This window comes from Choloepus didactylus, chromosome 15, assembly GCF_015220235.1.
Source record: "Choloepus didactylus isolate mChoDid1 chromosome 15, mChoDid1.pri, whole genome shotgun sequence".
Lineage (NCBI taxonomy): Eukaryota > Metazoa > Chordata > Mammalia > Pilosa > Megalonychidae > Choloepus > Choloepus didactylus.
In genome coordinates this window covers 86,198,809-86,487,166 of record NC_051321.1, presented here as the reverse complement: position 1 = coordinate 86,487,166, position 288,358 = coordinate 86,198,809, and the positions used below count along the sequence as shown (strand labels likewise).

Below are 288,358 nucleotides of genomic sequence, written 5' to 3'. Positions count from 1 at the left end.
TTTAATAATAAAAAAAAGTGAAGATCATAATACATTTCAGCTTGAGTGTTAGTGAGAAGAAAAGGGGGAAACAGAAGCAATAGTTGCTCTTAGAATCAGAAAAATTTTTTTGAAGTCTAGCTGGCTCCAGAGGAAACATGATATAAGATAGTAGAGATAGGTTTCTTAGGGGCCAGCAGTCGACAACTCGGAAGTAATTCTTCAGCCCTTCCAAGTGCTGTGGGACCTTCCTGCCTAACCCTGTCAGGACCACACACTTAAAATCTAGGCAAGATTTTAGGGATATATCATTTTATAGACTGATTTTTTTTACACACACACACACACCAAAAAAAAAAAAAAAAAAAAAAAAAAAAGGAAGAGGAAGAAATAAACCCGGATCTTCTTGCCCCCAATAACTCTAAAACACAAGGAGCAGTTTTTTCTCCTGGGCAACTTTGTTTCCCTGCCAACTTAGCACTGATATTAACTTGGGGACAGACCCTGAGACCCAATGTCCCAGAGGCTTGCAGACTCACACCCACCCCCAGTCCTCCCAGGGCACCAGAATTCTGAGCACTTCCATGCAGACATTATGCTGGGTGGAGGAGACAGCTCTACTTATCTTCCAGTCCTGAAACTTGTTTATCACACACATCAGTGTCCCAGGAGAAGAGCTTCAGAAGGCACGTATTAATTTCTGAAGAAGGGGAAAAGCCTCCTGAGTGCTGCTTTGACCTCCTTATTTCTCAAAGTATAGATGAGGGGGTTGAGGGTCGGGCTCAGCATGGTGTACAGCACGCCAGCCAACTTGCTCTTCTCCGCACTGTAGCTGGAGACGGGGCTTATGTAGGCATAGAAGACAGCCGTGTAATACATGCACACCACGGTGAGGTGGGAGGAGCAGGTGGAGAAGGCTTTCTTCTTCCCCTCCACCGTGCGCATCTTGAGGATGTTGGAGATGATGAAGCCATAGGACACGACGGTCATCAGGAAGTTGGCTAAGCCATAGAAGGCATCAGCCAGGACAATCATGATGCTGTTCACGTAGGTGGAGCTGCAGGAGAGGAGGAGCAGAGGGGGCACCTCGCAGAAGAAATGGGTAATGACGTTGGGGCCACAGAATTCCAGGCGCGTCATCAGCCCGGTGTGGATGGCTGTGTTGAAGGCGCAGAGCCCCCACACGCCAGCAGCCAGCATGCTGCAGAAGGCCATGCTCATCATGGTGCTGTAATGTAGGGGGTGGCAGATGGCCGCGTACCGGTCATAGGCCATGACGGTGAGGAGGAGCAGCTCCGAGGATGCAGTCCAGGTGAGGAAGTAGAGCTGGGCCATGCAGCCCCCGTAGGAGATGGAGCTCTCCTCTGACAGCAGACCCTCCAGGGCTTTGGGCATGACAGAGGAGGTGCAGATAATGTCCATGGAGGCCAGGTTGAAGAGGAAAAAGTACATGGATGTGTGGAGCCCGGGGTTGAAGGTGATGGCCAAGACGATGAGGACATTACCAGTCAGGGCCATGGAGTAGAGAGAGAGGAAACAGCTGAATAAGAGCATCCGGTATTCTGGGTGTTCTGAAAAGCCTTGTAGGATGAACTCTGTTACCAGAGTCTGGTTACTCATGGTGCTCGGGCTGAGAAGGTTTCTGGAACTCTCAGGAGAAACTCCACCCACAGCTTCATGTGATTTCAGGGCTTGAGGAGGAAATGAGAGGTGTCTTAAGAAGGCTATCACCATGTTCATTCATGTCCGACATATAGATACACTAGGACTTATTAATCAAGGCAAACATACCAATATAACAATAGGCAAAGAGTATGAACATGACGTGCCAGTCAATAAACAATTAGACTAAGCAAGCTTATAGAGTCAGAGTCTAGAATATAGGTTACCAGGGGATGGAGTGGGAATAGCAAATGAGAAGTTAAGGCTTAAAATGTAGAGGGTTCCTATTTGGAATGATGGAAATGTTTTGCTAGTGGATGGTGGTGATGATAGCACAACATTGTGAATGCAATTAACAGCACTGAAATATATATATATATATATATATATATATATATATATATATATATGTATTTCTGGATGTGATTAAAAAGGAAGATGTTAGATTGCATATACGATAATAGAATAAAAATTTTTAAAAATAATTCATGGAACTACACTGCACAGTGAACCCTAAGTTAAACCATGGACTTAAATTAATAGAACAATTATAAAAATGTGCTATTAATTGTAACAAATGTTCCACACCAATGCAAGGTGTTGGTGGTGGGACAGTGTATGAGAATCCCGTAATTTATGCATGATTGTTCTGTAAACCTACAGATTCTCTAATAAAGGAGATTAGATAGATAGATAGATAATCATTTCAAATACAAATGACCAATTAAACTCATATAACATTATTTAACCTCAGTCAAAGAAATACAAACCAAATCAATGATCCACTCTTAATTAGCCATGATTTGGCAAAGTTAGAAAAGTATAATGACCAGTGCCAGCATGAGTGCAAAGATAGGAGACTTTTAAAATATGCATTCTACTTGAGCCAGGATTTTTACTTCTAGGAATTTATCCTAAGGAAATAATTAAGACTATTTTTGAGGTATCATTACAGAATTGTTTATAATAGTGAAAATTTGAAAGCAAACTGTCTTCTTAAGAGTGAGTACATTATTATGTATTGGTATAATGGAATGCTGTATAATTATTAAAATGCTGTTTTAGAGTGTTTTATAATGCTTATAGAAAAAGCATGAGAAAAGACTATGAATAGTATGTACAATAGAATCCCATTGGACTTTTTAAAAAGCATGTTTGTAAATGTATCTGTAGGAAAAACATCTGGTGAATGGCAGATCAACGTTGGAACAGTGGATTATGGTTGATTTGCATTTCCATCTTTTTGCTGATCTGTATTTTCTGATTTTTCTATATAGTAATCTTTCTAAATGGCAGAGTTATCTTGTAATTCTCCTGCTAAAAAAGTCTTCCATGGCTCCCCATTGCTGACAGAATAAAGCTCCCCGGCTATTCCTCCTGGATCCATCTCCTCTCCTGACCATCTCTTTTCCCTCGCCTTATCACTCAAGGCCAAAGCTCTGGCCACACCCATCATGCTCAGTCTTTCCATTGCACCAGGACATGCCAGGTTTTCTTGACTGTTTTTGCAGCTCCCTCAGCCAGGAGTTCCCTCCTTCTGAAGAACCAGGTCGATTGTCAGCTCCCTCCTTTCCTAACATCCCTTCCCTAGAAAGAAAGGACCACTCTCTCCTTTGTGTCTCTAACATGTTCTGTTCTGACTTCTATGCTAGCATCTGTCACACCTCACTGCATGACCGTCTTCCCGGAAGTCGGCCCTTATGCCTGCATCATCCCTGGACATCCCTTACTGGCACCCAGAGTGGTGTCCAGCATCGAATGGGCAGGCACTGAAATGTGTTTGTTTAAGTAATACTAAAGAAGAGCCTAGTATGAGTCAAAGCAGGATGCTTTCTATTCTCAAGAGAGAGCACGTTCTGTATTGTTCAAGATGAAATCAGTATGTCATCACATTTGCTTCTTCCTTCTTTTTAACTCTTCATTCATTAAAAGAGATAAGAAAAATGTTCAATTTAAATTAAGATTCTGTTTTTATCAAACTTCCAGAAATTAATTCACTGCCAAAGCATTAAAATGTTTATGCAAAATGCTCAAACTTCACCTATATTTGGAATCTTATCACCATTTTATAAGGTGAAGGTAAGAGCTGTTCTTTCAGCAGCATAAAATTCCTGACTTAAAGAATAAATCTATATTTGTATGAATTCTGTTCAAGGCTGATGGAAATGAAGGAGTTTAATCAGTGCATCTTTCTAGCCACAAGGCTTCAGGGTCAGTGGTGGTGGATATAATAAAATACTCTTTAGATTATTTCATTTTTTGTTCATGAAAGGAACAAAGGGTTGAAGAATTTACTTTCTACCATTAAGCCAGAGATCTGCAGAAATAACCAGGTAACTTTATTTACCCCTTACCACAGCCCAGTGAGTCCTGTTTAACTCCAGAGGGTAATTTGTAGCCAAAGGGCTGAGGTCGGTTGAAAAGTAGCAGGGTTGGATTTGCCCCGCAGCTCTCTCAGCATGAGGTTTCAGCACTTCCCACTGGCATCCTCCTTAGAACTCTAACCACCTGAATTCCTGAGACATCACTGTCCACTTCAAAGTGTATTTCAAACAATACGAGAGTCATAACACAAGGGCAACATCTGGGAGGAGATGAGTACATCCATCACCAAACGTTACTGAGCATTATGTGCACTGGGTCTGTCTCACACCACTACTAGAGCACCAAGAGAACCATGAATGAAACCTTAAACCTGATTTTTCTTTTAATTCAGAATGATAGGGAATAAAAAAACAAAAATGGTTTTGAACAGGTGCTCAGCATAAGGAAGCGTCAGCAAACTGACTCACATTCAGAGAACAAATTATCCCTTCAGATAATTACCCATTTGCTGCAATTTCCAGAGCAGGTGGACAGTCTTCTCATCCAGTTGGTTAACAGCGAGATCAAAGAATCAGGGTGCCAAGATGCTTTCTACGAAAATGACCATGAAATCTCTGTTGGACCTCAGCCAGCCATTTCCTCTTCTGAAAATAACAAAGCTGAAAGCTCCTGAAGTTCATAAGACATTGGCTCTCACTCTCATCAGTCATCATGAGAATACTGCTAAGGATTTGAGGGGAAAGAAAAGGCTGTCAAGCAATAATCTCCATATTTAAACACATGCTACACTCCAACAACACAATGACTCCTTACGTGCAAGGAGATGGGACATTTTGACAGTAGTTATTTTCCACAATTTGAAGGCCCTTCAGCATGCATCAGAGAAAGTAACAATGCATCTCAAATAATTTCATCATTTTAAAGAAGCAGGATTTAATGCCCTCTTCAAAATCCCTGAAATTAAAAATGTTCAATTGCATTGAGTGTTTCCTAAAGATAAGATGAATTTTATGTTTATTATTAATTATTATTTTTTATTTTATTATTATTTACTTTTAGTGAAGTTTTGAGTTCCAATTTATTGTTCATAGTTTCAAAAGTGGAAAATTATTAATTTTAATATATATTAATAATGGAGAACTTGGCTACTTCCATTATTTGTATCTTTAAAGAAGATGGAGGATTTTCACAAATACCATATTAGTTCAGTACCCTTCTATTATATTTGAAAGTAGATATTCATATTGTAACCATATTTCAAGAAGAGAAAACTGAAAATCAGAAAATGCCAAAATCTCATACTTTCAAGTCTGTCTGATATTCACTTTAGCAATGACTCTCAAAGGAGTCTGAGTGACTTACCCTGAGTCTCACAGAGTATCAGCGATGAAGCTAATGCTAGACAAAGTATTAATTTCTAGTCCCAGGGCTTTGGGATTCAAGGCCAGAATTCTTTTTAACTGTAATTCTGTAATTTGGTAGTTGCCTCCCTAAATCCAACTCAGCAAATGGTCAAAGAAATCAAGTAAAAGAAAAATAAGTGAAGAATTTATATGATCGTTTATTATGGCTGAGGTGTAAAATGCAAACCCTCAACTCTCAGCCAGTTTTGCCAACTGATTTACTTTGACTTCCTTGGCTGATCAAATAGTAATAAATACACAGTGAGAAATGCACAAATATTACTGACTGTATGTCAGCTAAACAAAAACCATCAGGTCTTTTATGCAGTTAATGATCCAAATTAAGCAGACTTAGAGTTATAAACAGAACTTTTCTCATTCATTTATACTGCTTAGAATATTCATAATTACCTTGAAAAACTCTTTTCCCCTTTCTGGAGCTAATGCGTTTACCTGTGACCATCCTTTCTCTACTGACCATGGTTGAGGACCCAGCGTGGGTGACATTGAGGTGGTGGTCAGCTTATAACAAGATCGGTCTAGATGTGAGGAGGCATCCTCCCCCTATTTAAGTTGCTCTTGCTGAAAGTTTGTGGCTCATCTTCAACAAAGTTTGTCACTGCCTGTGGGAAACATCTGGGAGAGATGTTCACAGCTATTACTCTAAGTGGACCCTGAAGGAGCAATTAAACTAAGTGTCTCTTTGCTGGGGACTTGGCTGTCGTCAGTGTTCACACAAAAGCCAGTTCAAACTTCTGATCCAAATGCATGTTGAAGGGTCTCAGCAAGAGCAGGGAACAGGATAAAATCTCTCCCCTAGCTCATAAGTCTGGGGCAGAGCAGCCCCAGGCCCTCAGTGCTCAGAATGTGTTCACACTTATCGACTGGATAAGGAGGTTAATCAGACAGCTAGAATTTCTGGATTGCCTTCTATGGAAAACTAAAAGCATGGCACAAACATTACCAAGTGCCCCTGCATAAACTACCGCCTTTATTGGATCTGATCTCTCACATCTCGGCTCCCCTACCTCCTTGCTACTTCATTTCCCCTATCCCCATATTTTCTCTCCCTCTCCAAATACCACCAGGTCTAACTCCATCTCCTCTACCAAGCTTTCCCTAGTCACTGGAGGGAGACAATCAGTCCTTCTGCTCATTCTCTGTCACATTCAGGGGTTCCCCATCATACTTTGGGGGCAACAATATGAGCTTTGGAATCCACAGACCTGGGGTCAAATTGCAACCCTTAAAGCTACAGGTTGTATGACCTTGGACAAATCTCTTAACCTCTCTAAGATGCAATTATAAAAAATGGTAAGAACTACCTCATTATCACAGTATGTGAAATATAGAAAAAGTTCAATGATATTTTATTTTCTCTTCCATCAATTTGGCACTTATTTACATGTATGCTTTCTCTTCTGTATTAGTTAGCCAGCAAGAAACAGGCCAGGTATCTGTATTACTTATCATCCTAGGAAAGTGCCCTGAGCATAATTAGCATTTAACACATAATTGTTGATTAAGTGACTGATTAGTTTGGTTGGAGAGTTAATGGATTTGTTATTGTGCCAGTTTGTATATATTATGTCCCCCGGAAAAAGCCATATTCTTTAATGAAATCTTATGGGGGCAGAATTATTAATCTTTCTGATTAGAGTGTGACCTCTTAATTGAATGGTTCCATGGAGATGTGACTCATCCAGCTGAAGGTAATACCTTTGACTGGATTATTTCCATGGAGGTGTTACCCTACCCATTCATTGTGGGTCTTAATTAAATCACTGGAGTCCTGTAAGAGCTCACAGACAGAAGGAGCTCAGTGCTGCAGCTGAGAGAGACTTTTGGAGAGATGCTTGAGAGATGACTGGTTTGTAGATGCTAGCCCAGAGTTTGCTCCAGAGAAACTAAGAGAGACAAGTCCAGAGACATTTTGCAAAGAGCCATTTTGAAACCAGAATCCTGGAGCAGACACCAGCCATGTGCCTTCTCAGCTAACAGAGGTTTTCTGGATGCCATCAGCCATTCTTCAGTGAAGGTGTCCTCTTGTTGATGCCTTAATTGAACACTTCTATGGCTGCATAACTGTAAATTTGTAGCCAAATAAACCTCCTTTATAATAGCCAATCCATTTCTGGTATTTTGCATAATGGCAGCATTAGGAAACTAGAATAGTTATAAAAAGGCATTTCAAACAGTTATAATTTTACTAAGCAGCATGATACACCTGGAATAAGTACTGAATTAAATAACTGACAAATGAATTTGATACTTGACTCTTACTTAACTAGCTGTATGCATTTGTGTAGGTCCCAGGACTCTCAGAATCCCAATTTTCTTCATCTATAGCATGGGAATAATAATATGTACCTTTAATATTGTTCTTTGGACTAATAAAATGCTATATTTCAATATACTTGAAAAACCATGATAGCTTTTGTTTGCATATGTCACCAAGAGAAACAATTATACAGAAAAATCCTGCTTTGGTGGCATTAAGCTCAGCTTAATTTTTCAGCAAAATAAAAGATGCATGAACAGGGACTCTCTTTCTGTGATATTAATGATATATTGCCATTCAGGAATAGATGTATATTAGTTAGGTTAAAGGCTAGGTTGCTGTAACAGATACGTCTGAAAATACGGTGGTTGAAAATTTTCTTTTTCACTCAACTGAAGGTGTGTGTGAATGGTGGAGGTGGTTTCCAAGTTGATGGGAGTGGCTTTGCTCCATTAAGTCATCTAGGGACCCAGGTTCCCTCAAGTTCCTGGGCCATCATTCTCATCATGATTCAAGTTTATTGTCATTACCTCTGTATTCCAACCTGTAGGAATGGAAGAGAGAGAAATCCCAGGTCAGGCCATTTATTTTAAGCAAGTGAGGAAGATACTGAATACATAACTTCTGCTCACATTCTATTGGCAAGAATTTAGTTACATGTTCTCATCTAGCTGCAAGGGAATCTGAATAATGCATCAAACTGGGAAGGACATGTACAGAAAAAGCAGATAACAAATTTAGGCAGGAGGAAATTAACAATTGCTATAGATATGAAAAAGGAAACTAGGGAGTGAGGATTTAGAAAGAAGACGGGAGAGCAGAGTGAATCTTATATCTTACTCCATACAACAGAAAACAAACTCAAGAAAGGAAAGGGGAATTACACAGGAAGGAGGAGGAAGATAAAGGAAAGGTGAAATAAGTAGAGAAGCAAATGATCAACACATTGAAATTACAAGCACAAAACAAGGAAATGAATTTAGGAGTTCTAATATCCTCAGGCAGTGTCAAGAAAGAGTCTGTCCCAGAGTGGAGGGGCTCTGTAGGGTATTGCAGACCCCCCATAGATCTACTACCCAAGGAGAGAGAGTGCCAAGAAGGGGATTGTACAACTGACCAAAAGAAAGTCACATGCTAGGCTATGAGATTCATCCAACAGGGCAGGCCTCCTGGAAATCAACAGCTCTTCTTAGATGGGCCAGGGAATTGAGATTGCAGGGCAAACCCCTACCCCAGTGTTGAAGAGACAGGCAGACACAGCAAACCACAGCTTACTGGGAACAGAAGCTGCTGCTGGAGCTAGCAACTGGTAAGAACACATAAGCAGTCACTGACGAATTGCTGGAGGCTGAGTGTGGACTAGTTTCAGAGCTGTAAACTTCTGGGGGACCAGTCTTGGGAGCTCCCCCACTTGTGTGAGTTTTATCTCCAGAAGCCAGACCATGTTCTCACAGTGAAACATGTAGAAAAAATATCCCCTTGGGCATTAGGCAAGGGGGTTGGAAAATTAAGTATTTTGGAATATGCCCAGATAGTTTTGTTCTTGGTGACGGGATCCTGCTTTCAGGGGAAGTTACTTTGCTGGAGTTTTGTCTGAAACTCTTCCGAATAACATATCCCAGGGACTCAGTCCCACTAAAAAAATGGAGATTTAACCATAAGATTATAGAATGCTTCTCCTTCCCAATACCTTACCACAACATCCACGGGGCTCTGGTGTAGTTACAGTAGATTACACTGGGATTGCTGCAGGGCACAGACTCTATTTAGGAGGGAGTTTCTATGGAAATCCAAAGGTGACAGGGGAGAAAAAGACAAGATGCTAAAGGAAATTGAAACTCTGACACCTACAGTGATGGGAAAGATCAAGCACAGCCTAACTCCTAGCCAGATAAACACAGAGCCTCACTCAAAGGGCCTATTCACATCAGCTCCTATTATGAGATACACAATATCCAACTCTGAAAAAAAATTATAAAGCATCCTAGGGGCAAAAAGGAAAAAAAACACAGTCTGAGGAGGCAAAGCAAGCATCACAAGAGGCAGATATGGTGGAGATGTTGGAATCATTAGACCAGTACTTTAAAATAACTATGATTAATAAGCTAAGGGCTCTAATGGAAAAAGAGGACAACAGGCAAGAACAGAGGGGAGGACTGTGGGAAGATGGCAGAGTAGGGAGCTCCAGGAACCAGTCCCCCCACCAGAACAACAATAAACAGGCAGGAACTGCCCAAATCAACTATTTCAAAACTCTGGAGTCCATAGAATGCTGCACGGTATCCAGGGGAGGAGAGTGGGAGGAAGAGTCTGGTAAATTGTGGTAAATACCAGTAAATTGCTCTCTCTGCATGATGGACACCAGCACCCATCCCCCAGTATCATGGCTGGCAGATATGGAGTCTGGGCACTGGCATAGCTTCCTGGCACCAGAGAAAGACACAAAAATCCGCTTTCCCAAGATCTGGGGGGTTGAGAGATGCATGGACTGATCGCTGCTCATGGCTTTGAATTAGCTACTTCAGATCACTGGGGGCCCACCTCTGAGGGTGGCCATTGTTGCAAACCAGCCCAGACAAGGCAGCAGAAGAGATTTATAGAGTATGTTTCCTCAGAGCTGCAGAGGGCAGTTGAAAGGCTGCAATTTTCTGCACAGGTCAAGAAAGCTCAGCTTAGGGGAGCTGCAGAAGAAGCTCCTGATGCACTCTTGAACCCTCCATTATCCCTGCTTTAAGGCAGTTTGGAGGTGGTCAACATTCCCTTTGTGTTTCCCTGGCCTTTCTCTGCCTGGTAGAGAGGGATTTAGGAAACATGCCTCATCCAAATTTGCCAACCAGGTAAAAGGAGCTTGAGGCAGTCAAGGCAGTATAAGAAACAATTGAGATGATAGCCTGGGGCAAAGGCTTACCTGCCTTAAGTCTGACAGTAGAACACCCAGGAGAGAGAAAAGGTCTGTCTCCTGGGAAGTAGAAGGTAAAATTAAGCCCATGTAAACAGGAACACTCCTCAGGCAAGCACAAGCCCAGGAAAAGAAATAGGTCCAGGAAAGAAAAGGAGGACCCTGCACTTTGCATTTCCTTGAGTGGATCTTGCTAATTGGAGGGCTGAAGCTCAAGACTGAATCCCAGAGTTAACGTTTTAAAATATTAAAGTGTAAAGTGTGCAGCAAAAGATTACAAGGTAAACAAAGAAACAGGAAATGATGATGCATCCAAAGGAAGAGGATGAAAATCCAGAAACACCAATGAAGAAGACAAGACTGTGGACATACCAGACAAACCTTTTTTAAAAAATGATCTTCAATAAGCTCAAGGAGATGAAGGAAAAATACAGACAAAGATCTAAGAGATATCAGGAAAGCAATGAATGATGAGTATGAGAATCTCAATAAAAAGAAAAAAACTTTAAAAAAGGAACCAAACAAAAATACTGGAGTTGAAGATGACAATAACTGAAAAGAAAAAAATTCCCAACAGGGTTTCAACAGCAGATTGTAGTGGGCAGAATAAAGAATCAGCAAACTCAAAGACAAGATAATTGAAATGAGTCAGACGGAGGAGCAGAAAAGAAAAAAGAATTATAAAAATCAAAAGCAAAAAAAAAAAAAAAAAAGCCAGAAGGACCTCTGGGACACCATTGAGCACACCAATATATGCATTATGGGGGCTCCAGAGGAATAGACAGAAAGGAGCAGAGGAATATTCAAATAAATAATGACAGAGAGCTTTGTAAACTTAGCAAAAGACATGAATATGCACAACCAAGAAACTCAGAGAACACTAAACAGCATGAACTTTAAGAAAAATGCACCCTGTCACATACTGATCAAACTATTGAATGTAAAGGACAAAATTTGAGTTCTGAAGCTGCAATAAAGGCAATATATTATATACAGGGGAAACCCAATTAGATTAAGTGCTGGTTTCTCATCAGAAACTGTGGAAGAAAGAAGACAATGGGTTGAAATACTTAAAGTGCTGAAAGAAAAAAAAAGTCAAACAATAATTTTATAACTGGCAAGCCTGTCTTTCAAAAATAAGGAGAGATTAATACATTACCTGGTATACAAAAGCTGAGGGAGTTGATCACCTCTAGATCTTTCCTACAAGAAGTGCTAAAGGGAGTTCCTCAGACTGAAAGGAGAGGATATTAGACAGTGGTTCAAAGTGGTATAAAGAAATAAAGACCTCAAGTAAAAGTAACCATTTGGGTAGTTATAAATGCCATCACTATTGTACTTTTTTTGTTGTTGTTGTTGGTATGCAACTCCACTTTTTAACTCCTACAAGTGCTAAAATGAAAAAAAATGCACAAAACATAATGAAAATCCTATGGTTTGGGGCACACAAGGTATACAGATATAAGTTGTAATAAGCACAAAAAAGGGTGTGGGGCTGAAGAGTATAGGAACAGTGTGTATGGTATTGAAGTCAAGTTGGTATTAAATCAAATATGGGGAGGCAGGGCAAGATGGTGGATTGGTGAGGTGTATGTTTTAGTTACTCCTCCAGGGAAGTAGGTAGAAAGCCAGGAACTGAGTGGATTGGATGCCACAGAGCAATTTGACTTTGGACATACTTCATACAACACTCTTGAACACATCGAACTGCTGAGATCAGTGAAATCTATAAGTTTTTGCAGCCAGGGGACCCACGCCCCTCCCTGCCAGGCTCGGTCCCGTGGGAGGAGGGGCCATCAGTGCTGGGAAGGAGAAGGGAGAACTGCAGTGGCAGCTCTTATCGGAAACTCATTCTACTGATCCAGACTCGAACCATAGATAGACTGAGACCAGACACCAGATAATCTGAGAGCAGCCAGCCCAGCAGAGAGGAGACAGGCATAGAAAAAAAACAACATGAAAAACTCCAAAATAAAAGCGGAGGATTTTTGGAGTTCTGGTGAACATAGAAAGGGGAAGGGCAGAGCTCAGGCCCTCAGGCTCATATGCAAATCCCAAAGAAAAACTGGTCTCTCTGCCCCCTGGATCTTTCCTTAATGGCCCTAATTGCTTTGTCTCTTAGCATTTCAATAACCCATTAGATCTGCGATGAGGGCTTTTTTTTTTTTTTATCTTTTTTTTCTCTGTTTCTAAAACAATTACTCTAAGAAGCCCAATACAGAAAGCGTCAAAGACTTACAATTTGGGCAGGTCAAGACAAGAGCAGAACTAAGAGAGCTCTGAGGCAAAAGGCAGTAATCCAGTGGCTGAGAAAATTCACTAAACACCACAACTTCCCAAGAAAAGGGGGGTGGCCGCTCACAGCCATCATCCTGGTGGACAGGAAACACTCCTGCCCATCGCCAGCCCCATAGCCCAGAGCTGCCCCAGACAACCCAGTGTGATGGAAGTGCTTCAAATAACACGCACACACCACAAAACTGGGCATGGACATTAGCCTTCCCTGCACCCTCAGCTGGTTGTCCCAGAGTTGGGAAGGTGGAGCAGTGTGAATTAACAAAACCCCATTCAGCCATCATTTCAGCAGACTGGGAGCCTCCCTACACAGCCCAGCAGCCCAGAACTGCCCTGGGGGGATGGCATTCACCTGTGACATAGCACAGTCATCCCTCAACAGAGGACCAGGGGGTACACAGCCTGGAAGAGGTACCCACTCGCAAGTCTCAGGGGCCATATGCCAATACCAAGGACTTGTGGGTCAGTGGCAGAGACAAACTGTGGCAGGATTGAACTGAAGGATTAGACTATTCCAGCAGTTTTAAAATTCCAGGAACACCAGGGAGATTTGATTGTTAGAGCCACCCCCCTCCCTGACCGCCCAGACACATGCCCTATATATACACAGGGCGGGCAACACCAACTACACACACAAGCTTGGTACACCAATTGGACCCCACAAGACTCACTCCCCCACTCACCACAAAGGCAAAGGAGGGGAGAACCGGCTTGTGGAGAACAGGTGGCTCGTGGACACCACCTGCTGGTTAGTTAGAGAAAGTGTACTCCACGAAGCTGTAGATCTGATAAATTAGAGATAAGGACTTCAATTGGTCTACAAATCCTAAAAGAACCCTATCAAGTTAAGCAAATGCCAAGAGGCCAAAAACAACAGAAAATTATAAAGCATATGAAAAAACCAGACAATATGGACAACCCAAGCCCAACTACCCAAATCAAAAGATCAGAAGAGACACAGTACCTAGAGCAACTAATCAAAGAAATAAAGATGAACAGTGAGACCATAGTACGGGATACAAAGGATATCAAGAAGACCCTAGAAGAGCATAAAGAAGACATTGCAAGACTAAATTTAAAAACTAGATGATCTTATGGAAGTTAAAGAAACTGCTGACCAAATTAAAAGGATTCTGGATACTCATAGTACAAGACTAGAGGAAGTTCAACAACGAATCAGTGACCTGGAAGATGACGGAATGGAAAATGAAAACACAAAAGAAAGAATGGGGAAAAAAATCAAAAAAATCAGAATGGACCTCAGGGATATGATAGATAATAAAAAACATCCAATATAAGACTCATTGTTGTTCCAGAAGGGGAAGAAAAGAGTAAAGGTCTAGGAAGAGTATTCAAAGAAATTGTTGGGGAAAACTTCCCAAATCTTCTAAACACCATAAATACATAAATCATAAATGCCCAGTGAACTCCAAATAGAATAAATCCAAATAAACCCACTCTGAGACATTCTGATCACACTGTCAAACATGGAAGAGAAGGAGCAAGTTATGAAAGCAGCAAGAGAAAAGCAATTCACCACATACAAAGGAAACAACATAAGACTAAGTAGTGACTACTCAGCAGCCACTATGGAGGCGAGAAGGCAGTGGCACAAAATATTTAAAATTCTGAGAGAGAAAAATTTCCAGCGAGGAATAATTTACACAGCAAAACTCTCCTTCAAATTTGAGGGAGAGCTTAAATTTTTCACAGACAAACAAATGCTGAGAGAATTTGCTAACAAGAGACCTGCCCTACTGGAGATACTAAAGGGAGCCCTACAGACAGAGAAACAAACAAAGGAGAGAGAGACATGGAGAAAGGTTCAGTACTAAAGAGATTCAATATGGGTACATTAAAGGATATTAATAGAGAGAGGGAAAAATATATATGACAAACATGAACCAAAGGATAAGATGGCTGATTCAAGAAATGACTTCACGGTTATAACGTTGAATGTAAATGGATTAAATTCACCAATTAAAAGGTATAGATTTGCAGAATGGATCCAAAAAAGTGAACCATCAATATGCTGCATACAAGAGACTCATCTTAGACACAGGGACACAAAGAAATTGAAAGTGAAAGGATGGAAAAAAATATTTCATGCAAGCTACAGCCAAAAGAAAGCAGGTGTAGCAATATTAATCTCAGATAAAATAGACTTTAAATGCAGGGATGTTTTGAGAGACAAAGAAAGTCACTACATACTAATAAAAGGGGCAATTCAACAAGAAGAAATAACAATCATAGATGTTTATGCACCCAATCAAGGTGCCACAAAATACATGAGAGAAACACTGGCAAAACTAAAGGAAGCAATTGATGTTTCCACAATAATTATTGGAGACTTCAACACATCACTCTCTCCTATAGATAGATCAACCAGACAGAAGACCAATAAGGAAATTGAAAACCTAAACAAACTGATAAATGAATTGGATTTAACAGACATATATAGAACATTACATCCCAAATCACCAGGATACATATACTTCCCTAGTGCTCCCGGGACTTTCTCCAGAATAGATCATATGCTGGGACATAAAACAAGCCTCAGTAAATTTAAAAAGATTGAAATTATTCAAAACACATACTCTGACCACAATGGAATACAATTAGAAGTCAATAACCATCAGATACTTAGAGAATTCACAAATACCTGGAGGTTAAACAACACACTCCTAAACAATCAGTGGGTTAAATAAGAAATAGCAAGAGATATTGCTAAATATATAGAGACAACTGAAAATGAGAACAGAACATACCAATACCTATGGGATGCAGCAAAAGCAGTACTGAGGGAGAAATTTATAGCACTAAATGCATATATTGAAAAGGAACAAAGGGCCAAAATCAAGGAACTAATGGATCAACTGAAGAAGCTAGAAAATGAAGAGCAAACCAATCCTAAAGCAAGTAGAAGAAAAGAAATAACAAGGATTAAAGCAGAAATAAATGACATAGAGAACAAAAAAACAATAGAGAGGATAAATAACACCAAAAGTTGGTTCTTTGAGAAGATCAACAAGATTGACAAGCCCCTAGCTACACTGACAAAATCAAAAAGAGAGAAGACCTATATAAACAAAATAATGAATGAGAAAGGTGACATTCCTGCAGATCCCGAGGAAATTAAAAAAATTATAAGAGGGTACTATGAACAACTGTATGGCAACAAAGTTGATAATGTAGAGGAAATAGACAATTTCCTGGAAACATATGAACAACCTAGACTGACCGGAGAAGAAACAGAAGACCTCAACCAACCAATCACAATCAAAGAGATCCAATAGTCATCAAAAAGCTTCCCACAAATAAATGCCCAGGGCCAGATGGCTTCACAGGAGAATTCTACCAAACTTTCCAGAAAGAACTGACACCAATCTTACTTAAACTCTTTCAAAACATTGAAGAAAATGGAACACTACCTAACTCATTTTTGAAGCTAACATCAATCTAATATCAAAACCAGGCAAAGATGCTACAAAAAAGGAAAACTACCAGCCAATCTACCTAATGAATATAGATGCAAAAATCCTCAACAAAATACTTGCAAATCGAATCCAAAGACACATTAAAAAAATCATACACCATGACCAAGTGGGGTTCATTCCAGGCATGCAAGGATGGTTCAACATAAGAAAATTAATCAATGTATTACAACACATTAAAAATTTGAAAGGGAAAAATCAAATGATCATCTCAATAGATGCTGAAAAAGCATTTGACAAAATCCAACATCCGTGTTTGATAAAAACACTTCAGAAGGTAGGAATTGAAGGAAACTTCCTCAATATGATAAAGAGCATATATGAAAAACCCACAGCCAGCATAGTACTCAATGGTGAGACTGAAAGCCTTCCCCCTAAGATTAGGGACAAGACAAGGATGCCCGCTGTCACCACTGTTATTCAACATTGTGCTGGAAGTGCTAGGCAGGGCAATCTGGCAAGACAAAGAAATAAAAGGCATCCAAATTGGAAAGGAAGAAGTAAAACTGTCATTGTTTGCAGATGATATGATCTTATACCTGGAAAACCCCAAGAAATCGATGATATAGCTACTAGAGCTAATAAACAAATTTAGCAAAGTAGCAGGATACAAGATTAATGCACACAAGTCAGTAATGTTTCTATATGCCAGAAATGAACAAACTGAAGAGACACTCAAGAAAAAGATACCATTTTCAATAGCAACTAAAAAAATCAAGTACCTAGGAATAAACTTAACCAAAGATGTAAAAGACCTATACAAAGAAAACTACATAACTCTATTAAAAGAAATAGAAGGGGACCTTAAAAGATGGAAAAATATTCCATGTTCATGGATAGGAAGGCTAAATGTCATTAAGATGTCAATTCTACCCAAACTCATCTACAGATTCAATGCAATCCCAACCAAAATTCCATCAACCTACTTTGCAGACTTGGAAAAGCTAGCTATCAAATTTATTTGGAAAGGGAAGATGCCTTGAATTGCTAAAGACACTTTAAAAAAGAAAAACCAAGTGGGAGGACTTACACTCCCTGACTTTGAAGCTTACTATAAAGCCACAGTTGTCAAAACAGCATGGCACTGGCACAAGGATAAACATATAGATTGATGGAATCGAATTGAGAATTCGGAGATAGACCCCCAGATCTATGGCCAACTGATCTTTGATAAGGCCCCCAAAGTCACTGAACTGAGTCATAATGGTCTTTTCAACAAATGGGACTGGGAGAGTTGGATATCCATATCCAAAAGAATGAAAGAGTACCCCTACCTCACACCCTACACAAAATTAACTCAAAATGGACCAAAGATCTCAATATAAAAGAAAGCACCATAAAACTCATAGAAGATAATGTAGGAAAACATGTTCAAGACCTTGTATTAGGTGGCCACTTCCTCGACTTTACACCCAAAGCACAAGCAACAAAAGAAAAATTACATAAATGGAAACTTCTCAAGCTTAGAAGTTTCTGTACCTCAGAGGAATTTCTCAAAAAGGTAAAGAGGCAGCCAATCCAATGGGAAAAAAATTTTGGAAACCATGTATGTGACAAAAGACTGATATCTTGCATGTATAAAGAAATCCTACAACTCAATGATGATAGTACAGACAGGCCAATTATAAAATGGGGAAAAGATATGAAAAGACAGTTCTCTGAAGAGGAAATACAAATGGCAAAGAAACACATGAAAAAAAATGTTCAGCTTCACTAGCTATTAGAGAGATGCAAGTTAAGACCACAATGCTATACCATCTCACACCTATTAGAGTGGCTGCCATTAAACAAACAGGAAACTACAAATGCTGGAGGGGATGTGGAGAAATTGGAGCTCTTATTCATTGTTGGTGGGACTGTATAATGGTTCAGCCACTCTGGAAGTCAGTCTGGCAGTTCCTTAGAAAACTAGATATAGAGATACCCTTCGATCCAATGATTGCACTTCTCGGTATATACCCGGAAGATCGGAGAGCAGTGACACGAACAGATATCTGCACGACAATGTTCATAGCAGCGTTATTCACAATTGCCAAGAGATGGAAACAACCCAAATGTCCTTCAACAGATGAGTGGATAAATAAAATGTGGTATATACACACGATGGAATACTACGCGGCAGTAAGAAGGAACGATCTCGTGAAACATATGACAACATGGATGAAACTTGAAGACATAATGCTGAGTGAAATAAGCCAGGCACAAAAAGAGAAATATTATATGCTACCACTAATGTGAACTTTGAAAATTGTAAAACAAATTGTTTATAATGTAGAATGTAGGGGAACTAGCAATAGAGAGCAATTAAGGAAGGGGGAACAATAATCCAAGAAGAACAGATAAGCTATTTAACATTCTGGGGATGCCCAGGAATGACTATGGTCTGTTAATTTTTGATGGATATAGTAGGAACAAGTTCACAGAATGTTGCTGTATTAGGTAACTTTCTTGGGGTAGAGTAGGAACATGTTGGAAGTAAAGTAGTTATCTTAGGTTAGTTGTCTTTTTCTTACTCCCTTGTTATGGTCTCTTTGAAATGTTCTTTTATTGTATGTTTTTTTTAATATATTTTTTTATTTTTCATACAGTTGATTTAGAAAAAAAAAAGTTTAAAAAAAAAAACAAGGAAAAATATATGCATAACCCCCTTGAGGAGCCTGTGGAGAATGCAGGGGTATTCGCCTACCCCACCTCGATAGTTGCTAACATGACCACAGACATAGGGGACTGGTGGTTTGATGGGTTGAGCCCTCTACCATAAGTTTTACCCTTGGGAAGATGGTTGCTGCAAAGGAGAGGCTAGGCCTCCCTGTATTTGTGCCTAAGAGTCTCCTCCCGAATGCCTCTTTGTTGCTCAGATGTGGCCCTCTCTCTCTGGCTAAGCCAACTTGAAAGGTGAAATCACTGCCCTCCCCCCTACATGGGATCAGACACCAGGGGAGTGAATCTCCCTGGCAACGTGGAATATGACTCCCGGGGAGGAATGTAGACCCGGCATCGTGGGATAGAGAACATCTTCTTGACCAGAAGTTGGATGTGAAAGGAAATGAAATAAGCTTCAGTGGCAGAGAGATTCCAAAAGGAGCTGAGAGGTCACTCTGGTGGGCACTCTTATGCACAATATAGACAACCCTTTTTAGGTTCTAATGAATTGGGGTAGCTGGTGGTGGATACCTGAAACTATCAAATTACAACCCAGAACCCATGAATCTTGAAGACAATTGTATAAAAATGTGGCTTATGAGGGGGGACAGTAGGATTAGTGGGGGCATAGGGATCACACTCCCATTTGTCTAGTTTGTGGATGGATGAGTGGAAAGTTGGGGGAAGGAAACAAACAAACAGACAAGGGCGACCAGTGTTCTTTTTACTTTAGTTGCTCCTTTTCACTTTAATTATTATTCTGATTATTTTTGTGTGTGTGGTAATGAGGGTGTTGGGGATTGATTTTGGTAATGAATGTACAACTACGTAATGGTACTGTGAACAATCAAATGTACAATTTGTTTTGTATGACTGCATGGTATGTGAATATATTTCAATAAAATGAATAATAAAAAAATCAAATATGATTGTTATTTATTTAGGATGTTAAATATTAACCTTATGTTAAAGACAAGGAAAATATATGAAAAATTTATCCAGATAGAAATGAGAAGTGATTCAATATGTTACAAAAGAAAAAATTAAAGAAGTATGAAAGTAGGCATTAATAGATTTGAGGAGCAAAAAATATATACAAGACTTACAAAGACTAAATAGCAGAATGACAGAAGACCTGCCTTATCAGTAGTCCTTAAATGTAAATGGATTAAATTCTCCAGTCCAAAGACAGAGATTGGCAGAGTGTATAAAATAGCATGACCTAACTATATGCTGTCTACAAGAGACACAACTTGTATTCAAAGATGTAAGTAGGTTAAAAGAGAAGAGATGGGAAAAAATAAACCGTGCAAGTAGAAACAAAAGAGAACTGGGGTAGCTATACTAATATCAGACAAAATAGACATTAAGTCAAAAACTGTTATGAGGGACAGATATAGACATTTTATACTGATAAAGGGGAAAATTCAATAAGAAGACATAGCAATTATAAATATGTATGTACCTAACAGCAGAATCCCAAAATATATGAGCAAAATAATGACATTTTTGAATGAAGAAAGTGACAGTTTTACATTAATAGAAAGAAATTTAATACACAACTTTCAATAGTAGGTAGAAACTCTAAACAGAAGACCAATAAAGAAATACAAAATTTGAATGATACTTTGAACTAACCAGACTCAACTGACCTATATAGGACACTTTTCCCAACAACAACAAGATATACATTCTTCTCAAGTTCACATGTATCATTCTCCAGGATATATAAAATATTAGGTCACTAAACAAGTCATAATAAATTTAAAAATACTGAAATCATACAGTGAATCTTCTCTGACCACAATGGAATGAAGCTAGAAATCAATAACAGAGGGGAAAATGGAAAATTCACAAATATGTGGAAATTAATCCTCATACTCTTCTGGGTTAAAGAGGAAACCACAAGGGGAATTAGACAATATCTTGAGGCAAATGAAAATACAGCATGCTAAAACTTATGGAATGCAGCAAAGACAGTGCTAAGAGGGCAATTTACAGTTCTAAATGCTCACATTAAAAAAGAAGAAAGATTTCAAATCAAACACCTAAACTCAAAACTGGGCAAGCTAGGAAAAGAAGAGCAAACTAAATCCAAAGCAAATAGAAGGAAGGAAATAACAAAAATTAGAGCACAGATAAATGAAATAGTGAATAGAAATAAATATAGTAAAAAAAAAGTGGATTCTTTGAATAGATCAATAAGATTTAGAATAGCTAGATGAAGAAAAAAAGATAGAGGACACAAATGACTAAAATCAGATATGAAAAGGCAAATGTTACTACCAACCCCACTGAAATAATAAGAGGTTACTATGAACAACTATACAGTATAGTTTAGATAACCTAGATGCATGGAAAAATTCCTAGAAACACACAAACTAGCTACATGGACTCAAGAAGAAAAACAAGATCTAAATAAACCAATAACTAGTAAAGAGACCAAATCACTAACCTAAAACTTCCCAACAAAGAAAAGTCCAAGAACAGATGGCTTCACAGGAGAATTTTACTAAATGTTCCAAAAAGAATTAACACCAATCCTGCTCAAACTCCTCCAAAAAATTGAATAGGAGAGAACATTCCCCAATTCATTCTACAAGGCCACCATCACCCTCTTACCAAAGCCACATAAAGAGATACCACAAGAAAAGAGAATTACTGGTCAATATCTCTAATGAATATAGTTGCAGAAATCCTCAACAAAATACCTGCAAGTCAAGGAAGAGGATCCAAGATGGATGATTAGGGAAATGCTGGGCTCAATTCTTTCCCAGAAAAACAACCAGGCAGAAACTGTCCAGAGCAATGGTTCTAGAGGTCTGCAGATCAGAGGGAGGGCTATGTAACACCCAGGGAAGTGCAGGGTGAAGAGACAGAGAAGCTATGGTAAGAGATCATTAGTAACCCCCTCAACCCTGGCTCCTGGTGTCCACCCCCCACTCTCAAGGCATAAAGCTTTGGAGGTCTCAATTCCTGATAGGCAGGCAGCTACAGACTGAAAGGCAGCAGAGGTTCACTCTCCCAAGAACAGGGATGGACATGGTTTAACTTTCTTCCAGCTTTTGGCTTGAAAATTAAGACTGCTGAGAACAAAAGTTTCAACCTGCCCAGCCAGGTGTGGCTGTGCCATTGTCTGGAGCCAACAACTGAAAATAGCCTGCCTTTTGAGGGCTAAGAGGAATAAGTTTCCAAAGAGCACCATCTGCAGACAGGTGAGGAAAGTGCATCTCTTGGAACATGTCTAAAAGCCTTTTGGGTGAAAAAGGCCATATGTCAGGCAGACCACAAAAGAGCACCCTTTAGGAGAAGAATTAAAGGCTTTTTGGAATCTTTACCTGACACTATCCTCAGGGCCTTGTGGAACTGGAGTGCTCCCCCACACACACACTTCATGGGTCTCTGGCCCAGCATTGGTTGGATAATATTGATGAACTGGGTTGACACAAACACAGTCACCAACAAAAGCTTTGACGAGAGAGAATCTAGCCTTCAGATAATCACCAAGATAATCCAATGCCCAGACATCAGCAAAAAATAACAAGTTATACTAAGAGACAGGAAGATATAACCCAATTAAAGGAGCAGATTAAAAAGCTAGAGCAGATACAGATTCTGAAACAGCTTATCAAAGATATTCAAACAAATCTACTAAACCAACTCAAGGAGACGGCTAAAGAGATTAAGGTTTTTAAGACATTGGATGAAAATAAAGAAGAATTTGAAGGCATGCAAAGAAAAATAGCAGATCTTATGAGAATGAAAGGCACAATAGATGAAATTAAAAATACATTAGAGGCACACAACAACAGATTTGAAAAGGCAAAAGAAAGGATCACCAAGCTAGAAGAAAACATCTGAATTCAAATAGATGAAAGAATAGCTAGAGAAAATAAGGGGAAAGTTTGAGCAGAGTCCCAGGGAACTGACTGAAAATACAAAGCACACAAATATTTGCATCATGGATGTCCCAGAAGGAGAAGAGGAGGGAAAGGGGGCAGAAGGAGTATTTGAGGAAATAATGGCTGACAACTTCATAACTCTTAAGAAAGGCATTGCTGTCCATGTCCAAGAAGAGCAACATACCCCAGACCAAATAAATCTGAATAGACCTACTGTGAGACATATGAATCAGAATGTCAAATGCAAAGATAAAGAGAATTCTGAAAGCAGCAAGAGAAATGTGATTCATTACATACAAGGGATGTCCAATAAGACTAAGCATTGATTTCTCATCAGAAACAATGGAGGCAAGATGGAAGTTGTGTGATATATTCAAGATACTGAAAGAGGAAAAGAATCCTTTATCTGGCACAACTGTCCTTCAAAAATGAAAGGGAATTTAAATTATTCACAGATAAACAGAAGCTCAGAAAGTTCATTAACAGGAGACCTGTCCTACAAGGAATACAAAAAAGAGTCCTGCAAGCTGAAAGGAAAGGACAGAAAAGTGACGATTGCAGGAGAGTGTAGAAATAAAGAGTTTCAGTAAACTTAACTAAAAGGGTATACAGAAAGAAAAAAATAAGATGCAAGATATGAATGCTAAAAGATATAATGGTTGAAGTAAGGACTGCCTTTATATTACTAACATTGAATGTTAATGAATTAAACTCCCAAATCAAAAGACACAGACTGACAGAATGGATTTTAAAAAATGTGAGCCATCTATATGCAGTCTGCAAGAGACTAACTTAGACTGAAGGACACAAATAGGTTAAAAGAGAAAGGGCAGAAAAAAGATATTCCACACAAACAGTATCTGAATAAAAAAAAGCTGTGATAGCTGTGCTAATATTGAACAAAATAGACTTTAAGTGCAAAACTGTAATAAAAAACAGAAAAGATATATTAATAAAATGGAGACAATCCACCAAGAATAAATAACAATCATAAATATATGTGCACCTAACAAGGAGGGTCCAAAATACATTAGGCAAACACAAGGAAAACTGAAGGGAGAAATAAATGTATGTATCATAATAGTTGGAGACGTCAATACACCACCCACATCAACAGATAGAACATCTGGACAGAGGAACAATAAGGGAAAAGGGAACTTGAATAATTTGATAAATGAACTGACCTAACAGACATATACAGAACAATGCAGGATATACATTCCTCTCAAGTTCTCCAGGACAGATCAATGTTGGGTCACAAGTCTCAATACATTTAGAAAGATTGAAATCATACAAAGCATCTTGTCTGACCATACTGGAATTAGCTCATATTCAAAACCAGATGGAAAACTAGAAAATCCACAAATATATGCAAGTTAAATAACATTCTCTTAAACAATCAGTAGATAAAGAATAAATTGCAAGGGAAATTAGTACATATCTCAAGATGAATGAGAATGAGAACACAACATAACAAAACTTATGAGATGTAAAGAAGTCAGTGTGGAGAGGGAAATTTATAGCCCTAAATGCCTACATTAAAAAGGAAGAAAGAGTGAAAATCAAAGACCTAACCACACACTTGGAGGAACTAGAAAAGGAGCTGCAAACTAATCCCAAAGTGAACAGAAGTAATGAAATAACAAAGATTACAGCAGAAATAAGTGAAATTGAGAACAAAAAATAAAACTGCAATGATCAACAAAACAAAAAGTTTATTCCTTGAGAACTTCAACAGAATTGAAAAGCTAGACTAACAAAGAAAAAAAGAGACAAGATGAAAATAGATAAAATCAGAAATGAGAGGGGGGACATTACTACTGCCCACACAGAGAAAAAAGGTCATAAGAGGATACCATGAACAACTGTATGCCAACAAACTAGACAACTTATATGAAAAGGGACAATTTTCTAGAAACACATAAACAACCTACATTGACTCCAGAAGAAATAGAAGACCTCAACAAACCAATCACAAGTAAAGAGTCATCAAAAAACTCCCAACCAGTCGTGGGGCAAGAGGTGGCATAAGGAAGTGTGGAATTTAGTTAGTCCACAACAGCAACTAGTAAATAGCCAGGAACAGCTAGTAAATAATATGGAACAATGGTTTGGGGGACATCCATAACAAGACACACATCATAAACCAATCTGGAATGGCTGAAAGGGCCAAAAACACAGTGTAGAACTGTAAGTAAAGCTCCCAAAATGCCAAAGTATAGCACTTCTCACCTACTGGCCTAGCAGGCTGGTTTGGAACACTTCCCTGTGGGAAAAAAGAAGCAGTCTCTACTAAGAGCAAAGGAAGGTAGCTCAACCAAGCTCAACTGCAGTTTTAATTAACAAATTAAACTACTGAATACAAGGTATGAGCACAGATAAGCCCAAAGCAGTCAGGAAAGGAACACTGAGTTCTCTCCTGGCAGAGAGGATGCTGGGCAGAATGATAGATAAATAAAAACAGAGGCCTTTGCAGTTAGCTGAGCTCAGAATACTGGAAAGGGGCTGTGTCCCAAGAAAAGAGGCACATTGAACTGGGTACCAACTCTGACTCTTGACTTGTGAAGGGGCTGGGGACTGGCTCTGGAAGGGGATTTCTTTCTTTTTTTCTGTCTTTCTAAGTTGCTCATTAAAGAACGCTTCAGGCATTTTCAATTGTCAGCATTGACCCAGGCAAGGGTGGAGTTAAGATAGTCAGAGAGACAAAGGAAGAATTCAAGTGAAGGAGATAATTCCCTAAAGGGCTTATCTTCCCTAAGAAAAGAGAGACAGGGACAAGATCAAATGGCTACCCTCCCTCAGAGAACTCAGACTCCAGGGCTCAGGGTTGGGGGAGGACAGAAACAGCTTAAGCTTGGCTTCTGACTCACCCTCAGTCACTGGCATGGATAGGGTCTGCTGAGAATTAAAAGCACTGAATTTCTATTAGCTGGTGGTGGGCTGACAAGTGCCACCTTCTAGGCAGGATAAAAAAAAGCACAGAGTCTAGAGGTCTCACAGGAAAGTCTAACAATCTTCTGGGACTCATCTTCAGGTAAACTTGATACTGATTGCACCCTTGTCCTGAGCCTATCTGGTCTTGGAGAATCTGATTGGAGTAATAAAGGAAAACAAATACCTAGACAATAAAAAGATTATGACTCACACAAGGACAAATGAAGATATGGATCAGTCAAAGGAACAAACTAACACTTCAAACAAGATACAGGAGTTGAAACAACTAATTAAAGATGTTCAAACAAATATGCTAAATCAATTCAAAAACCAAATCAATGAGTTGAGGGAAGATATGGCAAAAGAGATGAAGGATATAAAGAAGACATTGGGTGAGCATGAGGAAGAACTCAAAAGTTTGAAAAAACAATTGGCAGAACTTATGGGAATGAAAGGCACAATACAAGAGGTGAAAAACACTTTGGAGACATACAACAGCAGATTTGAAGAGGCAGAAGAAAGGATTCATGAATTAGAGGACAGAACATTTGAAATCTTACATACAAAAGAACAGATAGGGAAGAGAATGGGAAAATATGATCAGGGTCTCAGGGAATTGAATGACAACATGAAGCACATGAATTATGTGTCATGGGTGTCTCAGAAAGAGAAGAGAAGGGAAAGGGGGCAGAAAAAATAATGGAGGAAATAATCAGTAAAAATTTCCCATATTTTTTGAAAGACATAAAATTACAGATCCAAGAAGCACAGCATACCCCAAACAGAATAGATCTGAATAGACCAACACCAAGACACTCAATAATCAGATTGTCAAATGTCAAGGACAAAGAATTCTGAAAACAGCAAGAGAAAAGCAATCCATCACATACAAGGGAAGCTTGGTAAGACAATATGCAGGACAAATGCTCTGTGGTCTCACTAATATGAACTAACATTAATGAGCAAACCTTAAGAGTCAAAAGCTGAGAACATAGGTTATCAGGAGACAGAAAGAAGGTAGAGATCGGGCATTTGATGCTGAAGGAGTATAGAATGTACAACAGGATCGACTGTATAGATCCAGAAATGGATAGGGTGCTGGTTTGGATATATCATGTCGCCCACAAAGCCATGATCTTTTAATCCAATTTTGTTGGGTGGAACATTTTGATTCAATATTTCCACAGAGATGTGACTCAGTCATCTGTGGGTGAGATCTTTGATTAAATTTTTTCCATGGAGATATGGGGAGTCTTAATTAAATCACTGGAGTCCTGTAAGAAGAACTCACAGACAGAAGGAGCTCAGAGCAGCTAAGAGGGACATTATAGAAGCTAAGAGCTGACACTGACACTTGGAGATGCTTGGAAATTCAGAGAGAAGGATGTTTGGAGATGGCAAACTAAGAGATGAAGCCGAGTTTGCCCTGGGATATACTAAGACAGGACCCCCAGGCTCTTAGAGAGAAATGTCCTGGGAGAAAGAACCAAGGACACACAGGAGCTGAGACAGAAGCTGAAACACAACTTGGGATCAGCAGACACCAGCCATGTGCCTTCACAGCTAACAGAGGTTTTCCAGATGCCATCAGCCATCCTTCAGTGAAGATATCTTGTTGATGTCTTAGTTTGGACACTTTTATAGGATTAGAACAGTAAATCTGTAGTCAAATAAACCCCCTTTTATAAAAGTCAATCCATTTCTGGTATTTTGCGTAATGGCAGCATTAGCAAACTGGAACAGATAGCATGATACTGTGTGATGGTAGCACAATATTGTAAGTACACTGAACAAAGATGTTTGTGAGTACAGCTGAAAGAGGAGTGCTAGGGGCAAGTATGACACCAGAAGTAAAGATAAAGACTGGGACTGCATAACTTAGTGAAACCTAGAATGGTCAATGATGGTGACTAAATGTACAAATATAAAAATGTTGTTAAATGTGGGAGAACAAATGTCAACCTTGCAAGGTGCTGAAAAAAAGGATGGTATTGGGGAAAAATATAATCAAAGCAAACTGGAGTCTGTGGTCAACAGTAACATTGTAATATGCTTCCATTAAAAGTAACAAAGGTAATATACCAAAGCTAAATGTCTATGAGAGGGAGATATAAGGGAGGGATATGGTAGTGGTGTTGTTATCTGACCTTAATATATTGTATTGTATGGTATTTTAATTTGTTTTATATTTTTTTATTCTTTTTTAAAAAATTTTTTGAAGTCATGAATATATTCAAGTGCTGATTGTGGTGATGAATGCACAACTATATGATGATGCTGTGAACAATTGAATGTACACTGTGCATGACTGTGGTATGTGAATGTATCTTTATAAAATTTCAGGGAAAAATATAAACAGAGGGATACAAGTGCTGAAGAAAACATGGAAAGAAGGATGTACCTATTTACTTCTGGTGGGGAAGCAGAATGGCATAGCCTATCTGGAGGACAATGTGGTGTTTCCACAAGAAGCTAAGTATGTAGGTTCCACAAGGTCCTGCAACCTCATTATGGGGTATATACTTGGAAGAGCTGAGAGCAGGGACATGAATGGACATTTGCACACTGGTATTTGTGGTGGCAGTATTCACGATTTGCAATGAATGGAGGTGGCCTAAGGGTACATTGACTGACGAACAGAATGGTGAACTGTGGTGTATGCATATAATAGAGTATTGAGCAACTTCAAGAAGGAATGAAGCTGTGAGATATGCAACTAGGTGAATGGATCTTGAGGACAGTATTTTGAGTGAAGTATGCCAGAAATGAAAAGACAAACATTGTAATGCTTCACTAGTATGGACTGACTATAATGTGTAAACTCTGAGAATTGAATTAAGGAGCACAGTTTATCAGGGGAATGCTTATTGTACTGGTCCCTAGATTGTAAGCTCTTCAGCAGTCACATCTATTCCTGAGATGTAATGGCTATGTCTAAATTCTGAGATGCTTAGCTCTTTGTGTATAACCTGGTTGGTCTCTGAAACTATGGGTATCTGGGTGCCACCTGAAATTCAGAGCTAGAGCTTGACAGCTATGAATGTTAGAATTAGTGCATACAGCAACTGTTTAAAAAAAATGCTGAAAAAGAGTTCAGACTTTAATTAGAATTATGAATGAAGTGGACTAAGGCAAATCAGGCCAAAGGGTAAAGGATGATATTGACTGTGTTTTAAAACTTCAACTTCTGTGTGAGGCCAAGGGAAGAGGCGTTTATTTAGTGAAGGATATATATTTTCTGCAGCACAGTAAGTTTAACTTGCATGGTCAGTTTGTTCAAACACCATAATTACATGGAACTTTGAATAGGAAGTCAGGTCTGGTAGGATTGTATAGGTTAGTGTGAAATCCTGATACATCCCAAAGTAAATTGGGCAGAAAATAAAACTATATTTGTAGGGCCCCCTGAGGAACTGGGGGAAAATGTGGAAATGTTGACTTCCCCAACTGGGTTATTACTGATATTCTCACAAAAATCGAGAACTAACAATTTAGTAGGATGAGCCCTCACTCTTGGGGCTTGCCTTCATGAAGTTGTTACTGAAAAGAAGCTAAGCCTAGTTATAATTATGCCCAAGAGTCTCCCCCAGAGAACCCCTTGGTTGCTCAGATGTGGTCCTTTCTCTCTCTCTCTAAGCCCACACAGCAGGTGAACTCACTGCTCCCCCCTACATGGGACATGACCCTCAGGGGTGTAAATCACCCTGGCAACATGGGACATAACTCCTGGGGATGAGCCTGGACCCAGCATTGTAGGATTGAGAAAATCTTCTTGACCAAAAAGGGGAAGCGAAATGAAACAAAATAAAGTTTCAGTAGCTGAGAGATTTCAAATGGAGTCAAGAGGTCATACTGGAGGGCATTCTTATGAACTATATACAGATCCCTTTTTAGTTTTTAGTATATTGGAATAGCTAGAAGGAAATACCTGAAACTGTTGAACTGCAACCCAGTAGCCTTGATTCTTGAAGATGATTGCATAGCTATGTAGTATACATGGTGTGGCTGTGTCATTGTGAAAGCCTTGTGGTTCACACTCCCTTTATCCAGTGTATGGTCAGATGAGGAGAAAAATGGGGACAAAAACTAAATGAAAAATAAGGTGGGATGGGGGAATGGAATATTTTAGATTTTTTCTTTACTTTTGTTTTTATTTTTTATTTTTGGAGTAAGGAAACTTCAAAAATTGATGGTGGTGATGAATGCACAGCTATATGATGGTGCTATGAACCATTGACTGCACACTTTGGATGACTGTATGGTATGTGAATATATAACAATAACATTGCATTAAAAAACACAATTTGTTGGGAGCTCAGGACTAGATTGCTTCACAGGTGAATTCTACCAATCATTCCAAGAAGAATTATTACCAGTATGACTTAAACTTTTCAAAAAATTGAGGAAAAGGGAATGCTACCTAACTTATTTGATGAAGCCAACATCACCATAATACCTAAACCAAATAAAGATACTACAAAAAAGGAAAATTACAGACCAATTTTTCTAATGTTTATAGATGCAAAAATTCTCAGCAAAATACTTGCAAGTTGAATCCAACAACCCATTAAGAGAATCATACACCAGGATCAAATGGGCTTTATCCCAGGTATGCAAGGGTGGTTCAACCCAAGAAAATAAATTAATGTACTACACCACATTACAAGTGGAAAATTAAATTATCAATTGATGCAGAAAAGGCATTTGACAAAATGTAGCTTCCTTTCTTGATAAAATCATTTTGAAATATAGGAATAGAAGGAAATATTTGCAACATGAAAAAGGACATATATGAAAATTCCACAGTTAACATTGCATTCAATATTGAAATACTGAAAACTTTCCCATTGAAATCAGAAAAAAAGACAAGAATGCCCACTGTCACAACTGTTATTCAACAATGTGCTAGAAGTTCTAGCTAGAGCAATTAGGCAAGAAAAAGAAACAAAAGCCATGCAAATCAGAGAGGAAGAATCAAAACTTTCACTGTTTGCAGATGATTTGATCCTATACTTAGAAAGCCCTGAAAAATCTACAACAAAGCTACTAGACCTAATAAATGAGTCGAGTAAAGTGGCAAGAGAGAAGATCAATATGCAAAAATCAGTGGTATTTCTATACATTGGTAATGAACAATCTGAGGATGAAATCAGGAAAAAAATCCATTTACTATCAACTAAAAGAATCATGTATCTAGGAATAAATTTAACCACGGATGTAAAGGACCTGTTCACAGAAACAACAAAACATTGTTAAAAGATATCAAATAAGACCTAAACAAATGGAAAGACTTTCCATTTTCATGGATTGGAAGACTAAATATTGTTGAGATATCAATTCTACCCAAATTAATTTACAGATTCAATGCAATCCCAATCAAAATTCCACAGCCTAATTTGCAAAGTTGGAAAAGCCAATTACCAAATTTATTTGGAAGGGTAAGGAGCCTCAAATAGCCAAAAACATCTTGGAAAATATAAATGAATTTGGAAGACTCTCACCTCCTGACTTTAAAATATATTACAAGCTATGGTGGTCACAACAGCATAGTATTGGCATAAAGAGAGACATATTGACCAATGGAATCTAATTGAGAGTTCAGAAATAGACCCTCACATCTATGGTCAATTGATTTTTCACAAGGCTGCCAAGTCCACTCAAGTGGGACAGAGCAGTCTCTTCAACAAATGGTGCTGGGAGAACTGGATATCCTTATCCAAAAGAATGAAAGAGGACCCCATCTCACACCTTATATAGAAATTAACTCAAAATGGATCAAAGACCTAAATATAACAGCCAGAAACATAAAACTTTTAGAAGAAAATGTAGGGAGGTATCTTCAAGATCTTGTGGGTGGAGGTGGTTTCTAAGATCTTACACCCAAAGCACAAGCAGTGAAAGAAAAAATAGATAAATGGGACCTCCTTAAAACTGAATACTTTTGTGTTTCAAAGGACTTTGTCAACAGGCTGAAAAGGCAGTCTACTCAGTGGGAGAAAATATTTGGAAACCACCTAAATGGTAAGGGTTTAATATCCAGGATATGTAAAAAGATCCCATGACTCAACATTAAAAAGACAAACAACCCAATTTAAAAATGGGCGTAAGACATGAACAGACATTTTTCCAAAGAGGATACACAAATGGGTAAAAGCACATGAAAAAATGTTCAACATCACTAGCTATTAGGGAAATACAAATCAAAACTACATTGAGATAACATTTTTTACCTACTAGAGTGGCCACTATTTAAAAAAAAAACAAAAAAAAAAAAAAAACAAAAAACAAAAAAAGAAAACCCACAAGTGTTGTAGAAAACATGGAGAAATAGGAACACTTACTCACTTGGTGGAAATGTGGAATGGTACAGCTGCTGTGGAAGACAGTTTGGTGGTTCCTCAGGAGGCTAAGTATAGAACTGACACCTGACCCAGCAATCCTGCTACTAGGTATATATTCAGAAGAACTGAAAGCAAGGACATCAACAGACATTTGCACACTGATATTTATAGCAGCTTTATTCACAATTGCCAAAAGATGGAAGCAACTCAGTGTCCATCAATCAATGAATGGATAAACAAAATGTAGTATATATATATGTGATAAAGTATTAGGTAACTGTAAGAAGGAATGAAGTCATGACACTTGTGACTACATAGATGAACCTTGAGGACATTATCTTGAGTGAAATAAGTCAGACACAAAAGGACAAATATTGTATGACCTCACTAATAGGAACTAAATATAAGTAGCACACTCATGGTGTTAATATCTAGAACATAGGTCAACAGAGGAGGGAATGAGGGCAGACAATGGGGAGCTGATGCTTAATTTGTGAACAATATGTAATAAGGTTGATTGTAAACGCCTGGAAATGTATAGAGGTGATGGTAACACATTATAGTGAGTATAATTAATAACGATGATATGTGGGTGCAATTGTGGTTGGAAGGGAAAGTTTAGGGTCGTATCTGTCACTAGAAGGAAAGACAGAGAATGAAGCATGGGACTGTATAACATAGTGACCCTCTTGAGGGTGAAAATGTTCTGGAATTGATTGTAGAGATGAACTCATAAATCTGTTAATATACTAGAAGACATTGATTGTACACTTTAGATGGATTGTATGGTATGTGAATTTGTATCAATAAAACTTCTTAAAAATACAAACATATTTTAAAGAAAATACTTGCAAATAGAATCCAAATGCACATTAAAAGATATATACACCATGATCAGGTGGGATTAATACCAAGTATGTAAAGGTGGTTTAACATAAGAAAATAAATTAATGTAATACACCACATTATCAGAGTGAAGGAAAAGAAACTTGCTCATACCAATTGAGGAAGAAAAAGCATTTGATAAAATCCAGCAAATGTCTTGGTAAAAAACACTTTGAAAACTAAGAATAGGAAGGAAAATTCCTCAACAATATTAAAGGCATATGTGTAAACGCCACAGTTCTCATCATACTTACTGGTGAAAGTCTGAAATCTTTCCCTCTATGATAAGGAGCAAAACAAGGACACCTACTGTTACCACTGTTATTCAACATTATAATGGAAGTTCTAGCTAGAGCACTTAGGCAAGTAAAATAAATTAAAGACATCCAAATTGTAAAGGGAGACATGAAACTTTCTCTCTTTGCAGATAACATGATCCTATATACAGAAATCCTGAAAAACAACAACAAAGCTCCTAGAGCTAATATATGAAATCAATAAAGTGTTTACAAGATAAACACCCCCCAAATCAGCAGTGTTTCTATGCACTAGTAATGAGAAATTGAAAGAATAAAATTAAGAAAAAAAAATTCATCTACAATAGCAACTAAAAGAATCAAATACCTAGGAATAAATCTAAGGATATAAAGAACTTATACACACAGAAAAGTAAAAGACACTGCTAAAAGAAGACCTAAATAAATGGAAGGACATTCTGTGTTCATGCATTGGAAAACTAAATATTGTTAGGATGTCAATTATACCCAAAGTGATTTACAGATTCCATGCAATCCCAATCAATTCCAAAAACCTTGTTTGCACAAATGGAAAAGCCAATCATCAAAATTGTATAGAAGGGTAAAGGGCCCCCAAATAGCCAAAGCCATCTTGAAAAGAAAAATGAAGTTGGAGAACTCACACTTCTGAATCTTAAATTAATCACAAAGCCGCAATAATAAAAATACCATGGTACTGGCACAAAGACAGACATATAGACTAATGGAATTGAATTGAGAGTTCTGTAATTAACCTGCATATTTATGATCAACTGATTTTTGAGGAGGGGGCAAAAACCACTCAGTTGGGAAAGAATCAATAGTCTCTTCAACAAATGGTGCTGGGAGAACTGGATCTCCACTTGAAAAAAAGGATGACCCCTACCTCACACTTTACACAAAAATTAATTCAAAATGGATCAAAGACCTCAATATAAGAGCCAGAACTATCAAATTCCTTGACGAAACTATAGGGAAGCATCTTCTGGACCTTGTGTTAGGCAACAATTTCTTAGACTCTAGACCCAAAGCACAAACAAAGAAAAAATAGATAAATGGGACCTAATCAAAATTAAAAACTTTTATGCCTCAAAGGACTTTATCATGAAAGCAAAATGACAGCCTATGCAATGGGAGAAAAATATTTGGAAACCACATATCTGATAAGGGTTTAATATCCTGAATATATAAAGAATCCTTCAACTTAACAAGAAGACAAACAAACCAATTTTAAAATGGGCAAAAGACTCAAATAGACAGCTCTCCAGAGAAGATAATATGCAAATGGCCAGACAGCACATGTAAAGATGCCATCAGGGAAATGCAAATCAAAACACCCATTAGAGGAAGGTGCAGGGGAAAATAATTATTAAGCAAAAATAAAAGAAGAAAAAAAAACATGCATTAGAATGACTGCTATTTAAAAAATGGAAAATTGCAAGTGTTGGAGAGGATGTGGAGGAACAGATATGCTCATTCATTGCTGGTGGCAATGTAAAATGGTGCAACCACTGTGGAAGACAAATTGGTGGTTCCTCAAAAAGTTAAATATAGAATCATCATATTATCTGGCAATTCCTCTGCTAGGTATATACATAGAAGAATTGAAAGCAGGGACTTGAACAGATAGTTGCACACCAACGTTCATAGCTGCATTATTCACAATTGCCAAAATTTTTAAGCAACTAAAGTGTCCATCAATACATGAATGGATAAACAAAATGTGGTATATATGTACAGTGGAATATTATTCAGCCTTAAAAAGAGATGAGGTTCTGATACATACCACAACATGAATGAACCTTGAAGACATCATGTTGAGTGAAATAATCCAGACACCAAGGGACAAATATTGTATGATCTCTCTTATATGAAGTATTTTAGAATATAGAAATTCATATAGTCAGAAGCTAGAATACAGGTTACCATCTCCTGATTGGGAGTAGTAATGGGGAGCTAATGCTTAATCAGTACATGGTTTCTGTTTGAGGTGACAGAAAAGTTTTGGTAATGGATGGTGGTGAAGGTTGCAGAACACTGTGAATGTAATTAACACCTCTTAATTATATATTTGAAAGTGGTTAAAATGGGAAATTTTAAGTTTTATATATGTTAGCAGAATAAAAAATTTTTGAAAACTGTAGAACTGTAAAACACAATGTGCCGGTTTGAATGTATTATATACCCCAGAAAAAGCCATATTCTTTGATGCAATCTTGTGGGGCAGACATAATAGTGGGGATTAAGTTGGAACGTTTGGATTAGGTTGTTTGCATGGAGATGCGCCCTACCCAACTGTAGATGATAACTGATGGGATATTTCCGTGGAGGCATGGCCCCACCCATTCAGGGTGGGCCTTGATCAGTGGCGCCATATAAATGAGCTGGCTCAAAGAGAAGGAACTCAGTGCAGCTGTGAGTGACATCTTGAAGAGGAACAAGCTTGCTAGAGAGGAACGTCCTGGGAGAAAGCCGTTTTGAAACCAGAACTTTGGAGCAGACACCAGCCACGTGCCTTCCCAGCTAACAGAGGTTTTCCGGACGCCATTGGCCATCCTCCAGTGAAGGTACCCGATTACTGATGTGTTACCTTGGACGCTTTGTGGCCTTAAGACTGTAACTGTGTAGCCAAATAAACCCCCTTTTTATAAAAGCCAGTCCATCTCTGGTGTTTTGCATTCCGCAGCATTAGCAAACTAGAACACACAGTGAACCTTAATGATAACTATGGACTATCCTTAATTGTATAATTTTAATAATATTGTTTTATTACTTGTTACAAGAGTAGCACACCAAAGCAAAGTGTTAATATTAGGGAAAACTATATGTGTGAAGAACATATGGGAACCTGGTATTTTCTGCATGATTTTTATGTAAACCTAAAATTTCTCTAATGAAAAAATTGAAAAAAAACTAACTAGTAAACAAAAATGTCATGAATGGGGAAGTCATGACATGAAAGAACTTTCCAATTAGTGGTACATACATTTAAACATGGAATTACATTTAAATAATAGTTACAATTAAATGCATAGCACAAATTTGACAAAATTTCAAAATTTAAGACATTATAATATACTGACTCATGTTCCAAGATTATTTTCACACAAACCAAGGCATGGGTAATGAAGCATGCTAGATGAGAGGTGAATAATCATGCTAATTTTCTTATCTTTTATGTGGTGGCAACTCTAATGCTTTTCAAGTTGATATGAAAATTGTAGGAAGTAAAGTCTAGGTGGAGACCTAAAAGATGAATAGGAGCTAATTCAGTAGAGTGGTGATGTGGAGAATGTTCTAGGAATAGAGAACAGCATCTACTCTACTGAATCATAATGACAATTTTGAGGAGCTGAAAAATGTGTGGCTGGAACATATAGTTTTGAAGCAAATAGCATGGATGATGCTGGAGAAATAGACAGGGGATAGATTACACAGTGTCTAGTAAACCATCTTAAAGATCTTGTAGTTTATACCAAATGAATTGCAGAAACATTGACGCCATTTTAAGCAGGTAACATGGTGGTGGTGGTGATGGAGCAATTTAATGATATTCTCATTTTTAGAAGATCAATCTGATTGTAGTTGGAAGAATGGATTGGAAAGGGCCAAGAATGGAAGCAGAGTGGCCATGTTAAAAATGGTGGCATTGTAACTATTTTAAGGAATATTTAGGCGATAGAATCAACAGGCATTGGTGATTGATTGAGTATAGTAGGTGGGATAGGAGAGGCATAATTTGAGGGTTACTTCCACCATTCTCACTTGAGTGCCAGGATAAGTGTTGGTGACTTTGTTGAGATATAGGAGAACGGAAGAAGATTTGGTTTGGGGGGAAGATAATGTGTCTAACTTGAACATGTTGAGTTTTAAGTGCCTGGGAGATGTCTAAGATGTCTAAGTGAAGCTAACGTAACATAAACATGCACAAACCACATAGAAAAAATTTACTAATGAATATTAATGAAAAACCACAATAAAATTACCAAATACAATATAGTAGCCTTTTAAAATATACTGCGCTCAAATGAGTTTTGCTGCAGGATTGCAAGTGTTATTCAAAATCTGGAAATTTAATGCCTGGTCCAGATTTTAAATGTTTATTAAAATGCAAGTATACGAATATCTCCTTAATGTTTTTATATGGCCATAATATATCTATAAAATAATGTAAAACAATAACATATAACAGAAAATCCAGCATTAAGTTAGTGTTCTGATTTGCTAATGCTGCCATTATGCAAAATACCTTTATAAAGGGGGTTTATTTGGCTACAAATTTACAGTTCTATGGCCACAAAAGTGTCCAAACTAAGGTATCAACAAGAGGATACCTTCACTGAAGAAAAGCCAGTGGTGACCAGAATACCTCTGTCAGCTGGGAGGGCATGTGGCTGGTCCCAAGTTGTGTTTCAGCTCCTTTCTCAGCTCCTGTGAAGCCCTAGCTTAGCATCTCCAAACATCCTTCTGTCTGCAACTCCAAGCATCTCTGAACATCTCTGTCAGCTCCCAAGCATCTCTCCAAAAGTCTCTCTCAGCTGATATGAGATCCTTCTGTCTGTGGGCTCTCTTACAGGACTCCAGTGATCTAATCAAGACCCACCCTGAGTGGGCAGGGTCCACATCTCCACGGGAATAATTTAATCAGAAGTATCACCCATGGTTGAGTGAGTCACATCTCCATGGAAATACACAATCAAAAGGATCCACCCTAATCAAGACTAATGCATCTGCCCCCACAAGAGTGCATTAAAGAACATGGCCTTTTCTGGTGAACATAATATATCCAAACTGGTACGGTTAATGCCCCATATAAGGGTTACTCCTTTAGCCTATATACCTGAGTAAAAAGGATGTGATGCAAAGCTAAGCTGAATCCAACCTGTAGGCAACATGTAAACTAAGTGAGAAATAATCTTTTGAAATTATATGCCATTGAGATTTTAGAGTTACTTGTTATTGCAGCATAACCAATGAAAGCTAAGTAAGAGAGAAATCCTACCCTAGAAATGGAAGGCTGATTTAACAAGAACAACCACAATGAACCATAAAAATATGATGGATTAGTTCTGGCTCTGAGATAAGGAAACTGTTCTTGGGGATTATAAAGATGGTTACCCTTGTTATATAGTGTTGAAAATTAGTAAAAGTGTCACCGAGGCGGGGCAAGATGGCAGACTGGTGAGCTGTATGTTTTAGTTACTCCTCCAGGAAAGTAGATAGAAAGCCAGGAACTGCGTGGACTGGACACCACAGAGCAATCTGTCTTTGGGCATACTTCATACAACACTCATGAAAATGTCGAACTGCTGAGATCAGCGAAATCTGTAAGTTTTTGCGGCCAGGGGACCCGCGCCCCTCCCTGCCAGGCTCAGTCCCGTGGGAGTAGGGGCTGTCAGCTCCGGGAAGGAGAAGGGAGAACTGCAGTGGCTGCTCTTATCGGAAACTCATTCTACTGATCCAGACTCCAACCATAGATAGACAGAGACCAGACACCAGAGAATCTGTGAGCAGCCAGCCCAGCAGAGAGGAGACAGGCATAGAAAAAAAAAAAAACAACATGAAAAACTCCAAAATAAAAGCAGAGGATTTTTAGAGTTCTGGTGAACACAGAAAGGGGAAGGGCGGAGCTCAGGCCCTAAGGCGCATATGCAAATCCCGAAGAAAAGCCGATCTCTCTGCCCTGTGGACCTTTCCTTAATGGCCCTGGTTGCTTTGTCTCTTAGCATTTCAATAACCCATTAGATCTCTGAGGAGGACCCTTTTTTTTTTTTTTTTAATCCTTTTTTCTTTTTCTAAAACAATTACTCTAAGAAGCCCAATACAGAAAGCTTCAAAGACTTTCAATTTGGGCACGTCAAGTCAAGAGCAGAACTAAGAGAGCTCTGAGACAAAAGGCAATAATTCAGTGGCTGAGAAAATTCACTAAACACCACAACTTCCCAAGAAAACGGGGGTGTCCACTCACAGCCACCATCCTGGTGGACAGGAAACACTCCTGCCCCTCACCAGCCCCATAGCCCAGAGCTGCCCCAGACAACCCAGTGTGACGGAAGGGCTTCAAATAACAGGCACACACCACAAAACTGGGCATGGACATTAGCCTTCCCTGCAACCTCAGCTGATTGTCCCAGAGTTGGGAAGGTGGAGCAGTGTGAATTAACAAAGCCCCATTCAGCCATCATTTCAGCAGACTGGGAGCCTCCCTACACAGCCCAGCAGCCCAGAACTGCCCTGAGGGGACGGCACTCACCTGTGACATAGCACAGTCATCCCTCAACAGAGGACCCGGGGTGCACAGCCTGGAAGAGGGGCCCACTTGCAAGTCTCAGGAGCCATACGCCAATACCAAGGACTTGTGGGTCAGTGGCAGAGACAAACTGTGGCAGGATTGAACTGAAGGATTAGACTATTACACCAGCTTTAAAACTCTAGGATCACCAGGGAGATTTGATTGTTAGGGCCACCCCCCCTCCCCGACTGCCCAGAAACACGCCCCACATACAGGGCAGGCAACACCAACTACACACGCAAGCTTGGTACACCAATTGGGCCCCACAAGACTCACTCCCCCACTCACCAAAAAGGCTAAGCAGGGGAGAACTGGCTTGTGGAGAACAGGTGGCTCGTGGACGCCTCCTGCTGGTTAGTTAGAGAAAGTGTACTCCACGAAGCTGTAGATCTGATAAATTAGAGATAAGGACTTCAATAGGTCTACAAACCCTAAAAGAACCCTATCAAGTTCAGCAAATGCCAAGAGGACAAAAACAACAGAAAATTATAAAGCATATGAAAAAACCAGATGATATGGATAACCCAAGCCCAAGCACCCAAATCAAAAGATCAGAAGAGACACAGCACCTAGAGCAGCTACTCAAAGAACTAAAGATGAACAATGAGACCATAGTACGGGATATGAAAGAAATCAAGAAGAGTCTAGAAGAGCATAAAGAAGACATTTCAAGACTAAATAAAAAAATGGATGATCTTATGGAAATTAAAGAAACTGTTGACCAAATTAAAAAGATTCTGGACACTCATAGTACAAGACTAGAGGAAGTTGAACAACGAATCAGTGACCTGGAAGATGACAGAATGGAAAATGAAAGCATAAAAGAAAGAATGGGGAAAAAATTGAAAAAATCGAAATGGACCTCAGGGATATGATAGATAATATGAAACGTCCAAATATAAGACTCATTGGTGTCCCAGAAGGGGAAGAAAAGGGTAAAGGTCTAGGAAGAGTACTCAAAGAAATTGTTCGGGAAAACTTCCCAAATCTTCTAAACAACATAAATACACAAATCATAAATGCTCAGCGAACTCCAAATAGAATAAATCCAAATAAACCCACTCCAAGACATATACTGATCACACTGTCAAACACAGAAGAGAAGGAGCAAGTTCTGAAAGCAGCAAGAGAAAAGCAATTCACCACATACAAAGGAAACAGCATAAGACTAAGTAGTGACTACTCAGCAGCCACCATGGAGGCAAGAAGGCAGTGGCACGATATATTTAAAATTCTGAGTGAGAGGAATTTCCAGCCAAGAATACTTTATCCAGCAAAGCTCTCCTTCAAATTTGAGGGAGAGCTTAAATTTTTCACAGACAAACAAATGCTGAGAGAATTTGCTAACAAGAGACCTGCCCTACTGGAGATACTCAAGGGAGCCCTACACACAGAGAAACAAAGACAGGACAGAGAGACTTGGAGAAAGGTTCAGTACTAAACAGATTCGGTATGGGTACAATAAAGGATATTAATAGAGAGAGGGGAAAAATATGGCAAACATAAACCAAAGGATAAGATGGCTGATTCAAGAAATGCCTTCACGGTTATAATGTTGAATGTAAATGGATTAAACTCCCCAATTAAAAGATATAGATTCGCAGAATGGATCAAAAAAAAATGAACCATCAATATGTTGCATACAAGAGACTCATCTTAGACATAGGGACACAAAGAAACCGAAAGTGAAAGGATGGAAAATTATTTCATGCAAACTACAGCCAAAAGAAAGCAGGTGTAGCAATATTAATCTCAGATAAAATAGACTTCAAATGTAGGGATGTTTTGAGAGACAAAGAAGGCCACTACATACTAATAAAAGGGGCAATTCAGCAAGAAGAAATAACAATCGTAAATGTCTATGCACCCAATCAAGGTGCCACAAAATACATGAGAGAAACACTGGCAAAACTAAAGGAAGCAATTGATGTTTCCACAATAATTGTGGGAGACTTCAACACATCACTCTCTCCTATAGATAGATCAACCAGACAGAAGACCAATAAGGAAATTGAAAACCTAAACAATCTGATAAATGAATTAGATTTAACAGACATATACAGGACATTACATCCCAAATCACCAGGATACACATACTTTTCTAGTGCTCACGGAACTTTCTCCAGAATAGATCATATGCTGGGACATAAAACAAGCCTCAATAAATTTAAAAAGATTGAAATTATTCAAAGCACATTCTCTGACCACAATGGAATACAATTAGAACTCAATAACCATCAGAGACTTAGAAAATTCACAAATACCTGGAGGTTAAACAACACACTCCTAAACAATCAGTGGGTTAAAGAAGAAATAGCAAGAGAAATTGCTAAATATATAGAGATGAACGAAAATGAGAACACAACATACCAAAACCTATGGGATGCAGCAAAAGCAGTGCTAAGGGGGAAATTTATAGCACTAAACGCATATATTAAAAAGGAAGAAAGAGCCAAAATCAAAGAACTAATGGATCAACTGAAGAAGCTAGAAAATGAACAGCAAACCAATCCTAAACCAAGTAGAAGAAAAGAAATAACAAGGATTAAAGCAGAAATAAATGACATAGAGAACAAAAAAACAATAGAAAGGATAAATATCACCAAAAGTTGGTTCTTTGAGAAGATCAACAAGATTGACAAGCCCCTAGCTAGACTGACAAAATCAAAAAGAGAGAAGACCCATATAAACAAAATAATGAATGAAAAAGGTGACATAACTGCAGATCCTGAAGAAATTAAAAAAATTATAAGAGGATATCATGAACAACTGTATGGCAATAAACTGGACAATGTAGAAGAAATGGACAATTTCCTGGAAACATATGAACAACCTAGACTGACCAGAGAAGAAATAGAAGAACTCAACCAACCCATCACAAGCAAAGAGATCCAATCAGTCATCAAAAATCTTCCCACAAATAAATGCCCAGGGCCAGATGGCTTCACAGGGGAATTCTACCAAACTTTCCAGAAAGAACTGACACCAATCTTACTCAAACTCTTTCAAAACATTGAAGAAAATGGAACACTACCTAACTCATTTTATGAAGCTAACATCAATCTAATACCAAAACCAGGCAAAGATTTTACAAAAAAGGAAAACTACTGGCCAATCTCCCTAATGAATATAGATGCAAAAATCCTCAACAAAATACTTGCAATTCGAATCCAAAGACACATTAAAAACATCATACACCATGACCAAGCGGGGTTCATTCCAGGCATGCAAGGATGGTTCAACATAAGAAAAACAATCAATGTATTACAACACATTAAAAACTCGAAAGGGAAAAATCAATTGATCATCTCAATAGATGCTGAAAAAGCATTTGACAAAATCCAACATCCCTTTTTGATAAAAACACTTCAGAAGGTAGGAATTGAAGGAAACTTCCTCAATATGATAAAGAGCATATATGAAAAACCCACAGCCAGCATAGTACTCAATGGTGAGAGACTGAAAGCCTTCCCTCTAAGATCAGGAACAAGACAAGGATGCCCACTGTCACCACTGTTATTCAACATTGTGCTGGAAGTGCTAGCCAGGGCAATCCGGCAAGACAAAGAAATAAAAGGCATCCAAATTGGAAAAGAAGAAGTAAAACTGTCATTGTTTGCAGACGATATGATCTTATATCTAGAAAACCCTGAGAAATCGATGATACAGCTACTAGAGCTAATAAACAAATTTAGCAAAGTAGCGGGATACAAGATTAATGCACATAAGTCAGTAATGTTTCTATATGCTGGAAATGAACAAACTGAAGAGACACTCAAGAAAAAGATACCATTTTCAATAGCAACTAAAAAAATCAAGTACCTAGGAATAAACTTAACCAAAGATGTAAAAGACCTATACAATGAAAACTACATAACTCTACTAAAAGAAATAGAAGGGGACCTTAAAAGATGGAAAAATATTCCATGTTCATGGATAGGAAGGCTAAATGTCATTAAGATGTCAATTCTACCCAAACTCATCTACAGATTCAATGCAATCCCAATCAAAATTCCAACAACCTACTTTGCAGACTTGGAAAAGCTAATTATCAAATTTATTTGGAAAGGGAAGATGCCTTGAATTGCTAAAGACACTCTAAAAAAGAAAAACGAAGTGGGAGGACTTACACTCCCTGACTTTGAAGCTTATTATAAAGCCACAGTTGCCAAAACAGCATGGTACTGGCACAAAGATAGACATATAGATCAATGGAATCGAATTGAGAATTCAGAGATAGACCCTCAGATCTATGGCCGACTGATCTTTGATAAGGCCCCCAAAATCACTGAACTGAGCCATAATGGTCTTTTCAACAAATGGGGCTGGGAGAGTTGGATATCCATATCCAAAAGAATGAAAGAGGACCCCTACCTCACCCCCTACACAAAAATTAACTCAAAATGGACCAAAGATCTCAATATAAAAGAAAGTACCATAAAACTCCTAGAGGATAATGTAGGAAAACATCTTCAAGACCTTGTATTAGGAGGCCACTTCCTAGACTTTACACCCAAAGCACAAGCAACAAAAGAGAAAATAGATAAATGGGAACTCCTCAAGCTTAGAAGTTTCTGTACCTCAAAGGGATTTGTCAAAAAGGTAAAGAGGCAGCCAACTCAATGGGAAAAAATTTTTGGAAACCATGTATCTGACAAAAGACTGATATCTTGCGTATAGAAAGAAATCCTACAACTCAATGACAATAGTACAGACAGCCCAATTATAAAATGGGCAAAAGATATGAAAAGACAGTTCTCTGAAGAGGAAATACAAATGGCCAAGAAACACATGAAAAAATGTTCAGCTTCACTAGCTATTAGAGAGATGCAAATTAAAACCACAATGAGATACCATCTAACACCGGTTAGAATGGCTGCCATTAAACAAACAGGAAACTACAAATGCTGGAGGGGATGTGGAGAAATTGGAACTCTTATTCATTGTTGGTGGGACTGTATAATGGTTCAGCCACTCTGGAAGTCAGTCTGGCAGTTCCTTAGAAAACTAGATATAGAGCTACCATTCGATCCGGCGATTGCACTTCTCGGTATATACCCGGAAGATCGGAAAGCAGTGGCACGAACAGATATCTGCACGCCAATGTTCATAGCAGCATTATTCACAATTGCCAAGAGATGGAAACAACCCTGTCCCGGCCGGCGGGACGTTCAATGGAAGCTCCAAATCCTGTGAGGGAGGAATGGTATGGGACAAGAGATGCGAGGAATGACAGCAAGACAGGTTTCTGATCAAGCTGCAAAACTTTATTGAAGAGGCAGGGTATATATACCCTAAGGTAGAGGGAGTGGCTAGTACGAACGGGTGGCGGCCTAGGATTGGCTGCTGCTGTTGCTAGGGCGGATGGCAGATGTAAGGCTAGCACAGGATTGGTGGCTACTGTTGCTGGGGTAGAAGGCAGGTAGTAAAGCTAGCACTCTAGATGTGAATCTTAGGCGCAAACGGCTATCACTTCCATAGAAGGCTGAGGGCAACTTAAGCCGCTATTGCATCAGCCCCAGCTGTCATGTTGCATATCTCCGGCATCGCTGAGGGTGGATTTTATACATGCTACCTTAATCGTCCCCAACACAACCCAAATGTCCTTCAACAGATGAGTGGATAAATAAAATGTGGTATATACACACGATGGAATACTACGCGGCAGTAAGAAGGAACGATCTCGTGAAACATATGACAACATGGATGAAACTTGAAGACATAATGCTGAGTGAAATAAGCCAGGCACAAAAAGAGAAATATTATATGCTACCACTAATGTGAACTTTCAAAAATGTAAAACAAATGGTTTATAATGTAGAATGTAGGGGAACTAGCACTAGAGAGTAATTAAGGAAGGGGGAACAATAATCCAAGAAGAACAGATAAGCTATTTAACGTTCTGGGGATGCCCAGAAATGACTATGGTCTGTTAATTTCTGATGGATATAGTAGGAACAAGTTCACAGAAAGGTTGCTATATTATATAACTTTCTTGGGGTAAAGTAGGAACATGTTGGAAGTTAAGCAGTTATCTTAGGTTAGTTGTCTTTTTCTTACTCCCTTGTTATGGTCTCTTTGAAATGTTCTTTTATTGTATGTTTGTTTTCTTTTTAACTTTTTTTTTCATACAGTTGATTTAAAAAAGAAGGGAAAGTTAAAAAAAAAAAAAAAAGAAAGAAAGAAAAACAAGGAAAAAAAAATATGTAGTGCCCCCTTGAGGAGCCTGTGGAGAATGCAGGGGTATTCGCCTACCCCACCTCCATGGTTGCTAACATGACCACAGACATAGGGGACTGGTGGTTTGATGGGTTGAGCCGTCTACCATAAGTTTTACCCTTGGGAAGACGGTTGCTGCAAAGGAGAGGCTAGGCCTCCCTATATTTGTGCCTAAGAGTCTCCTCCTGAATGCCTCTTTGTTGCTCAGATGTGGCCCTCTCTCTCTGGCTAAGCCAACTTGAAAGGTGAAATCACTGCCCTCCCCCCTACGTGGGATCAGACACCCAGGGGAGTGAATCTCCCTGGCAACGTGGAATATGACTCCCGGGGAGGAATGTAGACCCGGCATCGTGGGACGGAGAACATCTTCTTGACCAAAAGGGGGATGTGAAAGGAAATGAAATAAACTTCAGTGGCAGAGAGATTCCAAAACAAGCCGAGAGGTCCCTCTGGTGGGCACTCTTACGCACACCTTAGACAACCCTTTTTAGGTTCTAAAGAATTGGGGTAGCTGGTGGTGGATACCTGAAACTATCAAACTACAACCCAGAACCCATGAATCTCGAAGACAGATGTATAAAAATGTAGCTTATGAGGGGTGACAATGGGATTGGGAAAGCCATAAGGACCACATTCCACTTTGTCTAGTTTATGGATGGATGAGTAGAAAAATAGGGGAAGGAAACAAACAGACAAAGGTACCCAGTGTTCTTTTTTACTTCAATTGCTCTTTTTCACTCTAATTATTATTCTTGTTATTTTTGTGTGTGTGCTAATGAAGGTGTCAGGGATTGATTTAGGTGATGAATGTACAACTATGTAATGGTACTGTAAACAATCGAAAGTACGATTTGTTTTGTATGACTGCGTGGTATGTGAATATATCTCAGTAAAATGATTCAAAAAAAAAAAAAAAAAACTATTCTCCTTAGAAGTAAGAATAAAATTCACAATGGTTTTCTACAGACCATTAAGTAAAAAAAAAAAAAAGTGTCACCTGTGATAACTTTCAAGGCAGATTACACACCTAAAGATTTTGTGCTTTGGGGTGAAGAAGTAAGAAAATAAGACTATTAAGAGGGTTCCTTTATTTCTGTTGGATGTGTCTTACAATGTACTATGTGAAAGAAATGAGCTTAGAAAAGAATTCACCAGACTGGAAACAGGTATGAAAAGGAATAGAGAGAATCCAGAAATTCTGGGACTTGCAGTGTTAAGAGTTGCAACAATTTTTCATTTGCAACTGTTTGAAAGATGAAACCGAGAAGATTTGCAAACAAAAAAATGTCTTGAATAAGGTGGCACCCAACAAATCCTTTCAGTTGAACAAAATGGCTCAGAGAAGAGACTAAGAGGAGGGGACCTGATTAACTCAAGGTGCTCATAATTAAGTCTAGAAAGGAGGTGTGTTTCAAAGAAGTGCGGGTGTGGCTCTAGGCCCATGGGTCTGTCATATCAAATAAATAAAAAGCTGACTAATTTTCTAAGACATTTGTGCTGACAAAAAAAATTAATAAATAATAGTAACCCACCACCAGCTTGGATGGAAAGAGACTGTGATGGCTTGATACCTTCTATGGGCAAACCACCAGACAGAAAGACTTTCCAGGGATCCTTCCTGTGTGACTGCATTTCCAATCCTGACTTCCACAGAAAGGGCTGACTGGACCATATTCAGTTAAAGCCTCATATGGAGCCCTGTTCTCCAGAAAATCCTTTCCAGAAGCTCGGGGAGGTCCCTAAGTCTCAGAGCACATTATCTGGATAGGCTCAGAATTTTCCAAACTATCCATTTCTGTTTTCTTAGTGCTTAAGAGTTGTTTTTTGGCTAATCTCTTTCCTGTCATATTTTACTATAAGCTGCAAGGAGAAACCAGGCTGAATGTTCCACACCTAGCTAAAATTTCCTCAGCTAAATATCCAAGTTCATCACTTTCAAGTTCTGTCTTCCACTTGATATCAGAAATCAATTTAGTCAAGTTCGCTGCCACTTTAAAACAGGAATCACCTTTACTCCAGTTTCCAAGCACACATTCATCATTTCCTTCTAAGGCCTCATGAGAAGAACCTTTAGCTCCCAAGTTTCTACCAACAATCTCTTCAAAGCAATCTAGGCTTTTTCTAGCAAGCACCTCTTCCACTATGCAGTTCCAGAGCCATTTCCACATTTTGGGAAATATTTGTAATAGCAGCACTTCACTCTCCTGGTACCAAAATTTGTTTTAATTTCCTCATTGCTAAAATAAATTCCATGCAATGGGTTGGCTTAAACATTGGGAATTTATTGGCTTACAGTTTTGAGGTTAAGAGGAGTCCAAATCAAGGCATCATCAAGGTTATGCTTTCTTCCCAAAGACTGGCCCTGGCTCCTCTGTCACGTGGCAATGAGCATGGCGGCCTCTCCTGGCCTCTCCCTTCTCATCCAGGTTCCGCTAACTTTCAGCTTCGTGCCTCCCATGGCTTTCTCTCTGTGTCTGAATTTCATTCTGCTTGTGAAAGACTCCAGTAATAGGATTAAGACCCATCCTGTTTGAAGACCGCCACATCTTACCTGAAGGAACCTCATCAAAATGTCCTACTTAACATGAGTCCACATCCACAGGACTGTATTAAGTTTAAGAACATATTTTTCTGGGGTATATAGCTCCAGACCACCAGAGACCCTTACCTCATACTGTATACAAAAAGTAACACAAAATGGATCAAAGTCCTAAAAGTAAGAGCCAAAAGTATGAAAGTCTTAGAAGAAAACGTAGGAGTAGATCTTCATTATCTTGTATTTGGCAATGGTTCTTAGATATGCCACCAGAAGCAGGAACAACAAAATAAAAAGCAAAGAATTTAGACTTCATTAAAATTAAAACTTTTGTGCTTCAAAAAGTGAAAAGACAATCCATTTCAAAAAAGTGAAAAGACAATTTACAGAATGGGAGAAAATATTTACCAATCATATATCTGATAATGGACTTATATCTGGAATCTATAAAGAACACTTTCAAATCAATAATAAAAAGACAACCCAATTTTTAAATGGGCAAAGAATCTGAATAGACATTTCTCAAAGGAAAATATACAAATGACATATGAAAAGATGCTCAACTTCTTTTAATGATCTGGGACCAGGGTAAGATGGTGGTGTAGGGAGCCCCAGGACTCAGGGCATCCTCCAGGGTAGCTAGCAAACAGCCAGGAACTGTCTGAAACAACTTTAGGGGGCTCTGGAGACCATCCAGGGGAGAGTGGGAGGAAGAGCTGTGAGTAGAACTCTCCGTGCTGCAGAGGCTGATATCCATCCCTCACTCTTGCGGCAGGCTGCTGGGATCCAGTCCTGACTGGAAATAAAAGTGGGTATAATTAACAGTGTTGAATTATGCATGTGGTTGTGGTTGAAAGAGGAAGTTTAAGGTTGTGTATGTTACTAGAAGGAAAGCTAGAGGACAATATATGAGTAACACAGTGAACCCTGTGTTGGATGATGACTGTGGGTTAATTGTACAAATATAAGAATGCTCTTTCATGAACTAGAATAAATTGTATGTCACTATCATGAGCAATTAATAAAAGAGTGGTATATGGGGAAAACACACCTAATGCAAACTATAGACTATAGTTAATGGTAATATTTTAATACTTTTTCATCAATTGTAAGAAAGATACCAAGCTGTTGTAGTTTGCTAATGCTGCAGAATGCAAAACACCAGAGATGGATAGGCTTTTATAAAACGAGGGTTTATTTCACTACACAGTTACAGTCTTAAGGCCACAAAGCGTCCAAGGTAACACCTCAGCAATCAGGTACCTTCACCGGAGGATGGCCAGTGGTGTCCGGAAAACCTCTGTTAGCTAGGAAGGCAGCTGGCGTCTGCTCCAAAGCTCCGGCCTCAAAACGGCTTTCTCCCAGGACGTTCCTTTCTAGCAAGCTTGCTTCTCTTCAAAACATCACTCCCAGCTGCACTCTCTTTCCACTTTGAGTCAGCTCATTTATATAGCTCCACCGATCAAGGCCCACCCCGAATGGGTGGGGCCACGCCTCCATGGGAACATCTCATCAAAATTATCACCGACAGCTGGGTGGGGCACACTCCAAGCAAATCCAACCAGCACCCAAGGGTCTGCCCCACACAAGACCACAAAGATAATGGCATTTGGGGGACACAATACATTCAAACCGGCACACAAGCCAATGCTAAGGGTTAATAATAGGGGGTGTAAGGAGTATGAGGTTTTTCTTTTAGGAGTAATAAAAATGTTCTAGAATTGATTGTGGTGACAAATGCATAACTGTGATTATACTGCAAGCCATTGATTATACACTATGGGTGGATTGTATGGCATGTGAATATATCTCAATAAAACTGCTTTTAAAATGCTCAACTTCATTAGTCATTAGGGAAATGCAAATTAAAACTATCAAGATATATCACTTCACACCCACCAGGATGACAAGAATCAAAAAGTCAGATAATAAAAAGTGCTGGCAAGAGTGTCCAGAAATTAAAACAACATACACTGCTGGTGGGAATGTAAAATGGTGCAGGCACTTTGGAAAATAATCTGGCAGTTCCTCAAATAATTGAACATGCAGTGACCAAATGACCCAGAAATTTCACTTTTAGTTGAAGAGAAATGAAAATGTATGTCCACACAAAAACTTATACACAAATGTTCACAGCAGCATTATTCATTTGATAAAAGTTGTAAACAACCCAAGTGATGAATGGTTAAACAAAACGTGATATATCCATACAAATGGAATGTTATTTGGTCATAAAAAGGGATGAACTACTGATAAGCACTACAGCATGGACCGACTTTGAAAACACTATGTTAAATGAAAGAAATGACTCTCAAAAGACCATACACTATGTTATTTCATTCATATGAAAGTTCACAACAGGGAAATCCATAGATAGAGAAAGTAGATTAGTGGCTGCTTAGAGCTGGGGGAGGAATGTAGGAAGATGATGCATGACTGTAAGGGGTTTCTTTGAGATGACAAAATGCCCTAAAATGGACTGTGGTGATAGTGGCACATGTCTGTGAATATAAAAATCATTTAATTGGACACCTTAAATTGGTGAATTTTATGACAAGTGAATTACATCTCTATAATAGTATAGGATGTTTGAAAATGTTCCAAAATTTATTCTGGTGAGGAATGCACAATTATGTGATGATACTTGAGCCACTGATTGTATACTTTGGATGGTTTGTATGGTGTGTGACTATATCTCAATAAAATCACACAAAAAAACCAGAGTACAATATCATAACCAGGAAATTGACATTGATAATCAGAATAAAGGGGAAAAAAGAATAGTATGCACCCATATAAGGCATGCAGTATAGTACCTAGGCTCATTAAACCCCAAAGAAGGTGAGCTCTCTTCACCCTCACCACTGACGTCTTTATAGATTGGGTTTTCATCATACTGGAACATTTTCCTCTTTTATGGGTTTTTCACTCTAAATGACACTTTCTTAGATACTGACTGAAGTCCTTACATACTTGAGGGATTTTTAAACACACAAATTATGCAGTACCATTTAGGAGATACTGGAACTTGGGCTTCCTTATTTGTAAAATTGAGTAATGATATTTAACTCCTGGGGGAAGTTATAAGAATAAATGACATAGAGTATGTAGAATTTCTTTGCACAGAGTGCTAAAAATACATTAGTTCCCATTTTTCCACCCACGCCTCTCCACAAATGTGGGCATAAAACGTGCAAAAATGAGCAAAACAGACAAGATTTCACAGTGCTTGGATTCTAATGGAAAACACAGGCAATAAACAAGGAAACCCACAAAACAATGTCAGATAGTGATGACAGCAGTAAAGAAAATTCACACAGCTTAAAGGGAGTCAGGACAACCAGCTGCCCTTTTAGACAAGGGGGTTAGGATAGGTTTCTTTGAGAAGGAAACATCTGAGGAGAGGCCCACAATTGGATCCCTTGGAAAGAATTATTTATGCCATAATTGTCCAGTCAGGGCTTGTACATATAATCTATTATGATTATCTAATATTGGGATGACAATTGCCAGATGGATTTCAGCCCAAGTATGAGAATTTTTCTCCCTTCTGAAAAAATTAGGAATCCAGGTCACATTAATCACAAATATAGCAAGTATATTTTACTCATGCACATCATGAATCAAAAGATACCTTCATACATAGTTAAGAAGGTCCATGGGGAAAATATTCATTAACTTTGTCTTCCTAAGTAAAGTAGAGTATCTCAGTTAAGCCACAGATGTTAACCCTACCTGAGTCTTAGGATATCATAAGCCAGTGTAAAATAGTGTGGGGTGACCATCCCCCATTTATGTAACAGAGGGACCAACCTGTGAGTCTGGTTTTGTTCTGATCCTACAAGTGGGACAAGGAGGGTGGGACAGTCAACAAAAAATACCTGAACTGTGAGCCATAAAAAGCGAAAACCTGCATTTCATCATTTTCCTTTGAGGGGTATCCTTACATAGTTACAGGGACATTTTAAGACTTTGCCCTATTTTTCTCATTCTTTCTGGGATAAGACACAGGGTGACTAAACAAGCAATGGTCTGGAAGGTCCTGTTGACTCCATCCCAAGGGGACGTCTCCCAGGACTGGGAGCATCTTCTTTCCTGGGGCAGGAGTGGGGAAATTTCTTATTCTTCCTTTCTCTAAACCCCCATAGAACGAGCTCTCTTTAAAGTGCTTATTGGTAGAGAGTACTTAATTCATTTCAATCTACAAGTGGGCCAGGAGAAACTGAGATAGGCTGTAAATGTTTGTAATTGGCCAAAACAAACATGGTTCCAAATGACACTTTCTAGAGGAAAACGGCAACTCAGATGGATCTGCTTCTAGCAGCCAGGAGACCAGGGTTGTGCTGTCCTGCAGGAGGGGCACACTTTCCATGAAGTCATGTTTTGTGGACATCTATTCTGTGGACATCCCACAAGTTCCACACCATGAGTCAGAAGATCATGCGACTGGCTGGAGGGGAAGTCGGGGCTGCCTTCTTGAGCTTAGGCTACTGCTGCCTGTCTACTTCATCAACCACAAAAACCATGTTTTCCTAGCAACTTGCATGCCTTCTAGCAAGTTGCAGACATACCTAGGAATAATTTACAGCTTCTCTGTGCCTGGCACTGTGATAGGTGCTGGGGGTCAAAAGATGAACAAGATGCAGTCTCTGCATTGGAAACCTCAGGGTAATGTGGGGAAGACGAAGACAGAAGCAAATACCCATAAGACTGGTGGAAATGTGTCAAAATATGTGTATGCTGAGCCCTTGATCTTGGGGCTTGCTCTTATGAAGCTCATTACTGCAAAGCAGAGGCTAAACCTGCTTATAATAGATCAGAATAGATCTGAATAGACCTATGCCAAGACATTTAATAATCAGATTATCAAATGTTAAAGACAAAGAGAATCCTGAAAGCAGCAAGAGAAAAGTGATCCATCACATACAAAGGAAGCTTGATAAGACTATGTGCATATTTCTCAATAGAAACACGGAGGCAAGAAGGAAGTGGTGTGATATATTTAAGATACTGAAAGAGAAAAACCACTTAATAATCAGATTATCAAACATCAAAGACAAAGAGAGAATCCTGAAAGCAGCAAGAGAAAAGTGATCCATCACATACAAAGGAAGCTTGATAAGACTATGTGCGGGCTTCTCAGCAGAAACTATGGAGGCAAGAAGGAAGTGGGGTGATAGATTTAAGATACTGAAAGAGGAAAACCACCAACCAAGAATCCTATTTCCAGCAAAAGTCTCCTTCAAATATGAGGGAGAGCTTAAAATATTCTCTGACAAACAGACAATGACTGTGAACAAGATACCTGCTCTACAGGAAATACTAAAGGGAGCACTACAGATGGATGGGAAAAGACAGGAGTGAGAGGTTTGGAACACAATTTTGGGTGACGTAGCACAGCAATGTGGGTACACTGAACAAAGATGACTGTGAGTATAGTTGAAAGAGGAAGGTTAGGAGGTTGTGGGACACCAGAAGGAAGGAGGAAAGATAAAGACTGGGACTGTATAACTCACTGAAACCTAGAGTGCTCAACAATTGTGATAATATGTACAAATATGTTTTTACATGAGTGAGAACAAATGAATGTCAACCTTGCAAGGTGTTAAAAATGGGGATGTATTGGGTAAAAAAAAAATGAGTGCAAATTAGAGACTATAGTTAACAGAAAGATTGCATTATGCTTCCTTGAATGTAACAAAGGCAATATACCAAAGCTAAATGCCTATAAGAGGGGAATATAAGGGAGGAGTAAGGGACTCTTGGCATTGGTGATGTTGTCTGACTCTTTTATTCTATTTTATATTTGTTCTATTCTATATTTCCTTTTGTTTATTTTGCTGTCATTTTTTCTTTTTCTTTCTTTCCATTTTTTTTTTTTTTTTTTTTTTTTTTTTGTCTCTCTACCTTCTTTAATTCTTCCTCCTCCTTTGTGGAAGAAATGGAGATGTCCTTATATAGATAGTGATGATGGTGCTGAATGCATAAATACATGATTATACAGTGAGCCCATTTTACTAAGGATGGAATGTATGGTGGGTGAACAAACCTATCTTTTAAAAAAAACAGGATGATGAAGCAACCTAGAGGGCACTAGATAGAGTGAAATAAGTCAGAGACAAAAGGACAAATATTGTATGGTCTCAGTGATATGAACTAATTATAATATGTAAACTCATAGACATGAAATATAAGTTACCAGGATATAGAACGAGGCTAAAGAATGGGGAGTGGTTGCATATTATGAGCAGAATGTTCAACCTGGTTGAACTTAAGTGTTTGAAAATGGACAGAGATGACGGTAGCATATTATTGTGAGAATAACTAACAGTGCTGAACAATATGTGAAGGTGATGGAAAGGGTAACCTTAGAGTCATGTATGTCACCAGAAGGAAAGCTGGAGCTTAAAATATGGGAATTTATAAAACAGTGAATCTTGTGGAGGACAATGTCCATGATTAACTGTACAAATATTGGAAATCTCTTTCACGAAATAGAACAAATGTATGACACTACATTTAATAATAATAATAATAGAGGGGCCTATAGGGAAAAAATATACCTATTGCATAGTATGTACTACAGTTAGTAGTATTTAACACTTTCATCAACAGTAACAAATGTATTATACCAGTACCATGAGTCATTAACTGGGGGGAGAGGGTAGGAGTATGGGAGGATTTGAGTTTTCTTTTTTGTTTTTATTTCCTTTCTGGAATAATGGATGCACAGCTGTATGATGGGCAATTCACTGTGTGCTTTGGATGATTGTATGGTATGTGAACAATCTCAATAAGACTGAATTTTAAAAAATCACATTAAACAGCTGCAGTAAGAAAGAAAATGAATCAGATTCCATCAAAAACCAGTTTATGCTCTAGGATAATTAAATTCTCATGAAAACTCCATTTATTTAATGCCTTGCTCTCCTCTGGCTTATAAACTGTCTATTACATATAATTGGTATGAATATTTTCCTGAAACTCTATATTTAACAAATATCGTATTTCTTAATTCAAATACTTTGACTTAAATTCCCATTTCCAGGATTACAAATAAAAGTCACTATTAGGGAGAAGAATTTTTTTTCCTCCCAAGAATTAATGGTGTACAAGTTTTGGAGAGGATACACTAGATAGATGGATGGATAGATAGATAGATAGATAGATAGATAGATAGATAGATAGATAGATGGATAGATAGATAGACAGATAGATAGATAGATAGGTAGGTAGATAGATAGGCATGAACAAATGTTGTGGAAGCACAGAAGAGGAGTGACCAACTCTGCCTGGGAGAGCCAGGGAGGATATTGGGAGTCATGGAAGAAGCACCAATTGTGAAGTTTCTTGGAGGAGTTGATGAGGAGACAGAGAAGGAGGATGGACACACTCCAGGCTAAGGAAGGGAATGTGCCAAAGTTCTGTGGGGATGAGAAGATGTCATCTATGTGGGAAGGAGTACTGTGGCTGTGCCATGGCAAGGGTGGAGGAGGTGGATGAGGGCAAGCTCAGAGGGCAGGCTGGGTGAGACTGTGAGATGCCAATGCACAGAGTCGGGGCTTCACCCTGAAGACAAGTGAATCACAGATTCTCAAACCTCAAGCATCAAGGGTTTAGGAGAATGGGGGTGAGGAGAAGGAATGGAGGAGAAGAAAAGTCAATCAGTCAGGAATTCCAATCTCCTGCATCAGTTCACTTTATGCATCTCCACTTTTATCTGTTTCCTCAGAGGATTTCATTTGAAAAAGATTTGCTTTCCAGGTGTTAGAAAGTAATGATGAGAGAAGAACTCTGGAATGTGGCTGTTCTGGTTTGCTAATGCTGCCGTTATGCAAAACACCAGAAATGGATTGGCTTTTATAAAGGAGGTTTATTTGGTAACAGTTACAGTCTTAAGGCCATAAAGTGTCCATCAATAAAGGGTACCTTCAGTGGAGAAAGGCCATTGGCATCTGGAAAACCTCTGTTAGCTGGGAAGGCACGTGACTGGCGTCTGCTTGCTCCCAGGTTGCGTTTCAAAATGGTGTTCTCCAAAATGTTGCTCTTGGGGGGTTTTTTCCTCTCTTGGCTTCTCCGGAGCAAAGGTCTGCTTTCAACAGCCGTCTTCAAACTGTCTCTCACCTGCAGCTCCTCTCTCAGCTCCTGTGAGTTCTTCAAAGTGTCCCTCTTGGCTGTAGCAAGCTCACTCCTTCTGTCTGAGCTCATATGTGCTCTGATAAACTAATCAAGGCGCATACTGAATGGGCAGGGCCACACCTCCATGGAAATTATCCAATCAGAGTTATCACCTACAGTTGGGTGGGTCTCATCTCCATGGAAACACTCAAAGAATTACAATCTAATCAACACTAATACATCTGCCCCCACAAAATTACATCAAAGAATATGGCTTTTTCTGGGGGATATAATACATCCAAACTGGCACAGTGGCATAAGGAGTTTTGTGGATATTCTCCAAAGAGAAACAACCATAACTAGTGAAAAAAAATTTTAACATAAAAACATCAAAGTCTATGGAAATTACTCTAATGGCATACAACAAATGGGGAAACATTTTAAAAGAAAATCTCAAATTCAGTAAAAGCAGTGACCATCTGTGGCATTTAACTCAGTCACTTCCTCCCTTCCACACAGCTCAGCAAAACAGAAGCTCCACTCCTGGCAGGTAAGACCAAGACGACAGGGCTCCCTCCCCCCCCCCCCATGTCCATCCCAGGCTAGGACTATGGTTTCTCAATAGGAGGAGCAGAGCCTGGGAGAGACGCCAGTGCCCGCGCAAGGCTCACCTTCGGGAGCAGCTGGGATGCGGCCTCCTCCGGGAAGCCTTCCTGCCTCCCCAGGTGGGGTCCTCTCCCGCTCCAGACTCGCAGCCTGTTCCCGCTGTAACTTACCACGACACGGGTGACTGGCGGTGGCAGGGACTATGTTGAACTTTCTGGGGTCCCCAGAGCCCCCACCCAGCACCTTAGCAGGAGCCTGGCACTGCGGGAAGCTGAGGCAGGAAGGAAGAGTGAGGGTGGACGCAATGAGAGGCTGAGCTAATGAATGAATGAATGAATGAAAGCAATGGTCGCTGAAGTTACCCCAGACCCTGGCTGCTAGAACAGACTCCAAGCCGAGTAGCTGAGAAAAGGGTTGGGGGACCTCCCCACTCCGAGGGAAGGGCAAGGTCCTGGGGGCCCAGTGCAGCAAGAGGGCAGCGGGCGGGATGGGGCCGGGGCGGGGCCGGGCCCAGCCCGCGGCGGGAGGAAGCTGAGGGCGCGGGTCTCGGGCGGAGGTGGGGACGCGCGGACGCGCGCGCCGAGACTCCTGCGCTCCCCGCCCCAGTGCCCTGCCCCGCGGCGCTCGCTGCCGCCGCCATGCCCTCCTACACGGTCACCGTGGCCACCGGCAGCCAGTGGTTCGCCGGCACCGACGACTACATCTACCTGATCCTCGTGGGCTCCGCGGGCTGTAGCGAGAAGCACCTGCTGGACAAGCCCTTCTACAACGACTTCGAGCGCGGCGCGGTGAGGACGGCGTCTGGGGGGGCTCCGTCTGGGTGGCAAGGACCGGGCGGGACGCGTGCCCGGCCGGGGTCTTCCAGGGTGCAGTCGGTTCCGAGCCGCTCCCGTGGGGTGAGAGGAGAAGGCAGGTGGTATCCTGTCCATTTCACAGACTTCGGGAACCCCAGGCTCTGAGAAGCCCCTTACTGGACGAGCGGGGCTGTGGATTGCATTTCTTGTGCCTGGCTGCGTGGGGCTCCTTCCGCGGGTTGCAGGAGCAGGAGGGGGTGGAGGGTGGTTGGCGCTCTCCAAGCCCCGCTTGTCTTTGCGCAGCCCTCAGAGCGGCAGTGAGCTGTGCGCAGAGCGCAGTCTGAGCTAGACCACTAGGTCATTCTGTCCCCCTCTCCGGGCCTCGGTTTCTCCAACTGTAAAATGGCAGGGCTGGGTGCAGGCTAGACCACGCTTCCTGGGCGAGTCCCAGCCCAGCTGGTGGCTATCTGGGTACCCCCAGTCTCAGGAAAAGACCCCAGAGATATTGAGGACACAGGCAAAGTGAGGCCTTTGGGAAACCTGGAGGCTGTTACCCCCTCCCAGCAGTGTACTCCAGGGAACACTTCCAACCCAGGTATGAGGACCCAGTGGAGGAAGAGGAGGAAGGAGGGCTCCCACCCCTCCTGGAGACCTGGAGATGGCTGCCACCGGAGCTGTGGGAATTCAGGGGGCCAAGGCAGCCAACATTAACTGAGCACCTACTATGTGGTGGCAGCCTGTGTGGGGCCAGGCACTGGTGACCTCACTGGTGCCTGGCTCCTCACGCTGCCCTGGCTGGGAATTCCAGTCCCCCACCCACCCTGGCTTTCTCCCAAGCTGGCCGGTCATCTTCCTCACCCAGGGTCTGATGAAGCGTTCAGCCCCATGTCCAGTGCTCAGAAAGGGCTCAGTAATTGATAATTTACACACAAGTTTACCTGGTTCCAGCCACACTGTGGGCAACCCTGGGAATATCACCTCCCTTCCACATCCCAGCTCTTGAACTGGACAAAAAAGATTTTGACTTTGCAAAGCTCTCTTCTCACCAAGTTGTCTATAACTATGCTGAACAGTATGAAGTTGCTCGTATTTGATAATTTTTTTTCTTGCATTAAAACATTTGCAATTTCATATGGACCTAGTACTTCTTGGATAAAATTCGTGAAGTGTGCTTTAGGTTTGCAGAGCCTGAAATCAGGAATAGTCCACTGCTTTTCTGCATTCCAAACTCGGGTAGGCTTGATCCCTACCAAGGCACCTCCAGAACCTTGCTGTAACTCGGATGTGGCATTTAGCCAAGTTCAGCACCATCTTAATCTGTGTTGAGCTTTGTTCAAGGAGAGTTAATATAAGAATGACCTTCTAGTACGTTGGTTTCTCCATCAAGAAATTGGACTTTGAGGAGGGGTGCAGGGGTGGGTGGGTCATTCATTTTGGCTCACGATGCCCCTGACATTCCGAAGTGCCTTCTTGTATTTCAGTTACATCCTAGATTTGTAAGTGGCCGCAGTCAGCTGGCCCTCCTCACTCACGGGGGCTCAAGGCAGCAGACTGTGTGTGGCAATAAGGAAGAAAGCTGAAGCCTTAACTGGTTTCCCTCTTTGCTGTGCTGTCCCCACCCTGATAATTCATTCAGATGACTCAGGTGATTAGACACCTCAGGGAGAGGCCCAGAGGCAAATTTTAGGAGAGATTTGCATGTCATATTATCCATTTGGGTGAGATAGGCTGGCAAGTAAAGGCTCTTTGGAAAAAGAAAAAAAAAAAAAAACAGCTTTTGAGAAAGTTCCTGTTGATGCAAAATTACTCCACGCTTGCTCTTGCACAGATCAAAGCCACTTCCTTCTTCTCCAGTGGAGTCTAAGACAGTCTATCTCTTTTGGATAAAGGTGAATGAGAAACCTGAGAGGAGATCCTTGCTGAGAAAGACTGTCCTATTGTTCTCAGAAAAGTAGAAAGATTGATATTGTTAAAAGGAACAGTAATGATATTAAAGACTGTTTCTACCCATACAACCAATTCCGCCACTTTCTCGGTCAACATATCCATCCCCCAAGGCACGATTCAGTCCAATAACGGATGTGACTGATTTTTTTTTTTCTTGATAAACTGAGTGAAGAGTTCCTGATGATTGTCATCAGAGTTCTGCAGTGATGCAAGGCAGGGCTGGGAACCGGAGCCCTTCGTAAGTGAGATTTTCCTGTAAACTGTCAAACCTTCGTGGGCTCCCACCATCTTCTGGGAGAAGCCCCAACCATGGGCCCAAAAGGCCTCATTCCCTGAGGCTTGCCCAAGTTAGGCAAATTTGGTAAGTTGATGTGTTTCTTTCACTCTGTAAATTTAAAGTAATTCAAGTCGAATGGGATGAAATCAAAGATGTCTGGAAAATTTTGGTTGGCCCATTTTCATTCCTTGAAAAGGGCAATAGGGTGAGATATAAGATATTATCCTTGAATATATTTGGTAAATCTAAACAAACTCTTATCATCCTATATACTTCCTACATGTTTTCGATGAATATTCTTTTTAGAATACGTTCGTGAAGAATACATCCTAGAATACCTCCAACTCAGGAATAAGAATATATCAGTGGAGAATAAACATTTCCTTCTTGTGACCCTCGTTCTCTCTCACTACCCCATGGACTTCGCTACATTCGGGCCCCCTCTTCCTCCCTTTCTTCCTTCTTCTATCCCCTGTTCCTCAGAATCCCCCAAAGCCCCCCATTTCTACACCCCCTTCTCTTCTGCCCTGACTTCTCCCTTCCACTCCGTCTTCCAGTCTCCACCCGCTCCCCCAGTTCCCTGCATCGGGAATGCCCTGCCATCCCCCCTCCTCTCCACTCACCTCCCCACTGAAACCTTGCCACCCCCACGGGCTGCCTTTCAGGAAGCTTTTCCCTGTCTTTCCACCCACACCCCACGTCGCCCCTCACTGCCCATTAAGGGTGGGACACCGGGCGCTCTGGTCCCCAGCTTCCGCGCTATGCAGCCACACGGACCAGGACGAGAACTCAGGGAGATCAGGGCTGTGGGAACCCAGGGGGTCCCACGTGAACTCACTGGCCCCTCTGTGACATGGGATGGACGTCCCCCCAGCAGTCCCATGTGGAGTATGCATTGCTGGGCAGGGGCTGTTTGCTGTGGGGGCCACAGGAGCCCTGCCTACCTCCCTAAGACCTTATTTTGCTCTTTGACCCACGTGGCCCCCATAGGGCCCTGGAAGCCTTTCTCGGCCCCCTGTGGCTCTTCCAGCAGTTGCTCCCTTTGGATGCTGTTGCCACAGCCAGAGACTGTCCCCAGGGCTTCCTGGGCAGGGGCCAGGCTGAGCCCTGCAGGCCTTTGTTAGCCTCCTGTCCCACCCAGGCCTGAGGCCAGTGCCCGCAGTGCCCCCTGCACTGGCCAGAGACGGGCCTTGCCCCCCTCCCCCAACTGAAGACCCCATCAAGAGGCATACTGTCCAGTGATGCCTTCCCAGGCAAAATTCAGGGGCCCTCCACCAAGCTCCAGCAGGAATGGGGAGGGCGTCGGGCAAGGTGGTCAGGGCTCCTGGAGGGTCCCCGTCTCCTCTGGCCTCACTGCCGGTGTGCTGAAGCCAGCTGCTGTCTTCCTCCTGGGTCACCACCCTTGGCCCTCCCTCTGAGCATCACCCCAGGCCCAAGTGCCTCCTCGGTGCTCCTCTCCCTTCCGCTTTTGGTCCCAGGTGCAGGCCCCCCCCCCCCGCAGCCTGTCCCCCTCAGAACTTCCCGGGGGGCTGCTGCTTTAGAACTGTCCTCCTCTCCCCACTGCCCACACCTGGGGCCCCTCCCGCCCCTCTGAGCCACTTCCTCCAGAGCAGCCCCCACCCCCAGGTCAGCCCTCCCCACGCGCTCCCTTCCCTGCGCTCCACCACCCCAAAATGCCTCCCATTCTCCCCCTGTCCTCAGGGCCCTTCTCTGCCCTCCTGTGTTTGGGAGCCAGGGGGGTTGAGCTCGCGGGTTCCCATCTACTTGCGGCTCTCTGGTTTGGTGCATGGAGTTGTGGACAGAGCCTGCCAGGCCAGGGCTGCAGACAGTGCGGGGCCTGGCTCCCCGCAACCCCCAGTGAACGGGAAGGGATTCTGAGTGCAGCCGCCAGCCTGTGCCTCGGGGGAGGGGGCCAGGCCCCCAGGCCTTCCGCCATTCAGATGTCTCAAAGGCCCTGCAAGCTCTGCAGCATCTCCCCTGAGAGATGAAGAAACAGCCTCCGAGGAGGCAGCACAGCCAGTCACTTCGGAGCTGGGGCGTGAATTCAGAGTCCCCTGATGTCAGAGGCCCTGCCCCTACACCAAGGCAGCCCCCGCTGCAGCCCTGGGCTCGCAGACCCTCCCCGGGACCCCTGCGGTGTGGCAGGCAGATGGCCCACCCGTGCTCCTGTCCTCGCCCTTACTGGCTGTGGCTGCACTCTGGGGGGGCTGGGGGCTCTGCAAATGTTGCCTTGGACAGCGACAGGTTGGGGACTGGGGTCAGGGGTCCTGCCGGCCCCCATTCTGCTCCTCCCTTCAGAACCTGCCTGCCCTGCCCTTGGCCCCACTGCCTCCTCAGCCCGGGGTCCCCACAGATTTCCAGACTCCCCCTTGCCCAAGACCATGCAGGACGCAGGACTGGGGGCTCCAAGCCATGTCGTGGGGCCCCCTGCCAGCCCCTCCTTCCTCGGGTCAGCATGGGGCAGGGGGCTTCTTTCTCTGTGGTGGCCGGGCCTTGGCGAGGGCATCCTGCAGGGCTGTGACTCTCTGAGTGGGATCGGGAAGGGTGGCCTCAGCCCGGGGGCCTGGCCCCTCTGTCCTCAGAGCCGGCTCCTAACCGGGGCCAGGACGGGACGGCAGGGCCCAGGGAGGAGCTCCAGCCTCCGCGAGCACCAAGCACGCCAGTGGCTCTGAGGTTGGCTGGACACACCCGAGTTCCCGTTCCCCTCGAGGAAGCCCTCCTGGGGGTCGTGGGATGGGAATGGGCACGCACTGGACTACTTCTTAACTTGCAACACCGCTGTGACAAATGCATACAGTGTGTTGGCTTGAACAATGGGAATTTATTAGCTCACAGTTTTAAGCCTAGAAAAAGTCCAAAATTGAGGTATCAGCAAAGGCCCTGCTTTCTCCCAAGGTCTGTGGCGTTCTGGGGCTGGCTGCTGGTGATCTTTGGGTTCCTCGGCTTGTCTCCCTGCCTCCCGTCACCTGGCAACGTCCTCTGCCGTCTCTTCCAGGTTCCCACTGACCTCTGGCTCCTGGCTCCTCCTGTGGCTTCCTCTGACTGGTCTGAATTTCTTCTGCTTACAAAGGACTTCAGTAACCCAGACTGAGACCCACCCTCATTCAGTGGGGCCACACCTTAACTAAAATAGCATCTTCAAGAGGCCCTCCTTACAACAGGTTCCCTCCCGTGGGAATGCAGATTAAGATGAAGAACATGTCTACACTGGGGTACATATTCACCCTGCCACAGACCACTTGTTCGCTGCCTCCTTCACTGTCACATTGAGAACTCTAGAAAAAGGTTCGAGGACTGGGGAAATCTGGCTGGGAAAGGGCCTTGGAGGTCTTCATGTTAGGGATCCCCAAACCCGGTGGCCATCAGAACTGCCTGCTGCAATGCTGGAGCCCCTTGTCCTCCCTGCCCACCTAGATGCCAGGGAGCTGCCAAAGCTGCCTGCCCACCTCCCAGGGACCCAACGGTGCTGCCCCCACCTGGGTGGTACCTTCTAGCACCAAGGCAAGCCGTGAAGGACTGCCCGTGTGTGTGCAAGCCAGTCTGCGCCCTCCAGGCTGGCAGGGTAGAAAGTCCAGCAGCCGCTGCGGCCGTGACGAGGTGTGGGCAGCTGCAGGGACCCTCAGCCAGCAAGGCCTGGCAGAGGGTGGGCGGGCACTTGCCAGGAGGCTCTGCCTTCCCCAGCTGAGCCCTGTGCGGGCAGCTCAGAGGCCCCCCAGCAGGGCTTCCCCTCCTCACTGCTTTCCCTGGCTTCTGCCACCTGGCTGTCATCCCCAGGACCCAGCCTAAGCCTGGCCAGCAGCAGGCACCCCACACACGCCTCGGCCCAGGTGCATTTGCCTTTTCTTCTCCGCAGGTTGATTCCTATGATGTGACAGTGGATGAAGAGCTGGGCGAGATCCACCTGGTCAAAATCGAGAAGCGCAAGTACTGGCTCCATGACGACTGGTACCTGAAGTACATCACGCTGAAGACACCCTGCGGGGATTACATTGAGTTCCCCTGCTACCGCTGGATCACGGGCGAGGGCGAGATTGTCCTGAGGGACGGGCGAGGTGAGGCTCAGGCTTTGGCACCCCTGGGCTTCTGTCCTGCACCTGCTCTGTGCCTCTATACACCTGCGGGAGGCGAGGGGAGCTTCCCTGGGATATTGAGGGGCCCCAGGCTCAGCGGGGAAGAGAGTGGTCCAAGGCCTCAAGGCCAGCCACGTCTGCCCCCTGAGCCACAGTCCTGCAGGGAGAGGATAGGGACCCCTTCTTTGTCAGAGGGTAATGAGAACCCTTAGTGCAGATACCCTGTGGGACATATGACTGGATGGGCCAGTTCTGTTGGCAAGGTTGTGGCATCACCCGGGTAATTGAAATGGCTTTCTCCAGGCTCCACGGCGATCACCAAGCCCAGACCTCCCTCTGCCCTCACTCCAGGGCACCCCCCTCAGGCCAGGGAGGGGAAGGGGTTGGCCAGGGGTGCGCCGAGTGCCTGCTCAGGGGGCCACATGGTCACCAGTTGTTAAACCAGAATCCGCATGTATTGCTGAAAGGATTTAGACAAGCCCCCTAAATGTGCCGACCCCAATCCTGCATTTGCCTGAGAGGCCGTTCTTCATAAAGAAACACGCAGCTTGTCTGGTTTGTTTGTATCAGCAGCACAGATGTCAGGGGTCAGTAAGGTGTCCCCTCGCTGAACGGCGCCCGTGCACACCAGCCTCTCAGCCTGCGTGAGTCAAAGTCGTGCCTCGACAAAACACATCCCACTCCCAGTCAGGGCCCGCAGTTTGCTCGCAGTCTAAACCTAGAATAAGTCTCCAAATGCCGAGCATCTGCTATCATAGTAAAAGGGAGGGCAGCTACCTGTACTTAATTGACAACATATTTCCGATCACCGGCTTGTTTGTTCTTCACAGAAGTGTGATGAGGTAGATTAAGCAAGATGAATGAGGAAAACTTCCTTCTCTATCTCCCTAAACAACCAGGCCACATCCCATTGCTCCTGATATGTACTTTGAATTAAGAAACCAAATTCCAGTTGCATTTCTGAGCTGCATGACTGCAGCTAAACAGATCCTTGTTCCCTTACCCCATGATAGGATAAAGGTCACCAAGTTCACTTTGTCTTGTGGTGGCAGAAGGGGGTAGGTTGTTGAAAGGGCTCGTCTGCCTTTCTAGTGGTAGGAAAACCCTAGCTCTGAGTCTCACTTCTGCCCCCCACACACATAGAGTCCTCTTTCCCATAGACTCTTGTGGCACTTCCCAGCAAGCAACAGGTAGCAACTCAAATTAGGATGACTTGAGGAAGGTAATGTAATAAAGGGACTATTTTAAAATGTGGGGGGCAGTCTGTAAGGAAAAGGGAACCGCAAGCCATTGCCACCACTCCTCCTGATGGGGTGGGAGTGGGAGGGTAAGAATGTCAGATTCCGGAAGGAGAGTGTCATGGAGAAGGAGCTCCTTTGGGAGGAGCTGTGGCTGCAGCAGCCATGCAGACATGGTCTGACCTCACTCTCCCCACACCTTCCAGTCTCCACTCAGGGTCCCTGTTGGCTCAGCCCAGTGGGAAGCCCATTGGTTCATTCTGCTCCAGTCACCTTCAGGGACAGGACTGAGTGAGAAGGGTGGCATCCAGAGGGCATCGTTTTAGTTTCCCAGGCTGCTTAAGCAAATACCATGAAATGGGTCCGGTTAAACAATGGGAATTTATTCGCTCACGGTTTTGAGACCTGGAAAATATCCAAATCCAGGCATCATCAGGGTGATGCTTTCTCCCCAAAGACTGTGGTGATCTGGGACTGGCTGCCAGTGATTCTGGGCTCCTCTGTCACATGGCAAGGCACATGGCAGCTTCTCCTGGTCTTTCCATCTCTTCTAGATTTATTGCAGCTTCTTGCTTCCTCTGGCTTTCTCTCTGTGTCTGAATTTCATTCTGCTTATAAGGACTCCAGTAATGGGATTAAGATTTAGGAACATGTATTTCTGGGGCATGCACAGCTTCACACCACAGCAGCATCTGGAAGCTAACCAGCATGTTCCACTCTTCTATGGCTGTGTATCAGTCTTATTGGCTTTAAACAACCATTTTATTTTGCTCATGAGTCTGTGGGTCAGGAATTTGGGAATGGCTCAGCTGGCCAGTTCATCTCTGATCCATGTGGCATCAGCTCAGGCAGCCGGAGCTGGAGGATTTGCTGCTATGACAGCTTCCTATCTCACATATCTAGCCCCTCAGTGCTCCTTGGCCTCTTTCTTTCCACATGGCATCTCATTCTTTAAGGCTTCTCCATGTAGCTTGGGTGTCCCAACAGCATGCTAGTCTCTGGGTAACTGTATTTCAAGAGACAAAAAGTGGACGCTGCCTCTCTCTTAAGGCCTAAGCCTGGAAACCAGCACAGTGTAAATTCCATCCTAAAATCACAGAGGCCAGCCAGACTCAAGGGGAAGGGACATAGGCCCCACCTCTTGCTGGGAAGAGTGTAAAAAAATGTGTGGCCGTCTTTAATCCATAGCATGGCACACCATCTGCTCCTTTGGACAACGTGAAATGAGGGGTCCCAGCCCACAAGCAATTATATTACTCACCACATGGCAAAACACTTTTTAAAAAATCTTTTTACTTATTCATTTATTATTTTTGAGTCCATAACTATTTTTCTTAATTAGAGAAGTTGTGGTTTTACAGAACAATAATGCATGAAATAGAGGGTTCCCATTTACCACCCTATTATTCACAACTTGCATTGATGTGGGACATTTGTTATACTGATGATAGCACATTTTTATAATTGTACTATTAACTGTAGTCCATGTTTAACTTAGGATTCACTGTTTGTGTCATGCAGTTTCATGGATTTTTAAAAATAGCTTTATTCTAGTAACAAATATACAGCCTAAAATTTCCCCCTTTTAACCAACTCACACATATAATTCAGTGCTCTTAATTACAACTACAATGAGCTAGCACCATCACCATCCATTACCAAAACTTTCCCAATGTCCCCAATAGAAAATCTGCCCATTTTAAGCCTTAACTCCCTTTACCCTGGCCCTGCCCCTCCTCTGGTAATCTATATTCTTGATTTTGATTTTATGAGTTTGCTTATTCTAATTATTTTGTATCAGTGGGATCATACAAAATTTATCCTTTTGTGCCCGGTTCATTTCACTCAACATGGTATCTTCAAGGCTTATCAATGTTGTCACATATATCAGAACATCATTCCTTTATACAGCTGAATAATATTCCATTGTACTATAGTGTACCATATTTTGTTTATCCATTTGTTGGTTGATGGACATCTGGGCTGTTTCCAACTTTTGGCAATTGTGAATAGTGCCTCTGTTAACATTGGTGTGCAATTATCTGTTCAAGTTCCTGCTTTCAATTCTTTGGGGTTTGAGCCTAGAAGTGGAATTGCTGAGTCATATGGTGATTCTATACTCAACTTTCTGAGAAATTGCCAGACTGTCTTCCACAGTGGCTGCACCATTTTACATTGCCAGTAGTAAAGGATGAGTGTTTCTGTTTCTCCACATCTCCTCCCAAACTTACAGTTTTCCATTTTTTTAATAGCAGCCATTCTAGTGGGTGTGAAATGGGATCTCATTGTGGTTTTGATTTGCATTTCCCTGATGGCCAGTGATGTTGAGAATCTTTTCCTTGTGCCTTGTGGCCATTTGTATAACTTTTATGGAGAAATATCTATTCAAGTCTTTTGCCTATTTTTTAATTTTTTTTTATTGGTCTTTTTGTTGTTGAGTTGAAGAATTTCTTTTGTATGCTGGATATTAAACCCTTATTTGATATATGTGGTTTCAAATATTTTCTCCCATTCTGTGGGTTGCCCTTTTACTTTCATGATAAAGTCTTTTGAGGAACAAACATTTTTAATTTTGATGAGGCCCCATTTATCTATTTTTCCTTTTGTTGCTTGTGCCTTGGGTGTAAAGTCTCAGAAACCATTGCCTAATACAAGGTTCTGAAGATGCTTCCCTGTATTTTCTTCTAGGAGTTTGATATTTCTGGCTCTTATATACAGATTTTTGTCCCTTTTTTGAGTTGATTTTTGTATATGATATGAGGCAGGGATCTACCTACCTGGAGATCCAGCTTTCCTGGCACCATTTGTTGGAGAGACTATTCTTTGCCAATTGAGTCTTCTCTTCCCTATTTTCAAAAATCAGTTGGCCATAAATGTGAGGGCTGATTTCCGAGCTCTCAGTTCAGTTCCATTGGTCTATATGTCTGTCCTTGTGCCAGTATCATTCTATTTTGATTACTGTGGCTTTGCAATATGTTTTAAGATCAAGAAGTGTGAGTCCTCCAACTTCTTTCTTGTTTTTCAAGATGGCTTTGGCTATTCGGGGCTCCTTAACCCTCCATAGTAATTTGATGATTGGCTTTTCCATTTCTGTAATGTAGGTTGTTGGAATTTTGATTGAGATTGCATTGAATCTATAAACCACTTTGGGTAGCATTGATATTGTAATCATATTTAGTCTTCCAGTCCATGAACATGGAATGTCTTTCCATTTATTTAAGTCATCTTTGAGTCCTTTTAGCAATGTTTTATAGTTTTCTGTGTACAAGTCCTTTATATCCTTGGTTAAATTTATTCTTAGGTATTTGATTCTTTTTAATTGCTATTGTAAATGGAATTTTTTTCTTGATTTCTTCTTCCAATTATCTATTACTAGTATACAGAAACGCTGTGATTTTTGGGTGTTGATCTTGTACCTTTTTATTTTTAAAAAAATTTGCAAAACCATTGTGAAAACAATGCAAAATCCATACAGAGAACTCCAACCAACATACTTTCCACCCAGATTTCCAGACCCACCAATTTGAAAATTTTTCCACATCTGCCATATCATTCTATCTATCATTTACCTATGTTTTTTGAATGTTTAAGAGTAGGTTGTATACATGATGCTTCTTGAATGAATAATACTCACATGTATATTTCCTAAGAACAAAGCTATTCACTTATGTAACTACCTTTAGTTTAGTTATCAAGTTAAGGAAGTTAGCATTGATATGAAGGTTTCACTCTATATTCCAATTTTTTTTCACATATCTCAATAATGTCCTTTTAGGCCTTTTCTTCTCCATTATCAAATACTGTTCAGGATCAAGTATTGTATTTAATTGTCATTGTCTCTTTAGTTGATCTTTGTTGTTAAATTTATACAACATAAATTTTCTTATCTCAGCCACCCAACCATATTATTCAGGGAGATTAATCACATTCACAATGCTGTGCTACCTTCACCACCATCCAGTCTTATAATCCCAAACGGAAACCCTACCCCAAGTATGCATTAAGCTCCAGTCCTCCTCCACCCCTGCCTCTGAGAACCTGTACTCTACTTTCCATCTCTATGAGTTTGCATATTATAGCTCTTTTGTGTAAATGGAATCATACGATATCTGTCCCTTTGTGTTTGACTTATTCCATTCAACATGATGTCTTCAAGATTCATCCATGTTGTGGCATATATCAAAACTTCCTTACTTTTTAAGTCTGAGTAATATTCCATTGTATGTATGTACCACATTTTGTTTATCCATTCATCTGCTGCTAGACATTTGAGTTGCTTCTACCTTTTGGCTCCCGTGAATAATGCCACTATGAACAATTGTGTATAAATGTCTGTCAGAGCTCTTGTTTTTAACTCTTTTTGGTATATAGCTAGAGGTGGGATTGCCAGATCATGTGGTGGTTCTATGTTCAGATTATTTTCAGGAACTGCCAAACTATTTTCCACAGTGACTATACCATTTTAGATTCGCATCAACAGTGTATGAGGGTTCTCTGTTTCTCTGCTTTCTCACCAGACCTTGTTATTTTCAATTTTTTTAAATAGTAGCCATCCTAGTAGGTGTAAAGTAGTATCTCATTGTAGTTTTGATTTGCATCTTCCTAATGGCTAATGATGTTGAACATCTATCCATGTGCTTTTTGACTATTTCTGTATCTTCTCTGGAGAAATGTCTATTCAAATCTTTTGCCCATGTTTATATTGGTTTGTCTTCTTGTTGTTGAGTTGTAGGAGTTCTTTATATGTTCTGGATATTAAAACCTTATCAGATGTATGGTTTCCAAATATTTTCTCCTGTTTTGTTGGTTTGTCTTTTCACTTTCTTTATATTGTCTTTATATGCACAAAAGTCTTAATTTTGATGAAGTTCAGTTTGTCTATTTTTTGTTGCTTATGAATTTGATGTAAAGTCCAAGAATCCATTGCCTACTACAAGGTCCTGAAAATATTTCCCTATGCTTTATTCTAAGAGTTTTATAGTTTTAGTTCTTATATTTAGGTTGTTGATCCATTTGGAGTTAGTTTTTGTATATGGTGTGAGGTAGGGGCCCACTTTCATTCTTTTGCATGTGCGTGTCCAGTTTTCCCCACACCATTTGTTGAAGAAACTATGTTCCCAATTGAGTGGTCTTTGCCTCATTGTCAAAAATAAATTGGCCACATAGAACTGTATGAAACAAAGAGCAAACCCTAATGTAAACAGTGGGCTAAAGTTAATAGCATAATTATAATAATATTGTTTCATCAATTGTAACAAAGTTACCACACTAATGCAAAATGTTAGTAACAAGGAATACTGTGTGTAGAGGGTGGTATATGGGAACTCTGTACTTTCTGGATGATTTTTCTGTAAACTTACAACTGCTCTAACTTAAAAAAAAAAAACAATTGGCCATAGACATGTGGGCTTACACTGTAACCTCTTAAATCTAAAACTTCACCACTGTGCATTTAGTTGTGGCAAATCACTGTGGTTCTAGCCATCTGAAGCATCTATGTGCAGGACATCCAGTTTCGCTAGGACACTCCATATCAGTCATAGGGAATATGCTTCTCAGAACTCTGCTAGGCTTTGTTTTCCTCCATGGCCTTGGAATTTCCACCAATCATCAGAGAAGAGTGTCCCAACAGCCTCAAGCCAGTAGAAGCAGAGCCATTAGCTTTTAAAATGAGGCGAGTCTCAATTCTGCATGTCCTGGCTTATTCACGCCAGCGTGGCTGAAGAGACATTATGCCCCAGAGCCACGGTGCCCCAGGGAAAGGCTGGGAGGAGAGAGGATGGGTGTAGAGAGCTTACAACAGGGCTTCCTACAGTAATGTGAGCTGATATTAATTAACTAGTTAATTAATCAATTCCTGGCTTGCCTTCGGTGTTCTCAAGTAGGACGCTTGCCTTAAGTCCTCAAGCCAGTTACCTTAGTAGGTGGATTCACATGCCCAGAGTTAAAGACAGAGGTGTCCCATTGACTTTCCTCTTTGGACCCCAGTTCCCATGTCTACGGGCAGGAACTGTCCCTATCCAGGAGGAGCTGTGGACCAGAGCAGCTCCCAGTGAGTTCTGAGAACTCTTGGTTCCTGATCTACGAGGAGGTTGAGAGTAGGTGTTTAGAAACTTTCATAGCAACCTGAGGGAATGACGTGATGACTGTTGTATCTGATAATAAAAAACAGGGCTTGTATTTTTTAAACATCTTTGTCTTAATTTTATTTTTCTGGTCATTAATTTTCATCATAGTTTACAAAAATATTGGTGTGTGTTGGAATGGAAGTTTTAAAACCCCAGTCTTTCACCACGTTTTGCTGGAGAAGCACAACTGTAGTTTCTCTTCTGAGGAGACCCTGTGGGCTCCTCCTTGGGGCTTGACTTGACTTTAGATGACTGTATAAGGAGGAACCAAGATAGGGCCCCTTCTGTTCTAAAGATCTTGAGAAGCCAGCCCTGCCCTTAGCCATCCGCTCCAGCGGTGAAATGAGAGACGGCAGAAGGACGAGCTCAGAGATGAGGCACCTCTGAAGCCCCAAGCCATTATGATAAAAGCCATTATGATAAAAGCCTTGTTGCCATTTTGTCAGTGCTCACTGCAAGCCAGGCAATTCGTGGAGCCTCTCGCTGCATTCTCTCATTCAATCCCCATCTCAACTCAACCCTGAGACACATTGTCCCCATATAAGAAAAACAGACAACTTGCGTGCGGTTCCTTGGCTTTAATTGACAGAGCCCAGGTCCAAACCCTGTCGCATTTCTTCTCAAGTCCGCACTTGGGGTGTCCACTATCTGTTTTAGAATTGAGCCCCTTTTTCAGTCCTATCTGTGGGCTCCACTGGACAGTGTCGGTGCCTGTACCTTGGGTTTTAAGTCACAGATTTCTCCATCAAGCAACCAAATGATTTAGGGACGTGAGAGCTGTATGTCTCACCATTCAGGCAATGCTAAAGCCCGTGGCCAGCTGCAGAGGCAGTTCTGGAGGGGCAGAGTGGATGGTGTTTAGAACCTGCACCTGTGAAAGAGGCAGAGAACCATCACCCCACGGACCCATAAAGCCAGATGAGAACCAAGCCTGGCTCACACATCTGGCCGTTGTTCTGTCGGCACTGACGGGCAGGGGCCCTGAGTTCACCGAGTGAGCTGACGGGAGGATGAGGGTATTGGACTTGCCTTTGGAAAAGGATTGTCTAAGAGCTTGGGATTTGAATCTTGAGTTGAAAATCCACTAGTTAGGTATGTGCCCTTGGACAAAGTTCAAGGGCAAAATTATTCAAACCTCCCCAAGCCTCAGTTTTCTTGGTATAGAGTGGGGAAGAATGTTTTGAGGCTCAAATGAGAAAATGCAAGGAAAGCTCTCAGCATGGGGGCAGAAGGTTTGAGGGGCACTGAAATATTGCATATTGTTAGTGTTCTTCCTTAGGCTTTTCTCATACTTGTCTTTTCATTACAGCAAAGCTGGCCAGAGATGACCAAATCCACATTCTCAAGCAGCACAGACGTACAGAACTGGAAACACGGCAGAAACAGTATCGGTGAGTTGCAACTTCAAACAAAGTGTCCCTGGGGCTATGGTTTCTTCTGTCTCTGGTACATGGTATGAAATAAATGCTGCACACATCTTATGGCCCATCTGTGCTAGCAAGTCTCCAAGGCACCAGCTCCCTGGGTGACTTCTCACACCCCAAGCTTCTCCTTACCTACCACTCCAGGCAGAGATGGTGAGGAGGGTTACAGGAAAAACCGGATCAACCATGCTGGCATTTGCCTTAATACGTCCCAACTCCCTTTATAGGGAGTGCCCCTTACTTTTTAGGTCTTCTTTTAATAATGCCTTTATAAAAGTAATGCGTGGTCGGCAACAAAATTGACAAATCTTTAGCTAGACTGATCAAGAAAAAGGAGCTAAGACTCAACTTGCTAAAATTAGGAATGAAAGAGGGGACATCAGTGCCAACCTCAGAGGAATTGCAATGAATAAAAGGGAATGCTGTGAACAGCTTTATGGCCACTAATTAGATACCTTAGATGAAATGGACCAATTTCTAAAAAGACACAAGCTACAAAAGTGACTGAAGAAGAAACAGACTATCTGAGTAGACCAATCACAAGATATTCAATTAGGAATTTAAAAACTACCCAGATAGGTGGACAGAAAGATGGATGGATTGATAGATGGATAGATAGAAGGATACAGTAAATGTAGCAAAATGTTGAAATTGGTAGCTCTGAGCATCTGGGCTGGGGATGGGTAAGAATGTTGGAGTTCTCTGTACAGAAGCTGTATTGTTTTGCAACTCTCCCATAAGTTTGAAATTATTTCAAAAAAAAGTTTAAAAAATCTACCCACAAAGAAGAGCCCAGCTCAAGGTGGCTTCACTACCAAATTTTACCAAACGTAGAAAGAAGTAGTATCATTCCTGCATAAACTTTCCAAAAAATGTAAGAGGAGGAAACACTTCCTAACTCTTGTTATGGGTCACTGGTAACAAAACCAAAGACATCAAAGAAAATAAGTCTGTAGACTAATATCCCTTATAAATATAGATGTAAAATCCTCAATAAAAATCTAAAAAATTGATTCTAGCCATATATGAAAAGAATTATACCACAGAGTCAAGTGGGATATATCCCAGGAATGCAAATCCAACCAAAAATAAATTAATGTAATGTACCGTATAAATAGAATAGAAGGCAAAAACTACACATTCATCTCAATAGACGCACAAAAAAGCATTTGACAAAATCTAACACCATTTCATGGTTGAAAAAAAAAAACACTCAAATTAGGAATAGAAGGGAATTTGCCCAAAGTGATAAAGGGCATCTACAAAAAACTCACAGCTAACTTCATTCTTAATTGTGAAAGATTGAAAGCTTTCCCCTTAAAATCAGGAGTAAGATAGGATGCCTGATCCTGGAACCTCTATTCAATCTTGTACTAGAGGTTCTAACCAGGGCAATTAGGCAAAAAAAAGAAGTAAAAGTAATCCAAATTGTAAAATAAGTAAAACTAACTCCATTTTCAAATGACACAATCTTGTATATGGAAAGTCCTAAAGAATTCATTAAAAATGAATAAAGCTAATAAATGAATCAGGAATGTGGCAATATCATTATACAAAAATCAGTTGTTTTTCTACACACTAGCAAAAAACAATCTGAAAATGAAATTAAGAAAACAATACTATTTACAATAGCATGAGAAATAAAAGGACTGAAATACTGAATAATAAATTTAACAAAAGAAGTCCAGGATTTGTACATGAAAACTACAGAACATTATTGAGAGAAATTAAATAAGATCTAAATAAATTGAAGGACATCTCGTGTTCATGGATAGGAAGACGTAATATAGTTAAGTTGGTGTTTTAGTTTCCTGAGCTGCTTAAGCAAATACTATGAAATGGGTCAGCTTAAACAATGGGAATTTATTTGCTCATGGTTTTGAGGCTGGGAAAATGTCCAAATCAAAGCTTCAAGGTGCTGTTTTCTTCCTGAAGACTGTAGTGTTCTGGGCTGCTGCCACCAGTGATCCTGGGTTCCTCTGTCACATGGCAAGGCACATGGTGGCATTTCCTCGTCTCTCCCTTATCTTCTGGGTTCTGTTTCAGCTTCTTGCTTCCTGTGTTTTCTCTCTTGTCTGAATTCCATCCTTCTATAAAGGGCTCCAGTAATTAGATTAAGACCCATCCTGATGGACATGGGCCACACCTTAACTGAAGAAACCTCAACGAAAGTTCCTACTTAGAATGGGTCCACACCCACAGGAATGGATTAACTTTAAGAACATGTTTTTCTGCAGTGCATACAGCTTCAAACCACCACATTTGGCAATACTCTCCAAACAGATGTACAGATTTAACACCATCCCTATCAAGATCCCAGGGGCTTTGTTTGCAGATATTGACAAACTGACCCTACAATTCACATGGACATGCAGAGTACCCAGAATAAGCAAAGCATTCTTGAAAAACAAGAGCTAAGTTGGAGGACTCACAATTCCTGATATCAAAACTTACTACACAGCTGCAGTAATCAAGACAGTGTGGTCTTGGCATAAGATAGACATATAGGTCAATGGAATAGAATTGAGAATCCATAAATAAGCCCTGATATTTATAGTCAATTACTGTTCAACAAAAGTTCCAAGACAACTCAATGAGAAAAGTACAGTCTTTTCAACAAATGGTGCTGGGACAAATGGATATTCACATGCAAAAGACTAAAATTGAATCCCTACCTCACACCACACACAAAAGTTACTCAAAATAGGTCGTAGACCTAAATGTAAGAGCTAAAATTATAAAACTCTTAAAAGAAAACATTGGAGTAAATATTCATGGCCTTGGATTAGACAGTAATTTCCTAGAGATGACACCAAAAGCACAAGCAATAAAAGAAAAACTTATAAAATAGATTTAATCAAAATTAAAAACTTTTGTTCTTCAAATATCATCATCAATAAAGTAAAAAGACAATCCATAGAATGATAGAAAATACTTGCAAATCTATATCTGTTAAGGAACTTGTATCCAGACCATATAAAGAATTCTTACAGCTGCATAATATAAAAACACAAATAACTCAATTTTAAAATTAGCAAAGGCTTTGAATAGATACTTCTCCAAAGAAGATGTACGAATGGCCAAATAGTGCATGAAAAGATGCACAACATCATTAGTCATTAGGGAAATGCAAATCAAAACCACGGTGAGATACTGCTTCATATCCACTAGGATGGCTATAATATTTAGAAAAAAAAAAACAGATAATAACAAGTGTTGGTGAGGATTTGGAGAAATTGGAACTCTTGTATTTTGTTGGTGGGAATGTAAAATGATGCAACCACTCTGGAAAACAGTTTGGCAGTTCCAAAAAATGTTAAACATAGAGTCACTGTCTTAGTTTGCCGGAGTTGCTATCAAAAATACCAAATAATGGGTTGGCTTAACAACAGGAAATTATTGGCCCATGGTTTTAGAAGCCAGAAGGACAAAATCAACATATCAGCAAAGCTTGCTTTATCCCCAAAATTTATAGCACTCCGGTGCTGGCTGCTGGCAATCCTGGAGTTCCTTGGCTTGAATCCTGACTCCCCATCACGTGGCAATGTCCTCTCCTTTCTCTTCTGGGTTCCCCCTGACTTCTGGTTTCTGGCTCCTTCCTGTGGCTTTTGCTTTATAAAGTCTCCAGTAATGGATTAAACCCAAACTCATTCAGTTGGGCCACACCTTAACTAAAATTAAAACCTCCAAAAGGTCCTACTTACAATGGGTTCACTCCCATAGGGAAGTGGATTCAGTTTAGGAATGTTGTTGTTGGAGTACAGAATTAAACCTATCAGAGTTATGACCCAGCAATTCCATGCCCAAGAGTAGTGAAACGTATGTCCATGCAAAACCTTGTACACAAATGTTCATAGCTGCATTATTCATAATAGTCAAATAGTAGAAACAACCCAAATGCCTATTAATCGATAAATGTGGTGTATCCATACGATGGAATATTATCTGGCCATGAAAAGAAATGAAGTCCCGACACATGCTACAACATACATGAGCCTCAGAAACTTTACACTAAATGAAAGAAGCCAGTTACAAAACACCATGTGGTATATGATTCCATTTATATGAAATTGGATTCCATTTATATGAGCAGGCAAATCCATAGAGACAGATTATTATAGATTAGTGGTTGCCTAGGGCTGGGGAACAGGGGTAGTGAATGGGAAGTGACTGCTAATGGTTACAAGTTTCCTTTTTGGGGTGAAAATATTACAAAATAGGATTATGGTGATGGTTGCATAACTCTATACCAAAAACCATTGAATTGTATACTTTTCAGGGGTGAATTTTAGGGTATGTAGATTATATCTCATAAATCAATTTTAAAAATAATCACAATCCATGATCTGGAAACTGGTAGCCCAGGACCACATGCAGGTGTTTTAGGGGAGCATTGTGGAATTTTGAGGAAGCATTTTGCCCATTTTCTCCCATTTTCCCTAGTCCCCGCCTGCCCCTTGTCTTGTGTCAAGCTTCACGCATTGCGTTTCCCGCTTTGGCCCCTGAGACGTGTGAGTGCGTGATCCCTTCCAGAGGAAAGGCAGGGAAGGAACCATCCCACACAGCATAGCGGCCTGGGCTCCATCGTTACAGTTTCTTCCGCAGAGTAAGCTTATTTCAAGGAACGCGGAGTATGTCCATAGTTTTGCTTTATAAATTCGACAAAGCTAAAGAAGGGCAAAGATGCACATCATGTAGGAAACAGAGAAACTTAGAGGCAGAAGATTATCCACAACTCATCCATTTTAACTTTTACTTATTTGGAATTATACTGTGTATGTAACTTTGCATTCTGCCCCCCAACCCCTTAGCAATAGAGAAGAATAAGTTCCCTGTGTTTTTAAAATATCATCTTAAATATTGTCTTAGTTTTCATATATACAAGTGCACATCATTTACTTAATAAACACCCAATCTTCACTGGACAGTTACGATACTTCTCATTGTATATCATTATGAACAATGAGAAAACGTTTGTGTATGAAACTTTTTATGCATTATTGAGTATTTCCTTAGGATTTATGCTTAGAAGTGAAATTACTAAATCAAATAGTCTAATTTGTTGATCCATATTGACAAATTTCTCTCCCAAAACATTTAACCAGTTTTTGCCAGTAGTGTATAGTTATCTTCTTTACCAAACACTTGTCATAGGTGGATGGTACCGTTTGTTTTAACTTTTCTAATTTATAAAGATGGCTCTCATCCCCCACTCTTAGTTCCTTATAAGCCCCCCACCCTCAGCTCTTTATACCATCCCCCTCTGCTGTCAGAATTTTGAGAAATCTCCTGCTTTGACGTCTGATTGCCCCAGCATCAACATTTATCTTTAGTTCCATCGTCATTTCCACCAAAACAGAAACAAGAAGCTAGAAAAGGACCCACACAGACCCAAGTAAATAAGGAAACTTGACCTCCTGCCAATGAGTGGGGAAAGAGCAGTCGCCTCATAAATAGTGCAGGGGCTATCGGGCGCCCACTGGGATGGAGGATGGCAGAGGGGCAGGTGGGGGGAACAGGGAGATGGAGAGAAGTCTCCTACCTCATGTCATGCAGAAAACGCGGTTTAGGGTTGATTCCACTTAAGTGTTAATGATGAAACTTTTAGAATATAGCAAATTACTCTTCACAGCCTCAGGGGAAACAGATTTCTTAAACAAGACTCAAAGCACATTAATGGTAAAGGAAAAGACTGAGAAGTTCAACTACCTGGAAAGGAAGCACTTGTGTTCATTAAGAGAAAAAGTTCACTTCACAGAGAAAATGAAGAGGAAAAGACAAGTCATAAAGGACTGGACAAATCTGTAAGAAAAGGACTGTCAATTCAGTAGAAAACTGAGCAAGAGACTTGAGCAGGCCCTGCACAAAGTATGAGCAGCGAGAACACAGAAAGGTGTTCACCTTCCTTAGGAATCAGGGAAATCAAAAGTAAGATCACGGTGACCAGCTATTACACACACACAAGCATACCCACCCCAGATGGGCGATGATTAAACAGTTTCACAATGCCTGGGCGAGATTAAACAGTTTCACTATGCCTGCTGGGGTATGATTGATACAACCTCTGTGGAAACAGTTTGGCATCATCTGGTAAAGTTGAAGCGACATTTTGATCTACCCCTGGATTCCATCCCCAGATACAAATTCTCATGCGTGTGTCCCCAGATATACAGATACAGATGTTCTGTGAATATATGTGACTATGTAGATATTCATAACCACCTTTACGGTAACCAAAAAGTAGAAACAGTAGAATAGATAAATAAATTGTGGCAGATTCTGTACAGCAAGGAAAGTCAAACAACTAGTGCTACACATAGCAACATGGAGCAACCTCCCAAATGCAGTCATGAAGGAAAGAAGCCAGCCACCAAATGTCTGGCCAGCCCACAAAGTTAGAAATTATACTATTGTACATAGTAGTACATCTATCAGCCAAAGCAAGGAAAGGATTATCAAAAGCCGAGATGTTAATTACCCTGGGTGTGTGTGTGATTGGGGTGGGAGCAGGAGAAGGGGATTCCAGGGTTCTGGTAACGGGCTGATTTGTATTCTGGGATGGAAGTTCTGTGGATGTTTTATGCATTTTTCTGTGCATGAGTGTGTGTGTGTGTGTAATACATATATATATATGTAATCCATTTACAATAAAAAGATTAAAAAATAAAACTTTCATTTCTCTAGCAGCAGGTATTGGCAGAGTAATTTTATACATGGGTGTTCTTAAGGATATATGAATTCTTGATTTGCTTTAGAATTTTTGTGTGCAAACCTCTCAACTCAGGCACCATAATAATGTCTTTTGAGGCTTTTATACTTGGTACGGTGCATACTGCATTGTCTGAGTGCTTCGCCCTTCATCCCAAAGGATATTTGCTTCTATACTCCTTCCTCTGCTTTCCTCCCAACCTCAACCACCTCTGGCAGAGTCCCACAGAGAGCACTCAATATACTCTGGCTTTGAGGAAGAATGGTGTCCTGGATCACTCTGATGTTAGACAGGTCTCAGAGAATCAGGCTAGTTTGTGTCCTGTTAGCTGAGTAACAGCAAGCCTTAGCATTTCGCCACTAATTCAGACTAAGGTGTGATTGGCTGATAAGTTAAATTAATCTTAGAGGCATTTTGTCTTAACCCTGCATTTTCTGAAGTGTGCCCTGGAATATTGTTCCCAAATTTTCTCCACAGAAAAAGGATCCCATGGTAAAATAAATTTGGGAAACAACTTAGTAAATTCTCCTTCTGTAGGTTCACAGTGCACAGAAGCATTTAAAATTCTGAGAAGTTCTGTAGTAATGAACTGTGGTTAATTTCTTTTAACCAGGAGTTTCTCAAGAGTATTTGGCATACAACTATTAGCATCCTGCAGCATTAGCACTCCACAGAACACCCTTAAGGAAATACTCCCTTTAGCCCCAGGAGAGGAGGATTTGGTACTGTATTTTATGGGAGTGGAGCACTGGGCAGGGCCTAGGGAAATGAGCAGAGGGGTCTTCTAGTGAGATATTTTGCCACCTTCTTAGATCTAATCATCATTATTTTCTTCCTCCTACTCAGCTGCCCTTGCAGCCTCTCCCCTCTGCTTCCTCTTCAGCCCAGCATTCAGGAAACACTGAACTTTGCACCGTCTGCACAACCTTGGAACTTCCTTTTTCAAATGAACTGACAGACTTCCAACCTAAGTTTGGAAGTAAAGCAACAACCAAGAACAGTCCCCAGTGTGTCTGAGAGCCGTTGAGTCCGGCTGACCCTCGGCACGCAACACTGCCTGCAGGAAGAGGGAAAGACCCAAACCCCAACATATATGCATTACTGCGTATGTGAGGGTGTGTATATACACATACAGCAATGTGTAGCATAGTCTTCATGGGTTTAATTTACATCATTTAATCTAGTCATTCCGTGAGTTGCTCCTTTCACTCATCATCTGCATTGAACAGCCTCCAGCTGATACGGAGATGTGGTTCAGCCACTTTGGCTTCTGTGCAGTGTACCATTGCATGACTAAACCACATTTATTTATCCACTCTCCTGCTGACGGACATTTGGGTTGTCCTTAATTTTTAGCCCTTACAAACAAAGCTGCACTAAGCTTCCTCCTGTGCCTTCTGGTACTCTCCTGGAAGAGTGAGTCTACGTAGTTATCTCTGAGGAGATTTATAGCATTGCCACCCACATGCATTCTAAGTTAACTACATGCTGCCAATAGTTTTCCAAAAGGGCTTTGGCAATTTACACCCAAGCAGCAGCTTTTCAGAATTGGTATTTCCTGTATCACAAACACCACTTCATTTCTTTTTTTTTTTTAATCTTCATTTTATTGAGATATATTCACTTACCACGCAGTCATACAAAACAAATCGTACATTTGATTGTTCACAGTACCATTACATAGTTGTACATTCATCACCTAAATCAATCCCTGACACCTTCATTAGCACACACACAAAAATAATAAGAATAATAATTAAAGTGAAAAAGAGCAATTGAAGTAAAAAAGAACACTGGGTACCTTTGTCTGTTTGTTTGTTTGTTTCCTTCCCCTATTTTTCTACTCATCCATCCATAAACTAGACAAAGTGGAGTGTGGTCCTTATGGTTTTCCCAATCCCATTGTCACCCCTCATAAGCTACATTTTTATACAATTGTCTTCAAGATTCATGGGTTCTGGGTTGTAGTTTGATAGTTTCAGGTATCCACCACCAGCTACCCCAATTCTTTAGAACCTAAAAAGGGTTGTCTAAAGTGTGCATAAGAGTGCCCACCAGAGTGACCTCTCGGCTCCTTTTGGATTCTCTCTGCCACTCAAGCTTATTTCATTTCCTTTCACATCCCCCTTTTGGTCAAGAAGATGTTCTCTGTCCCACGATGCCGGGTCTACATTCCTCCCTGGGAGTCATATTCCACGTTGCCAGGGAGATTCACTCCCCTGGGTGTCTGATCCCACGTAGGGGGGAGGGCAGTGATTTCACCTTTCAAGTTGGCTTAGCTAGAGAGACAGGGCCACATCTGAGCAACAAAGAGGCATTCGGGAGGAGGCTCTTAGGCACAACCATAGGGAGGCCTAGCCTCTCCTTTGCAGCAACCGTCTTCCCAAGGGTAAAACCTATGGTAGAGGGCTCAACCCATCAAACCACCAGTTCCCTATGTCTGTGGTCATGTTAGCAACCATTACCACTTCATTTCTTTGGACATTTTTATTCCTGTCCATCTGATTTGTGTGAAATAGTACCTCATTGTTTTCCTCATTCTTAAATTGCTACATATTTCTTGCCTTATAACTTACTCAACTCTTCCTCTCTTTGTAGACATTCACCTTGTTTCCAGCTTGTATGTTTGTTTTTGGTAGTGCAAAGCAATCTTACACAAACATCTTACATACTAGTGTTTCGTTACTATCAGAATAATTGCCAGAACTCAGATTTGATTTCTGGAGCATATCAGCATGTTTCATTTTAAGAGACACTGACACAATACTTTCCCACAATGTTATAGTAGTTTTTAGTCCCACCAACTGAATATGAAAATACACTTTTACTCATTCCTTCACCAATATTTTCAATTTTGACAATGTAATCACCCCTGAGACCCTATTGTTTTAATTCACATTCCCCTGAACACTGGCAAACTGAGCCTATTTTCATTTGGTGGTTATCCGTACGCATCACCTCTTTTTTTGAATTGCCTATTTATATGCTTTATTTTTCTCTGGGGTTCTTTGTTTTATTAATTTAAAGGTGCTCTTTAAGTATTAGAATAGTGGCCATTTGTTATATGTATCGCATTTATCATTTGTCCTCTATTGCTTTTCTCACATAGAAGATTTTAGCTCTTTATTATTTAACTATGTGCATTGTTTTCCCTTTCTAATGTTGGGTTTCCTGCTTTGCTTAGGAAGGTCCTCCCCACCCCAATTTTACACACATACTTCTCTATTTTTGTCTAATATTTTTATAGTTTTGCTGTAAATTTTATGCTTTAACTCATCTGCCATGTATTATTATACATGATTGGAGGAAGGGCTGAACTCTCCCGGTCTCATTTGTTATGTAGCGTGGTCTTCACATTGACTGATGATGGCCACGTTGCCCAAGGCTGCTCTAGGACAGCAGCCACATGCATGGACTCTAGGGCCAGGACTTGGATTCAGCCACTCCCTGCCCACTTGCTCTGCACCCTGCAGAAGTCATTCAGCCTCCCCAGGCCTCAGTGTCCTCACCTGTAAAATGGGAGACTAGTAGTACCTACCTCACTGGGTCTTTGGGAAGAGTCAGTGAGTTCAATGGCTACAGTGGCATTTGGCAGACAGAAAGCACTCAATAAATGTAAGCATATTTTCTTGGGTCTGTTTCTGGACTTTATGGGTTAGTCTGTTTTTCAATCCCAGAGGCAAACACCATACCCTTTTGATTAGCATAACATTCTAATTTTCATATCTGTTTACTATCTCACTTCTCTTTTTAAGATTTTCATGGTGAGAATTGCTTTGAATGACATGTAAATTTGTTTATGTATTGGCATTTTTATTGTACTAAATCTTTCCCCCCCCAAGAATATAGGTAGGTATTTCTGCCCACCTGGATGTTGTTTAATGAACTTAACAGAATCTTAAATTTTCTTCCTTAAGCTCTTTTTTTGGAGGGGTGGTGATGGGGGAGAAACCAAATTTATTTTCCATCTTTATGTTATACAAAAACCTAGAAACAAAAGTTTTGTAGAGAAGGAACAAATGAATAATAAACAAGAGTGCAATTGAAATAATTTAAATTTGAAAAGTCTTCCATGATATTAGGATGATAATCATTTCAAAGCACATATTATTTCTGGCCTTCAGAATAGGTTTTGTTTACTGGCCAAAGTCTGCCATAAAAATGGTTTTCAGTGTCTGCTCTACTGGCTCTTAACAAAACTTTTGAGACCTTCAAGAAAAGTAATGTATCCCTGGTGCTCCAGTGCTGTGCTGAGTTCCACCAACTCATCTGCAAAAGTGTTGTCCACCCCTTGGTCCACAAGGAAATCCATTAGGTGGTCCTACAAGGCCCAGCCCAGAGAGTCTGTGTTGAGCATATAATTAGTGTCTTTCCAGACTCGCCAGTGGACGGAAAGCTCACTCCCCTGATGGTGAAAATGTCACTCTCGTCCTCCTCTTTCTTGTCCAACCTCATCCTCTGGATAGTGACAGTCCAACAGAAGGGCCTTCTTGCCATCATTCTTTGTAACTTCAGCCACAAAACTGGGAGTTGACATCAATTCATGCTCCTGCTCTTCAACCTTCTGCCCTTGTGAGGGCTCCTCCTCCCCATCCAGTGTGAGTGGGACGCTATTGTTAATGTTGAATGTGACAGTGACCTTTTCCCCAGCAACTGTCCGCACTAATGTAGCTTCTTTCCTGTTCGCTTCCAGCTCCCAACCTCCAGACATCTCGGGGAGGGACTTATGTTTTTAGATCTTCTCCTCCTTAATCTCATCACTCAGGAATTCTGCAAAAGCTTTGTCCCCTTCCGTGCGCAGCACGCCACAGCCGCAGCCACAGCCGCCGGGCCCACGAGCCGACCCCGCATGCATGCTGAGCAGCCCCAAGGCGGAGCCCAGGGCACGGGGCAGGCAGCGCAGCAGAAGGAGCATTGCAAACGTGGGGCGGAGGCGCGACACGTGCGACTGCTAAGGACCTTTTCCTTTAGCTCTTTTGCCTTTCTAGTTATTTTATACCAAGGGATATTATCACATTTGCTGTTCTGAATGGGATACTCTATTGTTTCTAGATCATTATTGCTGGGATAAAGGTAAATTACTAGTTTTTATATATTTGTCTTGTGTCAACATCTTACTAAACTCTTTTATTGGTTCTAATAGTTTTTTTTTAATAATTAAGTTATTTTAGAGATCTACTTACTCAATCATTTTATCTAAATAATGAACATTTTGTTTCTTATTTTCCATTATTTATGCCACCGATATTCTTTTCTTATTGCTGGAATTTCTTCTGACTGGAATTCCCAACACAAGTAATAGTAGTAAGAATGAACATCCATCTCTTGTCTTGATTTTTGAGAAAATGCCTTTGGTATTTGCATTTATTTGTTTAATATGATATTTGTTATTATTTTCTGATAAATGTTCTTCACTATATACAGGAAGTTATTCTTTCTAGTTTAAATTGTGTTTAGCTTAATTTCTTCAGTAATTTCCTCAAAAAAGGGGTGTGGGTGGTATGGCATCTGAGTCCTTGCACCTCAAAAAAAAAAAATCCTACTACCCTCACCAATTACTTGACTATATCCGTTAAAAACAAAACCCAGTAAATGCTTTACACTGTCTTTGCATTTTCAGTATGGCAAATGAGAAATCTAATGATGAGCTGATGATTTTTATTTTTATTTTCTCTGAAGCTTGTGAGACACACCCCTCCCCTTGTCTCATAATATTCTCTTCTCTCTTTGACATTTTTAAATTCAATCAGAACATTTCTTGGTGTGCCTTCTTTTTCTTTTTCTTTTCTTTTTTTTTTTTTTTTTTTTTTTTTTTTTGGCCTAGGGTTTAGAGAAGAGAGTGCTTTCAATCAGAAAACTTGGGTTTTTTTTCCATTATTTCTTTGATTTCTTTAATTCTCTCTCTATTCCTTTGTCTCTTTTGGCACTTCTACTCTTTGCATATTAAATCTTCTGCATCTGGCTACTGGATTTGGCGAAACCGTAAGGGGAAGGGCACAGTCTCCAGACTGCCAGGTCTGCCCAATACCTCAGGGAGATAGGGTCCGACTACAAAGCTAGAGGGGGAAGTCCACACAAGACCACCCTCACTTCTGACCCCAACCGCAAGTTCAGGGATTTCCCAAAACCACCCTCTGGCTCACTAACTTGCTAGACACACGTACGGAACACATAGAGGCTATTACACTCATGGACAGCGTTTGTTACAGGGGAAGGACACAAATTAGCCCCGGCCGAGGGAAGGCAGGGACCGGGCAGCGCCTGGGAGGGCTCCAGATGCAAAGCCACTGCTGTCCTCAGGACACGTCCCTCTCCTTGTCTCGATGCGTGACAATTCACAAGAAGTATTGCCAACCCAGGAAGCTCATCTGAGCGGCTGTGTCCTGAGTTTTCATTGGGGAGCTCAGTCTCCAGCCTCCCTGCCCAACCCCTGGAGATCAGGCTGATATGTGGCCTGAGGGGTCACCACGAGTCACCTCAAGTGCATAAAAAAATAAGGTGTGGCGCAGTGGGGGTGGAGGGTAGCAAAGACCCTCCTATCAATCGGGAAATTCCAAGGGTTTAGGGTTAAAATTGGGGTCAAAAGCCAGACCTCTTTTGAGCAAGGTTAAACTCTTTGCTACACACTGGCTTTCCTGTTTCCTGTTATTTTCAAAGATCATTTCCATTTCTTTGTGTTTTGCTCTGTGCTGTGTTATGATTTCTTCCAAGTGGCATAGAGCACTGCCTGGAATATAATCAATGCTTGATAATTATTTGCTGAGCGAGTAAATGTTGTCTTCCAGAAGACTCATCAGTTCTCAGCAGTCAGTACTCTCTCTCTCTCTCTCCATTGCTCGGTTGAATTTGTCTAGTCAGAAATCATGTTTTGTGCTTGCAGAAAGTCTTTTTATATTCAGCTTGCATCTCCTTAAGCATTATTGTTTTAAAAATAAATTAGATGTCTTTTCTGCGACTTCCTTAGTTCTGCCTGGTTGTTCACCCTTGCTTTTCCTCAATGGATTGGGATTTTTTTCTTTGTCTATTCATATCTGCAGGGGTGAGGTCCTTTGGCTCCTAGTCAGGTCAGGTTGTCCATGGCTCTCAGGCAACACTGACCTGCCCAGCAGTTGAAAGGATGTGGGTGTTTGGTTTCAGAGGGCCAGAAATAAGCTCGCTGGCAAATGGTCCTTTCTGTGGAAGCAGAGCAGGAATTCCCTGGTTCTCTGGATATGAGTGATGGAGAGAACAGCCGTTCCTAAAGCACCCAAGGTGGGCATTTTGGCCATTGGTCCTTCTCTGTGCTGAGGAAATGTGTCCCATGTCTTTCCAGGTAAACTCTATGCCTAAGAAAATGGGAGCGACGTTTGCTGGCACGTTGCTCCTCATTGGGCTAAATGTTTGCAGAATGAAAAAATCCAGTCCCACCGGGCTCTTAAAATCAATCAGAGCCCTTGAACATCCTAGTGCCATGGAGAAAATTGTTAATAAAACTTAAATTGATAAGACTAATGATAGTTAACTAATTGATAGTTAATCCTTATAGGCTACCAAATGACTGGCTCAATTTTAGACATATGTTGGAGAAGCTGTGAATTATTTTCTTTAAAATAAGGGAAAAATCAATAAATTAGTTGAGGCTTGTACACTTAAACACAATTTTATCCTTGTTAATGTATCAGCATCGGTATTATTACAAGCAAAAATAGACTTTCTTCAAGTCTAGGAAATCAGAATATTACAAGGAACTGGCAGTGGGAAAGGCAAGATGCTATATAACAGAAAGCACTCTTGAAAATGGGGTTGCTACAGGCTTGAGCATATCCCAGTCCACATTTACCTCTTATGATCCTAACGAGAGGCTCTCTGGCCAACAGGACTCCAAGATCCACAGTGGAGACTTTGTGATGTTAAAAATACAAGATCATATTTAAGGGAGGCAAGACTTCTTTGTGATCTAAAATCTGCTTGACATTTTACATCCTTCTCATAAGGGACAATAAAAAGGAAGGAGAATTAAGAATAAAAGTGAAAAAGCTAGTGTGCCGGTTTCAATCAATTATGTCTCTCACAAAAGCCATGCTCTTTAATGCAATCTTGTGGGGGCAGACACATTAGTCTTCTGATTAGGGTGGAACCTTTTGTTTAGGTTGTTTCCATGGAGATGTGACTCACCAAACTGTAGGTGAGATCTTTTGATTAGGTCATTTCCATGGAAGTGTGACTCCACCAATTCTGGGTGGGCCTTAATTAGATCACTGGAGTACTTGAAGAGAGTGCACAGAGAGAAGGAGCTCGGAGAAGCTGAGAGAGACATTTTGGAGAGAAGCTAAAATATGTAATCCAGAGTTTGTCCCCAGGAGAAGCTAAGAGCCAACATAGACACAAGTGTTTGGAGATGCTGGGAGATGCACACAGAAGAACATTTGGAGATGCTAAGCTAAGAGATGAAGCCCAGAGTTTTCCCCGGAGAATCTAAGAGAGGATCCCCAGATGCTCAGAGAGAAATGACCCAGGAGAACCAAGCAGAGAACTGAGAGAAGCTAAGAGAGACAGAAGCCCAGAAACATTTTGGAGAAAGTAACCTTGAAAAGCAACCCTGGTGCAAAGGACCAGCAGACACCAGCCACATGCCTTCCCAGCTGACAGAGGTGTTCCGGACACCATTGACCTTTCTTTAGTGAGGGTATCCTCCTGTTGATGCCTTAGTTTGGACACTTTTATGGCCTTAGAACTGTGCCTTTGTAACCTAATAAATCCTCTTTATAAAAGCCAATCCAGGAGGCGGGGCAAGATGGCAGACTGGTGAGCTGTATGTTTTAGTTACTCCTCCAGGAAAGTAGGTAGAAAGCCAGGAACTGCGTGGACTGGACACCACAGAGCAATCTGTCTTTGGGCATACTTCATACAACACTCATGAAAACGTGGAACTGCTGAGATCAGCGAAATCTGTAAGTTTTTGCGGCCAGGGGACCCGCGCCCCTCCCTGCCAGGCTCAGTCCCGTGGGAGGAGGGGCTGTCAACTCCGGGAAGGAGAAGGGAGAACTGCAGTGGCTGCTCTTATCGGAAACTCATTCTACTCATCCAGACTCCAACCATAGATAGACTGAGACCAGACACCAGAGAATCTGAGAGCAGCCAGCCCAGCAGAGAGGAGATAGGCATAGAAAAGAAAAAACAACATGAAAAACTCCAAAATAAAAGCAGAGGATCTTTGGAGTTCTGGTGAACACAGAAAGGGGAAGGGCGGAGCTCAGGCCCTAAGGCGCATATGCAAATCCCGAAGAAAAGCCGATCTCTCTGCCCTGTGGACCTTTCCCTAATGGCCCTGGTTGCTTTGTCTCTTAGCATTTCAATAACCCATTAGATCTCTGAGGAGGGCCCTTTTTTTTTTTTTTTTTTTTTTTTTAATCCTTTTTTCTTTTTCTAAAACAATTACTCTAAGAAGCCCAATACAGAAAGCTTCAAAGAATTTCAATTTGGGCACGTCAAGTCAAGAGCAGAACTAAGAGAGCTCTGAGACAAAAGGCAATAATTCAGTGGCTGAGAAAATTCACTAAACACCACAACTTCCCAAGAAAAGGGGGGTGTACGCGCACAGCCACCATCCTGGTGGACAGGAAACACTCCTGCCCATCGCCAGCCCCATAGCCCAGAGCTGCCCCAGACAACCCAGTGTGACGGAAGTGCTTCAAATAACAGGCACACACCACAAAACTGGGCGTGGACATTAGCCTTCCCTGCAACCTCAGCTGATTGTCCCACAGTTGGGAAGGTGGAGCAGTGTGAATTAACAAAGCCCCATTCAGCCATCATTTGAGCAGACTGGGAGCCTCCCTACACAGCCCAGCAGCCCAGAACTGCCCTGGGGGGACGGCACTCACCTGTGACATAGCACAGTCATCCCTCAACAGAGGACCCGGGGTGCACAGCCTGGAAGAGGGGCCCACTTGCAAGTCTCAGGAGCCATACGCCAATACCAAGGACTTGTGGGTCAGTGGCAGAGACAAACTGTGGCAGGACTGAACTGAAGGATTAGACTATTGCAGCAGCTTTAAAACTCTAGGATCACCAGGGAGATTTGATTGTTAGGGCCACCCCCCCTCCCTGACTGCCCAGAAACACGCCCCACATACAGGGCAGGCAACACCAACTGCACACGCAAGCTTGGTACACCAATTGGGCCCCACAAGACTCACTCCCCCACTCACCAAAAAGGCTAAGCAGGGGAGAACTGGCTTGTGGAGAACAGGTGGCTCGTGGATGCCACCCGCTGGTTAGTTAGAGAAAGTGCACTCCACGAAGCTGTAGATCTGATAAATTAGAGATAAGGACTTCAATAGGTCTACAAACCCTAAAAGAACCCTATCAAGTTCAGCAAATACCACGAGGCCAAAAACAACAGAAAATTATAAAGCATATGAAAAAAACAGACGATATGGATAACCCAAGCCCAAGCACCCAAATCAAAAAACCACAAGAGACAAAGCACCTAGAGCAGCTACTCAAAGAACTAAAGATGAACAATGAGACCATAGTACGGGATATAAAGGAAATCAAGAAGACTCTAGAAGAGCATAAAGAAGACATTGCAAGACTAAATAAAAAAATGGATGATCTTATGGAAATTAAAGAAACTGTTGACCAAATTAAAAAGATTCTGGACACTCATAGTACAAGACTAGAGGAAGTTGAACAACGAATCAGTGACCTGGAAGATGACAGAATGGAAAATGAAAGCATAAAAGAAAGAATGGGGAAAAAAAATTGAAAAAATCGAAATGGACCTCAGGGATATGATAGATAATATGAAACGTCCAAATATAAGACTCATTGGTGTCCCAGAAGGGGAAGAAAAGGGTAAAGGTCTAGGAAGAGTATTCAAAGAAATTGTTGGGGAAAACTTCCCAAATCTTCTAAACAACATAAATACACAAATCATAAATGCTCAGCGAACCCCAAATAGAATAAATCCAAATAAACCCACTCCGAGACATATACTGATCACACTGTCAAACACAGAAGAGAAGGAGCAAGTTCTGAAAGCAGCAAGAGAAAAGCAATTCACCACATACAAAGGAAACAGCATAAGACTAAGTAGTGACTACTCAGCAGCCACCATGGAGGCAAGAAGGCAGTGACATGATATATTTAAAATTCTGAGTGAGAAAAATTTCCAGCCAAGAATACTTTATCCAGCAAAGCTCTCCTTCAAATTTGAGGGAGAGCTTAAATTTTTCACAGACAAACAAATGCTGAGAGAATTTGCTAACAAGAGACCTGCCCTACTGGAGATACTCAAGGGAGCCCTACAGACAGAGAAACAAAGACAGGACAGAGAGACTTGGAGAAAGGTTCAGTACTAAAGAGGTTCGGTATGGGTACAATAAAGGATATTAATAGAGAGAGGGGAAAAATATGGCAAACATAAACCAAAGGATAAGATGGCCGATTCAAGAAATGCCTTCACGGTTATAACGTTGAATGTAAATGGATTAAACTCCCCAATTAAAAGATATAGATTCGCAGAATGGATCAAAAAAAATGAACCATCAATATGTTGCATACAAGAGACTCATCTTAGACACAGGGACACAAAGAAACTGAAAGTGAAAGGATGGAAAAAAATATTTCATGCAAGCTACAGCCAAAAGAAAGCAGGTGTAGCAATATTAATCTCAGATAAAATAGACTTCAAATGCAGGGATGTTTTGAGAGACAAAGAAGGCCACTACATACTAATAAAAGGGGCAATTCAGCAAGAAGAAATAACAATCGTCAATGTCTATGCACCCAATGAAGGTGCCACAAAATACATGAGAGAAACACTGGCAAAACTAAAGGAAGCAATTGATGTTTCCACAATAATTGTGGGAGACTTCAACACATCACTCTCTCCTATAGATAGATCAACCAGACAGAAGACCAGTAAGGAAATTGAAAACCTAAACAATCTGATAAATGAATTAGATTTAACAGACATATACAGAACATTACATCCCAAATCACCAGGATACACATACTTTTCTAGTGCTCACGGAACTTTCTCCAGAATAGATCATATGCTGGGACATAAAACAAGCCTCAATAAATTTAAAAAGATCGAAATTATTCAAAGCACATTCTCTGACCACAATGGAATACAATTAGAAGTCAATAACCATCAGAGACTTAGAAAATTCACAAATACCTGGAGGTTAAACAACACACTCCTAAACAATCAGTCGGTTAAAGAAGAAATAGCAAGAGAAATTGCTAAATATATAGAGACGAATGAAAATGAGAACACAACATACCAAAACCTATGGGATGCAGCAAAAGCAGTGCTAAGGGGGAAATTTATAGCTCTAAACGCATATATTAAAAAGGAAGAAAGAGCCAAAATCAAAGAACTAATGGATCAACTGAAGAAGCTAGAAAATGAACAGCAAACCAATCCTAAACCAAGTACAAGAAAAGAAATAACAAGGATTAAAGCAGAAATAAATGACATAGAGAACAAAAAAACAATAGAGAGGATAAATATCACCAAAAGTTGGTTCTTTGAGAAGAGCAACAAGATTGACAAGCCCCTAGCTAGACTGACAAAATCAAAAAGAGAGAAGACCCATATAAACAAAATAATGAATGAAAAAGGTGACATAACTGCAGATCCTGAAGAAATTAAAAAAATTATAAGAGGATATTATGAACAACTGTATGGCAACAAACTGGACAATGTAGAAGAAATGGACAATTTCCTGGAAACATATGAACAACCTAGACTGACCAGAGAAGAAATAGAAGACCTCAACCAACCCATCACAAGCAAAGAGATCCAATCAGTCATCAAAAATCTTCCCACAAATAAATGCCCAGGGCCAGATGGCTTCACAGGGGAATTCTACCAAACTTTCCAGAAAGAACTGACACCAATCTTACTCAAACTCTTTCAAAACATTGAAGAAAAGGGAACACTACCTAACTCATTTTATGAAGCTAACATCAATCTAATACCAAAACCAGGCAAAGATGCTACAAAAAAGGAAAACTACAGGCCAATCTCCCTAATGAATATAGATGCAAAAATCCTCAACAAAATACTTGCAAATCGAATCCAAAGACACATTAAAAATACCATACACCATGACCAAGTGGGTTTCATTCCAGGCATGCAAGGATGGTTCAACATAAGAAAATCAATCAATGTATTACAACACATTAAAAACTCGAAAGGGAAAAATCAATTGATCATCTCAATAGATGCTGAAAAAGCATTTGACAAAATCCAACATCCCTTTTTGATAAAAACACTTCAAAAGGTAGGAATTGAAGGAAACTTCCTCAACATGATAAAGAGCATATATGAAAAACCCACAGCCAGCATAGTACTCAATGGTGAGAGACTGAAAGCCTTCCCTCTAAGATCAGGAACAAGACAAGGATGCCCGCTGTCACCACTGTTATTCAACATTCTGCTGGAAGTGCTAGCCAGGGCAATCCGGCAAGACAAAGATATAAAAGGCATCCAGATTGGAAAAGAAGAAGTAAAACTGTCATTGTTTGCAGACGATATGATCTTATATCTAGAAAACCCTGAGAAATCGACGATACAGCTACTAGAGCTAATAAACAAATTTAGCAAAGTAGCGGGATACAAGATTAATGCACATAAGTCAGTAATGTTTCTATATGCTAGAAATGAACAAACTGAAGAGACACTCAAGAAAAAGATACCATTTTCAATAGCAACTAAAAAAATCAAGTACCTAGGAATAAACTTAACCAAAGATGTAAAAGACCTATACAAAGAAAACTACATAACTCTACTAAAAGAAATAGAAGGGGACCTTAAAAGATGGAAAAATATTCCATGTTCATGGATAGGAAGGCTAAATGTCATTAAGATGTCAATTCTACCCAAACTCATCTACAGATTCAATGCAATCCCAATCAAAATTCCAACAACCTACTTTGCAGACTTGGAAAAGCTAGTTATCAAATTTATTTGGAAAGGGAAGATGCCTCGAATTGCTAAAGACACTCTAAAAAAGAAAAACGAAGTGGGAGGACTTACACTCCCTGACTCTGAAGCTTGTTATAAAGCCACAGTTGCCAAAACAGCATGGTACTGGCACAAAGATAGACATATAGATCAATGGAATCGAATTGAGAATTCAGAGACAGACCCTCAGATCTATGGCCGACTGATCTTTGATAAGGCCCCCGAAGTCACTGAACTGAGTCATAATGGTCTTTTCAACTAATGGGGCTGGGAGAGTTGGATATCCATATCCAAAAGAATGAAAGAGGACCCCTGCCTCACCCCCTACACAAAAATTAACTCAAAATGGACCAAAGATCTCAATATAAAAGAAAGTACCATAAAACTCCTAGAAGATAATGTAGGAAAACATCTTCAAGACCTTGTATTAGGAGGCCACTTCCTAGACTTTACACCCAAAGCACAAGCAACAAAAGAGAAAATAGATAAATGGGAACTCCTCAAGCTTCGAAGTTTCTGCACCTCAAAGGAATTTCTCAAAAAGGTAAAGAGGCAGCCAACTCAATGGGAAAAAATTTTTGGAAACCATGTATCTGACAAAAGACTGATATCTTGCATATACAAAGAAATCCTACAACTCAATGACAATAGTACAGACAGCCCAATTATAAAATGCGCAAAAGATATGAAAAGACAGTTCTCTGAAGAGGAAATACAAATGGCCAAGAAACACATGAAAAAAAGGTTCAGCTTCACTAGCTATTAGAGAGATGCAAATTAAAACCACAATGAGATACCATCTAACACCGGTTAGAATGGCTGCCATTAAACAAACAGGAAACTACAAATGCTGGAGGGGATGTGGAGAAATTGGAACTCTTATTCATTGTTGGTGGGACTGTATAATGGTTCAGCCACTCTGGAAGTCAGTCTGGCAGTTCCTTAGAAAACTAGATATAGACCTACCTTTCGATCCAGCGATTGCACTTCTCGGTATATACCCGGAAGATCGGAAAGCAGTGACACGTACAGATATCTGCACGCCAGTGTTCATAGCAGCATTATTCACAATTGCCAAGAGATGGAAACAACCCAAATGTCCTTCAACAGATGAGTGGATAAATAAAATGTGGTATATACACACGATGGAATACTATGCGGCAGTAAGAAGGAACGATCTCGTGAAACATATGACAACATGGATGAACCTTGAAGACATAATGCTGAGTGAAATAAGCCAGGCACAAAAAGAGAAATATTATATGCTACCACTAATGTGAACTTTGAAAAATGTAAAACAAATGGTTTATAATGTAGAATGTAGGGGAACTAGCAATAGAGAGCAATTAAGGAAGGGGGAACAATATTCCAAGAAGAACAGATAAGCTATTTAACGTTCTGGGGATGCCCAGAAATAACTATGGTCTGTTAATTTCTGATGGATATAGTAGGAACAAGTTCACAGAAGGGTTGCTATATTATGTAACTTTCTTGGGGTAAAGTAGGAACATGGTGGAAGTTAAGCAGTTATCTTAGGTTAGTTGTCTTTTTCTTACTCCCTTGTTATGGTCTCTTTGAAATGTTTTTTTATTGTATGTTTGTTTTCTTGTTAACTTTTTTTTTCATACAGTTGATTTAAAAAAGAAGGGAAAGTTAAAAAAAAAAAAAAGAAAGAAAAAGAAGGAAAAAAAATGATGTAGTGCCCCCTTGAGGAGTCTGTGGAGAATGCAGGGGTATTCGCCTACCCCACCTCCATGGTTGCTAACATGACCACAGACATAGGGGACTGGTGGTTTGATGGGTTGAGCCCTATACCATAAGTTTTACCCTTGGGAAGATGGTTGCTGCAAAGGAGAGGCTAGGCCTCCCTATATTTGTGCCTAAGAGCCTCCTCCCGAATGCCTCTTTGTTGCTCAGATGTGGCCCTGTCTCTCTAGCTAAGCCAACTTGAAAGGTGAAATCACTGCCCTCCCCGCTACGTGGGATCAGACACCCAGGGGAGTGAATCTCCCTGGCAACGTGGAGTGTGACTCCCGGGGAGGAGTGTGGGCCCGGCATCGTGGGACGGAGAGCATCTTCTTGACCGGGGGGGGTTGTGAAAGGAGATGAGATAGGCTTCAGCGGCAGGGAGATTCCAGAAGGAGCCGAGAGGTCACTCTGGTGGGCACTCTTGCGCACACTTTAGACAACCCTTTTTGGGTTCTGGAGAATTGGGGTAGCTGGTGGTGGATACCTGAAACTATCAAACTACAACCCAGAACCCATGAATCTCGAAGACAGTTGTATAAAAATGTAACTTGTGGGGGGTGTCAATGGGATTGGGAAAGCCATAAGGACCACACTCCACTTTGTCTAGTTTATGGATGGATGAGTAGAAAAATAGGGGAAGGAAACAAACAGACAAGGGTACCCGGTGTTCTTTTTTACTTCAATTGCTCTTTTTCACTCTAATTATTATTCTTGTTATTTTTGTGTGTGTGCTAATGGGGGTGTCAGGGATTGATTTGGGTGATGAATGTGCAACTATGTAATGGTGCTGTGAACAGTCGAAAGTACGATTTGTTTTGTACGACTGCGTGGTGTGTGAATATATCTCAATAAAATGATGATTAAAAAAAAATGGAGTAAAAAACAAAAGTGGTATATAGTAAGCAAATTACCTGATAAGAATATTAACTATTTCACATTTCTACTTAGCGCAAGCAAAAATAAAGAGGTTTCAAGGTACTATAATGTTTGGCATTTATACTGCAAGCTTTAAATTATAATTTTATTCTACACAAGTCATGTCTAAGAAAATGGCCGTGCTCGTAAATAAAAAAAATGTTATATCCAGCAGGCAGTATTCTACTAGTCAAGAGAACTCTTTATAAAATTAGGTTTAAAAAATGCAGAATGTCTGATATTTATATTACCAGTGTAAAGGCTAAAAATCACACAAACCATACAGAAAATAAAGAATTAAATGATTAATAAAAAAAAAAAAAAAAAAAAGCCAATCCATTGCTGGTATTTTGCATAACAGCAACTTTAGCAAACTGGAACAGCTGGAATCCCTGAATATACTTTTGTTTTTTAAACAAACACAGACCATTGCCCTTTCTCTCAAAACACGAACAGCTTTTTGGTTTTGTGGTCCAAGTTTGGTGGATAAATAAGGACCTTGGGAGCTAATGATGTTGGCTGGTTAGAGCAGATGGATTATCTTTCAGGGAAGCTGTTTTGATTATAAAGGTGTCTGTCTGTCTGCCAGGGCTGCTCTAACAAACTCCACGGGCTGTGGGCATAAGCAACAGGGATTTATCATCTCACTGTTTGGAGGCCAGCACCACAGGATCTGCAGGGCCAGGCTTTCTCCAGAGTCTGCGGCACTCTGGGGGCCTGACGGGGTCCGAGACTCAGTCTCCACCTCCGTCACCCACATCTGCCTCCTCTCTCCTCTAGTGTCAGTCTCCTTGGATGATAAGGGCTCTGGCCACATTGGATCAAGGCCACCTGATTCAGTTGGCCCTCACCCTGTCTAACACCATCTGCAAAGGTCCTGTTTACAGACGGGCTCACACCTCAGGACCGGAGACCGGGACGTGGACGTGTCTTTGTGGGGCACGCGATTCCATCCAGAACACTCCAAACCTGCCGGCAGCTGCAGGGTGGAGGGAGGGCAGCCCATCCCCGCACTGAGCCCTGGGGAAGGGGTGGGGGTCCTGCTGCTTATGGACCCTAATACCAAGGCTTGAAAAAAGTCCCGCTCCCCCTGACCACCACACACCAAGCGGGCACGAGTCTAATGATGCCCGCGCTGACCAGGCCGCTTTGGGTGTGCAGCTGTGACAGGGCAGCTTCACCACTTCTCCTCCAGTGGCCAGTAAGGGAGGACGTGCTATGGGAGACGTCACCATAGAGAGCTGCCTCAGATGAACTCTCCTTCTAACCTCCTGTTCATTTGGTGGTGCACTCCTACTGTCCACTGACCCTTTGCTGCAAACCCCAGTCTCAGGTTTCGGGGGCCTCAGGCCTGCCACTGGGACGCTCAGGGCACAGCAGTGGTGGCTTCCAGCAGCCCTCTGGAGGGGTTGGTCGTGCCCCCCGCATGGTACACAGGCCGCCTGTATTGTGTTGACCTGACTCAGGTGCACCCGGGACCAGGTGTGACGTTGTCATGGCAACACAAGCAGCCGTCAGCCTGTGGCAGGGGCACGGAGGCAGGCACTGAACCCCGCTGTCTTCTGCTTTTTCATGCTCATGCTCAGCTGGATGGAGTGGAACCCCGGCTTCCCCTTAAGTATCGACGCCAAGTGCCACAGGGATTTACCCCGCGACATCCAGTTCGACAGTGAGAAAGGAGTGGACTTTGTGCTGAACTACTCCAAAGCGTAAGTTTACGAAAGCGCAAGGACCTGGGCAGCCCGGGCAGCGGCAGGACTGGGGGTGGGTCCCCTTCACGCCTTTGCTTGTGAGAGCCTTGAGTGGGGGGCGGCTCAGCCTAGCGCCTCTTCCCCCACACTTTTGAGCACACCTCGGCCGCCCTGCAGTTCCCGATCGCAGGATAACTCGAGTCTAAGCCAAGCTACAGTCTCAGGACCCCCCGCAATCAGGCAGCGGCTGTGTCCTCAGCCCCAGCATGGAGGTCTTGCCGGAAGGCCCCGTGCCCGCTTACATGTCACCCCCTCCGCGGCCGGTTGAGTGTGGACAGTGTCCAGGCTGGACGCCAGAGGGCGGGGGCCCCACAGGGGCGACGGCCAACGTGCCTGATTCCTTGACGTGCCCCAGGCCCCCCCATGCCTCACAGCCCCCCGGGAGGCCACTGCGGCCGTCACCCCCGTTTTGCAGTTGGGGGAGCAGAGGAAGGAGGAGGTCAGCTACCTGGCCCCAGGCCACCCTGCAAGCAAGCGGCAGAGTGTCAGCACTGTGCTCCCTCTTCTCCTTCTGCTGAGTTTGAATTACTGTAGGGATTTTGCTAAAACTTGTCAAAACTCACGATGCAGCTTCCCAGCCCCACTCCAGGGCTCCCAGAGGCCTGTGAATCTGTGTGTTGACCCCTCGTGGGATTCCAGAATCGTGCAAGTCTGGGGAAGACCACACAGTGGTTCTGAACCCTGGGGGAGCATAGGATCCCCCTGAGGAGCTTTCCCAGCTGCCCACACTGGGCCCACCGCAGAGCAGCAGCCAGCCTCTCCAAGGAGGGACCCCAGCCTCAGCCGAGCCAACGTGCAGTGGGGCTGGGACATGAACCCAGGTGGGCTCTGGGTCAGTGTGCACTTAACTGAGGAGCTGCTTCCCGCGAGAAGGCTACCTCGATTGCTCAGGTGTCTGAAAGGAGAGCTGTGGGAGGCCACTGAGGGGCTGGTTTCCAGTGGGCAGATACTCCCAGCCCTGAGCCAGGCCCTGCCTCCTCTGGACATGGAGGGGGACCTCTCCACAGGCACACACACTTGCACATGTGTACACACACATGCATGCAACCCCACACTTACGTTCACACCCACAAATGCACACATACATGTGCAAACATGTTGACGTGCATGTGCACATACATACACTGGCAGCCACACCACACGTGCGCACACATACATACACCCCAAACCCCATAAGTGGCCTCTGCAGGGCAGCCCCTGGAGTCAGACAGACCACATGCAGTCATCTCTCTGAGGCTGCAAGTAAAAGGGAGGGAGAAGTAAGGACCTGTCAGGTCTCTCCTAAGTGCAGGGCACTTTGTGGCTACTTTCTACGTAGAGGTGTCCATTTTAACCTTCCCAGCAATTCTAGGAGGTAAAGACTATTATTGACAGGTTCCAAGTGAAGAAACTAAGGCTCAGATGAGTCAGGGTCAGTGAATTTGCATAAAATCTTACAGGCAAGAAGTGGCAAAACCGGGATTCGAATCTAGGTCTGTTTGGCTCCAAAGCTGGGGAGTTATTCCATTACTACAGTCCAGAGCAAACTGGATCATAAAATGAAATTCAAACATCTGGACTGGTGACAAAGCAGTACCTGGCATCAGCCTATGTGGGAAATCACAGCAATTAAATATTTCTTTCACTTTGCTTCCAGGGATTGGTGCTTTTGAGTCCAGGGCATGTAGCTCTATTAGAGCAGAGCCCAGACCGGATAGGACAGGCAGCCGGGCCCTGTGAGAGGAGCACCGTGCTGCACTGAGGGGAGCACCACTGTGCTTGGGAGTGGTGGGTGGAGGATGGAGGGATGGATAGAGGGATGAAGGAATGAGGGATAAATGATGAATGGAAGGATGGATGTGTAGATGGATAGAGGGATGGAGAGATGAGGGATAAATGGATGAATGGAAGGATGGATGGATGGATAGAGGGAGAGAAGGGTGGATGGGTGGATGGGTGGAGGGAGGTAGAGATGGAAGGATGGATGGAAGGAGGGAGGGAGGGATGGGGACGTGTGAATGCCAGGTAGTGCCTTTCTTACATCACAGTTCATTAAAGAGGGAAAGGACATTTATTACTCAGTGTTCCCTGAAGTCACTGTCCTCTTTGTAGCTCAGGAGCTCGCACAGCAGCTGCCACAGAACAGGTGCTCAGGAAATTCTGTCAGGCGACCTGAGTACCACCAAGCTGGCTTTCGGGGCCCCTGCTGCCACCTCACAGGCCTTCACTTCACTGTGGGGAAGGGAGACCCCCCAGCCCCCACCTGGAAACCACACACTCAACAATTATCTCTCCCTGTCAGAATTTCCCCAGCAGGGCTAAGGGCAGCCCAGCCCAGGGGCTCTCAGTTCCCATGGTGCATTTAGCCATCTAGACAACAGAACTCATGCCCTCTCTGCAGCCGGGGCAGGGGTACCGTTCAAAAGCTCCCTCCGGGACTCTAATGTGCAGCAGGGCTGAGGGATGCACCCCTCTCGTCACCATCCACCCATCACTAGGATCTGGGAGCTCACCCCTGCCCCCAGTCCCATCATCTCTCCCCGGGGGATGTTCAGGAACGTCCTGACTGCTTCCCCGGGCTCCATCGCACATGGTGCATTTTCAGGTGCACTCTAAATTGTCAGAGGCTCTTTCGAAAATGCAAACCTGATTCTTTCGCTCCCTATCTGAAATCCTTCAGCGATTTCCCCCAACTGCAGGAGAGAGCCCCAGCGGTGTCTCTGCCCAGCTGACATCCTGATGCCTCCCCAGCCTTCAATCTTGTCCCGTCTCCCCTCACACCCCATGCACGCCAGCGACATGGATCCAGAGCTGCCTCGCGGAGTCGTTATGCCTCCTTGCCTTTGCCTGAGCTCTTCCTCGGCCTCAAACACCCTCCTCCCCTTCCCTGCCTGGCTCAGTCCAACGCATCAGCTTTCAAGGCCTGGGTGAGGTGCCCCCTTCTTGGAGGCTCCTGGAGGCCCCTGGCTCTCCCTATGCCCCTCTCAGGCCTGCAGGCCCCTCACTCTCCACATGCTCCAGTGCCTTTTTTAGCCACTGGGGCTAACTAGCAGGAACAGGGCAAAGAAATCCTGGCTCAGCACATTGGGGAGCAGGAGAGTTGAATGCCATCTCCAGGCACTGAGCCCCAAGAGGTGCACAGGCCCCGCATGCAAGGAAGGTGCAGCCTGAGCCAAGAGGGCTGGGCGGCAGGGAGCAGCTCAGCCGGACCCGCCTGGGAGACTTGGGGGTGTGGGGGGGGGCTCTGGGCCACTGATCCTCTGGAAGCTAACCTCACAGAGCCTCGGTTTCCCCACCTGGAAACGAGATGACAGCTCCTGCTCAGGGTTGTTGGGAGAAGAGAACGGGACCAAGTACAGTCCTCGTCCATCCTGCATGATGGGGACAGGCCACCCGCTGAGCACCTGCCCCCTCAGACTGGTTCCTGTCCTCGAGGTGCTCCAAGCAGGCTCGTCCATGGGGTCCAGGAAGCCTTCCTAGCAAGGGGCATCTGACCTGACCTTGCTGTTGGCCAGGCAGACGGGAGATGGGGGTATAGAGAATGGGGAACAGATGCCCCGTCTGAGAGCACAGCATCTGCAAACGTGCGATACGGTGTGACCCACTCAGAAAACCAAGTGGGTTGTGACATGTCCTGATGGCATCAGAGGACAGGCAGTGTCTGTGTGCTGACCACTCACTGTTTGCAGTGTGGAACTTGATGGCAGTGATTGCCAGGGCGGATAAGGGAATGTCCTATTGAAAGGAAATTGAGAAAGAGAACTTCCTTCCCAGCACAGAAGGTGACGGTGCAGAAAGGGACTGGTCTCAGGGGGGCGAGGTGGGGCAGCCTCCCGCGAAGACAGGGCCTGCCCTGAACCTTTGCCACCTCCCGAAGCAGAGTCCCAGGGATGCCACGTTTCAGAGCAGGGTAAAGCATCAGGTGCTTCAGAGAGGGTGGGGGGTGTTAGGAACACCAGGGATGTGCTTCTCAAAAGTCATCGGTGCCCCCAGGGAGAGCAGTTTCGGGGGGTGGGCAGAGGGGGAAGAAGTGGCACCATGAGGAGGAGTTCACAGGAAGACTCTTCTGTGGACTGGGCATGACAGATAGAAAGGGTTTGAATGAGTTAGAGGCGCTGGGAGAAGGGGGCGCTGCAGACTGGGCGGTCAGTTCATCCACTGGCCTTGCTTCAGCCCTTAATACTGACCCAATGTGTTCACCGTAGCAGTCACTAATGTTTGCCCAACTCTTTTTGGGTGCCCATGGTCTAGAGGCCTCAGTCAACCCTGTGGGCCAGGGATGATCATGGTCCTCATTTTACAGATGGGGAAACTGAGGCACAGTGCGGTTAAGGTCACGTGGCCAGGAAGCCAGGGTGGGTGTGGGAGATGCCAAGATCCTCCAGTCCAGCCTCCTTCTTGGACAGGTGGGAAACTGTGCACCCCAAGTGCAGGCTCCCAATAGATGGGGTGAAGAGAACCTGCAGACCAGGGCCCGGCTGCCCCCTCCGCTGCTCCGGCTTTGGCCACTCTGCCCGGGCTCAGCCAGTCCCCGCCTGAGCCATATCAGAACATCCGGCCAAAGAGGCCGTCCCCGCTGGCCCTCCGGCTTGGGCAGTTTTGTTTCCTCATCGCTTCTGGGTAACTCGGGCGGCTTGCTTCCTCCGAGCCGCCTGCTCTGCCTGGAATGCAGCCAGCCTCTGCCCAGCTCCGGGCTTCCCCCAGACAGTGAAACTGTAGAATGGAAAATGGAGAAGACATTAGAAGGAGGCGGGCAGGCAGAAGTAGAGGAAGTAAGAGCTCCCACCTCTCCCAGCACAGGGCTGGTGCCCCCTCACACCAGCAGCTCCACGTGGGACACGGCCTGGCGTGGGATCAGGGGCCAGGGGTCCAGCTGACTAGCGTTACCTGGCTGTGTGGCCTCCAGGGAGTCAGACACCCTCTCTGGGCTGCTGTCTGCTCTTTAGTGCAATCACAGCTCTCTGAAGTCCTCGAGGCTGGATGTCTATAAGTATGTAGGGGTATTTTGTTCCTAGATGACATGCAAGTGTTTCCTCTTAACTCGCCTTCTTCCGGGATCAGTGACCTCCTCTTAGTACTGCCACACCCAGCCCTATTTTCAGAGTGAATCTTCTGCTCTGCGGTCAGAAGGACCCAGTTGGGGAAACTGTGACCCATGCGAAGTGGTGGCTCACACCCATCCCCCTGCAAGGTCCCCGGAGTGGGTGGTGAGCCCTGGGCCTCAGGGGCATCCCTGGCACATGGCCTCTTTCCTGGATGCCCATCAAGTGCTGGAGCCCTCCTCAGGGTATGCAGGGACGTTCGGCGGCTGGAAAGACCTCTCCTCTCCCAGAAGTAAGTCCTTTTTCACACCCAGAGTGATGCTAGCATCACCATGAGATAAGGTTCTCAGTCCCAGGGTGCTCAGGCAGGGAGGAGGAGGAGGGCTGAGGGCTCTGGGTGCCGAAGGAGCCACTAAAGGCTGGAAGGCGCTTAGCAGTGGCCGCCCCGGGATGGCCCCAAGAAGGGAGTATGCAAAGCCCTTCCTCACCCATGAGGTCTGGGGTGCAAGGGCTGGGACATCGTGGCCCCTGGACCCTGCAGCCAGCCAGGCGCGCAGGCAGCCCCCGCCTCTGGGCCCCGGGGTTGAGGAGTGAGAAGGCTCGTGACTCTCATACCTTCCCCATGAAAACAGGGTGCCCGTGCAATGAATCCGAGGGGGGCCCTAACACTGGGTTGGGGGTGCTGGGCCTTCGCAGGGCAGGTCAGGGCTGCTGCTTTGGGGACCGGACCTTGCAGTGTAGGATGGGCCGGAAGGGGAGCCCCCGGGGAGCCCCTGGAGCAGCGCCCCGGACATAGTCCCTTGCACGGGGAGTCCCCGGTGTGCGCTGGGGGGCCTGGGCTCTGTGGCGAGCCCCGCAGCCCTGCCCTGGTGGTGCTTCAGATCTGAGAGTCGGCCAGGAGGGCAAATGAATTTGAACTTGAGCCTTGGCACGAACCAACAGAGGAAAGGAACGGGAGGTATATGGGCCTGGGGATGGGGTGGATACCCCGGGAGCGCGCATCTTCGCTGGGCGAGCCCTCCAGACGCACTCACCCCTGAGTTCAGTGGGAAAGGGACCCCGGGCATCCCAGACAGCGGGACCCACACGTGCCAAGGATCCGAGCCGGGGCGCAGGGAAGACAAAGAGGGCAGGGAGGCCTGAGCTCAGAGGCGCAGCCGGGGTGGAGGCTGGGAGAGCGCGCGGCGTATGTGGACAGTGGGGCAGAAACAGGCTGGGGCGGATGGAGAAACGCAGGCAGAGGCTGTCACCGAGCGGAGGCCGGAATTATCAAACCTCGGCCCTGCTCCCTGCTTGGGTCCTACAGGGACGCCTGGGGAGACACCCCTCCCCCCTCCACCTTTCCCAGGCCCCTCCCGGGCCCTGCACCTTCCCCGGGGTTGCTCAAGCACCTCTGATCTCGCGCCCGCAGCCTGCAGCCTGCATTTTGAATCGAGGGATCTCCTGCCTTGGTTTTGTTTTGTGCTTCTGGGTCATGATGGAAACGTCTCTTCCATCCCCCTTAACACCAAGCACGAAACCAGGGTTAGGCAGAAAGCAAAGGGGCTGAGCTGCTCATCTTCCCCCAAGAGGCTCTGGAGGGCAGCTGCGGAGGAAGGAAGTCTTCATCCCTGTCCTTGGAGGCTTGCAAGGAGCTGGCCCATTAAGTGGGGGTCTGCAAATATTCCACGGAGAAATGGATGAATGAATGAATGACTGCACGGATGAACAGAATTAGAGGAACCAGAGACTGTCCTAGAGGGTGGCCTCGCTGTTCTGACTGGCAGGTGTGGGTGGTGGCTTCTGTCCTGACTCCACAAGGCTTGGGAGCCTCCCCGCCGCTCTGGGGGTGTGGAGAGGCCCAGTGAGACGATGGTCAGAAGGGGCTCTGAGGCAGAGGCATGGCCAGGGCTGGGGGTGAGGGACTGATGCTGTCCCCTGGTCCGCAGGATGGAGAATCTGTTCATCAACCGCTTCATGCATATGTTCCAGTCCTCCTGGAGCGACTTCGCCGACTTCGAGAAAATCTTCGTCAAGATCAGCAACACTATTTCTGGTGGGTGTGCCCTGGGGGGGCTTCTCGTGGTGCTGGGGAGCAAAGGGGTGCCATTTCCCCATCCGGGGCCATGGCATCCGGGCCCTGCTGTCCGTCCCAGCCACGTATCGCCCCGCATCCCAGGGCAGTGTGTGTCACCTCTGTCTACCCTCGCTCATGAAGTCTGTCCTCCTTGGACACTCAGGGCAGACCACCCTCAGCCTCACTGCATCATGGAAGGCCTCAAAAATGTCAGGAACTCTTCTTTACAAGAGTCGTGTATGATGCTTGTGAGCAGAGGAAAGGCGGATTTAGCTTGTTGTGGAAGTGCTTATCTTAAAAGCAGCATTCCTTAGGATGAGCATTTGATTAGAGGAATAGCTTAGAAATCAGCAGACGGCACAGGAAGGACAAGTCCTCAGCAAAAAGATAAGGAGCCAGAAACCATTGGAGAAAGAAGAGGGGCTGAGATAAGCACAGGGGGAAATGCTGCCTTTGCCAACCTGTCCCTGGTTCTCTCCAACCCTCCTCTCCTTGTCCCTCCCCACAGGGCTGAAGGACCCTGGGTTCTTGAAAGAGGGGTGCCCCGGGAGGCCTGGCACCTGTGATGGGCAGGGGGACACGCGTGGGGGGTGGAGCCTGTGCCCAGCCAGCCCTCGGGACTCTAGTGCCGTGCCAGGGTCAGGACGGCCGCAGCCTGGGCTGTCACCCCCACCCAGAACCCCCGCCCCGAGTTCAGCCTGGTCCATGCTTCTCTCTCCCCTCCAGAGCGGGTCATGAAACACTGGCAAGAAGACCTCATGTTCGGCTACCAGTTCCTGAACGGATGCAACCCTGTGCTGATCCAGCGGTGCATGAAGCTGCCCGAGAAGCTTCCGGTGACCACGGAGATGGTGAAGTGCAGCCTGGAGCGGGAGCTCACCTTGGAAGAGGAGGTCGAGGTAGGGCCTGGGCTGGCTGATTGCGTGGTCACCCCCCTCGGGGCCAAAACCGCTTCCTGCTGGCCTGTGCTCACCAGGACTCCATCTCCAGGCTCTTCCATCTGGCTGGTGGCAAGAGGAGCTGCTCTCGGTGAAGTAGCCACTTCCCTTTTCCTGGCAGCAAGGGGTTTGTGCTGCAAGGGCCCTGGGCATTTATGCCAACTGTCTCCTGCAACATCAGAAGAGGAATTGGGGGTGACACGTCTCCACAATGCTGGTGTCTGGGGACATATGATCAGTAGTTTATTAAATTTACTTACTGGGGCTTGGTTGTTTATTGGACAATGTAACAGAGGCTTGTTGACACATATTGTCTTCAAATTCTGTTGCCCAAGGTGAAAAACCTGGAAAAAGCAGCAGCACAAAAAACAAGAGAGAAAACTGATAGCGTTTTTCACTTTCTAATTAGAAATGTTTGTTTTAGTTTGCTAAAGCTGACAAAATGCAATGTACCAGAAATGGGCTGGCTTTTAACAATGGGGATTTGTTAGCTGACAAGCTTACAGTTCTGAGGCCATAAAAATGTCCAAACTGAGGCAATATCAGATGCTACCTGGACTCCTCTGTCAGATGACCAGGCAGATGGCAGCTGCGGTCTGTCCCTACTCGTATAGGTTTTGTTGCTTCCAGCTCTGTCTCTGTGGCTTTCTCTCTCAGCTTCTATGTGTGTCCTCTCTGTCTTCTGTGTCTTTCTCTCAGTTTCTATGTCTTTCTCTGTCTTTCATCCTCTTATAAAGGACTCCATTAAGAGTATTAAGACCCACCTGAAGCATGTCTCCACTGAAATAACCTAATCAAAAGGTCCCACCCAAAATAGGTTCACACCCACAGGAATGGACTAGCTTTAAGAACATGATCTTTTCATGGGTACATACAGCTGCAAACCGTGACAATGTTGGGGTTTTGTGCTCCTGCCCTCACCGTCTCCCAGCCCTCATTCTCGGCCCTTACCTGCCGGATCAGCCCTATCTGATGAGCGTGGCTTTGAAACAGACAGGGCGTAGACCACCTCTGCCTGCGTCTGGTGGGATCTGATGCCTGGCACCTTCCATGCCAGGGCCTGGAGGTCATGAATGGCCCTCAGTCTCCCCTCAGTCTTGAGTGATAGGAGTGTTTTTGTTATTCCTGGTGGGAAGGGCCTAGCACTGGGCTTCCTGCCACCCACCCCCATCCTGATCTGCCCCCAGGGACCTAGGCTGACTTCTGCTGCTTCCCTTCACCTGGTTTTCTCACTCAACTTCCCCTTGGTGCCCAACCAGAGAGGAACGGGCAGTGCCATCTGTGGGCACATCTCCCCGCCCCGACCCCTGCCCACTTGGCTCTGTAGAGCCACCTGCTCAGTTGCAGCTCCCGAGCAAGGCCCTGCCCCCATTCAGGTGGTCCCAGCCCTCTCCTCCAGGACCCTCCTGAGTCCCAGGACCCTACCAGGCTATTCGGGCAATTAGCAACAACCACACACACAGCCCAGTATCTCTCTGCAGGTTCAATAGCTGGATGTGTGATTGACATCAATTCAGAAGCTTAGGTTCCAAATGTCAAATCAGAATCACAGACCCTGGAAAGCCTAATCCTAGAATTGGAAGGGGCAGAACAGCAACCACCCAAGGAGGGGTCCTTCCTTGGCACCCAGGCAGGGAGACCACAATCACTGCAGAGTGTTGTGCCATCTCCCAAGAGAGATGGGTCAAGGGCGCTTTGCAGAGTTAGCCAAACTGTAAGGGGAAGGGCAGTCTCCAGATTGCCAGGCCCGCTTGAGACTTCAGACCCCAACTGCAAGGAGTGAGGGTCTGACTGCAAAGTTAGAGGGAAGAGTCCACCGAAACCACCCTCCCTTCTGACCCCAACTGTAAGACAGTCATGCAGACTGTCTTCTGCAAGGGAGGAGGTTTAATGATTTGCTGGAAGGACTGAGGACTCCCTGAAAGCTGTTATACTCATAGTTATGGATTATGCCTGGGAAAGGATACAGAAAATCCATCAAAGGAAGAGATGCATGGAGCTGAGTCTGGGAGGGTTTCCAAACATGAAGCTCCGTTGTCCTCAGGATGCAGTAGTGGCATCTGCGTGTGATGATACACCAACCTGGGAAGCCCATTGTGTGCTTCTATCCAGAGTTATTAAGGCTCCAATACATAGGTGTGACTAATCAGTTAATTGCCCACTTGGCTGAACTCAGTGTCGGCCCCGACCCCCACGCTCCAGAAGTGGGGCCTATATCATGTGGTCCAAGGGGCCTGTTGTGGGTCATTTCATTGGTATGGACCCAGGGGCCCACCAGGAATAACAAAAACACTCCTATCACTTGAGAAAACCAAGGGTTCACAGGTCACTGCTCAGGAGTCGGGGACAGAGGTTAGCCCTCATCTGGGGCAAAGCCGAAGTCTTTACCCCACAAGCATCCCTGTCACCCCAGTCAGCTTTCCTTTGTGTTAATACACTCCCTAACGGTTGCAACACTCCCTTGTGACTTTGGTTGCAAAACAATTATCTAGTGGCCATCATTGACTCTGACCCTCGCTGCCACCATCTCTTACACACACACACACACTCACACCCACACACACACCAGCACAATTCTTCTTAACTTCTACAGCCATCTGTACTGCCTTTCCTTGACAGACCTTAGTGATGTGTGTTAACCTTGTGGCCTACTAACACTCCTAAGTTTTTGTTTCCTTTTCAGCTTTACCTGGGCAATTATTTGTTGGAAAATGAAGAGAGATCTTTGATCCATGTTCCTGGTTTTGACCCATTGCTGTAACTCTTCAAGACTGTTCTAACTCTTAGACTTGATGCTAGGAATCTTTTGGTTTCAGGTGGCTCCGAACTCATTACTGATTGTCGGACAGGTGCAGAACCCTCCATGTCTGAAAAGCTTTGGGCAGCTCTCCTGTCCTCAAGCCACTCCTCCTTTTCACAGCAACAGAGTCTCAGCAGCCCTGCTGGGGTTTGTGAAGAATGTGCTTCTCTTAGTCCGCCAGGCTGCTATTGGAGAAACTCCAAACTGCAAAGTATGAACATATTGGCTCACAGTCTTGAGGGCTGAAGTCCCAAATCAAGATACTGGCAAGGCCTGCTTTCTCCCAGAATCTGTTGCATTCTGGTGCTGGCTGCCAGCAGTCCTTGGGGTTCCTTGGCTTTCCCATCACATGGCGATGTCCTTTCCTTTTGTCACTTTTCTGGTTTCTTCCTGTGTGGCCTTCTCCAACTTCTGGCTTCTGGCTTCTTCTCTTCATAAAGCTTCCAGTAATGGAGTAAGTACCACACCCCTATTCAGTTGGGTAACACCTTAATTACAAAGAGCATCTTCAAGAGGTCCTATTTACAATGGGTTCACACGCACAGGAATGCAAATTGAGATTAAGAGTGTGTCTAAATTGGGGTATATAATTCAGTCTAACAGTGCACAGTTGTCCACCCAAGAAGAGCTGTGGACACGTTCACGTTTCCTTTGACGTCTTTTGACCCATCCCTCCTAACTTTGCCGCTTCTGCCCAACTCTGACCCACCACCCCTTTGTCATAACGTGGTTGAGAAAAAAAGCAAAAAGCTTTCAGAAACAGGGCCCCTTGCCTCCCACCTATTCTGCTCACGGTCAGCCTTGCTGTACTAAACACTCACCAAGGATACAAAGTGTAGTTTCGAAAGGGCAGCTTTCCATTTTCCCCAGATCACCGCCACATTCATTTTCAACGGGCGTGTAATAACTACAGAAAAGGGCGTGCAGCATGAGTGTAAGCAAGCTCAGTGCCTTCCCACAAGCTGAGTTCGCCCCACAGATCACCCAAACCCCTCCAGCCTCCTCCCAAGGGCGACCCTTATCCTGACTCTGACACGTGACACCCAGACTGCCTCAGCTTGAGTGGACTCTTACAGCACGCCTCCTTGATATTTGACTTCCTTCATCTATTCATCTAAACTCTGCTTTCTTATTATTAAACCTCCAGCCTGAGTGGTCTTTAGCATCTTTCATGAGGACTAAACCGGTTTCAGGTACAGTAAATGCAGAATTGGCCACTGTCCGTTCGAAAACAGCCCAAACCCATGAAAATGCCTTTGTGGTTCTGATTAGCCTAACATCAGCCCTTGAGTCAGAGGACAAAAAAAAAAAAAAAAAAACCCAATAAATTCAGAACTCCACTGAGGTTCTGGGGTGCTCTGCAGGCTGCCTGTGCTCCCCCACGGGGCCTGATTCTGGGGTCCACTTCTGGCTGAAACTGATCGGGGCATATTTCCTCCTGCAGCAAGGGAACATCTTCATCGTGGACTATGAGCTGCTGGATGGTATCGATGCCAACAAAACAGACCCATGCACCCTCCAGTTCCTGGCTGCCCCCATCTGCTTGCTGTATAAGAATCTGGCGAACAAGATCGTCCCCATTGCGATCCAGGTAGGTATCCCTGGCCCCGCCCCTTCCCTGGGCCCCGGGACCCTCGAGGAATGGGGGTCCTTGAGGAATGGGGGCCCCTTCAGCAGGAGGAGGCAGCTCTCCTTACAACTACCAGGAAGGGGTGCCTGAAGCGACAGGGCTGTGCCAGGCAGACAGGAAAACAAGAAACTGTGTTCGATGCCTTTGTATCCCGGCCATGGGAAGGGCTGTCTCCCCAGGGTGCAAAAAGGCTGCAGTCCCCAGGATGCCTTTGACAGACCCGTGGCAGGGCGAGGGGCGCTGGGGTGGACACCGACAGGGCCAGGCAGGTGAAGGAAACTGTGAGCTGAGCTGGAGACGGAGGCACCTGCAGGTCACCGTCGGGGCTGGTGTCAGGGGCTGCACCTGTCCTGGGGTTGCTGCCTCCTGAGTGTCCCCAGGTTCTTGTTTCCACCCAGGACGTGGTGCAGGAAGCAAGAGGGGAGGCTTTTGGGAGAAGCAGCAGGCAGGGCTCAAGACTCCATCTCTCCCCACTCCCAGCCGCCCTCTGCGATCCTCAGAGCACCAGCCTGCCGCAATGCTGGGGGAGCTGGCACCAAGACAGCACGGAAGAGGACCCAGCTCCCAGACATGCCTTATGGGGAAGGAGCTAGAGGCAGTGAGGGCAGGACCGGACAGGAGCCTGGGTGCATGGGGGCTGAGGGGAAGGGCTGCAGCAGGGCCCCCCAGGGGAACAGGTGTCAGCCGTGAGCCAAGTTCTGGGTACTCCGGACATAACAACCATGGGCATTTATCAAGCACTTATCCCTGGCAAGCACCATTCTGTTTCAAGGGCTGGTCTGCACAGTTCCTTACCCTCTCTTCTGAAATCTAAAAGATCCTGAAGACTGCAAGGTTCGTCAAAAGTTGTCAGCAAATTTGTTGGTGGCAAAACCTGTCCTGAGCCAACAGGAGAGGCTTTTGGGAGACTGGATCCCATTCAGTGTCAATGTGCAGGTTAGAAAGGAAAACAATGCACATGGTTAAATAATAAAGAACAAAAATCTTCTATGTGCAAAAGCAACAGAAGACAAATGATAGATGTGATACATATAACAAATGGCCACTATTCTAATACTGAAGAGCACCTTTAAATTAATAAAACAAAGAACCCCATAGAAAACTAAAGCATAGAAATTGGCAATTCAAAAAAGAAGTGATGCACATGGATAATCCCCAAACGAAAAGAGGCTCAATTCACCAGTGGTCAGGGGAATGTGAATTAAAACAACTGTAGGGTCCCACTTAGGGATTATGAATTAATCGGGTTGATTCTAAAAGACTGTGCTGCCCCAGACCCAGTGGGCAGGCCACATGATGAAATCTACACACAGCTGGAATCCCCCAGATTCTGGATTCTGGAGCCCGTTGGGCCACAAGCGAAGCAGGTAGGCACGGCAAGGTCAGTGGGCACCACTGGTATTGATCATTTTATGCAGATGAGGAAACTGAGGCACAAGTGCACACAGTCGAGCCAGGCTGCCCAGCTCCAGAGTCCCTGCTTCCCCCAATACACCAAACAAGCAGATGGAGGCACCTCTCCCCAAAGGAGTCCCCAGCCTGTCACGGGAGAAGCCCTGTGCCTACGACAAGTGATGGTGATGTAAGAGAAGTAAAACGGAGCTAGAAGGTCACAGGAGAGGGCTGTTTCCCACCCATGGCATTGGCTCTGAGACCACAAGTCACCCGGGGTCTGCCAGACGAGCCTGGACTCGGGCCTGGGCCAAGTTCGAGCTCTGCCACTTGCTGTGGGCCTGGGCAACTTGTGGGATGTTCCCGAGCCTCTTTCCTCTCCTAAACCTTAAAGACCCATGCAAAGGAGGGCTGGAGGATGATAAATCCAAACTCGGGTCCTTTTCAGAAGTCCAAAAAACTAAATATCTGGGGGTCTGGGGTTGACATAGGGCGTGAGGCTGGAGTTCTCTGTATGGAGTTTTGAATTATTTTTGCAACTGTTCTGTAAACTTGAAGTTATTTCCAACTAAGTTTAAGGAAAAAAAATCTATATACCTGAAATAAATAGGTAAATACCCCTTTCCATTCTGATGAAAGAAGAAAAAAGAGTGCAAAAATGTACAAGACAGGGATAAGAAAGGAGATATAATTACAGGTAAAAAGGAGAGCAGTTACATGGCACAAATCTGAAATGCTACCAGAAATGAATACTAACTTCACAAAATATAAATTACTAGAAAAGATTGTAAAAAATGTAAAGAGACCAATTTCTCTCAATGCTGATTAAATGTCTAGCCTGGCAAGAGGCTCGTGGATGCACAGCTGGGTGTCATTCCCCCTTGACAGCAGATGTTTCCAGTGCTCTTTGATTTCTACCAGCCCCCAAATTAATTCTGTGACACCTGCAAAACCTTAGTGCTGAAACCTGAAAAGAAAGCTGCAGGCAACCTAATTTACAAATAGAGACTTCAAAAACTTCTAAAAAGAGGTTAGCACATTGGATGCAGCAGTGTAAGAAATGACTATGTTATAATCGAGTACAGTTTCTTCCAGATGTTTCAAAATCAAGAATGATACCAGCATAACTCCTTACACCAATAAGGAAAAATCTTCTGATTGTACCAGTTGACACCTCAAGGGTACATAATGCAATAACATTTAGTAGCCATGTTAATAAAAATTAAAATAGTAATTGAAGGTACTGATGTACATATGATATAAAGACAGCAAACATTTAAAAGGTGCAACCCTAAAGACATTTTCATCAAAAATCATAAGAAAGGAATACTGATCCCACTACTTTAATTTAACATTGTTTTAGAGGTTCTAGCCCATGTGATAGAACAAGAAAATAAAATAATGAGAATACTGTCAAAGAACAGTGAAAACTATCTTTTCTGGTGATGATATGATGATGGGCCTAAAAAACCTGAGACAATTTTTTTTTAAAAAAAAACAGCTACTAGAATTTAAAAGTTCATTTAGCAAAACATCTAGCTAAATATACTCTTCAAAAAATCAATAACTTTTCTCCATGCCAACAATAAAATATAATGCCCATATAAATAAAACTATAAAATCATTGTAAAGGATGTAAAATTAATTATTTTAAAATAAGAACACATGCTTTGATATCGAATAAGAAAACTTTGTATCATAAAAATGTCATTTCTGCTAAACATTATACAAACTTAGCACACTTCCAATTAAATTTTCAATCACGTTTTCTCCCTTTTGGAGGGGAAAGGGTGAGAAAACCAAATACATGAATTTAAAGATTCATATGGAAAAAGAACTGTTTAAGGAGAGTCACAAAATCTTTGAAGAAGAAAAAGGGGGATGCCTTTCCTTGCTGGATATTAAGGGGCATTGTAAGTCACTCTTCAAAGCAGATTGCACTGTGTGAAAACAGATAGAATGGTAGGACAGTGTCAGAGGAAGAGTCCAGAAACAGGCCCCAATACACAGGAATTCATATATGACAATGTGATTTTTCAACCAGGTATAAAATGATGGCATTTAATGGGTGCTCTCGCAACTGCTTTTGCAAAACGGAAAAATTAAATTGTACCCTATATGTCCTGCCATTTACAAAAACAAACAGCAGAGGAAGTAAAGATTTAAATGTATAAACAATTTAAAATTTAGGAGAACAATATATAATGTGGGATTAAGGAGACTTTTTAAAGCAAAAACAGGAAACTAAGAAGTTACAAAGGAAAAGATGATGTTTTGGTTTGCTAAAGCTGCTTAAATGCAATATAGCAGAAATGGATTGGCTTTTACAATGGGATTTATTCACTTACAAATTTACAGTTCTAAGGCCATGAAAATGTCCCAATCAAGGCATCAACAGGATGATACCTTCTCTGAAGACAGGCTGACAGCATCTGGGGCTCCTCTGTCACATGGGAAGGCACATGGCTGGAGTCTTCTCGTCCTCTCCCAGGCTTTGTTGCTTTCAGTGTCTGGCTTCAGTGACTTCCTCTCTCAGCTTCTCCGGGGCTTTTTTCTCTGTAAGCTTCTCTTAATTTCATCTCTTTTAAAGGACTCCAGTAAAAGGAGTAAGACCCACCTTGAATGGGCAGGATCACATCTCAAATTGAAACAGCTAACCCAAAGGTCCCACCCACAATAGGTCTACATCTACAGGGATGGATTAAAAGAACATGGCCTTTTCTGGGGTGCATAACAGCTTCAAACTAACGCAGGCGGGCACATTGAATAACGTAATTAAAAATAAATCAAATGGCCAAATACACCAGAAACAGAGCCAAAAAGCAAAGGATAGAAGGGTAAATTAGTTGTGACCCAACTAACAGATAAATGGTGGATATCTAAATTATACAAATAACTCCCTCACATGAATAACAAAAAGACAAATACCCTGATAGGAGAAAAAAAATGTGCAAAGGCTGTAAATAGGCAATTAATAGGAGAGGGTATTTAAATGGACAGTCAACATATGGGAAAAAAAATCAGAAACCAAAATTTAAACCCAAACACCACATTTAAGAAACAAAGCCACCTAGCTGTTCAGGGCATGTTCTGGACTCTCCCAGCATAGCTTGAGGTCCCAGGTGTGCAGGGGGGTGGGGGGTGGGGGGCCCAGGTTGGAAGTGACCGTGAGGCCGGGGCAGGGTTCAAGGGGAACAGCAAGTGAGGATGTGGACTAGCAGTGAGGATGGGGAAAAACACAGAGGCACAGCCGTGGAGGATGCTCCTTGGTGTGACACAGTTGACCTGGGGCTGTAGACCTACCACAGTCAGCTGTAGACCTACCTGTGGCTCGGGAGAGCTGCTCAGCCACACAGGCCTCAGTTTCCCCCTGTGCAAAATGAGAGCGGTGGGAATTCCTGCCTTGCAGGGCGAGGGTGAGGACTAAACGAGGCAGCACAGACAGAGCAGCTGGCGGGGATCCCAGGCTGGCTCTCGTCTCACTGCCGCGGGAGGCGGGACCCAGAATCAGACTCTGGAAGGCCCGAGGGGCCATCAAACGTGTACAGTATGTGGGGAAGGAGGGCTGTGGGGAACCCGGGAGCTGGAACTCTCTAAAAGGGCCAGTTTGCAGCTCAATTGCAGGAGAGTTCTGTTCTGTGCAAACGGGGGTTCAGAGTTCCCAGACCTAATTAAAGAAATTCTGGCAATCCAAGTTTTTATGTGAAATTACCTGATATTTACATTTTGACAACTAATGCAAAAATACATAAAAAAAGCAAATAAACCTACCATGAAGGTCCAGCTCTGCCCACCACTCCTCCCGACATGGGCCTCTCCCCCAGGTGAGCAGGACCTGAGCCTGCTGCTCATCCCACACGGGGCCACGAGCACTTGAGGTGTGGTGAGTCCAAACCAAGACCTGCTCTAAGTGTTATTACACACCTGGTCTCGAAGGCTTAGAATAACAAATAATAACATAAAATATCTCATTAATTTATATTCATTTCATGTTGAAATGGCATTCTGGATGTACAGGGTAACAAAAAATTATATTATTAACATTAATTTCACCTTTTCCTTTTAGAGAGTATTAATAGGGATTCTCCAGAGAAATAGAACCAACAGAATATAGAAGTAGTTAAGATGACATAGCTATAGGTGATGCAGTTATAGATATTAAGACATTTATTATAAGGAATTGGCTCACACAGTCATGGGGGTTGGCAAGTGTAACTCCATAGGGCAGGCCACTAGCTGGAAACTCCAATAAAGGGATACCGAAGTCCTTAGTTCAAATGCCTCAGGGGAGGCTGGCTGGAAATTCCAGCAAGATCCAATGTTTATGTAGAGTTAGAAATTCTTCTTCTGACCTCTGAAACCCTCAGTTCTGGCCTTTAAGACCTCCAACTGATTGGCTGAAGAGATTCCCCACATTGCTCAGGGCAATCTCCCTTGTTGGTTGTAGATTAAATCAACTGATGGTAGATGCAAATTCCATCTATGGAATACCCTCCAATAATACCCAGGCCAGTGTTTGACCAAACAACTTGAGATCATACTCTAGCCAAAAGGTCACAGGAAAATCATCATCATATATTCATTCATGAAAATTTTAAATTCCATATGGAGTGGGGGGGGGGCTTGCATTATATTTCTATTGGATAGCTCTGTTTTAAAGGAAAAGAAAGACAATCCAAAATGCCTAGCCCAACCATGACCTGGCCCTTTCCGACTTCACTCACCTTGTCTCTGGAAACTCCTCCCCTTGTTCATTCTGCTCTAATAGAGTCTCTTGTCTCTTCATGCTCCTGGAGTCGAAACCAGCCCCTTCCCTGCACCCGTGTTGGAACACTGTCCTCCACATTCTTCTGCTCTTGTCTGGACAACTCAGATCTCTTCTTAAATGTCCACTCCTCTGAGGCTACGTGTCCTGACATAAAAGATGGGGTTGCGAAAACACTTCCTTTCGGGCTCACGTGGCCACGCATGTCAGGTGCTAACACTGTGCCTGGCACAGACAAGGACGCGGCGGCCGTGAGAGGCTGTGGTCCTGGGCGAAGCTGGAGAAGAGGCGTTGGGGGCTGAGGCAGGTAGGGATACTTCTGGAGAGGCCATCAGCGGCCACACCCTGGAGTTTGGCGACATTATTTTTTAGGCTTTAAGAGAAAACAAAGTTTTTAAAGAGGAGGTTGGCATGACAAGATTGGCAATTTAGAAACTCCCCAGTGTAGAGCTGAAATTGGAAAGAGGAAGACGAGGGGGAGGCAAGTTGAGCCTCCACTAGTTAGAGGTCTGAGACTGGGGATAGTCGGAGCTGCAGAGCTGGAATTGGGGTCCTAGGGCCTGGGAACAGGAGGGTATCTTCAAGAGCAAGAGGAGGCGAGAAAACAGGAGTGCCAGGATACTCAGGGAAGGGATACGGTGGAAGAGTGGGGGGAGGCAGTAAGAGAAGTGGGAGGCAAATGCTGAGGAGCAGGTCCAAGGAAGCAAGCGGGGCCGGTGGAGAAGGAATTCCTCCTTGCTTCAGGTCATGGCAGACACATGAACACACTGTAAGCACCTAAATGTGATTGTCCCTTATGCTGACTTATTCGGTCCCCATAATAAACCTGGGAGGTGAGCAATAATATCCCATATTTGCAGATGATGAAAGCAGAGCTCAGAAAGGTTCAGTAAGTTGTCCAGGGTCCCCCAGGTGATGAACAATGTCGCTGGGGCTGGAAGTTTGAACCCCAGGCCCTCTACCCTTCTCCATGCTGTTCTCATGATTTGAAAGGTTCTATTTTAGAAATTCTGGAATTTCCTAGGAGGCCTGGCTCTCCAACAGCTTTGGTCTGGAGCAAAATATTGCCATGTGTTTTCTTTCTGCAACATATCAGCTCAACCAAGTCCCAGGAGATGAGAACCCCATATTCCTCCCTTCGGACGCAAACTATGACTGGCTTCTGGCCAAAATCTGGGTGCGCTCCAGTGACTTCCACATCCACCAGACCATCACCCACCTTCTGCGCACACACCTTGTGTCCGAGGTCTTCGGCATCGCCATGTACCGCCAGCTGCCTGCCGTGCACCCTATTTTCAAGGTACAGCGAGCTGCTGCCTCACCTGGTGGGGGAAACCATCAGATTGTGGGGGAAATGGGGGAGAAGGGGGAAGATCCCCACAAGGGGGCGCTGTGGCTGGGTGTGGTGGGCAGAGAGGGACCCCTGGAGAGATGCTCAGGGAGGCGATTGTGCCCCCCACCCCGGGGCTGCAGGATGAAGAAAGCCTGGGGCTTCCTGGGGGCTTGGCTGGCCCAGGGGAAAGGCTCGAGAAGGCAGATGAGTTGAGTGTGGCCCTCAGCTGGTCCAAGTTGTCTGACCTCCTCTGGCACTTGTTCCAAACTCTGCCAGCACTGGCCCCCGGGGTGACTGCAGGCTCTGGGTGAAACATAACCTCTGCGTGCCTCAGTTTCCTCATCTCGGGCCACAATAGTATGCCTCCCTCAGAGGGTTTGTGAGGATGGAGACAGCAGTTACTTCCAGAGCACTGAAAACGGTGCCAGGTCAAAGCCCAGCACTCTACAGGTTCTCATGAACAGGGTTAGTGCGAAACACCAAAGCTGCATCCCCCAGGCCTGTGCGTCCTCCCTGGGCCCGAGCAGCACCCCTCCATGGCGGCCCGGGGTGGGACTGGACACCGAGGGGGTCCGGGGGGCCTGGAGGTGGTGCCCCCCTAGTCCTCCTGAGGTGCCCCTCACTCCACCCAGCTCCTGGTGGCACATGTGCGGTTCACCATCGCCATCAACACCAAGGCCCGTGAGCAGCTCATCTGCGAGTACGGCCTCTTTGACAAGGTAGGCCCCCCAGCCCCCCACACTCCCGTTCCCCCAAGAGCCCTACCAAGCTGGCACCCACTCCTCAGAACCTCAGCGGCCTGCAGCTATCCCTAGGGGCTCGGGGACCAGGCCCCTGGCAGCCCTGTGGAGAGGACCTGGGGGGCACGGGCTTGGTGCGCCCCCAGGCTCTGTGGCCAATCAGCAGCCCCTTCCATGCCCTCCACCTCTGCATGCACTGCCCCCTCCCACCCTCTGGGATCCCCCTTCTGACACCCGCTCCTCAGGGCTCGGTGACCTCCTGTACTCCCCATTGTCCCTGGCCTGGGCCTGCCCATCACTCTGAGCACAGCCTGCCACCCTCTGCCTTCCCAGGCCCCCAGTGCTCCTAACCTGCCCCCCCCACAGGGCCTCAGGTCCCGACCCAGCCACCCCCAAACGCTCTCAGGCAGCAGCCCACCCATTTTGACTGCACTGCAGCTTTACCAAGCCGGGACCCTCGGGTCAGCCCTCGCCCCAGACAGTCCTCCTTTCCCACTCAGGTCACCTCCCATCGGGGCCAGGTGAGCAGGCCACAGAAGTTAATCTGAAGCTGGGAAGGAGATCTCATATCTCATATACCTGGAAATGACAGGGGTGGAGGGAGCCTCAGGCCAAAATGGGTTCGGGGACTCAAAAGTTACGTGCACACTCTCAGACTTTCTCTTTAAACTGTGGAATCCTATAGAAAACGCTGGGGCCGCTCTGGCAGGGTCACATGGCTGCCATGAACTCGTCTCTGGCACCCCAGCTCCCAAGGCATCCTTGGAAAATTCTGAGGTTCTGGCTGCCCAGCCAGCCCCGTGTGCATATGCACAAGTGTCTTTTGTGCATATGAGCACACGCGTATACATGCATTGCATGTGCAGGCACTGCACACATGCATGCATGTGTGAGGGACATGTGTTTACTTGTGTGCCTGCATGTGTGTGTTGGGGGAGTGAATGTGTGTGTATGTCTGTGCATGTGTGCACTATGTGGGACATATGTGTGTTGGGGTGTGCACATGTGTGTGAACATGTATGTATGCAATATGTGGGATGTATGCATGTACATGTGAGTGTATGTGCCTGCGTCTGTTGGGGGTGTGTGCACATGTGGGCATGTTTATGTGTGCCTGTGTGCTATGTGGAATGTATGTGTAAGTGTGCATGTGTGTGTGTGTGGTTGGAGGTATACACACATGTGCACATGTATGCGTGCCAGTCTGTGCATGTGTGTGTGTGTGCATGTGTGCAGTATGTGGGATGTGTCTGTATGTATGCCTATGCATGTGTGTGTCTGTTGGGGGTGTGCTGTGTGTGCACATCTGCACATGTGTGCACTGTGTGGGGCATGCTATGCCTGAATACGTGTGCATGTGTCTGTTGGGTGTGCACACGCATGTGCATGTGTATGCATGGCTATGTGTGCATGCCTGTGCATGCATGCACTGTGGGGCATGTGTGTGTATGTATGTCTGTGCCTGCATATGTGTGTGTTGGGGTGTGCATGTGTGCACATATATGCAGGTGTGCACTGTGTGGGACATGTGTGTGTCCACATGTGTGTGCACGTGTCTGTTGGGTGCACTCATGCACATGCATGCATGTGTATGTGTGCACTCTGTGGACACGTGTATATGTGAGTGTGTGCCTGTATGTGTGCGTATGTGTCTGTTGGGGTGTCTGTGCACGTATATGTGTGTCCATCTGTCTGCATGTGTGTGCTTAAGTGCATGTGTCTCTGGGTGCATGTCCACACCTCTGCAGCTGGAAGGAGGTCCCAGATCCCTTCTTGTGCCTGCTCCAGCCTTCGCTGAACACACAGTAGGCCCTCTGCCCTGCCGTTGGGGCCTCAGGGACGACTTTCTGTACTTTTCTAGCCCACCAGGTGCTCAATCTCTGGACACCCTTCCGCCTGGGAACCAGACCAGGCCTTAGGGCTCCTCTGCCCGGAGGGACACGGGCTCATGACTTGCTCCTGCAGGTGCCCACCCCCCGCTCTCTGGGCACACCAGCCCACTTCCACACCAGCCGGCAGCCCTTCAGAAGGAGCCTTGGAGCCTCTTCCCCTGGCTGCCCTTCGCACTTGGCCACCCTCAGTCTGCTCTCATGGGATTGGACATGGGCGCGCCCCCACCTTCTGAGCCACCACTCCGCCCTGGGGTAGTTTCTCGGGGAGGCGGTGGTGCTACGGGGTTGAACAGCTGGGGCAGCAGCGGCTCCGCGCATGCGCTCTCTCCTCCCATGTGCTCTCTCCTCCCCTCCAGGCCAACGCCACCGGGGGCGGTGGGCACGTGCAGATGGTGCAGCGAGCCATGCAGGGCCTGACCTACTGCTCCCTGCACTTCCCGGAGGCCATCGCGGCCCGGGGCATGGACAACAAGGAAGACATCCCCTACTACTTCTACCGGGACGATGGGCTCCTGGTGTGGGAGGCCATCCAGAAGTGAGCGTGGGCTGGGGACCCGCGGGCCTGTGCAGGGGACGGGGGCAGGGGCTGGAGGGGGGCTGATGGTCAGGGGGGGCTCTGCTGTCAGGCCTTCCTTGTTGAAGGATGGGGACCTCCATGGGGAGCCCTGAGCCCGGACATGGGTGGGGCAAGTGACAGCATCACCGATGGGGCCCTCCCCCGAGCCAGGTTCACGACCGAAGTGGTGGGCATCTACTACGAGAGCGACCAGGTGGTGGTGGAGGACCAGGAGCTGCAGGACTTCGTGATGGACGTCTATGTGTATGGCATGCGGGGCAGGAAGGCCTCGGGTAGGACCCCCCCACCGCCCAGTCGCCCGCTCTTCTGCTCTTCCCTTCACCTTGACCTTCTTGGACCACTCGGGCCCCTCACACACACCGTCCCCCCCCCTCCCCGCACCCCCTTTAGTGTTTGGTGCAGGGCCTGAGTCTCCCCAGCCCAGGGGTGCCCTGGCCGCCCACGTGGCCTCGTGGAGTCTCCCCAGAGGCAGTGCCTACCTGGCAGCCCCTGAGAGCGCGTCCCAGACATCAGGAACCCTGGGCCCACCTCCGACACATGGCTCCCCGCCCCCCATACTCCGGCCCCAGAGTCTCGGCAATCCTGGGCCCCCGGCAGGCTCCCTGCCCCTACCCAGGGCTGGGCCCCGCTGCGCGAGGAGGCAGCGACAGGGGGGTCTGCGGTCCGTGTCCCTCGCTCAGAGGGGCAGGTGCCAGCCAGTTCCGGACTCTGCCTTAGGCTTCCCCGAGTCCGTCAAGACCAGGGAGGAGCTGTCGGAGTACCTGACCGTGGTGATCTTCACGGCCTCCGCCCAGCACGCGGCGGTGAACTTCGGCCAGGTAGGGAAGGCGGCGCGGGCGGGGGCCCCTTCTGATCCGCCATCGCTGGGTCTCCGGGACCCGCTCCTGGCGCGGGCGGGACGGGGTGGGGCAGTAGGTGGGGCCTGAGCCGGAGTCCACCCCTCCCCACCCCTGCCCGGAGCCCCTCCCAGCCCCCCCACGCCCACCTCCCGCCGAGACCCACGGCGTCGGGGGACCGCCCCACACACCGCGCCCCTTCCCCTCTGACAGCCTGGGCGGGTCTTCCTGCTGGGAGGGCGGGTAGAGGGGTGGGGGGGGGTCACCGCTCTCGGCGCGCAGAGCCCCCCCCAGGCCCGAGGCGCCCCGAGGCCAGCCGCTCCCCCCGGGGCTGGAGGGCTGCGGGGTTTTCCGGCCGCCCACGCGGGCTCGTGCGGTCCCCGCAGTACGACTGGTGCTCCTGGATCCCCAACGCACCCCCGACCATGCGGGCCCCGCCGCCCACGGCCAAGGGCGTGGTCACCATCGAGCAGATCGTGGAAACGCTGCCCGACCGCGGCCGCTCCTGCTGGCACCTGGGCGCGGTGTGGGCGCTGAGCCAGTTCCAGGAGAACGAGGTGAGGCGCCCTCCCCGCGGGCCCCGGTGACCCATTGCGCACCCTCAGAATTCAGTGGCTCGGGGCTCATTCGGGACCCCTGCCCCCCCCAGGAATCCTGACGTCCCAGGCTCCAGACGGGGCCGAGAGCTCTGCGGGAGGGAGGGGCAGGAACCCGGAGGGCCCAGCCCCCCACTCAGTCACCGCAGGGTGCTGGGGGACACTCATGCGGGCAGCCCACCCCTCTGCCGCCAGAAGGCGCCCAAAGGAAACAACTAGGAAGATCCCGGTGGTCCTTGCAGACATTTTCATGCCCCTCTGCCTTTTTTAACCGAATACTGACATCCTTTGTCTGTGTATCTTTGCACGTGTGTTCAGGATGACAGGAGGATACATTCCTAGTTGAGGAATTTCTTGGTTGGGACTGAATTGGCCCCCACAAAACTAAATCCAAAATCCCATCAATAGTGCATGGTATTTCTCTCACCCTTTCCAGCCCTGGGTGTGGAACTTTCCAATTTTAACAAGTCCATCTTTTTTTTTTTTTTTTTTTTTAAAGACATGTTTAGTTCTAATTTGCAGACCCCTGTACTAGAGTGCAGCTGAGCACAGCACCCCCAAGACAGCCCCCTCCCACTTCCATCCTGCAGGGGTCCCCATGGCTGCAGGGGATGGGGGGGTGTTGGGGATAGGGGTGCCTCCTGGTGGGAGCCCCAAGTGCTGATGGGACAGGGCCAAGTTGTCACCGTGGCCACATCCCGGCACAGCTAGGACCACAAACAGCCTCCACGCTTCCTTGCATCCTTACACACACTTAGACCCATCCTGTTTTCCCATTTGTAGATGAGGTCCCAGCCCCTGAGATCTCCTTAAGGAAAGTTGGGGTGGGGGCGGTATTTGCTTCTTGGGCAATGCCGATGGGTTGCTGTGGGTTCCCGCAGTGGGGATGGGGAGGGAAACATGCTGCCTCCCTCAGCCCCCGGAGGGGCACATCCCTGTCCCTGGGGCCTGGGACAAGGCCTGTCAGTCCGAGTGGCCCCGGCTCAGGGTAACTGGTCTGTCTGTCTGTCTGTCATGTCGGGCCCTCAGCTGTTTCTGGGCATGTACCCAGAGGAGCATTTCATTGAGAAGCCAGTGAAGGAGGCCATGGCCCGATTCCGCAAGAACCTGGACACCATCGTCAACGAGATCGCCCAGCGCAACAAGAACAAGAAGCTGCCTTATTACTACCTGTCTCCAGACCGGATTCCCAACAGCGTGGCCATATGAGCCGCTCACCAGGGTGCGGGAGCTCTCCCTCTGGAAGCTTCTCCTGGCTGGGCAGGGTCTCCAGACTGCAGCCACTGTGCAGGCTCACTGGGGGTGTGCAGAACATGGGAGCAGCTCGCTCCTCCCAGGGGCCCTGCCTGGCTTCCTGGGAATGACCCTCTCTGACCCCGGGGGGGTTGCTTTAAGTCAAAGGGTTGGGTGACATTATAGCAAAGCTCCAGTACCTTTTCCTCATTTGTCCCTCTGTCTTCAGTAAGTCCCAGACTTTGTTCCAACCCTGCCACACAGGCAGTATGGCGTAGCTTCCTGCCCTCTTCCCACCCAATCTCCGTGATTCCACACCCGGGCAACGGCAGATCAGGATGATGACTGAGAGATAATTTGTTCTTGTTAGATTTGATGTATTTTTCTGTTCTATTTATGCTTAGTCCAATGTCTTGCATATTGCAGGTGCCCAAATAAATTCTTGTTGAGTGAATTAAGAATCCATTGTCATAAAAATAAGTTCTTTTGAATCAGGTCTCTTTCCACATGCAGCGTTTCAAACACCCCAAAGAGATCACCTACCCACCCCCAAAATAAGCCATAATTATTATGATTCCATCTAGGCAAAATTGCCACACCCTGAATTTATCTGAATAGAAGTTTCATTTTCCCTCCTCTTGGCCCAAACAGCTCCTACTCTTTCTTCAGAACACATCCCAAATGTCACCCCCTTTGGGAAGGCATTGTTGACTGCCCAGACAGAGCTTGTCCCCCGGGAGTTTGTCTGGCCCTCTGTGGTTGACCTTCCCTGTGTTCTGTTTATTAGAATGGGAGCCCCTGGAGGACACTAGCCCATTGCCCCATCATTTTCCCCTGACAAGGCATCTGGCTGACAGATTCCAGGCACTGTCTGGGCAGCTGGGGGCTGCCTTCTCCTAGGACAGCAGACTTGCCATGACTTTTTTTTTTTTTTTTTAACATTCTTTTTCTCCAGGCCCATGAAGTAGAGCCAGCCTGAGCCTGGGCCTGGGGATTCATCGTGTCGTCCTACACATGTACCCCACATGCCGCTCCCAGCCCCTGGCTTCAGAATCAGGTCAGCAGGTTCTCCAGTGTTTCTGGAAGGTGCTCCCATATGGTTGGCCAGCGGCTCGGTCTGGGCAAAAAGCTTGCACCCAGGGCCAGCCTGACATGGGGGTATGTGTGCATGTGTTCCTGATCCACAGAGCCCTCTGAGAAACCTTGACCATTGGGGGGCTGTTGGGGGGGAGGTCCAGCACTTATTGCTCCAGACTTCTGCCATCCTGTTTAAATGATGAAGAGTCTCATAAATATATGGGACAATATCAAATAGTTTTTTTTTTTTTTTAGTGGTTCAACCCAATAGGCTTTTTTTTAAAATCTTCATTTTATTGAGATATAGTCACATACCACGCAGTCACACAAAACAAATCATACATTCGATTGTTCACAGTACCATCACATAGTTGCACATTCATCACCTAAATCAATCCCTGACACCTTCGTTACCACACACACAAACATAACAAGAATAATAATTAAAGTGAAAAAGAGCAATTAAAGTAAAAAAGAACACTGGGTACCTTTGTCTGTTTGTTTGTTTGTTTGTTTCCCCTATTTTTCTACTCATCCATCCATAAATTAGACAAAGGGGAGTGTGGTCCTTATGGCTTTCCCAATCCCATTGTCACCCCTCATAAGGTACATTTTTATACAATTGTCTTCGAGATTCATGGGTTCTGTGTTGTAGTTTGATAGTTTCAGGTATCTACCACCAGCTACCCCAATTCATTAGAACCTAAAAAGGGTTGTCTAAATTTTGCTTAAGAGTGCCCACCAGAGTGACCTCTCGGCTCCTTTTGGAATCTCTCTGCCACTGAAGCTTATTTCATTTCCTTTCACATCCACCTTTTAGTCAAGAAGATGTTCTCCGTCCCACGATGCCGGGTCTGCATTCCTCCCCGGGAGTCATAGTCCACGTTCCCAGGGAGATTCACTCCCCTGGTGTCTGATCCCACAAAGTGGGGAGGGCAGTGATTTCACCTTTCAAGTTGGCTTAGGTAGAGAGAGAGGGCCACATCTGAGCAACAAAGAGGCATTCAGGAGGAGGCTCTTAGGCACAATTATGAGGAGGCCTAGCCTCTCCTTTGCAGCAACCGTCTTCCCAAGGGTAAATCCCGTGGTAGAGGGCTCAACCCATTAAACCACCAGTCCCCTATGTCTGTGGTCATGTTAGCAACCATCAAGGTAGGGTAGGCCAATACCCCTGCATTCTCCACAGGCTGCTCAAGGGGGTTCTACATATTTTTTTCCTTGTTTTTTTTTAACTTTCTTTTTTAAATCAACTGTATGAAAAATAAAAAAATAAAAAAATAATTTAAAAAAAACATACAATAAAAGAACATTTCAAAGAGACCATAACAAGGGAGTAAGAAAAAGACAACTAACCTAAGATAACTACTTTACTTCCAACATGTTCCTACTCTACCCCAAGGAAGTTACCTAATATAGCAACATTCTGTGAACTTATTCCTACTATACTCATCAGAAATTAACAGACCATAGTCATTCCTGGGCATTCCCAGAATGTGAAATTTACCCATAATAGCTTGTGGTCGCAGTTAAATCGTCTGGGGGGATGGCGGCCGGTTGCTGAACCCTCAGCTCTCGGCACTGCTCTGAGGGTACCGGCGGCGGGGGCTCTTTCCCGGAGGCGAGGGCGAGGCGGGGGACTTGGCCAGGTCCCCGGCGGTGGCGTGCAAGGTGTGGAGGGCGGCGAGAAGGGAAAGACACTCTTTCTCCAGTGGGGGTAGAACAAAAGGGATTTATTCAGGGGTGAGCACAGGTTATATAGGCTGGCATGAAGGGCGGGGTTGGAGTAGGGGTGTAAGGGCCTTAAATGGTAATGCTGAGGGGAGAAAGGCTAGGATTGGTTCTGAGAGGACGCAGAAGCTGCTGCAGCGGGCAGGAGTTGCTCTGGCAACGGTGCATGCGCACTGGCGGTGGGGGAGTTGCTCTGGCAACGGGGAGTGTGTGGCAAGATAAGGGAGGCAGTTTTCTCTGGCAAGCTTCCTCTAACGGTTGGTTTTTGGGTGAGGAAATGGGGCCTGCCTCCGGCTCCACTTTCTCTGGCCCGGGGGGCTGTGGAGGGCGCTATCGCCCGTGCCCACCACCCTCCCCAGGGGCTGATCAGGTCCCCCGGCCCAGGCCCGCCAAGTTGAAGCACGTAATCAGTATCCCGCAATAGCTTATCTGTTCTTCTTGGATTATTGTTCCCCCTTCCTTAATTGCTCTCTATTGCTAGTTCCCCTACATTCTACATTATAAACCATTTGTTTTACAATTTTCAAAGTTCACATTAGTGGTAGCATATAATATTTCTCTTTTTGTGCCTGGCTTATTTCACTCAGCATTATGTCTTCAAGGTTCATCCATGTTGTCACATGTTTCACCAGATCGTTCCTTCTTACTGCCGTGTAGTATTCCATCGTGTGTATATACCACATTTTATTTATACACTCATCTGTTGAAGGACATTTGGGTTGTTTCCATCTCTTGCTAGTTGTGAATAATGCTGCTATGAACATTGGCGCGCAGATATCTGTTTGTGTCACTGCTTTCCGATCTTTCGGGTATATACCGAGAAGTGCAATAGCTGGATCGAACGGTAATTCTATATCTAGTTTTCTAAGGAACTGCCAGACTGACTTCCAGAGTGGCTGAACCATTATACAGTCCCACCAACAATGAATAAGAGTTCCAATTTCTCCACATCCCCTCCAGCATTTGTAGTTTCCTGTTTGTTTAATGGCAGCCATTCTAATCGGTGTGAGATGGCATCTCATTGTGGTCTTAATTTGCATCTCTCTAATAGCTAGTGAAGCTGAACATTTTTTCATGTGTTTCTTGGCCATTTGTATTTCCTCTTCAGAGAACTGTTTTTTCATATCTTTTGCCCATTTTATAATTGGGCTGTCTGTACCATCATCACTGAGTTGTAGGATTTCTTTATATATGCAAGATATCAGTCTTTTGTCACATACATGGTTTCCAAAAATTTTTTCCCACTGAGTTGGCTGCCTCTTTACCTTTTTGAGAAATTCCTTTGAGGTGCAGAAACTTCTAAGCTTGAGGAGTTCCCATTTATCTATTTTCTCTTTTGTTGCTTGTGCTTTGGGTGTAAAGTCTAGGAAGTGGCCACCTAATACAAGGTCTTGAAGATGTTTTTACATTATCTTCTAGGAGTTTTATGGTACTTTCTTTTATATTGAGATCTTTGGTCCATTTTGAGTTAATTTTTGTTGTAGGGTGTGAGGTAGGGGTCCTCTTTCATTCTTTTGGATATGGATATCCAACTCTCCCAGCCCCATTTGTTGAAAAGACCATTATGACTCAGTTCAGTGACTTTGGGGGCCTTATCAAAGATCAGTCGGCCATAGATCTGGGGGTCTATCTCCAAATTCTCAATTCGATTCCATTGATCTATATGTCTATCTTTGTGCCAGTACCATGCTGTTTTGACAACTGTGGCTTTATAATAAGCTTCAAAGTCAGGGAGTGTTAAGTCCTCCCACTTCGTTTTTCTTTTTTAGAGTGTCTTTAGCAATTTGAGGCATCTTCCCTTTCCAAGTAAATTTGATAACTAGCTTTTCCAAGTCTGCAAAGTAGGTTGCTGGAATTCTGATTGGATTGCATTGAATCTGTAGATGAGTTTGGGTAGAATTGACATCTTAATGACATTTAGCCTTCCTATCCATGAACATGGAATATTTTCCCATCTTTTAAGGTCCCCTTCTATTTCTTTTAGTAGAGTTATGTAGTTTTCTTTGTATAGGTCTTTTACATCTTTGGTTAAGTTTATTCCTAGGTACTTGATTTTTTTCATTGCTATTGAAAATGGTACCTTTTTCTTGAGTGTCTCTTCAGTTTGTTCATTTCTAACATATAGAAACATTACTGACTTTTGTGCATTAATCTTGCATCCCACTACTTTGCTAAATTTGTTTATTAGCTCTAGTAGCTGTATCGTCAATTTCTCAGGGTTTTCCAGATATAAGATCATATCATCTGCAAACAATGACAGTTTTACTTCTTCTTTCCCAATTTGGATGCCTTTTATTTCTTTGTCTTGCCAGATTGCCCTTGCTAGCACTTCCAGCACAATGTTGAATAACATTGGTGGTAGCGGGCATCCTTGTCTTGTTGCTGATATTAGAGGGAAGGCTTTCAGTCTCTCACCATTGAGTACTATACTGGCTGTGGGTTTTTCATATATGCTCTTTATCATATTGAGGAAGTTTCCTTCAATTCCTACCTTTTGAAGTGTTTTTTTCAAAAAGGGATGTTGGATTTTGTCAAATGCTTTTTCAGCATCTATTGAGATGATCATTTGATTTTTCCCTTTTGAATTGTTAAAGTGTTGTAATACATTGATTGATTTTGTTACGTTGAACCATCTTTGCATGCCTGAAATGAACCCCACTTGGTCATGGTGTATGATTTTTTTAATGTGTCTTTGGATTCGATTTGCAAGTATTTTGTTGAGGATTTCTGCATCTATATTCATTAGGGAGATTGGCTGGTAGTTTTCCTTTTTTGTAGCATCTTTGCCTGGTTTTGGTATTAGATTGATGTTAGCTTCATAAAATGAGTTACGTAGTGTTCTATTTCTTCAATGTTTTGAAAGAGTTTAAGTAAGATTGGTGTCTGTTCTTTCTGGAAAGTTTGGTAGAATTCCCCTGTGAAGCCATCTGGCCCTGGGCATTTATTTGTGGAAAGATTTTTGATGACTGATTGGATCTCTTTGCTTGTGACGGGTTGGTTGAGGTCTTCTATTTCTTCTCTGGTCAGTCTAGGTTGTTCATATGTTTCCAGGAAACTGTCCATTTCTTCTACATTATCCAGTTTGTTGCCATACAGTTGTTCATAGTATCCTCTTATAATTTTTTTAATTTCTTCGGGATCTGCAGTTATGTCAGCTTTTTCATTCATTATTTTGTTTATATGGGTCTTCTCTCTTTTTGTTATCAGTCTAGCTAGGGGCTTGTCAATCTTGTTGATCTTCTCAAAGAACCAACTTTTGGTGATAGTTATCTTCTCTATTGTTTTTTTGTTCTCTGTGTCATTTATTTCTGCTTTAATCCTTGTTATTTCTTTTCTTCTACTTGATTTAGGATTGGTTTGCTGTTCATTTTCTAGCTTCTTCAGTTGATCCATTAGTTCTTTGATTTTGTCTCTTTCTTCCTTTTTAATATATGCATTTAGTGCTATAAATTTCCCCCTCAGCACTGCTTTTGCTGCATCCCATAGGTTTTGGTATGTTGTGTTCTCATTTTCATTCATCTCTATATATTTAGCAATTTCTCTTGCTATTTCTTCTTTAACCCACTGATTGTTTAGGAGTGTGTTGTTTAATCTCCAGGTATTTGTGAATCTTCTAAGTCTCTGATGGTTATTGACTTCTAATTGTATTCCATTGTGGTCACAGAATGTGCTTTGAATAATTTTAATCTGTTTAAATTTATTGAGCCTTGTTTTATGTCCTAGCATATGATCTATTCTGGAGAAAGTTCTGTGAGTACTAGAGAAGTATGTGTATCCTGGTGATTTGGGATGTAATGGTCTATATATGTCTGTTAAATCTAATTCATTTATCAGATTGTTAAGGTTTTCAATTTCCTTATTGTTCTTCTGTCTGGTTGATCTATCTATAGGAGAGAGTGTTGTGTTGAAGTATCCCGCAATTATTGTGGAAACATCAGTTGCTTCCTTTAGTTTTGCCAGTGTTTCTCTCATGTATTTTGTGGCACCTTGATTGGGTGCATAGACATTTATGATTGTTATTTCTTCTTGTTGAATTGACCCTTTTATTAGTATGTAGTGGCCTTCTTTGTCTCTCAAAACATCCCTGCATTTCAAGTCTATTTTGTCTGAGATTAATATTGCTACACCTGCTTTCTTTTGGCTGTAGCTTGCATGAAATATTTTTTTCCATCCTTTCACTTTCAATTTCTTTGTGTCCCTGTGTATAAGATGAGTCTCTTGTATGCAGCATATTGATGGTCCATTTTGTTTAATCCATTCTGCGAATGTATATCTTTTAATTGGGGAGTTTAATCCATTTACATTCAACCTTATAACTGTGAAGGCATTTCTTGAATCAGCCATCTTATTCTTTGGTTTATGTTTTCATATATATTTTTCCCCTCTCTCTATTAATATCCTTTAATGTACCCATACCGAATCTCTTTAGTACTGAACCTTTCTCCAAGTCTCTCTCTCCTTTCTTTGTTTCTCTGTCTGTAGGGCTCCCTTTAGTATCTCCAATAGGGCAGGTCTCTTGTTAGCAAATTCTCTCAGCATTTGTTTGTCTGTGAAAAATTTAAGCTCTCCCTCAAATTTGAAGGAGAGCTTTGCTGGATAAAGTATTCTTGGTTGGAAATTTTTCTCACTCAGAATTTTAAATATATCATGCCACTGCCTTCTCGCCTCCATGGTGGCTGCTGAGTAGTCACTACTTAGTCTTATGTTGTTTCCTTTGTATGTGGTGAATTGCTTTTCTCTTGCTGCTTTCAGAACTTGCTCTTTCCCTTCCGTGTTTGACAGTGTGATCAGAATATGTCTCGGAGTGGGTTTATTTGGATTTATTCTATTCGGAGTTCACTGGGCATTTATGATTTGTGTATTTATGGTGTTTAGAAGATTTGGGAAGTTTTCCCCAACAATTTCTTTGAATACTCTTCCTAGACCTTTACTCTTTTCTTCCCCTTCTGGAACACCAATGAGTCTTCTGTTTGGATGTTTTATATAATCTATCATATCCCTGAGGTCCATTTTGATTTTTTCGATTTTTTTCCCCATTCTTTCTTTTGTGTTTCCATTTTCCATTCTGTCATCTTCCAGGTCACTGATTCGTTGTTGAACTTCCTCTAGTCTTGTACTATGAGTATCCAGAATCTTTTTAATTTGGTGAACAGTTTCTTTAATTTCCATAAGATCATCTATTTTTTTAATTTAGTCTTGCAATGTCTTCTTTATGCTCTTCTAGGGTCTTCTTGATATCCTTTGTATCCCGTACTATGGTCTCTTTGTTCATCTTTAGTTCTTTGATTAGTTGCTCTAGGGACTGTGTCTCTTCTGGTCTTTTGATTTGGGTGCTTGGGCTTGGGTTATCCATATCGTCTGGTTTTTTCATATGCTTTATAATTTTCTGTTGTTTTTGGCCTCTTGGCATTTGCTTAACTTGATAGGGTTCTTTTCGGATTTGTAGACCAATTGAAGTCCTTATCTCTGATTTATTGATCTACAGTTTCGTGGAGTACACTTTCTCTAACTAACCAGCAGGTGGCATCCACGAGCCACTTGTTCTCCACAAGCCAGTTCTCCCCTGCTTTGCCTTTTTGGTGAGTGGGGGAGTGAGTCTTGTGGGGTCCAATTGGTGTACCAAGCTTGCGTGTGTAGTTGGTGTTGCCCGCCCTGTGTATATGGGGCGTGTGTCTGGGTGGTCAGGGAGGGGTGTGGCTCTAACAATCAAATCTCCCTGGTGTTCCTGGAGTTTTAAAGCTGCTGGAATAGTCTAATCCTTCAGTTCAGTCCTGCCACAGTTTGTCTCTGCCAGTGACCCACAAGTCCTTGGTATTGGCGTGTGGTCCCTGAGACTTGCGAGTGGGTCCCTCTTCCAGGCCGTGCACCCCCTGGTCCTCTGTTGAGGGATGACTGTGCTATGTCACAGGTGAGTGCCATCCCCCCAGGGTGGTTCTGGGCTGCTGGGCTGTGTAGGGAGGCTCCCAGTCTGCTGAAATGATGACTGAACGGGGCTTTGTTAATTCACACTGCTCCACCTTCCCAACTCTGGGACAACCAGCTGAGGGTGCAGGGAAGGCTAATGTCCACGCCCAGTTTTGTGGTGTGTGCGTGTTATTTGAAGCACTTCCGTCACACTGGGTTGTCTGGGGCAGCTCTGGCCTATGGGGCTGGTGACAGGCAGGAGTGTTTCCTGTCTACCAGGATGGTGGCTGTGAGTGGGCACCCCCCTTTTCTTGGGAAGTTGTGGTGTTTAGTGAATTTTCTCAGCCACTGGATTATTGCCTTTTGTCTCAGAGCTCTCTTAGTTCTGCTCTTGACTTGACCTGCCCAAATTGCAAGTCTTTGAAGCTTTCTGTATTGGGCTTCTTAGAGTAATTGTTTTAGAAAAAGAAAAAAAGGATTAAAAAAAAAAAAAAAAAAAAAGGGCCTTCCTCAGGGATCTAATGGGTTATTGAAATGCTAAGAGACAAAGCAACCAGGGCCATTAAGGAAAGGTCCACAGGGCAGAGAGATCAGCTTTTCTTCGGGATTTGCATATGCGCCTCAGGGCCTGAGCTCTGCCCTTCCCCTTTCTATGTTCACCAGAACTCCAAAAATCCTCCGCTTTTATTTTGGAGTTTTTCGTGTTGTTTTTTTTCTATGCCTGTCTCCTCTCTGCTGGGCTGGCTGCTCTCAGATTCTCTGGTGTCTGGTCCCAGTCTATCTATGGTTGGAGTCTGGATCAGTAGAATGAGTTTCTGATAAGAGCTGCCACTGCAGTTCTCCCTTCTCCTTCCCGGAGCTGACAGCCCCTCCTCCCACGGGACTGAGCCTGGCAGGGAGGGGCGCGGGTCCCCTGGCCGCAAAAACTTACAGATTTCGCGGATCTCAGCAGTTCGACATTTTCATGAGTGTTGTATGAAGTATGCCCAAAGACAGATTGCTCTGTGGTGTCCAGTCCACGCAGTTCCTGGCTTTCTACCTACTTTCCTGGAGGAGTAATTAAAACGTACAGCTCACCAATCTGCCATCTTGCCCTGCCTCCTCAAATAGTTTTAACTAGAGGTAATTGGAGTCCGAGAAGGAGAGAAGAGGAGAAAGATAATGGGGCAGAAAAAATATTTGAAGAAATAATGGCCAAAATTTTTCCATATTTGGTGAAAGATATAACTTTAAAACTTCAAGAAGCTCAGTCAAACCCATACAGAGTAAGTACAAAGAAAACCATATCTACATGCATCCAACTGCTCAGAACCAGAGATAGAGAGAAAACCTGGAAAGGAGCCAGAAGAAAGGAATATGTAACAATAGAACAATAATTTGAAGTACAGCTGTCTTTTCACTAGAAACTGTGGAGGCCAGAAGACAATAGAACCACATTTTTTAAGTACTGAAGGAAAAAAACATCACCTAACACAGAACCAGCAAAAAACCCTTCAAGAATGAAAATGAAATAAATACATTTTCAGGTAAAATAAAACTTAGATAATCTAGTGCCTATAGACCTATACTACAAGAAATGCTGAAGGAGGTTCTTCAGGCTGAAGAGAAAAGGCATTAAATGGAAACACAGACCCTCAGGAAGGAATAGAGGACGTCAGAAATGGTAACTATCTGGGTAAATAGCAAGGAGTTCCCCTCCCTCTGAATTTCTTTAAAATACATGTGATTGTTTAAAGTAAGTGTTATAACATTGTCACATGGCATCTATTATGCATGTAGACGTAGTATGTATGAAGATAGCGTAAGAGACAAGGGGGTGTTAAATGGACTTATTTAATCACAAGGTTTTCAATTTTGTAAGTAGTACAATACTACTTCTGAGTAATTTGTGAAAATTTAAGGAGGTATGTTGTAATCCCTAGAGCAACCACTAAAAATAATGCAAAGAGGTATAACTAAAGATCCAATCAATAATTTAAAATGGAATTTTAAAAATACATTATCAAAAAGAAGCCGAGTAAAGAGGAACAGAGAAATAAAAAATGGAGGAACAAGCAAATTAAATAATAAAATCCAATCATAGATGTAAATGCAACCATATCAATTATTACATCAAATGTTTATGGGCTAACAACTCCAAATAAAAGGCAGAAATTATCAGAATGGATAAAAAAATATGCAACAGTATGTTGTATATAAGATGCACACTTTAAATATATAGCATGGTAAGCACAGTTTTTTTTTCTGTAAAAAAGGCCAATCTCTATTGTATATTTTTCTTTCTTTCTTTTTTTAAAGTCCTTTAAAAATATTAAAAAAAAATACTCTTAGCTCAAGGGGCCTTACCAAAATACACCACAAGCTGGATTTGGCCAGTGGACTATAGTTTGCCAACTCCTGACATAAAAAGATTTAAAGAGACATAAAGAGATAAGTAAGTTGAAAGTAAGTTGGTTGGCCCAGATATCAAAAGAACACCTACAGCTCAATAATAAAGAGACAAAAACTCAATTAAAAATAATCAAAACATTTTGACAGACATTTGACCAAAGAATATATATGAATGGCAAATAAACCCATGAAAAGATGCACATAAAAAGATGCTCAACATCATTATTTTAGGAAAATACATATGAAAACCACAATGAAATACCAGTACCCATCTAGCAGAATGGCTAAAATTAAAACGATTGACAATACCCAATGTTGGCAAGGATATGAAGTAACTGAGACCCTTACCCACTGTCAATGATATGCAGACTGAAGTGGTTGGGGTGAAGTGCATTTATGTCTGCAGTTTACTTTGAAATGCATAAAAAAATAAGATAAATTGATGGGTAAGTAGAGGGATGGAGAGATGGATAGATACATGATAAAGCATACAAAGCAAAATGCTAATTGTAGAATCTAAGGTATATGGATTTTCTCTATATAATTAATTAAGTTATTCGGTTTCTTTGAATTTTTTCACAATAAAATGTTGAAAAAATTCATGAACTGCACTTATTTGCCACCTATGAGGAAAACAGCAGATTAATGTCCTTACATCATAAAAAGCACCATGTATTCAATGTAAAAATACACAAAATTCAAGAGCTTAAAGAAAAAGGCCAAGGCATGGAAATTACATAAGCAGAAATGGGCAGTAAACAAATGAAAGAGGCTCAGTCTCATTTATCTTTACCCAAGAAATGCAAAGTAAAACCCAAATGAGATCCGAGGGAATGACAATCATTTTGGTAAGGGTTTTGTAAAAGGATAACACCCACGAGAGGGAAGACTCACCTTCTTATCTGGGGAGGGTAAGTGAAGAATCCTGGCAGGCCAATATTGCAACTTAAATAAAAAATTAACATACCATTTCACTCCTTTTCCATATCTAGGAATTAATCTTCAGAACCCCCCAGACATGCTCAGCCAGGTGTAGGAAGATAAAGGTCCTGGTGTGGAGTTCAGCCTTGTTCCTAATACAGAAGGTTAGTAAGCCACCTACAAATCCACACTGAGAAGGAAGTAGTGAAATAACACCTGCTTTAGAAGATTAAGGTGGACACAGATTTACTGACATAGACAAATATGAAACCCATCCTTAGGTAAGAAAATCAAGCTGCAGCATAGCTGATCATGTGACTTAGTAAACAATATGCATTTTACGTATGAAAGACCTGTCTCTGGTCAAGTCACCAGCGACTGCCCCTGCGCAGTACCACACCCTCCTTCCCCTCCAGCATGGGCCACCCCTGATCCCTAACTCTCTTTTCCTGGGAAACGGGCTGTGTGTGATCTGATTTGACAGCTGAATGCCTCCCGCCTCCCCACCCAGTACTTGCTTAGTCAGACATTTTCTTCTCTCTGAAGATGGGGCAGATGTCCCTGGCCCTCTGGCCAGCTCTATTCTAGCCTCAGTGGCTCTTCTGCTCCCCGCCCCTATGGCCGCCCATCTGGGACCGAGTTGTGAGGTGCTGAGAGCCCCTGGCCCCTGGGTGCGATGTGCCTGTAGCATGCACTTCCAGGCCTGGACGAAGAAGCGTGGAATCCTCCAGAAAGGGAAACCACAGGGCAAATGGACTTACCAGCTCCATCACGCCCACGAGGGAAGGGGCTGCTCCACCCCACAGCCAGCACTTCCAGTCACGGGCAGCTGAGTGGGTCCCTTTGGGTTCTGACCTCTCAGCAATGCACCCTCTTTGCCCCAGCGGGTCTGTCTGCTGCTGTCACCCCGTGCCGGAAAGACTTTCCGTAGCTAAAGAAGGGGCTCCAGGTTGCCGAGGAGTTGAAAGACCTTGGCAGAGGAAGACGGGCTGAAAGAAAGGGGAACGCTGATCCAAAAACAGAGCAACTGTTTCATGAGAGGCAGAGGCCCTTTCCCTCTTTCCCAGAAGGGCTGTCTTGGGTGAAAGGAGACAGACAGGCCATCCCAGGTGGCTTCAGAGGCCGTGGGAACACAGAGAGACTTGGACTCAGCCCAAGGAGGCATTTCCTAAGGCGGTTCTCCCAGACCTGGCGCAGGCCACGCTGCAAGCTCTCCTGCCTGTCCATCAGCTGACCACAGTCAGGGATTATCTGGGACTTGGTGGCAGCCCCTTGGGGACCCCATCCCAGGGATGACACCAGCAGAGCCTCTGAACTCAGAGCTCCTGGACAAGGAGCAGGTCTCCCTGTCCGGAGCCACCACTGAGGGGCCTGCCAGGGAGGGTCAGCTCTGTTTCACAGGGGAGGACCGAAGCTCGGCAAAGACAAGGAGCCGCCGGGGGCCGCACAGCCTGTTGGGAGCCGCACAACCTGTCAGGAGTAGGCTTACCTGTGGCCTAGTTTCTGGGATTTGCCATCTCACCGTTTTGGAGGCCAGAAGTTCAGCATCAGGGGGTTGGCCGGATCAGGCTTTGTCTGAAGACTGCAGCATTCTGGGTGGCTGTCGGCGGTCCACAGCGTGGCTTCTAGCTCCGTTACTTGGCCGTCTCTCTCCCTGCCTCCGCCTTCTGTGCCTCAACTTTGTTTGTTTGTAAGGACTCTGGTCGTATGGGATTCAGGCCACCCTGGTTCAGGTTGGCCCCACCCTGACGAACGCCATCTTCGAGGATCCTGTTGACAAATGGCTCCCGCCCACAGGCCGGGGGTCGGGGGGGTCTCTGCGGGGGGCCCAATTCCACCTGTAAGGCATGCCCAGCCCTCCTCTGGGTGACCCAGCACTAGGGCTCCTGCAGCTCCAAACGCCTCCAGAAGCAGCAAAGCCGTGGCTCCAGGCCTCTGGGGTGGGGACTCTACAGGACGGGAGGTGATGACAGCTGTCGGTTCAACTCGGAGAGAGCAGCCCTGCTTGGGGTGAGGCCGGGGACACTCCCTGCTCCCCAGAACTCCATCCTGCCTCACTCCCTCCATCTTCAGTGCTAGGGGGAGCCAGGGACCCCTACCCTGGCTTCTGGCTTCCCCAGGACTGAGGGCACAGGGGGTGGGAGAACTGGAAATTGGCTGCATTTCCTTCCAGACACCTCAGAAACAGGCAGTGGCTCGGAGTATGGCTCCGAGGGGTGCCCCACCCTGGGCCTCAGTTTCCTCAGCTATCACGGAAGTCACACTAGTCTGGCAGCTCCTACTGCTGGGTGGGACATGTGAAGGGAAGGCAGAGACCAGGTGAAAGTCAGGTGCAAGCCATGGGGAGCCCGAGTGAGGAGCCGAGACCCCAGGACACTGGATTTTAGGGACCAGAAAAATTTTGAAACACTGGAGGGACCAATTTGGGTCACAACATTTTTGTTTTGCCAAGCAAGACAAATTTAACTAACTGAGGAAAAGCATCCCATCAACAAACACCGTCTACCGTCATCGCCATTTCACGAAAGGACACTTTTAATGCCAGAGGCTTCTGGGTAACGTCACTCTTTCTCTGCCTGTTTTGTCTCGCCTCCCATCCCCACCCCCAGACCCCATGGCTCTGCCCAGCAGCCTGGGACTCTGGGCTGGAACAGCTGATCTCTGAGGATCAGTGGATGTGGCACTGTGCGTGGCTCCTGTGGATGGGCAGATGGACTAGGGACCCCAGACTCGGGCCCCGGATTGCTGGGTTCCAGGCCCTGGGCGGCATGCAGGGGACTCTGGGATCACAGCCAAGTCTGCACTCCCTTCCTCTGACTTCTGCTTGGAAAGAATTGAGGGGCATGGCCTCCCTTGGACAGGTGAGCTACATGGCTCTCCCCAAGAGGCCTCGGCGCTCAGGGAATCATGCTTGTCTCCCACCCTCCTCATCGCCCCCAGAGTGGCTCCTCTCAGCTCTGTCCTCACCTCACAAAACTGGGGCACTTCTGAGGCTGGGGGCAGGGCTGGGCCTGGATGGGGGTCCATTGATGCCCCTGCCACCGATGCACCCCTAGGCCCCACAGGCTGAGCCCTGGCACCCAGGGCACCATCCACATGGCTGAAAATGACCATGTGGTAAATGTTTCAGGTTTTGCAGGCCAGAGATCTCTAAGGTGACTCTTCAACTTTGTCCTTGCAGCACGGCAATACGGAAATAAGTGGGCCTGGTTGCTTTCCAATAAAACTTGATTCATAAAGCCAGGTAGCCGTCCTCTGACCCAGACCACTGAAAGTGTCCCTGGAGGGGCCCACGTGGCCATCCCACCCGCAGGGGCAGGCAGCTGACTCCCCCCCCCACCGTGTGGGTGTGTCAAAGGGCAGCTAGCCTCCAGCCTGCCCAGAGCAGAACCCCATTTGGTGTCTCTCCAGCCAAAGCCCTAAGATTTGTGGGTCCCCAGGCATAGTGGCTCCTCCTTGGTGGCCCTGGCCCTCATGTTCTTCTGGAAGATGTGCTTCCCCCCAGCCCTACCTTCCCAGGTTCCTACCCTCAGTGCTGGACCCTGGGGTCTCTCCATGGGGCCCAGCATCCCTGCCGGGCGTGCTCAGGAACCTCCAGAATGCCCTGGCTCCCCAGGGCTCCTTGTAACCGGGCCAGGCCTGCCTCCTGCCGATCCCCCAGACCCGGGGCATGTTCCCCACTCTCCAGCAGCTCACGGCCGGGCGAGGACTCAGCAGGCTGGGTGTGCAGCTGGGCCTCCAACACTGCCAGTCGCCCAGGTTCTCTTACCCAGCTGGGCTGTGGGGAGGGGAAGGCCAGTTAAGGGTTCTCCGGCCCAGACTGGCCGCTGCCCAGAGAACCTGAACTTCCAGCAGCTTCTCTCAGCACTGAGTGGCGTCTGGAGGCTGGCAGCACGCAGGCCTATGTGAACTCCCTGTTTTCACTCCCAGCTCCCCTGTCCCCTGTCTCTGGGCTTCGTCCCTTGCAGGGGGGATCAGAGCTCTCCAGAGGCAGCATGACTTTCTTCCCAGATGTGCAAGCCACAGGGGCCTGGGAGGGGGCCAGGGCCGCCTGAGTGCCTGCCATGGCTCCCGTCTCCCGGCTGGAAAACACCACCAGGGCCAAACTCCTTTCAAAGGAATGCTTTATTGCTGCAGTGACACACCCTCGTAGAGCACAGATGATCCCCCTGGAAAAGGAATTATTCAAGTTGTAATACTGAGAAACAGTGAGCACACACAAAAGGGATACAAAACCAGACAGTTATAGAACTAGAAACTTACCAAGTTAAGAAAAATTACAAACGTGAAGGGCCTTTCAGAAACCACACTGCACGTGCCAGCGTAAATTTGGTTTTTATTAACAATTGGTGCCCTACAAACATTGCATCTAAAGTGGTGATCAGCTGCCACAACTTGAACAACTGCTTCCCAAATGAAGAGAAATGCTTTGATTTCCCTGTTTCAGTCTCCCCTTGGACTAGAGACAGAAGCTGCATATTTCAAACTAAGAAGGTCAAGTATGCCAAATGTGTAGCCACATCCGGCTGAATCAACGTCATGGCTCCTGACCCTGCTGGGCCCAGGGCTGGGAACCCCCTTCCCGGCCCTCCTTCTGCTCCGGCAGCCTGCACCCAAGGGAGCAGATGCAGCTCCAAGGCTGGCAAGAATGGTGGGAGGCTCCTGAAGGCGCCATGGCCTGGGCCTGCCTGCCTTAGCTGGTGTGTGGAAACCAGGCCTGTGGGGCTGGGGCAAAGAGAGAAGAGACGGAGCCCTCTTCCAGGGTTTCCAGGAGCTTCTTGCAATAAACTTGGGCACATAAACCAATTAGTGCTGGCAGCCCAAGTCAGAAGCCCTCCAGCCCTGCATGACTTAGCTGAAAGAGGCTGGCTGGGGACACCTCCGAGGCCACCCGCCCGCGCCCTGCCCCAGCCCTCCTGGCCCTGAGACCTGCAGGCTGACCCTGGCTTTCTGGATGGTTTGGCGAAGTTCCATCTGAAATGTGCACATGTGCAAAGCCATCCTTTCACCAAGGCCAGCTGTAGAAAGAGGGGGGACTGGGGAATAACTAGCCCCCCTAAAGCATCTGGAGGGCAAGTTCACGCAGCCTAGAACACCCGGTAGACCCGCTGCCACCAGCAGAGGGCAGCACAGCACACCTTTGCCAGGGCTCAGATTAGGCCCTGGGGTGGGTGGGACTGGAGCTGGGCCTGAGGGTGGCTCAAGAGAGAGAAAGGCAAGGAAGAGACAGGCAGAAGGATGTGTGCCATTTCAGCAGAGGAAGTAAGGCCGCTGGAGGGGCTGTCCATGGGCAGAGGCCTTCCTGAGGAGGAGGCAGGTACCACTCGGTCTGGGCTTGGGTGCACACACCAGCCTGGCTCTAAAGCTGCCTTCATCACGAGGCGGGTGCCAACACACCTAAGCCCACCCTCCTCTACAGGAAGGCTCGGCGCTTTGCAGGTTTGGCACCAGGGGGTTCTCTGGAAGGGGGTGCAGATTCCATACCGTCCCAGGTCTTCACTAGACCCCTCATTTGCCGCTGGAGGGGGCCTTGCCCAGCAGCTCCTGAAGACACGGGCAGGGCACTGCCACCAGCTGAGGGGCCTCGGGAATCGCACTTTGGGGCACAGTGGACACGGGCAAGGCTGGATGTGACCTGGGAATCAGGATGCCCGACCTATATTTGGGGGTCGACCTGAGGCTGGCCAGCACCTGCCCACCACGGGGTGGGGGGGACCATCTACAGCCTGGGGTTACGGAGCCAGTCGCTGGGGCAGAGGGGACGGTGGGTGAAGCCCCTACCACGTGCCCTCACTCGGGAGCTCCTCCCGCCTAACAAATCACAGGGCTTCAAACCTGGAAGGCCGAGACGAGGGGCACTGAGGGAGCATCTGGGTGTTCTCCCTCGGGGATGCTGCCAACCCTCCCCTTTACTCTGGAGTCGCCCCTGGTTTGCCTGGCATGATGAAACTGGGATTTTGACAACAGACCTTTAAGCAGACTTTTAGAAGGGACAAAGGCCATTCAACGATCATGATTTTCGTTTCTTTTTTGTTTGCTTTATACAAAACGGTACAGGAGGCAATCCCTGGTGGCAGAACGCCTGGTGAAGGCAGGTGTGGCTGAGGAAAGTGGCTGGTCTGCCTGCCCTCCTGTGAAACAGACCCTCCCGGGGCCCCTGCAGCGCCCCTGCCCCCAGACCAGGGGCAAGGTGCGCTCACTCTTTTAGAGTAAATCTAGCAGAAACTGAAAAGGAAACTGTAAAGGAACATTTTTAAAATAGTCCATCTTGTTCTAATTACTCACTTCCTTTCCTTCCATTTAGATTTCAAAAGCCATTCTTTTTCAGTGTTGGCAGAAATGAAACACATGGGGCAGGCTTATGTGATAAGGACTTTTCACAGAACAGTGCAAAACTAGCAGAGTTGTGCTCAAACCGCCATTTTGCTTCCATTAATTCCCACGAGAGGAGTTCATGAAAAAGCCTCAGGCCTCTGTCCTGCTTAATACTCACAAGTCTGTTTTTTGGGCACCAAGTGAGTGGATGTCATGTATCTTAGATCTTATAAGGCAAAAAGGGTTTTCATTAGCTCTGTGATGAAGGGAAAATTTCTAAATGAGACATTCTTTTAAGTGTTGATCCCACTGGACATGCTTACTACAAAACAAGGATTTTCTTTTGTTAAAGTGCTGCTTGCTTAGCGAGCTGCCTGTCACCACACAGCACCGTGTCCCCTCCTGCCGGCCGGTGAGAAATGTCAGCGGCAGCGTTGGTTGGGGAAGGTGAGCCTTTGGCTTGGAGGGGCTGCTCTCCTCCCAGCGCCCCGTGGGCCTGGGGCACCCCTTCTGCTCTCCCCTCGCTGAGGCATTTGACTCACCCTGCTCTAAAGCATGGGCCAGAGCTCCGCCAGCCCCATGCTGGTGCCGTGGGGTCCTGGGCCTCCCCACCTCACGGGCACACTGGCAGAGGTGGGAGCTGGCAGTGCGCGGCCAAAGAGAGAGTTTTCCGGAAGATGCAGTCAGGAGGATTTTGAAAAAGAGAAGCCATTAAAAATATTCACCTGCCCAGTCAATGCTATTAAAGGACATAAGAAAAGGTACACAACTGGCAGTAAACAATTTCCTTCGGCTCTTCAGGGATGTCCAGGAGAAATGAACCCTCCACACCATCAGACTTGAACGACGTCCACTCCAGTGTCCTCAGGTTCTGTGCAACAAGAAGAGTTTGGGTTGGAAGGGCGGGTTCCACAGCCATCTTTATTTTCAAAGTTGGGCTCCGTTAGTGCAGATTTCTCAAAAATACTCTTTTTGCTTGTTTCTGGGCAGTTCTGAACATAGATTACTCTATTATAAGCCTTGAGCCTCTTCCACAATTGCACGTATATCTTGCACTGCACATACATAAAGAGAAGTCCTCCAGTGAAGCCGATGGCCACAACCACCAGTTTAGTCCAAAAGGGCCACTCCAGGATGCCTGCAAGAGAAAAAACCGGGTGAGCCCACTGGCAACGACTGCTTAAGAGCTGAAGTAAATGAAACAAACTTGCAGACTTCCCATAACCAAAGTCATCCAAGTTCGGCCAAGGAGGGGTGGGAGAAAGCACCCGCCTCCCTTCTGCTCCCCCAAGACTGGTGCTTGGAGGGTCGCAGGCTCCAGGATTTGATCTCTTCAAAAACCCCCATGGCAGCAAGAGAACGAGTCAAAAATGACTCTCGGCGCCTCCTGACGGGCGTCCTCTCCAGAGACCCAGACATGGCAGCACGGCCTGGGACGCCACTGGGGAGGGAGGCAGTCACCCCCGGAATGTGCCCTGAGCTCGAGCAGGTACCTGTGGCCTGTCCCTGCTTGATCTCCTCGGCGGTGCGGTCGATGAGCACGTACAGGGACCAGACCACGCAGGTGATGGCGATGACGTGGAACGTGACGGAGCACATGATCTTCCTGCGCTCGCTGGCTGTCATCTGCAGCTTCTCCCACTGGGAAGACAACAAGCAGGGCGTGAGGTCCGGCCCGTGAGGCAGGAGAGGCCGAACGTGAGCGAGCACTGCAGATGGGCCGGGCTGCCTTCCTCCCCGTCCCTTTCCAAGCGAGGCGAATCTCCCCCTGTGCCTGGTCCCTCCCTTTACACCACTCAGCGCCAACCGGAGCCAGGCGCTGGTTCCTGGTGATGAAGAGAAGCTGGGCTGGGATGAGCCGTGGATGAGCACCCGCAGCCCCCCGCCTGCTGATGGAGTCGTGGCGCCGGCCCTGCACCGAGGCCCAGGTGCCACACTGGGTTTCCCTGACGTGCTGACCGGCATGGACGGGGGACGCAGGGGAGGGTGGGGATGAAGCCACAGCACTCTAGCAGATGGGTCACACTACAGTGAGGGTGAATGGCAGACGGAGCTCACACTCTGGTCATCTGCTACTGTGGCAGCCACAGCTCGAAATCGATGCTAAGGGTTCCTGGTACAAGTGGCCTCTGCCAGTCCCATCGGCTCTAAGAACTCATTAATTTACACCAAATAGCCAGATTTTCTTTTTCATTTACTGGGTTCCGAATCAGAAGGCAACATACAAAAGTAGAGAGAAAGAACAAAGTGTGAACACTTGGCATATCCTTTGTCAACCCTAGTCATAGCCTTTTTCCAGATGGTTCTGTGCAGGATAAATTGAAAACAGAGCCTCAAGGATTACCTACATTGGTCAAAGTGTCACAAGACTCACACCCAATAAACTGTAAGGCTCTTACTGGGCAAAACATTTTCCCAGTGACTGCACCTGCTTTCTCTAACCTCCAATCACTTTCTGCAGTGGCTGGTTTTATCCCATGTCTTCATCGGGCTTCCCACGTGAAATGCCGGCTGGTGAGTGCCCTGCCTCCCCTGCTCCCTGCTTGCTCTTTTCCTGAGACACACCTCCTTCCACCCTTTCACCTCCTCCAAGATACCTGCCTTCAACTCTGGCTTAACTTTTCTGTGCAGACAACTTGATCTCCCTCAACTCCTTTCCCTTTGCCTCCAAATCCTCCTGTTCCTTCAAGATCTGCTCCAGAATCCAAACATTCTCTGATGTTACCCCCACTCTCCTCGCCCTCGAGCCCACTGTGAACATTTCCTCCTTTGAATGTCTGAGGCGGACCAGTACCACACATGGCATTTCGCGGCCATCGTCCTGTTGTGTCATCTGATTGTATTAAGCTTTTGAGATAGGAGCCAGTTTTATATTTTTTTCCTTACAAAATCTTCCCTGTTGGGCATATAGAGGAACTTATTAAATGGTGAACACCTGGACGGGAGCTGCGTACCCTGGCAGAGTTCCTCTCCTTAGCCGGTGTGGTGTGGTGCTGCCTGTGGTTTCCCCTCGCTCCCACCCAGCACACACTTAGCACAGGGACACCCAAGTTAACCGACCGTGAGATACGAATCCCTAAAGGATGGTCCTCGTCGGAGAGGCAAGACATCAACAGCTGACACACAAAGCCAAATACTGGCTCAGATGTCACAAGGCAGTCTGTGGTCGAGCGCCAAGTGGCTGACCCAGACAAGCAAGGGGTCTAGGTCTGGAAGGAAAAGAAACCATGGTGGGGAGTGGGGGTTACAAAACCTTCTTCCTGTAGAGGGGCACGTGGCCATCAGCACCACACACAGAGCCCTTCTCCCTGTGAAATGCCGGTGCCAGCACCTTACCCTGAAAAGAAACTAACGTGCAAACTGTGGCTTCACGTGGGCCCAGCCACCAGCCCGCGTGGGGCTCACTCCTCTCAGAGGGGTGCAATCTTGCCCAAGAACCCCTGGCACGCACCTTCCTGAGCGGCTTCAGCTTGGCCTCCATGATGAACTCGTACTTGCAGAGCTCGCAGCACCGCGTGTCTGAGCTCTTGATCCACTGCTGCAGGCAGGCCTGGTGCACGAAGTGGAGGCTGCCCGAGCAGCGGCAGGGAGTGATGAGGGGGCTCTCGTCATCCCCTTCACAGTGGCAGATCCTGCGACAGAAGCAAAGCCAGTCGTTATGAGGAGAGCCGCACCCAGGGACGACGGCAGGCCGCGGGAGGCAAGTCCCCAAGGGAAGTGTTCAGAAACGAACGTCGCGTAAGCGATTGCAAGCATGAACACACAGACACAAATGAGAACAGACACTACAGGCTACGAACTTCTAGCTTACCGCACCCACAGGGAAAGTCTGGATGGCATTTGGCAACGGGGAGGAAAAAACGATGCAAGAAATGACAGAGCAGTCACTTTGGGTAAGATGTTAAGAACTTCACTGAATGACGATTTTAAGGCAACACGGAAGCATTTTCCAGGACATAAGATGTTAAAATCATCAGTGGAAACAATTGTAATGTGAAACAAAACCAGCACTCTACTTTCCAAAAGTACCACAGTGACTTAGAAAGATAATGGGACTTGCCTGTGAGTCATATTCACTGACACCCCCACCCCATCCCATCCCCAGAGTGACACGCTTCTTTCTTTTTTGGGGGGTCAACAGAGAAATCACAGAACCTCTCCTGGACCTAATAATCTCACCAATGCAAGTGGCTACAAGTTCTTCTTTTTCTTCCCCCAGGATTAACTTAAAACCATTTATTATTTCCAAGAGAGCATGCAGCGGGATGCAACTACTAACCTCAGGGAACTTAACAGGCTTTTGAGAACTAGAAGGGGGTTTTCTGGCAGCCGGGAAACAGGGAGGGACGTGTCCTGACAGGAGCTCGTGCTGGCCTGGCCGGGCTCTGGCTGGGTTTCTCTGAGAGGGGTTTCTGATCCAATCACTAGAATGACAACAGCTGGCAATGAGGGGAAAGTGGGGGAAGATCATAAGAGTGGTGAGAAACACTGAATTCTGAAAGACGTGGGGCTGGGAAGAGATGGTGGGATGTAGAGAGAAGAGTGGGCGAGGTGGCCCCACCCTGCCCGAGGCAGGGAGAGCTGCTGCAGCACCCACTCTGAGCGCCCCACTCAGGGGCTCAGGTGGGAATCGAGGCTGGGGGCGGGGGGTTGGTGGTTGGTGGTAAAGTGAACAGGCTTAAGATCTGGGCCATCAAGCTGGAAAGCTGGAGACACTATTTTCTTTCTTCCACTTTCTTTGCAAAAAGTAAAGGTAGGTAGTTATTTTGAGTTGAGAAGAGTTGGCTTGGCCTTTAATATGTGCAGCTTCTTCCTGTTTTACTGTGAGTGAAACTATCTTGGGACCTAGCCCATAAAAATCGGGTTTTCAAATTATATCAAAACTCCATTCTTCTGGAGAGAACTAGCAACCCACGACTGCCTATCATACTCCATTGTCCTGAAACTTCACCTATGAAAGCAAGATGCGGCTACGGAGGCGCAGGAAGCGGAGGTGCCCGAATGGTGGCTCTTGGCACCAACCTGCAGACGTCCCCTGATGTGGACCCAGGAGACGTGGGGGGGCGCTTGGCAGAGAGGGGAGAAGGGGAGTCCAGATCGCTGTCCTTTTCGACTGAGCAGAGGGGAGCGCGCAGGACCTTGCTCTTCAGTTTTGTGGACATGCTGTCATCAAAGACGTCGTCATCGCCCACTTCGGAGCAGAAGCCCGTGCTCCCCGCCAGCCCGCTGGAGGACTTGGCGGTGTGCAGGCGAGCAGCGCAGCTCTCCAGCTCGTGAAACCTGTGCAGGCTGCTGGCGCTTGAGCCGTGCGAGAGGGAGAAGAGATAGCGGAGCAGGCGCCTGCTTCTGGACACGGCCTCGCCATCTGCCTTCTCGTCCAGAAGCGGGATGTGGACGCTCTCCCGGCCAGCCTCCCCCTCCGCAGCAGCTGAGTGGTTGGCAGAAAGGGATGAAATGCCAGAGCGCTGGGAGCTGCCAAGAGGCTTCCGAGTCAGGGTTGTTTTCTCTGGACGATGGAACCTGCTCGTTCTGAGCCCTGGATCTTGGGGGAGTGCCAGTTTTCCTTCCGAACAAGTTCTTTCCACATAGTCAAACCCTCCCGCAGCCTCCTGGGCCTTGGCGCCCACATCGTTGAGGGACCTGGAGAACCTGAGCGCTCGCCTGGCTCTGCCGCTCTTCGCAGGCTTCAGGGCTGGCCCCCATTCTGGGCTGCAGGAGCTTCTCTTGGGCGCCTGCAATGTGTCCTTACGGAGAACTGTCACAGTGAGCCCTGGAGTCAGAGAACTCTGGCCTTGATGCGCTTTCAAGACAACAGCAGACTGCATGGGACTGTGGTGACAACACTCAGAAAACACTGCACTGGAACTGCATGCAGAACAGTGGAATAAAAGCACAGAGTGAAAACAATGTTAGAGGAGAACAGACATTAAAGTGAAGAAGTGAGCCTGGGTGCCAGCTTGGTGAGCAGACAGCACGTGGCAGAGGGGCTGGCGGCTTGGCCCAAAGCCTTCGGAACACGGTGCTCACTCCCGGGGTGACAGGGACCGCGGCGCACCTGAAGCAGAGTGTTACCTGCAGATGTCCTGATTCGAGGGTGTAGCCGAAGTGCGTGCGAAGGCGGACACCGGAGCTGAAGTTGAGGGTGGACTCCCAGCCTGCAAGGACACACTGCAGTCAGTTGTCAGTAAGGAGCGGGGGATCCTCACGCAGGCACCCTTGGAATGCAGGGGCTGGGGCACCCAAGCATGTCTGCGCCTCCTACCGCTCGGTGTGCCCAAGACCCACCAGTGTGCTCGAGTCTCGGCCAAGCAGTCGGGCATCACCTGCCTGCTCACACCCAGGGGAAAGCACAGCTCTAAGGACACGGGCCAAGACACAACCACCAAGAAAGGTCCTCCCCAGGCGCGTGGTGCGGCTCATTTCCCACAGCAATTACAGGTAGGTAGTGCCGATGGCGGGAAACAAGCGCTGTGAGGAGCTCTGCACTCGCAGGAGAAACAAGCGGCACCGCCCCTGTGGTCCACGGACCCTCCACCCCTGCAGCCTCTATACAATGGGCAGACCCCCCTGAACCCGGGGCTGCCAGCCCAGGGGTCTGTGGGGGCTTGGGGGTGCAAGGTGGGCCAGGCAGAGAACACTGAGATGTCTGATCTTGGGATTCCGAATCAAGAAAATAATCAAGAAAATTTGGAGAATCAGGCAATTAGCAACGGCAGTTAGATGTGAAAGAAGACTGGATGTATTTTCTTGAAAAAAAAAAGTTACTGCTCAAAGTTCTTATGAATCTGCAGTTTAATTTCTTTGGAGATACCCAAAACAGTCCGGTCACGAACTTCTCGTGGTCTTCTCCAGACCAGAGAGCAGGAGCTGTCCTCCTCTGCCTGGGGCATCACTGGCCCACCCTGGGGGCTTCCGCTGCACCCAGCCTGGCCCCAGCAGAGGCACAGGCTCCACCTTCCAGAACCCCAAAGATGAGCACTGGGTCTTGGGTATCGGGGCTGTCACTGCGCACCCCAAACTCCTACGGTCCGCCTGACCAAACGCCATCCCGAGGCGGAAGCCTCCTGAACCTCCTGTGCTTTGTCTGGCATCCGAGGAACCACCTGACACTGCTAACCATCCCTCTCTGAAGAGGCTCTTCCAAAGGCCTCATTTCCTCAAGAACCCCCACTTCTCCGCTTTGTGTGGCTGTCTCTGAGTGTCTCCGTGGGCTGGCCCTAGAACCCGCTGCTCCCCTGGAGTCTTTTCCTCCTGCAGCACACAAGGCAAGCACAGACGAAACGCCAGGGAGAGCAAAATCAGTCTCAGCCACTTGGCTGACTTTCTGGGAATTATTTCAAAGAAGAAAACAATTCTGATTCATTAATGGTTGATAATAAGATTAAATACAAAATTATCACTAATTTATCCATACCCATATAATTTACTAGCATTTATATTCTTTCACAGATGAGTTCTAAGATTCAAACATATTATTAAATAGCTCTAAAACAGAAATTTAAGACTCTGTCCTCGATCAAATAAGTCATGAAATAAGCGGGAGGGTGTGAAGAGCTCCCTGCCTAGAAGAATCCCCCCGACAGCAAACCCAGCAGGAGCTCCTGCTACTGGTGGCTTCCTGGGAGGGCAGGGGGCTCTGCCATCTGACAGCAGAGTCTCAGGGGGCCCAGGACAGAGGTGGAAAGAAACTCACTCCCCCCACCACCCATTCTCTTTATAGTTACTGAAACTGATTCTGAATCATTTGCTTACAGTCAGACCATTGACCTGGCAGAACCCACGTGGAGGGCCCACGCCCAGGCAGCAGAGCGCCAGGCTCCCCAGCTGAAAGCAGGGCTGCGGGACACTGATTACGTGCTTCAACTTGGCAGGCCTGGGCTGGGGGACCGGATCCACCCCTGGGGAGGGTAGTGGGTACGGGTGACAGCGCCCTCCACAGCCCCCCGGGCCTGGGAAAGTGAGGCCGGAGGCAGGCCCCATTTCCTCACCCAAATTACCAATGTTAGGGGAGGCTTGCCGGAGGGAACCGCCTTTTCCCCACCCCCTTATCTTGCCCGGACACTCCCCGTTGCCAGCGCAACTCCCATCACCACCGGTGCGCATACATTGTTGCCGGACACCGTTACGGGAGCAACTTTCGCCCCTTTTCAATCAACCTCCGCGCTCTCTCAGAACCAATCCAAGCCTTTAACCCCTACAGCTACCCCGCCCTCTAAACCGCCCGATATAAGCTTGTACTCTCCCCTAATAAACTCTCTCTCTCTTGGTTTCTTCACCCTAAAAGAACTGTGTCCCGCCTGTTCCTTTCTCGCCGCCCTCCATACTTTGCACGCCTCCCGCCGGGGACCTGGCCAAGTCCCCCGCCTCGCCCTCGCCTCCGGGAAAGAGCCCCCGCCGCCGGTACCCTCGGAGCAATCCTGAGAGCCTAGGATTTAGCAACCGGCCGCCACCCTCCCCCAGACGAGTCAACTGCGACCGCACAGGGCCTCCCTTCTCTGCTCAGCGGCTCCAGGCAGGGCCCAGGAGGGGTGGTGCGCTGTGAGGAGGGAGCGTGTCTCGCCCTGCCAGGTACTCCTCAGCAGAAGGCGGTTCAGAAACGCCCAGCTGTATTCGCTCCTTGGCCCCTCACTGCTGCGAAGTCACCGCTTCTTCCTCCGTGTTCCTGGGTCTGGAGAGTTAGGACTGAGGTCCAGAGAGAAGCCCCTCCTCCTAGAGGACAGCGGGGATGACCTGGCTGTGGAACCTCCTCCCGCTCTCTTTAGTCAGGGAAGGGCATGATCCTCTTGAAACGCCAACCACGTTCTCGTACTCGGAAGGGAAAGACAAACCCCTGCGGGAAGGTGAGGTCTTGTCCGGTAAGTTAGACTCGACCACGATCAGTGTCCAAGTAGGAGGCAGGTCTCTAGCGAGAAGTGGAAATCTAGAGGAAGTGCCTCTCCCTCCTGCTCTAAACTTCAAGTTGTCAGGATGAAAAAGGCTCTCTGGAGAGGTGGCGCATACTGACCACACAAGCACACGCCCCTTGTCAGGAAAGAGCCTGCAGCGCAAGGGAACCTGCAGGAGACCACGTAGGGCCCCACAGGGCCTGAGCTCACGCCCCGTGGCTGTCCCGCCCTGAAGGGCCCCGGGAGCTTGTGGGAGGCCCGAGCCACAGTCCCAAGGAAAGCGGGCGCCGTGACCCAGCTGGGCAGATTCTGCCTTGCTGTATTTTATTTTTTAACTTGTACTGACTTTTCATTGTGGTGAAATATACATAACATAAAAACCATTTTAACCGTTTTTAAGTTGACAATTCTTTGACATTAAGTTCGTTGACAAATTTTGTAACTTTTACCACTATCTATTTCCAGACTATTTTTATCATTTCAAACTGAAATTCATACCCATTAAATGCAAGAACTCCCCATTCTCCCCTGCTCCCACCCCGGTAACCACCATTCTGCTCTTTGTCTCTATGAATTTGTTTATTCTAAGTTTTTCATCTAAGGGAAATCATACAATATTTGTCCCTTTGTGTCTGGTGCTTCAAGGATCATCCATGTCGTAGCATTTGTCAGTGCTGGTTTCTCTTTAGCCTGAATAGTATTCCACCGTATGTATATACCACATTTTGTTTATCCGTTCATCTGTTGATGGACAATTAGGTTGCTTCCACCTTTGGGCTACTGTGAATAATGCTGCGATGAACACTGGCTTACACCAGTGCTTACACCCTGCTTTCAATTCCTTTGGGTATATATACACCCAGGAGTGGAATTACCTGTTGTGGTGGTTTGGAAGTATGTAGCCCCAGAAAAACATGTTCTTAACTTAAATTTCACCCATTCCTGTGGGTGTGAACCCACTGTAAATAGGACCTTTTAATGAGTCTACTCCAGTTAAGGTGTGGCCCAGCCCTATAGGGTTGGGTCTTAATCCTATCCATGGAGTCCTTCATAAGCAGAACCAAATTCAGACAGAAAGCCACAGAGGGAGCAGCCAGAAGCTGAAGGTCAACAGAACCTGGAAGAGAAAGGAGAGGCAAGGAGAGGCCGCCACGGGCTTGGCCAGGTGAGAGGAGCCCAGGACGAGGGTCACGGCTGCCAGCCCCGAGCGCCAGGCTTCAGGAGGAAAGCACGGCCTTCACTGCATCCCAGAAGTTTGGTGTCATGTTTTCATTTTCATTTCTCAAGATATTTCTAATGTCTCCATTGTTTCTTCTTTGAGCTACTGGTTGTTTAATTTTCACTTACTTGTAAATTTTCCAGTTTTCCTTCTGTTACTGACTGTTCTAGTTTGCTAATGCTGCAGAATGCAAAACACCAGAGATGGACAGGCTTTTATAAAAAGGGGGTTTATTTGGCTATACAGTTACAGTCTTAAGGCCATAAAGTGTCCAAGGTAACACATGAGTAATCGAGTACCTTCACTGGAGGATGGCCGATGGCGTCCGGAAAACCTCTGTTAGCTGGGAAGGCACGTGGCTGGCGTCTGTTCCAAAGTTCTGGTTTCAAAATGGCTTTCTCCCAGGACAGTCCTCTCTAGCAAGCTTGCTCTTCTTCAAAATGTCACTCAGCTGCACTCCGTCCAGTCTCTTTGAGTCAGCATGTTTTATATGGCTCCACTGATCAAGGCCCACCCTGAATGGGCGGGGTCACGCCTCCATGGGAGTATCCAACCAAAGTCACCTCCCACAGCTGGGTGGGGCACATCTCCATGAAAACAACCTAATCCAAACATTCTAACCTAATCCCCACTATTATGCTTGCCCCACAAGATTGCATCAAAGAATATGGCTTTTTCTGGGGGACATAATACATTCAAACCGGCACACTGACTTCTAGCTCTATTCTATTGTGGTCTGACAAGATATTCTGTGTGATTCCAATATTTTTAAATGTATTAAGATTTGGCTTGTGTCCTACACGTAGAGTATCCTGGAAATTGATGCATATGTACTTGAAAAGATGGTTGTTGGGAAAAGTGTTCTATATATGTCTATTAGGTCTCTTTGGTTAATAGTGTTGTTCAAGTCCTCTATTTTCTTACTGACTTCATGGTGAGATGTCCTATCAATTATTGAACGTGGTGTACTGAAGCCTCTATTACTGTACAACTATCTATTTCTCCTTCCAAATCTGCCAATTTTTGCTTCATATATTTGGGGGCTCTGTTCTTAGGTACATGTATGTTTATAATCATTATACCTTCTTCCTTTATCACTGTATAATTTCCTTCTTTGCTTCTTGTGATCTTTTTTTTATCTCAAAGTCTATTTTGTCTGATAAAAATATAGCCATTCCAGCTCTCCTTTCATTACCTTTTCCACCCTTTGTGTCTCTGTACCTAAAGTGAGTCTCTGGCAGACAGCACATAGATGGTTCATGCTTTTTCATCCAATTTGTTAATCTCTGCTTCTTAATAGGGGAGTTAAATTCACTGAAATCTCAGTTATTAAACTGAGAAGGGAGGTTTTACTCTACCATTTAGCTATTTGTTTTCTGTATGTCTTGTATATTTTTTGATCCTCAATTACTCCATTACTGCCTTTTACAAAATTATTTAGCTGTTTTTTCTGTAGTGTGCCATTTTGATTACCTTTTTTCCTTTTCTCTGTATTTTTTAGTTATTTTCTTAGAGGTTATATTTGTAATTACAATTAACATTTTAAACCAATAACAACCTTCTTTGACTAGCACCAACCTACTTTCAGTAGTACACAAAATGCTCCACGCTTTTATTATCTCTGTCCCTCCCCCTTTATATTCTTCTTGTCTCAGATTACATCTTTATACATTGTATGCCTATCAACACAGATTTTAATTGTTATTAAGTCATATAGGAAGGAGAAAAGCAGTTTCAAACCCAAAGTACAATAATACAGGATTTTATATTTAGCTATGGAGTTACCGTTAGCATTGCTCTTTTTTGCTTCTTATGACTTCAAAATACTGTTTAGTGTCTTTTTATTTCAGCCTGAAGGACCCCCTTTACCATTTCTTGTAGGGAAAGTCTCCTGGTGATGGAAACTTTCAGGTTCTGTTTATCTGTAAAAGTTTTAATTTCGCCTTCATTTTTGAAGGATATTTTGATGAATATAGAATTCTTGGTTGACAGTTTTTTTTTAATTTAAGAACTTTAAAGATATGAAATATTTAAATATATCATCCCAGTGTCTTCCGACCTCCCTGGTTTCTAATGAGAAATTCGCAATAGTCTCACTGGGGATCACTTCTCTCACTGCTCTCAACATTCTCTTTTTGTCTTTGGGTTTTGACAATTTTACTATAATGTGTCTTGGTCTAGATCTCGTAAAGTCTATCTTATGTGGAGTTTGTTGGGCTTCCTGGATCTGTATATTCATGTCTTCCATCAGATTTGGAAAGTTTTCAGCCATTATTTTTTCAAATACTTCTTCTATCCCCCACTCCCACCCCTTGTCCTTCTGGGACTCCAGTGATGCATACGTTGGTACACCTGACAGTCTCTAACAGGTCCCTCAGGGTCTGTTCACTTTCCTTCATTTTTTTTCTCTTCTCATCACACTAAATAATATCAATGACCTTGTCTTCAAATTTGCTGATCCTTTCTTCTGCCTGTTTAAACCCTCTAGTGAGTTTTTCATTTTAATTGCTATACTTTGAAACTCCAAAATTTTTCTTTGGTTCCTTTTTATAATTTCTATCTATTTTGTTCAATGTTTTCCTAATTTCCTTTAGTTCTTTGTATAGGGATTCCTTTGACTTACTGAACATATTTAATACAGTTGATTTAAAGCCTTTGACTAATAATTTCAATGAATGAGCATCCTCAAGAATGGTTTCTGGCAAAGTCTTTTTTTTTTTTTTTCCCTGTGAATGGGCCATAGTTTCCTGTTTCTTTGTGTATTTTGTAAAATTTTTTGTTGAGGACTGGACAATAAACTAGGCTCTGGAAGTCTAGTCCTCTCGCTCCTCTGGGATTGCCAGGTTTCTTTTTCTTTCTTGTTGATAGCTGGAGCCAGGAACTTGTGACTTTTCCAAACTATTTTTGCTACGAAGCAGAAAATGGAAAGAGAAAAAAGGAGAAAAAAAAAATAAAGAGGTACTGCCTCTGTAAGACTCCTCTGCTGCTTTTGCCCGAGTGGGGTGGGAATAATGGCCATCCACAGAGGTGGGCCCCCCCAGTGGTCTGAAGTAGTTGACCAAAAGCAGTGATCAGTAATCTGAACACATCCTCTGAGATTTTGGAGAATTGGATCCTTATAGCCCACTGTGGCACCAGCAAAATGCACCAGCAAACTGAGCTGCAGTCCACACTGCTGCCTGCCAGGCAGTTGGAGATGGGGGGTGGGCTACAAGGAGGATGAAATTCACCAATCTTTACCACAGTTTACCAGCCTCTTCATCCAATTCCTCCCTGGATGCAGCATTGTGTTCCACTAGACTCCAGAGTTTCAAAGTAGTTGAGTCAGTGTTCCTGCCAGTTCAATAGTTATTTTGGTGAAGAGACTGATTCCTGGAGTTTCCTACTCTGCCATCTTCCCACAAGCTTCTCCTGCCTTGTTTTATTTTTATTATGGAGACAGGAATAGCTCTTAGACATAGTTCTATGCAACTACCTTCATTTCACCCTCTCCAATCTCATGAAAAACACTACTTACTATTATCTTATAATTTAGAGCATTTGAAAAAAACCAATGTCAACAAAGGAGTTAACTCCAAGAAGAGAAGAAAAGTGAGTCAGAGTCCTGGGGGCCACCACATCTCCCGTTAGAGGCTCGCTTTGGTTACCGATAAAAGACAAACACACTTTCCATGTGCTAAGAATGACCACCAAAGTGCAGCATCAGCAATTTTAAAGAATCTGATTTGTGGCTGGAATCAAGCTGAGTAAAATGAAATCCATCCACCCACCTATGAGGATTTGAAAGACTGGCTGGGATCAACAGCAGCAGCAGCAACAACCAAATGGAGCCTAAACTTCTGGTGGCACTGTGGGCTCTGATTCCAGAAGACAAGCCAAGGCCAAGGGCCATCAGTCCTCTTTGCAAGGGCTCTGCAGCAGCCCCCACCTCAGCGGACAGCCATAGCCCAGCCCATAAGGATCGGGGCCACACAGGACACCACTTGTAAATGTTCATTACGAGAAAATTCTAAGGTGTCAGGAAAACTTAAACCCTCTGTTACTGAAATTCCTTTTTGGTTCTCAAACATGAGACTTTCCTTAAGTTGAGTTATGAAAAGTTACGCCAAGCAATCTCACTACAATTTTTTTTTTCCTTAAAAATCCCCTCTTAAGATGTTGTAACCAATTACACCAAAACAAACATATGGATTACATCCAAGCCTCAGTCCTCATTGATTTCATGGAGTAAAGAAATGATCTTGGACAATTTGTTTTGCTGTGCTCGAGTTACTAGAGGCTGCCTTTCCTATCAGATTTGCTGTTTTAAGAGATTTTAACGAGACTGCCAGGAATGTAGAGAGGAAAGTAAATTTCCCGTCTATTCTTGGTAGAAACTGGCATCCCCCCTCCTCTGCTGCCTTTGATTGGCTGCTACTGCAGACGCACCAAGGAGATCTCAGTGCGAGGGGTGCGCCGAGGTGCAGCTTCGTCCTCCCTGCCTTCCATCCAGTCACCTCCCTGCACGCCCCTTCCATAGAGCTACTTCCCAGCCTCCCTCTGTGCCTTCCCCTCCTTCTCTGCTGCTCACTCCCACTGGGTCTTCTTTTCATTTATCAGGAAAGGAACTTTCTGGGCCCCTAACAAAAGTGAATTTTCCCGTCTGATTTACCTCAACAGGAAATGGCCCGGCTGGGTTTGGGTGTCTAAGCCAAAGGGGGGACCGGATACGGGGAAGAGGCAGGGAGGGCTCATGCTCACAGTCGCTCTCAAGTGTGTCAATCAACAGTCCAGTGGAAACACGGGTAAAGAAGCACAACTGGGTCATAAAACAGGAAGAGATGCTTAACTTCTTCATAATGAGAAGTACAAGTTAAAGCTATAATGGGATACTGTCTCTCATTATCCACTCATACATGATCAGTGATTAAAAAAAATCAAATAGTAGTTGTGTTGCGAAAAGTGTGGGGAAACAGGCACACTTACGGTGGGAAAGTCAATAGGTAAACCTTCGTGAGAGGGCAATTTGGCAATTTCTCTCAGAATTACGAATGCACATATGCTCTGTTCCCAGCCATTCTTCTTTCAGGAATGTATCCTCACACACGTGCACAGAAGTTTCTACCGGATGGCTTGTGGTGGGAAAGGCCTGGCATCAACCGCAATGCCCATCAGTGTGGAGCTGAGTCAAGGACAGAACACCAGGCCATCATCCAGAAGAAGGGGCGGCTCTGATGTCCGGTAATGGATACATGACAGGAAACAACAGAGAAATGTGCTATTTGTGCTTGAATGTCAAAGACCATCAATGGGAAGACATGTACTTACAAGTCCTTAAAGTGGTTACCTCTGAAAACTGGAAGGAGACCAGGGCACCTGGACAGGAGGGGGACTGACTTTTCAGAGAGCCCCCTTCCCAATCATCAGACCATGAGGAGGCGCTTCCTAGACAGAGAGGAATTCTAAAAATAATGCCTGATTGAAAGTTTGATTAAGAAGTAAAATTACAGAAATACAACCAATTGCAGTGATTTTCCAACTCTAGGGAAAAAAGGTGAAGAAATGATTTACTAGGTCATGACCTGCATTTTTTAAAAAATGAAATAGAATGGAATAAAGTAGAAAATGTCCACATTGCATGTGACATAATAAGGAATAAGTCTTTCAGGAGAGTTTTTGTTTTTGTTTTTTTTAAAGTTGTGTGTGAGAGTGAACTGGGTTTAACTTAAAACCCATTTCTGACTTTGGATCATGGTCAAAATAATCTAAAAGTGACTGCAGCACTGCATTTCAATAAGGATATTATGCAATATCTAAATAAGGGACAGCTGAATCAAGAGAGGCTGCTACACTGTCAGAAGAGACTTCGGAGTGACCACATGTGCCAGCTCCCAGCGGAGAAGTTCTTCTCTCTACATGGACAGCACCTGCCACCTGGATGAGTTCCTCCTGCTGTGTTACAAATTACCACAGACTTAATTATCTCACAGTTCCACGGGTCAGGAGTCCAAGCCAGGTGTGACTGGATTTCCTGTTCAAGGTCATACAAGTGTCTGCAGGGCTGCGGTCCCTTCTGGAGGCTCGGGAAACTGTGCTCCACGTTTGCTCAGGTGTTGGCAGAGCCCAGTCCCGTGCGTGACGGAGCCGAGGCCCCTCACCCTAGGACCTGTCTCCAAGCCTGCAGCCCTTCAATCCCTCTGACTGCCTCTTTAGCCACCAGCCAGAGAAGCACTCTGCTTTCAAGGACTCGTGACTCCACTGGGCCCAGGCGAAAAATCCAAGCTACTCTCCCTATTCAAGGTCAACCATGCCAGAAACAACACTATCTTGGGAGTAACACTCTCATATCACAGACTCCAGGCATCAGGGTGGGGCACTGTCAGGGGCCATTTAGAAACTCTGCCTACAAGGCCACCTTATATTTGCTTCTTGCTCAGGAGGCTGCTAGGGTTACTGCCCTCTCCCTTCCAAAGCAGAGAGATAGGTTATAGGTTCAGCAGGCCTGACCTCACACGATAAAGCCAAACGAAGTCCCATTTGGTGCTTAGACGCTGCGATGTGCAGCCAGAGACCGCAGTTCAGTGAACTTTCTGCTTAGCACAGAAGTTACTCTGTGAAAACAAGTGCTTCATTATGAGACACCCTAATTGGTATAAATACCCAGTTGTATTCGACTTCAAAAATAAGCTACAATTAAGGGAGGAGAGGAAGTTCTGAGGCTGTTCTGATAAATACATGTTGACTTTTGACGAAGGGCTGTGCCAAGAACAAGCTTTTACAAAGGCGGTTAATTAGAACTGACCATTAAAAAAGCAAATATATGCAATACAGGAGATTCATGAGGGTGAGTACGCAATAAAAACTACTGAATTCTAAAACAATATCCATTATAAATGAGTCTTATTAGCCTAGCAAGTGGCACTAACACTGAATTCTTTTCTCTGGCAGCCACTTAGAGGGAGTTAGGCTCACTTGAATGGCAGTATTTCCAAAGCAAAAGTTGAGGCATATATCCCAGGACTGCTAGAGGGAAGTCAAGAGCTTGAAGGGCTTTCTCACGGCTTGTCTTCCAAAGCAGGTTTCCAAGTCATAGTTGGGGATGGATAAAGTGGACTTTACCAGAAATCAAAACTTTTGTGCAAAGGATATTATCAAGAAAGTGAAAACACAACCAACAGAATGGGAGAGAATATTTGGAAACCATGTATCTGATAAGGGTTTGCTATACAGAATACACAAAGAACTCCTACAACTCAACAACAAAAAGTCAAACAACTCAATTAAAAAATGGGTCAAGCACTTACACTGACATCTCTGCAAAGAAGATATACAAATGACCAGTCTTTTCATGTGAAAAAATGCTCAATATCATTAGCCATTAGGGGAATGCAAATCAAAACCACAAGATACCATGTTGCACCTACTAGAATGGCTATTATTTGAAAAACAGAAAATGGCAGGTGTTGGTGAGGATGCAGATAAATAGGAACCGAGGATGCACATAAATAGGAACCTTCGTGCAATGTGGAAACCAGTTTGGTGGTTCCTCAACAAGTTAAACACCAAATTACTATATGACCCAGCAATCCCACTTCTAGGTATATACCAAATAGAATTTAAACCTGGGACTTGAACAGATACTTGTACCCCAATATTCATTGCAGCATTACCCACAATAGTCAAAAAGTTGGTGCAACTCAATATTCCACTGAAGGAATATTACCCAGATATTAAAAGGAATGAAGTTACAACACATGCTACATACAACCTGGATGAACCCTGAAGACATCATGCTGAGTGAAATACGCCGACACAAAAGGGCACATACTGCATGCTTCCACTTATATAAAATATCTAGAATGTGCAAATTCATCAAGACAGAAAGTAGATTATGGGTTACAGGGCTGGGTGAACAGGGGGAATGGGGAATTAATGTGTACAGGTACAGGGTCTCTGAGGTGATGGAAAAGTTTTGGGAATGGATGGTGGTGACGGCAGCACAACACTGTGAATGTCATTAATGCCACTGAATTGCATTGCTTGGGAGTGGTTTAGAAATGATATGTTGTATATATGTTTCTAAGGGACTGAAGAGATAATGACAATGAAATGCAACACATGGTCCTGGACTGGATCTAATAATGGAGGAGAAAATGCCCAAAAAGACATTATTGGGGGGGGATGATTGAAAAGATTACAATATAGACTGTATGCTTTACATCAGTGTTAAATTTCTTGCATTTGATAACTGTATTTAATATGGTTACTTAAATGAATGTCATTGCTCTTAGGAAATACACTTGTAATAGTAAACGGTAAAGAAGCATGATGTATACAACTTACGGATAGATGATAGAAAGAAAGAATGAGATAAAAATGTGGCAAAATGTTAAAAGTTGGTAAATCTGGGTACCTGGGTAGGGGTATACTGGAGTTTTTTGTATTATGCTTGCAACTTTCCTGTAAGTTTGAAATTATTTGAAAATAAAGTTTTACAAAACAGATGTTTCTGGAACAACATGCTAACTCGAACCATCCTGCTGTTGGCCGAGCACTGCCTGGTGCACTGCAGATGTTCAACGAACATTTGTTGAATGGACTAAACAATTACACTCTGGGGAGACAGTATCTCTAGTGCGTCTAAAACAGAGCTCCTCAAACTTTCCCGTGTCAGTACCCCACTACACTCTCAAAAACCGAAGCCCCTAAAGAGGTTTTGTTTATGCAGGCTATACCTATCAATAGTTACTCCAGGAGGAATTAAAACGGAAAGATTTTAAAGTGAGGTACACAGGCAAATGCTCTATTGAGAGAAGATGCTGTCTCACATTTTATGTAGCCTCTGGGATGGGAGCCCCAGGGCACCCTGTGGGAGAAGGAGTGTGCAAAGGCAGACAGTGTCTTCATCCTACTGTGAACCTGGGTTCATTCCACGACCCTTCTCCTCCACCCCAGAGACCCTGGAGCACACTGTGAAAAGTGCTGCCTAAAGCTTTACCCAAAAACTAAACTGTAATCAGTTGGAGAGGGAAAAAAAATACCAAAAAGGGAGGTTTGCAAAAGGGGAGCCAAACAGCAAACCACGTCCCACAGTTCTCTGTCAGGGCAAAGGGAGGAAACATGGGCTCCGTGGTGCTGCTGGGACAGGCTGTCACTGCTTGGTGCCACTCAATTCCTCCAACTCACCCCTTGTTCTTATCACATGAAGAGAAGGCTTAACTTTGGGATGGTTGCTTTGTTTGGTATAAATTAGGAGATATGCATCTTGCCTTACATTTTACCCATGAGTCTCAGTGAATGTGGCTGGACCACCAAACTGCTGGCCCTGCTCGCTGTTGCAGACCATCGGTCAGGAAGAGGGATGCCTGAGATGCCAGCCCACTCCAATACAGGTTTCAGGGTCACCGGCCAAAGCACGACTCCCACAGGTGCTGATGGGGAGACAGCGACTCACATGGAGAACGGACGGGCAAGGCCAGCTTTTCTCGTGGGTGTCAGTCCCTGATGGCCAGTGGCCCGATCTGTTGGCTGACGCCAGCTGCTATTCTGAGCTATGTACCCTGCTCCTGTGCCCTGGTGGAGGGAGGCCGCCCCCTACCCGCCAGGAGCAGATACACCACTGGGGGTGTGGGGTGGGAGAATGAGCAGGACGCCCTAAAACATGCCACCTTTCTCCCGTGAACGCTGCGCCATGCTCGGACAGCATGGGAGGGGACGTGCCCGCAGGAAGCCCGTGTCTGCTGGGGCTGTGTTTTAACTCGGGGCATTCTCAGAAGGCAGACAGCCTGCACTTATCATACTGTCCTAGAAGCCGGGCTAACACAGTCCCAAGTGCAGGGTTTATCTGTGGGTCACACGGAAGGAGGCAGGCTGTGTTGGGACCATCCCCTGCGACACTGGGTAACCTGTGTCTGTCACTGAATGACTCTGGATGCAGAAATGGAGAGAAGCAGCCCTGAACTTGACAACCACACCAAGGTCTGGACTCTCTGAGCAGAAGTGGGTCTGGGACACAGGACACACTGCTGCAGCCATCTCTGTCTAATGATACCAACCAGGAAAATATTCGAGACATCTAGGAGAGTCAATGTTCAAAGCTGCTGAGATATGCTTGCCAAGCAGTAGAACAGCAATCATTTTAAGTGTTCATTAAACATATCCAGTTTGACTTCTACCCAGGAATGTTTGATTAACCAGAAACTTAAAATGCTCACGGTATCCAAACAACATTACGCAGAGCTCTGAAAACACTCAACAGGGTGCCTTAGCTTGCGCTCACCCCTGCCTGCTCCCTGTGGGGAGTGGCTGCCAGTCATGAAATTGCTCGAGAAATGGTGTCACCTGGACCAAGTCCAATTCCCCAGGGTGGAATGAGAACGTTTCTCTCAGGGTAAAATTACATCATGTCTTGTTGCTGCTCCTTCCTGCACCACAACCCTCCCGCTGAGAGGCCTTGGCAGAGTCTCCAGGAAACTTGGCCCTGATGCTGGGCTTGTACCAGGCCTCCTCCTGGTGCCTAAAGAACGTCCAGCTGGACAGAGTAGGCTCCTCGGGAACCCCAGTGTCCTTCACACCCAGGGGCCTCGCAGGCCCGGCCCAGCCAGCCCGCCCCCGGGACCCACAGTCCGAGCACCTGTGACAGGGCAGCCATGACAGCAGTCGTTCTGGGCTGCCGAGGGCACTCAGTCCCTGCCACCTTCAATCTAAAGTCCTGGTTTCCCAAGGAGGTGACAACCTGCTTTCCCATGGCAGTTTAACCCCATCGTGCGGGCTCCTTCCTTCTGTGTCCTGGCTTGAGCAACCCTCCTCAGCCACACCCTCCCTTGTAATTCTCTGCCTCCGCCCTGCTCTGCCCCCCCTAATAACCATCCGTCTGTAGGTATTTTCCTTCTTCTCTGGCTTGGCAGTTAGAGCATGGTGTCCGGCTCATAGGAAGCCACACAACCTGTAGGGAGGATCAATGACCTCACGTAATCCTCAGAAGCACTGCCCTGGGCTTGCTGTCCCCACTGCCCCCACTTCACAAAGGAGGCCTTGACTGCTCAGGACGCGCCTGGGTGGGGGTAGTGAGGGTGTCAGTCACAAGGCCCCGGGAAGGACAGTCGTGGGCCCTCACCCTGATGTGGAGGCCTTCCATGAGCAGCCTCCCATCTCCTGCACCCAACCAGCACTCCGTATCACACCGTGAGACCCTGATGGAGAGGCTGCAGATGAGGAGTGTGGGAGATGGACCCCAATGGGGAAGGGCTGCAGATGAGGAGTGATGGCAAGAGAACGACTGTAGGTGCCATACTGAAGTACAAATTTTGTTAAGTTATGCATTAACTTCACATTAGAAAGCACGCTAGCAAATCCAATGTGAATTTAGAGATTATACAGTGGCATGACATTTTCTTTGCAAAGTGAGTTGGTGTGAAGAGAGTGACCACATCGCCGCGGTCCTGGTGGTACACGGCCACTCACACCTGGGGACCCCACTCCACACCGGCTCTGCTGGTCCCTCTGGCAAAGGCCAGAGTGGGGCTGCTCGTGGGGACCATGGAACACCACTCTCCACAGCACTGCTCTGGGGCCTCATCCCATCTCCAACTTCCCTCTAGGCCCTCAGATAACAGAACACGTCTTTTCCTAGGGGCAATTCTGCTACTTCTAAAAAACAGAAGACTCCCCACACGTCGCTACGATACCATGGCAAACTGATAGATGCTGTAAAGGAAAAGAACATGGGGCCCAAATGAGCAACATAATGTAGTGTGGGGAAGGTGTCTAGGGAAGGCCCCTCTCCCTGTAAAGCAGCTAAGACCTGAAGGAAAAGCAAGGGTTAGGAAATGGGCCATTCATGCAACCTGTGTGTGTGTGTGGGGGCGGGTTCACAGCCAGAGGGAACAGCACGTGCAGACGTCTGGGGACAGGGGCAGGTCCTCCAGGTGGGCACTGTCCTTGGCCACGCTGACCCACAGGACTGTGTGTGGATGACACTGCAAGTAGCCAGATCACACATCTGTCAGACTAGGGAAGAGAGTTAGGATCTGATTCTAGAAGCTGTGAGAAGCCACTGAGGCTTGAAACGAGAATCCCTAGGGTCCTATTTAACTGGCTGCCAGGTGGTGAGCAGCTGGGGAGGTGGCAAGAAAGTGGGGAGATTACTGGAAGCTGCTGCAGGCATGGGGGGGGTGGCCTGGGTTAGCTGTAAGGCACCAGCACAAGGCAGACGTGCAAGCTTCCTGTGGGTGCCAGGTTCTGTCCCTGGCCCCAAAGACCATGACAGACAGGACCAGGCTTGATGCTCACCGGGCTGATGCCCAGGGTGGGGGTGGGGGGACAGCAAAAAGTCAATAAAAAGCCAGGTGGCGATAAGCTCTAGATGAAAATAAAACAGGAAGAGGCGATGAGGAGTGGCTGAGAGACCACGTGGGCAGTTAGGAATCTCTGCCACAAAGAACTGCATTCCCCAAAACAGAGTTCTCTTTCACAGCAGTCCTGCCCTCCCAGCCCCCAGCCCCCAGCTCCATTTAACTGCTGCAAACTGCCTGATAACTTAATACACTAAGTCAGCTCTCTTAGTTATTTAGGGGCACATTTTGCAACGAAGTTTCATCCTGATGGATTTCCTGGGAAGTTATGTGGGCTATCAAGGGTTCTAAAAGCCTGCTCCATTCCTGAGAGATCCTGACCATGTGAAGTGTCAAAGTATGGCAGGAGGCTCTGAGGCTTCCTCCTGTCCTGAAAGTGTTAAAAGTGTGGAGCCAGAGCTGCATTTTAAAGACAATTCCAAGGCCACCTGTGCTTCACTCATCAGCCTATGCCAGCACAGGGCACCCAATAAAAATGTGTGCAGAAGGGAGAAGGGAGAGGCAGGGAACACCTTGAAGATGGTTCTATGAAAGCCAGAATTAGGATGAGATTTCTTAATTTCCACCCCCCAGGTGGTATTTAAAGCATATGGTTCTGCCTCTAATCAGCAACCAAATAATAATAGCGACCATTTAAAGACTGTCCTGGCCCAATCAGCCTCAGACCACCCGGGGCGAACCTGAAGTTCAACCGAGTCAGTGGCACTCGCTCACTGCAACTCATGAGTGAGAGGCCATGTAGTTCCTTGAGGGACATTATCTGTAAGAGTCACGGCAGCTCTGAAGGTTGTACTGACACCCTAACCTTACTCAGGATGGAACTGAGGTTCAGAGGCGTGTCCTTCCTCCTCAGGGTTACAGAGCTGGTAAACCTTGCCCCTGGCCCCCACACCTTCACGCACCAACTCAGAACAGCCAGGGCCGGGCCAAGCCCACCGTCTTTCCTCTCCATGTTTTAGGCCAGTGGTTTCCAAACTTTTTTTTTTTTTAAACTGTAGAAGGACCCCTTTCTTCAAATAAAATCTTACCCAGATGCACAAACAAAGGAACAGAGAGAGCTCTGAGGTGCGGGAAGATGCCCATCTTTAGAACTGCCTGCAGCAGGCTCCTGAACAGTTTCATCTGATCTCACCCCCGGCCATCTGGGTCTGCCGCAACCTTGACCTTTTGTCATCGCTGTGACGTTAAGCAGCTCCACAAGTGGACACTTTATTCAGGAACAACAATGACCTGCCACCACCCGGTTGCACAGCCCCAGCACTGCAGGGGGAGAGGAAAGGAAACGGAGACTGGGACAGAGGCCACCTCAGCGAGAGGGAGCACAGGACGTGGCTAAAGCTGGTGGCTCAAGAGACGGGTCTTGTGAGAGCCAGGGACCAACTCCAAACAGCCTTCAATGTCAGGTTAAGTAGCTTGAACTCTTCTTTTTATGGAAAATTAAGTGGAAGAGTGATAAGAATAGATGACAAATGTGTCTGAGAACAGCCTGGAGGATTTGCTAAATTCTACTTTTAACTGTTTAAAAAATAGGTTGATATGAAAGAATGAAAACATCTGTGGACTTAAAATGATAAATAACATGACTGCTGATTCCAGAGTATTTCTGAGGCCTAAGACAAACAGGACAGGTTTTGTCACACTGTCCAACTCTTCCAGTTGGAATCAGGGGCAATGTTTGCCCAGCGCACAGGCCTGGGATGAAAGCCAAGGCCCACCTGCCTGGCACTGGGACGGACCTTGGGTTGGCCAGATTCCGTGTCTGGGCTGAGGGACGCTGCACTCCGGCATTGGTGTGCCCCTCCCTGGCTCCCTGGTGACCAGTGTGGTGGGCTGTGGCTGGCTGGGCCGCCCTGCCGTGCTCTCTTCCCTAGCCCCCTTCCAGCTAGAGGTGTCCAGCGACCCAGGCCTGGCCAATGAGAGGTAAGTCAAGTCGGTCAGCTGGGAGGGGCTTCGAGGAAAGACTCTGCCTTCCTGCGAAAAGGACCTCCACCCTTCTTCACTCCCCCCCTTCCTGCCAAGGGCACAGCTGGGGTGCCTGGAGGTCCAGCTCCCATCTTGAGACCATGAGGGGACAAGCATGATGGTGACAACGTGCAGAGGATGGTGGTGCAGAGAGGACAGGCAGCGCCTGGTTCCCTGGTGACATCTCTGGGCAACTTCACCTGCCCTGGACCACCTGCTTCCGACAGCCTGTCCTGTGACCCATGTAAGCCCCCAACTATTTAGGTCTCCAGAAATGGTTTTCTGTTACTTTGAGTCAAATGCATTCCTAACTGAGATAACAGATTCTCAGGGTGACTCTCTGAGATTCCTTCAGCTCAAAAGTATATGATTTCTTTTGGAAGAAATGGGATTTTTTCCTTGCCGTCACTCCTCCCAACACATACAAAATTGACTCACTATAAAAACATAACTCCCACACCCTTCATTGTATGGTTGTATGGTCCTAGAGCAGATTAAAGAAATGTATCAAAGCACTTTATGTTGTTAAAAAACAAAACAGAATATAAAAGTGTACAGGTATAAGAACATAAAATCCCCAAGTTACAAAAAACACATTTTGGAGGCACTGTACCTTAGAAGTGTTACTTGAATAACTCATGGAATGTACTACTGTCTTCTCGTGCTGCAAGGAAACCAAACAAGTGTTAAGGATCAAGCTTTGATTAAAATATGCAAAGAACAAGTCACTGATCATGACAGTCCTACTGACAATCATTCCTTCAACTAGAATTTGCTCAGCACAGACTATATAAGAGAACCCACATATTAGATACTGGAGAATTTAGCAAACAGTGCCTGCCTAATGGAACTCAATATCCAAGCAAGGAAAAAACGGGAGTTTGGAATTAGCTGTAATACAGAGTTAAACACATCCAAGTGGAGGTACAGAGGAAAGAAAGAGCACACTGAGTTGTGGGTGGTACAATCCAAATCATGAGGTGACGTGGCCAAAGGGGGAAGAAGACGGCGGGACAGCTGGGCCCACCTGCATGACTGAGCTGTGGATGTGCTGAGCATCCAACAGGGAGATGACATGGCTCGTCTTTCCTGCCCCTGGACCAGAGAACCCGGGGGCCATCCTACTCCCCCTCCCCACGGCCCTCCCCTCTGCACTCGGTCACAAATTCTTGAGTCAAATCCATCCTCCTTCCTGTCTCTCGGTCTCAAATCTCAGCTCCGTTTCTATTGTCAGTGCCTTAGTTTTTAGGGTTCTCTTCACCTCTCACCTGGCCTTTTTGCTTTCTAGGCTGACCTTTCCATACAGTCTTCTACTCTAGGGCTTTCTAAAAGAGGGAACATTCCAGAACCTAAATCTGAATTTTAAAAGTAAGAAAGGAACTTTTCCTGAATCCATATATCCTTGCTCTAAACACAAATGAGTAAAATGCTAATACAAAAGGAAGAGAAGATCTTCTATTTTTTTAAATCGATGTGTTCTCTTTTCAGTTCATATGCCATACAGTGACCATGACAATGGCCAGAAGAAGGGGAAGGTGGAATTGGCAGGTTAAATCCTCTGGTCAATCCTAAGTGCAGAGGAGCTAATGGACCATCTAAAAACTCTGAGAAAAAGGTGATGCTATTCCTTCAAAGCTCCCCTTAAAGAGAACCAGCCATCAAGAAACTCTCAAAGTTCCCTTCCCCTCAAGCCACCTAAATACATGCTGCCCTTGACTTCTGTATCCTCGTCTTTGAACACATCGATGCCTCTAAAATGCTGATGAAGAAATGTTCTGAGACGCCACAGGTGGCTGCCAGCTGGATTTTTGTCTTGGCCATGTCACCACATTTGTCTTTACAGCAATGCCTGTGCAATCTTTTAAATATTTTTCTTATACACTCTCATTTTATAACTCTGAGTGGAAAACAGAGGTTCAGGTTTCTTAAGTGTAATGCAATATACTCAAGGCTATTAAGTGTTTAGCCTCAACAGAATATTTCTTGGTCTTAAGTCAGTCAATTAAATAATTAGGAAGGAAAAGAACAAAATCATAAAATATGCTCAATAAAGATGGTTTCTAAAATACCAGGCATGATTAGGAATTTCATTCCACTATTTTATTCAAGCATTCATTTGCTGGAAATGGAGAAACCCTTTGGTCCACAGGACAGGCCAATCTGTAACCATGCCAGTTTCATCCATGGGTCAAGAATGCCTGTGGATAAAAGCAGGGCACTGCTGTGAAGCCCAGTTTAAAGGCTCACCTACTGGTGACCTACCACTAAATTTTAATTTAGTCTGTTAAATTAAAACCAAGATACCATATGCTTAGAAAATTTGTACAGAAAAGCAAATTATTACACTATCACAATATCTACTACCTCATAAGGAATGGCTAAGTCTGATGCCATCTGGAAATCAAAAGAAGTTTTCAGACACTAAGCGAAATATAAGTCAAACCTAACTTTTACAACATTCATTATTCCAAGGAGAATGGATTTTGGAGTGGACGGAGACACAACTGATAAACTGGATAACACTATATATCCATACTGAGAACTATAAGGTGCTCTTTATCTTATGAACTTAAAAAATTTTAAGATGCAAACTTTTATTGTATTTTCCTTGTTGGAACAATTCAATATTTTACATTTGTAAAATCAAATAACCAGCCCCAAAAGATAGACTTTTTGTTGTTGTTGTTGTTGTTATTAGAGAAGTTGTGGATTTATAGAACAATCCTGCATAAAATATAGGATTCTCATATACGACCCTATTATTAACACCTTGCATTGGTGTGGAACATTTGATAAAATTGATGAAAGCACATTTTTATAATTATACGATTACCTATAGTCTATGGTTTAACTTAGGGTTCACTGTTTGTGGTGTGCATTTCCATGGATTTAAAAAATTTTTATTCTACTAACACATATACAACCTAAAAGTTCCCCTTTTAACCACATTAAAGTATGTAATTCAGTGCTGTTAATTATGTTCACAATGTTGTGCTACCAATACCACCATCCATTACCCAAATTTCATCATCCCAAATAGAAACTCTATATTTTAAAGCTTAAAGATACAGACCTTTTAAAGCCTGAAAGCTGCCAATATTTAGGGCAGTTTATCCGCTATTTAGGACCTGAACAATTCAGTTCCCAATAGACCACCTTTTTGTTGTTTTTCTAAACATTGCTATTTAATGTCCATTTATTTGCGCCTACAGAAAACACAAAAGAGTAAAAGACATGGCAGACCTGTTGTTTAGAAAGCAAATCCCAGATTCATTCAAATCATTCATTCCATCATTTCACACTTATTTCCGTTGCAACTACTATATGCAAAGAATCGTGAGAAGCACCAAATCCAGACAAAATTGAATCTTATTCCTACCCCTGTGCCAATGGTAACTGTTATCACAGAACCACTTTGAAACAGTGTTTTGATAAGGTACACACAAACCAGGGAAGAGGCGAAGAATGATATAAAAAGCACAAACATAAATTATACCTGAATGGTGATCATCCTGAGGTCAGAGAGGTATGCTTCCAAATGAGAAGAGGGGAAACGTGCCCAACGGCAATGTCAGGAACTGGAATTACGCATGTCAGAAAGAAGAGTTCCAGCTCAATCAAAACTAAGCTTCAATGCCCTAGTGACAAACACTTCTGCAAATCATTTTTATAAGCTCTTTAATACACTTAGTGTTTAATGGATACCACCATCATGCAACCCTAAGAAAGTCTCACTGCGTCCCCCTTCCTCAGATAAGGCCCCAGGAGATGCCACACTGGGACACCACACACTTTCTGGTTTTTGCTCATCTCTGGGTTTCTTTGATGGGCTCTTTTCATCTACAGCAAACATGGGACCTCCTAGGAGCACAGTTGTGGCCTCTTTTCATTCTTGTCTCCCTTAGACCAGTGCTTCTCAAACTTTGTATGTTTGAACAACTTGAACCACATTGCTAAAACACAGGCTGCAGTTCCTTAGGTTTGGGGTAGGGTTGAGATTCTGCATTTCTAATAGGCTCCCAGGGGACTGGCCCCTAGACCACACTTAGAGGAGAAAGTTTCCTTCCAATTCCATAAAAGCTATGACTCGTTACTGAAAAAGCAAATTGTGACTGCTGTAAAAGTAAATTTCTGTGGAAAGGATGGCAATGAGGTCACAATTGAGCTCAAACAAATCAATCAGCAAACAGACTGATACTTAGATTGGGAAAGACTGAGTCCGAGGGTGTGTGAAAGCACAGTTTTGTTAATGTAAGAAGTTAGCAAATCACAAAGATAAAGAGAAGCTCTGTTGGAGAATAAGGGACATTTCACAATTTAATCAGTCTTGTCCATGATGTTTTGCAACTCCATGTGTGGCTCCAATAGAATGTACCTTAGGGGCAGAACCAAGAAGCAGAGTTCACAGAGATCAAACACATCCTGGGAGGCAGAAGCCCAGAATTATCAAGAAATGAGGTGAGATGCCTAGGCAAGTTCTGGGTATTCTGTATAAAAGAATCACACAATAGAGCTTCCTGTGGGCATTCCCCTGAAATTCTGAGACACTGCTAACTGCCTATCCAATATCCATTTTCCTTCTTCCCCACCAACAGAACTCCTGGCTGTGTTCTAATCAGCAATGGACATATCTAAAAGTTCTCACCTTCCCTGACTACTTTGCAGTTAAGGGTGAAAGAAGTAAGAAAGTTCTTTCTAATGAAATTAACATGGAGTTTTCTAGGAAAGAGTTTTGCTGCTTTCCTAATATAGGTACTGCCCTGTTTCCTGCATTCCTCCTGTCCCTTCCAGTCTGCAATACAGACGGGACAGCAGTCATCACAGGACCCGGAGAAAGAAGGCATGCACCAGCAGTTCTCAAACTGCTTGGTCTCAGGACGCCTACACACTGTAAAAAAATTACTGAGGACCCCAAAGACCTTTAGTTTATGTGGGCTACATCTATTGATATTTACCATATTAGAAGTAATTATTTAATACACTCTTTTAGAAATTAAAACTGAAAAATTTTTAAATATTTTCTTTATTAATTCATTTTGCATTAATAATAAACTTAGTTAATATTAGTAACATTTCTACAAAAAATATTATCCCAGACAAAAAACATAAGTGAGCAGACTGGCATTGTTTCACATTTTTGCAAATCTCATTATTGTCTAGTTAATATAAGATACGGTTTCGTAGCTGCTTCTGCATTCAATTTCTTGTGATACGTTACTCTGAAGTAAAGAAAATCTAGTTTTATACAGTTACGTAATAGAAAAGGAATAAGTACTTTACTAGCCATTTCAGACAACTGTGGATAGTATTCTCAAGTAATGTTTTCTTAAAGGGTAGCTTCAATATGGAATCTGAAACCATTTCAATGAAGTTTTTGTACTCAGTTACATGAAAATTCATTGGTCCATCTTGCACTAGGAATGGCTCTCTTGCTCTTGCATGACTTTGTGACATCATGTAATGGTCATTTAGAAAACACTGGTTCACTGAGTCATGCATATCTCCCAAATGCTAATGCATTTTACTATACAATATCAAAAAATACCCCACATTCATTAATATGACCATCAATCTCATCAGAGAATTCTTTACTTACTGAAAAGCTGTTAAGCTTACAGTGGTTGGTACAATTGCTCTCCTGGGCATTCATCCCCAAGAAATAAAAACTTAGGTCCACACAAAAATTTGTCCCAGAGAAATAAAAACTTAACATTCACACAAAAATTTGTCCCAGAAAAATACCAGATGTCCTTCAGCAGGTGAATGGTTAAACACTGTGGTACATCCACACCACGGAACATTTCTCATCAGTGAAAGAGAACAAACTCTTTATACCACAACCTGGAATAATCTCCAGAGAATTATGCTAAGTAAAACATCAATCCCAAAAGGTTACATACCACATGATTCCATTTATATAATATTCTTCCAATGACAAAACTACAGAAATGGAGAAAAAACTAGTGGTTGCAGTGGTTCAGGAGAGAATGATGGCAGGAGGGAAGTGAGTGTGGCTATCTAAGGGCAACTGAGGGACATTTGTAGTGATGGTATAACTATCCTATACCTTGACCACAGTTTGCAAGATGTTACCATTAGGTGAAAGCGAGTACAGGGGATTTCCCTGTATTATTCCTACTACTGTATGTGAATCCATGATGATCTCAAAATAAAAGTTATATACATATACACAGGCGCACAAGGTTTAAACATCCTAATTAAAAGGCAAAGATTGTCAGACTGCCAGTAAGAGGGAGAAAGAAGAAAAACAGAAGAACAGGAGAGGAGCTAAGATGGCGGCATAGAGAGGAGGGGAAGACTGTTAGTCCCCCCCGGAACAATTCATAAATGACCAAAAAACTAGTAATAACCTGGAATAACGGTGGGGAGAGAAACATGACTGTCCAGTCATCATCCACCAACCTGAATTGGGAGGAATGCCCAAGATCACAGCACAAAATCTGTAAGTAAAAACAGCGAACCCATGCCGAGAGCCGAGAGCCCCTCCCTCACAGAAGCCTTGCCATGCTAGAGAACAGCACTCTCCAAACAAGCTAGTGTACCTCAGCCCAGCTCCAACTGGGGTCTTAATGTTAACCGCTCAATACAGACAGCAAATCCACAACAAGCAGAGACTTTTGGTGACAACTGACCTTGGGAGAGTCAGGGGACATAGCTGTCTCAGGACAGGGAGCCCAGAGATTGGGTGCTACCTCTGGCTGTAACAGGTGAATCTGGGAGCTTTCTGTCCCTTTCTCTCTCTGTGGAGAAAGCCTCAGCTGTTTTCAGCCCCCAGCGCTTTGCAGTAAAGAAAGCCTCAGCCATTTTTAAATCGCAGCACTTTGACCACCAGAGTCAGAGAAACAAAGAACTTATTGATATGCAAATGACTTCTCTGGAGGGGGTATAGCTTCCCAAGAGGAAAGGGAGGGGCCCAGCTCTACTGCCAGCCTTTCCAGAACCAGACCCCAAAGCCTGGGGGAGGAGAGCCGTGGGCCACACCCCCTTACAACAGCTGGTGACAGGCTGACAGGTGCATCTGCCAGGCAGAAAAGCAGGTGTGTCAATCCTCTAAGAAAAACCATCAGGGAAACCAGATACTGAATATTTCCTCCTTCTGTGACCTGAGCCTGTTCTCATCTGGGAAAACCTGATTGGGGTGGTCTAGGAGGTCAGATGCCCACACAACAGAAAACTACAACCTAATTTAAGAAAAATGAAGTTATGGCCCAGTCAAAGGAACAAACGTACACTTCAACTGAGATATGGGAATTTAAACAACTAATGCTAAATCAATTCAAAAAGTTAAGAGACGATTTGGCAAAAGAGATAAAGGCTATAAAGAAAACACTGGGCATACACAAGGCAGAAATCTAAAGTTCAAAAAAACAACTAGCAGTATCTATGGAAATGAAAGGCACAACACAAGAGATGAAAGACATAATGGAAACATACAACAGCAGATCTAAAGAGGCAGAAGAAAACACTCAAGAACTGGAGAACAAAACACCCGAAAGCCTACACACAAAGGAGTAGATGGAGAAAAGAATGAAAAAATATGAGCAATGTCTCCAGGAACTTAAGGACGAAACAAAGTACAAGAATGTATGTATCATTGGTGTCCCAGAAAGAGAAGAGAAGGGAAAAGGGGCAGAAGCACTAATAAAAGAAATAATCAATGAAAATTTCCCATCTCTTATGAAAAACATAAAATTACAGATCCAAGAAGCGCAGCATACTCCAAACAGAATAGATCTGAATAGGCCTACACCAATAGATTAATAATCAGATTATCTAACGTAAAAGACAAGAGAGAATCCTGAAAGCAGCAAGAGAAAAGCAATCCATCACACACAAAGGAAGCTTCATAAAACTATATGCGGATCTCTCAGCAGAAACCATGGAGGCAAGAAGGAAGTGGTGTGATATATTTAAGATACTGAAAGAGAAAAACTGCCAACCAAGAATCCTATATCCAGCAAAGGTGTCCTTCAAATATGAGGGAGAACTCAAAATATTTTCTGACAAACAGACAATGAGAGACTTTGTGAACAAGACACCTGCCCTACAGGAAATACTAAAGGGAGCACTACAGAGTGATAGGAGAAGACAGGAGTGCATGGTTTGGAACACAATTTTGGGAGATGGTAGCACAGCAATGTAAGTACACTGAACAAAGATAATTATGAATACGGTTGAGAGAGGAAGGTTGGGAGCATGTGAGACACCAGAAGAAAGGAGGAAAGATAAAGACTGGGACTGTGTAACTCGGTGAAATCTAGAGTGTTCAACAGTTGTGATAAAATGTACAAATATGTTCTTTTACGAGGAAGAACAAGCAAATGTCAACCTTGCAAGGTGTTAAAAATAGGGAGGCATTGGAGGAGGGATGCAATCAACATAAACTAGAGACCGTAACTAACAGAATCACTGCATTATGCTTCCTTTAATGTAACAAAGGCGATACACCAAGGTAAATGCAGTTGGGGGTGGAGGGGAGGCGTGTTAGAAACTTGACATTGGTGGTGGTGTCTGACTCTTTACTTTGATTTAAGGTTACCTTTCCTTTTGCTGCTTCCTAGCTGTCATTTTTTTTTCCTCTTTCTTTTTTCTTTTTCTTTTGCCTCTTTGCCTTCTTTGACTCTCCCTCCTGCCTTGTAGAAGAAATGTAGATGCCCTTATATAGATTAAAGGGAATCTATATAGTGGTGAAGGTGGTGAACACATAAATATGTGACCATACAGAGAACCACTGATTGTTTACTTAGGATGGAATGTATGACACGTGAACAAAACCATCTATAAAAAAAACAAATGGGTTGATGAAGAAACCTCAAGGGCAATATACTGAGTGAAATAAGCCAGACACATGAGGACAAATATTGCAGGGTCTCACTGATAGGAACTAATTATAATATGTAAACTCATAGACATGAAATATAAGGTACCAAGATATAGGATGAGGCTTAAGAATGGGGAGTGGTTGCTTAGTTTGAGCAGAATGTTCAACTAGGATGAACTTAAATGTTTGGAAATGAATAGGTGTCAGTAGCAAGATGTGAGAATAACTAACAGAGCTGAATGGTGAGTGAATGAGGTGGAAAGGGGAAGCTCAGAGGCATATATGTCACCAGAAGGAAAGTTGGAGGTCAAAAGATGGGAATGCATAAAACTGAATCCTATGGTGGGCAATGTCCACGATTAACTGTACAAATATTAGAAATCTCTTCCATGAACGAGAATAAATGTTATGACAATACAATTAGAAGTTAATAATAGAGGGGGTATATAGGGAAAAAATACACACCTATTGGAAACTATATACTACAGTTAGTAGTATTTCAACATCCTTTCATAAACAGTAACAAATGTACTATACCATTACTACGAGTCAACAATTGAGGGGGCTTGGTTAGGGATATGGGAGGATTTGAGTTTCCTTTTCTTTCTTTTTTTTTTTTTTCTTTCATCTTTCGCTTTATTTCTTGTCTGGGGTAATGAAAAGGTTCTAAAAATTGAACAAAAATTAAGTGAGGTGATGGATGCATGGCTGTATGAGGGTGCCAGGGGCAAATGATTGTACACTTTGAATCTTTGGATAACTGTACGGTATGTGAACAATCTCAATAAAAATTAAAAAAAAACAAAACAAAAAAACAACAACAACAAAAAAGAGGGACCGCTATCTTTCAGATATCATAGCAATTTAGTCATATTTCTGTGTTTTACTGACCAGTTTAATTTTTTTCTAGGCTGCTAAGTAATAAAGAAATTCTGTTTTTTTTTGTTAAAAAAAATAGAAGAATAAGAACTCTACCTCACAGTATACTGAAATTCAGCTTGGGGCTGATTAGACTTAACTGTTAATGGTAAAACTATAAAACTTTTAGATTATAGGAGATTATTCTTCATGGCCTCAAGGTAAAAAGATTTTTCAAACAGGACTCAAAAGTCATTGACTAGAAAGGAAAAGGTTTATGAGTTCAACTATGTTGACATGAAGACTTGTGTTCATTAAAGGACACCACAAAGACAGTGAAAAGACCAGCCACAGAGTGACTGACAAAGATTTTTATTCATAATATATAAAGGACACAAAACATCTATAAGAAAAGGACTGTCAATTCAGTAGAAAAATGGGCAAGAGATCTGAGCAGTCACTGCACAAACACTCTTTAAACAAATATTAAAATAGAAAGTATATGCAAAGAAATAGAAGGTATAAAGAAGAAACACATGGAAATTTTAGAACTAAAAAATACAATAATCAAAATAAAAAACTCACTGGATAGATTGAAAAACCGAATGAAGAGGAAAAAAAAGAATCAGTGAACTTAAGATGGAACAATAGAAAGTGTCCAATTGAAACAACAGGGAGAAAAAAGATACCACAATATTCAAAATATAAAGAAAAATGATGGTGTCCTCTGTGCTCTCATGTCTGCCTGTAACAGCTGGCTACAGGGAGCCACCACCATTCTTGCAGCGAGAGTTGTGATGACCAAGAAGATAATGAGCAGCCGCATCACTGTGGAAGTGGCAGTGCTGGAGAAAGGGCAGGAGCAGCTCACATTAGAAATACATTAGAGGTTAATTTTAAAGCTACTTTCATTGGTGCCTTTATTTACAAATCCTTTTGCCCAGAATTCAGAAATTTTTTTTCTAGGGTAGCAAATAATTGGACAGAGAAATAAACTTACCCAGTTTTGTTTCTCTTAATTAGAAAAAAATACATTAGAGGATGCCATCAACATGGCAATATGAGACATCTCCTGAAAACACCTCCCCAGAGATTCAGCGAATAAAAGGAGAAATTCCACTTGCTTAGAACTCTAGAGGATAGTAGAGACTGTAGGATGCCACAAACACTGAGTCAAAGAAAAAGAAAAATAACAAGTAGGAAACATCCATCCCAGACCACTGATCTCTTTCCTCCCTCTCACTCAGTCCTGTGCAGCTTGGGAGTTGATCAGAGCTCCCACTGAGGACATGGACCACAGAGCCACTCACAGCAGTGAGTCAGAACCCCCCACATATCCAGCACAGTGACCCAAGTCCACAGAGACCCAGAGCAAAGCACAGGCAGCTGAGGGATGCTGCAAGGGGCGGGGGGGATACTGTGATGGAAAGGCTGGTAAGAACTGCTCTTCCCTTACTCAATTCAGTTTACGTTGGCTGGACCACCTAAACATAACACGGACTTTTCTGGAGTGACCCACCTTTCTGGATTGACGCCATCTGGATCCCCAGGGAGCCTAAGAGGGAAGAAACTAGAAGCAGAAGAGCCTCACAGAGAGAGAGAAAAAAAATGGGGTGAGTTGGGGTGTTACACTGCACTACTCTAAGATGGGAGGGTCCCAGCACTCAAAAGTGTAAGGAAAACAGGGCAGTGTGCAAGGGAGAGAATTTAAACAAATCACAGGACCTGGGAAGAAAATTCTGCATAAAAATGAACAGAACCGCTCAAAATTCCCAGAGAAGGAACAGAGGAAAGGAAGCTTTCTCCTGGAAAGAGAATTCAGAGCCAACAGATCTCCTTAAAGGAATTGTTCAAAGGAAGTATTCATACAGAAGAAAAATGGTATCAGAAGAAAATGTGGAATATAAGCAACAAAAGAAGATAAACAAATCCACAACACAATTGGCTATTGTTCTCCCATTGTCTTCTTTAAAACATGTTTGATGACTGAGAGTAAAAATTAAAATATTTTCTGAAGTGTTTTTTAAAGTATGTAGATGTAATATATAAGACATAAGGGGGGAGAGTAAAGGACTTACCTGGTGGTAAGGTTTCTATGATCTAGCTGAAGTTGTAAAATATTGATTCTAAATAGACTGTGAAAAGTTAAGAATGTATTTCACAATTCCTAAAAAAATTATTCAGAGATCAAATCAAATCAAAACAGACAAATTAAACAAATAAAATGGCAGAATGAAATGCAAACATGGCCATCATCACATTCAGTGATGTGGTCTAAACATACCAGTTGAAATACAGATATGGTCAGAATTGATTTAAAAAAATAACCCAATATGCTGTCTATAGGAAATTCATTTCAATGATATAGGTAGGTGAAAAATAAAAGAACAGAAAAAGATATGCCATGCAAACACAAAAATCAAAGGAAAGTTGGAGTGGCTACATTATCAGAAAAAGTAGATGTCAGAGCAAAGAAAACTTCCAGGGAAAAAGAGGGGCATTATATATTGATAAGAGAGTCAATTCACCAAGAAGACAAAACAATCCTAAAAGTGTAGGCACCTAACATAAGAGCAATTTAAAAACACAAAGCAAAACTGAGATAAATGAAAGGGGAATTACTTACTTTTAATATCAGAGCTGAAAACTTCAGAACTCCTCTCCCAGAAATACTTATTAGACAGAAAATCTGCAGTGTTTTAGAACTTCACACTTTCATTGACCAAATGAACCTGACATTTATTAACACTCTACCTATCCGCAGCAGAACATACATTCTTTTCAAGTGCTCATGGAACAAGACAGACAATGTGTTGAATCATAAAACAAACTTAACAGATTTGAAAGGAATTGAAATTATTATATAAAGCATACTTTCTAGAAATCAGTAATGGAAAAATAACAGGAAAATCTGTAATCAATTGGAAATTACATGACACATTTCTAAAATAACCCATGACACAGAGAGAAATTCTCAAGGGAAATCAGAAAATATTCGGAACTGAACAAAAAATAAAAATACAACAATTCACACTTTGTTGGATTAAGCTAAAACAGTGCTGAGAGCATTAAACGCTTAGAAAGAAAGCTCTCAAATCAGTGATCTAATCTTCCTTATTAAAAAAAATTAGAAAAGAAAGAGATAAACTCTATTTTTTGTTTAGGAAATATTAAGGATGAGAAAAAATATCAATGAAATAGAAAAGAGAAAAACAAACAAACAAACAAACAAACAAAAACCTGGCTGTTTGAAAGAAACAATAAAACTGATAAAGCTCTAGCCAAGAATGACAAAGAAAAAAACGTGAGAAGATGCAGATGACCAAAATTTAGGAATAAAAGAGGGGATAAAACTACAGACTCCACAGACATTAAAACGAATAATAAAGTAGTACTATGAAAAACTCTACACACATAACTTTGACAACTTAAATGAAATGGACCCACTTCTCAAAAACTACAGACTACCCAATCTAATCCAAGAATTAATAATAAACTATCTCCAATAAGGCTGGGTTGTGGTGCTATACAATTAGGGTACAATTCAACCAAACATAAATCTACCCCAGCTCCCAACTCCAGGGAACAACAGGGAAAATCGCCTGGGCAGGAGTTGAGGGTGGTTTGGGGAGGGTGTGAATTCTTAGGAAATTGTGATTACAATTAGGCTATCCTGCAGATTTGCATTCCAAATTTCCATCCACCTAAGTTATCTAAAATATCACAGGCTGGGAATTCAGTTCCCAGCGGTTCCACACTTCTGGCAACTGGCAGAAGTCTCTCTGTGCAGGAAGATAGTTCTTCCTAGGTCTAGAGGAATTCTAGCAAATCATCTTCCAAGGAAACAGAAGCATCTGACAGTGAAAAAAAGAAAAAGAAAAAGAAACAGAAACACACAAGGAAACAAGCAGTATGAGTGAAAGCCAGTAGAAATGACTGTCAATAGAAACAGACCTGCAAAGACTTCAGATAGCAGGCATGTATTTGAAATATAAGAAAAACAAACAAAAAACAAAATTATGCATACAGTTGGTGTTAAGAAATAAAAGAAGCTTGAAAACACCTGCAGGAAACACAAAACAATTAAAAAGTGACCTGGCAATTAAAAAAAAAAAGAAAAAAACCTCAAAAGGAACTTTTAGGAATGAAAAGATAAAAGAATTGAAATAAAAAAACCTCAGTGGATGGTCTTAACAGCAGATTAGATCCAGCTGAGGAATCTTAGTGAATTGGATGATAGGCCAGATGATATAATATTATCAGGACTTTAGCACTGAGAAACAAATACGAACATACAAAAGTGGTTAAGCCAAGAATAGCAGTGTGGAAAAATCTACTACATATCGAATTGGAGTTCCAGGAGAAAAGAATAGGGAAAAAAGACCAGAGGTAATATTTGAAGAGCCATTGACAGAATTTTCCAGAATGGAAGAATGGCACTAAAACCTAGATTTGCAGAAACTGACAAAACTTGCCATAAAATTTATATGGAAATTCAAGGGATCCAGAAGAGCCAAATCAATCCTGAAAGAGAAGAACAAAGTTGGAGGACTCACACTTCCCAATTTCAAACTTACTACAAAGTGACAGTAATCAAGACTGCGTGCTGGTATAAAAATAGACAATATAGATAAATAGGATAGAACTGAGAGCCCAGAAATAAACCCATAAATACATGGTTGGCTGATTTTCAACAAGGGTGCCAAGACCATTCAATGGGGAAAGAATAGTCTCTTCAACAAATGGGGCTGGGACAAGCGTACGGTCATGTACAAAAGAATGTATTTGGACCCCTATGATCTCATATTGTATACAAAAATTAACTCAAAGACCTAAATACAAGCACTAAAACTATAAAATTCTTAGAAAAGAACGTAAGTGTAAATGTTTGTGACCCTGGATTAGGAAATAGTTTCTTCAATACGACTCCTAAAGCACCAGCAACCAAAGAAAACTTAACAGGACTTCATCAAAATTAAACATTTCGAAAAGACAACACACAGAATGGGAGAAAATTTGCAAACCATGTATCTGATAAGGACAGGTATCCAGAATATATAAAGAATACTTACAGCTCGATAATGAAAAGACAATTTAAAAATGGACAAAAGATCTGAATAAAAGATATACAAATGGGCAATAAGCACATGAAAACATGCTCAGCATCGTAAGTCATTAGTGAAATGCGAATCAAAACTACAAGATACCACTTCATACACACCAGGTTGCTACAATTAAAAAAAATGGAAACTAACAAGTGTTTTGAGAGGATGTGGAGAAACAAGAACCCTCATACATTGCTAGTAGAATGTGGAAAACAGTTTGGCACTTCCTCAAAAAAATTAAACTCAGCAATTCCCCTCCTAGATATATACCCAGAAGAACTGCAAACATATGTTCACACAAAACTTGTACTCCTATATTTACAGCACATAATTCATAACAAAGTGGAAACAACCAGGTGTCCATAAACTGAGGAGTGAACAAAATGTGGAATATATGTTTAATGGAATATTATTCAGCCTTAAAAAGGAATGACACACTGATTCTTGCTACAGCATGGATGAACCTTGAAAACATGCTAAGGAGTAATGCCATCAAGATGGCAAAGTGAGATGTTCTGGGGATCCACCCCCCCCCCCCAACACACACAGAATTTTTAAGTAAGCAAATTAGGTAGAACTGACATTCTCAAAGTTCCACAAAATAGTCAAGGGGTTGCAGTAACTGGGTGAGCACTAAATCAAGAAGAAGGAAACTTAAAAACAGTAAGAAACTTTGTGGCATTGTTGCTGCCCCTCCCCAGGCTGGGTGCAGTGTGGATACACGATCCCATTCTAGAGAGAGCAGAGTAACCCCTGGGGTGTGCATATATGTCTGCATTACTCTGTCCGGTGGCAGCCTGAAATACTGTACCAGGATGCTCCAGTCTGGCTCACCTTCCTAGAGCTTGACCTATAGGCAGAAGTGGCTCCCGGGGCAACTAAATTAGTATAAAAACAACCAAACTGCAGAAGCATATGGCAAAGGATTATCAGCTTTAAAACATATAACAGAGCACTCAGACCGGGAGGAAAGACTATTTCCTAGGGGGTGAACGGATATTAAAATTCCTAAAGGGCAGAATTCCTAAGCCTAGGAGCACATGGCCAGGATAAGACTCATGTTCAGACAAGACTGAAAAGGATGCCATGCTTCCGCCTCAGGCTGTTTTTCAGGTTCATTGTTAGGAGGGCTAAACTCTGAAGAAGATCACCAGCCAACCCAGAGCCAACCTGCAAAGACTGAAAGGTGTTTCTATTTGTTTGTTTTTTAGCAAAATGCATCAATATTGTCTTTTTTTAAAAATTCCATTTTATTGAGATATATTCACATACCCTACCATCATCCACAGCATACAATCAGTTGTTCATAGTACCATCATATAGTTGTGTATTCATCACCAAAATCAATTTTTGAACATTTCCATTACTCCAAAATAAAAGAAAAATAAGAATAAAATACAAGAAGAACACCCAAAACATCTCATCCCCCCACCCCCTCCTTTTATTCATTTACTTTTTTTGTCACCATTTTTCTACTTATCTGTCCATACACTGGATAAAGGAAGTGGGAGCCATAAGGTTTTCACAATCACATGGTCACACTGTGTAAGCTACATAGTTATACAACCATCTTCAAAAATCAAGGCTTCTGGGTTGCAGTTCAACATTTCAGGTATTTACTTCTAGCTATTCCAATACACTAAAACTAAAAAGGGAGATATATATCCAACATAAGAACAACCTCCAGAAGGACCTCTTGACTCCATTTGAAATCTCTCAGCCACTGAAACTTTACTTGGTTTCATTTCTCTTACCCTTTTGGGCAAAAAGGCTTTCTCAATCCCATGATGCTGGGTCCAGGCTCATCCCTGGGAGTCACGTTCAATGTTGCCAGGGAGATTCACACCCCTGGGAGTCATGTCCCATATAGAGGGTAGGGCAGAGAGTTTACCTGCTGAGTGGGCTTAGAAAGAGAGCGGCCACATCTGAGCAACAAAGAGGTTCCCTGTGGGAGACTCTTACGCCCAATTATAAGTAAGCTTAGCCTGTCCTTTGCAGTAACAAGTTTCATAAGGGCGAGCCCCAAGACTGAGGGCTCAGCCTTCTAAATTGGTAGTCCTCAATGCTTGTGAGAGTATCAGGAATTCCCCAGGTGGGGAAGTTTAATATTTCCACATTTTTCCCCAGTCCCACAAAGGGGCTTGGCAAATACATTCTTATTCTCTGCCCAAATTACTTTGGGATGTATTGGGGTTTCACATTAACCTGTACAAACCAACCAGATCTCACTCCCTATTCAAAGTTCCATGTAATTATGGTGTTTAAATAAACTAACAAGTTAAATTTAATTTAGTGTGCAACAGAAAATATAGATTTTGTACCAAATAAACAAATCTTCCTTTGGTCTCACAAAGAAGTTGAAGTTTTAAAACACAGTTAAAATTTTACCTTTACCCTTTAGTCTGATTTGCCTTAGTCCTAACCAGATCCGCTTCACTCATAGCTCTAATTGAAATTTGAACTCTTTTTCAGCTTTTTTAACAGTTGCAATATGGGGTAATATTGACATTCATAGCTGCTGGACTCTAGCTCTGAGTCTCAGGATATCAATATTGTCTTAAGTAAAACAGTTGAGTCCAAATTAAGAGTAATGTAATGTAATTATCTGCTTCATTTCAATGAGGCAATAATGGAATGACAAGCAACTAGAAAGCAAATGAGACGACCAAGCATAAGAGTGTAACAGCTATCCACTGGGCCTTCGGCCATTGTATTCTCTGGACTTCTGCTTTCTCCATAAGGTGTGCCTGTGTCCTTCTGAGCCCTTAAATGTGATGCGTCTATGCAGAAAACGCTGGCCTGCTGAATTCCACTCAGTACCACACAGAATGCCATGTACAGGAAGACATCATGTTGAGTGAGATGAGCCAGATACAAAAGGACAAATATTGTAGGACCTCAGTTATACAGAATGATTACAATATGCAAATTCGGAGACTCAGAAACTAGAATACAGGCTAGCAGGGCCCGGGGTGAGGGTGGGAAGTGGGGAGTTAATGCTTAATGGACAGCATCTTTGGGGTGATGGAAGAGTTTTGGTAATGGATGGTGGTGATGGTAGCACAACATTGTGAATGTGATTAATCCCACTGAATTGCATATCTGAAAGAGGTTAAAATAGGAAATTTTAGGTTATATATGTTACCAGAATAAAAATTTAAAAAAATCATAGAACAGTACAAAACAAACAGTAAACCCTATGTAAACTGTGGACCATAGTTAATAGCATAATTAACATAATAGTTTATTGACTGTAACAAAAGCACCACACTAATGCAAACTATTAATAATAGGGAAAATTGTGCAGGGGTGGGGGGCATATGGAATCTCTGTACTTTCTGCATGATTTTTCTATAAACCTACAACTTCTTTAATTAAAAAAAAGGAGAAAAGAAGAAAATGAAGAGAAAAAAAGAAGAAAATCTACTTATCCTCAAGGTTACAAGTAAATGGGTTTATTGCTCCAAAAACTCTTCTGACATGGACTGATGCTTCTTAAAATATTTCATACAAATAATTTGATTAGAATTATGATCATCCTAATAATTTATCTATGAATACAACCTTTTTCAAACGTATTTTCCATCAGTATTTTTCATTTCCATTTTCATTTTTTGAACACGAAATAAAGTTTTGCTGGAAATAAATTAAAGGTCTTTGTATTCATTGCCAATTTTTTTAAAAAAATGAATTACACAAACATTAAAATGAATAGATTTTAATTTCTGTCATTTTAAAACTCTATGTATCTAATAAATACATAAATCCTTAAAGTTAGCTGAAATAATCTATATCAATACAAATCAGAATACATTTGTTAAAAAATTATTGTAGAGATTATACATACTTTCAACAGCACCTTATGAATAAGTAGCCTTTGCAGAAAGGCCTTTGGCACAGAATGCACACATGCAGGGGGCACATTTATTGACCACCTACTATGTGCCAGCTTCTGCTCCAGGCATTTGGGAATGGTGTGTGAACAAAACAAAGATCCCTGTCCTTAAGAAGCAGGTGTGGAAGGAGATACAAGTGTCAGTTTTCTATGGCTGACTCAGAGTTCAGCATGTATGTGTTCAAGGGATGTTTGTTTACTTGAGAGTGTCAAAACTACAAATGATATTTCATGATGAAATATGTATATCGAATTTGGGCCAGACCCCTTGTTGTTCAGACTCTTTTTGACTTTACAATTCTTGTGTCCTCACTACTCAAGCACATCTCATAGGCTCAGTAAAGTTAACAGAAACAGCATCGATGAAAACAAGACAGAGCACAGCAACATGAGAATCTCCCTGCCAAATGAAATTACATGTCTTGTCCTACACATGTATGTGCACACAAATGGTAAATAATACCCACAAACAGAACAAAGACTGTTTGTTGCCAGTCCTTCTTTTATGCATTTTACTGTCCTATGAGAAGATAAAATATCTTCCCTAAAAGAACGAAGGTGGCTTCTGAAATCACTCCTTACTACAGAAAATAGCAATGGAATCTGCAGCTGTGCTCATTGAAATTATGAGCTAAGTTGTCTTTCTCAAGATTTTCCAAAGTCATAATTCCATGGTTTAAAATGAGCAGTATTTAAAAGACTTTTTTACACCAAGAGTAGGAGGCTATCATGAAAAGAAATGCCTTAATTTATACATTTAAAATGGTGACTGGCTTAAGAACACTTGCCACAATTTCCAGGAACAGTTTTATTAGAAACAAAATACCTAATGACAGTGGAATGAAACTGCCACGCTTCTCCACTTGGGGACCTCAAAATGAGGCACCCTTGAATGACTGCTTAGTTCTGTACATATTCGTTCAATAAGGCCTGGTGTCATCCTAAAAAAAATTGGCCGCAGCTGCCAGGGCCCCTCTCCTACCTGAAGCTTCATTTCCCAGCAAGAATGCATCCGCGCGTGCTGGCTGCGGCTCCCCGGGCAGCATGGCCCCGAGCTCTGCCTGCCAGTCCTGTGGATGTGTGAGGGCCTGCGGAAGCCCTGGGCCCAGCACTCTAGTGAGCAAACTGGACTAACTACTTCCTCCAGCTGATTTCCAAGGAAAGAGGGAGTGAATGAATAATTCATGACGAGTCCATTCCAGCAACAGATTCCTTCTCTTCTGCCCTGCGGTCTCCCCCTAGCAGTGTGTAACGTAAAAACTCTAAACCATACTTGCTGGCATGCAAGAAATGAAAATCCAGTTCTCCCGTCAAGGACAGTAAATGCTACTGGACCCGTAAGCTCTTCTTTCCTACTAACCTATCACCCAGACTGACTTGGATGACTAAAAAAAATGTAGAAAAGGTAAGTGATTAACCATGATGTTGGCTGAACAACAAAAAGTCTTTATTCCCCCTCCATAAGACCTGTGATGCACACAGCGGGTTCTGATTGTACTGAAAGAAGCAAAATACTTCCCGAGACCTGCAGGTCGGTCGGTATTTACCCTTTAGCCAGAGATCTCAGCTCCAGCAAACCAGGAAACGGATCTCCCCATGGGGGCAGGGAGCTCCTCTGTGCATCAATGCCAGGAAGCAAATTACTTCAAAGGGGAATTTTCCTGGCCGCCAGGCTATAAATAAACCTTTCATCTCACTGGTGAGTTCCAGGAAGGACATGAACATTCTTTTTCACCATTTTGTCAGTGCTTACACGTTTCCACATGTGTGTTCTCTGCAGCTGAAAGCATAATTCCAAGGGGAACTTCAGCCGACAGGCTGTGGAAAGCCCCTGCTCCGACTCTCTCAGCACCTCCTCCAGGAAGCCCAATCCTGCAGAGTTCTCCACCTGCTTCCCAGGCCTGTTGTTGTGCCTAGCTGCTCCCGTCCTGGTTTTGTTTTCTTCTGCACTCGCTGTCAGTATCTCAAGGTTTGGTGCTCTGCCCTAAGTTAATTTTTCAGCCATGCCTATTCTGTTCCTAGCAGCTCCTAATTTATTTGTTGGTTCTGCCATCAGTTCTCAATGTGTCACCTTAGCCCTGGATAGTCCTTTTTAACCTCATTCTATTCTTTTATCATATCATTTCTGAGCTTGTATTTCATAACATTAGGTTTCTTGAGTTCTTTTTTCTTCCAGACTAGATCTTTACCCTGTTCTTTCATGCAACGTTCCTCTCCGGCAGTATGTGTACAGAATCCCAGGCCGCATCTTTCCATCTGCTCATGGCTAATAGAAGTTCTGTCTCCAGTATCTATCACGTGTAGTGCATTTGCCCTTGCTCCCTTTCCTGCTACACTGTAAGCTGGCACTGCACTGTAGGAGCTTGTGCAGGTGTGTGTGCACTGGGGGTGGGACATGGAGCGTGTGCAGGGAGAAAGGAACTGGCTCAGCTGAGGCTAGCGCTACAAGCAACCCTCATGGAAGCCTGAACCTCTGCTCTCCCTTCGCAACATTCTACTGTTCCCCAACATTCTTAGATTCCCTTGATGCCTTATAAGATTTCATTTCCCCTAGGAAGGGTCAGCCCAGGTTGCTCTTTCTCCTTTGCAGTGATTCCTTTCCCTGCAAATCATGAGAGCGAAGACCAAGGAGCCCTGTTACCTGGGGCTTCATTTATTTCCCTTCTGGGTTGCATTCTGCCAATTCCCTGTTTACTGATGAAGATGCTCAGCTCTAGGGTTTATCGCTGGTCTACCTTTCTTCTTTAGTTTTCTGTCAGCCGGGACACAGCAAAATAGTGATCTCTGGTATGTTTTCCTTTGTCATGTGAGAGAGGTAGTCAAGAGAGGGTTCCAGTCCCCTGGAAATTTCCAGAATCCCTGCCAGGACTGCCTATGCCCACTCCCCTCTCACAAGCCATTAGTGATTTTTCAGTATTTTGCTCAATATCCTTTTTACTCATAGGGCTACTTCAGGGTGTGACATTAAGAATGACTCTGAGCCAAACCCTTCGAATTCCTGGAAACTTCTATTTCTCTCACTATCAGCTATTTTCTTTGCTGCTGATAGCATGAAGTCTAAGAGGACAGATATTTTGAAACTTGGCTTCACTTGGCCATCTTAAAACAGAAATTAGACTATGTAGATAAACAAAGAACAAAACAAAACAAAACCCCACAATAATACCTAAATGGGCCTCATCAAAAATAATTCAAGCTCAAAAGACTTATGGCACAATGGACTCTGAAACACTGGCATTTAAACAAAATGAGTACAGCGCTATTGCTGGTGGCCTACATGCCCAGAGCTCCCTTCCTCCTCCTCCTCACTAGAACCCCCATTCCCCCAGTGTCCCTTCCCCACAGCTCCCATGTGCTCAGGGATGCTGACCTCATCCTCAGCCTTGCAGTGGGCTGAGAGCCCACCTCCGGCTCATGAGGTGAGATCTGCTGGGGGCATCTCTCTTAGAGAGGGCAACGGGAAGCTTCCCTTCCTCCCATCAGATGTGTAGCCCTGAATGCTACTGATGACCCTTCTACAATGCTAAGGGAAACCTGCTGTTAGATGAGGCAGTACAGACAGACAGAAAGAGCCCGGGTCCTTGAGGATGATACAGATTAAAAGCCGTGGGTTCTCTGCCCGATATGTTCAAATGACCAATTCCTGAGACACCAGGGTTTCAAAGAGAGAAAGAATTTATAGCTTGGCACAAAGCAAGAGATTAAATGGCCTATCAGCCTAAAAATCTGTCTCCCCAAACTGCAGTCAACTCTGATGGTTTTATAGTATTAAAAGATGGGCAGGTTTTGGGATAAGCACAATGGCTTGAAGGACGAGGTTACAGATGATCTAATTATTCAGCATATTCAGATTGATTACATGCTTAGTCACAGAACATATCTAAGAAAATGGTGGCCTTAATACGATGATGGGCATGATTTTTAGTGTTAGAATGAGGTATAGGTCTCTTATAGGTTAAAGTTTAAGCCACTGCGCATGTCAGGTGGGCCCATTTTGGTTGGATTCAACTTTGTCTAGCAAGATAGCTTTGGAATTGGGGTAGATTACTTCTGGGCTGACTCAAGGTCCTTCAGTAATAAACATTAGGGGCTGTCTTTAGTGATTATAAGACTCTAAAGTTGAAAAAGAAGATAAAGGGGTACACGTGAGGATCAGTCAGAGGTTTTTACAATCACAAGATAAAGGCTCTCTCTCTCTCTCTCTCTCTCTCTCTCTCTATATATATATATATATATATACACAATCCTTGTAAATATATATATACTATAATCCTCTGATTACAGTTCAGAGATTTCAGGTATTTCCCTCTGGCTATTCTAATACACTAGAAAGTAAGAAGAAATATCTACATAACGATTCAGTAATCACAATCATCTGTTAAAGTCTAACTTCTCTGTTACAAGGACACCTCTGTGCTGCTAGGTGGACCCTGCTCACTTGTGTACATTCTTTTACATGAGCTGGTAATTCTTCTTGCTCTTTAAGCCAGGCTGAGTTGTTACTTGCAGCTGAAAGCATCTTAACATAGCATTTAGATCAGGTACAACATTTAACCTTTTTGTTTTACCATGTATTTTTTTAAATTAAACGTAAAATTTCAAGCTGATGTTTAAGAATCAAGTGCAGCTGAGGGTGCTCAGAAAATCAGTGCTTCTCAGGATTCACAGAGACATAAAGGCCACCCAGTCCCACCCAATCCAGACCCTGAATCCTTCGACTCCCCGAGTGATAGTTCCCCAGACGCCTCCTCAGGCAGCCTATTCGAGTCACGCTGCTATAGATGGATCTTATTCCTGGCTCTCCTTCGGCCTGAGGTATCCATGTCCATGGTTTCACTGGATTTTAAAAGCAAATTAAAAGGAAGGCAGGAGACTGGACACAATGGTGGCAGTGGTAGTGAGAAAGACGGCATGAAAAAGCATAAGGAGGACATCAATTTCCAGAAAATATCAGTTATCTGAGAGTAGAAGGATGAATCCCCTTTAGCATTTCACCATATTATTAAAATTATTTCTTATGGATTTTGCACATACACAATTCTACTCTGTGTTTCAAGTTCTTTTCTATTCCTCACCTCCAGAATGATAAAATGAATATAAAAAGAGAACCTCTTCTTTAAAAAGCACTTGTAACTGTTGTAAGAAACAAAAACTTGAGGAGGGAAGATTTTGGAACATAGCATCAAATTCACATTTGCCTTTATATCTCCATGAAATTACTCTGCATTCTCAATGCCCTCCTAGGCAGACTAAGGTTGCCATAAACAAATCTTAAGTATATAGCACAGGAACCACTTTCAATTTTTTCCATGACCAATACCAGACAAACCTAAGGGATTCCTGGGCAAAGTGATAGGGCAATCCTCCAATTTTAAGATGATCATCATCTTAGTTCTCAATGTTACTTGTATATTCAAAATCACAACTTAAATTTTTTGAGTTATCAATTGATTTTCTCTATTGTCTCTCAAACTGCCACCTATTCCTTGACTCAAGTCCTCTTGTCAGGTGCCTCTGTGCTCTGGGTTTAAACTTCCCACCGCAGACCCGTTCCTGGAGACCGTCAAACCTGCGTGTGTACAGGTAAAGGTGCCACCCCGGAGACTAACCCCCCTGGCGGCTGTTACAACAGGTATTGGACTCATACCACATCCTGGTGTGTCCTAAAGAATCCTGGCCCCTCTTGGGCATCTGAGGCCAAAGGCCTGAGGACAGAGGGCCAGGCTTTCACACGAACTCTGAAACAGGGTAAGGTAGTAGTCGTCAGGCAATTCCCTCCAACTCGGAAGAAACACCAATTGCCAAAAAGAAGGTGACTTCTTTCTAATTTTCAACATCAAAGTTAGACTAGCCCAGAGTACTTTTGGTTCTAGGATGACAGTGACATGGAGATGTGGACCGGAGAGCACCAGATGAGACGCAGTGCAGGGTGTGCTGCCTGGCTGCTCTTCCCACTGCTGCCGTTCCACTAGGACCTCCGAACTGTTAAGATGGCAGCAATGAGCCAGGAGACTGCTGTCCTTGAGGCAGCAGGAGGATAAAAATGAGAATACCAACCACCCTCCCTGCCTTGTGGTGAAAACTCACTCAGGGATTTTCCCTGCCAATGTCACTACACTGAAGACCCTGACCTGATAGCACCTGCCTTCCAGGATCTTTGAAACCTGCTCCCACAAACGGTGCCAAGTACTCTGGATGAAGCGTCTGGTGTGCTTGACATTTACTATATGCCTGTCTGATCCTTTCAGGAGAACCAGACTTCTGTGCTCCTGAAGCGTTGCAGAGGGACACATATCGGGACCCACAAACCCTTCTGCATTTATCTCTACCATCCCTGGCCTGGCGCCCTCGGACAATGGAAGAGTTCCCACCTGCAGCCCTCTTGTCGCTTACATGCCACAGTCACGGGCATTTCCAAAGCTACCGGTATCATGTCGTTGCTCAAGACCAGAGTGTTCACAGTCTTCCCTTCTAATAAAATGTGCATCATAAACAAAGCAATTAGCTTTCAATCCCTTGTCCCTGTCAGAAGACAAGTGGGTCTTCTCAGTTCACGGAAGTGTTGAGGACCCGAGGGCTATTGAAGTGCTAGTACTATGCTGGTAAACGCTTACGCAGGAAAATCTCTGTCAGCTATTACCAACTGCTGCCTTACATGTTTCTCTACTGCTCTTTCAATGGAAATTTAAATGTTCAACTAATAATTACAGTTATCACCTACAACCGCTCGAGAATGTCTTCATGCAAACATGGACAGCGTGGGCAGCGTGTGGGCACCACTCTAGAGGCTACAAGGGACTTCTGTTAATGAGTAAGATATAATCCCTACCTGTAAGGAGTTCATGCTTTATTATGGGGATAAAAACAGGTAAATAACAGGTAACCGCAGTGTGACAGAATTAAATAAGTGCTACTGCACTTATTTAACTAACACAGATGCTCATTTCTCTTTTTCTCTTTCACACATACATGCCCCCCACCCCCAGCCACCCACAATGGAGAACGGAAGGAGGTGCAAGTGGAGTACAGTTTGGGAGGCTAGTATGTAGGCTGTTGCAATCTTCTAGATCAAGGGTTGGCAAACTTGCTCTGTAAAAGACCAGATAGTAGATCTTTCAGGCTTTGCAAACCATCCAGTCCCGGCCACGGCTATTCAATTCTGCTGTAGTTAGGTGGAAGGAGGGTCAGCCAGCACAGAGAAAGGAGTAGGGCTGTGTTCCAATAAAACTTCAGTAATGAACACTGAAATACAAATTTCATATAATTTTCATGTATCATTTAAATATGTCCAAACCATGCTTTGCTCACAAGCCATGTAAAAACAGGCATTGGGCCGAATATGGCCCACAGACCATAATTTGTCAAGCCCTGTCTTTAAAAGGGCAGTGGCACTACGGCAGGGAGAAGGGATAGGCACAGAAGACAGGTCAGGGGTAGAATCGGTAACTCTCACTGATTGCTGGGGTAAGAAGGGCAAGAGTCCACGGTCACTCCCCAGTTTCCAGCACAGATGACTAAGACACAGAGCCTTTAACGGGTGTAAGCAAGACCTTTCCACGGCCTCTGGAGGTGGCCGCACCAGGACAGCATCACTACCCGTGATAACAGGAGGCAGCAGGGCCCAGTGGGTAAACGCCGGGACGTGGGAGCAGACTGCTGGAGTCTGAATCCTGCAAAAAGCCAGAAACTGAACTTTTCTGTTCCATGGTTTCCTAGCTGGTAAAATAGTTATAATAATGATACCTACTGTGAAGCATTGTTTTGAGGTTCAAGTTTAACGAGTTCCTATGTGGAAAGTCCTTGGAATAGTGCCTGGCACTCAATAAATGATATGTAAGATATGTAAGTGTTAGCTATTATTATTCATGCAAAGCCATTTTTTTAAATCCATAAACTATATCACATATGTTACAGAAACAATAAATACCTTATGTGGGCCTACTTAAATACAGTACATGGCAAAACACTGTTTGTTACTTAAATATAGTAACGAACAGTATTCTTGACAATAAACATTCTTAAACATTTAAGTAATCCGTTAATACCTGACACCTAATTCAGAGCTTACTAAACTCAATAACATCAGATTACATCCTTCAGTGCTGGAACAGTCAATGCTGAAGCACTGTCGGCCAGGATAAAAAGTCCAAATGTAGGGATGTGCGTCTGGGCAAAGCAAAGTGAGACTTGACGCTCAGAAAGGAACTCGAGTCTAAAATGAGTGGGAAGTCAGGGTTCTGGCCTTCAGCCCATCACCAGTGCCCAGGGCTACTCAGTTATTTGCTCTTTTGTTATGCTCTGAATCTTATCCCAACTGGCTAAGAACTGCATTCAGCTACACAGCCCAGGCTCTGGATCAAATACAAGGTCAGACAACTAAAACCCACTGCAGTTCCTACGCTGGCGGATAGCAAGCATATAATTTCATTTTTTATTATTAAGAGGTAGAAAATAGGAAATAATTTATGAGGTTAAATATAACTAGAGTAAGTATTTCATGATCTGATCTGATCAAGAGAGGCAATGACTACTTTGTTGAATGACACACATATTATCTGAAAGAAATCACAAATTTTTTATCCTCATATTTTATCTGGAATGCCTTGAAAAATGTCACGGTCCAGGAAAATACTTCAGGCACTTTGAAAGCAATCTGCTTCAGGAACAAGGGCTGCTTCCAGTGGTTGGCTCAAAGATGCATTACTTTCTGGCTAATGACCTATCCTAGCAACTAAGCACTAAGAACAGCTGAAAAATTAGCTTTCCTTTACATATGCTAAATTTTTAAAAAAGCTGTTTTCAGCACCTGAAACTTTCTTTGTTTCGCTCTCAAGAGCCTCTCTCAAAAGCTCTTCATTAAGAACAGTAGTGGGGGTGGGGAGATGAGGGAAAATCACTTTCACCAATCTGTCTACAATATATCTGAATTTAGAATGTCCAAATACAGGACAAAATACTCAAGTTCTGGAGACTCAGAAACAGAAATTGTATAAGAGGGAGAAACTGCCTGGGCAGGTATATGGTGATTTGAGAGTTTCCCCAAACCAGTATTTTCAATTGTTTGGTGAGCTGGGATTTGTATTTCCTAGGACAGCGCAGCAGAGTAAAATGAAGGGGTGCCTTTCTTTTCCAGAGCGGGGAAAGAGCTACTGTGAAAGGAGGTGCCAGGACACCGGTCCCCAAGAACACCGAACCATAAAACACACCACGAGATAAAGAACTCGGTTAACTATCCAACCTGAAGGTCAACTGGAGCACCCCAAATATCCAGCAGCCACAAAAACTTGTCTAATCCCTTTCCTTTAAAAACTCTTGCCTGGTTAGCGTGAAGCCCCGATACATCCTATAGTAATTTGGGCAGAGGATAAAAAAGTATTTGAAAAGCCCCCCTGAGGAACTGGGGGGAAATGTGGAAAAATTAAACTTCCCTACCTGGGGAATTCCTGATATTCTTGCAAGCATTGGGGACTACCTTTGTAACAGGCCGAGCCCCCAATCTGATTTTGAGGATTGCCCGTATGAAGTTTGTTACTGCAAAGGAGAGGCTAAGCCCACCTATAATTGTGCCTAAGAGTCCCCCCAGAGAACCTCTTCTGTTGCTCAATGTGGCCTCTCTCTAAGCCCACTCTGCTGGTAAACTCATTGCCCTCCCCCTACATGAGACACAACTCCCAAGGGTGTAAATCTCTCTGGCAACCTGCAACATGATTCCTGGGGATGAGTCTAGACCTGGCATCCTGGGATTGAGAAAACTTTCTGGACCAAAAACAGGAAGAGAAATGAAACAAAATAAAGTTTTAGTGGCTGAGAGATTTCAAATGGAGTCAAGAGGTTATTATGGAGGTTACACTTATGTGTTCTATAGATATCCCTTTTTAGTGTATCGGAATAGCTAAAAGGAAATACCTGAAACTGCTGAACTGCAACCCAGTAGCCTTGATTCTTGAAGATGAGTGTATGACCAAATAGCTTATAAGCTGTAACTGTGTGATTGTTAAAACCTTGTGGCTCACACTCCCTTTATGCTGTGTGTGGACAGATGAGTAGAAAAATGGGGACAAAAAAGTTAATGACTAATAGGGGAGGTTGGGGGTGATGGGATGTTTTGGGTGTACCTTTCTACTTTTATTTTTACTTTTATTTCCTTTATTGTATTAATGAAAATGTTAAAAAATTGATTGTGGTGATGAATTCACAACTATATGACGATACTGTGAACAACTGATTGTACACTTTGGATGACTATATGGTATGTGACTATATCTCAATAAAATTGCAAGGAAAAAAACAAAACAAAACAAAACCTTGCCTGGAACTGCCAAGATGAGACATGATTTGGGTGGCTACCTGAATCGGTACTCCCTGAATTGCAATTTTAAAACCCCAAATAAATGCCTTTCTTGCCTCGCAGCTTAGTTTGTTATTTCTTATTTGACAACTGTAGCCCTGGTTTTATCTCATGTTTGACTACAGAATATTTTATTACCCCAAACTTTGTAATTTGAAAATTTTAAAATCTACAGAGAAGTTGGAAGAAGAGTGCAACCTTTCACCAAATGCATTAATTGTAATAAAATTTGCCACATTTGCTTTCTTGCTTTCTTGGACATACACACATCATTTTTCTTTTTCTTGGCTGAACCATTTGAAAGTAAGTTGCATAAGTTATGCACATTGCCCCTGATATTTCTACATGCATTTCCTAGAAATAAGGACATTCTCCTATATAACCACAAAACCACTTTCACACTTCAGAAAGTTAATTGAAATTCTATAATTATCATCTAACATATAGATGATATTCAAATTTCCCAGTTGTCCCCCAAAACATATTGCTCATTTTTCCTAACAAGTCCCATCACACATCACATTTGGTGGTTGGGCCTCTCTAGTCTCTCGATCTCAAACAGTCCACCCACATTTTTCTGTTTTTCACGATAAGCAACTTTTTAAATGAGAGGTTCAACGTTCAAATTTCCTTCAAAAAACAGTTCGCATTACTTTTAGTTTAATGGAATGATTTTTTCAAAGGTAATTTATCAAAGCTCCTTGGGAACTGTAAAGACTGCTGTCTGTGCGCCTCTCAGCTAGGGCTGGGAGGTCCAGGCTGCAGGGCGGGTAGCTGTGAGTGCCGGAGGAGGTGGCGAGGAGGGTGTTGGCACTCACTGAGTGGCCCGAGAACAGCCCTGGGCACTGCCCACAAATAAACCCATTTCACCTCCACAGGCTCCCAGGGACTAAGGCAAGGTTCCTTGGAGTTAAATAAGAACCTCAGGTCACGCAGCTAATGAGAAGAGGGACACTGACGAACCTTGGCTGATTATGATGGTATGGTACACATCACTGAGTCATGTCTTTCACAATTTGGATGTGTAATTGCTTAAAAGTGCCAAAACACAGCTAATAATGCCCAAATGCTATACTTTAATCAGCCCAAGCACAATTCAAAACAACCAAAGCCCTGAGGCAAAAAGATGTTATGGCTCCCTTGTGATTGCAACTACTGGTTATTCACATACTACCTCAACAATGGGAATCCAACAGCAGCCCCTGGTCTGTTTAAAATCAAGACAGGCGTCTGAAATGGGGTAAATGGAGTTCGTCATAAAGAAAAACAAAAACACACAAACTCAGCACTAGGAGAAGCTCATGGAAGGCAGGATATTTCATTGCCTCTGCAAAGGGAGCATGGAAGAAACTTACAAAATATGCAGAAGCGCAAGAAGCACTATAAATACCTGCCAACACCGGGTGCCGGATGCGGTGAAAGGGGCATCTGTGAGGCCCAGGGGGCGCTGCCTCCTCTTCCAGGGGGTCTGTCTGGGCTATTGGTCCTGACAATTTTATCCACCTCTAGACCTTCATTTCCCGTCTCTATGCTACCAACTACAAAATTTCTCTCTCTCTCTATCTCAGATGTCTCTAGATTCTGAAACAGCCAAGTTCTGGCAGTCCCCAGGTGGATCCCCCACAAGTGTGTCAGGCTCATACATCCACCAACGACGGCACCATGGTTACTGCGCCCTGGCCTCCTGCTGGGGCTCTACGGTGGCGGATGACCTCGGCCTCAGCTCAGGCCTGACCTCACCTGCTCCCAGCTGCCACCATGACCTCACAGCGCCTTGCGTTCAGCTGTCTCCCCGTCTCCTACCACCCATCAGTGCCCCCCAGGCCTCACCACCTGGCCTGGTGCAACAGCCTTTGAAGCAGTCTCCTCCGACCCCCCTCACCAAGCTGACTCTCAAAACCACACAGTGGACTTACTAAAATGCAGACCCCACTGTGTAACCTCACTGCTCTCTGCTCACTGGCTTCTCACTGCCCTTGGGATAGATGTCCGCGCTAAGTGGCCACTCCAACCTCTTCTTTCTACCCCACCCCCCACTTCAAGTTCAGTCACAATGAACAGAGCACATGCTCTTCTCTTCCCTAAGAATTTCTGCAATGTACTATTCCCTCTGCCCCAAACACTCCTCTCCTCCATCTTTACCTAACTCCTGCTTTTTCACAGGAGGATGTCTCTTGCTCCAGAAACCCTTCCCTGTCACCTCGAGACAGGGGTCAGGGTACTTCTCTGAACACTGCATTTAAGGTATACAGTGGTGAGGGCCCGGACCAGGCGCTGCGGTGCACGGGGGGTGAGGGTTGGGCCCAGGTGCTGCGGATGCATGCTGGAAGGGCTGGGGCCGAATGCCAGCGGGTGAACGGTGGTGAGACTCTGGCCAGGAGCCATGGGTACATGGTGATGAGGGTTGGGTCCAGGTGCTGCAGGTGCACGGGGGGTGAGGGCCTGGAACAGGTGCCATGAGTGCAAGGGGGGCGGGGTTGAGGACCCAGGCCCAGGTGTGATGGGTGCACAGTGGGAGGGTCTAGGCTAAGTGCCGTGGGTGCATGGGGGGTGAGGGCCCGGTGATGAGGGTCTGGGCCAGGTGCTGCGGTGCACGGGGGTGAGGCTGGGGCCAGGTGCTGTAGGTGCATGGTGGGAGGGCCTGGGCCCAGGTGGCAGCAGTGTGGACAAAGTCTGGGAAGAGATTCAGGCAGCACAGAGCAGTGCTCTGTTCTAGCACGGTTGTACGCAATGCCCAACAGTATCCGCCATGCAATAGGGCCTTAAGTATTTGTTCAAAGAAGGAAGAGGCTAATGAAGATACACAAAAAGACATAAAGGAGCGAAGATAAGAACGCCTGATTAAAGCCTAGTATAGACCTATTAAATGCTGCTGGGGTGTATGTGGACATAAGCAGAGGGAGCAGAGTTGGGTGGGGTTCATCAGGGAGTGACATGTGGAAGTGAGGCTCAAGCCTGGCTTAGAATGATATCGCCCGGGGGCTGCCTCCGTGGCCTTACAAGAGCCTGTGAGGGTAGGGCAGGCCTGAGGCCAGGCTGCTCTCCACTCCCCACCCAGGGAAGCCTGGGCAATTGGCTCAGTCTTTCAGGGCCTCCCTGATAAAATGAGGACAAAATGAGGTTCTTGTAAGAAGTAAAAGAGTTAACTGAATTAACAGTTGACTCGCACTCAGAAGAACAGGATGTAAGTATCTGCTAGGTTAAATAAATCGTCAGTGGTGGCTTCTTCTATTTAGATAATGTAAAAATGGTTATCTGCGAAATGAATAATTAATGGCTGACTGTATACCTCCACTTACTAGAAGGATATTTATCAAGCATATTTACTACTAAGTGTGAAGAATTTTCACATGTAGTGTTTTAGGTAATATTTATGGTAGAATTCTTTGTATAGGTACATACACAATTCATCATGCACGGGAGAAACTGCAACTCCTGACCCACTACAAAAGAAAAAAAAAAAAAATCCCACTTTCACCTCCAAACACAAAGAAATCCTGGAAGAGATGTAACAAAATAATTTTTAATATATAGCCAAGCTCAAAAGCAAGAAAAAAAAAATTTCCATGGGCCCAAAACAAGGAGAAAATTTATAGTCAGAGAATTAGACAAGAGGCTAAAGCTAAATGGTCCTACCCTGCTTCTGGCTTTGTACAGTAGATTCAACAAACAGAAAAATTCACACCCTGCAGATGATAGATCAAATGAAAAGAGACTTTAATAATGCGTTTACAGAGACAAAGGAAAACTAAAAGAATGTAATGTAAGGACAGGAAATTAGAAAAAAAGAAGACAAAAATCTCAATAGGCAGGGCTAGACAGAGCTGAGGAGATGGACGGTGACTAGAAAGAGAACACCAAAGCAGTCACCCAGAGCGCAGTGTGGAGGCGGAGACAGAAGGAGCTTTATTCCCAGAAAGGGAGAGAGAGAAGATTGGGGAGGGACAATATTTGAGGAAATAAGGAGTGAGAATTTTTTCAGGAAGTGAAGAAAGGCGTGCATAGGTCCTCAAAGGAAGAAACACACCTAAATCCCAAGCAGAAGTGGGATAACAAAAACAGAAGCAGAGCTAGACACCAAAACCTTTGGGTTGCGAAGCCTGGGGATGGTGCTTGCTCAGCGTGTAAGGGCAGGCTAGAGGCTCCCTGAGGGCAGGATTCCTTCAGGAGAAGAATGTGCTGTTCAAATCCGTGAACATGCTGTTGACGTGACCTGATGCATAAATGAATGAAAGAGTAAATATGTGTTGTATATTTACATTCAAGTTAAAGAAAATTTTTATAGGGAACAAAACAATATGGAAAAAACATCACACAAAGTCAGGGGACCACAGAAGCCGTCAGCTTCTTCATTGCGTAAAATAAGAGGGTCACCTAGATGAGGCCAGATTTCAAAAGCCACGTGGTATTTTTTACTGAACTCTGCATTAAAATACAAATTTCAGTGGCTTTCTCATTTCAACAAGGTTACAGAATGAAAAATTTAAAAATGACCTTCCTCCTAGTTGTTTAATTCACCTAAGACAGCACCAAGAGGGTAGTGGCAAACAACCGCCTAGAGATTCTGCAGTTATATCAAGACAATGTATCCATATACCACTTTCTCCTGATTTCTAAGCAATAAATTAAACCAACTGTACAGGCTTCACTTACTACATAATCAGACGAGCTCTGGTTTTACCTAAAATTAAGTGGACTCTCATCTAACAAACCATCACTGTACCGACATCCCACAGAAATGAGAGAAAAGTAGCTCATTCTGTGCATTCTTCCTCTTCCAACTTCATACCAAAATTAATAAACAGCAAACTGCTACCAGTCCAAGTCTTGGGTAACTGGCTGGAAGAGGTAAGCTGCTAATATACAAAACAGCAAGAATCATTACTGTTGCCTTTTGACTAAGAAAATTTAAAATCACAGGACCTCAAAGCTGGATACAATTTTATTTGCATTTAAGCTTCCAAACGTACATGTGCAAAAGAAAATGTATCAGTTCAAACTGATCAACTTGCATTTTATGCTTGATAACAGGATGGACTTCATCTCTAGAAAAACATCAAAGTTTATCTTTTTATTCTCAGAGAGAATAAATCTTTAAAGGTAGAAAATAACCGTTTAGAAGAGAGTCATATTTGGTTCTTAAACAGTAAGCATGCTACAACTTTCTACATGTGCTCGAACAAAGTGTGAGTAGCTCCCACCATGTTACAGTGGTAGGTTTAATTACCAGACAGGAAATTAAAAGCAGAGAATCACTCCAGGGACCAAGAAAGGTAAACAGAGGACAAAAGAAATCCTGGTTTCTTGGCATGAGAATATTAATCTTTTTTTGAGACCTCACAGGTAGGGTAGATAGAGAGCCATGGAGCCATACAAATGACCCATGGAGGGTGATGCCTCAACAAAGATAGTAATTGAGACAGGTATTTTTAAAAGAAGTACATTTTATCTCTTTACACTTCTACAAATAAGTTGGGAACAGACTAAAAAAGAATAACCAGAATGCTGAGAGACTCCACTACATAATATATGAAACGAGGGATTTTTATTTTGCAGAATATGCAGAATACGACGTCTCATTCCAGGAAGTGAAAAGTAGAAAAGCTGTTTTCTGTTTCTGGATCTCAAATCTCTGGTAACTCCCAAAGTAAAAGAAGTGCCTTTTTGGAAGCAGTGGGGCCACCACCATGGGAGATGCCCTGAGGATGCTGACCAGATTCAAACATTAAGCTCAGAGTTGGGCTGGATGGATCTGCAGATGTGGGGAGGTTAAAACTCAGGTTTTCTTCAGGTCCCTTACATTAGACTGTTATGATTTTAAAAGGGAACAATTTATCTAGTAGAGAGAAGAAAATCTTTAGTAAGGGGTGATTATGCCTCAATATACTGTTATCACTTCAACAGATGCGAGGCCATCTTTGCAAACGATGCTCGGTCCATGGGAGCAGAGTGTTGGCTGCCAACGCTCAGGGGTTTTCAGAGCAAATATAACTGTGTTTAGATGACCATCATCCTGAGGCTCCATGGTAAAACCACCTCGATGCCTCGGCAGCAAGACGGTGAGAGCAGCAGGGCCAGAAACAGGACTGCCTAGAAACCTATAAAGAAAATCCCGCTTTCACTTCCCATGTAGCTTACCATTTAAATATAGGTTCGTCATCGAACTGTTCCTTTTTTTGTTTATCCCCTCTGGGGAGTACTGTGACTGTGGACCAGCTCTCTCAATATCCAAACCTACCTCCTTTTAAAGGGTAGAGGCCAGGAAGTTAAAAAAAAAAAAAAAAAAAAAAGCATTTTCTAGACAACCTTGCAACTTGGGTTCTAGACACAATTTAGTTCCACCTGTCAAATGTACTCACTCCCTAGGTCTCGCTTGTATGGCAGAAGTGGTGGGACACCTAATGGAGCAGCTTCTGTGGTAGCAGTGGCAACTTCTCCAGGCATGGGAGAGATGGTGAGCTATAGCTGAGTGATCCCGGGGTGCTGAGAGGTGGTTGCTGCTGAGAACTCAGTAGAAAGCTGCCTCCTCCGTCCTTCTAATTACTGTGTAAGCACCTAGTTCTCTGTATTAAATCCATCTGCTTAGACTAACTGGAAATGATGCTGTTGCCTGCAGTGGACCCTGGGACCCTGAGCTATAATGGAAAATGGACATTCTTCTGAGATGAAAAGTAATTTACAAATACCATCAATGAAACATGTATTTCCAAACACTGATTTGATGGTGAAACACAAAATTGTCCTTTAGACTCTATCAAATATACATCAATGCTCCTACTTAAGAACACAGAAGGATGATTTAAGATAGGCCTAAAGATAAGCAAAAGACATTAAATAATGGACAAAGGAGACAGAAAAATAAGGGAAAAAAAGCAGATTAAAAACCTGGTGAAATTATTTGTGAAGAAAAGAGAAAACAGAACTGGGAAAGAAATGAAGAAAAATCTCGAGATAACCAAATCAAACTGTATTCAAGGAACTACAGCTGTGCTAAGATTAAAAATAAAAGTCTACAAAGAAGACATAAGCACATCACAAATTGAAATTTAAAATTAATTCTGTTTCTCAACTTAACAACCAGAAAAGAAAATCAGAAAAAAAAATCTATGAAACAAGAATTTTCTGAAACTGGACACGAGGAAGACTAGGGATACCTGAGAGACAGGAGAAAAATGAAGTAAGTCCCACAAATCCTCAGCTTACCATGTTGATTTTCCAGTGGCAAATCAAGGAAGGGGAAGCCAAGCAGAGCAGGGCAGATTCCCTGAATGGAGGAGACAGAGCTGAAGGTCCAAAGAGGCCACCCTGGCTGGAGTTTCCAGGACAGAGGACCGAAGAGGAGAGAGCTGCACAGAAGGACCCCAGGCAGCACTGGGGTACACAGTTAAGTCTGGATCAGCTCATGTGAGTAAGGGGACTAAAGGCTGGGGAAAGAAGAACCCAAAAGGATTACAGAGAACAGTGCCCACACTTACACAAGCTGGGACCGGTGTCTCTGTCCACCAGATAGACTGGAAAATCTCATAATTCACGAGCCGCTGGGTAGAGTACTCAAGAGTACTCAACAAGGGACTTGCCTCATTAGTGGAGGAGTAGATCTAGACAAAATGCTGCTCTGATCCTGCCTAACAAATCTGAAACAAAAGCACGAGGCAAAAGGATCAAACTGGTTTCCAAGTAACTCAACTCTATCAAGGAACAAAGCTCAAAAATATTTATAGGAATACTTAACTCTGCAGCACCCAACAACATAAAATTCATGTCTGGCATCCAATCAAAGACTATCAGGCACATAAGGAAGCACGAAAACACAACCCATAAGGAAAACAAAAGTCAATCAATAAAAACCAACCTAGCACCAAGATCTTTGTTTCCAATACCACTGCCCAACAAAAGGAACCTGAACTCCTCAGAGAAATGGCAATTCTAGAACTGGGGCAGGAAACATACAAGATAAGCCCAGAGCACCTTGTAGTGCCAGAAAGTAAGAAGTCCTCATAAAACAAAAACAAAAACAAAAACAAACCAAAACCTACAATAATGGTATATGTCAAAGTAACACAGTAGCCAACTGACAGAGATCTCCATGGCCAAAGGTGGAACAACTTGAGCAAGAAAATAAAGTTGTATCGCATTATAACCCAAAGTATAAAATGAACAACCATGAATCATATTGATATATAAATGACTGAATAAATAAATGGGGAAGAAGAGACAAATCTCCTGTGCAGAAGAGTTTCATGTCTTATGTAGAAACGCCACCCCCAAGGAGAGGGAGCATAGCCCCCAAAGCCTTAAGTGTTGGCTGCACATAGTGACTTCCTTCCAAAGAGTTCAGTATGAAAGGGGTCAAAAAGAGTCACATCACTTTACAGTGGAGAAACTTGACAAACATTACCTCAGCCAGTTGATCCAGGTCAACATCAAGAGGTTTTTAGTCTACCTATGGGCACAGACACTAATTCCAACCCAGTACGGGTGCGGCACAATTCTCTGTGATCCTTTTAGGTTATTCTTTTCCCAGCCTTGAGTTTCCTTATTCCCAGAACAAGTCATAGTAGGGTACTCTTGATATGAAGCGATGAGAAGCGCACTTCACCTCCGGGATATTCCTCCCCAGAACACATAACCTTAGTCTAATTGTGAGAAAAACACCCAACAGTCCAACAGAGGGACATCCTACAAAATTACCAGACTCCAACTGCTCAAAACTGCCGAGGTCATCAAGGACAGTCTGAGAAACTGCTACAGCCAAGGGGAGCCTTAGGAGATGAGAAACTACAAAACCTAATGTGAGGTCCTGGATGGGATCCTGGAATAGACAAAGTCATCAGGGGAAAACTAAGGAAATATGAACAAAGTACGGACTCTAGTTAATACTGTATCAATACTGAGTCATGAACTGTGACCAGTGCACCATAGTAACATCCTACCACAAGATGTTAACAACAGGGGAAACTGGGTGTGGGGTGTATATCTATATCATCTATATCTATATCTATATCTATATCTGAATCTATCTATATGCACCCCACTTTTGGTACTATCTTCACAATTTTTCTGTAAATCTAAAAGTATTATACAATAAAAAGTTCACTTTTAAAAAAATGACTGAAGAGACCAACGGGAAAAAGAATTCCAGAATAGTTACAGATGCTAAAATATAGCAGAAAAAGCCATTAAAATAGACAAATAGCTGAAAAGTTGAACAGAGATGTGGAACATATAAAAAAGATCCAAACTGAACTTCTAGAGATGAGAACCACCATGTCTGAGATGAAATATATACTAGCAGCAGATATGAAATTAAAGAGTAATGAACTTGAAAACATGGCAATTGTAATTATCCAAAATAAGACAGAAAGAAAAAATAATTTTAAAAAACAAAAAGCACAACATTGGACAACTTCATGCAGTTTAACATGTGTAATGGAGTCCCAAAGGAAAGGGGAAGAAACAAAAAATATTTGAAGAATCAATACTGAAAAAGTTTCCAAAGTTGATGAAAACTGTAAACCCATAGATCTACAAAGCTCAACAAATCCCAGACACAAGAAAGAAAGAAAAACTAAAGATGTTTTTTAGATATATAAAAGCTGAAGGAAATGATTGCTAGCAGGCCCACACTACAAAAATGTTAAATGACGGAAAGGAAGGAAATGACAGATGAAAATATGAATCTACTCAAGGAAATGAAGAACAGAAATGGTAATTACAAGAGTAAATAGATAAGATTTTTAAAAAGTTATTGTTTAAATCTCTTTAAAAGGAAAGTAACTGTTTAAAATAATAATAATAATGTATTCTGGAGCTTATAACATATTTATACATAGAAAAATGGTTGTACCATAAGGTTCTAATACTATACTGAAATAAAGGATTAGAGCTCATATACCAACCAGAAAACACTCAATTAAGCCAAAAAATTAAAAAGGAGGAAAGAGATGTAATGGGAACAAAGAACACAGGACAAATATAAAATAAATATGAAGACCATTAGATTTAAATCTAACCATATAAATAATCTAATTAGATGTAAATGTTCTAAATACCCATGTAAAAGGCAAATATGGGCAGTATGAAAAAGGCCCAATCATATGCCACTTATACTAAACATGCTTTAATCATATAGACAGAAATAGGTTAAAAGTAGAAAGATGGAAAAGAAGATCTCATACTAACACTAATCAGAAGTGTGGTGGGGCAGTCCAAGCATAGCCTTCCATCTTGCCCTGTCACCCACAAACAACCCTGTGCTCAGGATTAGATGTGTTAGCCTGGCTCCCAGCACAGGATGGTAACTGTGGGCTGACTCTTTTCAGGGGTGCCTGGAGATAAGACTCATCCCCTAGCTGATTGTGGCCTGCTGGCACATTCCTTCCCCTCTTGCCCCATGTACAAGTAAACATCTACTAGAGACTGTGTGGCTAAGCAGGTGTGTGTTATGGCACCTGGCCCACCCCTGCTGCCATATCTGTTCCAGGCAGGAGGGAGTGGGGTCCCTCTCCCACAGCACACAAGAGAGGGGTATGTGTAGACCACCTCCCTGCAGCAGCTGAAGAGTGAGACCCACTGTTCATGGGGACACTGACGCCCACTAGTGAAGCTGGCCTTGCCGGCTCTGTCTTTTCTCTATGTGAGTAAACATCTCTCCAACAGTGCCTGTGTGAGCTGTGTCTTTCTTGGCGACTCCGAAACCTGTACTGGAGTGGGTTGACATCTCTTTGCTGTCCTCCATGTGGTAGGACTCCACCCCTGAAGGTGGTAATGGGTATCATACTCCCAGGAAAAAGAAAGCTGAAGAGCCTATATTATTATCAAAATAGATTTCAGAGCAAAGAATGTCACCACGGATAAAGATGATCATTTCATAATTATAAAGGGGTCAATTAATAAAGAAGACAAAATAATCCTAAATGTTTAAGAGCCTAATAGCAGGTCATCAAACACATGTTGCAAAATTAATATAATTACAAGGAGAACTGGACAAATCTACAATTAAAGCCAGTAATTTCAATACCACCCTCTCTCAATAATTGATAGAGCAAGTAGACTATCAATCAGCAAGAATATCTCACACTTGAAAAACACTATCAACTTGATGTGACTGACATTTACCAAACACTCCACCCAAAAAGAGCAGAATATACATTCTTTCCAAGTGCACACAGAACAATTTACCATATTTATCAAAAGATCTCACATTCTGGGCCATAAAGCAAGCCTCAATAAGTTTATACGGATTTAAGTCATTCTAGGTATGTTTTCAGACCAAAATGGTATTAACTGAGAAAACAGTAACAAGATCTCTGGAAAATCCTGAAATTTTGAAAATAATGTACTCCTAAAGAACCCAGAGATCAAAGAAGAAATCAATGAACAGAATGAAAATAAAAATACAACATATCAGAATTTCTGGGATGCCACTTACGCAACATTTGGGAAACATATCACCAAATATCTATATTAAGAAGAAGAAAGGTCTCCAATAAATGACCTCAGCTTCTACCTCAAGTAGCCAGAAAAAGAACAAATCAAACTCAAAGGAAACAGAAGAAAGGAAATAATAAATATTAAAGCAGAAATCAAAGAAATTGAAAACAGAAAATCAACACAGAAAATCAAGGAAACAAAAAGATGGCTTCTCCAGGCAATAAAATTGATAAACCTCAGGCCAAGTGATCAGAGAAAAAAGAGAAGACAAATGATCACTATCAGGAAGGAAAGTGATGACATCACCAAAGATTCTAAAGATATTAAAAGGATAAGGGAATATTACAGACAACTTTGGGCTGATAAATTCAACAATAAGATAGACCGATTTCTTGAAAGATACCAACTACCAAAGCTCACACAAGAAGAAATAGATAACTTGAATAGTTCATATCAATTAAAGATATCAAAACTTTAGGAATAAATAATAATATCAATTCTATACAAACTCTTCCAAATTATTGAAGAGAGGGAACAATTCCCTAATCATGGAATGAGACCAGCACTACCCCCATAATAAAGCCAGACAAAGACATTACAATAAAACAAAAAACAAAAAAAACTATAGACTAATACCCTCTTGAACATAAATGCAAAAATTTTAACCAAATTTTAGCCATTCAATCCAACAATAAAGGATACTATATCAAATCAAACGGGGTTTATACTAGGAATACTGGGTTAGTTTGACATTTGAAAAATCAACCAGTGTACTTCACTATATTAACAAATCAAAAAATAAAAACCATACAATCATCTCAATAGACAACACAAAAAGCACTTGACAAAATCCACTTTCCATTCCTCATCAAAACTGTCAGCAATTAGGAGCAGAAGGGAACTTCCTCAGCCTGATAAAGGGCATCTATAAAAAACATACAGCTAGCTTCACATCTAATGTTGAAAGAAAGAATGCTCTCTGCTTCTAAGATAGGAAACAAGACAAGGAGATTGGCTCTCACCACTTCTATTCAATATGGTACTAAGGATTTTTGACAGGGGAAAAAGGGAAGGAAAAAAAAGGAAGGAAGAGAGGGAGGGAGGGAAGGAGGAGGGGAGAAAAAGCATCTAGTTAGGGAGGGAGGGAGGGTAAGAGGAAGGAAGGTATTTATTTAGAAAAAGCAGATGTAAAATTGTCTTTATTCACAAATTACATGATGACCTATGTAGAAAATCTAATAGAATCCACCAAAAAACCACTAGCACTAGAAAGTAAGTTTAGCAAGACTGCAAGATACAAGATCAATATACAAAAATCAATTGTATTTCCATTAGCAACAAACGATAGGAAATTAAAATTTAAAAAACAATACCATTACAATAGCATCAAAAACATAAAATACTTAGGGATAAATCTGACAAAAGATGTGTATGAGCTGTGCACTGAAACCTGGTGGGAATGTTAAATGGTGTAATCACTTTGGGAAGCAATGTGACAGTGTCTTAAAAACTTAAATGCACATCCACCATATGATCCAGCCATTCCACTCCCAGGTATGTAGCTGAGAAAAAGAAACACCCATCCACAGAAGGACCGGGGCATGGACGTCCACAGCAGTTTTATCCATAACAGCCCAAACTGGAAAGAACCCATAGGTCCATCAAAAGGAGAAAGGATAAACAAATTATAGTCTATATATGCAATGAATACTAATCAGCAATAACATGAGCAAACTACTAACAGACACACAACTTGATGACTCTCAAAAGAATTAAGCTGAGTGAAAGAAGCCATACAAAAAAGATTCCATCTGTGCGGACTAGAAAATGCAAACTAATCTATAGTGACAGAAAGCAGATCAATGATTGTCTGGGGAGGGGGGCAGAGAGAGGGGGGGAGGGGAGGACGACAAAGGGGCAAATTTTGGGGGTGATAAATACACCATAATCTTGATTGTGGAGAAGGATTCATAGGTGTAACATGTCAGAACCTATCAAATTGCACACTTTAAATATGCACTGTTCATTTTATGTCAATAAAAACAGTATACCTCAATAAAGCTGTTTAAAAACAAAACAAATCAAAATAAAAAACACTCTTGAAAACCAGAAAAGAAACCACAGGCAAAAGCAAGTCCAGATATGAAACTTATCAAATAGCAATCAGGATGGCAACGGATCAATTAAGAACCTCCCTGGATACAGGAAGAAGCCAGATCAGCAGCGCTGAGTCAGCAAAATAGGGCAGTTAGGAAAAGGCCAATCCCAAAGAACCCAGGTACAGAACAAACTAATGGAAAGAATCTGAAAAAATACAACAGCCATGAGAATATGGAGATTTAAAACCTTTACCAGCAAACCCCGAGAGAATCATTAAAGGTAGAAGAAAATATTTCAGAATTAATAGAAGACTGAAAGGCCCGAACCACCCCACCCCCCGCCCCGCAAGAATGCAAGAGAACCTCCAAGAAGAAGCAAGACACCCACCAGTAACTCCTTAAACAATAAGGAAAGAGAAAACATTCTCCAAGAAAACTGGAATTAAAGAATAGATTTCTTTTGAAAAATACAAATAAGCACCACATCAGGTTTTTCAATGCAGACCAGGGTATGGAAGGCAATGGATCAACACTTATAAAACCCCAAGGAAAAAAAGACTCCTCTTCAAGAAAGTCACCCAAATCATAAGCCACCACAGCAGAGGCCCTCTGTGGATTACCAGAGCCGTCCTCTGCTCACCCTAGTGGTCCCCATCCCACTGAAGCGGGTGGCCTCCTCTCACCCACCCGCACCCTGGCTCTTAGCTTGTACAGTCCTTAACACTGCAGGGACCTGCAGATGGGGGCTCCTGCAAGGGGCACTGGAGAGAGACGCAGGCTTCCGAGAATGGGTTAAACTGTGCCTAAGCTAACAGGTGGATAATTTGATTCTGCTGACTTCCTGGGAATGTGTAATGCTCCTCTCTTCTCACAGGCATCACAGGAATAAAATGGTTAATGAAGCGTCTTAACTGTCTCATATTATCCCAGAGGCTGAGATAAACCTTGTAATTACAGCTTAGATAGGAGATGAGGTGATGTAAGGCAGGGGCGCCTCAGTGTGGCTTCTCTTCTCCTCCTCTGGTCCACTTTCCAAGCAAAGAAGGATCAGGAACTCAGAAACTGTCCCAAAAGCTTTTGGGTTGAACTTGTGCCAGGGGAACTGGATGAAGGCAAATGGGCTCTGCTGGGCAAAAATTTACCTCCACACCAATGCTGACACCACCTTGCAGACTCTGGAAACAACTGGATTTTCAGCAGTGTGTTGGTTGCTGCCAGAGCTCTCACCGGGTCCGGCAAGCTCCCATCCTAGCCACTCTCCACGCCCTCCCACCTTGCCTCTCCTCAGCACCACGATTCCCTGAATTGTCACGAGTTCAAAGTGCTCCTGCACTGAGCACTTTCTTTCCAACACCAATCAAAACTCCAATTCTATGAACACGGCTGGTCAACGCTACTTTAAACCTTAAAAAAACCACCAAATAGATCAATTCAATAAACATTTATTGAATACCCACCTATAAAAAGAATGCCCCTTTCTGGACTAAAGTTTTGGACATCTTCCTTTGTCTGGGAGCCTTACTGATCACTATTCCAAACAAGTTTGTATAGCTTCCTCATATACATACCAAGAAATCCCCACCATCTGGTGTCTAAATTCGATACCACAATGAACTGGTAGCCTCTAATTGGTAGAGTCAAGCTCCTAGACTAAAGAAATGTTCTAGTTGGTGGTATATAAAAACCCAGATTGGCTACTAAAGGTTACAAGAAAATACTTAATTTGAATGAATATTCCATTGATTAAATAAAGAGTATGAAAAAGATATTTGGGGGTATTCTCCCAGACCTAGCAAGTAGAGGAAAAAGTAATACTAAAAACAACACTACATCCACAAACCATCCATCCCACCACCACCTGCAGGTGGCATGTCAACCAATTCTGACGACATACCTCCTCCCAAGAGTTCAGTAAAACAGAAAGATTGTAAGTTGACAAAGCAAGCGAACCAAAAAAAAAAGACCTCTGGCAATTCTTATGGGACACATGTCAAAAACTATGATAGTCCTGATTTGTAAAAATAAATATTTACGGAATGACGGAAAGAAAGGTGCCCCGCTGACTACAATGATTCAAATTCAAACAAGACTTAACAAATTCTAGATTTAACCAGGATTCTTGACAGAAATATGCAAAGATTATGTTCAACTCCAAAACAGGAATGCTCTGAGAGCTAATGAGCAAACGTTTGTACAGATGAGGTAGAGGGGAGAGTCACCCTCAATTTGGCCCTTTCCCTCCCCACACCCCATCATCAAGCCCAGTGGATTCATAAACTAAAGTAACGCTCCACCTCACTGCCCCTCTTGGAGACTAGGCCACCGTCAACTTTCTCCACAGCTAAGGGTTGACGACCTCCGGCCTGTGGACCAACTTCAGCCTGCTGCCAGTTTCACTGGCACCCGGGCCCATACACTGATACACTGGCTTTGGCTGCTCTGCACTACAATGGCAGATCTGAGTAAACGCAAGAAACTGTCTGGCCCACAAAGCCTAAAATATTTACCACCTGGCCCTTTACATAAAAAGTGGGAGGGCTATTCAATAATCCTCCTGTCTTCCTACTATTCCTTCAACTTATTCTCTAAAAATTAGCCTGAGTGAAAGTTTCAAGAATACAAATCTGAATGTTCTTTTCCAAAGATGAATCCAAACTCCTTAAAGGAAATCCTGCTAACTTTCCAATTCCTATCTTGCCATTACCCAGTTCATTCTTTACGTTCCGCTGTTCTACTTTAACCTCTTCGAACACACTTTGCTCTAAACGTTGGGCCTTTAACATGCTCTATTTCCCCTACTGAGAACATTCTTCTGTCTCTCTTCTGTAACTCCAGGTCGCTGTGCAGGTCCTCCACTTAAGTGTCATTTTCTCAGGGAGCCTCTCCTGACCCCTTGGACTGAGATGGGGGGGACTGAACTTCCCCCATCACTGACTTTCACTGACTCTACAAGTATGTAACTGTCAGGTTTCATGGCCAGATCACGAGCTGGGTGAGGGCAGGAGGCTCCGTCACGTTAACCCTAATACCTCTGTATCAAGCAGAGTGACTAGTATGCAGGGGCACTCAAAACATTACGGTTCAAATAAACTTATTCTTTGCATCAGGTTCTGAGACTCTAAAGATCTTTGCCTCAGCAGTTTACCAGAAGTAATTGAGTAGTCTTAACCAATGAAAGATAAATTGGTCACTTAGAACCATTTATAAGCAGAATAAATTTACACCAAAATCTGAAGACCTAGACACCGAATGAAGAACCATTTCTTCTGAGTACAACCTATCAGCACTGTGCTTTTCAGCATATGACCGGAGAGAACCCTGATCCTCAGGGCTTAAGGACGGCTTTTGGACCATGCGTCATGAAAAGCTAACAAAGCAGTGCAACTGAAGGCAACCCCCCATTACCTGTTCTTCCCTCTCCTTTTCTTTGGTCTTACTCCTGCAGGCTCTGGCAGAGGTGACATCCTGGGAGGGGATGGCAGAGGCCTGCTGCAGCGGCATGCTCATCCCAGCCCCCGGTCTGGCCCTCCCCGTTACGGATGAGGCTCTCCACTGGCAGAATCATTTTGGGCCATGGAATTCAAGCTGAGGGAGGAAGAGAGAAATCATGAGAGAAGAGAAAAGAAACACAGCCAAGCTAAAACAGATTTCTAACAGTGGGATCTGTATTTTACATTTTTATCATATTCATCTTCATGTTTAAGTTAGTGTCTGACATAATGCCTGTCCTTCAAAAACAAGAGAAGACAATATTCAGGGGAAAAATTGGAACATTTTCTCAAGAAATAAGAGGAAAACTTCTGGAAGAGGCTGGTGAATCAAGTACATGTATAATCAGAGATTAATTTTCCCTAAGTTCCTTAGGTTTAAAACAAGGCAGTGTCATCCTTTATTATAAGAATATTTTTGAACCAGCTGAAGGAGGAGGACAAAGAGCCCATCGTCACGCTCTTCATCCCGGCTGGCAGTGATGGTGAAAGCACAGCAAATGGCCCCTTTCCCAGAGGTTCTTCCCAATTCTTTGGCTCAAAAGAGTTGTACTTAGTGTCACTTCCGCTGACCTTAACAGGAAGCCTGCAGACCTGCAGAACTTGGCTCCCGTGACCCACCCGCCATTATAACTTTCAGTAATGAAGTCAAAACGGATGTAGAGAAGATTGAGGAATTTCTTGAGGAAGTCATATACCCTCCAAGTACCTAAAGCTTTCACCAAAGCACCCAGAATCAAATACTGCTGGAATGAACATCTCTGCCAAACTCTCTGCATATATCCAGAATTCAAGGTCAGGGGCTAATGAAGCACTGGAGAGAGGTCTCTTGAAAACACTACAGAAACTAGATGAATATCTGAATTCTCTCCTCCCTGATGAAACTGATGAGAATAGTATGAAGGATATTAAATTTTCTACATGTACAATTCTGGATGGCAATGAAATGACATTAGCTGATTGCAACGTGCTTCCCAAACTGCACATTGTCAAGGAGGTGGCCAAAAAATATCACAAATTTTGATATCCCCAAAGGAACGACCAGTGTCTGGAGATACTAACTAATGCATACAGTCAGGATGAGTTGAAATAGTGGATAGTCATATAGCCAAAAGACTTGCCAAGTAAAGTGGCACTTATGAGAGAGATGTCTTCACATCTTCCCCTAACAGAATATGCTTTTCCTAACAGACTGCTCCTCTTCTTATAAAGTAGAATTTTATTTTGCATGAACATGCAGTTTTTCAAGATTAAGATAAAGGATAGACAAGATATAGTAGCTATCTTAACATATACACTCCCAAGCAGTATTATTTTAAAATTCTCCTACCCTGCCTACTTCCCCAACCCTACCCCCCTCCTCTAATTTGGAGGCATTCCATCATAAACTTTTCAATGTAGCGGTGGTCTGCCATCCCTTTGGGGCCCTCAACAAATGCTGTGTACAGAAGGCAGAAATTTTGAGGTGTAATGTTGAACTGTCAAAATGGTAGCCATGACTACCATTTTAACATTCTGTCCCAAATTGGTGCATAGCACATGGTACAAGGAATATTTATGTGTTTTTGGAATTTTATAATAGTAAATAAAAGTATATAAAAGGACTGCTACTGTATCAGAAAATTAGTCTATCCTGGATACGTGCTAAAGGATATTACCATCGGAGAAGAGAGCCTTTTACGAATAGTCACTACAGATTTTGCAAGTTTGCTTTGTAGATGCATTTTTATTTTTGTCTAAAAACATTTATCTTTTATTGTATGTTACCACTAATGTGAATTCTGTGAAAAATGTACAATGTTTTATACTGTAGAATGTAGGGGACCTAGAGATACCAATTAGTGGAGGGGGAATGATAATCTAATAAGAACAGATTATGATTATGATTATGGTTTGTAAACTTTCTTGGATATAGTAAGATCATGTTGGAAGCAATAGAGTTATTTTAGGTTTTTTTTTTCTCTTATTCCTTTGTTTTCTTAGGGGTTGTTAATTTTCTTGGGGTATGGAAGGAACATGTTGGAAGCAATGTAGTTATTTTAGATTATTTGTTTTTCTTACTCCTCTGGACATGGTTTATTAATTTTCTTGGGGTATGGTAGGAACATATTGGAAGCAAAGTAGTTATTTTAGGTTATTTGTTTTCCTTAATCCATTGCTTTGTTTGAAATGTTGTGGGGTTTTTTTGGTTGTTGTTTGCCTGTTTGTTTTTAATTTTTTGATAAACAAAGTTAAAAAATTGAAAAAAAATCAGTAGAAAAATGGGAGTAAAAACTAAATGACAAATAGGGTGGGATGGGGGGATGGTTTGGGTATTCTCTTTTCACTTTTATTTTTTATTCTTATTCTGATTCTTTCTGATGTAAGGAAAATGTTCAGAAATAGATTGTGGTGATGAACGCATAACTATATGATCATACTGTGAACAGTTGATTGTATACCATGGATGACTGTATGGTTTGTGAATATATTTCAATAAAACTGAATTAAAAAAAAAAAAAACATTTATCTTTTATACCAATTGTAACATCTAGTACTATATAGCAGCTAAATGTTTGATCCTCCTCAAGCATTTTATCCTTATGAGAAAAACTGATGGACACCTGATTATCTAAATCTGTTATCTGTTATATGTAATTTGTCCAGTGCCATTCATTTGGAACATTATTGCTTTCTTCTGGTTTGTTTTCATTTTTCAAAGCTCCTTTTTTGGTAAACATAGACCTTTGTTGTTTTTAGATCTTTTGAACAACACTACATAGGCTAATATTTAGTTGATTTAGCTATATACCAGTACAATGATTAGTAATGTAAAAACTCACACTTATACAGAAATTAGCTAAGAAATGTGGAGTGGATCTGTCAAAATATTAAGTAAAATTTAGCTTCTGAAATAGATAATTTTTGTAAAGAATGCATTATCCATCCTATATTAAAAGCAAGATAAAACACACAGATTACAACTTTCCCATTCCAACCCCATTTAATGGTAGACTTTGGGTAGGGGATCATTCACTCTTTTGGGCTGAATTATAGTTGTTGTGTTGAGTGTGTATTTACTTCAATTTTGCCTAGCCTCAATCAATACACTTCCTTGAGTTAAGTTTTTCCTACAGCCATGTTGAGAAACAGCACTCTCCATGAATTTTGGGTTTTTTTGTTTATTTGTTTCTTTGTTCTTTAAATTGAAGTCCTATACCCAGGAATTATTTGTACTCTAAAGGGGGAGGAGGAACTTAGTGAAAATAAAAGTTTTCAATTTATTTATTCATTTGTATTTTTTAAATGAATTTTCTAAATACTATTCCAAAGACTATGGTTATGACTATAATACATTTTTGGTAATTTTTATACCTCATTTGTTTAAGAAGTGCTATTTCTAATAGGCTGTTTTTGAAAAACTTAAGAATATTGCAAACATTTATGAAGTACTGGCTATATGGAAACAGCCAGACTTTTATAAGCATATTCCACTTTTTACATGTCAGCAATTAGGTTAGTATAGAAAGATGATAGGAAAAGCTCCATATCTGAGCTCATTTGGATCATGAAGATTCCTTTCTTAGAATTTTTTATTGCTGATCACAAGTTTTGGAACACAACTTACTGTAATTAGATATCGGATGATGATTCATCTGGTTCCAGGAAACAGCACTATCATGCACTTCATGCAGATAATCTACTGAGGAATGACATTTCAGTTGCTTCTGCAGGTAAAAGTGTTACAGAGGCAGGAATGATCGCTTTTACCCACTTTTAAATAGTGGCAACTTAGCATTCAGGTGACATGGAACATTCCCTGATAAAGGATAAAAAAGATTTGAAAGAGGAGGTGCCTGTGCTTTCTACAGAATGGTGGACTAAGTCATATCATGTGGAGGACTAAGAGAGGAAAGCGCTACATTCCTCAAAATACACTGATGAAAAACACATTCTGCAACTCGATTGTGAAGTATTTCCACTTTGGATATGTATTCTCCTTATTGTCTTTTCAAGTCTTTATCCAGGGATTACACTTGGCTGCGTGGCTATGTGTGCTCACTGTCACACTTGGCTGTTCTACTGATATCGACAAAGACAGAATTACTTTCCTCCGTAGAAAGAAAGACTTTATTACTTTATCAGGGATGTTAGTAAAATGAAATAGAGATTGGCAAATGGATAGAAGCTAAGAAGAAGGATGACTTTACATTCTTTTACCTCATCATATGTTTGTAGAAAGACTGTAGCTTAAAATCTTGGGAGATTTGGGACATAAAAGTTTTCATTGTGATTTCATGTAGTGAATGGTTGACCTAAAGAAAATCATCTGATAGTGTTTCTACAACTACCCAATCATTTTCCCGTTTATTCCACTTCAAAGAGGAGACGAAACTCTGAATGAGAAGTTTCACTACTTTTTAAGGGATTTTGAGAAATTTTGTATTTGATAGGTGAAAAACTATTTCAGTTATCTTTTTAAAAAACAACGTAGATGCAAATTTTCTATACAGTTCTGTTATCTTTTACTATTATTGATAACTTTTGTGATAAAATTCAAATGAGGTTTTATTTCTTGGTAACTTTGGCCTTCACAACTTATCTCTAAAATCTTGAGCAATCTTTATATGATTAAGAGATTTCTGACATTTATTTACAGCAAGGTGATCCACTTGAATTTAGGCATTATTATTTTAACTCTGTTGGGTTTTAAATCTCTCCAGAGTTGCAATAGATAGCTTTCATTTCTGTGCATTAAAAAAATCCATTTGGAAAATATCTTCAGAGTTAAAAAGAGAGGAAATAGAAATATATTTTTATGTGCATTTTGATGCACATTTCATTCAGTTTATTGATACTAATTTCTTACACTAGTTATAATCATTTTTTGAGAGGGAGGCATTCATTATTGGTATTTTTTTTTATCTTCATTTTATTGAGATATATTCACATACCACGCAGTCATACAAAACAAATCGTACTTTCGATTGTTTACAGTACCATTACATAGTTGTACATTCATCACCTAAATCAATCCCTGACACCTTCATTAGCACACACACAAAAATAACAATAATAATAATTAGAGTGAAAAAGAGCAATTGAAGTAAAAAAGAACACTGGGTGCCTTTGTCTGTTTGTTTCCTTCCCCTATTTTTCTGCTCATCCATCCATAAACTAGACAAAGTGCAGTGTGGTCCTTATGGCTTTCCCAATCCCATTGTCACCCCTAATAAGCTACATTTTTGTACAACTGTCTTCGAGATTCATGGGTTCTGGGTTGTAGTTTGATAGTTTCAGGTATCCACCACCAGCTACCCCAATTCTTTAGAACCTAAAAAGGGTTGTCTAAAGTGTGCATAAGAGTGCCCACCAGAGTGACCTCTCGGCTCCTTTTGGATTCTCTCTGCCACTGAAGCTTATTTCATTTCCTTTCACATCCCCCATTTGGTCAAGAAGATGTTCTCCATCCCACGATGCCGGGTCTACATTCCTCCCCGGGAGTCATATTCCATGTTGCCAGGGAGATTCACTCCCCTGGGTGTCTGATCCCATGTAGGGGGGAGGGCAGTGATTTCACCTTTCAGGTTGGCTTAGCCAGAGAGAGAGGGCCACATCGGAGCAACAAAGAGGCATTCGGGAGGAGGCTCTTAGGCACAACCATAGGGAGGCCTAGCCTCTCCTTTGCAGCAACCGTCTTCCCAAGGGTAAAACTTATGGTAGAGGGCTCAACCCATCCAACCACCAGTCCCCTATGTCTGTGGTCATGTTAGCAACCATCGAGGTGGGGTAGGCTAATATCACTGCATTCTCCACAGGCTCCTCAAGGGGGCACTACATCTTTTTTTTCCTTGTTTTTCTTTTTTTCTTTTTAACTTTCCCTTCTTTTTTAAATCAACTGTATGAAAAAAAAGTTAAAAAGAAAACAAACATACAATGAAAGAACATTTCAAAGAGACCATAACAAGGGAGTAAGAAAAAGACAACTAACCTAAGATAACTGCTTAACTTCCAACATGTTCCTACTTTACCCCAAGAAAGTTACATAATATAGCAACATTTCTGTGAACTTGTTCCTACTATATCCATCAGAAATTAACAGACCATAGTCATTCCTGGGCATCCCCAGAATGTTAAATAGCTTATCTGTTCTTCTTGGATTATTGTTCCCCCTTCCTTAATTGCTCTCTATTGCTAGTTCCCCTACATTCTACATTATAAACCATTTGTTTTACATTTTTCAAAGTTCACATTAGTGGTAGCATATAATATTTCTCTTTTTGTGCCTGGCTTATTTCGCTCAGCATTATGTCTTCAAGGTTCATCCATGCTGTCATATGTTTCACGAGATCGTTCCTTCTTACTGCCGCGTAGTATTCCATCGTGTGTATATACCACATTTTATTTATCCACTCATCTGTTGAAGGACATTTGGGTTGTTTCCATCTTTTGGCAATTGTGAATAATGCTGCTATGAACATTGGCGTGCAGATATCTGTTCGTGTCACTGCTTTCCAATCTTCCGGGTATATACCGAGAAGTGCAATCGCTGGATCGAATGGTAACTCTATATCTAGTTTTCTAAGGAACTGCCAGACTGACTTCCAGAGTGGCTGAACCATTATACAGTCCAACCAACAATGAATAAGAGTTCCAATTTCTCCACATCCCCTCCAGCATTTGTAGTTTCCTGTTTGTTTAATGGCAGCCATTCTAACCAGTGTTAGATGGTATCTCATTGTGGTCTTAATTTGCATCTCTCTAATAGCTAGTGAAGCTGAACATTTTTTTCATGTGTTTCTTGGCCATTTGTATTTCCTCTTCAGAGAACTGTCTTTTCATATCTTTTGCCCATTTTATAATTGGGCTGTCTGTACTATTGTCATTGAGTTGTAGGATTTCTTTCTATATGCAAGATATCAGTCTTTTGTCACATACATGGTTTCCAAAAATTTTTTCCCACTGAGTTGGCTGCCTCTTTACCTTTTTTAGAAATTCCTTTGAGGTGCAGAAACTTCTAAGCTTGAGGAGTTCCCATTTATCTATTTTCTCTTTTGTTGCTTGTGCTTTGGGTGTAAAGTCTAGGAAGTGGCCGCCTAATACAAGGTCTTGAAGATGTTTTCCTACATTATCTTCTAGGAGTTTTATGGTACTTTCTTTTATATTGAGATCTTTGGTCCATTTTGAGTTAATTTTTGTGTAGGGGGTGAGGTAGGGGTCCTCTTTCATTCTTTTGGATATGGATATCCAACTCTCCCAGCCCCATTTGTTGAAAAGACCATTATGACTCAGTTCAGTGACTTTGGGGGCCTTATCAAAGATCAGCCGGCCATAGATCTGAGGGTCTGTCTCTGAATTCTCAATTCGATTCCATTGATCTATATGTCTATCTTTGTGCCAGTACCATGCTGTTTTGGCAACTGTGGCTTTATAATAAGCTTCAAAGTCAGGGAGTGTAAGTCCTCCCACTTCGTTTTTCTTTTTTAGAGTGTCTTTAGCAATTCGAGGCATCTTCCCTTTCCAAATAAATTTGATAACTAGCTTTTCCAAGTCTGCAAAGTAGGTTGTTGGAATTTTGATTGGGATTGCATTGAATCTGTAGATGAGTTTGGGTAGAATTGACATCTTAATGACATTTAGCCTTCCTATCCATGAACATGGAATATTTTTCCATCTTTTAAGGTCTCCTTCTATTTCTTTTAGTAGAGTTATGTAGTTTTCTTTGTATAGGTCTTTTACATCTTTGGTTAAGTTTATTCCTAGGTACTTGATTTTTTTAGTTGCTATTGAAAATGGTATCTTTTTCTTGAGTGTCTCTTCAGTTTGTTCATTTCTAGCATATAGAAACATTACTGACTTATGTGCATTAATCTTGTATCCCGCTACTTTGCTAAATTTGTTTATTAGCTCTAGTAGCTGTATCGTCGATTTCTCAGGGTTTTCTAGATATAAGATCATATCATCTGCAAACAATGACAGTTTTACTTGTTCTTTTCCAATTTGGATGCCTTTTATTTCTTTGTCTTGCCGGATTGCCCTGGCTAGCACTTCCAGCACAATGTTGAATAACAGTGGTGACAGCGGGCATCCTTGTCTTGTTCCTGATAGAGGGAAGGCTTTCAGTCTCTCACCATTGAGTACTATGCTGGCTGTGGGTTTTTCATATATGCTCTTTATCATGTTGAGGAAGTTTCCTTCAATTCCTACCTTTTGAAGTGTTTTTATCAAAAAGGGATGTTGGATTTTGTCAAATGCTTTTTCAGCATCTATTGAGATGATCAATTGATTTTTCCCTTTTGACTTGTTAATGTGTTGTAATACATTGATTGATTTTCTTATGTTGAACCATCCTTGCATGCCTGGAATGAACCCCACTTGGTCATGGTGTATGATTTTTTTAATGTGTCTTTGAATTCGATTTGCAAGTATTTTGTTGAGGATTTTTGCATCTATATTCATTAGGGAGATTGGCTGGTAGTTTTCCTTTTTTGTAGCATCTTTGCCTGGTTTTGGTATTAGATTGATGTTAGCTTCATAAAATGAGTTAGGTAGTGTTCCATTTTCTTCAATGTTTTGAAAGAGTTTGAGTAAGATTGGTGTCAGTTCTTTCTGGAAAGTTTGGTAGAATTCCCCTGTGAAGCCATCTGGCCCTGGGCATTTATTTGTGGGAAGATTTTTGATGACTGATTGGATCTCTTTGCTTGTCATGGGTTGGTTGAGGTCTTCTATTTCTTCTCTGGTCAGTCTAGGTTGTTCATATGTTTCCAGGAAATTGTCCATTTCTTCTACATTGTCCAGTTTATTGCCATACAGTTGTTCATAATATCCTCTTATAATTTTTTTAATTTCTTCAGGATCTGCAGTTATGTCACCTTTTTCATTCATTATTTTGTTTATATGGGTCTTCTCTCTTTTTGATTTTGTCAGTCTAGCTAGGGGCTTGTCAATCTTGTTGATCTTCTCAAAGAAACAACTTTTGGTGATATTTATCCTCTCTATTGTTTTTTTGTTCTCTATGTCATTTATTTCTGCTTTAATCCTTGTTATTTCTTTTCTTGTACTTGGTTTAGGATTGGTTTGCTGTTCATTTTCTAGCTTCTTCAGTTGATCCATTAGTTCTTTGATTTTGGCTCTTTCTTCCTTTTTAATATATGCGTTTAGTGCTATAAATTTCCCCCTTAGCACTGCTTTTGCTGCATCCCATAGGTTTTGGTATGTTGTGTTCTCATTTTCGTTCGTCTCTATATATTTAGCAATTTCTCTTGCTATTTCTTCTTTAACCCACTGATTGTTTAGGAGTGTGTTGTTTAACCTCCAGGTATTTGTGAATTTTCTAAGTCTCTGATGGTTATTGACTTCTAATTGTATTCCATTGTGGTCAGAGAATGTGCTTTGAATAATTTCAATCTTTTTAAATTTATTGAGGCTTGTTTTATGTCCCAGCATATGATCTATTCTGGAGAAAGTTCCGTGAGCACTAGAAAAGTATGTGTATCCTGGTGATTTGGGATGTAATGTCCTGTATATGTCTGTCAAATCTAATTCATTTATCAGATTGTTTAGGTTTTCAATTTCCTTATTGGTCTTCTGTCTGGTTGATCTATCTATAGGAGACAGTGATGTGTTGAAGTCTCCCACAATTATTGTGGAAACATCCATTGCTTCCTTTAGTTTTGCCAGTGTTTCTCTCATGTATTTTGTGGCACCTTGATTGGGTGCATAGACATTTACGATTGTTATTTCTTCTTGCTGAATTGCCCCTTTTATTAGTATGTAGTGGCCTTCTTTGTCTCTCAAAACATCCCTGCATTTGAAGTCTATTTTATCTGAGATTAATATTGCTACACCTGCTTTCTTTTGGCTGTAGCTTGCATGAAATATTTTTTTCCATCCTTTCACTTTCAGTTTCTTTGTGTCCCTGTGTCTAAGATGAGTCTCTTGTATGCAACATATTGATGGTTCATTTTTTTTGATCCATTCTGCGAATCTGTATCTTTTAATTGGGGAGTTTAATCGATTTACATTCAACGTTATAACCGTGAAGGCATTTCTTGAATCAGCCATCTTATCCTTTGGTTTATGTTTGTCATATTTTTCCCCTCTGTCTATTAATATCCTTTATTGTACCCATACCGAATCTCTTTAGTACTGAACCTTTCTCCAAGTCTCTCTGTCCTTTCTTTGTTTCTCTGTCTGTAGGGCTTCCTTTAGTATCTCCAGTAGGGCAGGTCTCTTGTTAGCAAATTCTCTCAGCATTTGTTTGTCTGTGAAAAATTTAAGCTCTCCCTCAAATTTGAAGGAGAGCTTTGCTGGATAAAGTATTCTTCGCTGGAAATTTTTGTCACTCAGAATTTCAAGTATATTGTGCCACTGCCTTCTCGCCTCCATGGTGGCTGCTGAGTAGTCACTACTTAGTCTTATGCTGTTTCCTTTGTATGTGGTGAATTGCTTTTCTCTTGCTGCTTTCAGAACTTGCTCCTTCTCTTCCGTGTTTGACAGTGTGATCAGTATATGTCTCGGAGTGGGTTTATTTGGATTTATTCTATTTGGAGTTCGCTGAGCATTTATGATTTGTGTATTTATGTTGTTTAGAAGATTTGGGAAGTTTTCCCCAACAATTTCTTTGAATACTCTTCCTAGACCTTTACCCTTTTCTTCCCCTTCTGGGACACCAATGAGTCTTATATTCGGACGTTTCATATTATCTATCGTATCCCTGAGGTCCATTCGATTTTTTCAATTTTTTTCCCCATTCTTTCTTTCATGCTTTCATTTTCCATTCTGTCATCTTCCAGGTCACTGATTTGTTGTTCAACTTCCTCTAGTCTTGTACTATGAGTGTCCAGGATCTTTTTAATTTGGTCAACAGTTTCTTTAATTTCCATAAGATCATCCATTTTTTTATTTAGTCTTGCAATGTCTTCTTTATGCTCTTCTAGGGTCTTCTTGATTTCCTTTGTATCCCGTACTATGGTCTCATTGTTCATCTTTAGTTCTTTGAGTAGCTGCTCTAGGTGCTGTGTCTCTTCTGATCTTTTGATTTGGGTGCTTGGGCTTGGGTTATCCATATCATCTGGTTTTTTCATATGCTTTATAATTTTCTGTTGTTTTTGGCCTCGTGGCATTTGCTGAACTTGATAGGGTTCTTTTAGGATTTGTAAACCAATTGAAGTCCTTATCTCTAATTTATCAGATCTACAGCTTTGTGGGGTACACTTTATCTAACTAACCAGCAGGTGGCGTCCACGAGCCACCTGTTCTCCACAAGCCAGTTCTCCCCTGCTTAGCCTTTTTGGTGAGTGGGGGAGTGAGTCTTGTGGGGTCCAATTGGTGTGCCAAGCTTGCGTGTGTAGTTGGTGTTGCCTGCCCTGTATATGGGGCGTGTTTCTGGGCAGTCAGGGAGGGGGGGGGTGGCCCTAAGAATCAAATCTCCCTGGTGATCCTAGAGTTTTAAAGCTGCTGCAATAGTCTAATCCTTCAGTTCAGTCCTGCCACAGTTTGTCTCTGCCACTGACCCACAAGTCCTTGGTATTGGCGTATGGCTCCTGAGACTTGCAAGTGGGCCCCTCTTCCAGGCTGTGTACCCCGGGTCCTCTGTTGAGGGATGACTGTGCCATGTCACAGGTGAGTGCCGTCCCCCCAGGGCAGTTCTGGGCTGCTGGGCTGTGTAGGGAGGCTCCCAGTCTGCTGAAATGATGGCTGAATGGGGCTTTGTTAATTCACACTGCTCCACCTTCCCAACTCTGGGACAATCAGCTGAGGCTGCAGGGAAGGCTAATGTCCATGCCCAGTTTTGTGGTGTGTGCCTGTTATTTGAAGCACTTCCGTCACACTGGGTTGTCTGGGGCAGCTCTGGGCTATGGGGCTGGCGATGGGCAGGAGTGTTTCCTGTTCACCAGGATGATGGCTGTGAGCGGACACCCCCCTTTTCTTGGGAAGTTGTGTTTAGTGAATTTTCTCAGCCACTGGATTATTGCCTTTTGTCTCAGAGCTCTCTTAGTTCTGCTCTTGACTTGACCTGCCAAAATTGCAAGTCTTTGAAGCTTTCTGTATTGGGCTTCTTAGAGTAATTGTTTTAGAAAAAGAAAAAAAGGATTAAAAAAAAAAAAAAAGGTGGCCCTCCTCAGAGATCTAATGGGTTATTGAAATGCTAAGAGACAAAGCAACCAGGGCCATTAAGGAAAGGTCCACAGGGCAGAAAGATCAGCTTTTCTTTGGGATTTGCATATGCGCCTCAGGGCCTGAGCTCTGCCCTTCCCCTTTCTATGTTCACCAGAACTCCAAAAATCCTCCGCTTTTATTTTGGAGTTTTTCGTGTTGTTTTTTTTCTATGCCTGTCTCCTCTCTGCTGGGCTGGCTGCTCTCAGATTCTCTGGTGTCTGGTCTCAGTCTATCTATGGTTGGAGTTTGGATCAGTAGAATGAGTTTCCGATAAGGGCTGCTACTGCAGTTCTCCCTTCTCCTTCCCGGAGCTGACAGCCCCTCCTCCCACGGGACTGAGCCTGGCAGGGAGGGGCGCGGGTCCCCTGGCCGCAAAAACTTACAGATTTCGCTGATCTCAGCAGTTCCACGTTTTCATGAGTGTTGTATGAAGTATGCCCAAAGTCAGATTGCTCTGTGGTGTCCAGTCCACGCAGTTCCTGGCTTTCTACCTACTTTCCTGGAGGAGTAACTAAAACATACAGCTCACCAGTCCGCCATCTTCATACACCCCTCCATTACTGGTATATTATATGAGCCTTTTTTATGCTATCCTTTACAAATTATCAAGATTGGGGCCACCATAATTATATTTTTATCATGGAAAAAGTGTTCAATTCCCCAACCCATAATGCTAAGCAGAATTGAAGTGTATTTTCTTTAGAATTGCTTGAAAAGGCAAAGGAAAGCTTATTATAGAAGGCTTGTATTTTCTTTTCTCTTTCAGAACTCATACACCAGTATAGTGCTGGCAGCAAATGTACTAAAAAAATAAAGTTTATTTTCACTATCAAAAACAGGTGGCTGGCTAGATTTGGCCCACGGACAGCAGTTTACTGACTCCTGCCTCTACAGGGTTCTCCAAGGAAGATGGGGGTCACCAAGGACATTGAAGTGTTTACCTGGTTGCCTGATGCCATGGCAGTGCTGCCTGTGGATAAAACAGTAGCTTATACAATGCTGCCTCACCAAGTCCACGCACCCTGGCCCCTTCTCTGGTTTTCTCCCACATTCCTCCATAGTGTCTAGTTATTGAGTTGGGTGTTTTCTCTTTCTCTTACCCTCTCCTCCCCTTCTTCCACTGAGATCTGTCAAACTCTGAACACAAAACACATTAAATATAAATTATCCAAGTGATCCAGGTTAAAAGTTTAATGGAATAATGTTTAATCCTTAAACTAAAAGAATGAATCTCTAACTGGGGGATTTCCATTTATCAGCTGTGCATTTGAAGGGGGTAAGGTTGGCAGGAGGGTAAAGAGTAGGGTCTGACAACCCGCGGTCACATCTGACAGGCAGTTGTCTACCCCATCTTTCCCCCAACTCTGCTCTGCACCAAAGGTAGTTCTTGTGAGGCTGCTGGCTGGGGGCTACAGTCCCAGCTCTCACAGTGTCACTCATCAAGCTGAAACAGATTCCTTCACAAGAGTCTAATCAACAAACAATAGGAAGGAACAAGAAACTGGAAGGGATCAACACAGATGATAAAATACGGTAAAAGAATCATCTGTTTTAAAAATCCAATTGTATAGCAGAAGGGTGATTGTGGATAACCAATAAAACAGTAAAATAAAATTTTCAGAATCCATGACCTACTCTATGTCAAGCCTCTGACGAAGCTGACACAAGATGGAGCACTTTGCCCCCAGAATGGTAGGAACAGTTGTATTCAAGCACATTAAACAAGACAAGCAGCACCTACTTGTAAAGCTGGCTTAGACTCTCTGGGAGATCAGAATAATCTGTGGTGAGCAGTTTTTTCATCACTAATGCACTGAAGTCCTCTGTTACAGATAATAAACCCCACGTGGCATCTTGGAATACTTAGTCAAGCCAACCATGCCCGCAGTCCCACCATATATCATGCCAGTAGCTGCCCTGGTGTTTCTGGTATAATCATCATCATTATTACATCACTGGCACATGGCCATGACAGGCCCAGGGAGAAACACAAGTGTAAATGGATGGCACTATGCCAGCTACCTGGTTTGATATCCCAGCCTCCAGTCCACCCAGAAATCCAGCATCACTCACATCTTCACCTGGCGATTGCCATCTAGAATCCTGCTTATTATTTGTGTTGCTTTGTTGCTGCTGCTTCACTTTTGGGTTCAAGTCCTGCTCTTGGGAGAAGGGAAGGCCCAGAAGGGCAAAGAGCAACAATAGCTCATGCCACAGGGTAAGGCCTACAAATCTGGGATGAATCACAGGAGTGTCTGTGGGGAAGGCAGAAGCGGCCCATTCAAAGGGGCAAATGTGAATTCTGGCCAAGAATGGATATCAGAGGTTGAGCAGTTTTTCCAAGAGTGAAATTCAAGGAATGATATGGGTCATAAACAAAAAATGAGTGACCAGGTCAGAGCCAAGAAAATGGGGGAACAGGTCTGGAGTAGAGAATGAGATGGTGCAAGCATTTCAGGACAAAGGCCATGAATCAAGTAGTTAGAAGAATCGTGAGTAGATTTGCAGGATCAAAGAGTTTGTGCATATTAGCACAGAAGCAGTAAGAAATTATCACTTCTTATTTCCAGTTAAGTCTATAAAAAGGAACTGATCAAGGGTCATGAGTATTAAAGGCTGATTTTCAAAGTTCATATACTAATGTATTTTATATGATCTTGAATATGATAAATATTTCCATCCTTTCCTGCCTGTGGTTTAGATATCAATGACATATTTTCAAAGCACTTGAAATGTCTCTGCATTAAACCTGTAACAACTAAATAAGCAGCAAGGCAATATGGTTCAAATTCTCATTCTAATCAGAATCCAAAACAATTAAGAAACACAACCAATTAATTATTTATGGTTTTAATTTTTTTGCTGAGTTCTGACAGACTTCCCTCCTTTAGCCATGTGAGCGTGTCTCACTCATGCAACTCTGTGATATGAGAGAAAATCTGCCTGGAGTAATCCCTCTCGGATACCAGATATCTAGAATAAAAATTATAATTTTAGAAAACAGAACACAAAATAGACCATGTTGCATTTTATATGAAAGTTCATATTAAAAGCATAAAGCAGGTGTTTACTCATGGCATTTCTCTGCTTAATTTCCTGGTATGATCTATTCTCTCTCAATTCAACTCACTTTTAAATAAGAGCAATAGTTATACTATGTCTGACATTTCAGGCAAGAGGACTTCCATTCTACTAGAAGCTCTCTTATAAATGCTCACTTGCATACCTAAGATAAACATCCATATCTAGAAGAACCAGGCCGCCAAAGTTGGTTGTATGAGAATATGGAAGTGAACATCCCATGTTCAGGGATTGTGAGGCTTAATATTGTTGAGATGGCAATAAAAACTGACCTCCAGATTCAACAAAATCCCTATCAAAAACCAGCTGATTTCTTTGCAGAAACTGACAAGCTGATCCTAAAATTCAGACGGAAATTCAAAGGACCAAGAATAGCCAAAGTAATTCAAACAAAGTTGGAGAACCCTTACTTTCCAATATCAACACTCAGTATGAAGCAACAATAACCAGGACTGTGGTACCGGCACAAAAAGAGACACAGATCAATGGAATAGAATGGAGAGTCCAGAAATGAACCCAACAAACAGGTAGACTTCATTTTATTGCATTTTGCTGTAGTACACTTTGCAGAAATAGTGGTTTTTACAAATTAAAGGTTTGTGGCAAACCTGTATCGAGCAAGTCCATTGGCGCCATTTTTCCAACAGCATGTGCTCACTTTGTGCCTCTCTGTGTCACGTTTTGGTAATTCTCACAATACTTCTAACTTTTTCATTATTATTATATATGTTATGGTGATCTGTGATCTTTGATGTTACTACTGTAATTGTTTGGGGACACATGAAACGTGCCCAGTTAAGTTAATGAACGTAATTGATAAATGCTGTGTGTGTTCTGACTGCTCCACTGACCGGCCATTCCTCCATCTCTCTCCTCTCCTTGGGCCCTCCTGTTCCTGGAGACAAAACAATACTGAAATTAGGCCTATTAATAACCCTGCAATGGCCCTTAAATGTTCAAGTGAAAGGAAGAGTTGCACGTCTCTCACTTTAAATCAAAAGCAAGAAATGATTAAGCGTTGTGAGGAAGGCAGGTCAAAAGCTGAGACAGGCCAAAAGTTAAGCCTCTCACACCAAGTTGTCAGTGCAAAGGAAAGTTCTTGAAGGAAATTGAAAGTGCTACTCCAGTAAACACAGGAATGATATAAGAAAGTGAAACAGCCTTAATGCTGATATGGAGCAAGTTTAGTAGTCTGGATAGAAGATCAATCCAGCCAGAACATTCCCTTAGCCAAAGCCTAATCCATAGCAAGGTCCTAACTCTCTTCAATTCTATGAAGGCTGAGAGGAAGTTGAGGAAGGTGTAGAAGAGAAGTTTGAAGCTAGCAGAGGCTGGTTCATGAGGTTTAAGGAAAGAAATCGTCTCCATAATAAAAAAGTGCAAGGTGAAGCACTGATGCAGAAGCTGAAGCAAGTTATCCAGAAGATCTAGCTAAGATAATTGATGAAGGTAACTACACTAAACAACAGATTTTCAGGGTAGAAGAAACAGCCTTCTATTGGAAGAAGAAGAAGCCATCTAGGACTTTCATAGTGAGAGAGGAGAAGTCAACATCTGGCTTCAAAGCTTTAAAGAACAGGCTGAATCTTGCCAGATGCTAATGTAGCTGGTGATTTTAAGTTGAAGCCAATGATTACTTACCATTCTGAAAATCCTAAGGCCCTTAAAAATAATGCTAAATCTACTCTGCCTGTGCTCTACCCATGGAACCACAAAGCCTGGATGACAGCACATCTGTTCACAACATGATTTACTGAATATTTTAAGTCCACTGGTGAGATCTACTGCTCAGAAAAAAAAAAAAAAGGATTCCTTTCAAAATATTCCTGCTCACTGACAATGCACCTGGTCAACCAAGAGCTCAATGGAGATATAAATGAGGTTAATGCTGTTTTCATGCCTGCTAATACAACATCTACTCTATAGACCATGGATCAAGGAGTGATTTCAACTTTCAAGTCTTATTATTTAAGAAATACATTTTGTAAGCCTACAGCTGTCATAGTGATTCCTCTGATGGATCTGGGCAAAATCAATTAAAATCCTTCTGGAAAGGATTCACTATTCTAGATGCCATTCAGAATATTCGTGATTCATGGGAGGAGGTTAAAATATCAACACTCAAAGGAGTTTGGAAGATGTTGATTCCAACCTTCATGGATAACTTTGAGGAGTTCAAGACTTCAGTGGAAGAAGTAATGGCAGATGTGGTGGAAACAGCTAGAGAACCAGAATTAAGAAGTGGAGCCTAAAGATGTGAATGAATTTCTGCAATCTCCTGATAAAACTTTAAAGGATGAGGGGTTGCTTCTTATGGATGAGCAAAGAAAGTGGTTTCTTGAGATGGAAACTACTCCTGTTGAAGATGCTGTGAACACTGTTGAAATAACAAGAAAGGATTTAGAATATTACACAAACTTAGTTGATAAATCAGCAGCAGGTTTTGAGTGGACTTATGCTAATTTTGAAAGAAATCCTACTGCTGGTAAAGTTTTATGAAACAGCATCGTATGCTACAGAGAAACCATTTGTGAAAGGTAGAATCAGTCAATGCAGCAAACTTCACTGCTTTCTTATTTTAAATTCCCACAGTCACCCCAGCCTTCAGCAGCCTCCACCCTGATCAGTTAGCAGCCATCAACATCAAGGCAAGATCCTCTACCAGCAAAAAGATTACAACTCACTGAAGGCTCACATGATGGTTAGCATTTTTTAGCAATAAGCTACTTATTAAATTAAGGTTTTTTCAGACATAATGCTACTGCACACTTAGTAGCCTACAGTATAGAGTAAACATGACTTTTATGTAACACTGGCAAACCAAAAAATTTGCATGACTTGCATTATCACAATAGTCGCTTTATTGCAGGGATCCAGAACTGAACCCATGATATCTCCAAGTATCTATGATCAATTGATTTTCAACAACAGTGCCAAGACCATTCAAAGGGCAAAGAACAGTCTTTTTCAACTGGTGCTGGGACAATTGGACTTCCATATATAAAAGAATGAAATTGGACCTTTATTTAACACTATATACAAAAACTAACTCAAAATAGATCAAAGACCTAAATGTAAGAGAAAAATTAAAAAACTCTTAGAAGAAAACACAGGTGTAAATCCTTATGATCTTGAATTTGGCAATGGATTCTTAGATATAATACCAAAAGCGCAAGCAACAAAAAAAAAGTAGATAAACAGGACATAATCAAAATTCAAAACTTTTGTGCTTCAAAGAACACCATCAAGAAAGCGAAAAGACAACCTACAGGATGACAGAAAATATTTGCCAACTATATATCTGATGAGGAATTTTTTTCTGGGCTTTAACAAAGGACTCTTACAACTAAATGATTAAAAAGACAATTTAATTTTAAAAATGGGCAAAGGATCTGAATAGACATTTCTCCTAAGATGTACACATGACCAATAAACACATGAAAAGAAGATCAATGTCATTCACCATCAAGGAAATGCAAATCAAACTACAATGAGATACCACTTTAATTACTGCTATAATTAAAAACAGATAACAGCACTGGCAAGGATGTGGAGAAACTGAAACCCTCATATATTGCTAGTGGGAATGTAAAATGGTACAGCTACTTTGGAAAAGTCTGACAGTCCTTCAAAATGTTAAATATAGTTATATGGTCCAGTAATTCCATTCTACTTCTAGGTATGTACCTAAGAGAAATGAAAACACATACTCACACAAAAACTTGTAAGCAATGTTATCACAGCATTATTCATAGCAATCCCAAATGTCCACCATTGGATAAATGCATAAATAAAATGGGATATATCCATATGATGGGATATGACTTGGCAATAAAAAGAAATGAGGTACTGAAATGAACAGATGCTACAATGTGGATGAACCTTGAACACATTATGCCAAGTGGAAGACACCAGTTACAAAAGCCTACATATTGCATGATACATTTCTATGAAATGTCCAGTTTAGGCAAATCTGTAGAGACAGAAAGTAGACTAGTGGTTGCCAAGGGCAGGCGAATGGGGAAGGTTGGGAGGTGATAGCTAAAGGGTAATGAAATGTTCTAAAATGTGTTGTGGTGATGGCTGCACAACTCTGGAGTATACACAAGAACCACTGAATAGGATACTTTTAATGGGAGAGTTACATGGTATATGAAAGACAACTCAATAAAACTGTTTAAAAAAAGAAGATGGAAATAATACAGAGTGGATTATGCAGGGGAAGTTTACTTTTTCCTTTGCACTATCTGTTGTACAATTTATTCAGATGATATGGAGATGTACACTATCACCCTATGGTTTTGAAAAAGGAAGAAATCAGAAACCTAAGTTCAAGTCCTGACCTAAGTTTAAGTCCTGACCCTAACAATTGTGTCATGTTGGGTCAAACTGATGAAGATCAAAGACTCTGTTTCCTTGTCTGTAAAAGAGCAGAGTAAGTCTCTTCTGGGTTCACAGGTTGTTGTGAGAGACAAATAAGAAGGGTAGCACATGCAGGATGCCAGGTTTCTGACCCAGCTTGCTTCCCCTGGCCCTCACAGTGACTCCTCTTGCCACATCACAGAGGCCGGTGGGTTTGCTTTGCCTCTCTTTGCAGTCCTATTTTCTGTCCCCTTATGCTTCTGTCTGTGACCTCAGGTTCTTTCTGGCATTTATTTGGAGCCTCCAGGCGGCCTGCCCGAGGGAAGCAGAGTTGACAAGGCTCTCTGTGGAAGGAGAGAGGCGGGAAGGCCAAGCCTAAGGCTGACTCCAGCCTCTCTCCTGCAGTGCAGCTGAACAAGCCAAGGTAAAAGACGGATTCTGCCCATCCCAACGACAATGCTGTGGAGGAATAAGGATTGTAGAGTGACAGACAGAAGATAGAGATGCAGCCACATCCTTCCTGGGGGGCAGCTGCCCCCACCTGGGGTCCCCAGGCCTCCCGGTACCCTCGTGCAGTGTGCCAGGCTCCAGCAGCGCCCTGGCCCTCCACAGTGGATCTCAGCATCGTGGCTGGAACTACTAGACCCGACAGCTGTAAATGAGGTCTGTCTTCATCAGAAGAAGCTTTCATATAAAAGAGGAGAAGCCTGTGCAAAGCACTGAGAGGACCCAAGAAGGGAAAGAAACAGAAAGAAGAGTGTAATGACCAGCTGCAGATACAGAGCATGGAATGACGGAGGCCTGAAAGAAAGCAGCAGACATGGAAAGAAAACAGAAACGATCTGAACAGAAGACAAGAGAGGCTGCTAAGCTGACTCCTGGTTCCTGGCCGTGTCCTCCACAGGACTGGGGATGCCCTGGAGGAAGAGGGTTGGGGAATGGGCAGCACAGGAGCCCTCCAGGGCACACTGAGCTTGGCTTGTCCGTGGGAAATCCAAAGCACTGGTCTAAGAGACACCAGCACAGCCCAGCACAGCCTCACACCTGATCTCACAGGGATGGAATCAGCTTCCCAAGGAAAATCTGTAGAATAAGGAGTTTGTCAGTAGGTGCAAAGGATAAGCAAAGGACAAAACCCAATAACAATACAGAATTTTAAAACCTCTTAGAAAACAGCAACAGAGAAACCCTAACTTACAAAAATACCTGTCTCACACCAAAATTTAATATTATACTCATAAGGCAAAACTTCAAGACACATTTTAGTTCAACTAAAAAGCAAAATAAACCCATTACCACTGCTGTTATTTAACATAGGTTTAGATTTTTCTGCTAATAAAATAAGACTTAAAAATAAAAACAGAATTTATAATACAGTGGAAGAGGCAAGGTCCAAAAGAATTTTCTAAGAACTATTGAAATCAGTTAAAAATGCAAACATTTTTATAAATGCAGTAATGCATTCTAGTATAAAATAAATATATTAACATCACCTATATTCCTATATACCAACAAAACAAAAAAGTATAAAATAATTAGGGATAAATTACATAAAGACTCCGTAGGAAATTTTCATGAAAAACACAGTATCTCATTCAATGATTTTAAAGTATATTTGAATACTAAAAGGTCTCTTCTCACCAAATTAAATGCATATATTTACTGCAATTCCAATCAAAGACAAAGCAAGATTTTTTTTTACTTGAAAAAATGTTTCTAAAGTTATGCATGAAAATAAATGCGATGCTCAAATAAAATGCTCCGAGAGAAGCAACAAAGAGATGAGTCCTATGAAATGTTAAAACACTACAAGGCAACCATTATTAAAAAAGAAGAAACTGCTGTAAGACTGAAAAGACAGCTCAGAAACTGACGGAATTATACAGAAGACTATAATAGCTGATAAAGCAGCATAAAAATAAAGGAAAAGGACATGTCATTCAGTAGATGGTGTTAGCATGACTGGTTAACAATTTGGAAGTGGAAAAAATCCATTTAGACCCACATTTCATTTGCTGAAATAAATTCTAACAGACATAAAACTTAAGCATAATTTTTTTTTTAAATGCGGAAAAGCAGAATAAAGTTGAATATACTAAAGAACTAAAGGGAAAATGACTTTCTAAGCCTAGAATTAACAGGCAAAATATTACAAATGAAAATAGATTCACAGATATAACTATATAATTAAAAGCAAAAATAAATAAGTGAATAGGCAAATAACAGACTGGACAATATTTGTAGCATAGAGGACAGAAAGTTACTACCTGTTTTTATGGAAGAAGTCAATATAAATAGATTTGAAAAACATTAAAATCTCCATAGAAAAATGTACAGGGCATAGGAACCAGCCACTTCACAAATGAGGAAACAGAGCTTGTAAACTAAAGCCTGGATCATCACTTAACATTTTAACAATCAAGGAAAGGCAAATGAGAATAATTCAGGGAACCATTTTGTTCCTTTACAGAATTCTACAAAAATATGCTGAAATCCGTCATAGCTCAAGAGTGCTCAGCTTGTGTTCTCTTGGTCTATGGGATGCCCATCTAGGAGACTGCTGGGCAACGGGGTTCAGAAACTATGGGAAAGCCTGGGAAAATATGCAAAAATCTACAAGCACAAAGACATTCAACTTACCATTATTTACAATGAGGAAAAACATAAAGGAGCCTTAATTTCCTAAAATTTACCAGTAGATTGTGGTTCTGGTACAATCAAAGGAATATAATGTAGTCATTATAAGCAACAGAAAAACACGGGTGTGATAAAAAGCAGGCAATACAAATTGCACACACGTTATAATTACAACTTTGTGAATATATATACAAGTAAAAATCCCAGAAGAGAATTCATAAAAATGCTAATAGCAGTTTAATGATGTGAACTTATGATTTTTCATTTCTCTATTTCCCAAACCTTTAGTAATGATAATAGATTACTGCTATAGTTTAAATGTATTTTTTTAAAGAGCTAAAATTAAAAGCTGAGGTCATTCCACAAAGGTGGCAATTGTAAAAATTTTATGTTATCAATGAACACATTCAGCCATAAAAGGCAGTCTCATTTTCGGTGAAGAATGCATTTCTGAAGGCCTCACATAAATGTCAAGTAGGGGGATGCAATCTCCAAACACAGATGCTGACCAGCCCTGCAGGGTTTTACTTTTCAAGCATCTCCTTCATATTTTTGCAGAGTCCTCTCCCTTAGAAGACGGCATAGTGCATCAAGGGAATAGTGTGGCTTTCTCCAGCATGTTGTCCTACATCTGACTTTCATTTCAAGGGGGACTGTTCGGGGGGGACTGCATTGTTTCATATTTTATCAATGTTTTCAGGCCATGCTATTTCCAGTTTGCATGCTTCCAATAAAATGCAACCTTTGCACACCAGCAGAAGCAGAGGCTGAAAAGGAACACAGCTCTGGTGGACAAGAAGAGGTCAGGACCAGTCCACTGTCCACAAATCTGCGCATCTGCCCGTGCTGACAAGGCTCTCTGTGTGCCTGCACTGCTTTCTTCAGTGTGTTTGTCCTCGTTACTATGGTAGAGCCATATCTGTGGCAGGAGCCATCATCTGTTACAGAGCACAGGAAAGAATAATACACATGGGCTATTAGTCAATGTTTCTTTTCTTTTAAAATGCTTATAAAAGAAACCCCTTGTTACAAAATAGCGAATGCCTTTTTTCCCCAGGAGAATAGACTGTCCTCTGTAAACACAGATTTCCCGTGAAGGAGGCCCACATGCCCAGGAGCCGGAGTGTGACACTAGGCACTTCTGCTGCTTACAGTGTTCACCACAAAGGCTCCTCAATTCCCTGCCCAATCGTAAAAATTTACCCGTGTCCCCAACCCTTGAATGAATTATGAAAATTATATTATGCGGTTCAAAGGAAGAGGTACCCTCTCTCTGGAAAGGCACTTGGCTCTTGGACCCCATCTTCCCTGGAGATGCAAGGGCCTCTCTCTCACCAGCCAGGCCCTCTCCCATATTTGCATCTGAAAAGCTCCTCCACATCAGTGCAGGAATAGAGCCACTTTCCCAAGTGAAATGAACAGAATCACTAGTTTACATCACTGGATGGTATAAACAAATGATAAAATCCAACAGCAATACAGAATTTTAAAATGCTTTAAGGGGGCTCCCACCTTTAAAATCCAAAAATAGAAATTTTTCAATGCTTTTATCCTCTTTCACTCTAGAGCCAAACTTTCTGAGATGTCTGCACAGTGGTGGTCTCCACTTTCTTGCCCTCAACTCAATTCACTAAGATCGAACTTCTGCTCCCCATTTCAAAGAACTGTTCTCAGCCTTATCTTATTTACTGATCAGGAGTATGAAGAAAACTCCAAATTAAAGGGACCAAAACAAACACATAAAAAAAAAAGAACACTGGAGGAAACAAAGATAATTTTTAAAATAAGTTAATTAATACTCTCTTAGAGGTAAAGATGATATAGTATCCATACAGCCAAAATATGATGATATGAAAAAAGGAAGATAACAAGAAGAGCTTCTGAAAATTAAAAATGACCAGCAAAATTAGCAATTCAGTAGAAGGGATAAAAAATTAAGTTGTGGAAATTGCCCAGAAAATATAAAATAAGAGAAGGAACAGAAGGATTTGTGGATATAAGAATATCCTAAGACCATCTAGGAATTCCAACAGCTGACCCAAAAGAAACTCCAAAAGAAAAAGAAACCAGAGGGGAGGAAATCATCAGAGAAGTGATAACAAGAAATTCCCCAGACCGAAATGGCCCAACTAAGCCATTAAGCATGTAGCACAATGCATTTTTTAAAAAAAGGCCACACAAGGCATATACATTATCATAAAATTCTAGGACACCAAGAACAAAGAGAAATCTTAAAAAGAAAAATTTCTCAAGCAGGGAGGATGGGCTGGGAGTGACATTACAAAGGCATACACATGTAAATGGAGTCAGACTTTCAACAGCACCACTGGACCCAGATGGCAGAGGCATAATGCCTTCAAGATAATTTCAACACAGAATTCTGTACCCTAACAAAAGAGAAAGGGAGAATAAGGATATGCTGGGCCATGAGGAAACTCGGAAAACATATTTTCCCATGTACATTTTTAAAGGAAATTCCTGGATGATACACTCTAGCAAAATAAGAGAAAAGGCACAGGATGCAGAAAACAGTCGTTTACCAGTTAGGAGAAGCACACAGTGAAGTTCCAAGGGTGCAGCTTCACACAGGCCTAGATGAAAAGCAGTCTCAAAAGTCAAGATGCGGGGGGTGGGGTGAGGAGACGGAATAGCAAGTAATTGCAAACAGGTATGGAGTTTCTTTTTGGGATGATAAAAGTGTTTTGTAATTAGATAGTGGTGATGGTTTTACAACCTTGTGAACATATTAAAAACCACTGCACTGTACACTTTTTAAAAAAAATCCACTGTTTTATGTTGCACTTTGTTTTTACACTCATGCATGATTTTGTAACATCATGCATTGGTCAGTTTGGAAAATATTGGTTCACTGAGTTATGAAGATCTTCTAAATTTTAACACACATTCATTTACATCACCACCAATCTTTTCAGAAGTATTTAAGTTTAGCAAAGCTGTAACACTCATGGATATGTTTTCCAAATTTCTAATTTGCTTCAAAGTTTGAATTTTGTCAATGACAACAAATATTGTCGGTTTTTCTGGAAGTATTGAGCTCACTTTTTATTTGGGTAGAATGTCTGAAAATACCAACATCTGACTAACCATAGTTTGCCAGTCATTCTTTCAAGTAAAAATCGTGTTCCAAGAAAAAAGGGGCTAGTTCAGTCAGCACGTTTATTGCACAAATGCTTTTTCACAAAAAATTCATGGCATTTCAATGTGCAACAGAAGTGCTTTTTGTGTATTTCCCACTTCATTATCCAGAATTCCACGGGGTATGTGGACCACACTTTGAGAATCGCTGACTTAAGATTTCCTTTCTGGGAAACCGACTGCTCTAGTTAAAAGATACATATCCTGAGAGGAAGGCCTCAGTGAAACAGCCACATCTCCATACGCTCACCCTGCAGTGTATTTCCAGAGCTTCCAGCCATCATATTAAGGTTTTATTCTTTAAGGAAAATCTCTACATAAAAGACTGAGACAAATCAATTGAAAAAAGCTTGGAAGAAATGGAAACAATGCAAAAGCAAAAGAAAGTTTAAAAATATCTTCACAGAGATAAGAGATGTTGTGTTCTTGAAACCAGAATAGTTTATGGCAAAGGGGAACATTCAGAACACAAGAAAAAAATGAAAACAAAAATTTAGTTCCATTAAAAGTTCAACAGAAGAGTTAGAACATAAACACAAGAGACACTAAATACCTTATAGGTGTGTTAACTGTTTCATATGACAGAATCAATCTAAAGGCTGAATCTCTCAGTAAGTAAATCCAAAAGACAAAGTCGTAGTAAAGAAATGATAAGAAACTAGGGGGCCCAGCATGTGACTAATAAAAATTCCTTCAAGAGAAATAAAACAGAGAGGAGTTATGTAAGAATATTTTTCTGAATCAAAGAATACCACTTACCAGACTCAAAGGGCCAACCTATACATGCACAACAAATGTCAAAGGCTGACATCAAGGAATTTGGTATGGATATGTTGACGTCCAGTACCTCAGCTGTAAACTTACTTGGAAACACAGTCATTATGAATGGAATTAGACAAGTTAAAATGAGGTCACCTGCAGTACGGCGGGTCCTTAATCCAGTAGACCGGTATCTTCACAAGCAGGGGAAAGGAGACAAGACGGACACACAGTGAGAAGACGGGTGTGCTAATCGAGGCAGGAACTGAGTGTGCCACCCACCAGGGAACACCACTGATTGCTGCCACAGCCAAAACCCAGAAAAGAGGACAGAACCGACTCCTCCCTCCAGACTTCAGAGGGCACGTGGCCCTGCCCACACCTTCACGTCAGACCGCTGGCCTCCAGAAATGCAAGACAACAGATTTCTGGTGTCTTAAATCCTCAAGCTGGTGGTACTTTTTTATGGCAGCCCTAATAAACTAAGACAGCATTCTGTCATAAAATATCAGAATGTCAGTAATGAAGAGACGGTCCCAGTCCTCCAGAGAAGACACAAATAGACTGGGAACTGGATGGCACTGAATTTCTCAACACCAACCAATATTATTTTAATATTTATATAAATTAAAAATTGAAACATTCTATTGTAATGATAACTTAAAACCACCATATAGAAAATTTGTAGTTCTGAGTCTTACATGGATTTAGGAATCTTTAACTTCTCAGCTTTGAGAACACTGATCTTTTGTTGCCTTTTTCAACAAATAGCTGGTTGTGTGGGGGAAAAATCATGTCTTAGAGCAACATCTGAGCCATTGACTATTTGAGCTTTCTTGCATAAGATAATGTTAATATTACTATCATCCTAGAATTCTGAAAGTATTTATATGAGAATTTTTGAATGTTAGAATATTAATGTTTGTGAATTAATATTTAGAATGGATATTGCAATGAATGAAATAAAAATTTTAAAAGTAACTGAGAAATACAATTGAACAAACATTTTAAAGCAAAAAAACAGATGGAGTGACAGACAATATCATGGACATCCAGAAAGAACTAAGAGTGAATATATTAAAAATCACGCAAGTGAGGATTTTTCTGTAACTCTACAACTGCTCTAATTTTTAAAAAAATGCTGGGAGTAAATCTAATCAAACCCAACTTTTACCTTAAAAGAAAATACTGCAAGTGAAAACATAAAAAGCAATCAACTCAAGAAAAAAAAAAAAAAAAAAAAAAAAACTACAGAAGAAAGAAAATGTAATCATTTGGCTTTAAAGTGAATGATATTTCAATAGTGATAATGGTGTAAATATTATAATGATATAAGCAATGGTGTGAAATAACCAAGTCATGAGGATGGGGAGAAGAGAGGTGGGGTGTAACAGGAAGCAACAGGTGTCAAATACCTGAAAGTCAAGAAATAATAGAATAAAGTTTATCATTTGAAAACATGGCGGTGACTATCAAAAGAAGCAACCAACCATAACAGTTACATGCACTTGCCTCTGGAGAGCAGGACAAGGCATGCAGGAGTGGAGCAAAGGACTGCCGTGTTTCATTACAGGACCTTTGGTACCACAATCTCCTATCCACAGTTCTAAAATTCAGAAAACTATAAAAAGCTTTCTTTAATTATTTAACAGTGAAACTTGAACTTTGGTGCCAAAACCTGACCTGAATTTATATATGAGAGCATTTACAGTTTTTATTTATGTAACTTAGTGTAAATATTTGTCTACTCCAATACAGAAATATTAATGTGTTTGATTGTGGGGTGCTACCCCAGACCTGACAGTGGGCATTCAATAATTTAAGGTATATATACCAGATTACCTTTGTAAAAACTGAATGTGTCTAAATTCTAAAATATTTCTGACCTAAGGATATATGGGTAAGACTAGGGACCTGCATTTCATTTTTCAAAAAACTATGTGAATGTACTACCGTTATTTTTATAATTTAAAAAATCTTTTGAAAAAATAGAAAGTATAAAGAGAAAAACAGGCAGGAGACTCATGTGATCTTGAATAAACAGATCAATACCTATTCCATGGATTTTCCAAAAGTGGCATTATACCCAGTTGGTCACTATTTAGGTGCTTGGTAAAGAAGTTCTCTTGTCTCACTGCAAAGTAAAAAAGAAAGGAGAGAAGATCTCACCGGACCCCTTCAACTACTGCCCCATCTATCCTCTTTTTTCCTAAACTGAGCTGTCTACACTCACCGTCAATATTTCTTCACCTTCTACACACATTCCCACTAACCCCAGCCTGACTGCACTACACTGAGGTCAGCAATGATGCCATGCTGCAAAGCCTAAGGGACGTTTTCCAGCCCTATGTTATTTAATTCAACATGTTTATTCTCCCCATAGTCTTGAAACACCATTCTTTTGCCTTAAGGGACACATTCTCTTAGTTTTCCTCCTGCTTCTCCCTCTCCTTTGCAGATTTGCCTCCTCTTACAAGATATAAACGTTAAAGCTCCTTGAAGCTCTATTTTACCCTCCCAGCCTTTCATTCTATCCTCCCTTTTCCTAGAGATCTCCCCCATAACTTTTGGCCTTAATACCACCTATGAGCATATTACTCAAAAGAAAATATTGATATTTGACTTCGTCAAAATTTAAAACTTTTACACTTCAAATGACACCATTGAGGAAGTGAAATGACAAGCCACGGACAGGAAGAAAATATTTGGCAATCATATATCTGATAAAGAACTTGTATCCTGAATATATAAAGAACACTTACAACTCAATAAAACAAGCAACTCAGTTTAAAAGTGGGCAAACATACTTTAATAGACATTTTGCCAAGGAAAATCTATGGATGACTAATAAACTAATGAAAAAATGCCACAAACTAAAACCAAATAGATACTAACACTACACCCCTTCTAAAATGGCTATAACAAAAAAGAAAGTCTAGACCAACTGGATGGGAAATTGGAACCCTCATGTATTGCTAGTGGGAATGTAAAGTGAAAACAGACCCTTTGGGAAACAGTTTCGCAGTTTCTTAAAAAATTCAATGTAAGCTTCCGTACAACCCACCAATTCTACCTTAAGATTCTACCCAAGACAAACGAAAACATATACCCACACAGTCATGTATGTGAACGTTCAGAGCAGCGCTATTCATAATTGCCAAAATTGGAAATATTTCAAATGTTCACCAACCAGATAAATGAAATGTGGCTTATCCATACCATAGAATACTATTCTGCAATTAAAAGGAACAAAATATCGACAGATGCCATCACATGGATAAGCCTTGAAAACATTATGTTAAGTAAAAGAAAGAAGCCAGATCAAAGACTACATATTGTATGATTACATTTTTATGGAGTGTCTTGAAAAGGCAAATCCACAGAGATAGAAAGCAGACCAGTGGTTGCATGGGGTTGGGAGCGGAAGTGGGGATTAACAGCAAATGGGCACGAGGGAACTTTGCAAAGCATGGAAATGTCTCAAATGGGATTATCATAATATTGCACAACTCTACAAATTTACCCAAATCACTGACTTTTGCACTTACAAGGAGTGTCTAAATTACACCTCCAGATGCTCATTTAACACAGCCTACAGGTTCCTGTGTGGTTTGGCCCGTTATCTATCTAACCTCACCTGGCACCCCCTTCTCCCTCTGTAGTCCAGCCCCAACTGGCCTTCCTTCAGGCCCCTCAGGCTTCTCGGCTCCATCCCCCAAGGGCCTTCACTTTTGCTCTTACCTGATAAGTTCTTCCTTCCCCTCAAGAACTAACTAACTCTTAATTAACTTACTCAACTCACTTATCCCTTCCTCCACTTTTAAGGGTCTTCACAGAACCAGTGGGGAACCTCTACTACCTTAATGATAATCGCAGGTGGCATTTTACATTGATTCGGATTCTCTAATAGCTTTTCCGCTCCTGGACTGCAAGTTCCCAAAGGCAGAGACCATATCTTGTTTTGCCCACGTTTATATCTCCTTTCTCTAGCCCAGTGCCTATCATGTAAGAGTGATTGAAACAAGTGCTGGCTGAATTAATCTCCCGGAGACAGCAGCCAGCATTGGCTAGGATTTCACTTGCGACTTAAATTATAACCAGAAATGTTCGCTATCGTAAATGCTGATCAATGGTAGAAAACACGAGGCTTGAAAACATTAACTAAAGTTCAATATTTTTCATCCTGATACATCCATATCAACTGGGAAGAAAGCACTGATCCTTAAATAACTGCAGCAGATTGAGCACATCATACTTAGTTTAAAACGGTAATAGAATTCAAATAGAGTGAAATATGATCCAAGTATTTTTAAGTCTAGTTCTAAAAGGCCACAATTACAAGTTGTTAGGAATAATGAAAGAAGCTCTTTTGTGTCAGAGGGAAACTTTACATACTTTACAATGAGAAATTTTAACCTCTGAATCAAAAATCTAAAGATAGGTAGCGAGTTCCTGAAGAAAGACCTCCGTAGTCAAACAAGGACACAGTGTCACCTCAAAGCCTTACAACCTTCCACTCAGCCAAAGAAGAAAGAAGGGGGACCCGGCTCCCCACTCGAAAATCACATCTGGGTCACTGTCTCAACCCTATTGAGACCATCGCAAAGCAAGTCACGTGCCTTAAAATCTAAAGGTTATCCTGCTCCAAAATTAAACTTTAAAGTTCTGGGAATTTCAGGGAAGATGGGGGAATTACACCACAAGGTCTCCACATGCCTTCCACTAAGAAAAAGTCTGAACAGAGCTCTGTTATTTAGGCTTGGTCTGTTAACACTGTTAGCGTCAAGAAAATCAAATTTATTAAAAAAAAATCAAAATGCATGAAATTTTTAAAACACAACAAGAAAACAGAATAAAGGAGTAACTACCAGATAATATACATGCAATTTCCAAAAGTGAAGAAAAGAAATCATAAAACATGCAAACATATCCCACAGGCTAGATAACATTTACTCAGAAACAAATAAAAGATTGAGTTTCTTAGTTTTAAAATCCCCTAGAATTCAAAGCATGACGAGAGGTAATAAGAAGTGAAATTAATACTCAGGAAAGAAGAATAAATAGGCAATGCTAAAGATAGGTGGAAAATTAAATGCAAAGCATTAACAGTTTAAATAGATAAATCAAGAAAAACAGAAAATTATAGAACTATCACTTATAAATAATAATACTGGGGGATGGGAAACCAACAGGTGAAAACATTTGCAAATCCTACCTGTTTCACCTGCAGCATTTCATTAAGCCCCTACAGCAGGCAGGAGGGCAGGGCCTGGCTTATCTCCATGTCACACAAGAGAACACTGCAGCTTGGGGAAGCCCAGTGACTTCCTGAGGTCACGGTGTGTTTCACTGAACCTCAGGTGTGGCAAAAAGCTTTCACACGACAAGACCATGGCTGCCCCTGCCTAACATGGGATTCTAAAGTGCTGTCAAATGAAAGACACATCCCAATCGCAGAGACTTTAAAATGTGACTAAAATGTGCAACTTACACTTTACTAAATATGGGAGCACTTGGCGACTTCCAAAGTAAGCCTAAAATATGTGGGACTTTTTGGTTTCATTGTGCACTGATATTAAAAGACAAAGATAAAACCTGATTGTGTTGCTGGCTTTGTTGTAATAAAGGGGAGTTATCATATTATACATTGACACAGACAACATTGAACTCACATGTGTAATATTTAATAAAAAATTTGCTTCATTTTTGTCCTTGTGGAGGGACTTTTTACTAAAGTGATGGTAAACTTACTAAAAATTTAAGACAATAATTTGGATATTTCAAGAGTGGATCTTTCAAGGCAGTAAGATGTGCCTCAAATAGTTGAGTTCAATTTATAACAGACATTTAACTTTATCACTTTGAGTTCACTTTCAAATTGATATCACAAGCCACAGAAAGGAAATACTGTGTTTTAAAATGACAGCCCACATCCTTAAATTCTTTCATCTTTACTTCAGCAGATTATTCAAGGTATTTTCAACATGCAGCCTCAGAGGCTGGAGCCTGGAAGAGGGGCTGATGAGCAGGAGGGAGGGAGCTGGTCAAGACTCGGCTCCGGGGCAGTGCATGTCACCAGAGAAGCCTCTGAGTTAGGGGGTCCTCGGAGTGGAACCACTGCCGTGCGTACCATCAAACCCATGAGCCGGGGTGAAGCAGCATGATTACTAGGAAAAGGGCCTGGACCACAGTGTGGGTTTTCCAGAAGACTGCGAGGAAAGTTAAAGAATAGCCTCAGTGTCCCCTCGCTGACAGGACAAAGACAAGAACCCTGAAAACACTCAGCGCTAACAACAGAGAAAGGAGATTGTTGGGTTCTCTCAGCATTTCACCTCCAAGAAAGGGAAGTTGGGTCTAATTGCTGCTAAGGATGGAAAACACCCTCAACGAAGTACAGTTCCCCTAGTTCCTCCAAGTGCTCTTGTCCTGAGGATGCCACTGCCTGGTCCTTACAGAGGAGGAAAGGCGGGCGGAGGAGCGGTCAAGGCTGCCCAGACCCTCCCTGGCCTCATGGGTCCCTGACCCGAGAGGTAGTTAGGGAGGCCCGGTGCAAGCCTCCCTGAACAGACTTATTTATGTGTGCCTGTTCAGGCCTATAGAAAATGCCAGTAATAACAATAATGTACTTAGGTTATTATTGCTTTGGTGAGGATAACCTGGAATAATATGAGTAATAAATATGGAAGAAAAATGATCACTGACACTTTTCTGCCTATTACGCCCCCTCTGATAACTTCGGGGCTTCATCTCAGAAAGACAAGCCCTTAGTCAACCACTGTCTCTCAGAGCGACTCCCACACACCATTCGTCCCCTGGGAGCCTTCCAGGACGAACGAGGCAGGGACTCTGTACATGACTGAGGACACTGCGGGTCAGGCAGCCAAGGGACTGTTCCCGAAAAAGACTGACCACCTCCCGGGGGGCCATGCAGCTCACCCTAAAGCCAGAGTCCAGGTCTAATTCTGGGAGAGCTTCTGGGCAAGAGGACAGAAGAGGGGCTGATGAGCAGGGGGGACAGCTGGAGGACAGCATGGTGCTCGCCAGCCACTCTCTCTCTCATCCCACCCTGGGGGCCCCCACCCAGTTCAGATCTAGGAAGCTGTGAGCAGAGGTCAAGGCACTTCTTGAAAATCTCTGTAGAACAATAAAAGTTCAAGGTGTGGGCAGCGCAGGAAGCAGCAGCTGCTGGCACGGTACTGAGGGCAGCACGGTGAAACCGGTTCTCAGCTCGGCCTCTCGACCAGCAGGCTCTGTGTGCGAGTGTGCGTGTGTGCACAAACACGGGCAGGGAGGCATGTGTGGAATGCTCAGCAGTGTGGCCTGAGGGCACACAGGGAGAAACTGGTGCAGGAATCACCAGAGAACCTTCACTTTTTCTATACTAAGTGAATTTTTACAATTATGGAGTCCCATAAATATAACTTTTCCATTTTGAAGAGATGAACTCTACATAAAGTACAATGTTTCAAGGCCTGAAGGGAAGACAATCTGCAGTAAAATCAGTAAAATTTAATGCAAAATGTATAATAAGGCCCTGCTGAGAAATGACTTTTGCTTTGCCAATTCCTGCCTTTTTAAATCAAGTAGATGTTCCCAGTGAAGGGCCCCTAAAAATGAAAAGGTGAGGGTTCAAAGTAATAATTTGCTGGCAATTTCAGTCACCGGGAAGAGTATAAACTTTAGGGAAGGGCTGAATGACTCTGGCCGCTCTGTCACCTGGAGTGAGAAGCTGGTTTCCACAGTGCACCCCTAGGCCTGGGTGTCGGGCAGCTGCCCTGAGCCGCAGGCCTGCAGCGAGCTGGCACCAGAACACAGACCTGCAGGGAGCTTCCCGGGCAGCAGGCCGGTGCACACCACCCTATGGGGGTAACTCCACTTTGCCTAGGAGACGCAGAGAAGCAAGCTGGCCTGCTCAGGGTCACTGGGCCAGGTGGGCTGGGAGGGCTGGGCCCAAGTCAGCAATGGGGACAGTGGCTCGGGCATGGGGCCTCTCTCGGTTTCCTACGGAACAGAGCACTTCGGACACTTTGCCTCCATGTTTTTAACTTAGAGTTCTTTTAAAATAAAAAAATTAACACAAACTCATTAAAACAAGTCAAATAATAGAGAAATATGTAAAGAAAAATCTTTCCCTTCCAATCTTGGCCTTCCGTGGTGACCAGTGTTAACAGTTAGGAAAGCATAGTTCTGTGTCCTCCCTGAGGATCATAACAGCATTTATATAGATAATGCAGAGTTTTTTTCACGTATTAACTGAAACTTGTATTATGTAATATAAATCACTTTGCTACATGCTGCCTTAATTTAAAAAAAAAAAACATGATTCCTTCATAGGTCAATATTTATAGGCCTAATTCTTTTTTTTTAACTTTTTATTTTGAAATAATTTCAAACTTACAAGACAGTTATAAAAATAATACAAAATCCATACAAAAAAATTCTAAAATAATAAGCTGCCCCCATACCCAAATCTATCAACTTTAACATTTTGCCACATTTGCCATATCATTTTCTCTACCTATCCATCTATCTATGAATCTATCTATCGGTCTGTTCTGTTTGTCTGCCTGTCTCTCTGAACATTTCAGGGTAGACTGTATACATCATGTTCCTTAAATACGAAATACTTCCATGTGTAATCCCAAAGAACGAGGCTATTCACTTACATAACCACCTTAAGTACAGTTATGAAATTCAAGAAATTTAACACTGATCATTGATAAATTTCTATATCCAATTCCAATTTTTTCATATGTCCCAGTATGTCTTTTTGGGTCTTTTCTCCTCCATTATTAGATCCTGTCCAAGAACATGTACTGCATTTAATTGTTATTATCTCTTTAGCTGCTCCTTCTTTAAAAAACTGTAGAAACATGTACACAACGTATACTTTCCCATCTCAACCACTCCCAAGTACACCATTCAGTGGCATTAATCATACTCACAATGTTGTGCTACCCTCACAACCCTGCAACCATTATGCATTAACTCCTTATTTCCCCTTACCTTCTGCCCCTGCTATCCTGTATTCTATTTTCTGTCTTTATGACTTTCCATATTCTACTTATTTCTTATAAGTGGAAACATATAATATCTGTCCCTTTGTGTCTTAACTCATCCCTTTTAATAGCTGCATAATATTGTAATGGTGTGCATAAACCATAATTGATTAACTGGCTACCCTCCTGATAGGCTTCCTTCTTTGTGAAATGGAAATTTTACTGATATAAGATGTCTCTTAAGAGGCATGAATGATGTACAAATGTAAAAAGTGCTCTGCCATCTGTGCAGCATTATACAAATGATAGTTAAATCATGCTTTTAAATAATATGTCCACCATCCACAAACACGCTATGATCTCTCATTTGACTTTGTTATAAAACACAATATAGTGAACTTTAGAGAAATAAAATGGTCCCTAAATCTATTTCTTATATTACAGAAATTCATACACATAGGAATCTGTTTTCATTCAACTGGCAATGCTCTTATGGATAATGAATTTCAATAAAGATGAACATCATGTCTGTGCAATTAAAATCTCCATAAATATGACTGGGAACCTGCATTTCCTTCTTGGCCTGAACCCCAGAAGCACACAACTCCAAATGTGCACTAGATTCATCAAACATTTTCACAAGGATAAACAGCACAGGAATTTTTAATTCGCCAAACTTATTTCTGCAACAAGATCATTCTTTTTCTAGGTTAGAGGGCTTTTATTTTTATATCCTCCATGGTTCCAAAAAGAATTCCAAGCCGCTGAGAATAACCTGCCCTAGTCCATGGCGTCCAGCCAAGCAAGGAGCGTTAGGCAGTAGAGTTTTGATCACAGGAGTCTTCCTTTCCCCAATGCAGTGGCCTAGACCAGGAAAAGGCAGGGGACCCAACCCACCGGCGGGGGAGTACCTAGCTAGGGGAGCCAGTATGTGGGATCCAGACTTGCTGGGTCAGACCCGCCCTGGGAAACAGGCCCTTGACAAAGGGGTTGAAGCTGAAAGGATACATGAAGTGAAGTAAGACCCGCAAAGAGCCACAAGCAAGGTCAAGGTCAAAAGGAGGTGAGAATCAGGAACAGAAGACAGGAAACAGAGGAAAGATACTGCAGCGTGTGAAGGCACGTCCGGGCCTCACAGGGAGAATGGAACAGATCTGAAGAGGACAGCAGAGATGAGACGGGATGAGGGAAGTCAGTACGCATACCTGGTCCCTAAAACTATGTCAGAAATCCCGGCAGCCTTTCAGCTCTGATCTACTTGTGGCCTTAAAACAAACGTTCTTGTTCTAGAAAGACACTTGAGTTTCTAGTACATAAAATCAAAAAAAGCCTCATGCAAGGTACATACAATGATAAAATATATTTAAATATGCAAGGGAAATGAGGCAAAGAGAAAAAAGGATAAGAAAAAGTAAACGGTTCTTTTTTTTTTCTGTTTTTGAAGCTATATTAATACCACTCTTAGTTCTTTATGATAAAACCATGTCATCTGTACATGGAGAGAATTCTTATATTTCAGTTCTCTATGATGGCAGGGTATTTGCTTATTAGCTCATTCAAAATTGCTTACTAGCTAATTCAAAACTAGCTCATTCAACATATAACTAAAGAACATGTTAAAAAGAAGGGAGTCAATTCCAGTAATCTTTTTTGCAGAAATGAAAAAGCCAATCCTCAAATTCATATGAAATGGCAAGGGGTTTCAAATAGCCAAACCAATCTTGAAAAAGAAGAATAAAGTGAAAGTCTCACAATTGCTGACTTTAAAACTTACCACAAAGCTACAGTAATCAAAACAGTGTGGTTATGGTATAAGGATAAATACATAGACCAATTGAACGGCATTTAGAGTCCAGATAAAAACCTCATTCAATGTAGAAAGAATAATCTCTTCAACAAATGTTGCTGGGAAAACTGGATTCCTACATGCAAAAGAATGAAGTTGGACCCCTATCTCACACTATTTACAAAAATTAAACTTGATCAATGACCTAAATATAAAAGCTAAACCCACAGAACTCTTTGAAGAAAACACAGGACCTTGTATTAGACAATGGATTCTCAGATATGACACATGAGTAACAAAAGAAAAAAGGAAAACTGGGCTTCATCAAAATTAAAAACTTTTGTGTATCAAAGGGCATTATCAAGAAGGTGATTTATACTGAATATAAAAACTCCTACAACTCAACAACACAAAGTCCTCTCCTCACTTGGCTGGATGTCACAATGATATACGTCCAGTGTATATCACTCTAAACATTCTAGATAGCAACTGGTCTGTAGGCTTCAAAAACGTCAATGTCAAGAATGACAAAGAACGGATGAGAAACTCCTTCAGATTAAAGGAGACTAAAGAGACATGCCAACAAAATTCAGTGTGATTCTGGACTGGACAAGGGACTAAGAAAATAAAGGAGCAACAAAGGACACTATTGGGACAGTTGTTGAAACTGCAACATGGAGTGTGAATTAGATACCAACACTCTGTCAAGATTACATCTCCTGATTTTGATCATTTTACTGTGGTAAGGTAAGAGAATATCCTTGTGCTTAGAAAATACACATTGATGTGTTCTTAGGAAATATACACCTTGGTCTTAAATGAATCCCAGAAAAAGGTGATTTATATGACTAGAGAAAGAATAATAAAGTAATGGGCTAAAATGTAAACAACTGGTGAATCTTAGTAAAAGGACATGTAGGAATTGCTGGTTCTATTCTTGTATTTTTTTTTTCTATAAGTCTGGAATTATATCAAAATAAAAAGGTACAAATACAGCAAAAGACACAGTTGACAAACAGCTGGAAAATATTTGTGACAGATAAGACAGACAAAACGTTACTACCCTAAATATATAAAGTAGTATAAAACAAAACAAAAACAAAACCAATAACACCCAAATAGATTAATGGGAAAAGGAAATGTATAGTCAATTCACAAAAGAAATTAAGGATGCCTTAAAGGAAGAAGAAACAAAAAGAACAGCAAAGAACAACAACAGGAAAACAAAAAAACAAAAAAACAAATCAAATTCACTAATAATTTAAACAAAGTAGGACAACAATGAGATTTTTTCACATATTAAATGAGTAATTTTCTTTTTTAAAAACACCTGACATTAGCAAAGATGCCCTAAAATGGTCTCAAGCCCCTGCCAGTTAACTAGAGCTTTTCAGGAAGACACTTCAGCAATATGAATCAAAAGCCTGAAAAATACCCAGGCCGTCTAACCCAGCGATTCTAGTTCATGACTACACTGTACGGAAAGAATCTGAACTGTGGATTAAAATGTATACACAAAGATGTTCATTAAGGGACATTTATAATAGCAAAATTCTTTAAAATAATTTGCATGTTAAACAATAGGGAAATGGTTAAATATATTGTGATAAAGCCCTAAAATGGGATACACAATCATTAAAAGTTATTTTTAAAATGGGAAATATTATACAATAAATGTCGAGACAATAATGTTTACAAGACATGGGTATTCAGCATGATCGCAGCAAAACAAAACAAAACAAAAGAAAACAATTCGCAAAGTCCACAATACAGAGTATACAGAGTGACTGTTTGAAAATGAAAATAAGAAGTAGGAACACTTGTCCCAGGCTCCGGTTTATCTCCAGGATCTCTACTTGCCCATCCCTCGCCCCCTGCCCCCACTCAAGACAGCTACCTCTCCTTACACTTCAAGGTCATTCAGTACTGACCTGCCCCTGTCCCCCCAGCGACCACGACACCATCCCCAGCTGCATTCACTAAACATTTGCTGCTTCGTACTGACAAACTCTCCTGCCTCATTTCATGAATTTAAGGAGATTATCTGACTCTAGCTAGCCAGCAAAGTCACCTCACAAAAGAAGCCCATCAAGAAGGAGTTTCTTTCCCTTATTTACTTCATTCCAATAAAAGCACTAAGGAGAGAAAATCCCTGGAGCTCTCTCAACCCTAGACTCCCAGGGCAAGCGTCAGACAACACGAAGACGCCACATACCAGGCTGGCGATGTCTGGCAGGACCACCTGCTGTCGCAGTCCACTCACCTCCCTGTCAGAGAGCATCTGTTTTAATTGTCTACTCATTAGCTGCCGCCAAAAACACACCCATCCGTGTGGTGCCCAGCTCAGCCACTACCCAGGGCCACACCTAACTCCGGCTCTGCCCTGTTCCCCACGGGTTCCACCTTCCACTTGGCAACGTTCAGCCTCATTAGCTGAGCAGAGCGCAGTCGGGGGACAGGTGGCTGCGAGCAAGGCCGGCGACTCGGAGAAAGCAGCTGTCTGAGGAGTCCATGAGGCAACAGTTCTCAACGCGGGTGACCCTGCCCCCAGTGAACACCAGGAAATTTCTAGAGATAGTTCTGGTTTCACAGCTGAGGAGGTGCTTCTGGCATGGATTAGGGAGAGGCCAGGGGTGCTGCTGAACACCCCACAGCACACAGGCAGCCCCCACTACAGTCATTTGGCCGGAAAGGTCAGGAGGCCGAGGCTGTGAAAGTCGCCCACGGCTTGATTTCTCCAGCAGTACAGGAGGGCCTAATCCAACCAGCAGGAAAGGACCCCCGGTGGGTAAGGGAGACCCGAGGTGGTGTGGGAAAGGAAAACACATACACTCTAAGGCAGGGAGAGGACTGTTTTTTTGGTGATCAAAATTCTACCTCAGGAAGTGAACAAGACCATTAAAATTTAATAAATTTAATACAAATAATAAAAATATCCTTTTTCCTAAAGGCAAGCACCTCCACATAGCACATGTTTCTCCAAGACTGCTTCACAGCAGAACTCGCAAAGAAGATAATATTATCAAAGTTCCCCAGACAAGTAAACATCTCCAGGGAAGGTGGCAACGTACCCAAATATTCGATGACAAATGTGGCTGGGCTGGGTATCTCCACAGTACCTAAGAACTCACACTCACAGTTCCCAGCGTGGCTTAAGAGAGAAGTGGCAATGTATTCAAAGATCACACGCAAAGAAAATAATAGTGCTGCTACTGAATCATCAAAAACATCAAAACAACACTTTCGAACTGGAGAACAAACTGTACTTAGTTTGTGCTCCAACAACAACAACAACAAAAAATGCAGATAAAAAGGAATTTAGGCTATTAAGCATTATTATGATCCAGTTGAAGTCAGAGGCCATGGTGTCACACCACTCTCTGGTTTTTCTCAATTATTTTAACAACTTGATTTTGACTCTGAAAGCTAGAGAAAAGAAAGGTTCTAGGGACCTCAGAAGCACACTTGGTGAGTTCTCTGGGTTTTGCTTTTACTTCATAAAGCCCCGAATTGGAGCTGAAGAAGGCAGCAAGCTGGAAACATCACTAACAGCCCATTCTCTCCAGCCAAAGGATCAGGAGTGGGGCAGCCCAGCAAGACAGAACACTTTAGACAATAACTGTTCTACTTCAAGCAAATACCACCAAAAAAACAGTGCCCACACCCCAACCCATCCAGCAAATACAGAAGGGGATCCTCGACTTCCACCTGGCAAGGATGTAAAGAGGAATCCCAGTATCCCCGCAGGGCAGTATCTCAGGGGCTGAGGAAGGAGTCAGGACTTTCAGCCTCACAGGTCGGTAACAAAACATCCCTGTAGACTGCTTGTGTCAGTGGAGACCACAGAGACAGCCTGGACTTCCACCCCCACCTGGCGGTAACAGAAGGGTCCCTCCCACTCCTTGGTGGATGTGCCAGTTTGGATGTATTATGTCCCCTAAAACGCCATTATCTTTGATGCAATCTTGTGGGGGCAGATGTATTAGTGTTGATTAGATTGTAATTCTTTGAGTGTTTCCATGGAGATGTGACGGTAACACCTTTGATTAGGGTGTCACCTGTTGATGGACTTGTTTCCATGGAGGTGTGGTCCCGCCCATTCAGCTGTTGCCTTAATTACATCACTGGAGTACTTTAAAAAGAGCCACACAGGCGAGAAGTTTGCTGCAGCTGAGACGGACACTTGGAAGATGGCCGTTGGAAGCTGACACTGACATTTTGGAGAACATCACTTTGAAACCCAACCTGGGAGCAAGCAGATGCCAGCCACGTGCCTTCCCAGCTAACAGAGGTTTTCTGGATACCAACGACCTTTCTCCAGTGAAGGTACCCTATTATTGATGCCTTACCTTGGACATTTTATGGCCTTAAGACTGTAACTTTGTAAGCAAATAAACCCCCTTTATAAAAGCCAATCCATTTCTGGTGTTTTGCAAAACAGCAGCATTAGCAAACCGGAACAGCGGGGAAAGGGGGTACAATCAGGGAGGCCTGCTGGTGGAGAGTCAGGCCACTCACCATGGTCCATCAGTAAAAAAAGGCAAACTGCTACCTCCCCCTGTGGTGTCAGTGGAAGCCACAAGGGGAGTGATAATGAGGCAAGCCCAGCCCTCCTAGGGAGAGAGTAGTGGAAGCCTAGTGGGGAGCTGGGACTCTCCCACATCTGCCCAGCAGTAATGAGATGCCCCTTCCCCAGGTGTCAGTGGAGGCTGAGTGGAGACCCGGACTTCTCACCCCAAATGACGGTAACAAGGAGGCATCTCCTTTCCCTAATGTAATGGTATCAAAAAAGTCCAGCTAAAACAGAAGGTTTAAATAAGAGCCAGTCTCATAACATAATACCCCAAACGTCTAGGTTCCAATTGAAAGCCACTAGCATACCAAGAACCAGAAAGACCTCAAACTGAAGAAAAAAGTCAATCAGTAGACACCAAAACTGAGATGACAGAAATGTCAGAATTATCTGACACAGATTTTTAAAACAGCCATCACAAAAACGCTTCAGCAAGCAATTACAAACATGCTTGGGACAACTGAAAAAATCAGAAGTCTCAGAAAAACAAAAGAAAGCCTCAACAAAGAAATATAAGCTACAAAGAATAACCAAATGGAAATTTTAGAACTGAAAAACATCATTACCAAAGTAAAAAAAACTCAATGGATGGTCTCAACAGCATAACAGAGGGACAGGGGAAAGACTCAATGAACTGGAAGATAGAACAATAGAAATCACCCAATTTGAACAACAGAAGGAAAACAGACTGAAAAACAATAACGAAGAGAGCTTCTGGGACCTCTGGGAGTATAACTAAAGATCTAACATTCATGTCATCAGACTCCCAGAGGAGAGGAGAAAGATGTCAGAACTGGAAAAGTATTTGAAATAATGGCTTCAAACATCCCAAATTTGGCAAAAAACATTAACTTACAGGTTTCAGAATCTGAGTGAACCCCAAACAGAGATCAACAGATTTCCTCCAAGAAATCAATGCCAAGAACCAGCACAAACTTCTGAACACTAAAGACAAAGAAAATCTCTTGAAAGCAGAGAGAGAAAAACAGCACCTTACCTATGAGGGAAAAACAATCTAAATGACAGTGAATTTCTCCTCAGAAATCATAAAGTCCAGAAGGAAGTGACACAACATCTTTCAAGAGCTGAAAAATAGAATTTTCAACTCAGAACCCCGTAGTCTGCAAAAATATCCCAGGAAGAAGGGGAAACTAAGAGAGTCTGTCATTATCAGGCTGCAGGCAGCAAGAAACATATCAGAGGCTGGAAAGATGATGACCTTATGCAGCGACAAAACACCAGGAAAATCTGCTGCCAGCTGTAACTCCAAAGGCAAACCACATGCCTGGTGAGCTTACAGCTCTAGGGAAGAAGCTGAAAACTGAAACTTTATAAGGTGTTGGTTACTATTTTTCGCAAAGGATTATAAGAAAGAATCTTGGAGAACATCAGGTTATGGTATGAACTTCTAGGTGGCTTCTACTGAAACAAGATGGAGGTATAGGGGCAAGTGAGCAGAAAAAAAAAAGTAGATTTGAGAACTATGTCTCAAAAAGAAGTCTGGTTATTGTTACTGCACTTTGAATTGACTGAAAGCAAACGGATAAGGAATCTGCTAAGTTGCAGAGGGAAATGTATTGGCAGAGAAACCACAAGCCCAGATTTAGAAAATCTATGACTGGTCAAAACTTAAAACAATCCCAGGGTGTCCAACCTTCTACAAATAGGCCAAATTCAAAGTACCCAAGGAGAGTATCCTCCCAACACCCAGGCTGGATGAGAATGTGGCCGAAGAAGAAAATGGAAAGAGAAGCTCCTAGGGAAGGGCCCAGGGCCAAGGAGGAAAACAGAGTGAGTTTCTCCCAGGGTACAAAATCAGGCCTAATTTTCCCCTGCAGGGAAGGGGACCTTTATAGTATTTGTCCAGGATTAAACATTTGCTACAGGAGAGCAACTACTGTGTCTCTGCGCTTCTCTTTCTTCAAGGGATTGTTTACCAGACGTGCCTTGTCCTTTCTCTACATTGTATGGGGGGAGGGACATAGATAACTTGTCTTCTTAGTCCACAGGTCACAGGAACACCTTTTAAAAAGCCAATCTGGACCTGACAGTCAGGCATTGCTCAGAGATCCTGAACTTTGAACTGTATCCAAGGACTGGTGAACTGTGGACTGCCTTCCCTGAATAGGGGCTGAGTTTGTTGCACGTGTGCAAAGAACAGTGAATTAGTTGGAGGACTAAAACAGCTGACTGAAGCAGAGTCAATGCTACTTATTCAGTTTACACAGCTTCCTCTTCCTGGGCAACCTGAAAAACTACATTTTCCAGCCTCCCTTGCAGTTATGTTAGGGGCCATGGGACTGGACAATGTAAGACGGGCAGGGTGATGTGAGCCACTCCCTGGCCTGGCCCTGAAAAACATTCCTTGAGATCCTTCAGCAATCTTTTCCAATCCCATGGCAATCCTGGAAGCCAGATTGCGTAGTTAAAAAGACAGGGGTGTTACACCCAGCTCCTGTTAGATTTTGCATGACAAAACTAGATCTATTGTTGTTACCACAACATAGCATAGCCAAGTGCTCCCAAAACTTTTTGGTGCATACAAATCAACTGGGTATATCTTGTTAAGGTGAAGATTCTGATTCAGTAGGTCTAAAGTGGGGCCTGAGGTTCTGCATATCTCACAGGCACAAAGGTGATCCGATGGGGCTGGTATAGGGAATGTACTCTGAGGAGCAAGAGCCCAAACTACCTTGACTAATATACAGTAGGAAAACAGATAATTCTCTGGAGAAAGTGATTGGTTTCAGAAAATGGCCCTCACACATTTAGATGGTGTTGATTTTGTGTGGGGTGGGGTAGGGGTCTTCCAACAAAAGTCTCACTTCTTGATTTCTCTAGAAGACAAGTTCAGAGCATATACAGCACTTCCAACAAATAGTAAAATGGCTGAAATCAGTCCTTCCTCATCTGTAACTACTCTAAGTGCAAATGATTTAAATTCTCCAAAAAAGGGCAGGGATTGGCAGAATGGACAAAACACTTGACCCAGCACATATGCTGCTCACAAGAGATTCAGTTAAGATACAAAGATGCAAAACAGGTTGAAAGTGAAAGATACGAAGTGCTGATACATGCTACAATGTGGATGAACCTCAAAAACCTTAAGCTAAGTGAAAGAAGCCAGATACAAAAGGTCATATTTGTATAATTTCAAATGTATGAACATCCAGAATAGGTAAATCCATAGAGACAGAAAGCAGACTAGTAGTGGCAGGGCTGGGGGTGGAAAAGGGATTTTTCAAAATGATATATGCAACATAATTCTCCTTTTACTAAAAAGCACAGTGAAGCTGAAGAAGAGGTATTTTTCTTTATGTGCTTAATAGAGTGTTTACATTTTTATTTTGCAGTTAACACGTATTACCTGTGTCATTCTTTTGAAGAATGACAAGTAATAAAGATACTTGCTTGTCAAAACGGATAAAGGCAGTAAGAAATGAAAGCAGAGAAGAATGTAGGCAGGGAGGGAAGGAAAAAAACCTACTTTTGAAAAAGAGATATTACTATATAGAAAAATAAGAGAAGATGCACATCATTTACTTCTAGATGTTTACCTACATATATACAATGTCACTTCTTGGTACGTACCTTCAAGAAATGCTCACATATTCACAAGAAGAACTAATAAATAATCTAAAATATAAATTTCCATCAATAGATCAAATGCGACATATTCATACAATGAAATACCATACAGAAGTTACAAAAAAAAATAGATAAACCTCAAAAACACAATTCTGAGTGAAAACTCCACTAGTTGGAAAATACATACATTATAAAATCATTCTTGTAAAGTTTTTAATAAAAGACTAAATACAACCACCTATTATTTATGCATAGATAAATACAGATACATAAATGCAGATTAAAAACGTCATGAGAACCCATTGTAAGTAAGACCTTTTGAAGATGTTATTTTCAGTTAAGGTGTGGCCAATTGAATCAAGGAGTCTTAATCCTATTACTAGAGGCTTTATAGAGAAAGCCAGAGAGAGAGAAACCACATGAAGGAAAAGGTGGAACTCAACAGAATTAGGAAGAGAAAGAAGACACCACCATGCATTGCCAAGGATCACAGGCAGCCAGCCCCAGAACGCCACAGTCTTCATGGAGAAACCATCTCACCTTGCTGTACCTTGATTTTGGACTTCTCCCAGCATCAAAACCATGAACCAATAAATTCCTATTGTATAGTATTTGTTTTAGTAGATGGGAAACTAAAACAAATGTCTACTGAGATCCTTTACCCACATTTCAGTTGGGTTATTGTCTTTTTAGTATTGAATTGTAATAGTTCTTTATATATTCTACATACAAGTTCCTTATCAGATATATGATTTGCAAAAATTTTCTCCTATTCAGTAATTTGTGTTTTTACTTTCTAGACTGTATCCTTTGCAGTACAGGCTTTGAATTCTGATGAATTCCAAGTAGCCTATTTTTTCTTTTCTCATTCGTGTTATTGGTATCATCTTTAAGAAGGCTTTCCCTTAACCAAGGTCAAAGGTATTTGTTCCTAAATTTTCTTTTGACAGCTGTATAGTTTTATGTCTTATATTTGGATCTGTGATCCATTTTTAGTTAATTTGTGTATGTGGGATGATCGCCTGTGGAAATTCAGTTGTCCCAGCACAAATGAAAATCAATTTGCCTCTCATTTCTATTCCATTGATCTATATGTCCATACTTATGCCAGGATCACCTTGTCTTAATTACTGCAATACTGTAGTAAGTTTTGAAATTGGGAAGTGAGATTCCTTCAACTTTGTACTTCTTCAAGTCTGTTTTGGCTATTCTGGATCCCTTGCATTTCTACATGAATTTTAGGACAAGCTTGTCAGTTTCTGCAAAAAAGCATGGGATTTTGATAAAAATTGCCTGAATGTGTAGATATTGTTAATATCTTAACAATATTAAGTCTCCCAATTCATGAATGTGGGATATCTTTCCATTTCTTTAAGTCTCTCTAAATTTCTTTCAAAAATACTTATAGTTTTTGGAGTACAAATTTTGTATTTCTTTTGTTAAACTTATTCTTAAAAGTTTTCTGCTTTTCAATGCTATTATAAACAGAATTGTTTTCTTAAATTTTAATTGTTTTTGATGTACTGCATAACATTTTCTATGTACAAGATCATGTCATCATTTTCAAATGGAGTTAGTTTTATTTGTTATTTTCCAATTTCAATGCCTTTTATATTTTTTTCTTGCCTACTTTCCTGGACAGTGCTGCACAGAAGTGGAAAGAGCTTGTTAAGAAACTCCAGTAGTGGAAGAAAGCACTTCCACTACTAAATATGATGTTATCTGTGGTGTCTCATAGATGCTCTTTATCAGGATGAGGAAGTTCCCTTCTATTCCTAGTTCGTTCAGTTGTTATGTTTTGTTTTGTTTTTTCAATGAAGGTGTACTGGATTTGTCAAATGCTTTTCTTCATCCATTGAGAAGATCATGTGAGTTTTGTCCTTTATACCAACGGTATGGTGTATTACCTTGGTTCATTTTGGGATTTTAAAAAAACCTTGCATTCCTTGGATAAACGCTCACTTGGCCTTGGTATATAATCCTTTATATATGTTGCTGAATTCAATCTCCTAGTATTTTTTGAGCATTTTTATGTCTTTACTCATAAAGTATATTGGTTTATAGTTTTCTTTCTTTATATGTGTTTGTCTGGTGTTCTTATCATGATAATAGAGATCTCATAGCTGAGTTGGTAAGTATTCCACCTTCTTGTATTTCTTACAAGTCTTTGTAAAGAATTAGTATTAATTCTTCTTTAAATGTTTGGTAGAATTAACCAGTGAAGTCAAATGGATGTTGGCTTTTTTTGGTGGGAAGTTTTAAAATTCTTAATTCAATCTCTTTATTTGCTATCCTTTGTATTTCTTCTTGAGTCCATTTTAGTACTGTGTGTTTTTCTAGGAAGTTTTCCACATCATCTGAATTATCCAACTTGTTAGCATATACCTGTTCATAATATTTCCTTATAATCCTTTTTGTTTCTGTAAGGTTGGTGGTTAAGATCCTCTGTTTAATTCCTGATTTCAGTAATTTGAATCCTCTCTCTTTTCTCTTGATCAGTGTAGCTAAAAGTTTCTCAATTTTATTGATCTTTCCCAAGAACTACATTTTAGTTTTGATTGTACTCTATTGTTTCTCTATTTTTACATTTCATAGATTTCCACTCTAAAGTTTCTGATCATCTTCTTTCTTCTTGGTTTTTGCATACCTTGCTCTTCCTTATCAGTGCCTTGAATATATTATGTTATTATATTTTAATACAGGTTTTAATACAAATACATTCCCCTTTATGCAATGCTTGACCTGCAGCCTCTAAGTTTTGGTATATATTACATATTTTCATTCATTTAAAAATATTTTCTACTTTCCCTTTTGACTTCTTCCCTGAGCCAATGGAGATTTATTAATGTGTGGCTTATTCTCAACATGTTTTTGAACCTAAATTTCTTTTTTTCTATTTCTGATTTCTAATTTCATTCTATTATGATTGGAGAACATATTTTGTATGATTTCAATCTTTATAAATTTATTGAAGCATGCTTTGTCTATCATATGGTTTATCATGGAGAATGTTCCATGTGCACTTGAGAAGAATGTGTCTTTTGCTGTTTGGGTGGAGCATTCTCTAAGTGTCTGTTAGGTTTAGTTGCTTTATAGTGTTGTTCAAATCTTCTCTTCCCGATTTTTGTCTAAGTGTTTTATTCATTATTAAAAATGAGACATTGAAGTCTCCTGTTGATTTCTCCCTTCAGTTCTTTCAGGTTTTCTTTATATAAAAATATGGAGCTCTGTTTCAAGTATATGAATGCTTATAATTGCTATATCTTCCTGATGAATTGACTGTCTGTCATTACAAAATGTCCCTCTTTACCTCTGATTTTTTTTTATCTTAAAGTCTATTTATAATAAAATAACCCCTCCAACTCTCTTAAGGTTGCTGTTTACATGGTATATCTCTACATCCTTTTATTTTTTTCAACCTATTTGTATCTTTACAGACAGCATATAGTAAATCTTTTTTCTTTTTCCAGGCCTACAATCTCTGTTTTTTTCTTGGATATTAACCCATTCACAAATAATGTTACTATTTACACAGTTGAATTTCTCTGCCATTCTTACTTTTTGTCTTCTATATGTCTCATTTCTTTTTGTTCCGCCCTTCTTTACTGCTCTCTTTTGCATTAAATGATCATTTGTTACTGTAACATTTTAATTCCTTAATGGTTTTCTCAGTACTTTTTGTTATTTTCTAAGTGGTTGCTTTAGTGCTTACAATATACATCTTAATTCATCAGAATCTACCTTCAGATTAATACTAATTTAATTCCAGTGAGATACAGAAATGTTATTCCTACATAGCTCAGTACCCTCTTCCTCCTTTGTGTGCTATTTTATTATACATGTTACAACTATATATGTTGAAACTCAAAAATACATTGTTATAATTATTACTTTACGTAATTTTGTGTTTTAAAGAAGCAGAAAGAAGACAAGAAAACTCCCACCTGGCTCCTTTGGACTGTTTTGCTGTGTTACATTTCCATATGTCATAGGTCCAACAATACAATTATATACATAATTATACACATATTTTTATACCATTACTTTTTAATGCAATTTTACTGAAATATATTCACATACCACACAATCATCTGAAGTGTACAACTGTTCACAATATCATCATCTAGTTGTGCATTCATAACCACAATTTTTGAACATTTTCATTACTCCAAAAAATACAAATAAATATAAGAATAAAAATAAAAGTAAAAAAGAACACCCAAAACATCCCATACCCCCTTCCCATCCTATTATTCATTTACTTTTTCTCCCCATTTTTCTACTCATCTGTCCATACACTGGATAAAGTGAGTATGAACCATAAGGTTTTCACAATCACACAGTCACACCATATAAGCTATATAGTTACACAGTTATCTTCAAGAATCAAGGATACTGGACTGCAGTTCAATAGTTTCAGGTATTTCCTCCTAGCTAGTCCAATAAACTAAAAACTAAAAAGGGATATCTGTATAATGCATAAGATTTACCTCCAGAATGACCTCTTGAATCCATTTGAAATCTCTCAGCCACTGAAACTTTATTTTGTTTCATTTCTCTTCCCCTTTTGGGCAAAAAGGCTTTCTCAATCCTACGAGGCCAGGTCCAGCCTCATCCCCAGGAGTCGCATCCCACGTTACCAAGGAAATTTACACTCTTGGGAGTCATGTCCCACGTAGGGGGGAAGGCAGTGAGTTGACCTGTAGAGTTGGCTTTAGCGAGAGAGGCCACATCTGAGCAAAAAAAGAGGTTCTCTGGGGGTGACTCTCAGGCACAATTATAAGTAGGCTTAGCCTCTCCTTTTCAGTAACAAGCTTCAAAAGGGCAAGCCCCAAGATTGGCCTACTAAACTGGTAGTCCCCAATGCTTCCGAGAATATCAGTAATTCCCCAGGTGAAGAAGTTTAATATAACCACATTTTTCCCCAGTCCCTCAAGGAAGCTTTGCAAATCCTTTTTCTTCTCTGCCCAAATTATTCTGGGATGTACTGGGGCTTCAAGCTAACCTGTACAAACCAACCAGATCTCACTCCTTATTCAAGGTTCCATGTAATTACAGTGTTTGTTTAAACTGACAAAAGAGGTTAAATTATATAGTGTGCTACAGAAAATACAGATTTTGCACCAAATAAACATCTCTTCCTTTGGTCCCACACAGAAGCAAAAATTTTAAAACTCAGTTAATGTCATCCTCTACTCTTTAGTCTGATCTACACCAGTCTGAACCAAGTCCATTTCATTCATAATTCCAGTTGAAGTCTGATCTCCTTTTCAGCCTCTTTAGCAGTTGCTGCACGGGGCAATGCCAACACTCACAGCTGCCAAACTCTGGCTCCCAGTCCCAAGTGCCACACAGACACCCGAAGCTCCAGGGACCGACCAGGTCACACACAAACTGCTCAACATCTCAGAATTTAGAAATAACTGTTACAACTCATGAATACATGTGACAGCTCTAAGAGCTTATAATCTAGGAAGCTTTATATAAGCCTTCCTCTGATAACCCATGTTCCAAGATTCAATTCTCAGAGTTTGCACATTATTGTTTGTACATATTAGTGAGGCATCACAATGTTTGACTTTTCATTTCTGGCTTATTTCACTCAATATATTGTCCTTAAGGTCCATTCACCTAATTGCACACCTCACAACTTTATTCTTTCTTGCCGCTGCTCAATATTCTATTGTATGTATACACCACAGTTCACCACATGGTTTAACGGTTCATGTACCCTTAGGCCACCTCCACCCATCTGTGGCAAATTGTGCATAGTGCTGCCACAAATACCAGTGTGCAAATGTCCACTTGTGTCCCTGCTTTCAGTTAGTCCAAGTACACAACCAAGAACAGGGTTGCAGGACCATATCGCAACCCCATACTTAGCATCCTGTGGAACCACCACACGGCCCTCCAGATGGGCTACATGATTCTACTTCCCCACCAACAGTGAATAGGAGTCCCTCTCTTCACATTTTCTTCAGCACTTGTACCCTTCTGTTCATTTTTTAAACAGTTTTATCAACACACCATTCAATCCACCTTAAGTAAACAATCAATGATTCCTGCTATAATCATCTAGTTATGCATTTACTACTACAATCTATATGAAGACATTTTCATTTCTTCTGCAATGAAAGAGGAATAGGAGAAAAAAATGAAGAATAAAAGAAGAATAAAATATAATAAAATAAAATACAATGAAAAGGTCATACAATACCACCACCAAGAATTCCATACTCCTCCCTTATATACTCCTCTTACAGACATTTTGCTTTGGTATATTGCCTTTGTTACCATTAATGGAAGCATATTACAATGTTAATATTAACTATAGACTCTAGTTTGCATTGACTGTATTTTTTTCCCCTATACCACCCAGTTTTCAACACCTTGTGATGTTGACATTCATTTGTTCTCCCTTATGTAAAAACATTCTTATATTAGTGCACTTAATTACCATCATTGACTATTCTAGGCTCCACTAAGTTACATAGTCCCAGTATTTATCCTCTATTTTTCTATCTGATATCATACATGCCCCCAACCTTCCTCCTTCACCTGTACTCACACTCATCTTTGTTCCAAGTACTCACAATATTGTGTTACATCACACAGTATTGTGCTATTTCTGGATCTACACAGTCAATCCTGTTGAATATTCTGTACTCCCTCAGCATCAGATGCCTGATCTCTACCCTCTTTCTATCTCCTGATAACCCGTGTACTCAACTTTAACATTCAAGGTTCGCTCATTAATGTTGGTTTATATTAGTGAGACCATACAGTATTTTTCCTTTTGTTTCTGGCTAATTTCACTCAATGTAATGTTTACTGTCTATCATTTTGTCTTTTGGATTTTAAGTCATATCTTATTTTATCTTTTTTCTCTCTCTTTTTACCCTTGCTGATAGTCTTCATTTCCACAGTCTTCTCCAAACCTCTCTCTCCTGTCTTTTCCTATTTGCCTGTAGTCCTCTCTTTAGCATTTCTTGTGGAGTAGGTCTCTTGTTCACAAACTCTCTCAGTGTTTGTCTGAAAGTATTTTAAGCTCTCCTTCATTTTTGAAGGACAATTTTCCTGGATATAGAATTCTTGGTTGCCAATTTTTCTCTTTCAGTGTCTTAAATGTACCTTCTCATCTCCATGGTTTCTACCGAGAAATCTGAACATAGTGTTATCGAGTTTCCCTTGTATGTGATGGACTACTTCTCTCTTGCTGCTTTCAGAATTCTCTCTGCCTTCAACATTTCATAATCTTATTATTAAGTGTCTTGAATTAGGTCTATTCGGATCTATTCTGTTTGGGGTATGGTGTACTTCTTGGACCTGAAATTTTATGTCTTTCATAAGAGTTGGGAAATTTTTAGTGATTATTTCCTCCATTATTGTTTCCACCCCTTTTCCCTTCTCTTCTTCTTCTGGGACACCCAAGACACGTATACCCATGAGCTTCATGTTGTCACTCAATTCCCTGAGATGCTCCTCAAGTTTTTCCATTCTTTTCCCTATCTGTTCTTTTGTGTGTAGGATTTCTGATGTCCTCCAGTTCATGAATCTTTTCGTCTGCCTCTTCAAATCTGCTCTTGTGTTTTTCATCTCTTCTATTGTGGCTTTCATTCCCTTAAGTTCTGCCATTTGTTTTTTCAAGCTCATGAATTCTTCTTTATGCTCACCAAGTGTCTTCTTTATATCTTTCATCTCTTTTGCCACATTTTCCTTCAGCTTGTTTTGTTTGAACATCTTTAATTAGTTGTTTCAACTACTGTATTTCATTTGAAGTGTAAGTTTTTTCCTTTGGGCCATATACTTGTTTTTCCTGTGTGACTTGCAATTTTTTGTTGTTTAGGCATCTGGTTTACTTGATTACCCCAATCAGATTTTCCCAGACTAGACAGGCCCAGGTCTCAGGAGGAGGGAGTAATCAGTATGAAGTTTCCCTGAGGATGAGACCCAGAAGGTGGTCAGACTTTCCTGTGAGGCCTCTAGACTCTGTGCTTTTCCTATCCTGCCCAGCAGGTGGTGCTTATCAGCCCACAGCTTCCCACTGGTGTAAAGAAGTGCAGTGCCTTTAATTCTCAGTGAACCCTATCCTGGCCAGGGGCCGAGGGCATCAGAAGCCAAGCTGAACTTGTTTATGGTCCCCCCCAACCCCCAACCCCAGGCCCTAGGGTATGAATTCTCTGAGGAAGGAGAGCCACTTGAGCTGGGACCTGCCTCCTCTTTTCTTAGGGAAGATAACGCCCTTTAGGGAATTATCCCCTACACCTGACTTCTTCCTTTGTCTCTCTGACTCTCTTAACTTAACCCTTGCCTGGGTCAGAACTGACAATTGAAATTGCCTGAGGCTTTCTCAAATGTGCTACTTAGAATGAGAGAAAAAAAAGGAAAAAAGAAAGAAATCCCCTTTTCAGAGCCAGTCCCCAGATCCCCGTTTCATCAGTCCTTTGGAGTTGGTACCCAGTTCTATGTGCTCCTTTTCTTGGGACACAGCAATTTTCCAGTATTCTCCAAAAGCCTCTGTTTTTATTTATTGATTATTATTTTTTTCCATCAGTCCCATCTCTCTGCTGGGAGAGATCTCAAAGTTTCTTTCCTGCTTGCTCCAGGTTTATCTGTGCTTGTAGCTTGTCTTCAGTTGTCGAAATTTGCTAATTAAAACCGCAGTTGGAGCTTGGTTGAATTACTTTCCCTTGTTCCTATAAGACTGCTTTTTTTCCCCACAAGTGTTTCAACTCAGCCTGTCATGCCAGTGGGGGAGGGGTGCCAGCGCTGCAGTTTGGAGAGCTTTACTTACAGTTTTATGCTGTGACCTCAGCCGTTCCACCCATCCAGACTGGTCCATGATGTGTGTTTGATCACGGATGTCCTGCAACAGTTGTTACAGACTATTTACTAGTTGTTCCTGGCTATTTACTAGTTGCTCTCACTATTACTTTTTGAATCAGTTAAGAAAAAAAAGAAGAAATATGCATTCATGCCATCTTTTATAATTACTTAATTACCTCTGCCTACAGTTTCTGTTTTTTCATGTGAATTCAAATTACTGTTTTCACTTGCTTTCAGCCGGAAGAACTTCCTTTAGTATTTCTTGTAAGGCAGGTCTGCTAGAAATGAATTCTCTCAATTTTTAAAATATAAATCTGATATCTTTATTTCACTTTCATTTTGAAAAAAAAATAGTTTTGCTGTATATAATATTCTTGGTTGAAAATTTTTCTTTTAGCACTTTCAGTATGTCATACCCCTGTCCCTGGCCTCTATTCTTACTGATGAAAAGTCTGCTATTAATCTTAACAGTGTTCCCTTGTTGTAATGAGTCTTTTTCTCTTGCTGCTTTTGAGATTTTCTCTGGTTTTGGCTTTCGACGTTTTTAATACAATGTGCCTGAGTGTGGATCTCTGCATTCATTCTCCTAGGAATTTGCTGAGCTTCTTGGATGTATACATTACAGTTTTTCATCAAATTTGAGAAGCTGTCAGGCATTATTACTGTGAATTCTTTTCTGTTCTTTTTTCTCTCTCCTCTCCTCTGGTATACGTATTATACACATTTTAGAGCATTTAATGTTGTCCACATTTCTCTGAGGCTCAGTTCATTTTTCTTCATTCTTTTTCTGTCTCTGTTCTTCAGATAGCATAATTTCTATCAATCTGTCATCAAGTTTGTTGATTCTTTCTTCTGCCAGTTCAAATCTGTTAGTTCCTCTAGTAAATTTAGCATTTCAGTTATTATAATTTTTAACTCCAGAATTCCCATTTGTTCTTTAATAATTTGTTTCTTTACTGATATTCTTTATTTGCTGAAATTTATCATAACACCTTCCTTTACTTCTTTAGGCATGATTTCTCTTAGTTCTTTGAATATATTTATAATGGCTGTTTTGAAGTTTTTGTCTCTTAAATCTAATACCTAGTTCCTCTCTCAGACAATTTTTGTTGCCTGTTTTTTTTTTTTTTTCCCTGTGTATGACTTACATGTGTCTTTTTTCTTTACGAATCTCATAATTTTTTTGTCGAAAACAGGACATTTTGGTAACTCTAGATACTGATCCTCCCCAGGGCTTCTTGTTTGCTTGTTTGATTAGTAACTTTGCTTGACTATTCAATGAGTTCTATTTCTCCCCCACAGTGTGCATCCTCAGATCATCCTGTGAACAATCTTTGACTGTCTTTTCCCCTCATCTATCTCTTATGCTGTCTCCTCTATTAATATCACCCACAGCGGTGGTTAGCCTCTACCAGCTGCTGACTGTCTGCTCTACTGTTTTCGACACTGTTCTGGGGTAAATTACTCTAGTGTGATCCAATGAAATTTCAGCCCTTTTGCAAGGATAGCCCATGAGGTCAGGCTTTGAAAACTGTTCCAATACTGGAAAAGCTATCCTTAGCTGTCTTTTCCATGGTTCTCACTGGTAAACTTGTTTGTTGCTGTTATTTTTATTGTGGTAACATATAGACAACATAATTCCCATTTTAACCATTTTTGAGTGTTCAACTCAGTGGTGTTGATTACATTCAGAGTATTGTGCTATCATCACCACCATCCATTACCAAAACTTTTACATCATCTCAATGGAAACACTGTAGCCACTGAGCATTAACTCCCCATTCCCCACTCAAACCTCAACACATGTAAATTTTTGGTCTCTATGAATTTGCACAGAATTGTAGTTATTGCATATAAGTGAGATTATACAATATTTATCCTTTTGTATCTGGTTTATTTCACTCAGCATGATGTCTTCAAGGTTCATCCAAGTTACAGCATATATCAGTATGTCATTTTTACAGCTGAATAATATATGTACATATTATATGCATTTATTAATATGTACATATTACATCTTATCAGTGCATTCATAGATGGACACTTGGATTGATTCTATCTTTAAGCTACTGTGAATAATGTTGCTATGAATATTCGTGTACAGATATCTGTCCAAGTCCCTGCTTTTGATTATTTTGGGTATATATGTAAGGAATGACCAAACTGTTTTCCACAGTGACTGCATCATTTTACAATACCATCAAGAATGGACAAAGGCTTCTATTTCTCCACATGCTTACCAACACTTGTTATTTTCCTTTTTTTTTTTTTTTAATAGTGGCCATTCTAGCGGGTGTAAGATGGCATCTTGTGATTTTGATATGCATTTGCTTTATGGCTAATGATGCTGAGCATCTTGTCATGTGCTTACTGGCCATTTGTATATCCTCTTTGGAGAAATGTCTGTTTAAGTCTTTTGCCCATTTTCAACTGGATTGTTTATCTTTTTGTTACTGAGTTGCAGGAGTTCTTTATATATTCTAGATATTAAACCCTTATCAAATATATGGTTTCAAAGAGTTTCCTCCTATTCTGTAGGTTATCTTTTCACTTTCTTTAATAATGTCCTTTGATACACAAAAGTTTTTAATTTTGATACAGTCCAATATACTTGTATTTCCTTTTGTTGCTCATGCTTTTGGTATGAAGTCTAAGAACACATTGAATAATACAAGGTCCTAAAGGTATTCCCCTAAGTTTTCTTTCAGGTGTTTTATTGTTGGGGTTCTTATATGTGGGTCTTTGACTCTTTTTTAATTAGTTTTTGTATATGGTGTGGGGTTAAAATTCATTCTTTTGTAAATGGATATCCAGTTTTCCCAGCACCATTTGTTGAAGAGACTATTCTTTCCCCATTGAGTGGATTTGGTACCCTTGTCAAAAATCAACTAGCCATAGATGAGAGGGTTTATTTCCGAACCAGTACCGTACTGCTTTGATTGCTGTAGCTTTGTAATAAGTTTTAAAATCGAAAGTATGAATCTTCCAACTTTGTTCTTTTTCAAGAGTGTTTCAGCTATTTTGGGCACATTATAATTCCATATGGATTTGAGGATCAGCTTTTCCATTTCTGCAAAAAAGGCTGCTGGAATTTTTATTGGGAATATTGACTCTATAAATTGCTTTGGTTAGTGTGCTGGCTTGAATCTATTATGTCTCCCACAAAAGCCATGTTCTTTTAATCCAATCTTGTGGGTGCAGACTTATTATGGGTAGAATCTTTTGATTAGGCTGTTTCCATGGAGATGTGACCATATCCATTCAAGGTGGGGCTTAATTAGTTTACTGAAGTCCTTAAGGGAACTCAAGGGCCAAAAAAGACCCAGATGTTTGGAAATGCAGACAGAAAGATGATTAGAGATGCTAAGCTAAGAGATGAAGCCCAGAGTTTGCCCCAGAGAATCTAAGAGAGGACTCCCAGATGCTTAAAGAGAAACACCCTGGGAGAACAAGCACAGATGCATAGGGGCTAAGAGAAAGTAGCTAAGAGAGAAAGAAGCCCAGAGACATTTTGGAGAAAGCCATTTTGAAACTAGAATCTGGTAGCAAAGGACCAGTAGATGCCAGCCATGTGCTTTCCCAGCTGACAGAGGAGCTCCAGTTGTCATCGGCCTTTCTTCAGTGAAGGCATCTTCTTGTTGATGCCTTAGTTTGGACACTTTTATGGCCTTAGAACAGCAAATTTGTAACCTAATAAATCCCCTTTATAAGAGTCAATCCATTTCTGGTATTTTGCATAAAGGCAGCTTTAGCAGACCAGAACAGTTAGTATTGACATCTTAACAATATTAAGTCTTATAATCCATGAACACAGAAAATGTTTTCATTTATTTAGGTGTCGTTTAATTTCTTTCAGCAATGTTTTATAGTTTTTGTGTATAAGTCCCTTACATCCTTGGTTAAATTTATTCCTAGACATTTGATTGTTTTAATTGTTATTATGAATGGAACTGTTTTCTTGATTTCCTTTTCGGATTGTTCATTGCTGGTATATGGAAACAGCAGTGACTTCTGCATGTTGATCTTGTGACCCACAACTTTGCTGAATTTGTTTATTAGCCCAAGTAGATTTCTTATTCTCTGGTAAATTTTTAGCTATCCTAAGGTTTAGTTTGTTGCTTTCATGGAGCTACCAGCCTCCTCTCAATTACTTACCACCAAAATCTCCATTTGGTTTTCAAGAGCTCCCTTAGGCTGGAATTCCCCTCTATTCCAAATAAAATCAGTTCTCCTGGGGAGAATTTAGGGCCACTCTGTCATTAAGGCCTGTCTCTCACCTGGGCAAAATCCGTGCCACTGCTACCTGCCACCTGGAGGTGGAGTGGAGCAAACTGCTTTCAGAGTGAGGCCAAGTTCTGTGCAGGGCGGTAGCCTCTGGACTTCTTGGCTTGTCTCTCAGCATGGAACCTATGCCCTCCAAATGGAACGAAGGCAATCAGGGCCCCAATGTTCTTTGTCTGCCATGCTTGGGGTAAAGCCTCTACCCTATAAGTGAGGGAGGGTGAAGGAAGGGGGCCCCAACCTCTTGGTTGGTGGGAGGTAAGAAACGACAGTGGCCTGATCCTTCTAGGGAGACACTATATCCCATGACAGGAAGCCAGGAAGATAGAGCTCCATATTCCTGTGTACACCTGCCCTGTGTGGAACTCCCTTCCTATTGAGCCTGGGCAGGCAGGAGGAGGGAGCAGGTCACAACTCATGTGCCACAGACTCCAGCTGTTTTTACTAAGATTTAGTAGATTTTCTTTAATAAATGTTTCTTCATTTGCTATGTACCCATAGAATAATTCCAGAGATGAATTGGCTGTTATTATAATAATTTTCAAGTTACGGTTGTTCCACTGAGAATAGATCCATGGAGCTCCTCATGCTGTCATCCCAGAAGCCATACCCCCTACAATATGGCATCTTGCTTCCCTCAAAGCAAGGGACCCACTAGAATACACCGCAGCCTCTCAGTAACATAATCTCAGAAGCGACAGCCCATCACTTCTGCCACATTATATTTGTTAGATGTGAGACACTAAATCCAACCCAAATTCACGGGAATTACATGGGGGTATAAATACAAGGAGGTAGAGATCACTGGGGATCACCTCCAGGCTATTGCAACCTGTCGGTACAGGATTTTTTTTTTTTTTAATACTCTACAAATCCATTACAAGCATACCATTTTAACATGTTTGTATCTCACTTTCAGTAAAAGAAAAGAAATAACTAGCTGGGACTATCAACTTCTTTTGAAGTGTTAAAGATTAGCCATCCATTCTAAAATGAATGGCAAGCCACAGGAAAATGTTTTACTATCTTAATCAATGGTCAGAGAATAAATAAAGCTTTTGGTTATGCACAAAACAAGGCTTTAAAAGAAGGCAGATGTGATGACATTCAGGATGGCACAGAAGATTCCTCTTCAGTTACTAAAATAATGCTTCCTTTAAGAACAGATCTCAAAAAAAGAAGACAAAAAGGCCTTTAACCAATGCTTTAGATTTTTATCCCTCTAACTTTCGTAAATCACTATTATTTCTCTTTCTAAGAATGCACTTCCATTAGGAATTTTTTAGGTGGTTTCAATTTCAGCTGTGAACTAACTGTTAGATTTGGAAGAACTGTATTTAATTCACACACTTCTTAGCCACTCATCATAACTTCTTCCCTTCTACATTCATTTCTAGAAATGAAAAAAAGCCTCTGAGGATCTACTTAAAATTTTAGGCTCAATCAATGACTTCATAATTACGCTTTCTTTTTCAATAACATGCCCACCACAGAGCAAAACCATCCTAATGCAAAGTCATGCAGAACATTCTCATCGGCAATGGAACCCATGGGCCAAAAGTTCAAGATTACAGCCACGGTAAACCTTCAGCCCAGAGATGATCAAAACAACCAGCTACAAAACTGCCTTATAAAAGTTAAAAGTGACCCTGAAAAGCTAGTAATATAAACTTCTGAAAAATATGTTTAGAGAAGAACAAAAACCTTACATTATCATATGCTATATGTACACGGGAGGCCATGTACACGGGCTAACAACAGGGGCTCTCATACACTGCTGTAGAGGGGTAAAATAGTACAGCCACTAGGGAAAACAATCCAGCATTATATTCTAAAGTTAGATGTGCACACTCTACAATCAGCAACTCCCCTCTGAGGTGTATACCCCAGAGAAACTTTTACACTTGGAGAAATTAAAAAATATGTTCAGAGCAACATTGTCTGTAATGTCAAATAAATGGAAACTACCTAAAATGTCCATTGAGAGGAAAGGAAAAAAAAATAGAGTTATAAATAATTCTGTAAGTAAGCAGGTGTAATTGATAAATGTATTTATACAATGGAATATTACTCAGCAGCGTAAATAAATGAGCTAGACCTATGGAAAATAACAGATTGACGTCAGTAACATAATTATAAATGAAAAAGTTATAGAAAGTAAATCCACAAAATAGGATGCCATTATATTATATAAAGTTCAAAACATACAAAAGTAAACAATATGTTGTTTGAGGATTGTGGTAGTTTGATTTATGTACCCCAGAAAAAGACATGTTCTTAACCTTAATGCCTTCCTATGGGTGTGAACTCATTGCAGATAGGACCTTTTGAAGATGTTCTTTTTGTTAAGATATGGCCCAAATGAATGAAGTGAGGCCTTAATCCTATTTCTCTCCTATTGGGGAGAAAACATTGCCTTGCTGACACCTTGATTTTGGATCTCTCCTAGCCTCAAAACCGTGAGCTAAGGTCCTGAAACATATGGCAATATGGATGAACCTTGAAGATGTAATTCTGAGTGAAATAAATCAGACACAAAAGGAGAGATACTGTGTTACCACTTCTATGAACTCTCTGAACAATGGAAAATCAATGTCTTATAATACAAAATATGGGGGACCTAATGATACACAGTAGCTAATATGTTTAGACATGTTAATGATGGTGAATTCAAAGGTATGGTAATGGATAGGGGTGATGATTGTTAATGGGATTATAAATATCAGAGCTGTATTGAAGGTGAATGGATTGAATGGGGTTGTTTAAAGGCATGTGTGCCAGTTTGAATGTATTATGTCCCCCCAAATGCCATTATCTTTGATGTAATCTTGTGTGGGCAGACCTATCAATGTTAATTAGATTGTAATTCTTTGAGTGTTTCCATGGAGATGTGCCCCACCCAACTGTGGGTGATGACTCTGATTGGATAATTTCCATGGAGGTGTTGGCCTGCCCATTCAGGGTGGGTCTGAATTACATTACTGGTGCACTATATAAGATCAGACAGAAGGAGCAAGCTGCTACAGCTAAGAGGGACACTTTGAAGAAAGCACAGGAGCTGCAGCTGAGAGACAGTTTGAAGACAGCTGTTGAAAGCAGACTTTTGCTCTGGAGAAGCCAAGAGAGGGAAAACGCCCCAAGAGCAACTAAGAGTGACATTTTTGAGGAACTGCAGCCTAGAGAGGAACATCTTGGGAGAAAGCCATTTTGAAACCAGAACTCTGGAGCAGACACCAGCCACGTGCCTTCCCAGCTAACACAGGTTTTCCGGACACCACCAGCCATCCTCAGTGAAGGCACCCGATTGTTGATGACTTACCTTGGACACTTTATGGCTTTCAGACTGTAACTGTGTAACCAAATAAACCCCCTTTATAAAAGCCAATCCATTTCTGGTGTTTTGCATTCCGGCAGCATTAACAAACTAGAACAGCATGTTTCCCACAGATCAGCACCACAAACATAGACAGGGTCTTCCATGATATACTTCTAAGGTATGACACTAGCACAGAGAGTTGACAACAGAAGGACATATGGGAAAAATCTACATATTGCATACTAGGAATATAATTAATAGGATTATAATAAAATATAATACAATTAATAGGAATACCATACTAGTACCAAACAAATACTAGAGACAAACAATTAAGGGCTGACAAGAGCTACGAGATGTTTTGGGTTATCAGAATTGTTTAAACGGAGAATGATGAGGATTGTACAACTAAGTGATGATAATGCGAGATATGCATGGATTATCGTGAACATAAGATATGCTACGTGAACTTACGGACCCCCTACTGTATAAGTCAAGCCCTCAATCTTGTGGCTTGCTTGGGTGAAACTTACAGTTGTAAAGCGGAGGCTAAGCCCACCTATAATTATGCCTAGGAGTCACCTCCAGAGAACATCTTTTGTTGCTCAATGTGAACTTTGTCTCTCCAAGCCTAACTGCAAATAAATGCATCACCCTTCCCCCGACATGGAACAGGAACCCCCAGATGAATGAATCTTCCTGGTGACGTGGGACACAGATTCTACAAATGAGCCTGACCCTGGCATTGAGAGATTGAGAATGCCTTTTTGACCAAAAGGGGGAAAAGAAAGGCAATAAAATCAGGTTTCAGTGGCTAAGAGAATTCAAATAGTCAAGAGGCTGTCCTGGAGTTTACTCCTATGCAAACTTCAGCTAGATATGCCAAATGCCCACAATATGATAAGGCCAAGTCAACAGCAGTCCCCAAAACCTTAAAGAATACCCGGATTCCTATCTGATACTCTGTAAAGCTTTCACTCACTAAGCTTATTCTCCAGAAACTTAAATTCTTCAGAGAGCTCCTATGCCAGCTAAGTCCCCAAACCCACAGACAATAGCCTCTTCAAGAACATTAACTAGATGTGTCTCCTTTTCTCATAAACTTGACACCCCTTTTTAACATGAACAACTTAGGGTGGTCACTGCCTACACATCCCAGAAGATCGGGAAAGTGATTAAACTAGAGGAAGGGGTAGCAACAGACAAGATGGAATTATGAAAGGACTATGAATACTGAATCTGTAAATAATTTTCTTTTTCTTAGTTGCTGGGGTATTAGAATAGCTAGAAGGAAAGAATTGAAATGGTGGAACTGTAAAACATAGCATCCTTGGAAATTTGTTCTATAACTACTTATTAAATTGTAATTTGAAAGCTATCACCTTTAGTATATATATTTCACAATAACAAAATAACTGAAACTATGGTACTGTAACTCATAACTACTTAGGAAATTTCCTATATAATTACTTGTTAAAGTATACTTTGAAAGATATTACCTTTTTGTATATATGTTACATTTTACAATAAGGAAATAACTGAAACTGTCAAACTGTAACCTATAATATTCTTTGAAATTTGTTCTCTGACTACTTGTTAAATTTCACTTGGAAAGATTAAAAAAAAACTTTAATGAGAAAAGAAATAATGTATACTTGATTCATTAAAAAGTCTAGGACGGGTGTACCCCCACTCCCACTCCCAAAAAAGAAGAAGAAATTCTTCTATGATATACCAGGCACTATTCTAAGTGCTGGGGATACTACAACAGTAATAACAACAAGGTCCTTAGCCTCATGTGGTTTATATTCTAATAGGGGGAGAGAGGCAATAACCAAAGAAATATAATAGCAGAATAGAAACCTAAAACAAAAAACAAAACCATGAGCCAATAAATGCCTGTTGTTTAAGCCAATCTGTTATATGGTATTTGATTTGGCAGCTGGGAAACTAAGACAGAGATGCATACATATAAGGAAAGATTATCAAGGAAAGCAAGAAAGTAAGGAAATGATAAACACAGAATCCAAAATAGTGGTTACATGTGGGTTCAAAAGTTCAATCAGCAACTGCATAGACTGCAGTAACTCAATTCAATTCAAGTCTGACTCAGCCCAGAGTTAAATGAGACTCCACATGTTGAGGGCAAGACTCTGCCTGAAGACTGCCATTACCATTCACAAGTTCAGAGGTTCAAGCCACAGGCACTTATAACCAACTGGCTACAAGTTCAGAGTCTCCACTACCCCCTTGGCTTTGATAATTCCTTAGAACTACTCACAGAACTCACTGAAAATGTCATACAATTACAGCTTGATTATAGTTAAAGAATGCAAAGCAGAAGGAGAAAAGAAGAGACACACAGGGCGAGGTCTGGGAGGGTTTCAAATGCAAGTTTCCGTGTCCTCTTGCATGGAGTCAGAATAAGTCACCCTCCCAGAATAGAGATGTATCTTCTCAATCATGGAAGCTCACTGCAGCTTTAAGCGTCCAAGTTTACATGGGTGTCATTATGTAGCTGTGACTGGGGAACTCAATGCCCACATGGCTGAACTCAATCTGTAATCACCTCCAGAGCAGGGAGATTAGGCTGGCATGACTTGGCTTAAAGTCCTAACCTCATCATCGCATGATGTGTCTTTCTGGTGTGGCCAGTCCCCACCCTAAGATGACACGTGTGGCTGGCCCCCCCATGGACACCAAAACACCCTCCAATCACTAGGACCAGGTAAATTTTTCATTATGCTACAGGTTACTTCTGAGGGGAAGGGAGAGTGATCCCATCGGGAAGGGGCACAGAGGAGGTTTCAAAAGTACTGGTAATATTCCACTTTTAGAACAGTATATATGTGTTCTGGTTTGCTAATGCTGCCAGAATGCAGAACACCAGAAATGGATTGGCTTTTACAAAAGGGGTTTATTTGGTTACAAAGTTACAGTCTTAAGGCCATAAAGTGTCCAAGGTAATGCATCAACAATTGGGTACCTTCATTGGAGGATGGCCAATGGCATTCGGAAAACCTCTGTTAGCTGGGAAGGCATGCGGCTGGCGTCTGCTTGCTCCCAGGTTGCATTTCGAAACGGTGTCCTCCAAAATGTCTGCATCAGCTTCCAATGACCATCTTTAAAATGTCTGTCTCAGCTATTGCTGTGAGCTCCTTCTGTCTGAGCTTTATATATAAGGTTCTAGTAAACTAATCAAGGCCCACACTGAATGGGCATGGCCACACCTCCATGGAAATACTGAACCAATAGGTTCCAACCTAATCCACACTAATACATCTGCCCCCACAAGACTGCATATTCCCCCAGAATATGGCTTTTTCTGGGGGACATAGTATATACAAACCAGCACAATATGCAAATTACATGTTTTGTCCATGTGATACATTTCAAAACTTTCTTTTAAAGAACCACACTGACAACTTAAGGTCTTCCTAATATAGAAAGACATTGAAGCAGTTTGATCCCAATATACACATGTAGATTAGGGGCATCATAGTGAACCAAAAGTTATGCATAAACAATATTATCGACCATTTTCAATCCCACAAAGTGTATACAACGTAGAACTGAGGTGGATTCCCTGACCTTTTCTACTTTTTTTCACCTTTCCTTAAACCTCTGTCTTCCTGACCAACTCAGCCTCCACCAGGCCAACCTCATGACCTGGATTAAATACCACCAACCACCCCAGGAAACTGTGCCCATCAAGCTCTCAGACCGATGAGCACTAATTCTCCTCTCAGTCTCAACCGCACTCCTATGACTTCAAGGCCCTTACCACACTATCTTGGATTACACAGAATCCTCTATCAGAGATAAGCAGCTGGAGAATTGGAACTCCAGTCACAGCAGCTGGCCCACAGAAGGCATTCAGTTTCTTGTCGCACACTGAATGAATACATGAGTAAACTGCCAGGCATATCGGAGTGGGCCGAGTAAAGAAATGGGATCTGGCCCAGAAAAAACACTCAGAAACTGAAGAATCAAAAACTAGATCGTGTGAAGAATTCCAGGAGTGAAATTGTTGAATATAGAGAAGATAGGGTTTTTAAAAACAGTCAGCTAACACTGTCTTAGTTAATTTACCTCTACTGTAAGTCTTAAAATTGGGTAGAGTAAAATACTAGTGATCAATAAGAGGGAGGGATAAGGTGTACGGGATGTTTGGGATCTTCTTTTTTCTTTTTATTTCTTTTTCTGGAGTAATGCAGATGTTCTAAAAATGATCATGGTGATGAATACACAAATATGTGATGATACTGTGAACCATTAATTGTATACTTTGGATGGACTGTATGGTGTGTGAATATATCTCAATAAAATTATGTTAAAAAAACAGCTAAAACAAAAATTGTTTATAGTGCATATATTGATCATCATCCATATTCACAGATGGCAGAATCAGAAAGCATGAGAACTTCCTGAAAGATTATTTACCATCAGAATAGCCCATTGCTCTAGAAAGTGTCTGTGAAGTCCACCACATAACTGGAAAATATGTAGGGTTGAAAAGTAGCTTTTAAAGAAAAAAAAAGTATATGCCATTTCAAGACCCAGATTTAGTTATTTTTAGAAATTTTGGCAATATTTTTTGCTTTTGGGTATTTAAACTTTTAATTTCCCAAACTATAACTCTAACCATTAAATGATCATGACAGAAGTAAACTACTTCATAGGGAAAAAAAGAGACCACAAATGAAACAGTGATACTCCTCAAGAACTAGACACGACTAATAATAAATTGGGTGGGGAACTTAACTGGTTAAATCAATTCATTCCAGTCTATGCTCTGAGCTCATTTCTTCTGGAGCTAATTTAAAGGAGACAAAAATGTTAGTGCTGGAGTTTCCAGATCTAGCAAGTAAAATACAGGATGCCCAGTTAAATTCGGATTTCAGATACAAAGAATACCTTTTTAGTATAAGTATGCCCCAGGCAGTATTTATCCTAAAAATTTATTCGTTATTATCTGAAATTCAAATTTAACAGGGCATCCTGTATTTTATCTGGCAAACCTAGCCAGAGCCAAAAATGGAATAGATCAATTTAATTTCCTCATTTTGTAGAATAAACTGAGACCCAAAGAAAGGAAGTGACTTGTCTAAGCATAAATCAAAGATCAAGAAAGTGACTTTGTTTTGAAAAAAGAAAAGATAATCAAGGAAAAAAATGAAAGAATACACACTCGCAAAGAATTCACCTTCTCGATTCCACCGCATTAACAAATACACAAGATACTTCCTCAATTCACAGCTTCTCAACCTGTGATCTCTGGGGGCCTGGTGTGAGGAAAGAGACAACAGTTTCACTTTAGTTTTTTTTTGTTTTTTTGTTTGTTTGTTTTTTGTTTTGTTTGTTTTTTTACAAATTAGGCTTCTAAAGAAGGTTTTGTTTAAAGAAAGAGGGTTGCATTGTATAGAAAAAAAGATCCTGAAAAGTCAATAATATTAACCACTATGACTTCGCCTAATAAGTTTTCTATGAAAAACATTCAGGTGAACAAAAACCCAAATCGAGTCAGATGAAAACAGATTTAAAAACAAACAAGAACTTCGCAATTAAAAAACAAAAGATCTACCTATGCCTTCCCTTCGGCAGCTTCCAATGTACCCAGGTTTCTCTAGAGAGCACAAACTTCACAAGTGGCAGGTCCTCACAGAGCACCTAGTTCAAACTTTCATTTTACAGATGTGGAAACTCAGGTCAAGGACGAGGGCTGACAGCCCGTCGGGGCAGGGCTTACACTGGAACCCGAGGCTGCCACCCAAGGGCTGACGCAAGCGCCAGCGGAGGGACGCTCGGGCCCGGGTGGCCGTCGCCTCCCGCGCCGGGTGTTCCGCGGCCGCCCCCGCCCTGCCCACCTGTCGCAGGCCGCGCGGCACGGCAGCCACACCCCCTACCGGGCCGCGGGTCTGCACCGCCTGCCGGGAGGCTGCGGAGGGAAAGGCGCGCGCCCCCCAGGCAGGCCGCGGCAGTTACCTCAGGTGGGCGATGAGCTAGCGGCCCCCGGGGCCGACCCGCATGGACCATGCCGAAGACACGGACGCAGCAGGGCCGTGTTCGGCCACTCGGCGCCTGTTTACACCCTTCGGTGGAGGAGAGGAAGCGCGACGGGACCCGTCACGTGACGGAAGAGTCACGTGGCCGCCGGGGGCTTGGGCGGAATCGTGCCCTGGCGACGACGGCGCGCTGGGAGCGGAGTGCGGCGGCTATTCCGGGTTGTCACCTTCCTGTGGGGTGGAGGCGAGAAATGACGGCGCCCTCGGCCCAACTCCTGCGAGGAAAGAAGGCCGTCCTCAGCTTTGACTTCCTGCTTTAGTGACCCCTGGACCTGGCCGCTATAGTATTCGTGTTTGGGAAGGAGAAGAGAATTTAGCCCCCCTGATGTTGAACTTCCAGAAAAAAATGGAAAAAACTACCCAAACCTTTCCAACTGGTACGAGGGACAGGGGAATAAGCAGTTTCGTTTGCTCCCTAATATGGAGCGAAAGGATCATGCCTGTAGCCTTTCCCAGCCAGAGAAAGGGCAGCAGGGAGGCATATGGGACTTAAAACTTTTGTTTTAAATTAAAGTTTATTACAATTGTCATAGGATTTTTAGTCTTTGTATGTCTAAATACAGACATATCTAAGTATTTGACCCAATTTTCAGCTTTTTTCCATATCAGTCTGTAGCTCTGTCGCATGTTTTTAGTGAATATTTCTACCAAGTGCAGTTTTCCTAATCAAACTTTGCAGATATAAAGTTTAAACAACTGTGAATTTTATTTCTCCCATAATAAGTTGGCTAACAGACTAATAGTTTGTATCTTCTTCTCAGTAAATTCATGAGTTGAGCCCAAATCCCCTCAACTACTCCAGAATTGTTCTAATGTCCAGGAGTGATCAATTGCATAGCTGATCAAGTCCTCCCTACAGTTCTGATCATGTTACATACTTGGCTGTCTCAGTAAAGAGCAAAGTGACAGGTCCAAAAAGTGAGCTCACAATCTTCTTCAAATCAGTACAGTAGGGTCAAACATCTTCATTTCTATAGCATACCTACAATACAACATTATGAAGAGGAGGAAACACAGCAATGAATTTCATGCATACTTATTATCTCTCACTTAAGAGAATGGGTTGTCAAGGCCAGCTACCACAACCTGGTTGGCTTTTGCTGCTGCTTTTGAATTTTCCCCAGGTTATTCCAATGAAAACAAGAACATTATCTTCCACTGGTATGCCTTTATGTCTAGACCATGCCTGGTGAGCAAAAAAAAAGTTGGCTGAATAATCTATGGATGTGGAATCCTGCCTTCCTTCTATAGGAAGTGGTAGACAACCTTCCTGGTTCTAGAGAGATGTATGGGCTGTGCAGAAGGACTAAGCAGTGGTCTTTTTTTTTTTTTTCCATTCAGTTTGATTGAGAAATATTCACATACCATACAGTCATCCATGGTGTATAATCAGCTGTTCACAGTACCATCTTACAGCTGTGCATTCATCACCCCAGTCTATTTTTGAACATTTTCCTTACACTAGAAAGAATCAGAATCCGGGAAAAAAAAAACAAAAAAAACAAAACAAAAAAAAACACCCAGATCACCCCCCATCCCACCTTATTTTTCATTTAGGTTTTGTCCCATTTTTCTACTCATCCATCTATACACTGGATAAAGGGAGTGCGATCCACAGGGTTTTCACAATCCCACTGTCACTTGTAAGCTACATTGTTAGACAATCGTCTTTAAGAGTCAAGGCTACTGGATTGGAGTTTGGTAGTTTCAGGTATTTACTTCTAGCTATTCCAATATACTAAAACCTAAAAAGTGCTATCTATATAGTGTGTAAGAATGTCCACCACAGTGACCTCTTGACTCCATTTGAAATCTCTTAGCCACTAAAGCTCCACTTTGTTTCATTTTGCATCCCCCTTTTGATCAAGATGTTCTCAATCCCACGATGCTGGGTCCAGATTCATCTCCGGGAGTCATATCCTGTGTTGCCAGGGAGATTCACACCCCTGGGAGTCAGGTTGCATGTAGAGGGGAGGGCAGCGAGATCACCTGCCAAGGTGGCTTAGTTAGAGAGGGCCACATCTAAGCAACAAAGAGGCACTCAGGGGGAGACTCTTAGGCAAAATTATAAGCAGGTTTAGCCTTTCCTTAAGCAGCAGTCTTTTTGGAGGCAAAGCTAGGACAAGTCAAGCATTAACATCTCAGCAATTTATTCAACCTTTCTCTTCATTTATCTAAAAGAAAGACAACATCTACTGAATGGAATGGGTATGGAGAGGAAAAGAGACAATCCATGACAACATTTTGAAACAACACAAAGTGTTCAATAAGTGTAACAGCTTTGGCAACAGGGGGTAGTGACACAGGAGCTCGGAATCCTGAGGGAAAGGGGGCTGACAACTTCAATATATGTGTTGAGGACCAGGTCAGGACCCTTGCCACCTGGCCTGGAGCTGAGGCTAGGGAACTGCCAGCAAGAACTGGGAAGAAGCCTCTGCATACAGAATGGAAGGCTGCCAGAGCGGGGACTGCTCACAGGTGATCAGGTGCCCACTCCAAGCAGTGTGCTGGCCTGTTACAGCAAGTTATTTCCAAATCCTACCTGCTTGTGTTGATGGGGACACCTGGTATGCTCCTGCTTGAGCCAGGTGACCCATATCACCCTCAGAGGCAGTCATACCCCATTCTCCACCATAACATATAAACCACGTGCTAGTTTATAGCTAGACTGTCAATGTTTAATACATTTAAAATGCATTATGTATGATAAGATATACTGCAAATGTATACATCCCTATAATGGCATTTCATCTACCACAGGGGGATATACAAGTGTTCCCACTACAATGATGAATGTAAGGAATAATGCAAAGACATGAACAATAACTACTAAGTTGTCCCACAAAGCTATTATATGGTAAGAGCTCAACTTAAAATCAAGATTCCTGATTCCAAGTCTAAGTGCCTTTTCTTTTTTTATTAATAAACATGAAGGTACAGTTTCACAAAAATCTGTTTACTCATTCTTAATTTTGGAGTGCCTGTGCTACGCTGCCAACAATTTGGCTTCATACAACTTTTGGTGTATTTCAGAGGTAAAGCCAATTTTTTTTTCAAGATGGTGAGTAGTGAGGTCTAGGATTCAGTTTGCCCTCCAGGGCAGCTAGTAAATAGCCAGGAACTTTCTGAAACAACTGTTGGGGGAGGAAGGGGCAGAGAAATTAGTACACCGTACACTATCCAGGGAAGAGCAGAAGGGACTGATAAATTGTGGTGAAGATCTGTGAGTTGCTTTCTGCACTATCAAGGCCAGCGCCCATCCCTCACTGGTACAGCAGGTTGCGTTGGGAGCCACTCCCTAGCTAGAAACAGAAGCTGTCTTTCCCAAGAACAGGGCAAGGAGACATGGCCAGGCAATTGCTGTGGCTTTTGAGTAGCAAATTCAGACTGCTGGATTTGACCCCAGGAATAGCTACAGTCTCAACACTGCCCAGGATATAAGCAGCCAGCAGCCTCTTTGAACCCCACCCATGGCATGGGAGGAAGGGAGGGTGACAGAGACACAACAACTCCTTGCGGGGCCGGGAACAGTTTGCTGAAGGGCAGCTCTTCCCCAGGAAAAGGGGTGGGGCGGGGCATGGCCCAGTGCAGTTCGCTGCCATTGATTAAAGAATTCAGATCCTGGAGTCTGGGAAGCTGAGCAACAGGTTCACCCGCTGCTGACAAAAGGGGCTGGCAACCTCTGTCTCAACCCATGCTCCTCGCAGATGCAGATAGGCTGAGAATCAAAGGCACAGTAACTGTGGGGAACAGTTGGATAAAGAGTGCCATCTTCTGGGCAGGGCAGGAAAGCAGTTTCAGGGAGCCATCAAAGAAAAGATTGACGTCCTTCTAAGTCTTCTCCCCAAGGCATTTTGGAACTAATCTACACCCCCTTAATGGATCCTGGGCCTGTTTTAACTGGGAAATATTGACTTGGGAAAGTCCTCTCCAGGTTGACCCTCCTCCCAGAATTTGCCCTACAGGTAAAAGCAGCTAGAGACAAAGAAAAGAGTGTTAAAACAATATAGAGGCAAATAAAAAATGAACAGAACGGATCAACATTCCTGAAGGAGGAATAGGGGAAAGGAAGATTTCTCCAGGAAGTGAAACTAGTGCACAAATAGTGCAACCTTAAAAATAATACCATATATGCAGGGAAGGAATAAGATGAATAAAAGTTGAAAAAATTCTGATTGGTTAAACCCAAGCTGTTCTAAACGTTTAAAATAAGTTGAACCAAGTGTCAAAGAAGAGTTTTAACACAAAGCCAATCATCAAGAAAACCCTAGACAAGAGAGAGAAAAACTGACCTTCAGAGTAAACTCATCAATATAATCAGAAGCCTAGGCAAGAGCAAAAACTTTATGACCCAGTCAAAAGAACAAATTAAAACTTCAAACAAGATACAGGATTTGAAACTACTAATCAATGATGTTCAACCACATCTCCTAAATCCATTCAAGGAGACAAAGGAAAATATGGCAAAAGAGATAAAGGATATAAAGAAAACACTGGGTGAGCATAAAGAAGAGTTTGAAAGCATATAAAATAGAACTTATGGGAATGAAAGGCACAATAGAAGAGATAAAAATACACTAGAGACATACAAGAGCATATTTAAGCAGGCAGAAGAAAGATCAGCAAACTAGAGGATAGGACATTCAAAATCTTACAGTCAGAATAAAAGAGAAAGGAATGGAAAAAATGGAGCAAGGTGTCAGGGAATTGAATGACAGCACAACGTGCACAAACATACATGTCATGGGTGTCCCAAGAGAAGAGAGGGAAAAGGGGATAGAAAGAATATTTGAGGAAATAATGGCTGAAAATTGCCTAACTCTTATGAAAGACAAAAAGGTACATGTCCAAGAAATGCAACATACTCCAAACAAGATAAATCCTAATAGACTTATACCAAGACACATACTAATCAGAATGTAAAATGCCAAAAACAAAGAGAAAATTCTGAAAGCACCAAGAGACAAGTGATTAATCACATATGAGGGATGCTTGATAAAACAAAGTCTCAATTTCTCATCAGAAGCTGTGGAGGCAAGATGACAGTGATACACTTACAGTACTGAAAGAGAAAAACTGCCAGCCAAGAATCCTTTATCCGGCAAAACTGTCCTTCAAAAATGACGGAGAATTTTAAATATTCACAAATAAACAGAAACAGAGTTCATTAACAAGGGACCTATACTACAAGAAATTCTAAAGGGAGTGCTATAGGCTGAAAGGAAAAGACAGGAAAGAGAGGCTTGGAGGACAACATAGAAATGAAGATTATCAGTGTGCCAATTTGGATATATTACGTCCCCCAAAAGCCATGTTCTTTAATGCAATCTTGTGATGGCAGGCATGATTGAATGTTTCCATGGAGATGTGACTCAATCAACTGTGGGCAAGACTTTTGATTAGATTATTTCCATGGAGATATGGGCCACCACCCATTCAGAGTAGGTCTTAATTACAAACACTAGAGTCCTATAAGAAGCTCACAGATGAAGGGAGCTCAGAGCAAACTGAGAGGGACATTTTGAGAGAAGCTAAGAGCTGACACTGAGGCTGACACTGGAGATGCCTGGAGATGTCTGGAGATGCTAGCCCAGAGTTGCTCCAGAGAACCTAAGAGAGACAGCCAAAAGACATATGGGTGAAAGCCCATTTTGAAACCAGAAACCCAGGAGCAAAGGATCAGCAGGACACCAGCCAATGCCTCTCCCAGTTAACAGAGGTTTGCCGGATACCATCGGCCTTTTTCAGTGAAGGTTGTATGTGCCAGTTTGGATATATTCCGTCCCCCCAAAAGTCATATTCTTTAGTGCAATCTTGTGGGGCAGATGTATTAGTGTTGATTAGATTGGAATCTTTTGAGTATTTCCATGGAGATGGGACTCAATCAACTGTGGGCAAAATGTTTGATTAATGATTCCATGGAGATTATGGACCCTGCCTCATTCAGGGTGGGTCTTTGATTTAATCACTGGAATCCTATAAAAGAACTCACACAAACAGAAGGAGCTCAGAGCAACTGAGGGGGACATTTTGGAGAGAAGCTAAGGGCTGACACTTGATGCTGACACTTGGAGATGTTGGAGACATTGGAGATGCTAGCCCAGAATTTGCAACAGAGAAGCTAAGAGAGGACCCTGAGCTTAGATGCACAGGAGCTGAAGAAGCTTGAGAGACCCAGAGACATTTGGAGAAAGTATTTTGAAAGTCTTGGGAGAAAGAACCAGAACACACAGGAGCTGGAATATAACCTGGGATCAACAGAATATAGCCATGAGCCTTCCAAGCTAACAGGAAGAAACCCCGCGGAAGGGGAGGAGAGGAGGAGACCCAGCCCAGAAAGCAAATGCATAGGAGCTGAGTGAGAGAGAGTAGCTAAGAGAGACAGAAGCCCAGAGACATTTTGGGGAAAGCCATTTTGAAACCAGAATCCAGGAGCAAAGGACAAGCCGATGCCAGCCACGTGCTTTACCAGCTGACAGAGGTGTTCTGGACACCACAGGCCACCCTTCAGTAAAGGTATCATCTGTTGATGCCTTAGTTTGGACATTTTTATGGCAGAACTGTAAATTTGTAGCCTAATAAATCCCCTTTAGAAGAGTCAACCCACTTCTGGTGTTTTGTATAACAGCAGCATTAGCAAACCAGAATAATTAGTAAGGGTAATAATAAGAAAATCAAAAAGGAAACAGAGAACGTGAATTATATGATAAATGAACTAGACTAAAAGACATTTACAGAGCATTGTACTCCTCAACAGCAAGATACATGTTCTTCTCAAGTGCTCATGGATCATTCTCCAGGATAGACCACATGTTGGGTCAAAAAAACAAGCCTCAATAAATTAAAAAAAAATTGAAATTATACAAAGCACTTTCTCTGATCATAATGGAATGAAGCTGGATATCAATAATAGGCAGAGAACTAGAACATTCACAAATATATTGAGGTTAAGCAACACAATCTTAAACAACCAGTGGATCAAAAGAGAAATTACAAGAGAAACAAGTATCTCAAGAAAATGAAAATGAGAACACAACATTTAAAAAAAATCTATGGATGCAGCAAAAGCCTACATTAAAAAAGAAGAAACACTAAAATTGAATACCTAACTGCATAACTGTAGGAACTAGAAAAGAACAGCAAACTAACCCCCCAAAGCAAGTAGAAGGAAAGATATTACAAAGATTAGAGGAGAAATAAATGGAACTGATAATAAAAAAAAAAGTTGTTGCTTTGAGAAGATCAATAAAATTGACAAACCCTTAACAAGACTCAAAGAAAAAAAAGATGCAAATAAAATCAGAAATGTGATGGCTGTTGTTGCCACAGACCCTGAAGAAATAAATAAGATCAAAAGAGGATACTGTGAAGAACTACATGCCAACAAACTTGACTACTTAGATGAAAGGGACAGTGAAACACATGAACAATCCATACTGACTCAAGAAGAAATGGAAGACCTCAACAAACCAATGAAGTAAACAGACTGAAATGGTCATCAAAAACCTCCCAAAAAATGCTCAGATGTGGCCCTCTCTCTCTAGCTAAGCCAACTTGGCAGGTGAACTCACTGCCCTCCCCCCTACATGGGATCTGACACCCAGGGGTATAAATCTCCCTGGCAATGTGGTATATGACTCCCGGGGATGAATCTGGACCCAACATCATGGGATGGAGAACATCTTCTTGACCAAAAGGGGAATGAGAAATGAAACAAAATAAAGTCTCAGTGGCTGAGAGATTCCAAATGAAGCCAAGAGATCACTCTGGTGGGCGTTCTTATGCACTACACAGATAACCCTTTTTAGGTTTTAATGCATTGGAATAGCTAGAAGTAAATACCTAAAACTATCAAACTGCAACCCAGTAGCCTTGACTCTTGAAGATGATTGTATAGCAATGTAGCTTACAAGGGGTGACGGTGTGATTGTGAAAGCCTTGTGGATCACAGTCCCTTTATCCAGTGTATGGATGGATGAGTAGAAAAATGGGGACAAAAAACTAAATGAAAAATAGGGTGGGGGGGGATGATTTGGGTGTTCTTTTTTACTTTTATTTTTTTTATTCTTATTTTCACTTTTTCTGGTATAAGGAAAATGTTCAAAAATAGATTGGGGTGATGA

General features: G+C 42.7%; 3 protein-coding genes, 1 long non-coding RNA gene and 1 pseudogene across 10 annotated transcripts; 3 read left to right on the top strand and 2 right to left on the bottom strand.

Moving 5' to 3' along the window:
• Window positions 1–672: 672 nt before the first annotated feature.
• LOC119510667 (olfactory receptor 13A1) lies at window positions 673–1,658 on the bottom strand. The gene is given in 2 exon segments (XM_037805071.1): window positions 673–1,616; window positions 1,619–1,658. Coding segments are annotated over 2 exon segments (984 nt in total).
• Window positions 1,659–57,642: 55,984 nt separating this feature from the next.
• On the top strand, window positions 57,643–124,324 carry ALOX5 (arachidonate 5-lipoxygenase). 2 transcript variants are annotated; one of them, XM_037804781.1, is made up of 14 exons: window positions 57,643–57,877; window positions 63,961–64,159; window positions 72,853–72,934; window positions 97,890–98,012; window positions 105,004–105,110; window positions 105,858–106,030; window positions 110,314–110,460; window positions 117,753–117,956; window positions 118,622–118,708; window positions 120,978–121,156; window positions 121,349–121,470; window positions 121,916–122,016; window positions 122,421–122,591; window positions 123,660–124,324. In XM_037804781.1, exons 1-14 carry the CDS (start codon window positions 57,728–57,730, stop codon window positions 123,837–123,839), a joined length of 2,025 nt encoding a protein of 674 aa, XP_037660709.1. In that variant the 5' UTR covers window positions 57,643–57,727; the 3' UTR covers window positions 123,840–124,324. The 2 variants fall into 2 exon arrangements, with proteins under 2 accessions (XP_037660709.1, XP_037660710.1); XM_037804782.1 differs by lacking the exons at window positions 57,643–57,877; window positions 63,961–64,159; window positions 72,853–72,934; window positions 97,890–98,012 and adding an exon at window positions 103,174–103,367.
• A 15,670-nt stretch (window positions 124,325–139,994) lies between these two features.
• On the bottom strand, window positions 139,995–280,056 carry MARCHF8 (membrane associated ring-CH-type finger 8). 6 transcript variants are annotated; one of them, XM_037803674.1, is made up of 9 exons: window positions 279,755–280,056; window positions 279,377–279,455; window positions 212,583–212,762; window positions 167,211–167,261; window positions 148,272–148,354; window positions 147,222–148,064; window positions 145,651–145,831; window positions 143,693–143,840; window positions 139,995–143,337 (listed from the first exon to the last, which is right to left on the bottom strand). In XM_037803674.1, the coding sequence occupies exons 3-9, from the start codon at window positions 212,682–212,684 to the stop codon at window positions 143,033–143,035; spliced, it is 1,713 nt and encodes a 570-aa protein (XP_037659602.1). In that variant the 5' UTR covers window positions 212,685–212,762; window positions 279,377–279,455; window positions 279,755–280,056; the 3' UTR covers window positions 139,995–143,032. The 6 variants fall into 6 exon arrangements, with proteins under 6 accessions (XP_037659602.1, XP_037659603.1, XP_037659601.1 ...); XM_037803675.1 differs by lacking the exons at window positions 279,377–279,455; window positions 279,755–280,056 and adding an exon at window positions 251,802–251,994; XM_037803673.1 differs by lacking the exons at window positions 279,377–279,455; window positions 279,755–280,056 and adding an exon at window positions 238,958–239,405.
• Window positions 166,404–168,665, top strand: LOC119509734. The gene is made up of 3 exons (XR_005211784.1): window positions 166,404–166,555; window positions 166,655–166,841; window positions 168,086–168,665. It is a non-coding gene; the product is annotated as an uncharacterized LOC119509734 (long non-coding RNA).
• LOC119509961 lies at window positions 212,897–213,726 on the top strand (annotated as a pseudogene).
• Window positions 280,057–288,358: the final 8,302 nt, after the last annotated feature.

What these genes read in the sequence shown, in the direction of transcription:
- ALOX5 (XM_037804781.1), top strand. Translation starts at nt 57,728, where the DNA reads ATGCCCTCCTACACGGTCACCGTGGCCACCGGCAGCCAGTGGTTCGCC. An exon ending in AGTACGGCCTCTTTGACAAG is followed by an intron (nt 118,709 to 120,977) that starts GTAGGCCCCCCA and finishes CCTCCCCTCCAG; the next exon opens with GCCAACGCCACCGGGGGCGG. An exon ending in GCCAGTTCCAGGAGAACGAG is followed by an intron (nt 122,592 to 123,659) that starts GTGAGGCGCCCT and finishes TCGGGCCCTCAG; the next exon opens with CTGTTTCTGGGCATGTACCC.
- MARCHF8 (XM_037803674.1), bottom strand. Translation starts at nt 212,684, where the DNA reads ATGAGCATGCCGCTGCAGCAGGCCTCTGCCATCCCCTCCCAGGATGTC. An exon ending in ATTCAAGTAACACTTCTAAG is followed by an intron (nt 148,355 to 167,210) that starts GTACAGTGCCTC and finishes GTGTCCTTGCAG; the next exon opens with GCTGGGAGTCCACCCTCAAC. An exon ending in ACATCAGGGGACGTCTGCAG is followed by an intron (nt 145,832 to 147,221) that starts GTTGGTGCCAAG and finishes CTTCTGTCGCAG; the next exon opens with GATCTGCCACTGTGAAGGGG.